Here is a 268,988-nt window from a genome sequence, read left to right on the forward strand (position 1 = left end):
ATCCTTCCTCTTTTGGCTCGTCGTCGTCTATTCTTCTCTATTCGTAAACTCCGCAATGGCCAAGCGGAGTTTGAGAACGGACGAATGCTGGGCACGCTACTGCAGAGTAGTATTCGCTCCACTGAGCCGAGCTTTCAGGATAAGGCTGGACTGACAGGTCCTTTGCACCAGAAGGGACAATAATAGAAGCTTTTCACCAGTAACGTGGAAGGTGGAAGCCGAGGTAGCATGGATGCTCAGCCCTACCAAGGGCCCCCCCTGTCGTTTCGCCACAGGCTACAACCCATCTAATATTAGTACTACGGGGTAGTGTGGTTACATGCTTTCTTGGCCCTTAACGTTGATAATCTTACTTATTATTAAGGAATGTCATCGCTCGATCTGTATTTTCGCCGCCGAGTCTCCTATTCCGCGTAACATTCGTATGCGACAGCCAATACTCGTTACCGTTTGCCTTCACCCTAAGACACCCCGACCCTTCGGCAGTGTGGGCTAGACCATCCAGGTGAAGTTGGTGAACCGTCGGCAAATCGCCAGCAAGGTACGAACCTCTATGCTCGTTTCCTAAGCGAAAATTCTCATCAGCCCAGTTCTATAGCTAAGAATCCCAGCATCAAATATCCCAATGCCCGGATTCAGCATGATCTCCAACATGGCGTTCATCGATGATCAAAGTCAACTGCCCATTCGGAAGCGCGAACGGATTAGTGCGCCTAAAAGCCGTGGAGGGTGCGTAATAGTGAGTGTCCTCGGTGTTGGCTGGAGGAAGATCAGCTATTATGCGAACCATCTGTCAAAACCCCCTTGACTAACCCCTTGAAGTGCAAAAGAGGTCACATCAAATGTGATGAAGCAAAGCCAAAGTGCTCTCGATGCATCAAGTCAAATCTCAACTGCGAGTACAAAAAGCCTGAAAAGAAGAGCAAAGGATGCAGACTAGAGCGCGTTTCCCAGCGAATTATTCTTCCCAAGGGGGCAACGGAGGAACCAAGCATGCTCATCATACGCCCCCGCGAGCCCAATTCTGGCTTCCATGATGATTTTGCAGTTGAAAAGAATTCGGTCTGGACGTCTAGACACCTAGAGGGTCAGATGAGGCCCTGGGAGAGGATGATACCCCGTCAAGCATCTCCCCTTACTCGGGTTCTTGAGTCTTCCGATTGCCTGGCTATCGATATGCCTTTAAAGTCTAAAGAACTATTTCATTACTGTAAGGCACTCTTTGTATCTGATGAGCTGAATGTGCTAACTATTTATCTGCAGTCTATGTAGCAGATCAACAATCGGGAGTTCCGCACAAGGATCAACGAAGAGACTGGTTCGTCGTGACATTATCCTCTGTCTAATGATACTTGTTACTAACAAGACTAGCCTCTCGTTCGTCACCAACAACCCACACGCCTTTCGCAGCGCTCTCATTATTGCTAGCCTTCACTTTGTGTGGAATAAAGGAGACTTGCAACAGTTCAAATCCACCTTCCTGGTCCACAAGGTCCACGCTATTCGCATGGTGAACGAATGGATGGCTACCAAGGATTCGTCACTGTTCACCTCAATTGTTCGACAGGTGGCCACGTTGTGCTTTGCAGAGGTGAGCTACTCCATCTCGCATTCTGTTATAACACTAACATGGTAAGCTCTGTTTTGCCGACGTCATCAGCGCTGAGACACATCTCATTGGTATCATGAGTCTTTTGGACCACAAAAAGCAGCTCAGCAGGCCTTTGACCGAGGAGGACCTCATAGAGCAGGAGCTTGCTGATCGGTATTTCGTTTTGTAAGTTTCAACCCGAGCACCATCCTTGGGCCTCACCAGCTAACCATCACCTCAGCACATACACCTGTTTCGTGGGCTTCAAAAGCAGATTGATCGAATACTTACGTCGCGTTGATCCTACCGGAAACGTGTACAACATCACGCCCAACGAGGCCATGGCCCTCACGTCGTCGTTCCTACAGTCAGAGGCTCCGACTGGTGCTCTTGCAATCAAGCTCGCTGCGCTTCGTCTTTTACCCAGTTTCTTCAACCCGATGCCTGCCGGTGCCAAAATGGCCGATATTGACGGTTATTACACTATTCTTGCGATGCGCGAGCTGACGGCTGAACTTGATGGGGCTCGAATCAAGCAGCGGCATCGACTCAACGACTCTACTGCAGTCTTTGAGGCCATTTGGTCCAATGGGGTGGCTTCAAAGCTACTTGCACAATATGTATTCTCCCATACGCGTTCCATGTCGGGAAAACTCCCGCCCAGTAATGGACGCCAGAGATTCAGGACGACATGGTGTGGTATTCAAGCAGCCGCAAATATGTATCTTCATCACGTTGTCAGAATGACAGAGCCTGGCTTTCTGGAGCAGAGAGCTCATCGCTATATGATGTATCTCTTCCGACGAGAGCTCAGCCAACTCAGTGCTCGACTAGAAGAGCCGGATCCAGATATCAACCGGGACTTTTTGTTCTGGCACTACTTTCTCGGGGCGATTCATATGTACAAGAATGACAAGAAGTCTCCTACTGCTGAGTTCTTCTACCAGGGTATCTGCGACTGGAGCAAGGCGAGCGGTGTTACTAAGTGGGCGGATGCGTGGGCTGCGCTGAGGGGAGTGAGTTGGCCTGCAGAGTATCCTGATGAGTTGACTGGTCAGAGTGTCTGGGAAAGAGCACGATATAAGTGAATAGGCACTGAAGAGAAGTGTATAATTCTAATTATCTTTCGTGTGGATCTTATCACTCTGGCCACACATCAAGAGGGTAAAGGAGAGACGTAAAGAACATAGTATTCAATTAAATGCGTTAAGCTGTTCCCCTTGGCATTTGAATAAGACTACTTGTCTATAAGTGATATGAGCTTTAGTTCCATGGGGGCAGAGAGCGGTAATAACAGCAGCAAGCGACGGAACTTCAGTTCAGCAACGGCATTGGAGCCCGACACAGCCAACACGATGAGAGAAGGCGAATTATTCGACTTAGCAGAGCACAAGATTTACGAAAGGGTTGTCCCAAAATATATACAAAAAGTAAATATGCTATGCACAAAACAAAAAAACGGCTCTAGTCTACACTCTAGTTCTTGGCTTTTACATCAAAGCGGTCCAAGTTCATGACCTTGTCCCAAGCGGCAACAAAGTCCTTGACAAACTTGTCCTTGGCATCCGCGCTGCCATAAACCTCGGAAATGGCCCGAAGCTCAGCGTGCGATCCAAAGACAAGATCAGCACGAGTGGCAGTCCACTTCTTGGCCTTGGTCTTGCGGTCGGTGCCGGTCCAGAGCTCACCCTGGGGATCCTGCTTGGTCCAAGTAGTGGCGGCGTCGAGGAGGTTGACAAAGAAGTCGTTGGTGAGCTGGCCCTTCTTGGTGGTGAGGATACCCTTCGAGGAGCCGTCAAAGTTGGCGTTGAGGGCGCGGAGACCACCGACGAGGACGGTCAGCTCGGGAGGAGTCAGGGTGAGGAGGGCGGCCTTGTCGACGAGGAGCTCCTCAGTACGGGCGCGGGCGGTTCCATGGCCGTAGTTGCGGAATCCGTCAGCAACAGGCTCGAGGAAACCGAAAGATCGGACATCGGTCTGTTCCTGAGTGGCGTCGACACGACCAGGGGTGAAAGGGACCTTGATATCCTTGAAGCCAGCATCGTGAGCAGCCTTCTCAACAGCAGCAACACCACCAAGGACAATCAGGTCAGCCAGGGAAACCTGCTTGGTCTTGTATCCAGAGTTGAACTTCTTCTGGATGGCCTTGAGGGCGCTAAGAACCTGCTCGAGCTGCTCGGGGTTGTTGCTGGCCCAGCTGCGCTGAGGCTTCAGGGCAATGCGAGCACCGTTGGCACCACCACGCTTATCGGAGTTACGGAAAGTTGAAGCAGCATTCCAGGCGGTAGACACAAGCTTAGAAACACCAAGACCCTTGGCAGCAAGGAGCTCAGCCTTGAGAGTGGCAATATCATCATCACCGATGACATCACCCTTGCGCTCAGGAAGAGGATCCTGCCAAGTAAACTTCTCCTTAGGAACCTCAGGACCCTGATAGCGAGAAACGGGGCCAAGATCACGGTGGAGAAGCTTGAACCAGGCGCGACCAAAGGCCTTGCGGAGCTCCTCGGGGTTCTTCTGCCAGCGCTTGCAGATCTTGAGGTACTCGGGGTCGTGGATGAGAGCGAGATCGCTAGTCAACATGGTAGCGCGGCGGAACTTGGTCTTGTCGAAGGGGTCAGGGTAGTCGACTGTGCCGTTGACAGCTTCCCATTGATGGGCGCCGGCAGGGCTCTCGACGAGGGTCCAGTTGTTGGTGAGAAGACTGGTGAGGAAGCCGTTGCTCCACCTGATTTGAGTCAGTAATTAGAATTTCCTGTTGAAGTGTTATCAAACTCACTTAGTAGGGGTCTTGGTCCAGATGACCTCAAGTCCACTAGTCATCTGGTTGGGGCCGTTACCCTCACCAACCTTGTTGTGCCATCCCAGGCCCATCTCTCCAAGGTCAGCAGCCTCGGGCTCGGGGCCAATGTTGGCTATGCAAATCAGTATTCAGCCATTCTCACATAGAACTGAGAGGAACTCACAACCAGGAACAGCGCCGTGCGTCTTGCCAAAGGTGTGACCACCAACAATGAGAGCAACAGTCTCCTCATCATTCATACCCATACGGTCAAAGTTGACACGAATATCCAAAGCCGAGTCAGCAGGATTAGAGTTAGCATCAGGTCCCTCAGGGTTCACGTAGATCAGGCCTAACGAGACAGCCCCCAGGGGCTTCTCAAGCTTGTCAGCACGGTCGACGACGTCCTTGCTGCCGTTGTAGCGGACGTCGTTGCCCTTGGGGACAAAGGTGGTCTCGGCACCCCAGTAGACGGATTCGTCAGATTGCCAGGTGTCGGCACGGCCAGCGCCAAAGCCAATGGGCTCAAAGTCCATGGACTCGAGGGCGACATTGCCGGCGAGGAGGATGAGATCGGCCCAAGAGATCTTGTTGCCATACTTTTGCTTGATGGGCCCTGGAGATTTATGAGTATAATATCACTTGAATGAATAGCTTCAGGGACTCACAGAGCAGGCGGCGGGCCTTGTCAAGGTTCTGGTTATCGGGCCAGCTGTTGAGAGGGGCAAAACGCTGTTGACCCTGGGAAATTATCAGCGAATAGCCACATTGACTCACGGTGATAAACTCACCATGCCACCACCGCCACGGCCGTCAATGGCGCGGTAGGTACCAGCGCTGTGCCAGGCCATACGGATAAACAGACCTCCATAGTGGCCAAAGTCAGCGGGCCACCAATCCTGCGAATCTGTGACGAGCTTGTGCAGATCCTTCTTCAGAGCCTCATCTATCCCATGTCAGCATAGTCTCGGCGGTTTCAGATACACAAGATCTGCAACTCACAGTCAAGCGTCTTGAACGCCTCCACATAGTCAAACTCCTCGCCCAATGGGTTAATCTGAGGCGAGAACTGACGCAACACATCGAGCCTCAACTGACAGGGCCAAAAGTCACGGCTTCGAGTACCAGCACCGGCAGCATTACCAGCGACACGGCATCGTCCAAAGTCTTCGGCAATCTCCCTTGGAGGGAACAAGTCAGAACCAGAGTCGGTGGCCCTCTTGGCAAAAGGACAGCCGTCACCAGCCACCATAGGCAAGACGCCCGAGGCTAGCAACAGCCAAGCTGAAGAGATGCCGTGCATGATGAGATGGATTCAGGTGAGATCAGACACGAGCGACGGTGAAACCCAAAGAGCCTACTGAGAGCTTGAACGTGGAAAAAGAGGGGATGTATGGCTTCATTTGTAGCAGCCAGACTCGCAACGTGATTGCCCAGATCGGCAGGGGGGCTCGGTCAACTTGCACAACGCCAAGTCGGCAGTGCTGATGTGTCGGTTGGATTTGAAATGACCTCTCTGTGACTGACTGCACATTTTTGCGAGGGGACCCTTCCAGAGGTCCGACTGGCCAGGCTAGACGCATACAACCACACGTATCACCTTGGCCAAGAAGGCTCCTCAGCACTAACGTCGCTATTTCTGGGGACGTCGGGCATGGTGATAGGCGGCTGGGCATACTGGATGCAGTTGCTTCGCCGCGTGGGGAACGGGCCCTGTGACGAGGCCGGTTGGCGGGGATCGTCACGTCACTTACCATGTTCTATCCAACTGCCGACCAGGATGACGAGTCCAGACGATGCTATTCGCCCGGACGCTGCAAGGGGCAGGCCCTCAAAGCAGAAGGTGGCAGCTTAATCTCAACCTCGATCTTGTCTCAAAGAAACCTTAATGGAATCGTTCAACTTTGAGTTTGGATGACAAATTCATCCCTCAGAGAGCAGTGAGGCATTAGGTTATCCCACTGGCAGGGATACAACCATGGGAGTCTACTTGGTACGTCTGACATTGATGAGGAGAATATTCGTGCCAAGGAGTGACATCGTCTGATTACCCACCCGTGCAGGGTCCAGTGGACCAATAGCTGCGAGGTGAAACAAATCGGCTGGGAAATAATCAATGCCCTCTTCTCACCTCACCCCTGACAACGCGGGAGGCGGTGCCTGGATCACCCGCGCCCAAATGCCGTGCAACAATGCCCCGGCTCTGGTCAGCGGGCTTAGCTAAGATGTGGAATACGGGTTGGCTCGCAAGAAGGAATGCAGTATTACTTTATTTCTGGGTGATGGCTCTGCCACGTCTGCGCTGACTGTGTGCCAAGGCAGCATGTTCTCGTCCGCGTGGCTGGGACCGTTGTGAAAGTCCTGTTGTGCGGCTTGGCCCCGTCGTATCCATGTAAGAACCTTAATGGCCGTGATGGCGAGGTGCACAAAGTTTACAGAGACGCTATCAGAGCAGAACTACGACGTCATTAGCAGGGATCGGCCGCAAACGAGCCTATGGTAGAAGTGCTGCGCTGGTAGTGATAAGGAACGATAATCTCTGAAAAATGGTAAGCTCTGTTAACGCCTTTTTCAGTGCTACAACAGCTCTTCTAGCCCTAAAATCGACCCGGAGTATCGGCATACCCTTTAGGAATCATTCAATTGGCTGCGTTATTGGAGCGCCTCAATGTCTCTTCACCGTTTTGCAAACGCATGTCCACGATGTTGTGCTACCATCTCCCAGCCCTAGATTATCGTATTCGAACAGATGCGGCTTGTTTTGCACGAGTCTCAACCATAAGCCTGTCGCGTAAGACAATTCCTCCTCACACCGCATCGCCAACGGTTGCACATTTGCCATATCTTCCGACCTGCTTCACCGAACTCGCATTAAGCTCACCGCTCCAATTAATTGAACGTGAAACTCCTCAAACGTGCAAAGATCAACCATCAAGTTTCTCCATTATTGTGATTCCGGTAACCGATATTCCCGGCGAGACTCAGTGTACAGTCCATTCCAACCGTAGCATCCGGTACGCGCCTGCAAATCCGGACCCCTGTTCAAATCCATGCCACTATTATAATTTGGAATCTTTCCCTGGCTCGTACCACGAATCAGATCGAGCGGGATCTTTCTAGATCCCGCCGCACAAGGCCCTGCTTGCCGAACCGGCCCACGCCGGGCCTGGGGTAACATCCAATTTAATGAACAGGATACAGAGTGCTACCCTGGTCTCTCGTCATATGTGCCTAGAGCCGTGGTTAGTGCATGATAATACCCGAGCTTCTTTGCCGTGCATTGCATTCATTTAATTGTGTGCCGAGACCGAGGTCGTTCATAATGCCCACGTTTCCCCTCTCCCCTCCCACTTGCGATGACTGTCACAACTACTCTTGGCCCAGCATTTGACGATTCAATAGGGAGTCCAGTTTGATTCTGCGAGATGTTTCACTGTAACCATCCATAATTGAGGCCAAGATTAGGTACTTTAGACTGCACAATATGGCAAAGGTCTCAGGCTCTCTCCCTCAATGAATGAAGCTCTCAACGCCAGGATGGGACCCGGTCGACTCCCTTCTGACCGAAGACTCTAAGGGCCTCCAAAAGAGTGATTCTTGTCCGAAAATAAGCTTTCAACCAACATGTGGTGTCGGAGCCCAGGCCCGAATTTGGGTATCGATCGTGGCGCCCCGAAGATGAAACGGCGTGGTGCAAACTCAATTGCTCCGCGCAATAGGCTGCCATATGCCCAAATGCGCTTTCTCAAAGGATTTTTGACCCTTGTACTGACCCTACGTGGTCTCTGCCAGGACTGACGGGGAGAAGGTATCGAAACGTGCATACATCGGGGTAAGATGGCCAAGACAAGTTTATAAGATGAAGTACGTGGAGATCATTCCTCACTGAAGTCGACAAGTCCTAACAATCTATCATGGACTCATAATCAAAGAGAGAACGAAAAGAAAATCTGATAGACCTAGTTCGAACTTTTTTTTTTCGAATAGGTGCCATCCACGTCATCTCGCGATTTGGTGATAAACCGATGGGTGCCGGAATTTCGAGCCCGGAATTTCCGGGTCACAACCCGCTTCTCGGAATCAGCTGGAAGTAGTGAGTTTTTCTAACCATAATTTTCAAAGAACTAGTCATTTAACCCCTTTGTAAACCCATATTTGATGCGCAAGTCTTCGAAATGTAAGAGGCTGTATGTGACCTTCAGCTAATTCCACTCTCTTCCATACTCTGTCAAGTATCTGCAAATCCATTCGAGGCCTTCGGCAAGTCCTCGGCCATCTAGAGCACTTGAACCCAGAATGTGCTGTGAATCATGTGTCAGCGTATAACCTCATGTGGTGCTGTGTAGATACGAACGCATCTCTTGCCCTTTTCCAGTTCATCACGTATTCCTAAAACGTCGACAAGTTCGTCCACACTCATAGCCTCCTAAGCACAACTGTCAACACTGTTCTGAAGTAGAGCAGAAGGATCGCATTCCTACCGGCGAGTCTTGCTTGTTGGCAAATACCACAACAGGTTTCAGCTCGAGTCTCTCTACTAGGAGCAATCGATGCAACTCTTCTCCTGCTTCGTCCATGCTGTCGCGATCTACACTATCAACAACAAAGATGATGGCATCTTTTGGGGCAAAGAAGCTCCTCCAACATGCTCTTAACTTTTCGTCTCCAACGAAGTCGAATAGATCAAAGCTCTGCCCGTTCCTGGTTATAGTGTCGACTTCTATCACTACTGAGAATAAACACATGCCGAGTACCGTAAAAGGACGCAAGAATTACTTGATCGCGGCGGGATTGTAGCTGGAACGGCTCTATGGAGCAGGTGCCAAACGATTGCTGACTTGCCTGCTGATGGCAGCCCAACGAGGCCAACCGTGATCTTCCGCGGTGTCCAGACAGAGGAGATAGCCTGGCCCATGATTATATTCTCGAACGACCTTATCGAGCCGTGTTTTATGCGTGACTATGACAAGTATAAAAGCTTTTGGTCGTGCCAGCGGTTGTTGGTGGTCATCTAGGTGTCTTTTGCCAGGCTGCCTAATTGTTGGTTGTCTGTCCTTTCGGGGACCATATCATAAGCGCTAGGAGATCCAGCCACCATCATCATCATCATGTGACGTCAGTTACATGCCTTGCCTGGAAATTGCTGCCTATTCCCTAGAGTTGTGTTCGGGAGTCGTGAAATGTGCTGGGCTTTTGTGGTGGCGTAGGGTAGGTAGCCCAGTTTCATCAGATTCGACAACGAGCTCTGGTTTGCACAAGCTCTATTCTAGGCACATGTTACAGTGATCTATAATGGTCTACAACTGTTATCTCATGACATCTCTGTAGCTCCTTTTCCCAGAAGATCACGTTCACTAGGTGTTGCCCTCGAGTCCCCTGCCCGGTGTTGCATACTTCTCATCTCTTCTATTGGCAACCCAGCTACCTTAGAACAGCTCATTTCTTCCTCGCGGTTGATACCCTCCACCTTCATTCTCCATTTATTGAGTGTAATTATTTCATACAAAATCGCAGAGGCTTGATAGATCAGCAGCGACTTCTTGGCTGCAAGGCTCGAAGGGGACTTGCAAGTTACTCCTGGTCTCGGTCAATTTCTCAGTGGTTATTCAAGTGGCCAAAATGAGCCTATAAGTGACCAATCACCATATAATGGTCTGGTCTAATAAATCCTCAGCTAAGGAAAGGATATTGAGAGATTCAACTCAACTATGTTGAACTTTAATAGTTTCACAACCAATCAACACCAGCTGATATGATATCCATGTGAGATATTCTTGCTTTCTAGACAACGGTTCACTGCATGCAACCTCGCTGGCTTCGTGGAAGTATCTACCTCTACAGGGAACTTTCCCTGTCGCTCTGTGAGGCCACTGACAGTCCTGGAATTAGGTGATTGGTTTCTCTACTAACATGGGGATGTAGAACACAGTTCAACTATGCTCTAAACGAGAAATCATATTGATTGTGATGAGAACGCTCTCACTGCGTATTTGCCTCGCTTAACTCATGGTCTTGGCGAGCTCTGCGGCTTAATGTTGCGTCTCGGGTCTCTTGGATCACAGCCCCGGGAGCATACCCTTGTCTTGATGGACGGACCCTCTGACGCGTAAAAACAGCGTCTGGCTCCGGATCATCCGGAGGCGCCCCGCAGCATTGAGTGCTTATCCTTGTTGGCACCCATCCTCGCTAATCAGAGTTCTGACACCTTCATTAGTGATTGCCGATGAGTTTTGACTCTTTGTATTGATATAGTGAATTGCCCTCTGATAGGACACAGCACTGAACACACATGTTGCTCAATGACTGTTCCGTTGCCACTTCCAGATGAACAGATAACGCTGGCAAGACGGTACTCATGAGGACAAGATCGACGGCCAAGTCAGGGCCCCAAGCGATTAATCACCTTATCCGACAGATCAGGCCAAATCTCCCGCCATCCTCCTCCAATGCGACCGTTAGGCGCCCGTTGAGCGCAATTCTAATTTGGGATACGAAGCCAAGATTCTTGGTATGCAGGGGCCCAACCTTGCAATCGTTGATCGATAAGGTACGCTGTGGACCGCACGCAATTTTGGCTATACGAGTCAGTGGCTCGATGCTCTTAGCGAGGGTCGTATTAAAGGTGAGGACCTCCGCAACGTGTCTTTGTTGTTGATGTTTTGGGCGTTTCGGTTTCGGTTTCGTCCTGTTGGCGTCTCATCATGCTAAGTACACGGCACAAAGGCATTCTGCGGACATGCGGCCTCGCTGCTCTGGTTTGTAAACTGGCGAGCTGCAAGTAGGCCATCGATCTGACCCGTCAACGTAGGTCTTCTGGGCGTTCTACTATATATGGAGCACTCAAGCTGTGAATGCCGCCAACCGAGGCTATTCCCAGTCCACAATTGGTAACAATGAACGGCCAAGACCGACTGGTCCACGAATGAATGCAACTTTCGTCACCCTTGCTCGGAATAGTGACGTTTGGGAAATCGCAAAGTCGATTCGACAAGTCGAGGATCGATTCAATCACCGTTTTGGGTATGACTGGGTTTTCCTCAACGACGGAGTATTCGACACTACTTTCAAGAACGTCACCAGCAGCCTCGTTTCTGGTGACATATTGGCTATCCAAGTCAGAATTCAGCCAATCTAAAATAGAACTAGGAGAAACTCATAACCAGGAACAGCGCCGTGCGTCTTGCCAAAGGTGTGACCACCAACAATGAGAGCAACAGTCTCCTCATCGTTCATACCCATACGGTCAAAGTTGACACGAATATCCAAAGCAGAATCAGCGGGATTAGAGTTAGCATCAGGTCCCTCGGGCACTCTCTGACGTTTTGGATGGATTTCAGTCTATCATTGGGGAATGGATATCACAGGCCAATAAATGAGAAACAGAAGGGGAGATCTTACCGAGCCACCGGTGCCGTAGCGAAACAAGAGGGTCTGGAATGGACGGGTGCGCACAAAGTTGGATATGAGGGCGGGCAAGAGAAAGGTCGATGCAGGAGCGCCTTCGCTCGTAGCAGAGGCGAAGCTGAAGTCGTCGGGAGCCTGCGAGAGGAGTCGTCGGCTCTACAGGCGGGTGCGGGTGATGCACAGGAAAAGCGTGAGGGAATAAAGTGTGAGAGGAGATGTAGAATGATGATTCAAAAGGTCTTGGATCGTCGATAAGGCAAAAGCGGTGCCCTGCAGGAGGGTGCAAACGCAAATGGTGCAGCGATGTTTACGAAGTCGGAACGTGGAGAGAGGGAGCGCGAATTGTGATGCACAAGATGGATTTCAAAAGCCACTGCACGCCCACCAAATTATGCGCTCAGGCAACGAGAAAGGCCGGATGCTGGAAGGGTCTAGAAATGGCTGTGTGCACGTAACACTCAAGCGATTGTGATTCACTGTCGATAACATGGTCACTTACTCAACTCCAGATAAGGGTCTTCTTTACGCATGGTCAATGCTTTATTCTCCTTATCCGGGCCCTGTGATGCTGGTTTTTGTTTGTTTGAACAATATCAAAGCATGGCAACGGGTGCCTGATTTCACGTAGGATTGACGCATGAAGCTCGTTTCTCAGTGTGGCTACCAGGCACCGTGCCATCACATATGCAGAGAGAAATGGGCCAGAGTCGTGTAAGAGGAGAGTTGATCATACAGTAAGGTAGCTAAGATAGCTAGCAGGGTACTCTCTATGTCCCTGAACAAAAGTAATAACCTCCATCCATCCCCAGATGCCTTCTTCTGGGCACCCACGCCTCCGGCAACATTAAGTATCGACCAATGAAATAACCGCACCCGAATCTCAGCGCCTAGCACCTTCATGGTGACTATGACTGCTTGCCAGTATGTAAGAGTTCCTGGGCCCCTGCAGCAATTACATCCGACCAAGAAAACAACCATCCTTTGCTGCACCTGCGCGCATCCATGTCTCTCCACAATCACTCCTCCCCTTCCTGTCCATCAGCGTCTCTGTGAGGCTCCTCCTTAGCCACGGGGTCCAGCTTGTCCAGTATCCCGTCCAGCATCTCCAACAGTTCTTCCTGCTGCGTGAAGACTGGAGATTCCATAAAGGAAGCGAACTTTTGGCCAAAGGTGGCCCAAACTCCGGCTGGTAGGTCGATGAGGCGCGCCAGCATATCAAGATCGGTGCGGAGAGAAGGCAGGCTTTGTGGGAACCCATCTGAGAGTCTTTTCTGCCAAGCAGATCCCAAGTCTTGAGTTGTCGTGACTCGTCCCTCAATCATTCCCGTGGCAACCAGAATTAGCTCAAAGGCGGTGCCCTGCTCTCGTATGACAGAGTGCGAGCCAGGGTCCTCTTTTAGGATCTTGTTGGTCGCAGTCATGTCCAGCAAGAGCAGACGGATAGGCTCAACCGCCCGCCTAACTTCCTCTGTGGTTGGACAGCTTCCAAATGGTATCAGCTCCGTCAAGGCAGCCTATGCCTTGGCACAAACTTGCGTGCTATCCATCGTAACTCGCAAATGTGCGCACTGAATGGGACTGAGTCGAGGTATGATGGGCGCCGGCGCGGGTGGCAGGATAGGGGGGAGTGTAGGTGCAGGAGTGGGTTCTCGAGGCCGGGGGGAGGCAGGAAAGGTCCCTCACGGGCCACCGGCTGAGCTTGTTTCAGTACCAGAGGAATGGTACCCTTCTCAACAGCCTCAGCGATCTCGCTGCTCATTCCCTCCCAGAAGAGCAAGCCGGTCTCGGGCGAAAAGTCAAGAGACTCTTGTGGGATACCCAAGGTTTGGGCCAGGCGCAATCTCATACGGTTCCTCTCCGCGATGCTGCGTAGGAAGGGCTTGTAGGGAGTCGGATCGAAGATAGGGTTCTGAAAAACTTCCGCAAGAGGGACATTAGGGCCGAGATCCGAGGACGTATCGATACTGGTGTCGAGCGGAATGTCTTTGAAGAAAGGACCGACCGTCATGGCATCACCCGTGACGGCAACGAAGCTCCCACCCTTGCTGGGATCCCAGAACCTGGGGTAGGGGAAGGTTGGGGCGTATAACTGGCCGGCATAGTATGATCTGAGCGTGAGGTTTGCTACTGCGCTGGGCACCGCAATCATCTGGAGCCAACTTGCCCGTCTGTGATAGCTTGGTAGCCCGACGAGTCTGATGTCATTTAGTAGGCAGAGAGCAAAGATCCCCTTGCGACCCCTCTCAGCAGCTCCCGTTCCCGTGGGCCAGATCAAAGAGGTCCCTGGCATAGAATGAGGCAAAACTTCGATCCAGTGCTCTGTGGCAATGTCGGGGCTTCCTGAGCGGATGAATCCAGCGAGACTCAGGATCCGTTTTCCGTCCAGATGATAGTCCGAGATGGCAAGGGAGCTACTCCCCGCTATATCTTTGGCGTAGTGAGCACTAATAAAGCGGAAGGGGTGCATGTACCGGCTCAGCTTATGGACTTCATGGAAACGGAGGAAATGGGGCCAATATAAGATGAAAACCGATAAAGACACATCAGGGACAGGGTGGTGCTTCCCCGTACGGGGTGTCGCGTAGGGCTCCTCGGCCCCTGTGTCCTTCAAGTGCTTGTACACGAGGACGGCCTGGATCGCGAGGTTTTGCGGCATGGGGTCATATGGGAACGCCCAGAGGAACGTATCGAGGCGGGTGCCCAATTCCTTTGGGATACTGAGAATCCCCAGGCAAGGGATCTTCAGCCGGAAGTGAGAATCGATACTCTCGCTGAAGTCGCCCATGTATAACTTTGCCAAGGCCGGACGCCGAGAGTTGTCCTGGTCTGTGGGTGTCTTGAATGATAGGGGCGTGAAGGGGAACCCTTCGGCAAGCTTTGTATGTTCTTGTCGGAGGGTTTTGATGGGGTCGGTCTCGGTCGGGAAGTTCCTGTCGTTGTGGATGACGAGGCGTTTGATAGCGGCGATGTTTCCCGGGACTGTCATACTCTCATGCCATATGACATTGCCACCGCAAAGCCTGCTGCCGGGCTCCGTCTTGAAGTAGATGCCATTGGAATTATCACCCGCATCGAGGTGCCCAGAATTCTCCTTACCGGGCGCCCGAGCGGTTACCGGCTGAGCGGTGATGCCAGAGAATCCAACAACAGCAGAACGGGGAGCTTCGTGGGAAGGGAGAGGTTGGTTTCGAAGGAGGAGTCGTTGGGTTGCCTTCACTATGCTATCGGGGTCATGTTCAGCCATCCGAGAACACCGAACTGCGACGTTGAAGGCCCTGAGGGGCTGATGGCATCTTTTGAGGCTAGTCGGAGCAAGATCGCCGAAGGTCCAGGTGCGCCAGACTCTCAGCTCGTATTGTCCCACCATGTCGGCCTGAAAAGCATCCCCGTCGATGTCCGCAACTGGGGTGGCCTGTAGGGCCATGATGGTCGCCCTGTCAGCCTCCAAAGATGCTGCCAGCCAGTCAGGAGTTTGTGAAGGTTTAACTGGCTCATTATCGCGGTCATCCCACCCTGGCAAGGTCTTGAAGGGACCAGGTTCAGGTGTGATGCGTTTTCGTCCTTCTTCCCGGTTCCCCGCATACTTCTCCGCGTAGCTAGGAGAGGCCATGGACCGAGCCTGGCTCTCCGAACGTTGAAAGACATCTGGTGCCTGTATGCTAGGGGCTGGGGTGGGGCTGGAGGTAGATGCGGTAACTGTAGAGGCAGGGGCAGCAGCTGTCGAGGAAAACGTCGGCAATATGGGGTTGGAGACAGGCGCCGTTGAGGCAGAGGCAGTCACTGTCGAGGTAGGAACAAAAAATGAGAAGGAACTGGTGGGGAACGTGGCGTTAATGGTAGAGACCGTGGCAGCAGAGGTAGAGGGAGTCGAGCCAGTGACGGGCGCCTGGCTAGTGGGAGGAGCGTCTACCACGAAAGGGTTATCGAGGGTCCCGTTCCCGTCGCTGTGGCCTTGGGGGGGAGCTGGGAAAATCTCAGCAAGCTGAGAGGGATCGAGTTCGGTCTTCAGCCGGGCGATGGCTGCCTCAATACGCAGCAGCATCACCTCAGCAGGGGACTGATCTGTGAGTGATTGTTCGGGCTCCGGAAGTAGCTGCAGGACATGGTCTTCGATCTCGCCAATATTCCCATCCCTTCTCAAGTTGTTGGCAGCCGCCTGAAGGATGATAAGATCCTTGAGCCTCGCCTCTTGGTTTGAAGGGGATGTAGAGGGCGCCGGCGCCGGCGGCGATTGGTAGTTCTCGTACTCCATGCGGAAAGGATTTTCGCCAGTAGGAAAGTCAGAATCGGTAAGCTCCGCAAGCTGCCTAGCGAGTTCTCGGCCGCTTGGGGGAGAGTAGGGACGGGGTCCGAGTCCTCGCAGAGCGTCCGCCTGTCGCCTTGTGTCTTGGTAACCGGGAATGGAGACGTGATCGACCACACGAGGGTTTCGTTGAGCTTCAGCCGTGAGCTCGAGCGCACCTCGTCTATGAAGGGTCTCGTATCTTGTTTCTCCGTACCTAGTGATACGGCTGCAGCGCGCGGCGATGAGTCGTTCGAGCTCCCGAAAGCCGCAAGATGGGACCCAGATCCAGCTGCCGTGTTCAGTCTCACAGCGTTCTGGGGTGAAGGTAATGCCGAATTCTTGTTCGTGGAGTACGGCGTGTAGAGGCGGAGGCCCTGGAACGTTTGTCGGTGGGCTACGAGGTCGCGCGGAACGATCAGACATCAGCAGGCGCTTGGATGATGAACTTTTACCGAGTTGAAGGTGAGGTGAAGACGAGGGTGACCAGTGGGTAGGAGCCCTAGATGAAGGTCAGATGGCGAGAGAAGGGCACCTGGGGCAACACAAAGTACCTAAGGCGAAGCAAAGTGATGTTTGCCCTCTAAGGCACCCGTGAGTGCAGGTCTGTTTTTGTTTTGTTGTTTCCTTGCGGTCACTGCCATGGTCTATCAAAGTGGGTCCGAGTTCACACCTCTCTGTCACTCCTCCAGTCGTCGGGTTTCTACTGCGTTCGCTACTAAAAATAGAACAGCTTCAAGAGTGGGGCACCAAGCGTCTCCCCTCCATTCTCGCAGCACCACTCTTCTTGTGTGGGGCCGCAGTCACCGAAATATACCCGGCAGCAAACAGAGTCTGAAAGGAAGCGGGGGAAAACAACAGCAGCGAGAACAGGCGATGGGCTGTTGACGGAGGCCCAGTTTGGCTGCCTGGCTGATGCGTCACCTCCCTGGGGATATGGGAGATGTCTACCGGGTTTTGCTCCCGTTCAATAACCCAGAGTATTACTCCGGTCCTGGCTTGGTCAATAACCATAGTACCGTTTGCGTCGGTCCAAAAATTGACGAGATCAAAGTCAACTACACTTAAGGCACACTTGGGGTCAAGCTTTTATCTACAAGGTACGCTTTCTACTAGACATGGCAAAGTCGCTGGGCTTCAAAATTCGGGTATAGGGCCCGTAAGGATGGGCTGCCCCGTGCAAAGCATTTGGCACGGCGACACAGATTGGCCGCTCTCGGCGTGCGAGTTGACTCATGCCGCATCGTTACTCTACATCAACTCGGAGCACAATGAAGTGAAATGATCTAGCAAGGGCTACCTGCCGTGATTCGTAAGTATACCATCTATCACGATCTAGTAATTTGGTCGAACGGAGATACATCTACCTTTAGTATTGACGGCAAGGAGAAGCAATGAGTGGGCGAGTCACCGCAGCGAGCATTTCACGTACCATAGGTAGAACCGTATAATCACGTCAACATCCTGTATTTATATCATGGGCTTATAGCCCGAGCCCCAGCAGCACAACAACAACAACAAACAACCAACCCGACCGCAACGTGCCTGCATCTACCCCTCAAGATGAGGGGGCCTTGCCCTCCTTGCCCTCCTTGGTCTCCGCCCCTTCATTGGTCTTCTTGACCTCCCTCACCACCACCGTTGCCACCCGGCCAGACCCATGCAGCTCTTTGTAGACCTGTCGAAGCGTCGACGCCTTGGCAAAGCTGATCTCACCGTTGGGGCCCTCGACGATGAACTTGGTCTGGGCTGGCCCTTTCTTCTTGCCCCTCGTCACCGCACCACCAACGTAGATGTCGCCAACGATGACGAGCCCACACTTTTGCCGGGTGAGCATGACGTTGAGGCGCTGGGAGTTCGAGGTGAAGCCCGGGCCAGGGTTGGGGTGAGCGGTTCCCATGATAACGACCGCGAGATCGTTCTCCTGACCCTGGAATGAGTCGACCGTCATTGCATCTGGCATGTCGGTGAGGCATGCGTACTCAGGCTTCCTCCGCATGCCGTTGATGACCCGGACGTTGGCGGCGTAGGGCGAGATGAAGATAATTCTCGCGGGGTTGGCCTTCTTGGACTTGACGAACTCAGCAGCAAAGTCCAGCGCGACGGTGACCTGATCGGGGCTCCTCTTCGACCCAGTGGAGGGGTCGGTAAAGACATATGAGCCCTCGCAGTGGATGAAGAAGGGCTTGAGGGTGCCCTCCGGACATTTCGCCAACGCAGGGAACCTGGCCTGAGCAAAAGCCTCAAGGTCTCGGCCGATCTGGAACTCCGCATTATCGATGGAGCGGCTGGCGGCATACTCGAACGGAATGTCGGGGTAAACGCTGCTGGCCATCATGTCGAACATCCCTTTGGCCATCCGAAGCTGGGTCTTGAGGCGGTAGACCGGGAGCCCAGAAGCCTGCAGATACTGCAGGGCCGAGATCTTGCCATCCTTGGCGAAGCGGTTGATGTAGCTGACGGCCACCTCGTTGTCCTTGACCTCATCCTTACCCTTGTCCTTGCCGTCGGCGTCACCACTGGGCAGCACCCTTTCCGCTTCGTTGTCCGTCATGATGGCGGGAGGGAGCTGCTTGGGATCGCCGAACAGGAAGCAGGGAAGCAGAGTGTTGCCCCATACGCAGTAGAGATCGCTGCGGTGCATATTGGCAGCCTCATCGACCGCGATGCCACAAGCGACACCTTCCTTCCACTCCCGGTATGCCTTGACGTTGTTCGTGGCGGCAGGGGTGGTGCAAAGCAGGTCTGCATGACGCGCGATCTCCGAAAGCCATGTGCAGACCTTGTCGAGCGACTCCGCGGCATCGGGGATGTCTCTGAACTGCTCCCAGGTGATGTCACCCTTTGCGAGCTCGCGGACGGGGCCCAAGTTCTCGCGACTGTCGACTTTCTCCTGAATCTCGTGCAGGGCTTCACAGTCATCTGGGTGCAGCTCTCTGACCAGAGGGGACCGTAGGATGACCAGCAGCCAGAAAGTGCAAGACGTTGGCAGAGTCCACTTTGATGGCACACCCCAGGTCGACTTGGGGGCTCCCTTGTTGAGAGCCTGGGGCTTCCTCAGCAGCTCCAGAAAGGCGTCCTGCTCCTGTTTGGGCTTGAACGCACGGACGACGAGGGGGCGGCGGCGACGAGCTTGACCTTCCTGCAAGCCCTTGTTGTAGCGCTCAACCACGGCACGAGCCCTGCTCTCGAGGCGGCTGGCAAAGTTGTCGACGGCGACATTGGTGGGCGCCGAGCAGAGGATCTTTCCGAGCTTGGCGTGCATCGCAAGGGTGGCTGCAGCTCCAGCGGTCGTCTTGCCAAAACCGGGACCCTGAGGAGAGATAGTTAGTACAGCTTGAAGAAGGCAGGAAGAGGGAACACTTACAGCGGTGATCATCCCAAGGCCGAGGGGTCGGTTGCTCAGGTACCCGCGGAAGCGAGACCGATCGTGGGGCAGGGCCTCTGCGACGATGGCATCGGCATAGGCCTCATCCTCGAAGTCGAGGAAGTTGGTGCTGGGCAAGGCTCGCAGCTTGGGAGCGGGGGTAGGAGGCGCGTCATCCAGATTCACAGCCTGCAAGGCCCCGACAAGATCTTGGAGACTCCGAATCACCATCCAGTCCCAGAAGCCAGTCCCTCGCACAAGAGCCCTGTGCAGGTTCATCCGATCTTGAACCTTCTCCAGCAGCTCGGAATCCTCCTCCGAAAGGTTCTCGGCAAGCTCACCAGTCTCTGGATCCAGAGGCAAGCCACATCCAATGATATTAGATGGAAGAGCGTCGGGAGAGAAGCGGACCGTTGCGTCGACCTTTCGCTTGCAGTCCTGCAGCTCGGCATCGAATTCGAGGGCAAGGCAGTTCTATTGCTCTTTGTCCTCGGCCAGGGCCCGGTTGGCGACCGTGCGATCGGGGAAGGTCTTGACCTTGTACGGCGGCTTCTTCTTGATGGCATGTTCCATCTTCCGCGGGGGCCGTCGCACATACAGGACCAGCTCGTGCTTGTCGACAGGGTGGTCGTTGAGAGCATCGACCTTGCTAGGATACTCGATGATCTTGCAGTCCCTGTTAATTGTTAGCAGCTATCTCATACACTTGTCGGTGGTTCGTACCAAGTCTCGTCAGCCCTCTCGTCCTCGAACGAATTGAAGAGCCGGATCTTGAAGGTTTCGCCCTTGGTGAGACGTCGCCATGGAGAATCGTACTCCTCACGGAACTGTGTGGTCAACGCAACCACAACGTGGAACCGGTCTGTATCCTCGGCGGCGCGGGCCCCGGAGCTCACGAAATATGCCGGGAACTTGAAGGTTAAGATCTATCGAAGTTAGTTACGGGCCCGCTGCTTGTCGTATTGGGCTCATACCTCCTGGACCGCGTCGTCGAGCCACATGACGTCCTGGACGGCTGCTTGAACGACCGCAGTGATGTGAGAGAGGTCGCTGGGGTGGCTGTATTATTAGGTAGACGGTTAGTCAACGTTATTTTGTCAATCAAAGGCATTCATTATCTTACCTGAAGGCCGGCATGAACCTATGCCCCTTGTTCTCAGCGATAGCCTCCTTGTACGAGGAAACCTGCCATTCCTGGCAGGGGCCGTATGGAAAGATGAACGGCGCAGGGAGGCGATCCGTCATAAGAAACTTGGTGGCGGAGGCGAGAGGCACGGGCAGAATAAAGCAAAACCGTTTGCTTCGTAGGACGTCCATCAGGGTGATGCCATCGACGATGGGCTTGTTGCCGTTCACCCACCCTTCAACCTCGGCGTCGTCGGCGTTGGCGAATGGGTAACCAAAGCCGTGGATCGTTGCCGAAGCATCCATGGCGACTTTGAAGACCGTCATGCCCTTGTCTCGGCGCTTGGCATTGGGGAACCGGGAAAGCACTGGCCCTGGTGCATCCTCGAAGCTCGTCTGGATCTTGCCACGGGGAAACTTGACGTCGAGCCTGTGATGATCGACGGGTACCACGTCATCGTCGTGAGTTCTCCTGACTATGTGCACCCTGTCAGCAGTCTGTGGGTAGCCCGAATGACTTTACTACTTACGTTGATGAAGAACGCCAAAGCCAGATGCTTCGTTCGCGACTTGGTCCTTGCCCAAAGGCAACTCCAGCGAAAAGCCAAGCCAAGGATCAGCGTCAGCCTGGGCGTACAAGCAGACCTTGGCGCCGAGCTTTGTTGACAAAGCCAAGGTCTTACCGCTAGCGATAACGGGACCGAACTCGTCAAGGCTAAATGGTGAGTCAATAAGCTATATGCTCGAGGAGGGAACCACTTACAGGAGAGCGCAGTCGGAGACGTACGTCTTCACGGCGGCGGGGATGGGTTGGCCTGGGGCCGCGATGCTTGTCTGTGGTTGAGACATAGCGAGATTCTTCTTCTTCTTCTTCTTCCTTCTCCTTTCCCTTGCAACGACTCTAACGTTTAATTTTGACTTGGACGCACAAACGGTCGCATTCGCGGCACCGCAGTAACCAGAGTCAAACGTCAACGATCGAGTATTACAACTCCCGACGACCTTCCGCTCGCCGTCCTGGACTCCGTCCCACCAGCCTCACACCTAGGCCTTCACCTTGGATCGATCTTTGGCGAACCAAAGAAAAAAACGGTCGCTTTCGCGGCACCGCACCACCAAGGTTTCAACTTCGATGATCAACTGATGCTCAGTCGTCCTTTCTGACAGAGCTTCAGGTAGAACCCCTATCTAGCGTAAAGAAAAAGAATGATAGACCTGACGTCTATCGTGAGCCTGAGCACTTAGTTGACGTGTCACCGCAAGCAGTGACCGAGCAAGCTGAGAGTAGGTTGTGTGAGGAGGAAGAAGAGGCGGGGAGGGTGCGCAGCGTGATGTTGTTTTTTTCTCATCACCTTGCGGGCTCTAACGCTAACCGTTAAGAGCTAGCGTATTTCCATCAGTTTCTAGGAATTTCTGCAGCGCATTGCAGTTCGCTTTGCCGTTTACCAGTGCCAGCGAGCACTGCCAGTTAACGCGTTGAATCACCCCACCTAACCTGTCACGACCGGGATCGCCCAAGCGTACATGTGCACAGTACGTACCCAAAGCGACCCTGTTACTGTATTATTGAGGCTTGGGTATAAGTCTTAGTTGTGTTGTGGCTGTATTATTTCTATTGAGTTGCTCCAAGGCCTCCGCCCCCTGGCCTTGTGCAGCCTTTTGACCAAGTACCCAAAGCGATGGAGGTTGAGCAGCCCCACATTCAGGGCTGGCTGGGTCCATGGACCATGGGCCCACAACCGATCGCCCGAACGGCGAAACAGGTGTGCTTTGCTTTCATTACGTTGATTCTTGCCCAGGCTTCCCCATGGAATTTCTCCCTACCTAGGTAGCCAGACAAGCATTCGAGAGAAAGAAAGGCCGGTTCGCACGTATAATACATTTCTATTAAACCAGTTGGCCGGTACTCGCTCACCCGGGTGCCAGATTGGCGCCGCGTTCGTTGAAGCAGTCCATGCTGGTGCCCCAATTCATCGGGCTCCACTTGCAGTGGTACCCACCCTGCCGTGGACCGATCACCCTGCTGGGCTCCCCCGCCTAAGCCGTTAGCCGCAAGGTTCGTTCCTCTTGACAAGGCATCGGCCGGCCGGGTCTGCTGTATCTGTACCACCAACACTAGCCAAAAGTGAGCGTCTAACCATGTCGCTGTACTCCCTCACATGCGGCGCCCGGTAGATTCCCAACACCAGATTTGAGCCTCACCTGCAGGTACCTTTCTGACCCACTTTCATGGAACCGCCCTCGAGGCCAAGAGGTAGATACTACCTACCCCGATCACACATTGTCTATTCCGTTCGCCCATAGCATTCTCTAGCCTGTTTCATCAGGTGACTTTTCGCTTGTTCTGAAATTTCAGTTTTTCACCTGACGGCAAACTGCCAATTCTGCTCGAACCGAACCACGATGTCACACTGCTCAAACCAACTTGATCACCAGGGCCCATTTGCGGTGAGAAGTCCAACACTGACATGGATCCCCACCTTGTTAGAGGCGCTCTGATCTTTGAACATGGCTCACAATTCTATTCCGCAGCACCCTCCGAACCGCATCCAGCCAACGAAACACGAACGAGCCCGACGCCAACGCTTAGTCGATTGTGAACGTGGGGCCAGGAAGAACGTTGGGAGGATTCGATGGTCCAGGCTCGAGTACATGGCGTTATTTTGGATCCAGGTCTCTATGATGGTAGACGACGGCTGTTACTACCGTTAGCTAGCAAATAATCGAGCACTGCGCTGGAACATTACATTCACCAAGCAACCGTCTTCACCTGACATGCTGCATCTTCAAAGTGATTTCTTTTTAAGGAGACAAACTTCGAGCTCGAGGATGCGGCGTTACACAGCTGTCCCATTGATACCAAATGAACCAACGGCAACAAGCGTGGCTTCATGCGTCTCAGACTTGAAAACGATGCTAACCAGGCACCCACAGGTCTTCACGGCAGTTAGTTACGATGCTGTCATTTTCATATTTTCCCTAACCATGCGAGCTTTTCTGTCAAACCGACGTGTTTATTGTCTCAGCTTCTTCCTTCTCGTGCCTGGCTGACTTCGGTCGTTCCCGTTAACGCGATGCGATGTCTTTCAACGCAAAAACACTTCAACACCACCAATTGAGAACCAATCCACCTGAACGTCCGTGTCTATGTAGCGACGCTCCCTTCCCTCGGGGCCGGATAATCCGTATTTATGCGTATCAGATCGCCCTACGGGCGATAGGACACCACAGGACAATCAATCATACAGCCAGTAAAGCCTGGAACCAAGGGCCACTGAGCATTGCTAAAGATCATAGTATAACGCGAAAGGGCCCAAACACCCTATGATTTATCCTTCCCGATGAGGCTTAAAGATGTCCACCTACCGATGTGTCTTCCCAATATTTTCCATCTTAACGCTTTACAGTCACAACTCTAATTTTGGTGTCAACGACGTCTCCGTCGGCCACAATACCGACGAACACGATAAGACTCAACTCTAGCAAGGGTTTTCTCTAGTTGCGGACGAATCCTCGACCATCCATCGGTACCCGGTCTCACCCAACATGCGAAGCTTCGATGGAACTACGGAGGCAGCGTTCTGGGATTCATTACATGTGCCACAGCAGCGCCGCTTGTGAGACTCGTGTTCAACGACATCTTAGCAAACAGTTGATCTAGCTATGGAATTCCACCTTAAGCAAGGCCATTTGGCCATTTGTTCTTCAGGTGGCCCAGTGCGTGAAGCAGCGAGCCACGAGGTTCCCACGGAAAGAGTTGGGTCTCGATATCATTATCAGGTATTTCGAGAGACTATTCGAGCTCTTTGGTCGTTACCTACCCTTCCGCAGTCCAGACTAGCTACGTGACTCTTAAAACTTTGTTTAGGGGGTTCTACATTTGCTGGCTAACCAGGTATGCCGTCAGACAAGATGTTCAGGCGCCGCGAAAGAGACTACCGACTCTTAAATCATGCAGAGGGCTGGGTTCCTCGAGCCCTTCTCCATCGAGTCGCTCTTCCGGGGAGAGATATCAGCTACACGCAAAGGTATGCTCAACCGATCGCTCAAGGATAATACTCGTCGCAACACGTGCGATCTGCCTACGTTTGTCCCATCCAGCGAGTCCGGAACCCAGCCCAGGGTCTCTTCGTTAGATCTCACGGTGGCCAAATCAGCCGAGGACTCCGAGGCCAAGTATGCGGCCATGCACATTTGATTCACCAATCAGGGGAAGAAAGTCGTCGCTGTCGCTGTTCCCGTCGCTGTCGTCCTTGGTGGAATGGTGGTTCATGTCATTATTATCACCGCCGCCTTCTTACTTTTAAGATTGCTTCCGCAAGGCTTACCAGATCGCTAGATAACAATCAAAAAGAAAAAGGCTGTTGCTCCCCAATACTTAAGACCAAAGACCTAGCACATCCAACAAGGGAAACTTGCCTACCACCGCAGGTGCCACCGACACATCAGACAAAACACTCTGTCAAACTTTCAACGAGGGGCACTCACTCCGGAACCGTCCACCATATTGACCGCGTTGTACCATACAGGACGGACCATCACTGCCACAGCGACCACGGACACGCTGAAGAGGACCTATTGCCACGGGCTTCAACGAGGGGCACCTATCGCTACAGCCTAGGCTCAGGATTTCGACAACATTGATGTTACATAAGTGTTCATTTGAACACACTTTCCGGGTCATAATTTTCAGTGTTAACGGGTGGATAATGGTTGTGGACTTTTTTGTGACTACGGAGTTTTGATCATGACCTCACACGAGTTGGATGGGCTGTGAAATCAGAGACTGGTTGGTTTAATTATCTGGTTAATGGGCCATCATGTTCAGCCATGGTGTTGATGCGCGCATATCAGAACGCGTGGCTCTGTCCTCAAGGCCGTTTGTCCATGCGAGCACCTGCTGCACTTGAAACGACGCGCTTTTGGATGGTCATCAATCAACGCCTGAATTTAGCCTCCCCTTCAGTGGAGCAATTGGTCCGAGCCTGATGCCTGGTCTTGTGCCCTTAATTCTGTCGGGCTTTTTCACGTGACATATCACGTGGAGTGCGCTCATCATTGGTCTTATCTTATCTTGGCCAATCATGGTCGTCTGTCAAGGAACACCCGTTTTCTCTTCCAAACTGACATAAATGTGCTGCGTCCCACGCAGCCCTTTCACTTTCAGTATTTTGTGTTGGCATGGGGGAAAACAGCTCTGCACAAATTCAGCGGGAAATCACAGGCTACTATCTTATATCCCAATAAATACCAACTTCCGCCTGAGACTTCTGAATGTCTGCCCCTCAACGTGTCTTGCTCTCTGGACAGTCCCTTGTGGATTTACCCTAGACATGGATGCGTAGGAAAATTTGCACTGCCGTCACGTGATATCACTCCATAAGCTCATCTCCAAGGTGCCTTTGAATGCGTCCTTGGCGGACAACGCATTGCCTCATTCAGACGTCTTTCCAACAAAATGAAGAGGCCGACTTCCTACTCCCCTATCCTCTGGTCATTTAATTGGAGCGCATGTGCCACGTCTTGCTGAGAAATTCGTGACACTGATCAAAGTTCCCTTCAGCACCCTCTGGTCATGACCCGGGCTCCTCACAGCACGACCCGGTGCAAACTCAATCATCAACAGCGAAGAGTGCGGTTTCAGGATACAAGTAGGTATTGTACAACAAATAATGATGAGAAACATTTCTTGACGTCCCTAGGTGCCACTCAGAATCTTCTCCCTTCTGAGCTCTTTCGGCTGCCGTGAGCGCGAGTGACAGAACCAGACCGAAGTCCCTTACCGAGCACTCCTTTGAGCCCCATTGGCCCCATACACATGCAACGACACGATTTTATTCAGGTTCTCACCTTCAACTGCCCGACCACGTCCCGCAACCCCCGCTGCAAGGGCTGCCCGAGCTCCTCGATGTTGGTAGCACCAGGTCGGCTTCAGGACATTTGTTAGGGAGCTCGGAGAGGAAAGGCGTGTTATGAATGAGGTTTGAGAGCAGTTTATTATCAATGGATGGAAGGATCTCGATTTTTCCAGTCAGCGAAGGATGTGTGGCAATGGGTTATGCAAGCGGTTTTGGCAGGGATTATTGAAGCTGATCTTGGCCGCCAGAGGGAAAGCGGTGTTTGAAATACGATACAGAGGACCATGTTTTATACAAATCCTGATGTGACTGTGTAATGTCTAAAGTACCCAGGAAACTGAACATACCTCTGGCCATCGGGCGCTGGGCACTTGGCCAACCAGGCGAAGGACTACGGACCCGAACCAACCACAAGACCCCATGAATTTCATAAGCAAACATGCGACTTGCATATCCCGGGGCTGATATTCTGCATGTCACATGTCAACAATAAGTCCGGCAGCTCTCGCCGCCCGGAACCCATGTGGAAGTTACGTTTGAGGGCACAGCCGGTTACTATCTCTCGAGGCTCATGAGGTTCGGCATCCAGATGCGATCATGCCATTGAGAGGGTGGAAGCATGTGGCAGATGGTGAGCCTTCTTCAACAGCGGCTGGTTGGTTAATGGTGACGATCTACCCCTGCATCAATGGCAAAAACAGAGAGCTCGAATTTGTATTTAGGAAGTCATGGAAGTACCACGCTCGAGTTACCCTTCATCCCGCAGGTGGGTGGTCCAAGAGCTTTTTAAAAGCAAAACTAATACTGGCTGCTAAGGAGTACTTAGGTTTCCGTGATTAAATCTTAGTACTCTTTACCTTCGGTAGCGTGGGCAGAGATTCAGATCCTTGAGTTACCTTGTCATGGCGATCTTGTGGGGTCCCCGCGCGCTGTCTCACCCACTGCCCCTCATGCATGATCGCCCAACCCCGCCTTTATGATTGGGAGTTTCAATCTCTTGTACCACCTCCCTGTTTATAGCCCTCAGGGACCTGTACTATAGTAGTATAGATAGTTAAGATCAATAGATCTGCCCCTGTAAAGAGACTAATTCTTCCAACATTTAATATTGACATGCGTTCCTGTAGCCCTAGCTTGGTGTGAGGCAGCAACGGCGCATCATGCTGCCGGTTACGCTGCTGTGCTTGAGCAGGCACCGAGACACAAAGTCTTGCAGGATGCAATGCAACAAATAGAGAGGCCTTGCTTATATGCTCACACTACCTACGTACTCAAATGTTTACCTTGTATGAGAGAACACTCTGACACAGTTTATCTGGGCGGCATCAAATCCAGCTGCAGGTGGCCTCATTTGCTGATTGCGTGTGGGGCTACTGATTGCGCGCAAGAGAGTCGGGTTTCTGTCAGGCGCTTGACTGCCTCATCGGCCTGCCCCTCACCCTTAGTTTAATCCGCCATCGAGAAAAGGACACTGCTTTTGGATCACCCGCTAATCCTAAACTGGCGTGGATTCCATTGGTCTAATCCAAACCGGAGTGTCCTTTCCCGTGACCCACAAATCGCGAAGGCTGCCCCTGGGGTGCCGTCATAGTCGCGTTGGGTGCAAGACGCGTATGTCTACTCCGTACCCAGACCAGCAGCGCATGGCTAGCCCATACTTGAGCCATGGGTTGAACAACCGTGTAGATTAGTATTAGCCATCGCTCGTAGTGTGGGTAACTGGTGTGACTAATAGACCACTGGACCAAGTACCCAAAAGTAGGCGGCCCCTGTACTTGTGGTATGGAATCCCACGGTTCTAATAGCTTCGTCACAACTGGCAAGTATTCAAGTACGAATATGAGCATAACAAGGGGTGTTCCTCTATCTTGAACTCTAAGTACACATCTATAAGCATTATCTTACGCTGAATTATTTCAATCATGGCGCAAGTTAGGTCAGGGAAGAAACTGGGTGCATCTGTCTCCGGGAAGGTCGTGCCTTCCCTTCCCGGCGTCGGTGTTTCTTAGGTAGACTGAGACCAAGAGACACGGGCCTGGACCACCCCGTCGCTCCTTCCGAGTTCAGCGTCCACCTCCATGGGCCAATCAGGACACGGAACGCAATCAGCCAACACCCACTCCCCTACTTGAGTCACGACCGCTCTCTCTTCCTTCCTTTCTCTTCTTTTTCTCTCTCCAGAGCGTCCCCAGCATTGCAGTTGTTCTGTGCCCTTCTTTCCGTTCCTGTCTGCAGTGCTTGTGTGTGCAGACTCTCTACTTAGATAGCTTTCTTGTTCCGGAAGCGGTTGTCTGAGAGTGTATGCTGCGGTGCCTCGAAAGAGACCGTTAGTTCCTTGGTTCGCCTTGGAAACACTCTCAGCTCTGTCTGAAGGTTCACTTCTTTCCCCCCTTCTCCTCACGGAAGCAGTTTTCAAGTCTCAACTTGCGGTGCCTCGAAAGAGACCGTTGAGATCCTTTGGTTCGCCATTGGAATTGGGCTTGATAACTGTCTGAAGTGAGTTTCCTCCCTCCCTCCTCTCAACCTCCTCCAACCGTTAGGATGGCACCACCAAGTAAGTCATTGGAGCCCTACTACTCGATTAGTCGCTAACTCTTTCCTCAGAGAACGAGTCCCGAAAGGGCAAGGGCGGGATGAAACCCGGCGCGATCTTAGGGTTCCTTCGTCCTATGGCTGCAACTGCGCCTGCCCCCTCCGCCCCCCCCGCTCCCGCTTCCTCCGTCTCCGCCGGCCCATCCTCCGTCTCCGCCGGCCCATCCTCCGTCTCTGCCGGTCCATCATCCGGTTCCTCCCAGTCCAACTCCGCTGGACTCAAGGTTTCAGGAAGACCAACAATGATCGTCCCTGTCCCCGAAGGTATAATGGCTTTTTCCGAATTGCTTTTTTGCCTCTAACTGCTTTTAGTCAGCGGCTCATCCTCAAAGGAGGGCAAAAGACTTCGAGTTGCCTCTCTCTCGCCCGACCGCTTATCTGCTTTCGACAGACTCGAGAAGAGACAGCGCGTCGAGGATGAAAGCGAGTACGCGGACGACGGCAGCGACAGTGACTCCGAAGATGACGACTGGTCCGATGCTGCTGATATTACTAAGTTCAATGAGATCGATGAGATCGAAGAACTCGATAAGCTCTTCAGTCAGGATGAAGACGTCGACTTCACGGACCTGCTCGCCGACGACGAGTCAGACACTGTTGTTGAAACAGACGGCCTCATCCGCGTGGGACCTCAACCTCTGCAGCCTCAGCAGTTCATTCGTTCGGCGCCTCGTGGCAAGGCCAGGCACAAGCTCAGAGAACGACTGATGGCAGCCCACCACCTGACCGACCGTCATCTGCCCGGCTCGAACTCGAACATGCTGGAGCAAGAGCGCAACGCCATGCTGGAGAGCCTCATGAGTTCCCTAGACGACCACTAGGACCGGTCTGAAAGCGACACAGTCTCCCGCCTCTGCGACTACTCCGGGCATCATCTGTCTTGGACAGTCGGTCCTCACACCCCGTCAATTGAAGCTGTCTACCCCTTCGTCGCCTCGGGAGGCCGCATCGACTACCACGCCCGGCCCAACGTTCATCTCGTCAAGGCGGCCATCAACTTCACCAAGGGAAAGCATGCTCCCATCGTGCTGCCTCTTGCCGCCGCCTGGATGAACATTCACGACGAGCCGAACTTCGAGGAGCGCCAAGCCCAGTGGTCATGGGTCTACAACTCGGTCACCAACGCCGCCACCCTCGAAAAGATATTCGGCTTGACGTTCAAGCACGTGGACCAGTCGAATATGTGGTCAAAGTGGAGTCCCGCTAAGCTAAGAAGCATATTGGAGACACTGCGCACTGGCACCAAGACTGCCGAGGTTACCCAGGCGCTATCTCGATACTCATCGGATGCCCTCTTCACTACCAGGTGGAGATACCTCAAGCAACGTCTTAGCCGGCGTCAGGGATACATTCAGCAAGGTCAACGCATGTACCCCCTAATGTTGCAGGTCGCTCAGAAGTACGACTTAACGCCAGCTGAGTTCGAGTATTACCTCACCATCAAGGCACCCAATAGGCCGGAGAGGGTCTTCTATCCCTATCATATACTCTCGAGAAGTCAAGCTGAGGCATACGGCTGGGATTGGGGGACTATCATCGAGCTCTGCATCTCTATGGTCACCGAAATGAAGAGGAAATGCAACCACCACGCCGAGGACGCTGGGTATGGCGAAGATATCAACGGGAACGTTTGTATATTCTGGATGGTCAACTACTTCTGCGGCAAGATCCAGGTCCTTAAGAACCAACGGCCTGGCGCTAGTGAGGAAGAGATCCGCTTCTACATTCTCGACCGATGGAACCTACCTCTCGTTCCCTGGAAGAGGCATGCGTTTAAGGCTTCACTATGCAAGGGACCTGACCATGGCATTGCAATGAAGCTCGGGCGTACCACAGCGAGCGGAGAGGCCTTCGATCCCATTAATGATATCGACCTCACCCAGTCTACTGTCGAGCTTGATACCTGGTTTACGAATTGCGGCATGCATAACTACGCAACTACCGACTGGGAGTCTATCCGCAAGACTCTTGCTGCTATCCCGTTGCATCATAGCTTCTGGCGAGTTGATCTGGCTCTCGGCGAGACGGTTTGGAAGGGGCAATAGGACAGTTCCATCAAACCTAAGGCTCCCCAGCCAGCCTTTACCATGCCAATCCTCCCGGTCGACGCGTGGGTGCCCGCTGACATCAGTCGGGGCAAAGTCGAGTTCAAGTGCGGCGAATGCAGCCAGTCTTGCACCAGTGCCGGGTCCCTGCTCAACCACTACCGGCAGGCTCATGTCAACGAGGGAGCTCGACGCACTTGGGAGGAACTCGCCGTCGACCCTCAGCAGAACGAGATCGATCGCGAGTACTGGATCGACGATGCCACGGACCGGAAGTACGTCTGCGACAAGTGCCCGAAGAACTACCGGCTTCGCAAGCAACTGCGTGTCCACCAGCGGGTAGCCCATGAGGGCCATGAAACGGTTCGAAACCATCTCTGCGAGATTTGTGGCAAGCGCTTCGTCAGTCCGGCAGGCCTGAGGGAGCACCAAGCTAGCTTTCATCGCAGAGAGAGGCCGTTCCCGTGTGCCGAGTGCTCTTCAGCGTTCCTCAAGCAGCAATTCCTTGACACGCACATTGCTACGGTGCACCGCAAGGAGAGGAAGTTTGTCTGCGAGGACTGTGGCAAGGCCTTTGGGCGAAAGGGAGACATGGAGGCGCATTTCAAACGGCTGCACAGTCCAGCCTCGGCCCGCACATGCGACGAGTGCGGTGAAAAGGTGAGCAGCCCTTCAGAGTTGCTTGCCCACAAGAATCGCAAGCACAATCCCAAGGCCAAGTATGTGTGCAGCGAGTGCGGTGGCCGGTTCATGTCCGCAGCTCATTTAAAGGATCACGCGAGCCGGCACTCGGACGCAAGGCCTTGGAAATGCCAGTTCCCCGGCTGCACCAAGGACTACAAGAACAAAGGCGACTTGAAACAGCACGAAAAGAGGAAGGGTCATCGTGTCTGACCGCTTGGTGTCTTTTCTTCTTTGCTCTCTGGGCGTTTGTGGGTCGGTAGTCTGGGTCGGTGTTGTTATCTTTCTGTGTTGTCTTTGGGAAATGGTGTTGTCAAGGGTTAGAGTGGATGATGTGATGGAGCGGGAGAGGTTAGATTGGAATGGGAAATGAAAATGGGAATGGAAAAAGGCGCATGTAATGGAGTTTAATGATTTTTTTTCTACTGGGATATACATTTACGGGTCAAAGAGTTTATATGGGAACATAATGGCGTTGCTGTCTTGGACCAAACTCGTCTTTTAACATGGATCTGTGACATGAAGGTCCTTGTATGGCCCTGTAGGCTTTTTTCAGGACGATAAAATCTCGAGAAATAGTAATGAAAGATTAGTTAGATTCTTAGGCCTAACCAAAGTACTGCTCCTGGGCACGCTGCGTTCAATATAGACTTGAGCGTTAGTTGAGCGTACGCGGCAAAACAAAGCTCTGAGGGATAGCTTACATTAGCGCAAGAGTTCAATTGACGCGGCCATTGTGGAGGGCACGCCATGTATCTTCAAAAGCGGAATGCATCATAGTTATTTGTACGGGCTACCTTCTCATGGCGAGTATTCATATCCCATGATGCCCGAAATCGAGCTCCTGGGAGCCTCATATTGATGACCATTATCCATGTATATTAATATTCTTCAGTGCGTTGGACCGGTAGGATAAATGGGAGGCAGAACTGATGGTGCGGGGGATCGAGAAAGAGGGTGGGTGCTGGGTGACGACCAGCTTCGATTGGTGCTCACCAGAGTCGAGGGAGGGGGGTTATGATATGATGATGATGGCGGGCTATGCCTGGGTCGGCGATGGTCTCGTAGCATACGTGAGGGTGAGAGCGTGTGACCGGTGTTTGGGGAGGAGTGAATGCAAGGGGAAGCGATAAGATGAGGGTACTTTGCTAAGGGAGCGGGCGAGATGAATCAAGGCGACACACAGACGACGAGGGAGATATAGAATATAATGGCGTCTGCGGGTTTTTGTGTGGGTTTGATGTGCATCTAAATTCAAGAGGGAGGGGTGATGATGCATACGCATTGGGAAGTGAAGGCTGTGCTGGCATTAAACATGCTGCTATATGCCGGGACAAGCAGCTGTTGTCAGGCGAGTGGAAGAAGTTGGGATTAAGTGGACTAGACAGGCTGGGTAGAAACAGGTATGGACACCAGCCACGAGATCATGGTTTGTGTAGTTTATATTTCTATTGTACACGTTAAATCAAAAACAGATGACAATAGACGGACAGGGAGCGCAGGGTAACAGCAGATAAATGTTCAGATTCAGACAGGCCAATCTTCAACGGACCAAGGAACAATGACCTCTGCAATGGTGGTGAAGAGTATTGGGCCTAGGGATGTATTCTCTCATCTTACGACAACCGCAAGCACGATGTTGGTTCACAGTGGGAGCTCCGACATTGGCGGTGCTGCGACTGTCGCTGCTGCAGCGCACCGGGGTGCAGTCTACCCATCAACGACGCGTGCCTCGACTATGGCAGGCATGGCTGGAGTAGACCCATCGATATCTGTATCATGACGCTCAGCGAACTGGAGAGGCTTGATAGATAAGTCGCGGCAGAGCCCAGAGGACAAGCAGACGTCGCGTGGCAGCACAATAAGGTTGTGGGTGCACCTGGAGGAGAAAGCGTAGCAATTCAGGCCAACTCCGGCCTGATATGAGTATGGCTCTAGGAAGGGGGCTCAGGCGATAGATAAGGACGATGTCATCGGCGTCGGGAACGGAAGCACCATTAGGTAGCTAATATCTGTATAGATCTAAGCAGGAAGGAGTGGTCGAGGGGTGGGCAGCTGGCGTGGTCGATCTTGGAGCATGTATGCTAGCTCAGCCTGCTCACAAGGCGCTAAGGCTGCACCTGCGGTTTTCTATGTCGAAGACTCGTGTCTATACCGGCCGCTTTTATGGGCGATGTTGTTATTATCGTCGTGGTCGTGGTCGTGAGGCCGCCTCTCCTGTGAGGCCGCCTGCCGAGGGGCGGCAAGGTGATTATCTGGCCGGCGCTCAGTGCCATTGCCGTCGCGGCGAGGTGTTATCGAGGGTGAGGGTTGCGGGTGCGGATTCTGAAGCATTATCGCGTTGAGGGGGCGGGAGATTATGGCTGGATGGATGCGATGCCAGCAGGCGCGATGAGATACGGAGGCTTTACACCTGTAGCCTTTGTAGACACCGGAAGTTGAAAGAGCTGCGATGACTGATCTCTCTGGGGACTCCCCGAAGGAAGGCTATTAAGCAGCAAAGTGCCTCGCAAGCGCTAGCGAACAAGCCCACCGTGCCAGACAAGCGTGGTGCCAGGCGAAGGGTCTGCCGAGGAGGGATGTGCTTTTAACATATCCTATGGGGACGGCCACACTGGTCACGCAGGTCTCTGACGATGTGACAAGTCGCCGGGCGGCAGGGCAGCTGTGGCAAAAGTGGTAGCTGAAAAGCACGAGGGAAAAAAAGCTCGCGGGCATCGTGAAATGAGACGTTGGGGACGGGAACGTGGGGGAGGGCCCTAGATAAGTATCTTTTGCGCGCTGGCATGCATGGATGGCGAGCCTGGACGACTCGTTAGCAGCAGCAAGGCCCGCCTGGAGCGGCGTCAGACATTCTCGAGGCAGTGCCAGTGAACCATGCAAGCGGCCCATGCCTTCTAGACCCTTGACGAGGAGCGCATTGCTGCCCGAGGGGATAACGCCTCTGCGGCTATGTGGCGGAGAGAGGTTGCAGGAGAAACCGAGGCCTCAAGGATGTATCGTCGGATGGGCAGGCAGAAGGCTCGAGACGGTCCCCTGCATGGGACGAAAAAAATGTTGGGGAAAACAAACGGCGAAAACAGAGATGGGCGATTAAAGAGGCAAGTGCCTCTGCGGAAGAGAGGGACAACGGAGGCTAAAGGTGCGAGTTAATGTGCGTGTTTGGCGGTGAAGGTTAATAAGAGTGCTCGCCGCGGTGCTGCCGCTCGCAAAGGCACAAGTACATACTGGCAAACACCATTGAGCAACCCTGCAGCACTCTTGCTTTGAATCTGCTTGCCTGAATATCCTACAGAAGCCTCTCCATCGGTGCGGCATAGGTGACAGCCAGCGCCGGGCCTTCCCCCTTCCTAGCAGTGATCATGCCGGCGATACGACCATGTAGGATCCGCTTAGCCCACATGAAGGATGTCGACGGCGGTCTAGTCAACCCTGTCTAGTGTTTCTGGGACCGAGGCTCTGAGGGTGCCCTTGGCGGAGGAGCCACCACAAGCTCCGACGATGGGTGGCTGCCGATATGCGCGAGCTGCTTCGTGTGACGCTGTGGCTTCTCGCGCGGGATGGCCACACACCACGGCGTGACGCTGGAGCGGGCGATCCATAAGTCGCGAGCAGGATGGCCGTCGTCGTAATGGTCTTGGCTCTTCGAGGCCGGGCAGCTGCATCACGATGACGGGCGAAATAGTGCTATGGCCAGCTTGGGCGGCCCGGCGTTAGTAGGGAGGCTCCTTGTGAGGCGATGACCACGTACGTGTGCGGCGAGAAACTGGGTCTTGGAGATACTGCTTTGAGCGTGGTGCCGATGGACCTATACTGGATCTGGAGTGGGAGTGGAGAGAAAATAGAGGGAGCTGCGGTGCGCTGCGTTTCTTATCGTAGAAACCTGGTTGGGTATGCTCTTGCTGTTTATTGTTTCGAGTCTGGTCTGGGTATGTCTGGGTTTAGGTCGGGGGCCCTTTCCTTTTTCTGGATGCGGGCTGTGGAGGGCGTGGGTGGCGCGGACGGGAAAGAAGCGAGGCCAGGCGAGGCAAGTGTAAGTGCGCGCGCGATGAAACCAAGTGAGAGAGCAGGGGAGGGGGGTTCCCGACGACGACGGCGGGAACCTATCTATGCCGTCTGGCCATCACCGCGAAGCTTAGCCGAGAAGCAGCAAGAAACCTTGAATGCGTGGGCCGGAAACTGTCAAGCTCGGCAGAGTGGATGTCCAAGGCTCGGCTGATAGTGCGGGACCCTGCGTGCCGTGGTGGATGGCTGGCCGTTGAGGGATCGAGTTGGTCGCATCGTCTAATATCGCTGGCGAGGAGCAGAGTCCAATCCTCGACATGTAGGTAATAGTAGGCAGGTCTGCAAGCCTGTCTCTGTGTGCTCCTTCCGGGGGTAGGTAGCAAGCACCTCTCTTAACCACAGGCCGCGTACTAGAAGAAGGATATCTGTCACGCTTTGTGTCTGGTAGAGCTTGGAAAGTACCCCCAAGTGCCCGGGGTGCATCATGGCTGCTAGCCATTCCATATACTCCTCATGGGAAATACGGTGGCGGTTCGGGTTTTGGCGATCAAGCTAACGTGATGGCATAGAGGTCGCTCAACTGGGCATGGAATCAAACGTCAGGTTAGCGATGTCCCGCCGGTCTTGCTTACACACTTGCCATCTTCCTTAGCATACGCAGAGCTAGCTTTAGAAGTAGGACTTGTCAAACGGGGGATAGGGCTGTGCCCAGGGCCTATGACTTGATGCAGGTCCTCGCGGAGGGTGGCGACGATCCGCTGTGCCGTCTGCAGGTTGCTCTCGCCAATGGCTGATGATATCTTGGCCATCAATGACTCCACGAGTTTGGAATGCTGCTTGGCGGGCCGGCGTACATGGAGTGGCACAGGCCTAGGTAGTCGTGGTAGCCGTGTTCGCCGCCGTCGCTGCTTTATTATAACAGCACAGGGCATGCAAACTCAAGCTTGACTCCGAAGAAGAGAGACGGGGGCATATGTATGTTCTCTTTCCGGGTTCCCTTAGTCGGCCTTTCACCGACGGCGGCGTGTTGGGGGCGTCGCTTGCCAACTGAAGGCCAAGAGGGGCCGGGAAACGTGAGGGATATGTTAACCATGGCTCGCAAGGGTTTGCATGGACGAACGGGAGGAGATGATCGATATGCGGCGGGCATCCGGGTATGGTTGGACAGGTAGGCAGCTGCTCACGAGTGAGGACCGGTTGTCTTGTCTTTCGCCGCATGTGGGAAGGCGATGTAGCGTGGATCATGAGGGCATAGGTCGCCTGAGATGGGGTGAGCTAGTAGATGCAAGCAAGGGAGAAACGAAGCTCTAATGATTGAGTTGCCAGAGAAAGGCGCATGTAGAGCGGGCGAGAGGAGCCATATATAGGTGGGCTGATCGCGCCTGGCAGGCTGACTCCTTTGGACTGTGCGAGATGTTGACGTTGGTACCTGGTCCTGCATCTGTTGTTATCCACGCCGTCGTCCCCTTACCAGTCTCTTCTGCCTCTATCCGTGGCCCTCGAACAAGGTTGCAGAAATCGCCTTGCTACGACGGCTTATCACAGGCATATGGCATGCTGCGCCCTGGGTCCTGATTAGTGAGCGTGGCTGTGACCTGGCTCGCAGTAGCATCCTCATCCTCACACTTTCCAGAGATGATCGATATTTCTGCGACTGAAACTTCACTCGCCTCGCCGTTCGTGTCTCAGTGCGGGAAGATCGCGATGGTATGTGTGTGGTAGGCGTTGTTGCCACAGAACTCAAACAACTCGCCTGCAAGAAATGGGGGTAGTGTATGCAGAGGGATGGGGCCCTGCACAGCTCTCCCCTTTTCACCATCGCCTCCAAGCGTTGATACGGATCGGTAGGTAGCAGGGCCGCGACGACGTAGGCGCTCGCTTCATAACCTTCTCCGCTGCGCTGGCGTATAGTGTTAAGCATCGTCGATAGAGTATAGGCATGCGGAGAATCGAGAAAAAAGAACAGAGAAACAGAGAGAGGGGGGACAGAGGCGCGCGCGCAACGTGCAGGCTACTAACCATCCATCGAGCAATGTCTCATCAGATGACAGTGCCATCATGCGACGATGCCTGGCCATGACACGTGCCTGCACAAGCCATGTACCCACGCAGGAAGAGTATGGGCCCCGCCCCCACCAGCACGCCGCAGACCACCACGCGTGCGAAAAATGTCGGATGTGACTGTTGAATTGGCTACCTTATAGTTCGTGAGGGTTCCAATACGAATCCTCCTGCGACGCTGCCACTTCAGGAGAGGGCGGGGGGCGCATGAGGCCTTGCGAGCTCAACAAATTGGGCCTCAGTCGACAGAGACTACGCCATTCTTCTACAAGACCTTGATGCTGACAGCAAGCTGCCATCCTAGGCGAGGCAAAGCTGCTTCTTATTGGTTTTAGTGGGCTGGCAAGGATCAATAATAGCCCGTCGTGTGAATGTCACACATTTTGCTACCAACATATCCCCCAGAGTGTCAAAAGAAGCCATTTCCGTGATCAACATATCCGTGTGCATGGCAAGTCCTCATGGCCCTAATAAGCCCCAAAAATCCCCTATTCCCATGCCCCAAATCCAGTATTCACTCGTGTATCGATCGATCGTGTGCCTCGGGCGGCGGCGGGTCTCGACGGCGATGGTATCTGTCAACTGCTTGTCATTAGTTATCTATCTCATCATGAGGCAAGTCTCACTTACATTTAACGAGCCTGAAGCATCTGGACACGGCGACGAAGTCGGTCGAGCTCTTTCGGGCCGCCCTGTGTATCAGTGCGAGAACTGATGTCAGATAAGTCAAAGGCGGTCTCAAACATGATGCCTTCTAACTTCTTGACTCTTGAGACTGTCATGTAGGTAAGGCCAGCGGTGAAATCCTTGTTGGAGATGTCTGCGACCACTTGGTCGAGTTTGGTGCCCTGGGTCTTGTGGGCAGTGATGGCGTACGAAATCACAAGAGGAAACTGCTTCCGGGTACAAAGATGAGTGCCATGGATGTATTCCCGCGTAGATCGGAAGATAGGAATGATCCCGGCCATTTCGGGCTCATCGTCGAAATACTCGGGACCTGTGTATCCCTCGAAGCGGACCATGATAACCTCAGGAGCCATACGGCGTGGGTTGACACCGCCAAGCTCAGCACGACGGTCTTCCCAGGCGATATCTTCAACAATGCCCATTGCACCATTGACAAGGCCAACAGCGGTTCAGATATTCTCAGTCAGCATCACTCGGGCACCGGTGCAAAGAGGCAGAGTTTTGAGGAGGTTGCCGGCGGCCTGAGATTCGACATCATTCCCAAATTGGTTTCCGTGGGAGGCGTGGATTAAGATGACTGCTTGTCGTAGGCGTTCCATGTGGTCCCTGTTGAAGTCCCGAACCTGCTGGTTAGTAGGATAGATGCGTACTGCATCGTGGAAGGTAGCAATTTCGTCATCAGTCAGCTTAGACTGGACACGGGAACAGAGAAGTTGCCAATGATCAGGAATTGGTTTCCCACTTCTGAGTCCCTGTAGAGCATTACGGAAAGGTGCCTGATCGCTACCTTGTTGGCGTACCACCTGCTGGAGTTGAACAGTTGAGTCGAACTCGTAGTAGGCATTGCGGCCAGCAAGCTTCAGCTCGTTTTGCAGAATACCGGTGAAATAGAGAGGCTTTTCGAAGACCGGGGGAAGTTGGTAAAAGTTTCCAAGCAACAATATACTTCGACCGCCGAAATACTTATGTTGTTCCATTGGGAAGATTTGACGGAGTCTCTGGTCAATGTAGTGAAAGGTCCGGAGCCCAACCATACTCTTCTCGTCAAGGGTGGTGTGCTTGACGTTGGCCATTCGTGCCTGTATGCTGCCTAGCTCATTGTCTGAAAGCTCCTTCAGTGAACTAATCTGCTTCGAAACGGGGAGGTGTAGCAAAGAATGCAATGTCGTGCCATTGATTGCATTGGCGGCAATGTCTGTGGGGCCGCTCTCACAACGCAATCGGCTGACCGAGCATTGAGAGCGGTAGAAAGAGCATGGATAAGGTATGACTTTCCAGTGCCTCCTTGGCCGTCGACTTGGGCAAGGAGAGGTTGGGGGTGTAGTTGATTCGGATCGATCGTGGCATCTGAGTGGTTGACAAAGAGGTCATACACGAGGCGTTGCTCCTCGTTGAGAGTATCGGGGTCAACTAGGTCAGTAGCAATATTGGTCTGAGAGTGGTGTTGTCGGAGGTTCTTCCAATACTCACGCTTCTGAACGCATAGTTCAGGGAACTTGCCGATATAGCTATCCCAATCGTAAGCGTGATCCAGAGGACGGTTTCCGAGGAGCTCCATGTCTTCAGTATCGAGCTGATCTTGAGGTAATAGACCAGCAAGTTCTTGCCATGCTTCTTGCGGGACCTCGTCTTCCTCATCGGGATCTTCCTCAAATTCCTCCTCAAGGATATCTTCACCAATGATGCCAAAGTAGTCATTGGGGTGAGCCCCGGCGTGAACGAACCTGCAGTGTAGATAGGCATCGACAAAGGTCTCAAAGGTTTCGCCCTCCACCGTTAGAAGCTCATCAAAGTCGTTGTGGGGGTGGTGAAGCATCAGCTTGACTCGTGCATGATCTTCGTGCTCAGAACTCGGGCTATACCGAGGGAAGTAGTTGAGAATACGATCAGGGGCCTGGGGGAATTCTCGCCAACTCTGAGGCCGGCCAGAGAAGTCAATGCGGGTGAGGAAAAAGAAATAACTGCAGTCCTTTAAGCCATCTGGGCGGCCCAAGTACTTTTGGTAGGTATTCTTTGCCGTAACAACAGAATCCTCGCCATCGGCAGGAACAAAGTCAGCTTTCCAATGTTGATTTGAATGACGACAGTCGACATTCTGGACGACACGGGTGCCTTGCTGTAGGTCCAGGTTGAGCAGCAAATGATTGATCTCCTGAGCTGGCCAATCTCTCTCGGTGATCAGTATGTTCATGAACTTGGCAACGAAGCCCACGATGCCTCGGTTGGAGTTGACACGAGGTAGAATGGCTTTGGCGATGTCCTTGTAACTCTCGGACTTCTTCTCAGCTTTGCCCACATACTTGACCACGTAGTTGATGACAGCAGAAGAGCTTGTGCAAGGAGATACATCAATGTTCGCCAGCCAGGATATGATGATCGTCCGGTTGAAGTTGTTGAGTTGAGTATCGTTGCGCGCACCGTCGTATACGGGATAGTTGGGGTTGAGGTTCCGTGAGAGGATAGGATGAGTATGCGTCTCTCGAGGGAAATGAAACCTGCAGGAAGTCTCAGCAGATAACTGGCCATTGTTCAACCGCTTTCGTCGCTGGCAGTAGGTCGCTGTACACATATGGCGTTGTACACGGTTGACAACTGCGCCAAGGTCCTTGAAGGTGGGATTCGGGATGATAGTGATCAGTGGGTTATCCTCACGAACCTGACCAGCCTGATCGCGGTCAGGGTTCCAGGCGCTGACATGGTTCCACCAGAAGCGTAGAAGCTCCTAGTGTGAGCTCTGGGATCCCCGTATCGACTCAAGGCAAGGTGCGCCCTTGACCCAATAGAGACCATGGCAGTGCCCACTCCCCCGTGCTTGCCACTCCATGCGGTACCAGTAATCAGTAATCCCGAATTTGGGGATCAAGACATGCTTCAGAAAGGCATTGAAGCAAGCAAAGAAGTGGTACGCGGCGATGTGCGGGTTCTCTCTGAGGTTTGATCTGGCGATTACAACCTCCCGACGGTTATCACCTGCTAACCACTCGTCATAGTGAGGCATGACGCGAGCGAAGGAATCCCAGTGCAAGTCTGCCAGCGAGAAGGTAAGAAATACGCCTGGACAGCCCAGACCGTGAACATATGCCTCCAGTTGGTAACGACGGCCTCCCCGGTACGGACAGGTCCCGCGTAGACTACCTGAGTAGCGAACAACTAAGTTAAGCAGGGCCTTGGCCTCTAGGGTGTTCGAGTTGAATGCTTGCCGTAGCTGGTCGACGTCCGCTGGTTGACGATGTCCATCCTTCTTGATGAAGAATGTGCTTCTCTGGTTGATCTGTTGTCTCATCAAGGTGTTGAAGGGTACGTAAGGGAAACGCGGGTGTCTTGCGAAGCGGCCGTCATGATACTTCATCAGTGTCTCAGTATACTCTGCGTACTGTACGCCTCGCTGTCGCGGCTCAACGAAGTCAGCCTCGCCCCTAGGGAACAGGGTGGGGGGCGCAGGGGGCGCAGGGGGTTGGGATCGGTTGAATTGGTTCAGTGGTGTGCTCCAAACGGCAGGCATTTCGAGGCATGGCTCGTCAGCTGGCTCGAGTGGAACGCTGGGTTGATCAGGGCGTCCCTGGAGACGGTTGCGCAAGAAGGTTAGATCTCGCTCCTTGGCGACGAAGTTAGGAATGGCGGCAGCATCCCAGTCATCGGGGTCAGGAAGGGCGTCATCCTCGATAAAGTCATCGATCTCCTCAGGATCAATGAGTTCCGTGATCAGCTGGTCAGAAACATCACCATCCTGCGGCAATTGACTAAGATGGACCTCGTCCATAACAATATTCCGGTATCCTGGGTGGTTGATGCGTAGTAACTCAAGCCAGGTGCGAACGTGCTGCTGTCGAACACGGTATTGGTTCCGGAATTGACGAATCATGTGTGGCTGATTTGTATGGTTGCTAGGACGAAGAATGATGATATCGAGATCCTGGGGAAGCAATGGCAACTGTCGATACACCTGATCAACATCCTTGAGGAAGTTGATGACGTGTCTCTTGGACTTGTACTGTTGACCCCGATAGGTCATGACTTGTACGTGAACATGAACGCGAGCAATTAGCATCTCTTCTACCTGCGTCAACTCAGGCAAGTCCTCAGGGACCTCGCCAGGATCGAGGTTGTTGTCTCTTGACCAAAAGAAAGGCTAGCCTTCTTGACGTTGGTTTCGTGTAGGACGGCTGCTGGTTGAAATAACGTCGCGTCGGTGGCAAGACTGGCATATGCCATTGCGAAGGGTAAGGCCAAACCACTTGATCTTGCATCGTGGACAGTGCACCATGGTGCCATTATCCATTGCAGCCCGCCAGTTAGCGATAAGCTGGCGATCTCGATCATTCAGACATGGCTGACCTAAGTCACCTTCAACGAAAGGCGGGTCAGGTATGAAGGCTGGGGATGGCACCGGCAGTGGTTGTGACGAGGCTGACTGCCCACGAGTCTGCACAGGGCGTCGACGACCATTGTTGAGGCGTGAACTGACGCTTGTAGTCGAGAGACTGAGGTCTGAGTCAGCTACAGACGAGGTCGGGGCGACTGACTCGCCATCATCATCTTGGTTAAGCTCGCGATGGCAAGAGCGACAGTACACTCTTTGTTCACCACTAGAGCCCTGGAATTCACGTCGGAAAAAGACACGGAGGCAGGAAAGACACGCTTGCTCCTCGCCATCTTCATCGCGGCCAGGATCGGGGCAATAGATGCAGGTGTTAGAGCCTTGGTAATGACACCGACGCGGACGACGAATACCGCAGGTATCACAGGTGAAAGAATCGTCTTCCTCGTGGCGACCACGGTTGCCAGACCCAGAGGCAAGGGCGCCGGAGCCAGACGCGAGGCCACCATAGCTGGAGGTAGTGGGAGAGTCGTGATGGTCCACCAACTGGGAAAGGGAGGGTGCTGGGCTAGGTTCTTCACCAGAACGGCGCTGTACACGATGCTCACGTTGGATAGTAGCCTAGCAAGGTTAGTCGTCACGTAAATCATCACCATCGGGCATTACAAATTGCCTGCTGGGCTCTGGCTTCAGCCTCGGCAGGAGTATCCTGGGACCACTGTCCACGAGGGAAGAACTCTATTCCATGGCTTGTACGCTCAATGAAGTTGCTGAGGATGCGGCGGCTAGATGTCTCATCGTAGGGGCGTATAGCGAGAGGGCGACCAGGAGGCAGGGGACGAGGGAGAATAAGCCGGGCACGTTGGGTCTCTGAAGCCTAAACATTGCTAACGATGCGTTTATGGGATGACGACGACGCGGTAGAAGCTGGAGACTAAGAGCGTTGCTGGGTCGCAGCTCGTAGCTGAACTTGTTAATATCGTCATATGTGTTCTCAGCCGAAATCATACCGGTGCATTCATTTGCTCCCGACAGGCAAGACATCTCTTGACGAGCTTGTTCTTGTGCTTGAGGTGGACAAAGTGAGCGAGAGACTTTATCTGCCCGCAACGATCACATTCCTGAACGTCAGGTGGGAGGTCTGGATCAGTGGCATCAGACAGAGGTCGATCTCTATCAGGAGGCCGCGGAGGTGGAGGACCCGGTGGTCCTGCGGCGGCGGTCGCCATGCTACACTCGACGATTGGTAGGCCAGTCATGTTCTCTGTGAGGACTCGGATGGCTAGCTAGAAGTCAGTAGTGAGAGCTCAATGATCCCCCTACTCTCGAGCCCTACCATCGCAGGAGGAACGCTTTATCACGTCATAACCACGACTCGACGCACACGCAGTGGGCCGAGGGTCGAGGACAGAGGGCGAATTATGACCCCCTAGGTTACTGGGCGGTTCAAGGGATCAAGAGCTCTCTCACGAGGGTAAAGAAGGCACGTACTTACCTTGGTGGCAGATCTCAATCTTGGTCGGGCGTAGGAGAAGTCGAAGGAAGGTTCTGAGGGGAGGGGGGGTTCTGACGGTGTAGAGTCGATAGAAATGACTATTTATAACGTTAAATGTCAATTATAGACAGGGAAAGGCGATGTGAGGATGCAAATGCACGGCAAATGCGCTCCAACGCGTGCGGAAGAGAGGTTGAAGAAGGAAGAGCAAGAGACGGTTGGAGGGGCAGGTGGAGGGGCAGCTGTGCGCCCGAGCACATGACTTTTGCACTTTGCCGGACCAACCAATCAAAATACAGGATAGTGGGGAATCGAACTCGAGCCCCCACAAATGCCCCGCTTTTTGGATCGCTCCACGACCTCAACACCAAGAGATCATGCATCATGATCAATTGTCAGCCTCATTGTCGCTCACGCCTTAGAAAACCAAGTTAGCAACGTCAAAAGTACCAAAAAAGGGCCTGCTCCTTCCCTCTTTACTTCGTCTTTATCGCTTTGCCAGCGGAACCTCAAGTTGGAATTCTTGGGGCTCCTGGACTGGTCTTATTGAACGGCCGAAGCCCACGAAGACAGAATTAAAGACAGAGGGAGATCACAGCAGGCTGTAAACAGATTATCCGCTAGAATAACACGAACACTCAGCTGGGCCCTGAATTGAAATAACGGGTGCCCAATCCGTTACGCCAAATCAGCGTGCAAGTGTCATCTCTTGGATGCTAGCTGCTCAATTATCTCGGTATGTATCGTGTTGCTGAGGCTATTCCTGTTGCTCGTGATGCCCCTTGTGAGGCTGATTATGCCCCTTGTGGTGTAGTTGATGTTGATGCCACTGATGCCGCTGATACCGCTGATGATGGTGTTATTCTTGGTGTTGAGGTTGCTGCTGCTGTTGCTGTTTATCTCAATGTAGCTTTTGATGCTCTTTCTATTGCTTATCATGATCATCACGATCTCGGCCTTGGTGTTGTGGGAGTCGTTTCAACGCCAGTGCTCACGACTTTCATGATTCTTGATTCTGGCTCTCTGCTTGCTATTCTTGCTCTTTTTCTTCCGTTCTTAAGAGTCACTGCCACTTCTTATTATCATCTTGTTCCCGATTTTTGGTAGTTCTTCGATATTCATTGAGGGAATTGGTTATTTGCCTCTGGCGGCTCTTCGAGAACCCTTCCGGCGGACTCTCCGAGGGCCCTTCCGGGGGACTATAAGAGAAAACCATGCCCTTTAAAATATCCTCTTATCTCTCTTTTATAGATTATAAACTCTCTTATCTTATATTCTATCACGACCTAACAAGGCATACATCACATACCAAGGAAGGCCCCACTATTTCCTACTAACTAAGACGCAATCACCCACGGAGGTAAAGTAATCACGGTAATCACTTTATAATCACCTATGATTACTTATATAATTACTTTAATTAATACTCCCAGGACGGTAATTCCTGCTTAGGTACATCACGATATTTCGAGCTCAACGGCATCGAGAAGCCCGACGGCTGGCAAAGTCAGGCAGATTAATCGCTTTTCCGAGCCCAGTACATATTAACATATCCTTATGAACGGAGAAAACATGAGACGGCGGGCAGCGTTGAGATTCATGGATATTTGATTCAGTGTCTGGCGTGTATGGATACGACAAAGGGTGTATACGATCTAGAGCTGGGACCGGGACCACCAGGCGTGGGCGACGTCGCCTCTGCATAGAAATTAATAAGCTAAAAACGTGGTCTGAAAAGGAAGAGGGAACTGTTTTATGTATTCTAGAGCGGTTATTCCTTTCGTCACGGTGTTCGTTTTGCGACATTCCGTAGGAGCGATGCTGGGCCAAGTAAAGAGTATATGAATTGTTTTTGCTCCCTATCTTTGTTAATATCTCCAAACAGTCCGTCGGCTAGAACATCAAGTAATGCATTGAAATCATTTCTTTCCTTTTCTTTCTCCTTCTTCTCTAGGCACTTCTCACACTTGTCTGAACCGATGTTGCTGTCGTATGAGTAGACCTTGTTCTCGCAGGGTTTCTTCTGCTTGGCCAGCTCGCACGTTACATCGATTAGGTCGAATTTTACTAGGTTTCTGCATGTCTTTTTGAGTAAAGACGGAATGATTGTTGTCGGTTTTTTTCGTGGTCCGGGGATGCCATTCTCGAGCAGATGGACTAGGACGAGGTGTTTTAGGTTTAGATCCCAGTGGAATGAAGTGAGAGTCAATTTATACCTCTGAGCGTCTGGGATATCCCACCATCGAAGTGATTAGTTGCACCTTTCTAGACAGGTAGGGCAGTGAATAATGTTGTGATGCTCTTCTCATTCTTCTCAAAGGTCTCTTCGTCGGTGACATAAGGTTTTGATAATGAGGCTGTCAATGCTACCGGTAGGGGTGTGATTATATGGATAGGCATATGGGCAAGTGCCCGCGATCGGAAACCTAGTGCTCACGTTGACCTGGTGATAGCTCGTTCAAAGATACAGAGAAATGTCGAAGCACCTGTGATGAGAAGAGCAGTTACTAAACTGTAGACAATAAAGATACCAGTGATTATTCAGATATTCTCTGTTCTGGTCAGTGTGACGTGGTGTCAAGTAGGTGTTCAGATGGAAAGAACTGATTGCTGGTGAGGAAATGTTTGAACAATCTCACCAGCACACCTGATTGTTCAACTTGAATGCTCCAAATCATCTCAAACATGAAAACTTGAATAAAAGGAGACAAACGAAGGAACTATAAATAACCAAGATCCTTCTTCCGGGCTCAAGTCTCAGACTCAATCTAAACCTTGTCGTAATCTGCAACGACTTCGACCATCGCGACCAAGGCGTCAACTCAGGTACTCTATCACGACACCCTCTCCAACGTGACTCCTAAACGGCAAAGATGTGCACCACCACTTTCGTCAAGTGGCACTGCTCACTGTGCGACTACCTCATAGGCTTCGACCAGAACGAAGAAATTTGCGAGCATGTGATGGACAGGGAGCCAGAGAAGTGCTGGAAAGAAATCAAGTCCGAGAAGCAAAATGCTATTCTACCGTGCGAGGAGTGTCAGGAGAAGCTTACACAGGAGCAAAAGAGGAAGTATGTCAAGGAGTAAGTATGTCCGTTGTTTTACAGTATTGGGTATTAATGCGGACATTTATTGATAACCGTGTTATTTGTTATGATCACTGATAGCTTATTGTAGAGACGCCATTGATCCCAATAAAAGAATCAAGGTTGAGCTGTGTTAGGACTAGTACCTATATAGGCGAGCAACGAGCACCCTTGCATTTTTTTCTAATGGAACATATTTGATGCTGCTGTGTGTCTCTTCGTGTGTTCTTTGATCCTGTGTATGACGGATACATAATTGAAAAAGAAGAATATGTACTCCGGAATCATCATTTCTAACTCTCTGTATCGACCAACAAAAGAACCACCACATCATTCACCTTGGCATCGGAATCTAGAGCTGGAATCGGCGGTATCGGGGGATAGACCTGGACTCCGTGTCCCTCTTGGCTGCGTTCTTCTTGGCCCAGTATTCCTTCAGAGCCTCCTCCACTGCATCGACATCTCCATAAGGATTAGCACGCGCCATACTCTCGACAGTTTCCACAATAGCCTCGTCTGAGAAGGGCCCTGTTCTTTCCTTGACGTCAGCGAGCTCATAGGACTTGGCACGCCACTCTTTCTGCATGGGGTCCAGGAATTGCGTGCTATTGTAGCCAAAGTCATCGAGCGACGTGACGTTGAAGGCAGCCATCATGTCACTGTCTTCATGAATCAAGTTGTGGCAATGAAACATGTACAATCCGTCAAAGGGGGCGTAGACAGCGGCAACGCGGACGGTTTCACCCTTGCCCAGCCACACGACGTCCTTGAGTCCAGCGCTCTCATAGGGCATGCCCCCCCGCCTGCCTTCGCGGTCAAGAACCAAGAAGTCGACGAGATGGACGTGGATAGGATGGGTCCAGCCTCCAGAGCTGTTCTCGAGCTCCCAGATCTCGACAGTGCCGCGGGGGACCTTGGCCAGAACACGGTTGGCAGCATCGGCAAACCCAACGCCGTTGATGCGCCACTCGCCATTGGTGCGGTGGAAGCGGAAATGATGGTTGATCTCGTTGGTTTCCGGCCTGGCGAACGAGATATCCCTGAGCTTTTCGGGCACTGTCGAGTTGTCCTCAACAGTGTCGGAGCTCACGATGAAACGCATGACCTTGTCTGTGTTCTCATAGTCGTCATCCGTGCCAATGCCGCCGACTTTTTCGAGATTCCGCAACTCGAGTGTCTGGCCGGCATACTTGGAAAAGTCGAAAACAATCTCATAGCGTTCAGCCATGGATACGTACTGCATTAGCGGTCGATTAGTATTCGGAAGCTTCAAATTTTGAGTGGCTGGCTTACAATGTCTGAGGCTTGGACAGGCTTGCTCAAGAGTCCAGTATCGGATCCGATGACTTGGAAGCCAAGCCGGGAATTGAGTGCATTTGAATTGACAAAGTACAATGCAAATGAACGAGAGATGGCGGCGTTCAAGAAACGGAACCGGTACTTGCGTGGCTCAACCTTCAGAGAAGGCCACGGCTGACCATTGACTTCAATGACGTCTCCCCAAAGGCTGTCCTTTTCGCCGGCTGTGGAGAAGACCGAACCATCCTCGTTGTACTGTTTTGAGCTCAGGATCAATGGAATGTCGTAGACACCATATCCAGAGGGCAAGCCCAGCGACTCTTCAGCCGGATCGGTGAGGATGTAGGCTCCAGCTTGGCCCATGTACGCATTCTCAGCAGTCTAGTGCAATGTATAAACATTATTGTCTCAGAGGGTCGAGAATGTGCAGTTTGATCAACTCACTAGATGCATGGCATGGTCATGATACCATTGGAGACGGGCAGACTGTCCATTAGGATAATAATAGTCCTTGTACTCTCCTGGTTGTGTGATATCCTCGGCCCACCCGTCGAAGGGAGCTCGGGAGTAAGAGCCGTGCAGGTGGACTGAGTTTTCATGTGCAGCATTGTTGATGAAGCGTACGATAGACTCAGTGCCCTTGGGGACCATGATGGTAGGTCCAGGCGCCATACCGTCATAGCCAGTGAAGGTGGCATCCCGGAGGTTCGGGTACACAGACTTGGTGAATGATCGAATCTCGATTTCAAAGTACCAGATGTCTTTCCCAGTCACGGGGTTCTTGATGATCCTGATGATCTATGAGCTTCTGTCGGTATTACTAATAGGGGTGATCTTACTTCAAGGGCTTCTTGACGGGCGGGATTGGGAGAGCGTTCCGATAGATGAGAGGGTACAGGGGGCTTTCATCGCTCTTCATGAGGTGAACAACATCGTTGGGATCATCTTCAACGACTGCTTCCAGAGCGGCTGATTCCTCGGGTGGGAGATCATAGGTCCATTTCTGGGCTGCACATAACTCACTAAGGCTGTTCAAAGCCAGGCTATGGAGAAGGAAGCGGGTAAGCTCCATGATGAACGAAGTTGCTAAACCAAACGCTTGTGTAAATTTGGAAAGAACGGGGAGAGGGCTGAACGAGGGTGACTGGTGTCTGTAACGACAGATGCTTCCAGTTCAGCTCGAGAAGGCTTCTTCGCTCTAGGGGCTCACAGATTTATAGAAATCTAGGCGATGGAGTTTGAGTGAGCTCAAAAGCATAAGCTATTTCCCCTTGAGCCATATACCAACGGAATCAGATCATGCAACAGTTCAGCAACGAAGGGCCCTTGCCGAATTACCGTAGTCCTACATCCACCCATCAATCATCATGATCAAGACGCCTACTGATGCGACATTTCGGAGAAGGAGCACGACTCAGGCATAGAGGGATGCAACAAGCAATACAACGACCCACTCTAGGTGATGGGTCCTTCTAGGGCCGGCGAAGCATCTCAGGAGGACATGGTCATGAGGTCGGCGGGAAGCGCGGACAGAAGGAGAGAGGATGAAAGGCATGCTAAGGTCCACGAAGACTGCAACGATAACGGCGATACGCAGATGTCTCAAGATCGAGTACAACCGCTCATGTCGTAGGCAAGAGCTAATTGGGGTTAATTATTGATGCAGGTTGAAAGGGAAAGAGGAAATAGGGGTGGTGAGCGGGTCGCCAAAGGCTAACTCAAGCTATTGCAACGCTGCCGCCGGGAGGTCAGTCCTTGGATTGGCGCTCTCGATGCACGTGTACACCGGCCATGGGGTTTATCAGTTGGGGCTTCTCAACAGGGGTAGGAGGATGCAAGGAACAACAACTGGAGCAATAGTTGAGGACAAACTGCCAAGATTCTGAAGCTCGAAGCTCGGCAATTGTGGCGTCTGAGCAGTTCAAGTTGATACGTCGATTTGGCATTCGTTAATTCTCTTATACGATAGAGATCCAACAAGCTATTGTTTCGCTTGAGAGGAAGAGACATTCCAGTCCTCCTTGTCTCCTCCTGTCTTCTCTGTGATATTGGCTCCCCCCCGATACGTGTTGTCTCACAAAATCCCAACCCCCTTCTCCTTTACCACTTGTTTCCTTTTTCTTCCTTCGGTTACGATATAATCAGATGCAGTTGAGACAAGACAGCCACTCAAACAGTGACGTAGTACTGGTCCCGGTGTAGGGTTTGAGGACAGGGGCAAGTGCCGAAAACATTGCGGCTGGGCGGGTATCTGCCCGTTCCAGCCAGGCGGCCGGGGATCGTCACGGGTTTCCCCTCAGCTCGCTTAGCGCCTATCGATGAGAAATCTTCTGCGAGCGGTTCAAGGACGACCGGGGTCCCCTGAAAACCTGGGACTGGAGACGAGTGATAAACCTCCCCCTGAACGATAAATAGAAACCTGGGGTTACAGTCCGTGCCAAGGAATACCTGATGAGGACCTTGACTATGATAGGCCTGGTTTTTTTCACCAGTGACACAAGCCCTCAGCGCAGGACCGTGCCTCTGCTCCATACGGTTTTTGTCCCGAGTCATGCAGTTTGGGAATGCATCTTGGCTGCGCCTAGCGCGGGATGGCCGGCAGGGCTCGTAAGAAGTGATTTGCTATACGGCAGAAACAACTACAGCATGTCACAGTTGCATGCAGTTTATCCAATTTGAACGAGGCAACTGCGCTACAGTGTTGGACATGATCCTTGATACTGTTGGGCATTTGCGGATCGGTTGCTCTGATCTATGCTTTCAGGGTATGAGCGAGAGAAACAGAACAATGCCACACATGTGGGGGCACTTGTTGCACTTTAAAACCAAGCTTAAAACCAAGCTTCCCCGAACTTCTCACATAGCAAGTGGAGCCTGCAAGAGTCATGAACCGCAGCAAGGGGCTACGGAGATAATACCCGCTCTTCTAGATGGACGGTCGTGCTCCTGATGGAGCTCGTTTCTCGCATCCTAGAGTTATGACTCGGGGAGCGGTTCCAAAGTTTCCTGCTGCATATTTCGACCAGGGCTTACCTGGTGATACCACCCAACGGTGTTCCAGTCGTTTAGAAGCTGGAGAACTGGTGGAGGCTCTCCTACAACTCAATTTAACGTCATACCCCTCCCTCTCTTTACCTTTATGTGTTTGCAAGAGCTTCAGGGATCAAAATCCAGGGGTCTTATTGGTCGATTGGACTGGGGGGGTGTTGTCTCCCCAAGTCAGCCCATGACAGTCACGGCGGCCAAGAGTCTCATCGGTACGGTGGTGATGAAAGCCCCGTGGCCGGTTGCCTCTTTTCCATAATTCGCCTTTGAGACAGCATAGAAATCAGCCTCATAGGCTATCCGCGCCGGCCGAGTCTCTCCTCGTGATAGCTGACTGTGTTGTTGAAAGGCACGGTGCACCTCGACCCCCTACACTGCTCTACTTGGGATAACCCTGTCGGTCAAATTCTCCCCTTACTCCCCTACATGATAATTGTTCGCCGCCAAAACAAAGTATGCCCAAACTATAGTTGAGCGCTTAATCCCGCAGATACCGCCAATGTTGCAGTCCATAAGGAACCAGGCTGCATGAACAGCACCTGAACTAGCACCCAATAAGTAAGTGTCCGGATTCCGCGGCAGTGTCTTCTGACTTCCCCGAGTGACCTGTCATCATTCAGCCTGTAGACGGTTCACCGACATGCAGGCTGCATGCACTCGACTCGGCGCGAACTTGTGGTCAACTTTCTCCATACTATGAAAGCACGGTATAGGGGCACCTACTGGGAATGATTCTATCATATGATCGATTGCTAAGCATCACAAAACACAACTGGGATCTCGAACCGAGCCGCGAAGGGTCGACGGAACGACGTTTGAAGAAACTACCGCCGGTCCTGGGCCACGGACGCACTGCTATCGCAATCACGCATGGTTGACCGATGGCCTTGCAAAGGACAGCATATGGCAGCTTTTCAATGGCCTTTCTCTTTCACTTATCATGTAAATGATAAAAGGCACTCCATCCCTAACAGTTCTCACTTCTCCTCACCACCTCCCTTCACTCCTTTGAAGTCAAATCCCAACCACACTCGTTCTCAATCCTCACCCTATCCAATCCTTAACAACACTTTACACCACTCTTTTAAACATGGAGTTGCTCTCCTTTTTCGTATTTCTTGTTTTTGGTGGCCACTTCTTTGGTCTGCCCTTCTTTGCCTCTGCCCAAGACGCTCCTGTCTTTATCCAAGGTGGATTCGAAGATGCTACAGTGGATGATGAATCACTCTATAACACCGGCGGGACTATCAAAGTCAATGGCTTTGACATGGTAGTTCCCAAGAATGTTTTGGTCCAGTTCCCTGCTGCCTGGGTCCCTTGGAAGGACTTCGTGACTAGCAAGGCAGACTTTGCTGGCTTCGAGACTTTGGTGAGCAGAATCTTCTTGGCTTTATTGGCGTTTTGATATGCTCACTCTTGCCCTCTACCAGGTCCTCGGAAACACCATCAACGGTGTTCATCACGTTGCCCAAGTTATCATTTATGAGTTCTTCGAGGGTCTTGCTAGTGGCTTCATTGAGTCACTCGACTACGCAGACGGAAGTATCAAAATTCAGAACGGTCCTACCGTCCGTATCAGCGACCCCAACGGTGTCTTTTCTGTCGGCTATGATGGAGCTCCGTTCATGACGGCGGACGACCAGAGCCCCAGCATCTCGTCCTTCTCTGGATTTCCCATGTGCATCCCACGCAACGACACTGACCCTCTTTGCCCTCTCAGTAACAGGCCTTTCAAGGGACCTGGAACCTTGTACGTATAATGCCCCTCCTCTTGTGATAACTTCAAGTACTGAAAAAGATTTAAGCACTGCTCCTGATCCCCTTGTAATGGCACCCTTCCAGGCAGGAGATTTTATCACCTTTACTGGCTTCCGTAAAGGCAACCAGGTTATTGCCTTTAGCATTGTTGCGCAAAACGTTCAGATTCAGACCCTGGGAGATATTGTATATGTTCGGATGGAGCTCGGCCTTCTGGGCATTGATAACCCCAATCCTAACGCTGAATTCGCGGACTCGAGGGTACGTACTAATATTTCTTGCTCTCGCACCCCCCTTGATAGAAACATGAGAGTATGTCCGCTGACTTATTAATAGTTCATCGGGTTCACTTCCAATAATAGAGCAACCGTTGCCTTGTACGCCATGGATGTCGACCCTTGTACTGGGGATGTGACAGACCGTATCATCGCCACGATGGGATTGCGTGGAGGCCGCAACGAACAGAACAAGTTCGAGTACCGGAATGATATCTTGCATTCTTACACCAGAGAGTACAAGGTCGTTGCCGAGATCAACGGCGTTGAGAAGACACGCATGACCAAGAATGGTATCCTCAGTGGCACGTATGTGCAGCCTGTCAATGTCTGGGTCCAGGCTGAGCAGAACATCCCTGGCACGCCACCAGTTCCCCACGACTTCTCTGAGATGGCTTTCCTTACCAAGGGTGTTGGCCGCGATGAGGACGGTAACGTTTGGGGTCCTCTTGACCCATTCCCCCAGACAGGTGTCTTTATTGAAGCACCTAACTGCCCGACGGATGGCTCAGCATCAAGTACGTACAAACATGAAAGCAAGTTGCTGTTCTAGATGTCGAGAGACTGACACAAATGATGAGGATAGGTAATTTGGCTCGACGCGGATCTGTGGGCCTTTGGTACAGCCGCGCCAAGACTCAAGCAGTCGGCGACGCGGAGAACAAGGGAACTACTGACGGATTTCTTGAGATTGCTCCTTCCGAGGGAGGCAACCAGACGGACAAGCGTGTTAAGCGAGAGTTTTGAATGATTGTCACTCGATATGTTACGAGTATTCTTTGTATGCACATATAAGCTTCACTTCAACTGTTATGTATTAATTGAGTTATGTATTAATTGACGGCATCCTTTTGCAAGGTCTAGCGGTTAAGATGAAGCAGCGTCTCCCCCAGGAGTGTCAAAAGGTTTGTACTAGTAGAGTGGTTGAAGGATAAGCATCGTAGTCTGGGCTGGCCCGCTTGCGAGGCCATGTTCAGCATTTTTATCGCAACGGGTGCGGATAAGGATGCGAGTGACAATTGGAGCAGAACCCTCCCAAACAGAGTGTCGAGGAAGGGCGGCAGTAATGCGACCGACTTTGGCAGGTTCTTGGTGCGTCAAGGAGTACGAGTAGGTATAAGGGATAAAGATGGTCAGACAGCAGAAGATTATGCTCGGGGGTCTGGGCTGACGGACCTTGCAGATTGTTTGCGCGAGGCGATGGAGCGCAACAGAGATGAACCGACCAGTCACGGGGAGAGTGAGGGAGAGGGAGAGTGGCTGCGAGCAACGGTGACTTGTTTAGGGGAAGCTGAATACCTGGAACTCCATAAGGAGAGTGCCGGCAGTCTAGACTCTTGACAGGCAACGGCTACCCAGGACGCTTGGCGGGAAAACGGTAGACAATTGCACTATTCGTGGAGCTTGGCGTTAGAATGAAACAAATCATTGGTCACTCACTTGGTTGCTTTGTTAAGGCAGCGCCACACATGGACTATTCGACACTATCGCCAAACCACCCAATGCCGACTCAGAAGCATGTCAGCACTTGCCAGCAGCTCAATTAAACCGCCAAACCACCGTATGCCTTCTCCGTGTAGGGCAGAGTATCCCTTAAGAGTCGGCGCTGTGCCAGAGAAGCCGTTTCGAACCAGTTCTGTATCCCACCCACGTCACTCTTTGCACAATGGTTTCTCAAAAGTTTCTTTTCGCGCTGGCGGTTTTGTCTTTGTTTTCGGGGTCCGAGGCTGGTGTTTGTTACCCGAGCGGTTCGACTTCTTCAATCACGACTCAAACAGCTTCGTCTACGACGGCAGAGTCGAGCACAAGTGCCACGACTACTGACAGCACAACCACCGTTGAGGCTTCCTCTTCGGCGACAGAGACAAGTTTTACAACGATTTCCACTACTTTCTCCACCACTTTCTCCACTACATTCTGGACTACGGCATCGACTACAGCCTCGACCGAGAGCATCTCGGTTTCCACGACCACCACCTCCGCCGAGCCCGAGGAGACTGTTTACCTTCGGAACGGAGACTTTGATGATAGCTACGACGTGTCGCCCTGGTACTCGGCCCTAGATGCGGCCACTATCCTCATGGGCGTCGTCTCAGACGTGTCCCATGAAGGCGGCCACTCTCTACGCCTCAAGTTCGACAGCCGCCCGCTTTACTTCCTCGTCAACCCCCTAAACCCCAAGGCCCTCGTTGCTGAGCAAGACTACGAGATCTCAGTCTGGGCCCGCTTCGGCAAGGAAGTCGACGACAATGGCGAGGGCTGCACGCAACTCTTCCTCTGGTGCCTGCACAACGACTGGGACTTCGCTGAGAATGGAGGCAATGGACAGTTGTTGGCATCGGCTGACTCGGTCAATGACTTCGCTCAGGTCAAGGCCACTTGCCGTTGGTCTCAGGCGCAGCTGGACAAGAATCCTCTTTTGATGCTCAGGTGGACATGCTCCAAGACGCTGGCCTGGGTGGACTCTGTCACCATCGAGAAGGCGGGTCAGTAAGAAAAGCGAAGCTCTGGCAACGGCCAAACACTGGAAAGCCTTGGTATCTCACAGCAGCCCCCCGCTGATGAACTAATTCTTTTATCTATCTTTCTTCCACCTCAGACACACTGTACATGCTCCACGCTGTTAACAATCATTTTGTCCGATGCTCGATAGAATGTCACATATCCATATCTACCAAACTCGCGCTTGGCGATCAATACTCATAGCTTCTTGACTTCTTCTCAATTGAAGCAAATGCACGTGATCTGTGACGAAATGCTGTCATGAGAATCCTCAGTCCCCAGCCACGGAGTAAGCATCAAGCCTTCAATGGGGCACTGGAATCAGAAACAATGAGGTTCAACGCAGAAATTGACTGACCGACAAATTTCGACTACTGCAGAACCGGAGAACGAGAAGACAAGGACGGTCTGAACTCGCCCAGATGTGAAGAAATGTATTGACGACGGCTACCTCCTACACTTACGTGTTGTTAATTCTATGCTTTGCTGACTTTTGATCTCCCCTCCTATTGAAGCAAACTACTTTGATTCCTCCTCTGGCTTGCGGCCGTAGAGGTAGCGCACCATGAAGTAGCTATGAATCCTGCGGTTGCGGATGGCGTTGCGAATGCTCATGAGGAAAACTTGGTACTCGTCATCGGGCCACTGGAGGACATGCTTCCATAGCATGAGAGTGTATCCTGTGGGTACAGTCAGCATGAATAAAGAGTCAGCCAGACAGCAATTGCTTACCCTCAAGGTCGTTCTCCAGCGTGAGCCTGACAAACCGGCCAATCTCTGCTAGCTTGGGGTCTTTGGGCCAGTCGCCTACAGGAATCTGAGGTATTATTGTTAGATGACTGAACATGTCACGGCACCTTGGGCACTCACCTTGTACTCAACCATCTTGATATCCTGGAAGCCAGCCTCCTCGATACCATTCTTTTGCAAATCGTGCACGAAGAATGGTAGCCCCAAGGCCTTACCGCCCTCCTCATACATCTTCTTTCCTAGCCTCAGCACATCCTGCCTCTCGGAGGTTCCATCGTCGCTGCGGAATTCGACATCAGCCTCGGCCGACTGAATCCATCCGCCGGGTGCACAGCATCGGTAGGCTTCCTTGAACAAAGCAGTCCAGTCCCTAATGGCGCCAAAGAGGTAACGGATATGGATAAAGTCAAAGGTGTTATCCTTCCAGGTCCAGGTTTCACTGGCATCATCGATTTCGAAGCGCACATTTGGGGGAACCCACTTGGGCTGGCAGGGAGATAGATCAGTGCCTGTTACTTCGGCACCGGGATACTGGTCGGCAAAATCACTATGGCTTATCAGCACGACGATATCCACCAAGGCGTGTAGCGATCGTACATTGCCCAAATACCTATGAGAGGGTCAGCGAGGTGTCAGGGTTGAGGATAAATGACCTTACCGCTTCCTGTGCCAACATCAAGAACGCGCTACAACAAACTCACGTCAACTCATATTCCCCACAATTTGGATACATTAATCAGCACCTGGACATCATCCTTAATTGGAGCAAGAAATAGCTTGCCGTCCAAGAGGATCATCAAGTAGTGGTGGCTACGACAGTCAGTAAACGTCAATTGAACGGGGAGTCAATCGTACGTGATATCCACCGACTCAAGCTGCCGCTCATCGTTGGGGAACGAATACTCTGTGTCAAACTTGTCGCTGTGAAAAGTGCGACCTTGAATCTGACGATACTCGAGAATGCTGGCAGACACTGACGCAGTCGAGCTCTCTCTAGCGTCTCACATTAAAAGCATGTCTCACCCCCTCGGGGCACTCACACATCCGATCCAAGAGACGAATCGCCATCGTCAAAGACGTCGCCCTAGTTCAAAAGATCAGCCGCATGCATGAGGCATTAAGGACCAGTCAAAAAGCACCTCGACGTCATCAGCAGGAACAATCTGAGGCTGGACGAGCGGAGAAACCGTAGCAGGTGGTGTGCGCTCCCCAGCAGGCGACTTGGATGCGGCACGCAGATCAGACATGGCGAGCTGTATACAAAGTTCGATACTGATTGACGAGATGCGAGAGGACAACAAAGAAGCGTGTGGAGATTGGGGGAGTGAGGGGAATAGCGCGCGCTCGAGCCGTGGCCCCATTAATCACGGGGAATTTTCGACGCGGAGGTAGCATCGGGAGCTTCGGCCCGTGTTGACGCGAGTCAGGGGGAGTATCCAATAGGAAGCTGTGAGTGCTGTGACGGTCGGTCAGAGGGAAGACGCTGAGGCCAAGTAATTATCAAGTTTAAAGGAGAACATGAAGCTATTCGTATGTCTCGAGATCTATATAAACGGGTCTCGTTTCTTGGTCGTTGACTAGCTCGTGGGTGACGTGCCGCTAAAAGCTGATGCCGCGTGCCAAGTTCGTGACTAGACTTGCGCCATCTGCCAGACCATGCCGCTTCTGGTGTCTGGAACGCGGATCCCGGGCCGGGTTGCCAGTTGTCAACGGAACAAGGGACAGACGTGAATGGTTAGTAGAGTTGACAAGTTGCATTGTCGGTTTGTGTGAATGAAACTATTGACTTACAGCTGTTGGATTGAGTATTGTTGAGAGTGACGCCTGTTGTTTCGTTGATTGAGGCCATAACCGAGGTTAATTCTGTGGAGTGACTGTTACACAGACGCGACACGAGTTCCGAGTGCCCAGGCACACACTGATGACTGTGTTCTTTGTCTGACCCTCTCTCATCGTTAGAGAAGAAATGTGTAAGTGAGCGATGACAATGTACACAAAACCGTTCTATCAAGATACAGAACACGCCATGCCCTTCCAGTGCCTCTTCCAGTACAATGGCGATGCCGATTATCCCAACCGTCGCTTCATCTCCATCAGAATATCCGACACTTGGCTCAAATTGTCAAAGGCATCCTGCGACAGATCCGCTGACCCTAGCACCTCCTCCAACACAGCTTCTGCGCGCTCCAAATCCCCTCTGTTCGCATACTTGTCCTCCCTCAGCTTGGCATTTTCCTTCTCGACCTGTTTGTACTGGCTCTTGAGTCGCATATGATTTCTCTCCAACTGAGTTTGACTGACACTCCCTGCCACGCTCCCAGATGCACTTCGTGATGATGTTGATGGTGCAGTGGTGGTTGCCGGGGTAGATGGACGGGGAGGCGTCCATGGATTCGACTGGTCGGATGATGCACCTGAGAATGAACCTAGGCCTGCTGATATTGTGATTTCGGGGATATTTCCTGAGTTTGATGGATCTGATACTTGGAACACGGGTACTGAAAAATGCTGAGATACGAAAGTCGACGTGGCCGCGTTGGCGTCGGTACCCAAGACCATTTGATCTGGAGGATTTGGACTGCAGAAGCGATGAGAGGGCGGCCGTCCAGACAAAAAGTAACTTACAAGACATCTGCAGGGACTGAGATATTCTGGTCAGGGACTGAATCAAGAATCGAGGCTGAAAAGTTCATTGCTGGAAGCATGATGGCAGGGGCTCGGTGAACATAGTCTTGACTAACGATCAGTAACTCCACCACCCCCCAGTACGTGAACACTCACATGGCGAGTACTCCATCTTCAAAGATTCTAAGTCTCGATCCTGCATCCCCGGAATGAGCAGCTTAAAAATAAACCACCAACCGGCCAAATCAGACATGGGTGTCAGGAATCGCTCGGTAATGCTTTCGTGCGCCGCGCTCATCAGACGCTCAAAATCTGGTAGCAGTATTATGGGACACGCTGCGAGTGACTCGTGTGTGCGTGCTTTGGTGTCGCTTTCAAAGGCTTTCAAGCAGCGGTTGCAGCGACGGGAACGCTTGTGACGACGACCAAGATGTTGCCTGTGCCATGTCAGTATATCATCTAAAATGGGACCATGAAGGAATACTTGAGCCGAGAGATATCCTCGCATCCACCCAGCGGATTCTTGGGCCCCCTCTCTAGGCAGTTCAAGGCATCAGGTTCAAATACCCGATAAGGGCAGGCGAACCGAGGGCGAGACCCCATGACATATGCCGGATCATCACCCTTTCGCCTTTTTCTGCCTCTTCGTCCTCCATCTCCACCCTCTCCCACACCTTGACCACTGGGAGTCGAGATCCCAGCCCACGACGCTTGTTGTCCACTTGCGGGTGCTCCCACCCATCCCTTTCTAACACCTGTGCCGCTCCCTGCGCCTTGGTCTGCATCGCGTGCTTCCGACCCTTCGGAAGACGTTTCTGAATCGTCTGAGTCACTTTCGTCACCACCTGCAGCAGTAATTCTAGTCGAATTTTTCGAAAGGATCATCTTCACCTCTACCGTAGCCATACCGATCTGCTTGAACGATGGCTTCGGGGGCGGTGGCGTCTCGGGGAGCTTAGGAGACACTGAGGCAGAAACCTCAGGAACGGTATCCTTTAGCCTCGCTGAAGGGGATAGAACGACGTCGGGGATCTTTTCTTTCTTGGGGCCTACAGTTTTTGGGGAGGCAGAAACGGGCTGCTTGGGTGTGGTTGGGGAGACCAAGTGATGGTGCGGAGTCCTTGCTCTTCGAGGGCTAATGACCTGTGGGGACTCTGGAATAGAGCCCATGGGTGTTATGGGAGAAAGTACGTCTTGATGTGGAGTCTTTGTCCTCGGAGGGCTGACGACCTTGGGGGCTTCAGGGACGGGTGGTGGCGTTGTTAGGGAGAACAACTCTTGATGCGGTGTCTTTGCCCTCTGGGGGCGAGGCTTAGGGACTGAGCCCTCGATACCTACTCGAGGAAACAAGCCACCGTAAGGAAATTTCTCCTTTGGAGGTGGGCTTGACTTGGCCTGGGGCGGCTCTGGGTTGTTGTCAAGCTCAGCAGGCTTCTTCTGCCATATCCCCAGAGACGCCCCTGGATCAGCTTCAAAATCTCTCCAGGTGCTGTCCAGAAATCCTTGGCCAATCTTAACCATATGAGTTGCAACATGTGCGTCCAAGAAGTCGAAGTCGGCGTATCTTGAGTCGCAGAAATTGCACATGAGTAGCTTTTGGTGTGGGGGTTGAAGGAGTCGCATTTTTGGGATTTGTTGTCGCTTGTGTACCGCATCCATGTGAGTGACTAGATCCGAAAGAGAACGAAACGCTTTGATGCTTTTGCAAGATTTCCATGTGCATATGAAGGGGTGGAAAAAGTTCGACTCGAGAGGTCCCATGATGCCGAGGAATGGATGCTGCCATTCGAGTTTGTAGACCTGAGTTGCATAGTGATACGCGATGCGGTCCGTCAAGTAAGCGTTTGAGTCTCGAAGGTATGGATTCAAGGAAACGATCAGTTGTCGGATCTGACTGGTCGTTTGCAAGACCGAGTGAGCGTCTGAAAAGTATGCCCGGAAGAGAGGTCCCTCATCCGTACTTTTAGAGGGATTCTGGTTGTAGGGAACATCTGGAAGCTCGAAGACATTGTGTTCGAAGGGATTGTATTCGGCGCTGACATAGGTTGTGCCGCTCATCATTGAGTTGACCGACTCATAACGGCCCGGTGTAGGTGTGCTTTTGGACATCTGCTGAGCGCGTCAACGTTTATGTTTCATCGAAGAAAGGCTGAGGCATGAAACACTCACTGGTTCATCTAACCGATCAACCTGTTGAAATCCTTTCCAGACTTGTACATGGTCGGTGTCGAAGCCAACCGGCATTCCGAATGGGGTAGAGTGCATCGGAATCATCACATGTTGTCTGTTGGTCAGTGAATAAGTGTCCAGCCGGTGCCTAATGAAGCGAATCAGAATACTTACGGTTCGGATTTGCTTTTCGGCACACCCCCATACTTTTGTTTGAACCTGGAGAACGCGCTGCCTCGTGCCGTCGAGCTTGAGACCACGTAATCCTCGTCTCCGACCTTGGCAGCATCTTCAGGCCCTTTGCCGACCGAGCCCTCGTCCTCAGTGATGAGTCCGACCCACGAAGAACTGTGCGATATCACTTCATCGCCTGGCTGATCCGTCATGGCGGCTGCTCAACCAGCGACAGTGGTATGCGACCGGGAGGAATTGATTTCCCCATTCCCTTCCCCGCGGAATTGAGATAATCCAGAGCTGAAAACCAGGCTGCGGGATGGACGCTTCTGACAGGCTGATTCAGACTTGGTCGAGGATGCGCACAATTGTGTGCCAGAGGCGTCTTGGCGTCCTTCCGATTCGCCCAGCCTCGTCGCGCTGCATTTCTCCTCACACATCTGGGCGCTTGTTGATTGGGGGCCAAGGACTTGGCTCACCAGCGAGGCGGAATCTCGAGGCGGGAAGCGCCGCGCCTACTTTGTTGGCCCGTAGGAGGACTCAAAGGTGTGAAGTTGTTTCGAGATGGTTTACTGGACATACTTGTCAGTGAATCACAGTATTCCCTCCAAGAAGGCATGGGATAGGGAGCGTGCCTCTTCGTTGGGTGCACTTCATCTTTAGATATCCTCCACAACCATGTGCTGATCCATTTGTCTGCATACCTACATCACGTACATATGTGTATTTGGTGCACTGCATAATTATTTATGAAGGTCAACTGAATTATGCTCTTGGAAGAGCAGAGTTGTTCAAGTGTTTCAGCCAAGCCAGCCAATCAAATGTTAGATCCAAACACCTTGCGCGTCCAACACAATCGTGCGCTTACCCTACGGCCTCACATGTGCGGGTAGTTTTGAACTAACCTCACAAACATCACATTTGTTATCAAATAGCCTCAGTCCTCGAGGATAAAAGGGCTCGTTTTTCCATTCAATTTCCCTAGCTAAGATCGATAGATAATTGCGAAGATCAAATTTTATCAGTGGTGTGTTTCCCCCCTGACTGTGCCTATCAGAAACGAATTCCCACCAGGGTGTACCATCCCAATTACTTACCAACTTTTATTTGCCTCCTGTGCATCTCAAGCTGCCTGCTATCACTCAACCGGTTCCCGTCATTCTGACACCAAGTATTTTCCACAAAATCATGTCGTCTAACCCCACCTACATTCGTGGCTGGGAGACAATTAGCTGGGAGAATCAGAAGCCGTGAGTCTCTGCCTGATTGTAATAATCACGTATCGCTCGTTCTCATTTGGTATGTTCTTAGGCCAACTATGACTATGATTCAGACTCAAAGTGTCTCAAGCATGACGTGCGAGCCAGACACAGACAGCGCAGAATATCAACAAGATAGCAACGTAGGAAAATCACCCAAAAAGGAGGTTTCGGGTTTGAATGAAGACTTCTCTCCTTCACTCTTGGGCGTTGGAGGTCAATTCGAGTAGGAGAGCTTGCGACTGGGAGGCTCGGGCTTACAGAACCGCGTTTGGAACACGAGCAAATGTTGTTTCCCTGTTGGATTGTTTGTTAGTTATTCGTAGCGTAGCGATTTTTTCGGGCGCTTCTTATAGAAGGGTGCGCATATGAGGATAAATATCAACTCTGTGACAGATGCCCTGCGTTGCAGCCACGTTTCCGATCAAGTGACTCTCGATTCACGGCATGAATTTTCTTGTGGTATGCTTGTTTGTCGGCCTGGCCGAGGTTCCAGTATTCCTAGTCTCACATGAAATAATCTGGCAATTCTACTCGCGAACTCCCTGGGTAGGTAGGGTAGGTAAAGCGCACGCGACCATATCCTCCCAGCGTACTGCGTATGTCGTATTATATCCAACATTAGAGTTTACGCAATAAGTGGAGTACCACTACAAACCACCAATGGAACCCCTGAAATGGTGAGATGCTTCTCAATAGTTGCCCTGCAGTCTGATGGGGCCTTATGCAGTCAGCGGCGATGATACGACAGTGAGAATTGCCTTGTTTGGTAACATTCTGCGCAGCAGGACCAGAGAGCATGACTTATTAAGAGAGCTTCTTTTCTCTGCTATCGGTTTAATCTTCATTCATTTATCGCAAAACAGCAAGTGCCTCCTCAAGTAACCATGACCGTCTCGATAACTGAAATTTCTGTTAAGACAGACGGAATGGTAGGATCCGGCGATCCTTTGCCTGTCACCACTGAAGAGCTCACCCCTGCCTGGTTCTCCAAGGTGTTGGGGAAGCGGGTTAAGGGTGCATCGGTTGTTGAGACGATTCACGGAACTGCCTCCAAGATCCTCGTCCAGCTGACGTATGAGGATTCAGCTGATAGCCCAATAGCCGTCTGCGTGAAAGGTGGATTCAACCCGGCGATATTGGCCCTTCAGCCGTCTCTCTGTCAGATGTACCAGCTTGAGGCCGAATTCTACCATTACATAGGCCCAACCGTCCAGATGCGTCTGCCCGATACCTACTACTGCGCAATAGACGAGGCGCGCCAACAGGGAATCGTCGTGCTCGCAGATCTCAAGGCCGCAGGCTATACATTTGGCAACCCCCTTGAAGCTTGGCCACTTGAACGCGTCCGGGCGGGGGTAGAGCAGCTGGCTACTTTGCACGCCAGGACATGGGGCGGCGAGCCTAGAGATTTTCCATGGCTTAACAGGGAGTTCTCGATCCGCGACATTATGCGATCCTTGCTATCTGCTGAGTCTTGGGGGGCAAGGTTCGGAGGTGACTCCAGGCCCCCCGTGCCCGATGAGCTTGCAGATCGTGAGCGGATGGCCAAGGCCTTCGAGACACTTTGGAGCGACACCGACACCAAGATGAATTGTATCGTGCATGGGGACCCGCACATCGGCAACACCTTTATCACACCTACGGGCGAGCCGGGATTTCTTGACTGGCAATGTATTTACAGAGGATCGGCGATCCATGACGTGGCCTACTTCATTGCTGGCTCACTCTCCATCGACGACCGCAGGAAGAACGATGGGCAGCTTTTCCAGCACTATCTCGACACCCTTCACCAGAAAGGAGGGCCTAGGTTCAATAAGGAGGAACTCTGGGAGGAGTACCGGAAGCACACACTACACGGGTTCATTTGGAGTCTCGCCCTATCCGAGATGCAACCCCGGGAACTAGTCGACGCTATGGCGAAGAGATACTGTGCGGCTATCATAGACCTCAAGACCCTCGACCTGCTTGAGGGTCTTGAGTCCAACTAAAGGCTTGCTGGGCATGAATGCGTACTCCAAAGCATCAAAAAACATTCAAAGGCTCTGTAGGTTTGGAAAGTTTTCGAGCGTAAGTGAATTGACTATCATTACGCAATGTCGAGTTAAAGCCTGTACTTTCCCTCTTCCCTGACTCAAATGAAAGTTTTATTGGATGCAAAATACTAGATCTGGATCCCAACCCGTGGATCCTTTGTGTCAGGACGTCTTCCAATGCCTTGCCCAAAATATCTGCTCCTGGTCGCAAGTACCACAACCAGACCGGCCAGTCTCGCCCTCCTACCAGCATCACAGCCCATGAATGTGAATCTCATCAAAGCTAACATTGATATCAATATGAGTTCCCTCACTCATGCTCGGTATCGTTCAAGATCCACATTGTTCATCGCTTGCTCACTCCCCTAAGCGATTTTGAGGAAATGCCCGGTGTAGGTAATACAGCTTGAGAGAAATTGCAGCCTTAGAAGATCAGATATAAAGGCTCAAATTCTCATAGCTACATATAAATTGGTTGCTCGGTCTTCCGATGTTGTTCTTGCCTCAAGTTTCAACATCATGTCACCCAACACTCTACTTCAATCACCCATCACTTCCGAACCCCTCAAAACTTAAATATTTTATCAGTGATCACCGTGAAGCTCGTCTCCTTTATCCTCGATTTTGTCTGCTCATTTCCGTAGCCCTTGTTGTCCCTGGCATCGAGCCTCGGGTTGACATCCCCGGCGTTAGGTATGAGGTCCCAGGTCGGACCGAAAGGACTCAACCTCACTCCTCTCGGTCCTGCCATGGACCGAAGCTCAGACATCTCAGTCCCAGGTCATCTCACAACTATATAAAAGACCTATCATAGCTATCTTTTATACTAGAAACTTCAGCTCTCAATATGGCTAAGCTACACATAATACCCTCAAATACATCACCAGAGGTGACACTACTCGTGACACTACTCATTCAGTACGACACGCCTGACCCTCTGCCAACATAAACCTAGCACGGATGGCTTATCCCTCGAGAAGCAAACTTTCCCTAGCATTGTCCATAAGGATAGCTAATTTCTACCGGAAAATAACTTATCAAGAATCCCTTGAAGCACGTCAGTTATTCAGCTCGGCACGCGAAGCTAATCAGCGCCTGGTTTCGACCTCACCACTGGTGCCAAGGGGTCCCACATTGGTTATGGCTTGATCCAAAAGCGCAGGGAGGTTTTATGTCCGTATATCCGTTGTTCCTGGCGCCAAGAATCACTGAACTCCAAGCCATGGATGACGTGATGCTTGGTTACAGGGGCAAGGCTAGACGCATTGCATCCTTCAATGGTGGATCACGGCCCCAAGGTGGGATGAGAGGCGTACGTACAGGCTTTAGCTGACAAATTGGTTTTTAATACTGCCACTTACCAGTGACTATTGGTGATGGACATCCATCACGCCGGAGTTATCAGGCACGCCCTGCTATGCCCTGCTCCGTCTGTGCTTTACACAGGAACCCTAGGCATCGACGCAGAAACCTCCAATGTCGTCCCCCAAGAAACTTCGGGTCTCCCGTGTTGCCGTCATTGGGGCGGGCGCAAGTGGGCTGGCAGCTCTCAGGTGTGATTTCTTGGTCCTTATCCTAGACGTTTGGCATGTGGCTCCTCTGACCAAGACTTTCTAGGTATCTACTTGCTGAGAAGAAGTTCACCTACGTGCAGGCGTTTGAGCAAAGGGCCACGCCAGGTGGTGTTTGGAATTACACGTCTCTCGCCAAAGAAGACAACTTTCATGTTCCACGAGAACACCCAAGTTCCCACCCGGATGAAGCCATATCGGTCGAAGATGGCAAAAGGTTCGAGTTCATCACGCCGGTCTATGAACAACTTGAGACCAATATTCCAAATACACTGATGAACTTTACTGATGAGAAGTTTCCGGCTGGAACGCCTCTATTTCCGAGACATGAAACAGTTTTGCAGTATCTTAAGGGTTATGCAGAAGATGTCAAGTCGTATATTCAATTTCAAGCACAGGTGCTAGATGTTCAAAGACTAGCTGGAGCCTGGGAGATTAAGGTCCTTAACCTTCGGACTGACCAAGTCTCTCGAACCGAATTCGACGCTGTTGTGGTGGCGAGCGGTCATTTTAATGACCCATATGTCCCAAACATTCCCGGACTTGTTCAGTTCGACCAAGCCCATCCAGGGGCCCTGCTCCATTCCAAGTTCTACCGGCGGCCTGATAAATATGCTGGAAAGGTAAAGGAAGAGGGTTCTTTTTCCTTTTTGATGGAAAAGACTGAACATCTTGCTAATGCAAAGCCAGAAAGTCATCATCATTGGCAACTCGGCGTCAGGTATTGACCTGACAGCTCAGCTATCTCGAGTTGCCAAACTGCCCGTCATCATTTCGGAGAAAGAGAAGCAAGTTGGACTCGAGCCACCTTCAAACACTAATTCCACTGTCCATCTTCCCGAAATCACCCAGTTTCAGGCCAAGGGCCGAACTATTCACTTCGCCAATGGCAACATCGAAACTGAAGTTGATGCAGTCATTTTCTGCACGGGCTTCCACTACTCCTACCCCTTCCTTCAATCCCTTGAACCCGGCATTATCGACCCTAAAGGGGGATATGTCAAGCATCTTTGGGAGAACATGCTCTATACCGCAGATCCCACTTTGGCGTTCCTTAGTGTTCCGCAGAGGGGGATTCCGTTCCCCCTCATTGAGACCCAGAGTGCTGTCATAAGTCGAATCTGGTCTGGCCGACTTAGTCCCCCGTCAGAGGCTGAAATGGAGTCGTGGGTGAAGGAGGAGCATTTCCAAAAGGGGGAGGGGAAGCCAATTCACATAATAAACTTTCCCGAAGATGTCAAATATATGGAGCGCCTCTATGATCTCAGCGCAACTGCTGTAAGGGCTCTTGAGCTGGGGTTAGAGAATGGGGGAGATGGAAAACGGCCACCACGTTGGGACCCCCAGCAGGTCTGGATTAGGGGAAAGGTCGGCGAGATCAAGCAGGCGAGTCGTTTGGCTGGAGACCGCAGGTTCAACATCACGTCACATGAGGAGCTGGGCTTTTTTTACGAAGAACCAAACGAGAACGGAGAAAACGGTACCGCCTAAGCAAGCCATGGCCTTCGACTAGACATATCTTGGTACTTAATTAAACCGTGACAAAAAAGTCCAATAATATTAATAGCCTGTGATCCCGAATCTGTGGCATTTGGAGTTGCCGCAACCAGAGAGCTCTCCTTGCACTACGACCATGCCCAGTTCTCGTCGATAAAGCAGCTCTGTTCTTTTGCCCCCATAGATTCAGGTTTCTCTCAAGTGCTTGTTGGTATCCAGGAGAGGGTATGAGCCATTTGCCCCTTGAGATCACGGCGCTGGCTTGGACATTTTGGGTGGTGGGAGAAGGTAAGGGCGTAGCACAATGAGCAACTCATATTTTCCTAACTAATATCCCATAACAACGCCGCTTTACCCTCCCTGGTCATAGATGCAAGAAGTTACGGCTTCCCGTGACCGTTTTGTTCTCCCGATGAAAATCGACGGGTGATGGCCTCCTGAAATGTCTTCTCCACATCGTGCTCATGAAGCCAGGCCGCACCCTTTCTACCCTTCATCCTCTCCCTAAAATCTTGATCGCTCTCCTCTTTTCCAGCAGCTTTAAGTCCCTCATTGCGAGCAAACTGCTTCTGGCGATCCTGCAGCACAATATCCAGGACCCTGGCAGCATGCGGACGCCGAACCGACTCGTACAAGTCCAGCGCTAAGCCAATGTGGCTCCGTGGGATGGGCCTCGATATGGGAAGTGCCTGTGGGAAGACGGCTCGTAGTGCGAGATAGAGCGTGTAGGCATCGTCGATTGCCAGCGAGGCTCCGGCGCCAAAAGCGCCTCCGTGGGCGTGGGCTGCGTCGCCGATGAGCACTACTCGATCTGCAAAGGTCCAGGTATCTAGCTTGGGGCCGAATGCGTTGGTGTATCTTCGTAGAGTGCCGGGTGGTATTCGGTCGATGATTGCGGGGACAGGATGGTGATATCCCTGGGAGTATATGGTTATTAGGGGATTCACGGGACAGGGTTGGATGTTGAAGGTTTGAGGGTGATGGTAGGCACACCTTGAATGCGTCACGGACGTCATCAATGCTCGCAGGCGAGTTCCAGACGACATCCTCAAGTGGCTTCTTCAAGTCGTCGAGGTCCTTTGTGTTGGCATTGAAGTTGAAGGTAACCCCGTAGCCTTTTGTCCCTATCGATTCCTGTTAATCTTAATGATACAGTAAGCAATGCTATCCCCGAATTACCTAGCCTTGATGCGAAAAACCAGGATGTAGGGCTTTGCTAGATGTAAATTGCTAGTTCGTACCCGGAGCAACAGTTAACGGGGCCTCTGGAGTTACTCACCCACCGAGTCGAGTCCTGGTCCAGACCCTCAATGTCCTGGACCAACTCATAGGGGAACGTTGCTCGAAACATTGCGTCCCCCCAGCCCATAAGCTTATACTGGGGAACAAAAGTCTTCCGAACTTGCTGAGATTAAAGTCAACCTTGCCGTTCTCCAAACAACCACAGCTTTCTGTTTGCGTTGGGACTGAACATGTCACGTACCGACCGAATACCATCCGCGCCGATAACGAGGTCCACTGTCGTCGACGTCTTGTCCTTAAAGAAAACCGTGGCATCATCCTCGCTCACTTGCACCCCAGTCACATCCTTACCTGGATGTAGAATATCCGTGGGCAGCTTGTTCAACAGCTCTTTCTGCAACAGGGCCCGGTGCATGCGGGCAAAGTGATGGCGTTGATCGGGTACTCGCTCGTAGGCATTGTTGGACACGACATCCCCTGCCTTCCAGTGCCTAGTAGGGTAAGAGATGTGTGTAAGCCGCCTAATAATATATGGTGGCCGGTTTGAAGATGAAAAAAAGGTATGAGTGTTGGCTTACTTGGTAAACGTGGGTGTTCCGGTTGGGTTACGCCATCCAAGCTCGTCCTCCAAGACGCCCTGGACGCCCAACTTCTCCAGAATCCGGAGCCCATTAGGGGCTAGACCTATGAGTGCACCGACCTCTTGGAACTCACTGGCCCGTTCGTAGACTTGGACCTGAATACCGGGGTGTTGGCGAAGGGCAATCGCAGCCGCAAGGCCGCCGATCCCACCACCGACGATGGCGATCGTGAGAGTCATGATGCAAGAATCGCCGTATCAACAGTAGCCGAGTCAGCTTAGACAAGCGAGTCTCATCATCGACACCTGCTTCCTGGCTATCATACGGCGGTGGTAAGCCCATATAGTTTGCCGCAATCGGAGAGCTTCCGCGGCTTCTATTGCGTGATTTAAGCCCAGAATGAGTGCAGCTGTAGGAATGCTATCAGCAAAAGTAATTCATGGCGTACAGTGGATTGGATTCCATCCCACCGGCGAAGGAGCGATGGTCAGACCATAACTTCCAAGATGTATGCGCAAGGATTAATGACGTTGTTCTCAGCCTGTGGTATATGGCTTGCGGATGTGGCCACGACAATCGGACGACTCGCTTGCGTCTCATATCTGCGCTGCCACCACGGCGCTTAAACGTATATCCGGAGATCTAGAGACAAATTCTGAGTGTCTATCTAGATGATTGATGCGAACGGATGGGTCGATGATACCATAGCAAGGATACTAACGGCCAGGAGCCAACGATTGTCGAAACGGATGAAAGGACACAACATCAAGTCCGATAAAGGAGGTATATAAGTTTCAGAGTGCCTTCTATCCATAATGGTGTATACAGCCCCAGTGACAGGATCGTTTGTTACGTATCGGTGATCACCAACATGACAATCAAGGAGGAAAAGAAGCCTGACTTGGGCGAGAAGACCGGCTCCGTGGTTGAGAATCAAGCCGTCTCGGAACCTGTCATGCCCGAGAAGATTCCGTTCTTTCGAGGGACAACCTTCCAGGCTCTCATCGTGGCCTTTTTGTTTTTCAGCGGTCCTGGAATGATCAGCGCACTCGGTACGTTTTTAATACTGGACTTTAAATATCATTTACGCCCTCAGCATCATCCCTTCCTCCAGTTCGCATTCGACCTAACTCGGGCGTAGGTGCTGTTGGAGCCGGTGGCCTGAAGGACCCCTTACTTGTCAACATCACGAGCGGTATGCAATATGGCATGAATTGCGTCTTTGCGTTCTTTGCTGGTGTTGCCATCAACATTCTTGGAGTGAGAGGTGCTCTCTGCTTTGGGTTGCTGTGCTTTCCAATTCGCGGAGCATCTTTGTATTGCGCCAATAAGTTCAAGACGGTTTGGTTCATGTATTTCGCCAGTGCAATTGGCGGTCTTACTTCATCCATTCTTTGGTAAGTTTAAATATCATCCTCCCCTTATTACTGCCATCTCTGTCCATGTTTAGAGGAGTCTGGGGCCAATTAAATTTCACAGGGTCGTCCAAGGCGCCATCATCCTTTCTTACCCAGAGCCTTGGAAGAAGGGATTCTTCAGTAAGTGGCAGCAACTTCTTCACTCCTAATAGCAAAGCCTAACATAAATCAAGTTTCTAGCTGGTACAACTCTCTCTCTTTGGGAACCTTGCTAGGCGGTATCATCGCTATCGCGTTCAACACCAAGAGAAACAAGGCCGGATCAATTTCTCCAAGTAATAAGAGCTCAATCGATCCCGTGAAGCAAAGCTAATTGGTATTTTCAGTCACATATATCCCCCTGTTTTCTCTCTCGTCTGCTGCCCCCATCCTCGCATGGCTGTTGTCGCCACCTGAAAAGGTCATCCGAGCCGATGGCCAACCCGTCAAGATGAACAGACAGCGAGGGCCATGGGAAGAAGCAAAACAGACCCTTTCGAGTGTGAAAAGAAGAGAGGTGAGAACCCCACTACCCTATTCAGAGCAGCCCATAATAAGAAAAGTAGATTGTCCTTCTTCTGCCCATGTTTATCTACTCACAGTGGTATCTTTCCTACCATGGCAACTTCAACGCCGTCTATCACTCTGTTCGCGGCAGAGCGCTGGGAGGTCTTTTGCATTCCATCACCGGGATCCTTGGAAATATCACCTTCTGGTACATGACTGACCGAAGCGGATGGACACGGAGACAGGTAGCGCGCCGGGGGTATTACATCATCTTCAGTCTGTACACCAGCAGCTGGATCTACAACATCGTTGTACAGAAACTCTACACAGACTGGAAACCTGTCGGGCTGGACTGGGTTGAGGGTGATTACTGGCTGAGTATCGTCCTATACATATACTGGCAGTACGTCTCACTACGCCATTTTGTCGTCGTTCCTGGCAAGCTGACATCTGGACAGATATGCCAATGACATGTATCAGTGCTACGTTTACTTTCTCATCGGTACTCTCTCTACGGAGGTTGAAGAGCTGGCGCGATACACGGGTATTTTGAAGACAGTCAACACTGCCGGTGCAGCTTTTGGATACGCGGTCCAGGTCAAGTGGTCCATGTTGGGAGGAGCATCTCTGCTGTACGAAAAGGAGAATCAAAGATATGTGAAAAGTTAACTAACAATGATCTAGGACTGGCCTCTGGTTTGCGCAAATAATTCCGACCTGGTTGGTTGTGAGGGAGGTTTCTGATGAGGAACCGGGCAACGAGCCCAAGTCGACCGTCTCTGGCTCTGAGGCTCTGGCTTGAAATAATCAAGGTACACCTTTGAAGCTGGACTAGAAACGCCAGTGTCGATTGTTCAGTTCCTTGATCTGTGTTAACATATACTGTATTGAGGGTTGAAAAGATGCGCTTGACAAAGACAATTAAAGGCCCCTTGACTTTGATGGGTCATAAACAACTTTCAACGTGTCTGGAAACTGATTAGAAGTGGTAGGGAAGAGAAGGATAGTAATAATCCCAGCCATCAAGCGCTCACTGGGGGCATGGAAGAGTGAGTGTGAAATAGTCTATCTATGTATTGGATTATTGCTGTTTTTAGTCCCATCTTACTCTGGAAGTTAAGGCCAAGCCTCCTGTGCAAGTGCTGGGAGTCAGCTGAGATGAGCTCAGCAGGCAAAGCAGACTCGTAGTTCTCCTACTTCTCATCATATGTCTTTGTCTCTCTGGTGATAGAGACCTCATTGTGGTCCAAGGTCTCTGAATTTTGCATTCAGGGCGCCATTTTGTGGGAGGAATAGGGAACGGTTTTCTAGTCTACCCTAGGTAGCTAGAGCATATCTCAGGTGTAGATAAAGCTATCCAGTGGTGATAGAGTTTCCATTTTGAGGGGATGCCTGGTGGGACGGTTAGGAAGTACGAGCCCTCGACCGAGTGGTGCCCATTACCACAGCCGTTCTCAGACCATGCTATCATCAGATAGTAATCGCCAGTGCTTATTTTCTTTCAACGCGTAGTATGATATCTGGTACCCTGGACAGCTCGAGAAGCAATGTAAAGGTGCCTACTGTTGCAGAATAGCCGCTGGCTGGGAACCTTCATGAGGCTTAACGACGTTGTACTAATTTTGAACCCTATTCATTTTTTATCAAGTCAAAGTTTTACACAGGGTAGCTAGCTATATATTGCTCATTATTCATATCTTTTGCTGCCACTCACCAGATCAAGCTGGGTGGACATGTTCCAACAGCGCTAAGTAAGATGTGACTGTCATCCGTGTGCGAAGAACCCCTGGATTGTATTGTCACATGCAAAATGACAGTCTCTCTCCTATAAGCTATAGAACCTTATGTACTGCTGTTGTCATCATCAGTGAAGGCAGGTTGGCTCAGGAGCCAAGGCCAGCTGGGTCTGGGGTAACATAGAGAAGCACATCTATCAATGGTTATGAGCCCATAAAGGGGTGATTACTGGATGCCAATTGTTTCATACACCAAGTTGACAGACAAGACCTGTGATTACATGGTATGCAAGGCCCAAATGGTAGGAATCGTGCTGGCACATCGGAATGACGCAGGAATTCACGTTGATACTAAGAACACCACTTTATTGTCAACTTGATCTACAGTGACATCGCTCGCCACAAGGATCTTTATAAGATAGCGATTACAAAGATACAGTCATAGTATCAGCCCTCTAACAGGCCATGATTGTCAAAGCATCCCGCGACGCCTTCACCAAGGAAGTTCCTGGCCCTTGTACGTGACAAACTTGCCCGAGTACTTCTCTCTAGTAGCCTCATCAATGATCTGAAGCATTCCCTCAACAGACCCCTCGATGGTCTCAGGGGAGAACCAGGAAAGCCCCAGTCCCTGGCACACAACTCTCCCATACGCGTCTGAACCCAGCCCGGATGAAGTGCAACAGCCACAAGCCCCTGGTTCTGCATGTGCAGAGCACGAGTGAGCCAGTTGAGTGCAGCTTTGCTCGGACCATAGGCACCGCCAGGACCTTCCTGGATAGTGATACAACCGACAGAAGAAGTGACGTTAATCACTTTGGGAGCCGTTGACTTCTGCAGTAGAGGCCAAAGCCCCTGAAAGACCGTGAGAGGTCCAATGGTGTTTGTCTCGAAAGCGGCTCGAAGGTTGTCTGCAGGGGTTTCGGCCGCGAGGGTCATGGGCGGGGAGAAGGCAGCGTTGTTGATCAAAACGTCGACATGATCAACGGTGAAGGCATCGCGGATCTGCTCAGGGGCGAGAGCAGTGGAGAAATCGAGCCTGACAATGATGAGGGAGCTATCTTCGCCCTTGGTGACGGAGTCAGTGTCCGATTTGAGGCTTGTAGCAGCATCGTCATTGCGGACACTGGCGACGACGGTGATGGAGGGGCGGGAGAGGAGGGTTTTGACGAGGCCGAGACCAATGCCTCTGTTGGCGCCGGTGACGACGTAGACGGTGTTGTTGTTCTCAGCAGTCATGGTGAAGGATGATTTAGAGGAGAAGCAGTAGACAGACGATGAAGATAAGGGAAACAGACAGTGTAGATGAAGGATCTGGGTGCTGCTCAAGGGGAAGGGTACGCGCTGCGGCTTATAAGTGACGAGCGGGAGGCGGACCAACAGCCTTACACGCGATCGAGGGCATTGTGCCCTGGAATATCAATTTTCCGGCTTGGATGCCTGACATGAGGGGACGCGGCTCCGAGAAAGGAGGGGGTGATATCAGGCATTTGACGGGTCTTTGAGGGGAATATCACTCTATGATAAACTTTAGAAGCATTATTAGAACTGAATTATGGCTGCTTATGTTTTCTGGAAAGGATTTGCTTGCGGACAACGTCTGCCCTCGCCTCCGCGCTGTCTTGGCACGAGGGCCTCATGACCCCCGCACACAAAATCCCCCTTTTGCCTCAATAACCCTTGTAAATGGCCGGATAGATATGAAAGAATGGATTTCGGAGACTTTTACGTTTGCTTATTCAGCGTCGTGATCCTGCTGACACGCCTCATCGATCAATCTTCCCCTGATCCTCCAGCCTCCACAAACCAACTTCCAGGTCCTGTTCCGCTACCCTACTTGATGATATGATGGCTGGAATATCGTGCTGGAGCGGAGATATATGTGTGGAATATTGAATAAGTTTGAACATAAACACCTACCGTTAATCGCCCTTATTGTCCTGGCGTACTGTTCCTAAGTCTTCAGGGGCCCGGTCTTGGGATGGACAAGAAGCCGCTCAACACTGTCTCCTGGCCGATATTAGAAGCATGTGGAATAAATGGAGAAAGTTTGTTGTTAAATAAATGGCAAGACTCACACCATAAACCCCTCAGCGTCTGTTACTACTACTGGCACGCCATTTAAGCAAGAGGGGAAGTGGCCGCACTGACAGCGTGTTGAACGACTTCTTTTATGGCAGAAATACGGCCAAATTGGTAAGGCATGCAATAACCAATAGGCCATGAGCCCCGTGATTCTCTGTCGTCCATGGCGCCTGAGTCGAAACATTTATGTGTGCCGGGGTGGGAGTTTGTCGTGGGAGATATCCCGCTTTCGACCACACTATCACCCTTGCTTCATTTCTTGCTCCATTATGAGTAGGATAACAATTGTTAGTCGCCCTTGAAACAAATGAGTGCATGCCGGACCTCCTTTTGAGGTAGGTGGCGACGCTTGAACTCCGCTTTAGATTATTGCGCGTCTTAAGCCCGTCCATTAGGCCAAACTATTCATGCCAGTCCTGCAAGCGTAGCTGCTTGTGGACGTACTCTTACAGCCATACTGATGCCGTTATGATGTTTCAACGTTTTTTTTTTATTCCATAGCAGCAATGAATGAGGTAGCCCCATTTGAGTGTGGGTGTGAAGACGACCCTCAATGTTAGCCGGAACAAGTACTTCTAACGAGTCGTGATGTGCAGTCTTCTTTTAACTTGATTTAGGCCGACTTTTAATGCTAGAGAAAAGGAATTTATGAATGGATAGGGAGACATAGTGTACAGACACCTGCGTGGCCTATAAATGGGCTGAGCTACAGAGCTCAACGCTGGTATGTGGCCAGCAAATCATCACCAATGGTGACTCGAAATAGTGTTTCTAGGATACTACCAGCATCGATTAATTTCACTCAGCAACAACCACACCATCTGGTGACCGGTCCAAACTACGCCGCCCTGCGCGCGGGGTATCACTCCTTTTAGCGAAGCCGAAGGCAGGCGAACAGCCCCCAAGAAAGGGCTACTTTGTATCAGTTCTTCCAAAGAATCTTGTGTAGATTGCTTGTTTCAGTGTTGATGTTCGAGGCGCCCTTTTTACACAGGGTGCTATAACAACTAGCTCAGGCCCATCGTATTTCCCCGTGTCTTCTGCTCGTTGCTTTTTAGCTGACAGTCTAGACCCTTCGGTGGCGTTCTCACTCATTGCCTGTCTTGGATGGGCTTGAATTCAGGTCTAGCGCACACTGGCCTTGGTAAAATTCGCTGTGATAAGCGCTAAGATTCATATGACGCCTCGTGACAAATATCGCTATTCTATTGGCTTGATGTGTTGAAGCAATCGTGGTCGGGAGATTTTTCCAAAAACAACAACGTCACCAGTCAGCCATTTAACAAGCTATTCCCCTCTGTACCACAGAACACTACATCTACTTCTAGCTGGTTACACAGAGGCATGGCGACCGCCGAGCGGACAGGCCCAATGGGAGCACCTGGCACGCCCATCAGTGCTGGATGGGTCTTTGGCGGTGAGAAAGGAACTTCGCCTGTTGTTCTCACGGCAGCAATCATCATCCCTCTCCTTTTTGTGGGTTTGAAGAAACTTCTTTATCCAACCTTTGATCTACGCGAGCCTCCGGTGCTGAGACCTCGGGTTCCCTTCATCGGCCATATCGTTGGTATGATAAGGGAGCGGAGCAGCTGGTATATCAGGATATAGTAAGCCCGCAACGAGCGCTCCTCGTACCAATCCTCTAACATTCTAGTAGTAATGAGAACCCATTGCCGATTTGTACTTTGCCCATGCTCCACGGCAAAATGTACATCATCAACGCTCCCGATCTCATAACTGCAGCTATGAAGAACGGCGATATTAGCTTCGACCCCTTCTTGCTCGAGGTCCCTGTCGGCTTGTTCGGTTTGAGCAAAAAGCTGTCGGACATAATCGAACAACGACATGTTATCGATGGTCTCTTGAACGTCATTCACTATACCTTGATGGGAGACCATCTGTCCAGGATGAACATCACAGCGCTTACCAAGATGACGCAAGCCCTCAATGACGTAGGTCCAAGTCCAGTTGAAGTTTCGGACGCCTATGAGTGGTCTTGGGATGTGTTGGGCAATGCCACTATGGTGGCAATCTTTGGAGACAAGAACCCTCTTACCCCTGAGCATCTGCATCTGATAAGGTGAGATGCCCTTTGATACAATCTCGTTTTTACTAATGAACAACAGGGACTTCGATGAGGGTGTTGCGAGATTCGCCATCGGTATCGCGCCCGGATTGATTGCTCCAGGGCCTCTACGGGCTCGCGAAAAGATAAACACCCTCCTTGAGTCATTCTATGCAGCAGGCTATGAGACCCGTCCTGATGTATCATCGATCATCCAAAAGCGAACAGAAATTCTCCGAAGAGAAGGGTTCGATGACCGTGACCTTGGCATCCAAGAGATTACGATTCCTTGGGTCGCAACGACTAACACTAGCGCTGTTCTGTACTGGCTCTTTGCACATGTCTTTTCCGTCCCAGAGTATACGCAAAGAATCCGCAATGAAATGGAGGCTATTTCCATCATCACTAGCGCCAAAGATAAGGGTCGTGTGGGTACAATCTCGGTCAAAGAGATGAACAAAGAGTGCACCTTTCTCTATGCCTGCTACCGAGAGACTCTGCGTCTGTACATCCACAACACTGGCCAGCGACGGGTGATCAAGGACACGACTATTAAAGATCAAGAAGGCCGAGAATATCTTCTCAAGAAGGGCACCAACGTCCAGTGGCCTGGTAGTCTCACGCACATGACTGACTCTGTCTGGGGTGACGACGCCTGGACTTTTCGACCAGAGAGATTTCTTAAGGTGTCACCACAGGAAGAGAAGCAGCGTCGCGGTGCGTATATCCCGTTCGGAGGAGGCAAGCATCTATGCCCAGGACGAAACTTTGCTCTATCGGAGAACATGGGGTTTGTTGGTATCCTTGCGCTTGGATATCATGTTGAAGGGGTGCGAGTTCCCGAGTCTGAAGATCCTGGCTTAGGGTTAGGATCAAGGAAGCCCATTGGGGGGACAGCGCTTCGGAGTGCCAAGGTTTCGAGGAGGATCGGATGGGAAGACGTGACCTGGGAGTTTGTTGAGTGATTTGGGATGACTGTGTATGCTAGTTGGACATGAGTAGACACGAACTATTACTTGTAAATGAAAGTTATAGTGGTAGAATGCAGAGCGGGTATTGAAGCTATCAGTTCAGCACGGCCTTTGCTTATGTTTTCCCCTCCAGAATGTATGCAATAAAAGCCAGGTCCAAAGCCAAAGACAACAAAAGAAACCCTAATGATGAGATGAGAAGACTCTCGCACTGCCATTCAACAGCCGAATAGAAATATTGTCATAGAAATGAATTCATATCCACCAAGACACAATCCCTACCAAATGGCCAACACAAATATCACGAGATGTAGACCGGCATTCCACTCCCAAGCAACTCACTATTGCTCACCTGCACATCTGACTTGTCGAAGTCGTGAAGCATCAACCAACAAATCATGCGAAAGATCAGCGCACACCACACATCATCGTGAGACACTTCCTCTACTGGCTGACAAGCGACGGCTTCTGCCAGGGGAACTTGCTCTCCGGTTCCATTGCCTGGGTCAATGGTAGACAACCGGGTGAGGGAGGTCTTGAGCCATCCGCCCACCTTTTGGCTCGATCAAATCCCACGTGAGGGAGAATGTCTCTGGCATGAGTAGCCGAGGCAGCGCTTCGACGATCTGTCGCTCTACTGGCGCGAGCTGATACATTGGGACGGATATTTGAAAAGTAAAATGGCATGAATTTGTCCTGTCGCTCTTCCGGGCCGGCCTCATGGATGTCCCCAACAGACTCTTGCCTTCTATATGTAGCAGGCAATACATTTGTGTTCCGGTCGGGATCCGTGTCTGGGGAGCGGTCGTTATCTCTATTGAGAAGTCGCGAGACCTCTTGGATATGCGATCTTAAGATGTCTTGGACGACGTCTCGTCTCTCCAGCCGTGCTTGAGTAATCTGGGGGATGGCAGTATCATCTTCCGCCGTCAAGATTTGGTCGCAGTCATTGATGGCTTCATGGAGTGCCTTGAGCAAGGGTATCTTCCCCACAAGATAGGACTCCCGGTTGTGGTCGAGGATCCGCTGACCATGGGTCTTGAGCTCAACGCGGGCAGGATTCCGAATTTGCCACTGAAGATCCGCGGTAAGATGGGATAAATAGGCCTCGAGAAGAAGTTGTAGATCCACACTGTTCTTCTCCCAACGGAAAGATATTGGGTTCGGGACATATGTGAACATAGTGTTTAGGATATGGAACGTGCAACTCAGCATCCCCAAAATTTCAAACACGACTGTTACCGAATTAATCATGGGCTGGTCCTGACCTGTCAAGGCTATCGAGTACAACCTACCAGGGAAAAAATGGATGACGTTCTTTGTGTCGTCAAGGAAAAAGTTGCAAGTGACAATGTTGCAACCTATTCGCCCCAGCGTCTCAGCAATCTCCCGTCGGCTCCCAACCTGGAGTACACCGAGACCCAGTGGTTCGTCACTCGGATATCCAGCTCTTTCTGTATTTTTCAGGTTCCAATAGATAGTTAGAACGACACCAAAACAAAGGTTCCTCACGTCACCAGTAGAGATAAGGCGGGTCTCCCTGAACTTTCGGTTCCCGGTGACCTGAAAGTTAAAGACAAGCCCAAGGTCCGGGACTGCTGTGCCGGTCAGCATGCAGCCGTTGCCTTCAGCTCGGTACTTGTCCTCGGCTCGATCAAATACTTTCCAATACAGGCCGAGCATGGCCGCCATCTCGATCAAGTGGGAGATGGTGGTCATTGCGTAGGGCTTTTTGACATTGCTGGGCATAGTGTCCCAGCTCCGCCGCTGTTTCTGCAAGGCCACTGCCATTGTGTGTTCAAGCCAGCTAGCTGGAACCCCATCAGGATTAGGCTCGCCGGTACACTCTACCCCCTTCCTATACTCTTCTTCCTCCCAAGCCATACTGTCATGTTCCATTCGCTGTAACTCGTTCAGCAAGTTGACCCACGTTGCACCCTCATCGTTGGCTGTTCCAACCCCCTGAGTGTAGAGTTGATCCTCCAGCGATCTTTTGGTACGGAGATTGCTGCCTGTTGCAGCCCGGCTTTCATCCGTGCCGTTAAGGTAGATTACCTCGCGTTCCAGGACGGGAGCATGTGTGTTTTTCGGCGGGCATACGAACAGGATGGGCATTTCAAAGTCGGGCCCTGACCGCTGCTGAGGATTTGAGGATTCGTCTTCCTTCTTTGATTCCTGCTGGGAACGTAGCGCTTGTGAGGCAAGGCGCAACACCTTTCTTTGCATCGAGCCCATGTCAAGCCAGAGATCTTGTGCGGACTCTGGTGATTCGGAGCTCAAGTCTCGCTCAATCTGCATGTCGATGGCCTGGACCTCTTGGTCACTGAGCCCCTCACCAAACTCGGTCGAGGTAGCTGACAATCTGACCAAAACCACGTTGTCCTCGGAAATGTTTTCATGTGCTGTTGGATCAAGACTTCCGGGCGACTCATCGCTAGTATCGTGGACTGTCTGTATGCCTCTCGTGGTTGCCAGTCTCTCAGGCGAAGACTCTTCAAATGATATTCTGGAACCTGTCTGCCGATCTGCACGGTGAGACTGATCTACAGCGGCCATGGAGTTCTCAAGAGAAATTTGCATGATACTGGCGCTTGGTGAGATAGATGATAACTGACAGATCATGAAAAGTTTACAAGACATTTTGTGGGCTGCGGTCCTTTGTCGTCAGGAAGATCATTACATCGAGTGTTGTATCTAAAATCCGATGCTGCCCCTTCAACACTTCTCGATAGAAGAGTAGCTTGTCCCTGCTCGAGAATACCCATCGTAACCTGAGTTCCAGCTGTCGAAGCTTTCCAGGGCTGCTTCTGAAATGCACAAGAAGAGGTTTGAGCGTTTTCTGAAGACGGTTGAGTGGCGCCAAGACTCTGTCACAGATGTGCATGACATCCTTGACGAGGCTCTAAAGGTCGATGGATACATCGGTTGAGTTTGCTAGTTCACCTTTGACACGGTTGAGCAGTTTGGAGAAGGCGGTGATCTCCTCGGCATAAACCCGCACTTCTTGTCCGGCAGAACCAATCGCATCAGCGACCTGGAACAAGCCCTGAGCGATGGTGAATCCCAGGGAAATGATGCCGGCAGCGCCGCTGGCGATACTGAACGGGTCTGACATGCTCAAAGCAGGAGCATGGGAGCCGACAGCTCCTGAGTTCAGTGAAGGAATTTGAAAGAGGCGAGTCTCAGACGCAAAGAAAGTGATGCGACAGGCTGCCCTGCAGAGAGCCTCGTGAGAGCTTGGCGTGCACTCAGCGGTTAAACAGGAGATGCTATTGGCTGAGGTTGATTTGATTACATGCATGTACACAGCCTCTGCCAACGCGCGGGGGCCTCAAGGTGAGGGTACTAGGCAGACTTTAATTATGACCTGACAACGACTGGCTGGATTGTAGAAGTTGAAACCAAAAGGAAAGGCCTTATGGCCTCGTCCAGGAAGCCACGCCAGCTTGTCCGGGCACTATGCGGGTCCAAATGTCAAAGTATATATCTCAATTTGACTGAAGTCTGTTCACAACAGTCGACAATATTTACATCAGAATCTTCATCGACATCAAGATGTTCCCTCAAGCCTTCAGGCTTCAGAGGTGACACCCCCATCGATCATAATATGCTTGATACTCATGTCAAATGATTCATAAACACTGGTGCCTGAAGTATGTGCAGGAATGGTGGTTAACTAGCTGGTGCCTGAGCAGCCAACAAAGTTGTTACCGGAAGCTCCAGTGTGAGTGATGGCACCGGCATACTGGCAGTTGGTGTTGATGACAACACGGTCAGCGCCGGGAGAGCCTACAAAGGGGATTAGTCAGAGACTGCAAGTCGAGGCACGAGAAAAGGGTATCTAAGGACATACCACCAGTGTAGACACCGCTGGACCTGATGGGGAACTCCTGGTAGGGGCCGCTGACGAGGAAGTCGAAGCCCTCACGGTTGTTGTAGGTGTGAGGGTAGGTCGAGCTACCAGCAGTATCATCCGCTCGGTAGTAGGAGCAAGCAGCGTTGGCAGCGGCGCGGACCTGGGCAGCAGAGTAGGCGGTGTTACCGCAGGTGGTGGCAGACTGACGGCTCTCGATGGGGCCGGCCACGGCAACGCTCAGGAGAGCGGCCAGAGGAGCGAGGGACTGGCAGGATCAGCAACTGGTTTATGACAGTGACGGGATTGAGTAGGCCAATGTACCTTGAAGAAGAGCATCTTGCCAACGGTTTGTTCCAACGAGGAATGAATGGGTGATTCGCAAAGTAGTGTTTGTCTAAACCATTGTTCGAACGGCAAGCATTCTACGTACATATATAGTCGTTTGACCACAACAACTCTCGAGCTATTGCTGTTTGCGATACCGAGGTAAAACAGGGTATTCTAATCATCCAAAACCCCAGGTGATTGCCCTCATGACGATGATTGGCTCCAAAGGCATCGTGCTTGATGCCAACTAGACGCCCATCGACCACCTGCTCAAAACGGCTATACCCCCGGCAGAAAGTTCCCCGTGGGTGAGGCCATCGCTAAGTGCCGTAGTACAAAGCGGGTCGTGATCGGCGTAAGCTGTTTCAGCGATTCCCCATGTGGTTATCTCGGTTCTGGTGATTGGCGATAATTAATCCCTCAGATTTTATCAGATACCGCTGAACGCCGGACGTGATAGATGGACTTATGCGCTCTTCCGCTTCTATAGTCTCTCTCGCTCTTGGCCGCCGCTTGTTGTTACATTCATCAACAGTGATTCATCGTCGGCGATCTCCTACACTCACCGCTGCCTCTTTTACTTCTGCCGGTCACATCCGATTCTCAACCACACACTCTGCTCTTTCTGCAATGGCTGATAAAGTCGTCTCGCTCCTCGGCGACAAGGCCGTATCGGCTCAAGAGGCCGCTCAGAAGCTTGCCGACCCTAGCAGAACCGCCTTTGTCAAAGATGGTGATCTGTCCCGATTCGAGGAGGAGCTTAACGCCCTTTGGAACAACATCCTATCTGTCGCCGAGAAGACCCCTCACGATGAGCAGGATAAGCTGGTGGACGTGATGCGCGCCATCAAAGGCATGCCGGAGCCTGTCCACGAAGGAAAGAAGATTGAGGTTTGGGGTCAGGAGACGCGCTGGGATCAGCTCCCCATGTTTGGGGCTCTAGCCCGGGAGCGGCTGGACATTGGTATGACTGCTGATCTTTTCACGTCCTCAATAAAGAGAAATCTCAGCTAACATAAATGATGAAGCTCAATCAAGGTCGGGCCAGGCTTTTGTCAACATCAATGCCTTCTTTGCTCGGCTTACGGCTGCCAATATTGAAGACAATCTTTTGTTCGCCATCTGGGTCTTCCGTGACGCACTCGAGGATCCTGCAGAGGATGAGATCGCAGAAAAGACTTCACCTGAGCTACTGAAGGCAGCTGCAGTCTGGTTCATCTACGCAGCTGAGAGCTTGGCAAAGGCTAGAGATGAAGCGGAGCAGTTTGACGGCAAGGTGGCGAGACCAGGAGACAGCTTGTCGGCATTCAAAGATGTGCCTGGATGGAGAGGCTTTTGCCCAGATCGATGGAATGTGTGGAAGGCTCGGTTCGCATCTCTTGAGAAGACGGAATCGCTGGCAGATGCCCAGCCTCTGATTGACCAAGCGGTGGATAGGCTGAACAAGGTTTAGAGCGAGATGCCGGTTCATAGAACAAACTCAAGCTTGCATCTCTCCTCGCACTCGTCATACCTACTAGTGAAAGGCGGTTGCATGAAAGTGTTGAGGACTGGATCATCAATGACTATTTTGCTCCTTCAGCGCGAAACGCGCCACAGTAGCTAAATGTAATCTGAAAGCCATTCGCCTACACTGCAGCTACAGGTGAGTTGAGGTGAGCCGGACAGCAGAGAGACCACAAGATCGCTGGCAACCCGGCTAAGTCACTTGTCCCTCGGTTTTCATGTGACAATACCATTTTCTCTATCACTGTATTTGGTATAAGAACAATCAGACACACACGAGGTTGAGGGCGAAATCTTCAAGAGCTCTCAAGGGCGAGATTCAGGAATGTGAAGCATCTCGCCCACAGAAAAACAGGTTTCAAAGAGACCAAATACAAACCTGACATCTCTTATCTCCTCTAACTTCATCAGGGCACTTTCAATGTCGAGCACTGTGTCCTCCCTTATCACTCATGTCTCCCTGGGTGAGTCGCTCAAGTCTGCAATATGCACGTCAAAGCGTAAAAAGGTGCGTTACGGGACAGGCCCCCATCGCAACATGATACTTGTCGAGGGCATCTTTCCATTCCCCTGTCTTCGCGTCAAGCATCCGAAAATTGCTCGTCCCACTCGTGTTTCTCCCGAGAAGGACATTGCGGCCGTTTTCCCGGCCACCGTAAGCGAAATCCCCGAAGGCGATAATGTCCAGTGATGGGATCCCATCCGGTCCAAAGGCCCATTCGGCAAAGTGGCGGAAGTCGTTGCGTAGTTCGGGTTCGCGCTGCGTAAAATCCATGTCCCAATCGGGTCCAAGATCAGGTCCTTCCGTGTAGGTAGTCAGGTCCGAGTCAGATGAGGCATCGCTGTTTGCGCGGGAAATCAATGGAGCCAAGACTTCGACGAACGCCCAAGAGCCGAAGTTGCTGATATCTGACATGGTTTGGCGGATGTGAATTGCCTTCAATGAGGTCTTGGATGTGAAGGGGAGCAGGATGTGTTTCTGTAAGAAACAAAGTGAGCATCCAGCTACCCACTCATGTAGATCTTGAATGCTTACCATACGCCCTGGGATACAAGCCAGGCCAATAAACTCAAGGTCAAGCTCTGCAAGAGGGTTCTTTGAAGGATCCTCCTTTATTCGGCGCATGTCCCGTCCATAGATGCTCAGATCCGCCAAATCACGTAACCCTAGTGGATCTTGCTCCAGCTCGATGTTCCTCTAGTGGCAGACAAATCTCCTAAGAGTAGTAAGTCAGATGACCGGGAACCCGCCACCCCGGGAACCCGCCAGCCCCACTTTAAGCCATAACACCAAGGACCACGATCATAATGATCACTTATATCATAACGAAGAGAGCCATTAATTAGCTAATTTAAGTAAATTAATAATATAAATAAATCAGATAATAAGAAAATTAGCTCCTTAGTAAGCCTCCTTTTCCTCTTCTTGCCGCATTTGGCTCCTTATTGCAAAAAGGTCTCTTATCTCCCTGATAACCTAATTAGGCAGTTTATTTACCTTCCGTCTCTTTGCAATATATAATTAGCTTATATAAGCTTCTAATTAATTAGCTCGATCTAATTCTATTACCCTTTTAAGGGTCTTTTTCTCTAGGCTCTTACTAGCTAGCTAATAAAAGTGCCTATAAGTTAGGGTTAATTGCTTAACCTCAAAGAGATCTCTTATAAGGTTAGCTATATCTTCGGTCTGCTTAGGCATATAAAAAAGGGGTACTTTAGGCTCCCAATTAGCTACTTCTAGGGTTAAATTACTTCCTTAGGTAGCTTAAGCTTCTTTTTTATCCGGTATTATAAACTAGCTTAAGAGTAGCTTTTAAATATTAATTAGCTATAGCCCTAACCCTCGCTAGTTACTCTTAATATGCTCTTCCGTAAATATAGCGGCCTAAGCCTTATAATAATACTAAAGGAAGGTTACCTTTACTATTAGTCCTTCTTTAACTAAAGGGGTAACTAAAGAGAGCTTATTTTAGTAATTCCTCTTAAGGATATTAAAGTATAATAAGTTAAGGGGCTAAAGGATATATAATATATATAGCGGCAGGTAATAGGGGTATATATTTGCCTTAAAGTAACTAAAGATAAAAGCCTTAGTTAAGTAGCTATTATACTTATTAAGAAAAAAAAGCCTCTTCTTATTAGCTTTAGCTAGCTTAATATATAAGATAAAAACCTTCTTAAGCCACTTATAGCTAATTATATTAGTAGTCTAACTTTTTAGAGATATTATAAAGAGCTAATTACTTATAAAGGAAGGATCCTTATTATAACCTAATAAAACACTTATTACATAACTAAGGAAAGATCTACTATTACCTGCTAATTAAGACGCAATTACCCCTAAGAGCTAAATAATTATAGTAATCACTTTATAATTACCTATAATTACTTATATAATTACCTTAATTAACCCCTTGGGATAAGTAATTATAGTAAGACCCCTAAGTATATAAAATATACTTATTATACTTTCTTATATAGTAATTACCTTAGCTATTAATATAACTTAATTATACTTAATACCTTTAAGTATATTACTAGATATAACTTATACCCTATTTAAGATAATATGCTTAATCCCTTACTAATATAAACTTAGTATAATTAATTTATCTCTTAGGAATACCTATAATTATTATATATTAATAGCTCTTATTTAGTAGATTACTTATATTACCTTAAATAATATTAAATATAATAGTTACCTAGGTAACTCTTATAAATAACCATTAGTAGGTTTTACCTATTAATTACTTACTTATTATACTTATATAGGCTACCTTAACTAATAAAGATATAAAGGATAAAGATAATAATAAGGAAGATATTAAATAACTCTATATATAAATTATTACTATAAGTATTAAAATAAATATTATATATAAATTTATTAAAAAAATAAATAAAATATAAAGGGTATAAAATACTTAGTATATAAATAATATCTAAGAAGTTAATAATATAGTAATTACTACTATAAGAGGTAAGGATATAAGAGAAATCTTAAAATTAGACCCCTTAGAGAAATTTAATAAAATTACTTATAAGCTACCTATATTCTTTATATAGCTATGCGCTTTTATAACCTATTATCTAATATAGTTTAACCTAGCGTCTAGTAAGGTTTAATATGCTATAGGGCAACTTACTAAGTATACTATAGCCTAGTTTAAACCTATTATAAAGGAATATCTTATTACCCCTTTTATTAAACTCTTACCTAGGATTATTAACCTCTACTTAAGCTTTAAAACCTTTAAGGCTATATTCTAATAAGTATTTAAAATAATTAATAAAAAAGTATAAGCTAAAAGAGAGATTAAGGCATTCTAATAAACCTACTTAGCCTTTAAATATAAAACTAAATACCTCTAATTTGCCTTAAAGCTTAATTAGGATTAAGAACCTTTAATATTATTTTTCTTTAATAGTCTTAAAAAAGAAGTCTAAGTAAAACTATATAAGGAAAATTAACCTAATAACCTAATTAATTATATTAGCTAGGTAATTAAGATTAATAATTAATAATTCTTATAGAAGAAACTATAAAACCCTAAGTTTAGTGGTAATAAGATTAATAACCTATGATTTAATGCTAACTAAGGTAAAAAAAAGAATAATAATACCTCTTATAGCACTAAAGCTAGCCTTATAGTACTTAGAGCTATATAAAAGGGCAAATAAGACTATTATGGCCTTAAATGCTATTATTATTATAAGATAAATTATATCGAGAAGGTTTATTATATAAAATAATAAGATATTAAGGAAAGATATTATTAATTTAACTAATAATAATCCCTCTTAAAAGGTAAGAAATATATTAACGCGGCTTATTAAGCCTAATAGAAAGATAAAGAACTATAAACTATGATCTAATTAATTAAATTTATTGCGATATTATAAAGTAAATATAATATATTAATAAGATATAGCTAAAATAAATATAAATAAGAACTAAATAAAAGAGTATCTTATAGCTAGGTAAGATACCTTAGAAAGTAACTAAAGGAAACCTAGAATATATAATAGTAACTACTCTTAGAATTAATAAAATAAGGAAACCTTATATTAGATATAATAAATAATAAGAGGGTTATTATTATAGTTACTAAGAAGCTTAAATAAAAAAAAGAAGTAATATTAATAAAATAGGAATAATAAATACCCCTAATATTAATTAAATAAATAGACTATAAGGAAGCCGCTATAAAAGGCTTTTATTATAAGAAATAAGTTATAAGATATAATAAATATTCCCTATTATTATTTATTATATATTATAGAGATTATTAATAAGATAACCCTATATAATATAATTATAACTTATATATCACGACCTAACAAAACACTCATTACATAACTAAGGGGAGATCTACTATTACCTACTAATCAAGGCGCGATCACCCCTAGGAGCCAAACGATCACAGTAATCACTTCGTGATCACCTATGATCACTTACACGATCACTTTAATCAACCTCTTAGAACAAGTAATCAGGGAAAAATCCCCAAGTATATAAAACATACTTATTGCACTTTCTTATATAATAGCTACCTCAGCTATTAATATAACTTAATTATACTTAATACCCTTAAGCATATTACTAGATATAACTTATACCCTATTTAAGATAATACGCTTAATCCCCTACTAATATAAACCCAGCACAACCGGTTTATCCCTTAGGAATATACATAACTATCACATATTAATAGCTCTTATTTAGTGAATTACTCGCGTTACCTTAAACAATATTAAACGCAATAGCTACCTAGGTAACTCCCGCAAACAACCACCAGTAGGTCCCACCCATTAATCACCTACCTGCTACACCCGCTTAAGCTGCTCTAACTGACGAAGAGATAAAAGATAGAGATAACTCGGACGATAAGGAAAATAAACAACTTTAAGCTCAGATCACCGCTATAAGCGCCGAGATAGATATTATATATAAACTCATTAAAAGAATAGGTAAAACCCAGTGCACCTAGAACGCGGAATACTTAGATAACATCTAGAACGTTAGCAATATAGTAGCCACCGCTATAAATAGAAGAGATATAAGAGAAATCCTAAAGCTAAACCCCCTGGAACCTTTTAACGGAACGGCCTATAAGCTACCTATATTCCTTACTTAACTAAGGGCATTTATAATATACTACCTAATATAATTCACCCTAGCCGCTAGTAAGGTCTAGTACGCTGCGGGAAGACTTAAGGGCCACGCCGCCGCATAGTTTAAACCTATCATAAGAGAATACCTCATGGTTCCGGCTAGCTAATACTCACTATATACCTGATACCTCTATTCAAACTACGAAGCCTTCGAGGCAGCGATCTAATAAGCTTTTAAAACTATTAACGAGAAGGCATAAGCCAAAAGAGAGATTAAGGCACTATAATAGACTTAATCTACTTTAAAATATAAGACAAAGTATCTATAGCTCGCCTCGAAGCTTAACTAAAATCAGGAGCCCCTAATATCTTTCTTCTTTAATAGACTAAAAAAGGAAGTATAAGTAGAACTCTACAAGGAGGAACAACCCAATAACCTAGTCGACTATATTAGCCGAGCTATTAAGATTAACGACTAATAGTTCTCCTAGAAGAAACTCTAAAACCCTAAGTTTAGTAGTAACAAGGCCAACAACCCACGATTTAATACTAACTAAGATAAGAAAAAAAATAGCAATACCTCTTATAGCACTAAGGCCGGCCCCATAGTACTTAGAGCCACATAAAAGGGCAAACAGAACTATTATGGCCTTAAATACCGCTACTACTATAAGATAAATCATATTAAGAAGGTCTACTACAAGAAATAACGAGATATTAAGGAAAGATACTACCAACCTAACTAATGATAATCCCTCCCGGAAGGTAAGAAGCATACCAACGTGGCTCAATAAACCTAATAGGAAGATAAAGAACCCTAAACCGCGACTCAATCAACCAAGCTCGTCGCAATGTCACGAAGCAGATATAATATGCCTAGAAAGAGTTAAGATAAATATAAACAAAAAATAGACACAGGAGTATCCCATAGCTAAGTAGAACGCCCTAGGAAGCAGCCAAAGGAAACCCAGGATATATAGTAGTAACCACTCCTAGAACTAATAAAATAAAGGAACCCTATACCACACGCAATAAAAGGCAAAAAAATTACTATCGCGGTCACCTAGAAGCTCAAATAGAAGGAAGAGGCAACACTAGCAAGACAGGAATAACAAACGCCCCTAATACCAGCCAAGTAAGTAAACTATAAGGAAACCGCCGCAAAAGGCTTCTACTATAAGAAATAAGTCATAGGATATAATAAACATTCCTTACTACCATCTATTATACACCGCAGGGATTATTAATAAGATAACCCCACATAATATAACCGCAACCTATGCCTATAATATTAAATTAAAGCGTCACAAAAATATAATGAAGCCTATAAATAATAGGAACGAGCCCGCGATAATAGAAAACCCCGATAGATAGATTAGCTCACCTAAGCAAATAGCGATGATATCTACTAAACTAGATTTAAATATAAGATAAAGAAACTATAGAGGGAGCTACGTGAATCACGCAGTTAATAATAAAAAGCGAGAAAGAGTAATAAGGAGCTTTAGAAAAAAGAAAACTACCCCCACCTATACAACGAAAATAATAACCAGTATTAGAATAACCTATAAGAAAGATATATTTAAACCGCACAAGAATACATAGACATAGCGGACACGCAAGAAATTTATATCTAAGCCTACCACAGGGAACTAGCTAAAAACCCATAACACCGAGAAGCACTATTTAACCCATAAGATAATATAAGGATATACCCCACATATAAAGAATACCCTAGCATTTCTTAGATATCCTACTAATATCACTAATGCAAAGAACACAGGGAAGAAAAGTAAGAATAAGACTATTTCCCCGTTGCCCTACTAGCTCAACCAAATAATTAACCCTATATATAGTATAAAACGGAAGGTTACTAGATATTCCACTAGTACGATGCTATTAGTATCGCATACACATAATACCACGAAGACCTATACTAAGCAATCTAAAAACGCAAACAAACTATTCACAAGGTAAAAGACTAGTAAAAACAAATTAGCTAGAAGAAAGCACTAAAAGAATAAAAACTAATAGCCTAGTTAGAAGATAAAGAAGACCTAGGAAAAGAATAAAAACAATGATACCAAGACTAGCTACATAGCCAGGATAATACACATGACTATAAAGCATATAATAATAATAAATACGAGCACGACCATATCGGCTACGCACTATTAAAAAACTAAGAAACCCACCTATAAAAGGGCCATAGGCGAAAGAACAAGCCATAATGCCATAAAAGGCCCTACGCACTACTAAAGGAGGATTAATACAAAAACACTTTAAAATACCGATATAAATCAAAGGAGAATAACTATGCGCTTTAGTAGATAGTAGAGCTAAGCAGAATCTATTTGACCCAAGGACAGCGAATAAGCTCAAGCTATCATAGAGGTATAAGGCAGAACCCTACATAATAATCAACCTCGAAGGGAAGTAATTCAACTATAATAACAGAGTTATTAATAGCGAGATTAATTACCTTAAAGTTTTTATTAAAGGAAAAAACTAAGGAATCTTATTCGATATTATGCCTATGGAAGGCCACGACCTAGTACTTAGGTACCCATAGTTACGCCGATTTAACCCATATTTCAACTAGAGGACTAGCTAAGTGCTCTCTTTTAATAATAAGGCACTCCCCACGATGAATAATAACTCAAAAAACGACACGAGATCTTAAACTTCTACTAAAGACGCCAGAGAAGTCAGGCAGAGGCAAATATAAGATACCTCTCTACCTAAAGGGAAATAATACAAATATCATAATAAATAAAAACGACAAAATCAGCGAATAATTACACGCGTTATATAATAATTCTAATAACTAGAAAAAGACCTTAAGCAAATTAAGAAAATACTAAAGGAAAAACGACTTAAGAATATACTATTAAAGTACCGCATCTATAAGAAACTCTTCGCGGAAGAACTTAAAATAGGTCTACTACTATACATATACTATGATTTAGAAATTAAATTTATTAATAGGAAGCAACCTAGCTTTAGCAAACTCTACCTACTTAACGCGGCATAACTATTAGTATTAAAGGAATATATTAAAGAAATACTACGGAAAGGATATATTAGGGAAAGCAAGTTATCTATTAGATACCCCGTTATATTTATCCTAAAAAAGAATAAAAAGCTTTACCTTTATATTAATTTTAAAATACTTAATGCTATCACAGTTAAGGATCATATACCATTACCTCTTATTAGCGAATTAAAGGATTAACTTTTTAGAATAAAATACTTCATAGCACTTAACCTCAAAGGAGCCTATAACCTTATTTAGATCAAAGAAAGATATAAGTAAAAAACCACTTTTTATACTAAATACGGACTATTTAAGTACCTTATTATACCTTTTAGACTCATAAATACACCTACTATATTCTAACAAATAATTAATAATATACTATAAGAATATCTAGATATATTTATTATATATTACCTAGATAATATCCTTATCTTCTCCGAAATAAAAGAAAAACATATAAAACATATCTACAAGGTACTACAAACACTATAAGACGCCAACTTATTAATAAAACCCAAGAAAAATAAGTTCTACACCTCGGAGGTAAAATTTCTCGGACATATTATCTCCCACAACGAGATATATATAAACCCCAAGAAGGTCACAGTAATCAAAGACTAAAAAAAACTAACCAACGTCAAGGAAGTATAAGCCTTCCTTAGTTTCACTAACTACTACCATAGATTCCTTAAATAATTTAAGAAAATCGCAATACCGCTAATCAAACTCACGAAGAAAGATAAGATATTTATATTTAAGAATAAAGCACGAGAAGCCTTCTATATAATTAAGGAGCTTATCCTAAGTGAATTAGTACTTAAGATATTTAACCCATCCCGACTAATAGAACTCAAGATAAACGCCTTAGACTTTGCGCTAAGAGCTTAAATTAGCTAATAAGATAACAAAGGACTCTTATACCTAATTATATTTTACTCCTATAAGCTATATAGAGTAGAACTTAACTACCCTATCTATAATAAAGAATTCCTCGTAATTATTAATGCCTTTAAGGAATTCTAATACTATCTTCTCAGAAGTAAATACTAGATTAAGGTATATACGGATCATAAGAATATTACCTACTTCGCTAAAACTTAAGAACTTAGCGGACGATAACTATAATACGCCGAATACCTCTTAGAATTCGACTACGTTATTATCCATATCAAAGGAATAAAAAATAGCCGAGCTAACGCCATCAGCTAACGCCCCGACCTAGACATAGGAAAGGTCAAAACAAAAAAATAACTACTATACTTTACCCTAAAAGGATACCTAAGGTAAAAGTTCATTAGGTAAACACAAAAACTAATACCCTTACCAAAGCACCTTACACTTATCAGGAAATATAAAAGACTAGTTATAGACTTCACTGACTACGCATAAGGATACTAATAACAAAGCAATGAAGTATAGACCTATAAAGGGAAGATCTCTATCCCCGACGGAGCACTCTAAATTATCTTTAATTACTATTACCACTAAGTCACGCGATATAATAACCTAGAAGAAATAACCTAAGCCATATAATAATACTACGACGACCACGACCTCAAGGATAAAATACAAGGAAAAATATACTAATATGAGAAATGCCATAAGTAGGTTAACTAATAGATCTAAGAACGACGAAAAGAACTAAAACTCTACGAATAGTCCGGGACCATAAAAACGCCACACTAGATAAACAAAGCAACCTACGCAGTAGAATAAGGCAATCTACTTCTAGAATAAATCTAGTAATATAATAAATAACTCCTAGACGCTAAAAAAACAAACAAATAACAAGTCCTAGATAAACTATAACACAGACTCATACACGAGATACACAGTCATCAGCTACACAGATACCAGGGAATCAACAAAACCCTAAAATAAGTCAAAATAACATTTACTTTTCCTAATATAAAGAAAATCATTTTAACAATCACCAAACAATATAACCTTTACGCAAAGACCAAGGCATAACGCCACAAACCCTACGGGAAACTATAGCCACTCCCCGTTACACAATAACCATAAGATTTAATCACTATAGACTTTATCACAAAATTACTACTATCAAAAGAACTAGCCACTAGAAACTTCTATAATAGCATTCTTATCATTATAGATAGACTCACAAAATTTTCCTATTTTATACCCTATAGAGAATTAACAACAGCAAAAAAATTCACCTACCTCTTTTACTTTCATATCGCTAAGATATATGGTATACCACTTAAAATCATCACAGATAAAAGGCCACTATTTACCTCAAAATTCTAGCAAAGCCTCACAGGATACTTAGGAATCAACCACAAACTCTCCACTGCATACCATAAGGAGATAAATAAATAGACTAAACATATAAATCAGACACTAAAACAATATCTTTAATACTATATTAACTATGAATAAACCAATTAGGTTAAAAAGCTACCAGCCGCATAGCTAGCCTATAATATAGCCACAAATAAAAGCACAAAGCTCACACTAGCTTATACTAATTTCAGATTCATACTAGACGTATACCAACAAACACAAGATACTATCATTAACCCCAAAGCAATTCTCACCAGTGACTAGCTAAAGAATCTATATAAAGAAATAAGAACAGAACTTAAGTTTATTAGAAATAAGATAATAAACTACGCTAATAAAAAAAAATCAAAGGACTAATCTTCTCAGAGGGAGATATAGTCTACCTCGCGACAAAAAATATTAAAATAAAACGCTAAAATAAAAAACTTAACTATAAATATATTAGACCCTACAAAATTAAGCAGAAAATCTTAAAATATAACTATAAGCTAGACTTATTACCTAAGGTTAAGCTCTATCTAATCTTTCATATTTTATTACTTAAATTAGTAGAAAACACTATTTAAGTCAAAACTAATAATAAGCCTAAAATAGAAGTTAACAAACCAGAAGAATATATTATAAAAAGCATCCTCGACATAGATAAGATTAATAGCAAAATAATATACTTTATTAAATAAAAGAACTACCTAGACTTAAAGAATATATAAGAACCACTAAAATACCTCACTAGTATATGATGCCTCCTAAAGGACTTTCACTAATAATATCAGAAGAAAAAACAAAGATAGCATTCTAGTTAATAGTATCCATAGCACTAATAAGCTACGCAGCTACTATAGCCTCTAATTCTACCCTCTCGGCCTCGTCTAACTCATCCAATAAGTTTAAACCCCGACGCACTATCGCCATGCCCCGCTCATAGACTTATTTCTTTTAGCGACGCAAATATATTAGGCGAGAAAGCCACTTATTTACCTACTGCTATAAGGCAATTAACTCCTCCTCGGCCTTCTCCTCCTTAAGCTCGAGATAGTATTTCTCGGCTATAAGGCAAGACGCTATTAAATAGATCAGTAAGAAAGAAGGAAACACTAAGCTAAAAATCACGCTTACCCGCGGAAACTAATACTCCTAAGCTATTATAAGCGCGACCTCGACGGATGCACTCTAAATAACGAGATATACCCTTAAGTATCTTATATCATAGATATTTCTAGGCATAATTTAAACAAGGCATAACTTTAAAACCTATTTCCTCGATTAATTTAAAAAGATAATAATAGCGCGCAGCTAATTAGGATTTTACTTTCAGTATACTATTAGTATCGCCGGAATATTTAAGGAAAGAAGTTTTAATAAACTAAAAAAAAATTAGGCAACTAACTTTATAGGCCTTAAGGATAAGACCTAACGGAGGGGAGATATCGTGTTACGACCTAATAAAATACTCGTCACGTGACCAAGGGGGGATCCACTATTACCCACCAATTAAGGCGCGATCACCCCTAGGAGCCAAACGATCATAGTAATTACTTCGTGATCACCTATAATTACTTATACGATCACTCTAATTAACCTCTTAAAACAAGTAATCAGGGAAAAATCCCTAAGTATATAAAACATACTTATTATACTTTCTTATATAGTAGCTACCTTAGCTATTAATATAACTTAGTTACACTTAATACCCTTGAGCATATTACTAGATGTGACTTATACCCTATCTAAGACAACGCGCCTAATCCCTTGCTAATATAAACCTAGCACGACCGGTTTATCCCTTGGGAATACATATGACTATCATATTATGCCTATAATATTAAGTTTAAGTATTATAAAAATATAATAAAACCTATAAATAATAAAAATAAGCCCGCGATAATAAAAAACCTTAATAGATAGATTAGCTTACCTAAGTAAATAGCGCTAATATCTATTAAACTAGGTTTAAATATAAGATAAAAAAACTATAGAGAGAGCTATATAAGTTATATACTTAATAATAAAAAGTAAGAAAAAGTAATAAAGAGCTATAAAAAGAAGAAAACTACTTCTATTTATATAATAAAAATAATAATTAATATTAAAATAACCTATAGGAAAGATATATCTAGACCGCATAGGAATATATAGATATAGCGAATATATAAGAAATTTATATTTAAGCCTATTATAAGGAATTAGCTAAAAACTTATAATACTAAGAAGTATTATTTCACCTATAAGATAATATATAAGTATACCTTATATATAAGGAATACCTTAATATCTCTTAGATATCTTATTAATATTATTAATATAAAAAATATAAAGAAAAAAAGTAAAAATAAAATTATTTTCTTATTACTTTACTAGCTTAACCTAATAATTAACCCTATATATAATATAAAATAAAAGGTTATTAGATATTTTATTAATATAATATTATTAATATTATATATATATAATACTATAAAGACTTATATTAAGCTATCTAGAAATATAAATAAATTATCTATAAAGTAAAAAACTAATAAAAATAAGTTAGCTAAAAAGAAGTACTAAAAGAATAAAAACTAATAGCCTAGTTAGAAGATAAAAAAGACCTAAGATAAGAATAAAAATAATAATACTAAGACTAGCTATATAGCTAAGATAATATATATAACTACGAAGTATATAATAATAGTAAATATAAGTATAATTATATTAGCTATATATTATTAAAAAACTAAGAAGCCTATTTATAAAAGGGCTATAAGTAAAAAAATAGGCTGCGATATTATAAAAGGCCTTATATATTACTAAAGGAAGATTAATATAAAGATATTTTAAAATATTAATATAAATTAAAGGAAAATAGCTATATACTTTAGTAAATAGTAAGGCTAAGTAAAATCTATTTAACCTAAGGATAATAAATAAGCTTAAGCTATTATAGAGGTATAAGGTAAAACCTTATATTATAATTAACCTTAAAGGGAAATAATTTAATTATAATAATAAAGTTATTAATAGCGAGATTAATTACCTTAAAGTTTTTATTAAAGGGAAGAACTAAGGAATCTTATTTAATATTATACTTATAGAGAGCTATAACCTAGTACTTAGGTACCTATAGTTATGCTAATTTAACCTATATTTTAACTAGAGAACTAGCTAAGTACTCTCTTTTAATAATAAGGTATTTTTTATAATAAATAATAACTTAGAAGATAATATAAGATCTTAAATTTCTATTAAAGATATTAGAGAAATTAAGTAAAGGTAAATATAAAATACCTTTTTACTTAAAGAGATATAATATAAATATTATAATAAATAAAAGTAATAAAATTAATAAATAATTATATATATTATATAATAATTCTAATAATTAGAAAAAGACCTTAAGTAAATTAAGAAAATACCTAAAGAAAAATAACTTAAGAATATATTATTAAAGTATTATATTTATAAGAAACTCTTTGTAAAAGAACTTAAAATAAGTTTATTATTATATATATATTATAATTTAGAAATTAAATTTATTAATAAGAAATAACTTAGCTTTAATAAACTTTACTTACTTAATATAGTATAACTATTAGTATTAAAGAAATATATTAAAGAAATACTATAAAAAGGATATATTAAGGAAAGTAAATTATTTATTAAATACCTTATTATATTTATCTTAAAGAAAAATAAAAGACTTTATTTTTATATTAACTTTAAAATACTTAATATTATTATAATTAAGGATTATATATTATTGCCTTTTATTAGTAAGTTAAAAGATTAACTTTTTAGAATAAAGTACTTTATAGTACTTAACCTTAAAGGAGCCTATAACCTTATTTAGATTAAAGAAAGATATAAATAAAAAACCGCTTTTTATACTAAGTATAGACTATTTAAGTACCTTATTATGCCTTTTAGACTTATAAATATACTTATTATATTTTAATAAATAATTAATAATATACTATAAGAATATCTAGATATATTTATTATATATTACCTAGATAATATCTTTATCTTCTCTAAAATAAAAAAAAAAATATAAAATATATTTATAAGGTATTATAAATATTATAAGATATTAACTTATTAATAAAACCTAAGAAAAGTAAATTTTATACCTTAGAGGTAGAATTTCTTAGATATATTATCTCTTATAATAAAATATATATAGACCTTAAGAAAGTCTTAGTAATTAAAGACTAAAAGGAATTAATTAATATTAAGGAAATATAAGCCTTCCTTAGTTTTATTAATTATTACTATAGATTCCTTAAATAGTTTAAGAAAATTATAATATTATTAATTAACCTTATAAAGAAAAATAAGATATTTATATTTAGAAATAAGGCATAAAAAGCCTTTTATATAATTAAAGAATTTATCTTAAGCGAATTAATACTTAAGATATTTAACTTATCTTAATTAATAAAACTTAAAATAAATATATTAGACTTTATGCTAAGAGCTTAAATTAGCTAATAAGATAATAAAGGACTTTTATACCTAATTATATTTTACTCTTATAAGTTATATAGAGTAAAATTTAATTACCTTATTTATAATAAAGAATTTCTTATAATTATTAATATTTTTAAGGAATTTTAATATTATCTTCTTAGAAGTAAATATTAGATTAAGGTATATATAAATTATAAGAATATTACTTATTTTACTAAAACTTAAGAACTTAGCGGATAATAATTATAATATATTAAATATTTCTTAGAATTTAATTATATTATTATTTATATTAAGGGAATAAAGAATAGCTAAGCCGATATTATTAGCTAATAACTTAACCTAGATATTAGAAAGATTAAAGCTAAGAAATAATTACTATATTTTATAATAAAAAGATACCTTAAATAAAAGTCTATTAGGCAAATAAAGAAATTAATACCCTTATTAGAGTATCTTATATTTATTAAGAAATATAGATAATAGGTTATAGACTTTATTAATTATATGCGAGGTTATTAATAATAAAAAGATAGATTTTAGACTTATAAAGGGAAGCTTTTTATTTTTAATAAAGTATTTTAAAATATCTTTAATTATTACTACTACTAAGCTATATATTATAAGAGTCTAAAAGAAATAACCTAAGCTATATAATAATATTATAATAATTATAAACTTTTATATAAAATATAAGGATATATATTTTATTATAAGAAATATTATAAATAAATTAATTAATAGATTTAAGAATAATAAAAGAAATTAAGACTTTATAAATAATCTAGAGTTACTAAAATATTATATTAGACTAATAGAGCTACCTATATAATAAAATAAGGTAATTTACTCTTAGAGTAAATTTTAAAATATAATAAGTAACTCTTAGATATTAAAAAAATAGATAAATAATAAATCCTAGATAAATTATAATATAGACTTATATGCGAGATATGTAGTTATTAGCTATATAGATACTAAGGAATTAATAAAACCCTAGAATAAATTAAAGTAATATTTATTTTTCTTAAAATAAAATAAATTATTATAATAATTATTAACTAATATAACTTTTATATAAAAACTAAGGCATAATATTATAAACCTTATAGAAAACTATAATTACTCTTAGTTATATAATAACTATAGGATTTTATTACTATAGATTTTATTACTAAATTACCTTTATTAAAAAAACTAGCTATTAGAAACTTTTATAATAATATTTTTATTATTATAGATAAACTTATAAAATTTTCTTATTTTATATCTTATAGAGAATTAATAATAATAAAAGAATTTACTTATCTTTTTTACTTTTATATTACTAAGATATATAGCTTACTACTAGAAATTATTATAGATTAAGGACTATTATTTGCCTTAAAATTCTAGTAAGGCCTTATAAGATACTTAGGAATTAATTATAAACTCTTTATTATATATTATAAGGAGATAAATAGATAAATAAAATATATAAATTAAATATTAGAATAATACCTTTAATGCTATATTAATTATAAATAAACTAATTAGGTTAAGAAATTATTAGCTATATAGCTAGCCTATAATATAGCTATAAATAAAAATATAAAGATTATATTAGCCTATGCTAATTTTAGATTTATATTAAATATATATTATTAGATATAAGATATTATTATTAACCCTAAAATAATCCTTATTAGTAACTAATTAAAGAACCTATATAAAGAAATAAGAATAAAACTTAAGTTTATTAGAAATAAAATAATAAATTATATTAATAAGAAAAGAATTAAGGGATTAATCTTCTTAGAGGGAGATATAATCTACCTCGCGATAAAAAATATTAAAATAAAATACTAAAATAAAAAATTTAATTATAAATATATTAGACCTTATAAAATTAAGTAAAAAATCTTAAAATATAACTATAAATTAGATTTACCCCTTAAGGTTAAGCTTTATTTAATCTTTTATATTTTATTATTTAAATTAATATAAGATATTATTTAAGTTAAGATAGGTAATAAGCCTAATATAAAAGTTAATAGATTAAAAGAATATATTATAGAAGTTATTCTTAATATAAATAAAATTAATAATAAAATAATATATTTTATTAAATAAAAAGATTACCTAGACTTAGAAAATATATAAGAACCCCTAGAATACCTTACTAGTATATAATGCCTTTTAAAGGACTTTTACTAGTAATATTAAAAGGAGATATAAGCCTAAGGCTAATAGCATTTTAGTTAATAGTATTTATAGTACTAATAAGCTAAGCGGCTATTATAGCCTCTAATTTTACCTTCTTAGCCTTATTTAACTTATTTAATAAGTTTAGACTATAATATATTATTATTATACCCCGCTTATAAATCTATTTTTTTTAGTAATATAAATATATTAAATAAAAAAGCTATTTATTTACTTATTACTATAGGGTAATTAATTTTTTCTTAGCCTTTTCCTCCTTAAGTTTAAGATAGCGCTTCTTAGTTATAAAGCGGGATATTATTAAATAGGTTAATAAGAAAAAGGAATATTAAGATAAATTATATTTACTAATAGAAATTAATACTCCTGAGCTATTATAAGTATAACCCTAATAGATATACTTTAAATAATAAAATATACCCTTAAGTATTTTATATTATAAATATTTCTAGATATAATTTAAATAAGGTATAATTTTAAAGCTTATTTCTTTAATTCATTTAAATAAATAATAATAATATATAATAGACTAAGATTTTACTTTTAGTATATTATTAGTATTATTAAAATATTTAAGGAAGAAGATTTTAATAAATTAAGGAAAGTTAAGTAATTAACTTTATAGGCCTTAAGGATAAGACCTAATAGAGGAGGGATATTATATTATAACCTAATAAAATACTTATTATATAATTAAGGAAAGATCTATTATTACCTATTAATTAAGATATAATTACCCCTAAGAGCTAAATAATTATAGTAATTACTTTATAATTACTTATAATTACTTATATAATTACCTTAATTAACCTCTTAGGATAAGTAATTATAGTAGGACCCCCTAAGTATATAAAATATATTTATTATACTTTCTTATATAGTAATTACCTTAGCTATTAATATAACTTAATTATACTTAATACCTTTAAGTATATTATTAGATATAACTTATACCCCGTTTAAGATAATACGCTTAATCCCCTGCTAATATAAACCTAGTATAACTAGTTTATCCCTTAGGAATACCTATGATTATTATAATCCTCGGGAAACTATTATTATTAAGGCTCTTAACCTTTAAAGATAACTAATAAAGGAAAAACCTAGCTATTTATACTTATATACTCTATAATAATTACCTAATTATATAACTTTAGGTCTTTTTTAATTACTTTCTTTCTCTCTAATTAGCTAATTATTAGGCTATTAAGACTAACTCTTTAGAAGATATTAATTTTATTTATATTTTAATAATATTAATACTAGATAATAATAACCTCTAGGTCCTTTAATTAATTAAACTAAGCCTAAATAATAATTACTTTAGAGCCCTTAATTTACTTAGCTTTAATTTAAATTATATAGAGGGTTTTAATTTATTAATTATAGGCTATAAACCTATTAATCTAATACTTACTAAGCGGCCTTAAGTCTCCTTAGACTAGTAATATATATTATATTAATTACCTAATTTAGAAGTATATCAATAGGGTTTTAAGGGCATCTTAAACCCTTAGCTAATTATAGAGCTCTTTTTTAAGGGCATAAGAAAGCCACTATTAACCCTTATAAGCCCTTCCTTTGGGCTCCTTTCCGGCAAGTCGGTCTTAAAGGGAAGATCGAGGAACCCTATGCTAATTAGCTGCTTTGATAATAGACCTTCCGTTTTTAACCATCTAAATTACCTCATTAAGGTCTTTATCTATATATTTAGGCATTCTGATTGGCTAGAATAGCTTTAATTTGATATAAAGATCGTTGCATAAGTGATCAATTTAATGAGGGTTATGGTATTAAAGAAAAAAGCGGGGTTAGCGGGTTCCCGGGGTGGCGGGTTCCCGGTCATCTGACTTATGACGACGCGCGAGGATTTCCCAAAGCTAAAGTGCTAAGACTAGTCCAGCATAAGACAAAAAGAGCTCTTCAAGTCCCTCAAAGGCGTCAACCAAATCGAGAATAATAACCTCGTTGTCATCGTCATGTATCTCAAGTGTCCTCAGCTTGATCGGGCGGTTGAGCTTCAAAACGCGCTTGATGAAGACATCCCAAGGGGGGCAAAGTCGCAACTTCAGTGAGACGAGCGTGTCAAAATTGAATACGGGAGCCATACCTGCTGTCAAGGGTACCAGAGAGAGGGACAAGACGCGGATTCTTGGGAACAGTAGGGTTGGGGAGTTTGGGTCCACGCCAAGAATGGTGGAAGCAAAGAACCTCGGCTTTCTCATCCTGCGGACGTTGTCATCTTCACCCTCGCTGGCGTCGCTGGAAATGTTAGACATTCTGTCATCTTGGTCATCACTAGAGTTGCTGGCGTCGCTGTCGTCATGATCAAGGCTGTCGTGAATGTTAAAGATTTCGAGCAAGTTGACAAAATCCAATTCCAGACTCTTTAGATGGGCCGAATTGTTCTGCAGGACGACGGAAAGAGGTTGCATATGATCGGGACAAAGGCCCTTCCAGGTGAAATTCAGAAGCTGGCGGAATGAGGATAAGTTGACACCGGGCTCGTACTTGAAGGGCACTACACGGCAATACAGGCAGTTGGGGTCGGTTATCAAACTCAACGTCTGGAGTGAGGGCTGCTGAAGTGAGAGGATGCCTTCGGTCCCAAGGATATTGACCGGAATGCATGTTCCTAGATCCTAGCTGCAGCAGTGTCAGCAGAGTTGGCCTTGGGGGCAACGTATCTCCTGGTTCTTGCCTGAAACTCTGCAGTTGGTCGGGCTCCATGCGACCGAGTAGTGACTCCACTTTGTCGGCAAAATCATCGAAATAAAACTCGCGTTGGGGCTCGTCGTAAATCTCGTCATCATCGCCACTACGCGTCGAGCGGGGGTAATCGTAGATATGAGGACACCGATTATCTGTGACTCTTGTAAAAGAAGCACGAAGGTGAAGCTGGGTGGCAGTTCGTAGACGTCGATAAGGTAGGCCGTTCGTCGGAAGATCATGTAAATGAGATTCGCCCCGTGACTTGATCGTGATGGATTTCCAGAGCGTGCTAGCAACGCTATCCCGCAGCCATGACGAGGCTTGGGAAAGGGTTCTTAGGTCGGCTTTTGGTAACTGTATAGAGAAGTAATCAGAGACTGCCAACGAGAAAATTCTGAACAAATAACGAACCGCGTCAAGTATGAGAAGAAAGACGTCTCGCGGCACCGCTCTCAACAGGTCGAACATGGCGATGCAGTGGTCGCTGGGGCATCTGGTTCTTGTTTGCGGATATGTTTTGAGAGGGACAGGCTCAAATCTTTTCAGTCGTTAATCGTGACTTATCAAAGTGACTTGAGAAATCTGGTGCCTGGTGTGGTCGGTGATGCTATTGATGAGCCAGAGGAGGGCGCCTGGGTTAGAGCGAGATGCCTCAGGCATAAACAACACTTAGTCAGCGTCGCGCAAGCCCCACCATTTCGTGCAACAGGGTAGGGACCTGTGTGAGTATTCACAAACACTTACATTCAAGAATAGAGAGACTGCAAACACGTTCCTCTCGTTTGAAAACACTCCTGAAAAACTTGCACTTCTGTTTGAAGATTAACTCGCTTTCTTCTAAGATTGGCGAGAGAGTTTTACCCGCAATCCAAGTCGGCTGCTGGCTGGTGTTATTCTCATGATTCCACTGTCAATGCATCACTAGATCGTTATCTGGTGGACCTCACAGCGCTCCTGCCAACCACACCAATGGGACACTTCGTCCACTAGTTCTACAATTGCTGTCGCAACTATGATAATATATTATTGCCTTGATCAGGCTTAGGTGTAAGTTTCAGCTTCGTTCTTTTTGCTTTTGTACCTAGTCGACACGGTCTGTTACTGAGGAACCTAGCCACCAATGCAATGAGCTCAGTTATGCGCGCATATTGATGTTGAAACATATTGTTGCAAAACACTGAAACTCAGGTGTATTTCTCTGTCATTAGGACGGTGGGAGGAAGTGGCACTGGCGTTAAGCTCTCAGAAATTTGATCTCCTCCCTGCCCGCAAAATGGGCATTAACCCGAGCCAGGTATCCGGCTCGAGTTCCTAACTATACACCTGGGAGCTGATCTCTAAGGACTTGGAACTGAGTCGTCGTCCCGATTGGCCAGTGTTGGCGCCTGCGGCTGTGCACTTACTTGAAAGTGTAATGTGCGAGTCAACACCGCCACTGAAGAGATGGTGTGCGCATGCATTCGACACCGCCCAGAAGAGGGGCTTGTGGCTACTTGTTTGCAAGGGGACGCCAGCAAGAGATCGGCTGCCATCCAACCCTCGATGGCGGAGACTTGGGAGCTGGCAGCCTAGCAGGCCGCCTAGGTTGGGCTGAGATGCTGCTCGACCTCTTGGGCTACCTGCATCAAACACTGCCCCACGCAGTACATGTCGCCTGCCCCTTCAACGAGAATCATTTTCTCTTTCCGATGTACACATTTTCAATGGTGCGAGGCGCAGCCTGCGTCAAAAACAGCTATGGTATAATCCCGGGCCATCATAGCCTCAGGATTTAGAAATTACAAATTCTCTGTCCAATTCCACCTGCATTCCGAGGCGTAACTTCATGTTTTATTCTCCCATAAAACCACCCAGTCCTCTTAGATCCATGCCAACCACGAGAGTAATGCCCTTCCACTGAAATCTAGATCACTAATGTGTCACCGCTTGATGCGCTTTTCGTCTTCTCTTTCTCATCATCAAGATCCAATCCCCTCGTGGACTGCCCTAACCACATGAGATGGAATTTGTGGGTGTGGTGGCGAGTGGTATCACGATTTGGGACCTGGCCGTGAGAGCCAAGCAATTTTGCGACAAAGTGAAATGCGCACCCGACAAATGGATAAGATACTGCCAGGAACTTGAGAACCTAGCCCATGTGAGAGAGATCCCCATCCTACCAAGCATCGCATTCCTTTAACATGACATAGGTCCAGGGCGTTCTGAACGACATGGTCAACACCTCTGATGCCATCAAAAGCCAAACAGTCGAGGTTGAGGGTGGCGAAACTGAGCCTTTGGTCAAGTTTATGGCTGACAGAATCGAGACCATTCGCAAAGAGGCAGAGGGTATCCTTGACCGGTATGGGCGACTAAAGAAGCAAAGCTACAGGAGTCGCAAGGTGAGGGTTTGGAAGTGGTTCAGACTCAACATGACGGCCTACAAGTTCGTTTTGGACGATCAAGACATTCAACACTTGATCGAGGCGGTCGAGCATGCTAAGTCGTGCTTGCAATCGCTACTCTGCCTTGCTCATTTGGAGAGCTTGGAGTCTTGGTAATATGATCCTCCAACATCAGAGACCACTGCAAGCTAACCATGGTTGAAGGCAGCAACAAACAAAAAAAGACTTCAGGAGCATCCATGCACACATGAGAAAGCATGCTGAGGCATTGGAAAAACTTCACAAAGACAATAGTCTGGGTCAATTAACGCTGCAAATTGTCCAGGAAAAGGGTCCTCTGTCCTATCACCAAACACGAAATAGGTCTTCTCTGAGCCTTCGTTCATCGATAAGGGAGTCGATGGGTAGTTCAAAGATCGGTCAAAAATTCAAAAAGGGGCGAAAAAAGGCGAAGGATCTCTTTTCTACTGTCTCCAGCACTTCCAAGATAGGCCATGGCCGGGCACACTCCTGCGCTGGGGCTGGAGAAGCAACAGGTAAGAAGGCGAAAGAGACTAAATACGAGCATGGACCAGAGGCGCACGCCGACATGCACGATCCGGAATATGGGCATCCAAACTCCGACACAGATGGCGAGGCCATTGACGACGACCAATTCTCATCCCTTGGATGTTCAGGAACGATGGATCAAGGAAGAGATCCAGAGCTGGAATACGATCTTATCTGCCGCGATAATAAGCTACTGACGATTGATACCAACACTGAAGAGTACAAAGCCCTCATCAGTGAGAATCGCGGCGAGACACGACATCCGACAACCATACGACTTCATGATGCCTTCAAGCCTATGTCTGAAGAGGAGTGGACAAGTTGTGTGGAGTCTAATCCTGGACAGCTTGTTGCCATTCTCTCTTCACCTGTCTGTTCTGATGCCGAAGCCATCGATGGAGAGACGCTTGGAGAGGCCAGCGGAGGCAATCTTGAACCAGCGGATGAAGAACGGCTAGAAGTCACCAGCAAGGGGGCTATTGAAGCTAGCTCCGAAGAAAGGCCTCAAGTCATCAGGGAAGCCACGCTTGGCAATCCAGATGAAAGAACTGTCAACACCACCAGAAATACAACCCCTAAGATTCCGGACGGGGGGGCACCTGAGGTCACTAATGGGAAAGAGCCCGAAGCTGTCAGTGAAAGAGTCGAACCCATCGGTGAATCAACGGCTGTGGTCATCAACATGTGTCCTCCTGATGCCATCAACAAAGAAAGAATTGGAGCTCAGGATGAAGGAGCGCCTAAGATCGCCGACGAGATGAATCCGGATGCCACCTACGAAGCAAGTATCGAAGCTTCTGCTGCCGAAACGGTTGGAGGCATCAGAGAATCAACGATTGAAGCCACCAGCAAGACCGCCAGCAACGGAAGTCCTGAGGACATCGATGAGATGGCTTTTGATCTTATCGATGAAGGAACTCTCAAGGCTACCGACGAGGAGGGGTCCGAGGTCGCAGGTGATGTGACTCTTATCAAGATCGACTTTAAAAGGCCAAGTGTTGCATTCGTTGGTGCTACCGTCGACTTAGAGTCAGGCTTTACTTTTTGTGTTGGCGCTATTTTACTCACGGAGCCATATCAAACACTCCTCATTCAAGAACCTTGTCAGGATTCTTGCCAGCATGCTACTCTGATTATAAAGAACGATGTCAAGGCACAACCCCCCCTTACAACCTTACCTTGCAGGCCATCAGCTGCCATGCGAGCCTTGAGATGGCAGATGAGGCAGACCCACGTCCAGGGTTGACATCGAAGTCCGCTGAAAAATGCAAAGACCGGTCGGTTTGTTTTCATACGGTGGTAGAAGGTTTTCCCGGGGGACAAGACGCTTGTTTGCTCCCGGGTTTGCTGCCAGTGAGCATTCATGCCTGGCTGGACGAGAAGGAATGGGAATCAGAGGCATCAACAGACAGTGACGCCTCGGATACGGAGGAGGAGACTTTTCTTCCCCATCCTGCGCAGGATGACGATATGCGAGCGTTTGTTTTGATCAAAGGCATCAAGTACGAGTCCGACGGCTACGATGTTCCAACCGAAGTTCCTTTCGACATTTTAGTCGAGTTTCTGAAACTAATCGACAAGTACGGTCTTCAGGAACCTTATCTGACGCGTAGCAGAATCTGGACGAATGCCCTGCTACCGAGTATTCCAGCTACTCTGGATCAAGACACCATAGCCTGGCTTTGGGTTCTGTGGCGACTGCAGATTAGCAGCGAGTTCAAGAAGTTGTCGGGTGTCGTACAGAAGCAAACCAAATGCCGCATCAACGAAGAACGAAACAGATATGGAGTTGAGCTACCAGAGCGCATCGTCGGTAAGTGAAGTAATTTGCAAAGTCCCTGAAGAATCACCCGGTAACCACCATCTCAGAAGCGATAGACCGGAGAAGAGTTTCAGCACTGTGCACAGTTCGGGATCGCGTCGGCTCCTTAATCGAACAGTATCGGCACGAGTACGTCGATGGTTTTGATGGCGGGCCCGAGTGGTGTCAAACACTGACAAAGATGGGTTCAGCAATGACGATTGGATATTTGACCATTGAAAGTGAAGAATGTTTTTCATATAACCACACAGCGAGGAGCGCAGACTTCCGCGGGGTAAGTTTCCTCCAGACTTCAAGATGGGCTCGTTCCCTCGTGGACCTGGGAGATTGGATGGTGAGGACTGTGCCACCGGCTCGCAGAATGCCTTCCTTCTTGGCGGACCTAACCATGTTTGTCCCGCTTGTCGGTGCTGGTTTGCGCGAGGCTGGAATTTCGACTTGTTTATCTTCAACAGTCAAAGAGCAACTTGTAGAAACGATCAAAGAGCTCGAGGAAGAAGATTGGGGACTTGATTTGGCTTAGAGACGTTTCTGCATGGGCGGATAAATGATATTAGCTTCTTCCTCTTGCTTCCGCCTCGTATGGCTCTAGTATTGACGCTACTTTGATTGGACTTGTAGATTTTCTTGTTAATTTCACGAGCACAGTTCCTCACCCTCAAATGGACTGCCCAATAGATTTACAGGGGAGATGAGTTTAGTTCTAATAAGGGGGTGACTCCTCTTAAAAGCCCTTGCCTTTCTTAGAAGGTAGATGATCCAGCTGCTCTGCCTGATATCTCTATAGGCGTGAAAATAATAAGTTGTCCATTACTACGGCCTTGATTGGATGCATCGCAACCCACCTGGTGGATCATGCTGCGTTTCTGCTTCGAGCATGAGTGAGATATTTTTCTCCACGGCTTCTGCAATCGGTTTATCTATTTCTATTGTCCAGTAACTTGCCCAATACCAAGATCAAATCATCAAAAGCACACTCCAATGTCTCCCGAGCACGGTATCTACACACCGCTACCACCGGACGAGTCTAGCATCCGACTTCTTACCCTCCTCCCCGGGCCTTTTGACGATGAAATTACCTGCATCCTGGAGGTTCATTCTATCTCTGGCGACTATGAATATGAGGCTCTTTCTTATACCTGGGGCGACGCTAACGGCCTGCGACCCATTCTCGTCAACGGAATACACATTAATGTCACGGCAAACTTGAAGGTTGCCCTGCAGTATCTACGCCGTCGATCTGAGCCCCGAGTCATATGGATAGATGCCGTGTGCATCAACCAGAACGACAACCAGGAGAAACTGCTTCAAATCCAACGGATGGGTGGCATTTTTTCCTCTGCGGCCTATGTTATTGCTTGGCTTGGGGAATCCACTCCAGATGTGGATCAAGTCTGGTCAGCCATGGCTCGAATAGGCGAGGTCATCTGGACTGCTCGAGTAAGTGGTGGTCACAACCTCCCAGATACCGACTTTGCACCCGGTTTGGCTTCTCCAGACGACCTGCGTCAGAAGGGAGTGGATGTTGACGCCATCGACTGGACCACCATCTGGGAGTTATGCGAGCGTCCATTCTGGCATCGCGTTTGGATCATCCAGGAACTTGTTCTTGCTAGTAACTTCTGGGATGATCCGACAAAGGGATGCGTCGTTGGCTGCGGGTCAAACTGGATGCCTTTGATCTCCTTCATAGGCTTCCAATCACTGTTTGGAACAACACGTGTATATCAAGGCCGGATAAATGGCCTTTCCTTTGCCACGCTACGGACACTGCTAGAGACGAGGGGTTCTCCAGCGGCCGAGAGAATGTTTGAGGTCGTTCTTAGCTTATCCGTCGGGTCTTCGGACGATGCCAAACTGAGCACACAGAGATCACTGTCCCATCTATTGCGACTTGCACGGGGTTTCCAGGCTACTGATCCCCGTGACAAGCTCTACGCTTTCCTGGGAATTGCCGACAACCCATTCACCACGCCAGACTATACCCTGAGTGTGGAAAATGTCTTTAAGAACTGGGTCAGGGGGTGCATACAACAAGATCGCAACCTTGATTGCCTACATGGAAACAGAACATCAATCAACCAGTCCGGGCCATCCTGGCTTCCAGAGCTCTCGGGTTCTACAAAGGAGGGATTCTCTTTCATGGAAGAGCGAATTCGATATGCCAGATGCTCCAATGAAAGGGATTATCGCGTCCATGCAGAAGTGGCATTTATAGAAGGCGGTAACGTGCTTAAAGCTAGAGGTGTCAGCCTTGGCATTGTCGAACGTGTGGTTGGCCCCTTTTCCCGGCTGAGCGGTCCTGAGGGTGCACCCATCATCGCACAAGACGATTCACAGTTGACGCAACCGAAAACATCCTTGCAGGAGCTGCAGGAACTAATGAGGTTGTATTTGAGCCTCCCCGAGCATGCTCAAGAGGAAACTTGGAGGGCACTTGTTATGGACAAAGACACGAGCAACAGAAGGGAGCCAGTCTCTCCGGCGCCTGACAATTTCCGCCGCCTATGGCATACGCTAATGGCCATATGCGGTGTAACTGAGGCACCAGGATCTTGGTCGATGGAGGATCTAGCGGGGATCGACCAGCTGATGGCCAGTCTTGCCACCGCTATATTCATGGACCGCTGCTTTTTCGCGACTCGAGATCTTGTTTTTGGACTGGGGTCATTCTCTACACAGCTTGGGGATGAAGTGGTCATGTTGCGTGGGAGTCCTCTCTGTTTTGTTCTGAGACCAGTTGGTGAACGGTATCAGCTTGTTGATGACGCCTATGTTCAAGGCGTTAACCCTGCAAGCTTCTCGAACAGGCATGGCAGTACGTCTGAAGTCAAGGATTTCATGATTGCATAGCATTGTAATTTCTTTGGCTGTGACTCTTCGGTTTCCTAGAAGAGCTGTTCCTCCAGCCGATCCCCGACACTTCCCATGAGTCCGAGGAACTTTTCGGACAATGACTTGTTGGACGATATTATTATGCAATACTGTCCTATCCTAATCATGTGTCGGTGACTCCTAGCCATTAGAATCCCTATGTGGATGGCCCAGACTCATGATGAAATCTCGTAAACTCATACCATCGAGCTATTCAACGACATCCTCCGGTCATTCATCACCAAAAGCCTCAAGCGATCTGTAAGCTGCTCTCTTTACAACAAGAAATCTAATCAAATGCTTCATCTTGAACCGCGCGGCCAGACGTAAAGGTGTGTCCCCGGACGTATTCTCTGCCTCCATATTAGCATTCTTCTCCACTAAGAATTCGACGAGATCTAGATGCCCGGACGCAGGAGCCAGGTGCAAAGTGGTATTCCCATCGGCTTCTATTCGTCATTTTCCTTGATGAATTACTCAATCTCCGAAACGCCGTTGCTGCGTCTTTCTTCTCCGTGATCAGGCCACTTTTACTTCATGTCCGGAACCTCCGGGAAGCGGCTCAATATCATCAACCGCCATCCTCGTATCCGGCGTATACGGACAGTGTCACGAGTATACGGCCGGCGCTCAAACTTGCAACTGTAACAGTCGAAACCAAAATCCCGTAGTCTCTGATACCCCAGGCCATTCACAGCTTCCCCGGTTCGTGTGGAACCGCGGCAGTGTCATAAGCTTACTCGCATTTACCTTGTGTCCTGTGCGTCACAGAAGACTTACCCAAAAGAGACAGCTCTCTTGTGTCTTGACCAACTTGGTAAAACTGGCGATTGTGGGGATGCTAAGACGGGACCTGCATGCAGGACGGCTTGACGATCTCGATAAGGCTGACGGCATGTATGTTGTGCAGATACAGTAGACCTTCTTTCTTAAGGCTTTTGCACAGTTCTCATATTTGATCAGATTGAGCCTTTGATGTGAGACTTGATGGTGCTTCTTGCTGACAGGCGAAGCAGGGCACATGTGAATCCCGTTGCAGGACGCAATTGCCGCGTGTCAAACACATGTGCCTCCCAAACGTCTTCATGTGATGTATCAAATACACTGTAAAGCCTTGAGGCAATATTTGAAGAATGGCGTGAAAGACGGGTTCGGCTCTCCCTTCGAACTCGTCCCTCAAGCAGGCCCATCACGCAATCGACTTTTAGAGCCCACAGAGTAGTACCAACAGCCAGGTCGTTCTGTCTTGCGAGCTACATGTCCATATCGTCTTCGGCTTCGTTTATGTGTTTCACTTTTAGGGCATTGAAGGTAAGCATGGTGGTGGCGGTGTGATCCTCAACCATCTTAGATCATGCAGATCTACGTTGAGCAAGGTTATTTGCAGGCCTCAAACGGCTCGTCTCCGTTTTCGCCACGATCGTTCACCGATTGATGATCCCGAGCATCATGAGCCTCATTGTCTACTGAACATGCAAATACCATTAAACCGAGTGTACGATTACGGTCAAGACACCCTCACGCAAACCCACAGCCCAAAGGCCTCCAACCCAACCGCTCCAAAGAAGAAACGAAAATCAGCGTATTCTTATCCGCGTATCCCTCAATCTAAAGACCCAATAAACTATTCAGGCCCCATAAAACCCCCTTTCCCACACCCCTGCACTCCCGCGGTGCCGCGGCGCTCGCCCCATTCGGGCTTTAAGCTGGGGCTGGGGTCCGCGGGCGCATGACTCTTAATCGTATCACTCTCTGATGTCCTGACCAGTTTTGATCATCCCCTCATTTGACAGGCCATTTTATCAACATTGTTTTTCTTTGAAAGGAGGCTGAAAAGACTTTCTTGAATGTTCAGGAGGTGGCCTTGTCTTTTTGGATCTGATTTTACACTTTCTTAGAGATACCCTTAATCATGTCGGCCAAGATTCGCCCGAGCTACTACTACCCCAGGCGCAAAGGCGCTTCTGCCAAGAGATGGTTTGTTGAGAACCAGATAGGTGAGTTTCTCCAGCTCCTTTTTCTTCGGGCCCCTACGTTGGACCTGGCGTCAACTGCATGCCTCCATCACCTGGTTTGAACTCACTGACCTCGATAGGCCTTTGCCTCTGCGCCACTGTCCCCGTGCTTCTCGCACGAACAGTTGCATTCACTCGTCCCTACACCACCAAGTTCCTGTCACTATCGTACTACGATGAGAAGACAGGGGACTACGGTCTGGGCTTTGACGATGTCTACCTTGTGTTGTTTCTTGTCGCCGTCTTTACCGGTCTTCGTGCTGCAACCATGCAGTACGCCCTTGTTCCACTTGCGAAGAGATGCAACCTCAAGGGAAGCAAGGTTACCCGCTTCAGTGAACAGTCTTGGATGATCATCTACTACAGTATCTCTTGGAACATTGGCATGGTATGTGACAACCCATCTACTCGCAACTATTCTCCTGTTTCGTTGAACCAAACAACTGATTTTCAAAGTACATCTATGCCACATCTCCTTACTGGCTCAACCTCCGAGAGATGTGGACGGGTTGGCCCAACAGAGAGACAACAGTTTTCATGAAGTCTTACATGATAGCCCAGCTTGCATTCTGGCTCCAGCAAATCATCGTCATCAACATCGAGAAGCCACGCAAAGATCACTGGCAGATGTTTTCTCACCACATCGTCACCATTGGCCTGGTCTACTGCTCCTACCGCTATGGACTCACCAGAGTCGGCAACGTCGTACTTGTGTTGATGGACCTTAACGACCTCTTCTTCTCGGTGGCCAAGTGCCTTAAGTACCTCAAGCATCAGACGTTATGCGACATCATGTTTGGCATTTTTGTGGTTAGCTGGGTGCTCCTCCGCCACGTTGCCTTCTGTCTGGTTATCTGGTCGGTCTATGCGCACACGACAGAGATGATGATGGGATGCTACAGGGGCATGGGAGAGAACATCACTGGGCCCTTTGACATACCGGCAGCTGGGTCTCGCTACTGGCTGGTGCCGCTGGTTTCAAACTCCGGGATTGTGTGCTACGACTCCAAGATCATGCACGCATTCCTGAGTGGCCTTCTCTTCCTCCAGGGTCTTATGATTCTCTGGTTCATCATGATTTTCAAGCTCGTCGTACGCGTGCTTCTCGGTGAGAACGCCGAAGACACTCGCAGCGATGATGAGGCCGAGAACGGGCAAGACTACCTCGAGGTGGAAGTCAGTTCCGAGAACCTCTGTTTACCAAGTCGATCATCCGTCACTGGGCTTGCCAGGTCTGATTCACGACACAGGTCCCGGGGCGTAAGCACATCTCTGCAGAGCGATGGCAGAAAGCTCCTGGACAGGATAGGATGCGAGAAGAAGATTGAATGGGAGGGTTAATAGGGTCTTTGTTTGTTTATCGATTTTACACAAGGTCGTGGGTGCGTGATAGAAAGGATGAACGGTGGGCATCACAAAACCGTATAGAGATACATTAATACTCCACAGACACGAAGAAACGAAGTCAGATGAGAAGAAATGGGGGATACCCTGATTATATGTAATTACTTAATTATCATTAGCTATTATTCTCTAGTTCCTTGAACTCCTTAATTCAACCTTGACGTATTTCAAACCGACCCACCACCTCCCAGACTCCCTCATTAAGTTGATCTTTTTCTCAATAAGACATGTCAGTTGTCCCCCCAGACTTTCAAGGCTCACCCCTGATCTACTCTAGTCGATTCAGCTCGCCTTGGCCTTTTCCGTCTTCTCCACCTCGGCATCCGAAGCCTCCTCGTCGGAGCGAGCATCACGCTGCTCATTGTAAACAGTGATGCGGTAAGCAATCCGGAAAATATAGTACAGCCAGACAAGATTCAGCGATTGCAGGGCGATGAGCAGCGTCGATGTGATCACCTGGGCGAGTGGACACTTGTACTGCTCAGTCTCCCAATTCAGCTCGTATGGGCCGACTGTTTTGTACTCGGTGAAGAGAGAGTAGATAATGCAGAGGTTGATGTAGTGCCGCATGTAGATCCAGACGCCCATGAAGGTAACGTAGAAGGGGACGGTGATGGGTGACTTGAGGTAGTTGAGAACCTTGGATCCCTATAATTTGTGAGCAAGATGGGACGGCCGAAAATGATGTGGATGACTTACAGCAAGGAAGAGATCGCTAATATCATGGGTGATATACACAGCGATACCAATGTGGGTGAAGTGGAACCGGTAGCTCAACCCAATCAACGACAGGGTCACTATGTGATGAAGAATCATCTCATTGGCGTCCTTCCGAGGCTTCTCCATACCAAGAATAAGTACGATAGCCTGCTGAGCCCAGTACGCTCCTTGGAACAGATAGTAAAACTTCAAGTCCCCGGTGAGAGTCTTGTGGGGGAAGTCCTCGTACATGCCCCGCGTGTTGAAGAACCACACCGGAGTGCCCTTCATGATGTACAAGCCGAGAGGAGCCATGAAGATAAAGTACACGATAGCGTATGCTTGCTCCATGAAGCGAGTCTGCTTCCCACGACTGGCCAAGCCCCAGTGACGTGCCAGTGGCCGCAGCACCTCTTGCATGACGAACTCCCTGGTGAAGGAGAAGAAGATGATGTAAAAGAAGACAAATGCAAAGTCATCTCGCCCCTTGGCGTACTTGACAGGTCCGCCGGGAGTCTCGGGTCCTACTGGATAGCTCGGAAAGATGAACTTGTGCACCGGGTTGCTTTCCGACGGGTTGAGGCTGTACACGAAGAGAAATGCGCCGATGGCTGCAAGCGGGAAGGTCCAGGTGTATCGAAGAATAAAGCGCTTGACACGGTGACTCAAGGAAGAGTGTCTTCTTCGTCGCTTCTTTGAAGACATCTTGTGGTGAGCGAGAGTTCGGCCGGTGTCGAGGCTCGATGTTTTTCGGTGGCGGGTGGTGCGGGCTTCGGATAGGTCAAGTCGGGATACCGAAGTGACGGCGGGCAATATCTGGACACTGGCTCTTTCCTCCATTTTGAGTTTCCGAGTCGATGTATTTGTGTTTGTTGTATTACTTTATGTGTGGTGTTTCGATGTGCTGAGGCCGTGAGAGTGGGTCGATATCGACGTGGAATCGTAAATGTCAAAAACGGTAAAGAAGTAGAAGAACTCCAACACAAAAGATGCAATAGAAATACACCAGGAGAAAATAACAAGAAAGAATTAAAAAGATCAAAGAAACCCCCTTTATTTCCATGACTAGACGGACACTCTCCCAAATGTCCGATCTCTCAGATTTCACGCATGACCCAAACAAGCCCCCTGGCCTCGAATCGGGCGCTTCGGCCTCCGCGGGCCACCACAAACAGACCACCAAACACGTAGCCAACGACCCCCAGCAAATCACGTCTCTTGGGACAGATCCTGTAATTCCTTGTTTAATTTGCCGTTAGCCGATTTCCCGTGCCAGCTCATGGATGTCGTTGGCATTCCACTGCGCGTGCTCACGAGAGCAGCCTCAGCTGTGGCAGATTTATGACGTCACGCCATACGCCAAGCTGAGCATGGTGGTTCCAAGATGTGAATCTCGAATGCTTTTAAGGAGTCGATGAATGTGATCCTTTGATCCGCGGCTCTTACATATGTGCCTCGGGATGTTAAAAACTCCCGACGGGAGTCCCATATTTGATGTGCACTAGGGTCACGACCTGACAGTAAGCTTCAGCTAGGCGAACTATTGCACGAATCAACACCGGAGTATTGAATTGACTTTTGGTATTTCTAACTAGTGAGTGAGCACCCGTACCTACATCATCTTGGACGTGGTGTGTGCCCAGGAAGTACAGTTTTGTGGAAACCTTTTGGTTATTGTGAACAGCCGCAAGTAAGACACATCCTGGGTTAATTAGTGCCCATCTATCATCACCTTGCTTACTTCATGGCCTGATTGGAACCGATAAAGTCCATTCTTATCACCCTTTGCTCATTGTCTTGTAGTTGATTCTGCCACACCACGGTACCTACCTAGTAGACAAGGGGGAACTTGGGAGGCTTCACTATGGTCTAGGGTAAGACGAGACTCAACACCAGTCTTATGAGTTGGCTGAACTAAACTTGCGAAGGATAAAAATATTAGGAAATATACTTTAGTGAATTTCATTCGTAGGGTTCACCAGCTTACATCCTTGAGGCTTTTGTGAGTCGTGACTGACTCTTGGTGCTGCCAAATACCGTCTTGTCTGGATTTTCACCTGCGAGTTGCCTTGACTCCCTAGCTTGGCAGATTAGCCTAATCTAATACCGCCTCAAAGAAGAGTTACAGACGATGAATGCAACGATGCATATGTTTGATTGGATGCTAAGCGAGTTACTTACGACCATGCCTCACAAGATAGTTTTCCTCTAAGCACTTCCAACATTCACCCATGGAGATATCGGGATACATCTTTGGACCGAGACACAGCAGAGCGGTGATAATTGACGGAGATATTGATAACCCCGGGAATCCTCTTCTTGGTAAACACCCTCCTGGAATGCAATTTCTTGGCTCATGGCACAGAAGGATTCGAATTGGTCCACAAGGCGTATCCTGAATCTGTTGGATGCATCGCCTAAGATCTGACCGGGTTCCGCGGGCGAGCGATGGCCGACAGGGGTAGTTGCTCTGCCTCCACATTGAACTCGGGCTTGCTTTGATTACCTAGCATACTGAACTCGACTGGCCACCTTAGTACGACGCTATACTAGGCCGGTAGTCATGGGCATAAACAACTGCATCACCAATGGCCTCTGGAGTCGTTGTAGATGATAAGAATAACGGGTACGAGCTGCCGGACCCCCGAAGTAAGAAGTATGGATTTACCCGACGTGGATGAACGCAATTTCATACTACATCAGTGTAGCATTACCAATCAAGTAGTTATCTTCTCGAGCCAGGCGTGGATGAACCGAGGATCCTTTGGCTTGCTTTCCTTCTTCTCTTTCAATGACACGTCGCGCCCAGAGCGGCGAGGAACAATTGTTTCGCCAAAACCCTTCTCAACCTGGTTGCAACACCACCAGAACACAGTCTTGGTAGCCACTTCTGAGATTTTGCGCATGGTTTCTTGCCCGTGCATCTCGGAGGAGGGTATTAGGGCATAGCGACGCGACGCTTCTTTTGATGGTCGATCAGAAGCCCTGTCCAATGAGAAGCCATGATCCACCGTACCGCTAAAAGACCATTGCCATTGCGTGTAGGTCCAGTTGCGTGAACATTTGAGGTGGTCTCTGATTTCGAGCTCGACATCTGTAGCTCTCATGTGCCCGAACGGGGGCCAACCATAGGGCGGCGTATGTGAAAACCCGTCATCTAGGTAATTCTGATAGCAATCGTGCTGTAGACGCCACACATTTGCCCTTGAAACCGTGTCATCGCAGGATGATCGTGTCTGATGATGATCTAAAAAAGACGCTGCTGCTCCAGTCCATGCCGCTGCGTCAATGTCGGGTCGAAAAGGGATAGTCTCGCAGCTTGACTATTGATGGTAGGATTCAGTTGATGGCTGGTCCTCGACCGCATATCGCCAGACCGAGCCACAGTGGACCGGCGATGGTGGGCGACATTGCCTTTGCGAGAACTTCCATCTTGTTCTGGTTGATGATCGGTTGTAAGCTGGCAGCAATAGGGAGTAGCCAGTACCCTGCAAAATTGCAAGGGACCTCTGGGTCCTAGAACACACTCCACAATGAGGGACCGATGACCCAGGGGGAGAGACTGAGTGTCATTAGGTGGTCAATAAGATCAAACTCAGCCGACGCCCGATTCGAGACTGAACAAGTGGCAGAGGTGGCAAACGTTGGCTGGGGCAACTCTATCTCGGATGGATCAAAGAACGATATATCCGCGTGAAGCGGGATAGTAAGAGCGGCAGCAAGTGCTGCTGAGGACTGGTTACTGAGGTCATAGGCATCACAGAGCCTGGAAAGGTAGCATGCTGCCTCTGATGCCGTTGGTGGTGGTTTGTCGTCGTCGTCAATGCCAGTCTCAACGTCGACGCCAATATTGTCGATACTGACTGCCCAAAGGGAAATTCTTGTACCTGCCATTGACCATCCGGTACCCAAAGAAACCATAGACTTCCACCACCTTTTCTCTTGGATGGAAGCATAGTCAAGATCGAGTATTGCCCCAGGATGAGGTGATGGGCCGATAGAAGGGCCGTGCCGGCCATACATCATAGGAATTCCTTGCCTCTCTGCTAGAGAAGCAGTCAAAACGTATGATCAACCCAAGGTTAGCAAAGCCACAACGTTGTTGGCGTTGGTCTCCCAAGCCCGGAAGTTGGGCGACGAAGAGGCTGAGACACTTGTGGCGTGCAGTTTGGATAGATATATCCTTTTGGGCTTCTCTTTGCGCGTTTTCAGGCTACAATTCGGACCCGAGTTGGTCCACAACGAGTGCCCTTCAATATATTCCGTGTCTGCGGGGATGGCATCAGGGAGCGAAGGGACATTGTGGAGACAACGCCGCAGATCGAAGCAGGCTCCCGGTAGACTTTTAAGAGTCTTTGCCAGGAAGAAAGCCGATCGCCACTTGAGGATGCTTCATGAGAAGGTAGCTTGGGCCTCGGGGCCATCGTATATTGATGAAAACGATGGGGTTTCCATAGATGACAGCCGAACTTAAGTAGGTAGGAGGTGAGGGTAGAGTTGAAGATGCTGTTGGCCGGCCACCTACACAAGCCATGTACCGGGCGTCAGTGTCACGTGGCTAATTGCGCACGCAATGCTCTGGATGGCCTGCAAGATGTTTCTAGCAACGAAAACAGTCGACGTACTTGACAACTTTGGTCGTTGGCAGGTTGGCTAGCACCGAACCCTTCGCGTTCACCCCATGTTCACGTCTCGATTCTAGCCTTAGCCCTCACTCCTGTTCATGTACGGAACTGTGCTTGATCCGTGACGTGACTCATTCGACAGGATCCGATAACGAGCAAGATCTGACCTGCTCTGAGTCCGACTGCACGTACATGTCGGCCAAGTCCTATCAGGGTGCGGAGAGGCGCCGCTTCAGAGATGACACATGACAAGGATAGAGAGTCTCCCTTATGGTGACACCTAAATACCCATCCGGCTGTCGGTCGGGCTCACAATCCCCTACCCACTTTGCTTGAGGAACTTGCCCAAGGGCCAAAAGGTGACATTATCCACCTCACCGTCTTCTACTCTGGGGCCTCGGGCTTTCTTCGGTTAACTAGTCACGTCATCACGTGTCCTCTTCCCATCACAGGCAGACTCGTAACATTCTCCAAGCAACGTCACCTTCATTGGCAACAAACGTGTGGCTTCATTTTTTCTGAGCTGGGACTAGACATTAAGATGGATAACATTTATTACATACTTCTGGGTCTTCTCGCCCTTTTCATCGTCGGGCCGGTACGTTCTTCCCCTAACACAGGCTGTATCCACAGCTGGTGAAGCGAACCAACTCGTGCTAATGTTCCCTCAAAGGCACTGTTCGCGGACCGCTCCCCCATCCCCGAAACCTCGGGCAAGGTCTACAAGATCACCAATGAAGCCGAGCTAGATGCCCTCTTGTCCTCCACCGCTCGTGTGGTAGTCGACTTCTACGCTGACTGGTGTCCACCCTGCCGCGCCATCGCTCCCATCTTCTCCAAGCTTGCCGACGACCACGCCTCAAGCGGCAAGCTTGCGTTCGCCAAGGTCAACGTGGATCATGTCGGTAACGTCGCGGGCAAGTATAGCGTGTCTGCTATGCCGACGTTTGTGGTCTTTCAGAATGGCGTGCCCAAGGGTGTTGCTGTTGAGGGGATCTCGGCGAGCCGGTCCGTCAGCCTCTCTGATGATGGTCTGGTTGAGAGAATTCGTGGTGCGGATCGGGCAGCTCTTCAGGCTACCGTTCAAACCTTGGCTGCAAAGGAGTAAGGTATGGAGGGCACTGGTCGAGCAAGGCCGACTGACTGGAGGATGGATAATCTCACTCTTTGTGGCGGTTTCTCACTTGTTTTCTCATATCCGCTCACGATAGAACACACACGGATGGGTCTTTCACTTTGAGGGCCCTTCATTCTTATATGTGCACAATACTAAATCAACTCTCAATCATCATTGGTGGTCTTTAGTCAATCTAAGCTATCTTCTCTGCGCTCTCTACGTCTAGTCTTGTAAGCCGCCAGTGGCGCTCTCTCACTTGTTAGTTGAAGTGATGGCATGCTTCATCAGTTGAAGAAACCGTTCATTTCCCAGGGCGAATCAGAGAACGGGGCTGGAAAGCGCTGGGTACTCTGCCCGCGAATGTACTCCTTCAACGATGCAAGACTCTGCAGATCTCTCTCAAAAGACGCAGTCACCAAGTCGCTGCCGAAACCAAAAGAGTTTGATCTTAGAAGATGGGCCTGCTCTCCTGCAAGCTTGCACGAGGCAAAGTTGGTGATGAAGGGCACATGGCCATTGAGCCTGATGTTGGCTGGGGTTAGGTCGTTGTGGACCAGGCCCAGCCGGTGGAGGTGAAGGACTGCTTGCTCTATGGCGTTGTAGATTGCGGTCTTCTTCTCAGCGTCGAAGCCTGGTAGGCCGTCAGCAAGGGAAGATGTACTTTCTAGGATTTTGCTTTCATCAGACTCACCAGCAAATCACTTTGTCCCCCCTTCCCCCAAAAGCATTGTAGCCATCATGGCTCAGCCCTCCTTTCTCCTTGAAGACCATTTCGATGGCATGGAGACATCCAACGACGACTTGTCTTTCTATCAGTCCAGCCCCAACCAGTCAGTCTGGGTCTACATGCCCCTTGAACCGAACGAGCGCATTACAAGAATCTGGATGCGAGCCCGCTTATGCCTAAACAGAGATACAGGTCGAGCATTTGAGACAGATCGAGGGCACACCAAGTTATTCGGGGCTCAACCAACTCCGTCTCTAAGTGCTTGCCAATGGGTCCTTCTTGACACACCGCTAGGATCACCCGGTCACTTTTTCTTCGACAACCATCCATGTGGCACCCGCCAGATATCGCTGGACACTCTACCTCCCAAGCAGACCTCAAGCTTCGCCCCTCCGGCGGCTTCTTCCGACTACCCGAAGCTGCACAGCACTGATGACTTTCTTTGGTCTCGCGCTTCTGTCGAGAACGTGGTCGCAGTAAGACCATGCCGCCGCCAAACGGGAGACATTGTGGAGATTTTGGGATTGTTATTGTATTACTCGGATGGCAAACAGGCGCCTGTCGGTCAAGTCCGCTTTGACTACCTTGATCAGCCAATCTTGACACACGGTTGCCAGCTGATATATCTCGGATTTGAAAAGACCGAGCCAAAAGGCCCGTTTGTTTCTCGGGTCGAAACCTCTGCTGATAACTTGGATAATGCCGTGAGCATGTGGTTTGAGGTCTTTCTGAAGGGTGCCCTAGAATGGTGGCTATCATATCGACAGTGTCAAGCATGTCAAGATGGCCGTCGAAGTATGCCTATGAGAATATAGGACGTCTTGACACCTATTGTAAACTCATATCAAGGTTTCTTCATAATGCCCCATCCTAGTCTCAACCCTCGGACACATGGCATTTCCATCAGCTTCTTCGGTAGTAACATCAAGAATCCCTATCTCTTTGAATTGTTACATACAGTGTCCTGTTGCCCATCACGATAGTGACGCCGCTATCCCCATAGCTCCCCTTCCTTGCAATGCCCATTTTTGCAGCCTTCACAGAGGTCTCTCTCATGCGGCTTCCCATTCTTGCGACTGTAAAAAGGACGCTCCACCTCAACACCCGACCACTTTTTTAGACGATAGGCAACCCTGTCCACATATGTGTCCACGTCGAGATTCGGGCGGCTGAGCCAGTTGCAGCTCCTGCAGCGCTGGTGATAGACACGAACGTTGTATCGGTCGCCGCTGTACATGCGAATGGTTATCGCGATCTTCTTGCTTGACCATCCACGACTGACGCAGTTGTTGTTGTGACAGGTGAACCGGCCCATTATGTTGGTGTCGTATGTTTCTATGAGGCCCCTCTCGTCGTCATTGTTGTTGAAGGTGAGATAAAGCTCCTCTGGCTCCAATTCCTTTGACAATTCATCGTCGAGAGCTGGGTACATGGACCATGACTTGGGTTTCTTGCGTGGTGGCATGGTGGATTGTCCGGGGCCAGAAAATAGGGCGAGGGCGAATTGGGAGAGGAAGTAAACAAATTGCATTTGTAGCAGAAGTTATTGTATATTGGGCAGCGAACAGGGCCAAATACGCGAGAGAAGGGAGAAGGGGAGCACGCCTTCATTAGGGGCCTTAGACACGCGTGACGGATACGACAATATGCACGTTGCCACGCCACGAGCAAACTGTACCAACATGCGTAAGGAACTGAGTGATTTGGTCACTGTTGAGTTCCAGCTGCTGTTATACCCTTCGTCGGCCTCTAAGCCCAAAACCTTCTGTGTTGGCCCGCTTTCACAGCCATTGGATATCGTCGAACTTGTTGGGCAGCTTTGCTGCCACTAAGGGAGGCCGACCTCTGCCTGTGACGGTAAGAATCGCTCTTGTACTGGCTGGCCAAGAAAGAGTAGCTCTCAATGACCACTTTATGTCGCTTGGTCGGCCTCCCGCATCCCCAACCTCGTCGTCCAACTCAGATGATTGGACAGCACATCCTGGGTCGACATGACGTACCCAGTCATGTTGCAACCGACCTGACAGGGCCATTCCTGTCACTACGACATGGTGCTTCGACAATTATGCGAGAATATGGCTCTTCGGGTGATGTGTCCTGATGGTCGCCACTGATACATCTATTCGCTTCGGTTTCCAGGCTGGATGGGAAGTCATCCTGTTGGCAAGGTGATGCCAAGCCTGCATTATTCTCGATTGAGGCTAGATTCTATACAAAAGAGTCTGTATGTCTATGTGCTGTCTATATGATTAAAGATGAGGTAGATACTCCAGATGAAGAAAGAAAACGTGAAATGCTCATTCGCTCCAATCAACCCCGTCTATGATAAAATCCACATCTTCTATCTTCCAAAGAAACCCTTAAGGAAGAGAAGCAGGAGCGTAAGCCTGGTCAGGCTTGACGACCTTGCCGCCGGCGAGCTGCTGGTCGGTGTAGGCAGGGTAAACAATCTGCTTCTTGCTCTTGCTGACAACCGAAAGAGTAGTGAAGCCCTTGTCGGCACCGAACTGACCGCTCCAGCCAGAGGTGATGGTGAAGTCGCCGCAGGTAGCAGGTCCGCCGTTGGCCTTGGATGCCTTGGCCGTCTTGGTTGACTTGACGACGTACTTGCAAGCGGTAGCGGCGCCGCTGCCAGTGTTGATCTTGAAGTTCCAGGTGCAGGTGGCGTCGGGCTTGTCGCAGACGCGGTTGAGGGATTGAATTGTCCACTGGGGGAGGCGGCCATCATAGAGACTTCGTTGGCGGGGGCGGCCATGCCAGTGGCGGAGAGGAGAGCGGCGACGATGGTGATGGAGAACTTCATTTTGGCGGCTGGGGCTATTTGGTGTTAGCTTTGCCGGTGTTTGTTTGGAGTTGGCGTTCCAACTGACCTGTGAGTTGATGCTTAAGCGTCAAGGAGATATGGAAGTGTGGAAGATGTGAGTGATGTAGGAGGTAGTTGTTGATGATGAGAGAAGACGTCTTGTCCTGGAGTCTTCGGCTCTTTATATCATCGTGAGGTCAAGTCAACAAGTTTCCAAAAATACATCGACTCTTGTCAGCCCTGCCTCTTCGTATTCCATATATTCACAGCCCCATATTATCCCATGATCAATAGAAACAAATCTGGACCTCAGTTTCATGCTTAGCTCCAGTCCCGGCCTCGCCGTCTGAGGTCTTCCTCGAGACTCGAAAGGTTCTAGCAAGCCTAAAATGCCGATGTACCGAACGCTATTCCTTGCCCTTGTCCTTTTCCGGAGTCTTGACCAAATCTTAGCCAATTGGATTCATGCGCTAGACAGGATAGATCCCTGCGATTTAACTTTGCTGGGTTTAGTCAAGATGAAGGGCTGTCTATTTTTAGTTCTCCCCTGTCTCTCCACAACCGTTGTCAACCTTTCCTCGGGACATGGACAGATACCCGAAGATCGTTAACGTTTAGGGCATTCCCGCTCGTATTTGTTGATATTGGAGTCAATGCTGATGGGGCTGTCATCGGCAGTTGGGTTGTTCATTTCTATGACCAGTGACATGTAGCTCCTAGTGAACGTGGCTGCGAGGCCAAGCCACGACAGCCCATTCCCGAAGCGAACACATAGAAGATTGGCTACAACTAGTCATTCAGACTGTCAGAGATTACTTTGTTCAACGGAGAGGTAAGAAAGTCGGGACCCAGAACAACCCAGGGTAGGACGAGGTTGTTGCATCTTACGGCCAAAGCTCCTTTGTGAATGAGGTTTTACTGCAGGTATTACAAGAATTGTTGTTTATTACAATGGAATTGCGCGGAAGGCTAAATCGCATGCGTGGATGGTGAGAGGTTGAAAGAAGTTGATGGACGATTAGTGTAGTCGAGGAGACAAGCAAAGTGCTGACCTCCACTGAAGCAGCCATGGACTGAAACACCTCTGAGAGAGAAAGAAAATGAAACGCGCCATTTATGATGTAGAAACAATTTTTTAAACATGTTATGCATTGGACGGCGAGTAGGAAGCCGTCAATGAGCATGTCACTTATCGAGGGAGAGAAACTGGTGATAGCTGTGGACGGGCTACCCTACAGCGTAGTCCGATTTCTAAGACGAAACAATTCGGAAATTACTCGACAAGGACAAAAAGAACGAAAAGTGGCAGATACCGTTTTAATGAGCACTACTTCGTGGGAAAATGAGAGCGCAAGTAAGTTCTGTCCATGTTCGTCACACAGTTTCCAGTTTTCCAAGGTATGGAGGCCAGCTCAATAGACACCCCTAAGGAAAGCGAAGGAAACGCAGTACTCTTGCGAACCCATCAGCGCTCTGAGATGGCTTAGTCGAGGAAAATTAGGCAGAAATTAGGAGGGTGTACCACTTAAGAGTGCAAGGGTAGCAGAGGGGCCGGTGAGTATGCGCCATCAAGTAAGATGTGCAGGATCACACCCTGCTTCTAGTTTGAGGCCGTCCAAGCCTGTGACCAGAAGCTCTTACGAGTCACATGGTAGATAAAACGTACATTTAAGCAGGCGGAATTCCTCGACTCTACACATTTTTTGTCTCTCCTCTTCCATCATCACACTGATCACTCACCACGACACTGTAACTATCAATTGACCAACGTTTTCAACAGCCTATCCACCCTCGCAACAAGTAAGTGATTACGACTGTTCTTAGGTCGGGCTAACCCTTACTCTTGTAGTGGATCGCTGGGGAATAGGGAAATATTAGGGCGCGTGTTGCAGCTGCGGAGGCAAGCAAGATTGGGACCGAGAGGCTGCCCTGAAGCCATTCGCGGTGGTGTCCGTAGACCAAGAGTAATGCATCCGCTGGCTACTGGTACTTATAATGTGATGAGGGGTTAATACGGGAAGGGCCGCATAATCATGTGCGATTTCTGATGGCGTGGTTGGATGTTGATGGCCAGAATCCGCTGCAGCTCATACCAACCAGACATCATCACGCAGTAGAGCCGTCCAATAACACTTTTTTAAGCTATCATCATGTGAGTTGCTTCAAGCAGGCTGTGACATAGTGACCCGAACTGGCCTAGCATCCTCAGCCACTTTTCTAGGGTACGTGCGCACGCCGCTGTTGTGCATCATGATAACGCATAGCGTACGCGTATTGATTGCAAGCACTTCCAGTCCAAGCAATAGAAGATTGTTCCAACATCGGCCTCAAGAGCAATGTTGGAAAATTGGTGAGTTGAAAGAAGCCACCTATTTGCTAAACAGTCCTGGCCGATGACATGGCCTCTCACAGTCCAGGTTCGGATATTCCGGCAACGACTCCTTACCAACCATCTACTCAACTCCTCAGCCCTCGTATCACAAGCCACGCAAGCTGAGTGCCATCCACGTGACGCCAGCGCTAACTGCGGACTCAATCCGGGCATTAAATCCCTCTCACATCAATTTCGAACTTGCCAAGACTCCTGGCCAAGACTATCAACATGACTCTCTGCAGCCTATGCAAGACCATTCCCCCCAAGTTCTTTAGCTCAGCTCGAAATGACCAATGTACTGTCGAACATCACCCGAACCTCGCCGCTCTTGAGAAGTCGGCAGAAGCAGGATGTCGCATGTGCGCGGTCGTTTATAATGCGATACAACGTCGCGCCAAGGACGGCAAGATTTACAGTACAATGGATGGGAAGCCTGTTGATTTGTCCCAGCAGATCAACTTGAGGAGCACCAAGTTTGGCGCGCAGTCGGTATGTTTGGGTTGGGCTGACGTGGGGAGTATGCGAGGAATTGAGATCCCACAGGATTGGGACGATATCGCTGTATACGACCGCAAGCCAGAGCTGGGAATGGCATCGGACCTGAAGTATCAGAGTGATACGGTCAGGTGGTGGCTGGAGAACTGCTGGGGAAAGCATGCCGAGTGTCGGAAGAACCACGATGCCTCATATCTTCCATCACGCTTGATCGACGTCGAATCTTCTGATCCTAACCTCGTCCGCTTGGTCGTTACTGCTGAAGAGTCAATCGATGATCCTCGCTATATCGCTTCGAGTCATTGCTGGGGTCTCAATATGCCGGAATCAGCCAAGACAGTCACGTCCAACTTCAAACAGCACACTGAAAGCATCCCGTTATCAGACTTGTCTCGGACATTTGTCGACTTCATAAGGATAAGCAGAAATATTGGCGTCCGCTATGTCTGGATTGACTCGCTATGTATCATCCAAGACTCCTACGAGGATTGGATTGTTGAGGCGGCGCAGATGGCGGCCGTGTACTCCAATGCCTATGTTACCGTGGCTGCGTCAAGTTCATCTGACGGCACTGGCGGATGCCGAAAAGGAGATGCGTCAGAGTCGTTTTTTGGACCTGCCGACCTGACCTGGGATGAAGAAGATGAGTCTGGAAACAGAAAGACTCGCACAATCCGTGTGTTTGCCAAGCCTGCGGGCCATGCAGTCACCAGTCTCTCGCAAGATCCCCTGCTCTCAAGAGGATGGACACTCCAAGAGCGCGAGCTGTCACCCAGAGTGGTGCACTATTCAAAGGACACAATCCGATGGGAGTGTGCCTGTCAAAAGGCAACCCTCGAGTTTCCCTGGAGCGACAGCCTCTCGTTCAACAACGCGCTCAGGGCGTTTGACCAGGGCCAACTTCAACCTCAAGGCACTGAGGGATGGTATTCGGATGAGGCTGTGAGGAAGAATAGCTTTGTGTGGTTCGAGGTCGTGGAGCGATATACGAAACGATCACTTACGAAGCAGACGGATATCTTACCAGCGGTTTCTGGAATCGCGCGGTACTTTTCCAAAGAGATTGGGGACAAGTATCATGCCGGCCTCTTTGAGTCTCATGGTGTTATCGCATTAATCTGGAGGATCGAAGGCAAATCCAAGGATAAGAGGAGTCGACACTCCGAGTATCTCGCCCCATCTTGGTCTTGGGCTTCAGTGAAGGGTCCAGCCGAGTGGTGGTGGACGCTCAAGCAGCACAAACCAGAGCCCGTCGATCACACATTCACGCCGCAGATTCTCGAGATGAGCACGGTACCTGCAGGAGACGACCCTTTTAGTATTCTCAAAGGCGGCACCCTCAGGTTAAAGGGTCTCCTCGTGCCTGTCGGCGCCATGTGGCAAGAACAAGACGGGCTTGAGCATGATCAGCGGTCAATCATGGCCATCCAAGCAGATGGACAGATGACAAAAGTCGGAACCATAACTTTTGATATCCCTGAGGAAGCTTGCCAAGTATTGTTCTGCTTTGCCTGTCGCAGAGAGAGCCAGTTTGGCTGGATCGACGCCCTGGGACTGACTTCGACAGGACAGGGAACCTTGCAGTTTAAGCGCGTGGGACTTGTTCGGTCGAAAGAGAAGTCTTGGTGGGAGAAGGCGGTCACCGCAGAGATTAGTATTATATAGAAAGCGCCTTTCTTCAGAAATGGTTTACGTAGGTATTATGTCGAGTTTTCTAGATCAAGGCTATGAGTCAGTATCCCAAGCGCTAGAAGCCGTTGTTTGGATATTCCCCATCATTTATCCTCCTTGACAGCCTTGGCTTTATCGGTGCTGTCTGAAATCACTACTTCAGATGTGTCGAAAAGCCCCTGAAGCGCCTGTCGCCAAGAAGTCTGCGTCTGCCATCTCCTGAACCCTTCGCTTTGAGGTGGATCCTGTATAACAAGCCTCTCACGACCAGGTGCTGGCCGCAGCGGGACGTTTTGAGTCATACCCGTGACTCTATAGTCAATTCTTATGCTTTGCTCCCTATCCTGGATAATGGCACCAGGTTGTTCGACTAGGTCGATCTGGAGCCCGACGTAGAATCGGATTTCGTCTCCATCCCAAGGAACAGGGATGAGGGTTAGCAAGTTCATAAATGGCTTGCCTCCTTTGCGATAGTTGATTAGACTTTGTTGAACTTCGTCTCTCGCTTCAAGACCCTTCTTCAATCTCAACACCGCTTCGTTATCCACATAGTTTCGCTGTTGACCCGCCTGAACGAAACCATCTGGGGCCTGCAAGAATCTACAATTCTTGCCAACAACCTCTCTCCGTGAATATCCTGTCAAGTTCTGGAACATTGCGGAAGCGTATACGATGGGACAATCGTCCATAGTGACATCGCACACGACAAATGAGCAAGAAAGGTCGATGGTTCCAATGTCAAACTTGGGGTTTTTGCGACCCGTGACCTTCCACAGCAGCCCCAATAGATCGAACTTGGGCTCGGCGGTGCTGTACACCGGCAAGGGAGGAGGAGTAACGCTCATGGGGACTGGTAGAGTGGTTGGGTATTGCGCAACTTCCGGTGATGAGTTTTGCATTCCTCCCAGGCTATCAAGGTCCTGAGAGGCTTCAACAGGTAGAAGAGACGGTGAACCGGGGAACGACCGAGGAGGAGAGTCACAAAGGGTCTCTGTGTAGTCCAGGAAACGGTTCAGGGCAAAATGAGCATCTGTCCCATACCACTCGGACCCCTTGCGTCCGGAAATACTCGCTAGTTCGACTCGGTCGACATCTAGCGCTTGTAGCCTGGCTTGGATGTCTCTAAAGTCTTCCTTGAAGTCTGTCTCGATGCGTCTTGTTCGTTCATCTATAGATGAGATGGCCGAGCTGTATGGTTAGCACAAGCGGAGGACTCTTGGATGAGTACTTACAAAGTCATAACATTCACAGTCATGTCCAGAGACATTTTGTATGTGGTGACTGTGTCTCGAAACAGTTGAATCTCCTTGTCTTTGAATGCCCATGCAATGTTTTTCCACGTCCGGACCTTGACTTTACCATCCCGAGTCGTTTGTGTGAAGCCATTCAATGTATTTGTAAACTCCTCAAAAATGTCCAGACAGTTCTCGAGTGGCGTTGTAAGGCAATCGCATAGCTCAGGATTGTTTGACAACTTATCCTGCATGCCGGCGAGTCGGCCAAGGACCTGGTACAACGCCTGCAGATCGGTTGAGAGCGCCACGATGTCTTTCGGCGCGCTTCGCAAGCTGTCGATGAACTCGTAGAGTCGTTTTGACCCGTGGAGGGCGGCGCCGACGATGCCGACGACGCTCGCCCCGACAGAGAGTGGATCGGCCATGGATGGTGTCGACGTTACGAGGTCATATCTTGAGGGTTGAAAACGAGCGGGGGAGTCTAATGCGGCTGACAGGGCATGTGACCAGGCCCAGTGATAGAGGCTGATCGAAACGTGGCTTGCTGTCAGTGGGAATGAGTAGATTCGACAACTTGGATGAGATAACCGAGATGAAAGTGTCAGAGGAAAATTTGGTTTGATGAGATATTTTGCTGGCCTTCAGAGGCGATGCTACGCGATTATGAGGCTTAACACAGCCGTGTTTCTTTTCACGAGGCAGAATGTAAGGCGTTCTTGATGCTAGCGGCACAGTTACAGTATTGGTCTTGAGTAGTCCTCAAGGTTGACAGTATACATAAAGCATATCCTTCCACGTCACCCGTTAAATCTCATACAACAACGCAGCGATATAGCAAAACCAAGCAGGAACGTCTGCAACCAAAGTCCTCGTAATGTGGAGGCTAATCCATCGAGCCATGTGAGGCTGCGCCTGATCGGGGTTGGACAAGATACTATCCATGATTGAGAGCACCTAAAAGGCGTAAGTCGGAGCAAATGAGTTGCAGTGAGACTCATGAACGAACCTGACTTCCAAAGGTGAAATGAACAACAGTGAATCCAAGGCCAGCCAACGACCACCAGGAAACAGCCTTGGATCTTGGCTGATCCTTACGGCTTCGATGCGAGCAGAATGACCAAATGCCACCCCCGAAAGTGAGTGCACCAATTGCCGTCACAGAGATGAAGCCTGGCATGAAAAAGTCTTTGAACCAGGCTGCGATGGCTGGGCCGCTGTAGTTGGGGTCGCTGAACGCGGTTGTGGTGACATAACCGCCAAGAGCAAGGCCAACGTTGAGAGTCGTTGACAACAAGGGGAGGAAGGACCTCGGGATATGCTTGCGTTTTTCCATTGTGCTGGGAGAATATGTTGAGATGATTGATGTTATGAGAAGAGATGAAGGTTGCGCGTCAGCAACGTGCGCACGGGTTGCGATAAGTTATTTACGGCTGACTCATTTCGCAGGTGGATATCAGTAAGCACTAGAAGCCTCTGTATTCGACGCCGTCACTGCTTACAAGGGCATCTAAACTCCCAACCAAGCGTCCATCATGGCTTTGCAGACAGCCCAACTGTAACCCCCCTAGTCGATGTATCTAAAACCCCTCTTCTCGTAGTGAGTCTTATCTTCTAGCATCTCCTCGGTTGTCAGGGTCACTTCTGTGCCCTCCCTCTTGTCGCGGATTCTGTTTTTGATCTTGCACCCAATGGCGTAGGCCGCTAGAATGGTGATGGCACTAATCTCGGACCCCATCAAGCTGTTGTAGCCGGTGCTGTAATGAGGCTGCTTCCTGGTCTGGGAAGGCCGTGAACTGGGATCATAGCCTTCGGGCCTTGGATTGAATGCGGCGGATGGCACACATATGCTCGAGGTCCGCTAGTATAGAGCCTCCCCCAAATGTGAGCCAGATGCCTTGATCTAGAATCTGCAGGGCCTGAGCAAGAGTCTTCATCAAGAAAGTTACAGAGAAGGAATGGCACGCACTTTGTCATCCAATGAACCGAGGAGCACCTGAAATGACCAGTTCCAAAGAGAAGCAATTATCTCAAACGCCGTATAGCAATAAATCAGCGATACCCTGTTGTTTTTGTCTTCAGCAACAGTCGCCTTGGCAATGTCTTCAAAGTCCAAAGGAAGAAGAGCGGTAAAGAGCCATGAGGTCAAATGGAAGGCCTTAAGAATAGCACAAAGAGTCATTGTCATGCATCAACATGATTGATCGATAACAAAACGCTCTATATCTAGACTCTGTCGTGATAAGAACTATCTACCATTATTTCTCCGTTCCTGTCAAAGTTTATTCCAGGGACTAGAATATTTACCCCAATATAGACCTCACGATTTATATCTATAGAAGACCATAGCGATAATCTTCTATTCGCTGTTAAACTTGCCTACAGTGTATCTTTGTGCTGGAAATAGGTCGCGAAGTCGGATCCCCCGTGGCGGCAGCTCGAAGCTCAACCTTCGCCTAATCGGGCTCCTCTCCAGACCATGCTTTTCCATGTCGCCTATCCAATAGAAACATTCAAGTGTCGAAGCTATCTTCTTGACGCGTAGATAGCCAGTGCAAAAGAATTAGGAGTATCCTCATCGTGGAGAAGGAGAAGACAGGTTTGCTGGAATGTACGGGTGGGAGGATATGCGGTCGAGTACGCTAATCAAGCCACACTCAGTTGTCCAACTGTCGGTGTATAAACTATATTTACAGGCATTTTTATCTTTTATGCAGTCATCTGGGGACCCAGACTCGTTCTCGCCGAGAAACTGGCTTGAACGGGTCTGCTTCTGGGTTGTCCAAGAGTTGGCGTTGAAAGTGTCGTCTCTCTTACAGTGGCTTGCGAGGGAGGGAAAGAAATCCAATGCTGCACAATTGCCGTTGATGCCTCAGGAATGAACCCCCTCATCATTCTGCCTTGGCGACCACGCAGTCAGCCTTACATCATTCTATCTATCTATCGGCACAGTTATCCCATCAAGGGCGGGGCTTCAACTGCAATCATTGATTGCTCTCATCTCGTGCATCTGCATCTCCACTGCCCCATATCACCCCGCTAAGACTGCATCCGACTTCCACCTTTCTGGGGACCTCCTGATGTCGTTTCGGCTGAGGCGCAAGCCAGTCCCTCGCCCGGGCGAGGACAAGGCCGAGGACACGGTTGAAGCCGAAACGCTGTACGCTACGCTTGACAGTAGAACCCCAACAATCCGCCTCATCACATTACATCCTGGAGCTTGGTCCGAACCAATAGCCTGCTCACTTACCGAGACGAAGCTATCGGCTCAGCAGCCCTACAAAGCTCTGTCGTATGCTTGGAATAATGGCTACGCAGCATCCGACATCATCCTCATCAGCGTCAATGGTCGGGCCATCCCAGTTGGCCACAACCTGTACACAGCGTTGAGAAGGTTACGGCGCCCTCAGACATCTGTTCAAGTCTGGGTGGACTCCCTGTGCATCAACCAAGATGATGTCTCGGAGCGAACCCAGCAAGTGAAACTGATGCGTGACATTTATCAGAACAGCAGCGAGGTCGTCATCTGGCTAGGCGAGAAAGGCATCAATGACGACCTCGGAGACTCGATCTTGCCCATGATTACGGGACAGAGGTTGAGTAGAACCCCTGAGGACGACTTGGCGCGGGTAGAGTGGTACGGAGACGACCGGGACTTGCCCAAGCTCAATGCATACATCCAGTCCGTCTCCAAGAGAGACTCATCGTTCAACCCCAATATCCGGGACATCTTTGGAGGATTCTGTGTCCTCTATCTGCTCTCGATGAAGATTCCTGCCGCGGAAATCATGCATCTTCGACACATTGACTATTCCATGCCCATTGTGAAAGGATTGTATGCAATCATGGACCAGTCTTGGGTAAGCCACAAACCATTGGTTAGAGATAGCTACTAATTATATAGTGGCGACGAATATGGGTCGTCCAAGAGACGGTCGTGGCTAGAAAAGCAACCATTTACTACAGCAAGTTCTCCGCTCCATGGTCCATGTTTTCCGATGCTGCAATTGAGTACGATAGAACACATCTGCTAGGAAATGTCAACTCTGTCTATCCGTACCTCCACGACGGTCAACCGCTCATGCACTTCTCCCGCATCGTCACAGAGATAGAGACGACACGAAGGCTCTGGCTGAACATCCAGCCTACGTCTCTCCTCCCGCTTTTGCGGAAATTCAGAGCAAGACAGGCGACAGACCAACGGGATAAGGTGTTTGCCCTCCTTGGACTCGTCAGCCATTGGCTACGTGGCCCGCGGGTTGTTCCAGACTATCGTTTGGAAGCGCGTCAAGTCTTTTGGGACACAACCACAACGCTCATCCAAGCCAATGGCTCTCTATCAATCTTGGCCGGAACACTCCAGCAAAACAGCATGCAGTGGGACTTCAATCCTTCGTGGGTCGCCGACTGGGGCAGCCTGCCTGAGTTACATGAGAACGTTCGGGTCGGCAATTTGCCCTTATACGATGCTGCTAGGGGTCTGTCCGGCTCGGTTCGTGTTCATCGGCCCTCTGTACTGGAAACAACTGGCTTCCAGATTGATGACATCACCTTTGTGGGCCAGGAGCTTCCCCTAGGTACAGAAGGACAGAGCAGTCGGTTAAGACTAGTCGTCTCCCAGTGGGAGAAGACGCTCGATCGACTCGGGGCTACGCAACTCGGGGCTACTAAGTACGTCGGAGGTGGAACCCTCGCAGATGCGTTTTGGCGGCTACTCTGTGGCGATACCGAATACTGCAAAGATGTCGGAGGAGAGTTCAAGGAGGAAAAGATCGAGTTCCGCAGGGCGGGAACCTCGACGTTTTTCACGTACCTGCAATGGCGAGAGGTAGACCACAGCGCAAACAGGAGGACGTCCATTATAGGGGGGTATTGGAAAGAGTCAGGCCATGAGGAGGGAGCTAAAGATGAGAATGCCTTCCACCACGCGGTAGAGTGCGCCTCCGGTTTCAGGAGGATCTTCATCACTCGCAAAGGATACATCGGAACAGGCCCTGGACACATAAGGGTAGGAGATGGAGTCTTCATCTTGTATGGGAGCCGTGTACCGTTTGTTCTCCGCCCTGCGGGCCGGGCTGCCACCTGCACCATGGTGGCTGTCAATGAGCTGTTTGGCCCGGAGGAGGACAAAAAGATCTTTATTGATCTCACAAAGGGAAAAGGCGACAGGCCGGAACCGAAGAAACTATCAACAACGTGTAATGATATTCATGAGGGAGTTTACCATGTCGTTGGGGACGCGTACGTGCAGGGGATGATGGATGGAGAAGCAATGAAAGGGAAACAAGGCGATGAGGTTTCGCCGCAGAGCATCTTTCTTGTATAGTAAACTCTAGCTCTAAGGCTGGAGCATTAATTCTAGCTTAATACATCTCCTGTTTTAATACACTCTCTTGCTTGTATTGTTTCTATATGGCTTACTCATTTCATATCAGTTATCAGTCAGCACCAGATGAGTTATGAAGCCGTACCAGGTCTCCAGCTTTCTCAACGTTTGGATGATGGGAGAATGTTCGCAGTCATCCCTTGCTGACATGCCTAAGCACCTAGGTATTCCCCAGATTTATGCCAGAAATTACTTTGACTTGATCATCTGGTAACGATGTTTTCTCATGTTGAACGAAACAAGAGAGAATATCACCATCTTATCGCTTCCTTGCCTCCTTCTAGGTACTAAGAAAAGACGCAAGGTAAGTGGGAAAACCTTGGCACTTTGCGTCATCGCAAGTTTGCGATCTGGGCACATTCTCACTTCGCTGACTTGGTTCGTCTTATCTTCAGTGAACTGAGAATTTCACGTGGCAACAAGATAAAAGATCCAACAGGCATAAGAATCAGGTCAATAAGCCGTGAGAATTTGACTTTTTCTGCTGGTTCAATAGTGCGAATTCATCTCTACGTGTCGTAGCTATCACGGCCAAATATCAGACCAGGCGGTCTAATACGGCAGAACCCCGCCACGTGACTAGTCCGCTATAAGAGTAAGCAAGACCCACTATGATATAAGTAAGCGCTCCTAGGCGACGCTCACTCTTAATAACCTCATCTAGGTAAGCAAGTAAGCACTATAGGTTTCCTACTAGTAAATACTTTAAGTATATAAAATATACTTTGTATACTTTCTTATATAATAGCTACCTTAGTTATTAATATAACTTAATTATACTTAATACCTTTAAGTATATTACTAGATATAATTTATATCTTATTTAAGATAATATACTTAATCCCTTATTAATATAAACTTAATATAACTAATTTATCCCTTAGGAATATATATAATTATTATATATTAATAGCTCTTATTTAATAGATTACTTATATTACCTTAAATAATATTAAATATAATAGTTACCTAGGTAACTCCTATTAATAACTATTAATAAGTCTTATTTATTAATTACTTACTTATTATACTTACTTAGGCTATTTTAATTAATAAAGATATAAAAAATAAAAATAATAATAATAAAGATATTAAGTAATTTTATATATAAATTAGTATTATAAGTACTAAGATAAATAATATATATAAACTTATTAAGAGAATAAGTAAGAATTAATATATCTAAAATATAAAATATCTAAATAATATCTAAAATATTACTAATATAATAATTATTACTATAAATAAAAGAGATATAAGAGAAATCTTAAAGTTAAACCCCTTAAGCCCTTTAATAAAATTACTTATAAGTTATTAATATTTTTTACTTAGCTAAGGGTATTTATAATATATTATTTAATATAATTTACTTTATTAGCTAATAAGGTTTAATATATTATAAGAAGACTTAAGAATTATATTATTATATAATTTAAACTTATTATAAAGGAATACCTTATAGCCTTAGTTAACTAATATTTACCTTATATTTATTACCTCTACTTAGATTATAAAGCCTTTAAAGTAATACTTTAATAAGCCTTTAGAACTATTAATAAAAAGGCATAAGCTAAAAGAGAAATTAAGGCACTCTAATAGACCTAATCTACCTTAGAGTATAAAATAAAATACCTCTAACTCGCCTTAAAGCTTAACTAAAATTAAGAACCCTTAATATCCTTATTTTTTAATAAACTTAAAAAGAAAATATAAATAAAGCTCTATAAAGAAAAATAATTAAATAACCTTATTAAATATATTAATAAGGTAATTAAGATTAATAATTAATAGTTCTTATAAAAGAAATTATAAAACCCTAAATTTAATAATAATAAGGTTAATAATTTATAATTTAATATTAACTAAGGTAAGAAAAGAAATAATAATACTTTTTATAGCATTAAAGCTAGCCTTATAATACTTAGAGCTATATAAAAGAATAAATAAGACTATTATAGCCTTAAATACTATTATTACTATAAAAAAAATTTTATTAAGAAGGTCTATTATAAGAAATAGCGAGATATTAAGAAAGGATATTATTAATTAAACTAATAATAATCTCTCTTAGAAGGTAAGAAATATATTAATGCGGCCTATTAAGCCTAATAGGAAAATAAGAAACCCTAAACCGCGACCTAATTAATTAAACTTATTATAATATTATAAAGTAAATATAATATATTAATAAGGTAAGGCTAAGATAAATATAAATAAAAACTAAATAAAAAAATAGCTTATAGCTAAGTAAGATATATTAAGAAGTAATTAAAAAAAACCTAGAATATATAATAGTAATTACTTCTAGAACTAATAAGGTAAGGAAACTTTATATTAAATATAATAAATAATAAGAGAGTTATTACCGCGGTTATTAAGAAACTTAAATAAAAAAAAGAAATAATACTAATAAAATAAAAATAATAAATGCCCTTAATACTAGCTAAATAAATAGACTATAAGGAAGCTATTATAAAAGGCTTTAATTATAAAAAATAAATTATAAGATATAATAAATAATTATTATTATTATTTATTATATATTATAGGGATTATTAATAAGATAATCTTATATAATATAATTATAACTTATATTTATAATATTAATTTAAAGTATTATAAAAATATAATAAAACCTATAAATAATAAAAATAAGCTTATAATAATAAAAAACCCTAATAAATAAATTAGCTTATTTAAGTAAATAGCACTAATATTTATTAAACTAAGTTTAAGTATAAAATAAAAAAATTATAAAGAGAGTTATATAAATTATATACTTAATAATAAAAAGTAAGGAAAAATAATAAAAAACTATAAAAAAAAAAACTATTCTTATTTATCTAATAAAAATAATAATTAATACTAAAATAACCTATAAGAGAGATATATCTAGACCGCATAAGAATATATAAATATAACGGATATATAAGAAATCTATATTTAAGCCTATTATAAGGATTTAGCTAAAAACTTATAATACTAAGAAGTATTATTTAACTTATAAGATAATATAAAGATATATTTAATATATTAAAAATACCTTAATATTTCTTAGATATCTTATTAAGATTATTAATATAAAAAATATAAAAAAAAAAATAAAAATAAGATTATTTTTTTATTACCTTATTAGCTTAATTAAATAATAAACCCTATATATAATATAAAATAAAAGGCTATTAAATATTTTATTAATATAATATTATTAGTATTATATATATATAATACTATAAAGACCTATATTAAGCTATTTAGAAATATAAATAAATTATTTATAAGGTAAAAGATTAATAAAAGTAAATTAATTAAGAGGAAGTATTAAAGGAATAAAAACTAATAACTTAGTTAGAAAATAAAAAAGACCTAAAATAAAAATAAAAATAATAATACTAAGATTAACTATATAACTAAAATAATATATATAACTATAAAGCTTATAATAATAATAAATATTAATATAACTATATTAATTATATATTATTAAAAAACTAATAGGCCTATTTATAAAAGGGCTATAAGTAAAAGAATAGCTTATAATATTATAAAAGGCCTTATATATTATTAAAAAAAGATTAATATAAAGATATTTTAAAATATTAATATAAATTAAAAGAAAATAATTATATATTTTAATAAATAATAAAGCTAAGTAACATCTATTTAATTTAAGGATAGTAAATAGGCTTAAGCTATTATAAAGGTATAAGATAAAGCCTTATATAATAATTAACCTTAAGGGGAAATAATTTAATTATAATAATAAAGTTATTAATAATAAAATTAATTACCTTAAAGTTTTTATTAAAGAAAAAAACTAAGGAATCTTATTTAATATTATACTTATAAAAGGCTATAACTTAATACTTAGGTACTTATAATTATATTAATTTAACTTATATTTTAATTAAAGGATTAGCTAAGTACTCTCTTTTAATAATAAGGTACTCTTTATAATAAATAATAATTTAAAAAATAATATAAGATCTTAAATTTTTATTAAAAATATTAAAGAAATTAAGTAAAAATAAATATAAAATACCTCTTTACCTAAAGAGATATAATATAAATACTATAATAAATAAAAATAATAAAATTAATAAATAATTATATATAATATATAATAGTTTTAATAATTAAAAAAAGACCTTAAGTAAATTAAGAAAATATTAAAAGAAAAATAACTTAAAAATATATTATTAAAATATTATATCTATAAGAAATTCTTTATAAAAAAACTTAAAATAAGTTTATTATTATATATATATTATAATTTAGAAATTTAATTTATTAATAAAAAATAACCTAGCTTTAATAAACTCTATTTATTTAATATAATATAACTATTAATATTAAAAGAATATATTAAAGAAATATTATAAAAAGGATATATTAAGAAAAATAAGTTATTTATTAGATACCTTTTTATATTTATTTTAAAGAAAAATAAAAAATTCTATCTTTATATTAACTTTAAAATACTTAATATTATTATAATTAAGAATTATATATTATTATCTCTTATTAATAAATTAAAAAATTAACTTTTTAAAATAAAGTATTTTGTAATACTTAACCTTAAAAAAGCTTATAATTTTATTTAAATTAAAAAAAAATATAAATAAAAAACTACTTTTTATATTAAATATAAATTATTTAAATACCTTATTATGCCTTTTAGACTTATTAATATATTTATTATATTTTAATAAATAATTAATAATATATTATAAGAATATTTAAATATATTTATTATATATTACTTAAATAATATCTTTATTTTCTCTAAAATAAAAAAAAAATATATAAAATATATCTATAAGGTATTATAAATATTATAAGATATTAACTTATTAATAAAACCTAAAAAAAATAAGTTCTATACCTTAGAGGTAGAATTTCTTAAATATATTATTTCTTATAATAAGATATATATAAACCTTAAGAAGGTCTTAGTAATTAAAAACTAAAAAAAATTAATTAATATTAAGAAAATATAAGCCTTTCTTAGTTTTACTAATTATTATTATAAATTCCTTAAATAATTTAAAAAAATTATAATATTATTAATTAAACTTATAAAGAAAAATAAAATATTTATATTTAAAAATAAGATATAAAAAGCCTTTTATATAATTAAGGAATTTATCTTAAGTAAATTAATACTTAAAATATTTAACTTATCTTAATTAATAAAACTTAAACTAAATACCTTAAACTTTATATTAAGAGCCTAGATTAATTAATAAGATAATAAAAGACTTTTATACCTAATTATATTTTATTCCTATAAGCTATATAAAATAAAATTTAATTACTTTATTTATAATAAAGAATTCCTTATAATTATTAATACCTTTAAGGAGTTTTAATAGTATTTTCTTAAAAATACTTATTAAATTAAGGTATATATAAATTATAAGAATATTACTTATTTTATAAAAATATAAAAACTTAGTAAATAATAATTATAATATATTAAATACCTCTTAGAATTTAATTATATTATTATTTATATTAAAGAAATACAAAATAGCTAAATTAATATTATTAGCTAATAACTTAACCTAGATATTAAAAGGATTAAAGCTAAAAAATAATTATTATATTTTATATTAAAAAGATACCTAAGATAAAAGTTTATTAAATAAATATAAAAACTAATACCCTTATTAAAATACTTTATATTTATTAAGAGATATAAAAAATTAATTATAGACTTTATTAACTATATATAAGAATATTAATAATAAAGTAATAAAGTTTAAACTTATAAAAAAAGATCTCTATCCTTAATAAAGTACTTTAAATTATCTTTAATTATTACTATTACTAAGTTATATAATATAATAACTTAAAAGAAATAACCTAAGTTATATAATAGTATTAACGTACATGATAAGCGAGTGCACCGGACAAGTGAGTGCACCACTTTGACAGTTCTTAGGATTTACACTTTAATTTTTAATATCTTTAAAAAGTTCTCTAAAATTAAAGAAAAATCTTAGAAAGCTACAATTTTAAAGTTGAATTATATAATATGAGAAAAGTATTTATTATTTTTTATAAATCTTTTAAAAATCCCTTAGTAAGCTAGTTTAGAAAAAATCTTATTCGCACTGTATATATCCCTATTTCTTTATAAACGGACTTTTTTAAAAATATTAAAAAATCATTTTTAGATATTATATAGAGTTATATTTATAGAAATACTATGTTTAACTTCATAGCTATTTTATAGCTATTTTTAGAGACTTAGGATTTTGTGATTTTAGGTTATACAGTATCCTGGTGCACTCACTTGTCCGGTGCACTCGCTTATCATGTACGTTATAATAATTATAACCTTAAGGATAAAATATAAAGAAAAATATATTATTATAAGAAATATTATAAATAAATTAATTAATAAATTTAGAAATAATAAAAGGAACTAAGGCTTTATAAATAATCTAAGATTATAAAAATATTATATTAGATTAATAAAGTAACCTATATAATAAAATAAGGTAATTTACTCTTAGAATAAATTTAGTAATATAATAAATAACTCTTAGATAATAAGAAAACTAATAAATAATAAGTCTTAGATAAACTATATTATAAACTTATATATAAAATATATAGCTACTTATTATATAAATATTAAGAAATTAATAAAACCCTAAAATAAATTAAAATAATATTTATTTTCCTTAATATAAAAAAAATTATTTTAATAATTATTAATTAATATAATCTCTATATAAAAACTAAGATATAATATTATAAACCCTATAAAAAGCTATAATTACTCTTAGTTATATAATAATTATAAGACTTTATTATTATAGATTTTATTATAAAATTACTCTTATTAAAAGAATTAGTTATAAGAAACTTTTATAATAATATTCTTATTATTATAAATAGACTTATAAAATTTTCTTATTTTATATCTTATAGAGAATTAATAATAATAAAAGAATTTATTTACCTTTTTTATTTTTATATTATTAAGATATATAATATATTACTTAAAATTATTATATATTAAGGATTATTATTTACTTTAAAATTTTAATAAAGCCTTATAAGATACTTAAGAATTAATTATAAACTCTTTATTATATATTATAAGAAAATAAATAATAAAATTAAATATATAAATTAAATACTAAAATAATACCTATAATATTATATTAATTATAAATAAATTAATTAAGTTAAAAAGCTATTAGTTATATAGCTAGTCTATAATATAGCTATAAATAAAAATATAAAAATAATATTAGCTTATATTAATTTTAGATTTATATTAGATATATATTATTAAATATAAGATATTATTATTAATCTTAAAGTAATCCTTATTAATAATTAGCTAAAGAATTTATATAAAGAAATAAAAATAAAACTTAAGTTTATTAAAAATAAAATAATAAATTATATTAATAAAAAAAACATTAAGAGATTAATCTTCTTAAAGAGAGATATAATTTACTTTATAATAAAAAATATTAAAATAAAATAATAAAATAAAAAACTTAACTATAAATATATTAAATTATATAAAATTAAATAAAAAATCTTAGAAAATAACTATAAATTAAACTTATTATTAAAAATTAAGCTTTATTTAATTATTTATATCTTATTACTTAAATTAATAAAAAATATTATTTAAGTTAAAACTAATAATAAGCTAAAAATAAAAATTAATAAACTAAAGAAATATATTATAAAGAGTATCTTTAATATAAATAAAATTAATAATAAAATAATATATTTTATTAAATAAAAAAACTACTTAGACTTAGAAAATATATAAGAATTATTAAAATACCTTATTAATATATAATACCTTTTAAAGGATTTCTATTAATAGCTTTAAAAAAAAGTAAAAAGAAATTATTTAATCTTAATAAACTCTAATTAATAAGATTAAAATATACTAGGGATTATATATCTATTATAGCCTTAAACTCTATTAATACCTCTAGCCTATCTAAGTTATTTATTAATTTAAGGTTTTAATAAGTTAACTTAGTCCCTTTTAAAATTAAGAAATAATACTAAGTATATAAATAAAATAAATAAGCTAAGGACTCTTCTAGCTCTTACTAATAAGCTAATAACTCTTTCTATACCTATATTAAAGACTTATATTAAGACTAAAAAAGCTTCTTTATTATTAATTCCTTAGTATTAATTTACTTTACCTTAGAAATAATTCTTAATATTAAGAAATTAATTATTACTTAATTAATAATTATAAGAAATATATATAAGAATTTAAAGGGACCCCTATTATATTATAAGAATATTCTAAATAAGTATATAAACTATACTTTTTACTACTCTTAACTATCTTATAAATAGCTCTATAAGCCTAATAATAAATATAAGGTATTACTTTAAAACTAATATATTTAATAAATATTATAAAAGCATAGTAATAATAAGTTAAATTAATAATTTTAATATTTTTAAATTTTTTTTTTTTTTAAAAATATAACTAGATATAATATTAAAATATATTAATAAAAATTAAAGAAATAAAATAAGAGAACTAATTAATTTAGGGATAATAGCTACTTATATAGCCTTAAGGGTAAGATTAATAAAAGGGAGATATTATATTATAGCTAAATAATAGACTAGGCGGTTTAATATAATAAAACCCTATTATATAATTAATCTACTATAAAAGTAAGTAAGACTTATTATAATATAAGTAAGCGCTCCTAGGCGATACTTACTCTTAATAATTTTATCTAAGTAAGTAAATAAGCACTATAGGTTTCTTACTAATAAGTACTTTAAGTATATAAAATATATTTTATATACTTTCTTATATAATAATTACCTTAGCTATTAATATAACTTAATTATATTTAATACCTTTAAGTATATTACTAGATATAACTTATATCTTATTTAAGATAATATATTTAATCTCTTACTAATATAAACCTAGTATAACTAGTTTATCCCTTAGGAATATATATAACCGTTATAGTAGTAATTACCCTTATATATAAGTATAATAAAGGCTATTACTTACTTAATTACTTAATAACTTAAATAAACTCACGTGGTCTTCTAATATCTAACCCCCCATAACTAACTACCCCCTATAACCAACTACCTATTTTCTACCTTATAATACTATTAGGCTATATCTTTAAACCGCGATTTCTTAACTAATATTAAAGCTATTACTAAGCTAACTTTTATATTATTTTTACTATACCTAAATAAACTAAATAAAATATATAAGATATATTATAAATATACATAGATAGCATTTTAATAAATAAGGCCGCTAATATATATAAGATACCGCGTTTTACCTTTAAGGGATAAATTTATAGCTATAATCCGCGAAAAAAGCATAATAAGGCCCGGCAAAAGCTTATACTATAGCAAAAAAGGAAGCTATAAGACTAGATTCTTATTTAATATAACCTAGGCTATCTTATTTCTTACTTATAAGTTAGAGACTTCGCTAGTAAGGTAGCTATATATAATAGCTTTAAAGATAATATTAAAAAATACTAGCTTAAGGGTTTTTTAATATATTTCTTAGATATAAAAATACTTAAAGGTAAAAAGATTAACTCTAATTATTATTATAGCGCTTTTATTAAACTAATTAAGGCCTTTTTTATACTTTTAATAATACTACCTATTAAGAAGATTAAGTAAAAGTATTATTATAATATAAATAAAGTTAATATAATAAATGAGATTAGACTTAATAGTCTTATTTTTAGTTAAATAAAGAAAAAGTTAATATTTTTAAAATAACTTAGTTTAAGGTCTTAGATTTTAATTCTTAAGTATATCTTAGTAATAAAGAAAATCTTAAAGCCCCTAGTAATCTTTAAAGGTAAATTAATTTAATAATAATAATTCCTTTAAAATTAACTTTCTTAAAGATTAAAACTTTATATATTCTAAGAAAAGGTAAATAAATAACTAAATCGCGCTTTAATAGCTATATAATATATTTATCTTAGAAATAGCGCTTAAGGACCCCTAGGAACTATAATTTCTTATTCTTAATAATTATAATAATTATATAACTAAGAAATTCCTCTTTAAGTATTATAATAATAATATCTATCTTTTATTCCTTATCCCTTACTCTTCTTATATCCTCTAGCCCCTTAATATTACTATCTTTAATCCTTTAAAGACTATATATTATTATCTTTTTTTTAATCTCTCCTTTATTATAGACTTAATACTAATTAATAAAATAACCTTTCTTATTAATTATTATAAGGCCTAGATTAAAGTAATTACTAAAAATAATATTATAATAGGCTAAAAAGCTTTAAGATTATAGCTAATTAATATAACCTAGGTCTTAATAAACCTAATAATTATAGAGATATCTAAAAGGCCTAAAACGCTACTTATATCTATAAAAAGTCCTTTTAAATATCTTTTAAGGATTCTTTACTTAATAACATAAATAAAATAGGCACTTAATATAATCTCTTTAACCTATAAGATCCCTCTAGTTATATTATTATTTATAAGGAAAATAAAGTATTATTATAAAGATAATAATATTATATTAGAGATATAAGTAAAGGAAATATTAATATTAAAGCATTAAAATAAAGAATTAAGATTAAAGAAAAAAAAAAATTATCTTTAATAGTAATACTAAGTTTATAAAGGTTCCTATGATTAAGAAAGCTTATAAGGCGATACTTAAGATTATATAGCCGCGTAGGACCGCTATAAAGGTTTCTAAGATAAAATAAGCTAATCTAGAGTATATATTCTATCTAAACCTTTACTAATTAAAAAATTAGATTAATATAACTTCCCGTTATTAGTTATTAATTAATTATCGCGATTATATGACCTTAGTGTTATTATGGAAACAGGTGGTCGGTTATGGGGGGTGGTCGGTTGTGGGGGGTTAGACGTTAATATTTGTTCGCGGCATTGATGATGACAACTGCCCTAAGATGGTGCAACGCTGCAAGGCCAGCTCAGTGATTCAGGCACGCACGACGACACCCCACATAGCCCCCGTATTTGAAATATCATAGCGAGGCGGCGTCCGTCAGGAGTTATTCAAACGTAAGACTGATATGGATGCGGCGCTGAGAACGACAAGGATAATTCTCGAAAAACATGGCCAATACTGGGTGCATGGCAATATATGACTATAGCATAAAACACCTGCACTATTGGCAACGAGAGTTATTAGGGTGTGCAGAATACCATGTCTGCTTTATAAGCGGTAGATTTGACTGTAGGTGCACTTGTTCACCCCGCCTCAGTGATGATGCCATAGAGGATCACTCGCATGAAATCAGCCTCCCCGCACTGGAGTTATTAACAGTCTATAAAGCAAATACTCTCGGTGCATGATTATCTGTCAAAGCTAGGTTGTAGGTTTGACACCACGCACTACAAATAGCAGCCATGGTCCTCATTGTCAATGCCTTTGGAACCCCGTACGAGGTGTGAAGTCTCGCACCGGCTCTGGAGATGCGCCGCTAACTAAGAAAAGATAGGTTTCCAGCATGGTCAACAAGCAAAAGACCAGGTCCTTGGCTCAATATCTTACTACGGATCTCTCTTTGAGTCAACATGCGGCCTCGATTGGCCGAGCGTGCGAGAGGAAGCGACGAAGTATCTCGACACACTCGAGAGGCTGTGCCCAGAGTACCTCGAGGAGATTCGTGGTATAGCAGAAGGCGCAGGAGTAACGCTACTCGATATCGTTGCTCTGAACGTCCGAACCGAGATCAACTTTGGTTTATTCAGTCAAGAACCGAAGCTGCCAATCCAACTGGATGGATGCACTGCCTTGGCCATTAAGAGTGGACATGGGCCGTCGTTTCTGAGCCAAAACTGGGATTGGGTGACACGTCAGGGACAGAATCTCATCGTATACACTGTTCAGCGGCCAGACACGGATATTCCTCGCTTCACGGTAGTCACTGAGGCCGGCATCATCGGAAAAATCGGCCTGAATGAGAGCGGAGTTGGTGTGTGTTTGAATGCCATCAAGGCTCGTGGTGTTGATCACACAAAGTGGCCTGTTCATCTTGCCTTACGAAAGGTCCTTGAATCTTCTTCAAGACAGAGCGCTATTGATGAGCTGGTGTCGACTGGTCTTGCTGGAAGTGCGCATCTCTTGATAGCTGACGAGTTTGGAGCGACTGGCCTTGAGTCTACAGCCAAGACTGTGGAACTTCTCCCGGCAGATGATCATGGCGTTGTAATTCACAGCAACCATCTACTTCTCAATCATGCTGGATCAGAAGAGTCTCTTTGGCTACTGGACTCACCTCAACGATCCGACCGAATGCAACAGCTCGTCACCGAAGAGCTCTCATCCAAGCAAGCGCTCACTGCATCCGACATATTCAAGCTATTTCAGGACGAGGAGGGTTATCCAAACGGGATCAACAGGGACGCAGCCGATGATTCAAGTGCAGAGACGCTATTCAACATCATTATGAACCTGTCTGAGAGGACGGCGACAATCGCTTTTGGGCGGACGACAAACGTCGTGGAGCGTGTGCACGTTAGCTTCTAGCACCTGACTTTCTTGATCTCTGAATACACGAGTGTTGGACTTGTGCGTCAAAGCTTCAGTGTTTGTACGCGGACTTTTTGCTGATGACGTGTCAGAGAGTGGCCCGACTAATCAGTAGTTATCATCTCTTGTGTAGTCGTTTGTGAATCACCGGGACGTGTGCTCCGTATTCTTTTGTCGAAATGATACGTGTTGCTACTAGTACGCCAGCTCGTTGACGAGTAGACGTGGTCAGCAGATGAATTCCGCCTCGTGGCAGGTCAACCAGGTCGTTGATTACGCACGACAACGATGGTATCACAAGGCTGTGTGTTGGTGATTCAATACCCCCTTTCGGGTATATAAACCCCCATCCTCTCCCCTTGCATCCCAACTCAAATCCATCAAACACAACCACCTCAAACACCAAAAACAAGATCAAACCCAACAATCTCCAAACCCACCAAGACCAACCCCAAACAAAATATCTCTCCAACACCATCCACCATGACGCAACTTCCCGACAAGACCAACGTCGTCACCCACGAGATCCCCGCCAAGCTTGTCCCCGACATGGTCAAGTTCCAGGCGGCCCTGGAGCTCATCTACGGCAAGTCGGCTGCCGGTCTCAACTTTGACTGGAAGCACGAGGGCGACGACATCATCGTCAAGACCTACTGGAAGGAGCCCGAGGACCTTCTCAAGGAGCTCCAGGAGAAGGACGGCGCCATCAAGGAGGAGACCCTCGACAAGAAGGAGACTACCAAGGATGAGGCCATCAAGGAGGAGGAGGATCCCAAGAAGGAGAACTGAGGGGGCACAGATTTGCCCATGTCCGCCCTGCACGGTCTAGTGTATCATTTTGCAGATGAATTGAGCAATCATTGAACTCTTTTGATTTTATTTCCGTGCTTCACTCTCTGTGCCGTTTATTCCGTGACCGCTGGGAGTGACGGTGGCTAGCTCAAAGCTTCGCTCCATAAAACATGCCGCGAAACGATCAAGAAGTGTGTTTACTATGGGCTAATGACGCAGAGCTCCTCGACGGACGGTTCATGTAGTGATCAAGTTAATTTAGGCGTTGAGATATGGAGATTGAGACTTTCAAGTTAGCATAGGCACATACTGGGTGAATCTTAGAGATATTCAGAGATACTAACGATTATCTAGGTTCGTCATCTCTACCTCCAGTACAAGGAACATGAAGGCTTGGTGATCTTCCACGCTAGATCAAGAGCCGCCAGCACCTCATCTGGCAGTGGCCCCTTCTCTAGATCAGTCAGGTTACTCTCCAGCTGAGATAGGGAGCTGACACCTATCACGACCCCGTCATCGCCATCATGAATTTTGAGCTTGCTGTGATGGACTAGCCACCGAAATGCGACTTCTAATAGGGTCAGGCCAAGCTTGTCCACAACCAGCTTAATAACCTTCAAAGCTTCAAAGTTGACATCCTTGAAGTATCTCTCACGGTACATGGCGCCAACCACCGGATCATTCGTTGAATACCGACCGCCATCATCCGGGATCTCCTTGCTTTGATACCTTCCACTGAGTACACCTCCAGCGAGAGGGTTGTAAACAAGGACATCGATGCCATACTTTCGGCAGCATGGCACCAACTCTTCCTCAATGGCCCGAGTCAAGCAGTTGTACATGGCCTGATAGACGGTCGGCTTGATCCACCCTCGCTGATCAGCGATGTTCCAGATTTCGGCCACCTCCCAGGCTGCGTAGTTGCTCAGGCCTAGCTGCTTGAATTTGCCTTCCTGGTGCAGCTCATTGCAAGCTTCGAGCGTCTCTTGAAAGGGAACAGACCGATCGGGCGCATGCAAGTAGAATATGTCGACAGAGTCTGAACCCAGCTCGTTCAGGCTCTTGGACAGATTGTCTTTTACCACAGACTTGGAGTGATCTCCTGGCTTGTATGGGTACCACTTTGTCGCCAGGACAAGCTTTCGGTCACGCCAGTTTGTACGCCTGGTCCATCCTTCTTGGTGTCCGCCGACGTAGGTACGGGCTGTATCAACTTCGTTGTAGCCCCGCGACTGGAAATGATCGAGACATTCGTTGAAGGCGTCCATAGATGTAATTCGGCTCCCATAAGATTGGGTTCCGTCTGGGCCGAAAGTCAAGAGGCCCAAAACGGCACGAGGGCGAATCTGAGGATTTGCCATGTCGATCATGATTTGATGTGAAAAAGGGAGCCGAAATAGATGACTGGACCATACGCAAATAGAGCCAAGGAGTGTAGGATTTTGTGAATTGGAACTGTTGGAGTCACAGAATGATACAACTTGGACACTACTGGATATTTATCATGGTAGTTGTATACCATCTACCAATGCTATGACACGAGGACGGTTAATAGCCGTCTGGCATGCCACAAGTCAGTGTACGTCTCGGATATAAGCCGAGCATTTCATGGCATTCAGCTGGCTCGGATAGGTGGCCTCTGTTGTGGAAAGACTACGGCAACGCATCCGACCACCTTTTGACAGAAATGCTTCGGCTGCTAACCGTCTCTAGGATTGTTTTGCAAGCACAATCAATCCGACCCGTGACTATTCGCTCCCCCACTTCAACATCACCTCTGCAGGTAGATAGCGAATGCCATTGGCCGGAGGATGTGGGCGCGGATCGGAACGATGCATCCAAGACACAGCCGTGTTGCGAGGACCTCTCTACCAGATAAGCCTTCAGCACATTTGACGGCATCGGATCGTCCATATGAGGTCTTCTGACCATATTTGCTCCGGTCCTACATCCGATCATTTACCATGATCATGCACATGATGCCCCAAGGTCACAGCTAATATCCGTGGATCGTTGCGCTATAATAACTTGTTCGTCCTGTTACATATACCATTCTATCATCACAGCTTCAGTCACATATCTTCCTATCGACACTTCTCGAAGCGACCATGACTTCTGCTCCTCAAGCGAATGCCGGTGAAGCGAAAGTCACCGACCGCTTCGATCTAAGCGGCAAGAACTTTCTCATCACAGGAGGTGGCGGAGGCATTGGCTTCGCCTGCGCAAAAGCCATAGCTCAACTCGGCGGCGGAGTTGCCATCATCGACACAGCCCCCAAGCCTGTCGCCGAGTTTGACACCCTCGGCGAGCGGTACGGTGTCAAGACGGCGTACGTACGAGGCGATGTGACCAACCAAGGGTCTCTAGAGGATGCGTTTGCGCAATCCGTCCAAGCCGTAGGCCAACTTCATGGAGGGCTGACGGCGACTGGCATTGTCATGGACGCGTCATTTCTCCAGGCAGATTGGGAGGTGACCCAGCGGACTTTCAACGTCAATGTTCTGGGGACATTCTGGGCAGCTAAGCTTCTTGCACAACATCTAGTCGAGACCAAAACGCCTGGAAGTATTGTTGCCATCGCCAGTATTAATGCTCAAGGGCTCTATGTCCCTCGCAGCTGAAATCCGCATACAACGCCAGCAAGGCTGCAATCAAGGGGTTGATGGGGCCCCTGGCCGGAGAGCTGGGTCAGTACGGTATTAGAGTTAAGTGCATTTCCCCTGGTAGGTAGTTATATGCTGACTATAAAAATGTCTGCTAACAGTGGCAGGGGCAATTCAAACTCCTCTTTTAGCTCGTTTGGAAGGGGAGAAGAGAGCTATTCTTGACTGGTATAGGGATGGGTCACCCCTTCAACGGCTGGGTGTGCCCGAAGATCTGACGCCCATGGTATGCTACCTGCTTAGCGATGCCGCTGCTTTCACTACTGGCGCCGACATGCTAGTTACTGGTCAGTCCATGATTTCGAGATTTACCAACAAGCATTGACGGCATTCCAGGTGGCTTGCACGCAGGCTCAGTTCGTCACTGAATGAGCCATGGCGCTGTCGATGGTAGGGTCTGTCTACTGAATGGGCCATGATCCAGGACTGGCACATGGCTATCGAAATATTGACACTTGCAAGACAGGTTGAACTGGTCGCGATCTGGCAAAGCTGCTCACAAATCCTTGGTGCTTTGCTTTTCCATGCTCCGGTTTTGAATACCAATACATATTTCAAGCTCGAGTTGTTGCAAGCTTTGGAGTTGATAACAGGTAATGATTCATCACGTATTTTGAGAAAGGCATTTCAACCGTCTTCGGTCCATCTCTATTCTGGGCGCTGGTCGATCCAAAAGTCGACCAATGACTCCGTCTATACCTGATCGCGATGGGCTAGAGCAAATGCCAGACGTCAGGATCCCAATATTAGCCTAAGACCGGTGTTTAGTACCTATGCTCCTTGGCCACCCGCTCTGTTCTCCTTAGTGCCTTGCTGTTGTAGAGATGCATTTGCTTGTGAAGCTGCATCAATACCTCTTTACAGTCTCGCTCATTGCCAAGCCCCCAAAGGGCGGGAGATTAGATGGCCAAGACTGACATTGGCCTAGAAAATGCCGCCATATCCGAAACAAGGTTCTAAAACCCCCGTCGAAGCGGAGAACCAAAGCCGAGATCATGGATCCCCAACCTCGCGAGGTTATTTCCGATTGGCACCCCCAACGCATAACCGTCTTGGAACCCCGCGTCAATTAATGAGGGGAATACGATTCTGGTGTTTAAAAGACGAATGAGGAAATGATCTCTCTTGATTCATCATCTCATCTGCCCATGGGCCGTGCGTTTAGCTTTTAGCCGGATCATTTAGCTATGTTGGGGGCAGAATTGTTCCACGTATAGGATTCGTTCTTTGCTAGGCCCTGACCTTGTCAAGGTTTCTGTACCTGAGATATAAGAGCTGTTGACAGCAGTGTTACAATTATTGAATGTGACATTGTTTGACATTGCTCATTTCATTCATCCCTGTCTTCGCCATGTTGTTGGGAAATCTCATCTCGGTGTCGGCCTTCTGTGCGCTGCTGTCTCCAGCCCTCGCAAAGCCCTCCCATGGTCTTCCTAAGCGACCTCACGTCGAGGTATCGCCTTACAACACCGGTAAAGACTTTCCAGCTCCTTCCAAGAGAGACAACCATCGGTATTGTTATGTCAAGCCTGGCAAGGGATCGAATAGCAATGACGCCTCTCGCATCCTCAAAGCATTCAAGAAGTGCAACAACGGCGGCACCATTGTTCTTGACAAGGAATACACCGTTGCTTCACCCTTGGACTTGACATGGCTCAAGCATGTCGACGTGGTCATCACTGGAGAAGTAAACTTCAAGCCTGACCCTTACTATTGGGCCGAGAACAGCTTCAAGTTTCCTTTCCAAAACATGTCTTCGTTCTGGAAGGTTGGAGGAGAGGATATTCACATTTATGGTGACTTGAGCAATGGGCAGTCAGTGCTTGATGGGCATGGCCAGGCGTATTGGAAAGAGATTGAGACCAACAAGACGGTGAGTTTATCGTTCTGCAATGGTTCACGGCCACCGGCTGACTGTCGATACTTTAGCTTCTACGACCTATTCTGTTTACCTTTGAGGGTGCCCACGGCGCTTCCATGACAAATCTCCGGATGAAAAACTCGCCTAACGTATTTTCTCCCCTCCGAGAGCCCACAGGCAGTGGCACTAATCTTGATCAGTGGTTCAACATTATCGCCAACAGCACCGACGTTCTAATTAGCGACTTGGACATTCGAGCATCTGTAAGTGAGTCCAGATCCTCCGTGAGCTCGCACTAACAGACTTGGCAGAGCCTCGATGGAGTCAAGATTGCAAACTCCGATGGTTGGGATACCTATCGCTCGGACAATGTGGTCATTCAGAACTCTTACATCGACAACACGGACGGTACGACTACTGCTCATCATTCCGCCCAGGCACTAACAGATCCCAGACTGTGTTTCTTTCAAGCCCAACAGTACCAACGTCGTCGTCCAAAACCTCGTCTGCAATGGTTCCCATGGCATTAGCGTCGGCTCCCTCGGCCAGTACAAGGGTGAAACCGATATTGTGGAGAATCTGTATATCTACAACATTTCCATGTCGAATGCCAGCGACGGCGCAAGAATCAAGGTTTGGCCCGGTATTGAGACCAAGTTTCAAAGTCTCCTCAATGGAGGAGGTGGCCTCGGACGGGTTAGGAACGTGACGTACGATCGTTTCTACCATGAGAACAACGACAATGCGATTACCATCACTCAATGTTATGGACAGAAGAACCAGACTCTTTGCAATGAGTTCCCAGTAAGTTTCTTTTTGACCAACACCGCATCAGTATTAACATCATCGACAGGCAAACCTAACAATCGAGGACATCACATTGAAGAACATGTGGGGAACTACATCCAAAAAGTACGACCCCAGGGCAGGAACTCTGGTTTGCAGTGCGCCGGATGTAAGTAGACTCCTGTCCCAGCATCCATTAGATCTAACCAATGTTCCCACAGCGTTGCAGTAACATCGTTGTTGAGAACATCACGGTCACGGTGCCGAGCAAGAAGCCTCCAGTTTACGACTGCCAGAACCTGGACACGACTACTCTAGACATTACTTGTGTTGACCCGGCGAACACAGATAGGGATACATCGCAGGGTTAATTAAGCCGTGTTAGGTTCTCACATAGTTGTTGGAAGTGTGCTCGATCATGTACTAGAGGTGAATCTTCGCAGAGCTAGCATTTGCCATCTTAATACAGCCACATCACAGCCCATCAATATGACTTCATTTCATGGTACATAGTGCTTATCGATGACATTTTCCTACCAAGGGACTTGTTGAAAAGCACCTTTCTCATACTCCCAAAACGTTTCAGCCTCAACCTCTCCTTTCTCAGTCTCCAGCAACCTGATGACTGACTCAGCACCCTCTAAGGGATCCTTCTTCCCCCTGTATCCATTGAATGCGGTTTTGCAATGACCGGGGCTAACCGCCCAGTACGTGATGTGGGGTCCTCCTTCTCTACTATCCTCCGCCAGTTGCATTTGCAGTGTGAGCATGTTGAGGCCAGCTTTGGCAACGCAATAGTCCATGTTTGCGACGGGCGGAAGCTAGAAGAGTCAGAATACGTAGTATGATGAACAGTGGCTCCTTACCTCTTTGTTGGCAGTCCGGGACACGCTCCCCCGTGCACTCGAGACCATGATAACTCGCGGCCATTCACTTTTTCGCAGTAGATGGCTGAATGCCTTCGTCACAATGGCGTTGGACGTGATGACATTGTTGTAACAAGAGTTGCTCGCGGAACGAATGTCAGCCAAGCTATCTGAGGCCGGCCACTCAACCTTGGCTGCATTGTTGATAAGCACTATTCAGGTCAGCTTTGTGTATCGATTAGCCGTTCTCGAGACTGACCATCCAAACTACCATACTTCTTGTCTATTGCTGCCACCGCAGACTCTATCGAAGTATCGTTCTCGATATCAAGTTCAACATTATCCAATCCAGCTTCAACTCCGCTGTCGCGAAGAGTTTGAATGGCTTCTTCAGCCGATGTTTTGCTTCTGCATGCGAGGATGATGTTCGAGATAGGACGACGGGTGGCGATTGTTTGCACAATGGCATAACCAATTCCACGGTTTGCACCAGTCACAAGAATATTCACCATGGCTTCAAAGATAAAATGGCTTTACAATAGAGACTTGGCGATTTTGATGGGTTGCGGTCAATCCTGTTATATTACTACTACACTCGGAATTAGGCTCCGGGGAGAGCTGGTATTCCGATCTCCTAAATCCGGGTTCAGAAGCATAATAATTATAGCTTGGTTGAGATGAGCTAATGGAATGTGGAGTGATCTGTTTGATAGGGCTTACTGGACCATTACTAGCATTGCCGTGTTGCCGTACAGTATTGGGCGTAATGCCAGCATTGCATTTGAACATGCCATCAAAGATGGCATGGCTAGTGCTCTATCTGTGAGGGAAGAAGTCGTTTATGATACAAACAAAAAACATGTGTGTCTCACTTCCAAACAGAGCAGACTCTCACCAAAACCACGGGAAAGCCTCCTCCTCAGAAATCCCCTGCATCATCGAAGTCCATGGCAACCACTCATCTCCATCATTGTCCAATACCGAGTCTTCAAAGTTTAGTCCATCAAGTGCACCCACAGGGACGCCCTGGGACTCTCCTGACTCCTCTAGTGAACCACCGCCGAGGTTGGTCGCGCTCTGCTTCCTGAGTGCTTCTGCTTTCGACTTGAGAGCCGCGAGGACCGCGGGCTTGGATCCAACTCGGTCGGCAAACTCATCGGCCAGCTCAGTGGAAAACACGCCTTCGACAGCCCTCCATGCTCTTTCCGCGTGAGGGCTATTTGGTCGAGTGCACAGATGCCAGAGGATGTACATGGTGACATGATACTGAGGATAGGCCTTCCTCGCCCAGCCATATTGCCCTAGAAGAGGCTCATCACCAAACACCCTGGGCTCCAGAATGTCCAATGCCTCTAGCAGATCATCGTCCGTAGCTAGTGCTTCTCGGGAGCCAGGATGTTGTAATGCAAGCCATTGCTGTCTGGTGAAAAAGTCGAGCTTGCGAAGGAGAAAGTTGGCACAGTGAACAGTGAGACGATACTGCGGCAACCCTGATGAAACCGAGCCACACTCATCTACTCGCTTCATGACTTTAGATCGGGCCTCTTCTATGATCTTACGTCTTGTCTCTTCACTTGGGGAGGGAGATGAGACAGCGGTGGCAAGCTTCTGTATCGCCTTGGCAAGCTCGATATAAACCAGGGAGAAGGTCATGATCGTCCACCCTCGTTTCTCTGGAGGAAGCTTCTTCATGTCTGGAGAAAGGTCTTCATCGTTGATGTTGAGGGGCAGTTTTACGTCAGATTGTGGTTGCATGCCAGCCGAATTTTCCAAACCATAATCTTCTCCAGAACGACTGTCTCTGGTGATGAGATGCCACCAGAGCCGGCGACGGAGTTCAGATTCGAAAGGCGGGAGGCCAAGCCGTTCGCCGTCTCTGTGCAGGCCGAGGGATTGAGCAATCCGGATGGCGAGACCGTTGAGGATCCATATTCCTTTGCCTCGGTTGTGAACGCGAAGGGCAGACTATGACGTGCATGTTAGGACAATGAGGCATAAATAATTGGTGATGCTTACGAGATAGATAGCCAAGGCACGGAGACCCGTCAGAGTTGGCTGATCCAAAAAGTCGCCCTGCGCCAGGGCTTGTTCAAGTCCAAACTTGAACAGCTGCAGCTGCCGTGGTTTGTCCAGGATGAGCATAGACGGAGCATCTGGTTCCTCTAGAGACATGGTGGAGGCAAAATAAATCGCAAAACAGAATGCCAGATCATCAAAGGGGGCTTTCGTGGGGTTGTGAATGGCGGAATACACCTTGACCTCGTCGGTAGGAATATGTAGAATCCTCAAGCCAAGGCAGCTCTCGACATTGCTGACATATGTGTTCCATAGTTCGGCTGCTATCGGTTTGTCGGGATGGAAGATAGATGGGTGTTGTGAGAGGGAGGGTGAAGACAATATTCCCATGGCACTAAATGGTGATGGTGATGTGCTAAGACGGAGTGGTGTTGGCGCTGTCAATGCAGACTCGAGGTTTTTCTCCTAGAAAAATGGTCAGTGTAGATCATCGTGATGAAGTCGACTCAAGTACCTCTCCGATCATCCTTGACAGTAGAATCTCGTTAAAGTACTGACTCGACGAGCCTCTCTGCAAGAGGACATCATCATTAGACCTCTCGCTCCCATCTTCAGTTGACTCGGAATTGTCAAAGACAAAAATGTCAGGAATAGTCGTAGCCTGCCTCTCTGCAGTGACTCTAGCAAGAGTCTTTTCCAAGCTGGCCAGTCGCCCTGCCATGTCCGCCATGATGGTCTTCTTTGTCCGGCGGACCCGGGGACCTATGGGCGGGAACACGCAGGTCTTGGCGGAGCGAACACATGCCGAACATGGATCATTCCTGTCGCATCGGATCTTCTTCCTGCGACAGGCGTAGCAAGACCTTGTTCCCGACCTTTCGGGGGCGGGGTTATCAGATTCCGGCTCAGGAGACATTTTGATGATTTGATTGACAGAGCGAATAAATTTATGTCAAAGTGAGAAAATGCGAGAATATGACGCCGACGAAGCCGGGTTTTTGGCAATTTTAAGTCCGGGTCCGTAGCGTCCTTACAGCCGAAGGCGCTGATTTGCGCTTCTCGGCCTTTTCAGGCGTTTTTATTACCGAGCAGCTTAAAGCGATCAATGGATTTGGAGGATCCAGCTCATGAGAAATGGCAAGCTCAAACAATTCTAAAAATTAATTGACGATGATTAATTAAAGCATATTCTTAAGGGCGCGCTTATTACGAAGGCATGAATCGGACTGCTCTCCCGGCCCAAATATCTACCTAACCTGAAGCTTGGACAAACTGCCTTCGGGCCTGCAATGATTGAACAGTGGTCAATGATGAAATATGCGATCCATTACCTCTGGCCAAGTCGATATACCCAATGGCTCACCCAGGTTATGGCTCGAGACCCCTAGGGTTCACTGTCAGCCCAAATGACCTCTTTGCAGCCAATTGACGGCTTCCTACATGCCATTGCTTCTCCGCTCTGCCCTCTTCTTTTTCTGGACGCTTGGTTCGTCCGCCTTCTGTTCAGATTTCCGCTTTCTGCCGCGACTGTTGTGCTCCTTGCCCTCCTTGTTCGGAGGGCTGGTGATGACTGGTATGCGCTCATACACCGAAAGAGACTGGACGGGCTCAGTTTGTTCATCTTGATCCGCTTGTTCACTCTCATCCTCCAGGTCGGCTAACTGGGCGAAGAGGCGATCACGGATTTGTTCTTGTTCCTTGATCTGCGCCCTCTGGTCGTCCATTCTCTTTCCAGCCTTTCTCATGATGAAACAAAAATCGTCAAAAAAGTCATCGCGTTTCTTCTTGAGTTCGACAATTTGTCGTTCAACGTCGGCACTGCACGTGGGCGTGCTGGGTTCCCACGGTTCAGCGTCGTGGCGCTGGGTTAGGAGCACTATCCTCAGCTCTAGGTCTGCGCCGCTTGTGGGTGTGCTAAAGATAAGGTCGTCATCCCGACGCCGTGTCTCGGGCGTCATCGGTCTGGCAATTGCTGTCGACATTGTAGAGGATGTGGGAATGTGTTCTTTATTATTGTTGAAGCCCGGCCCTCGATGGGTTAACTGAGCCAAAAGATCGGTAGAGGATGTGAGAGATGTGTGTCTTCTTTGGTCGAGCGCGTTTGCCAAGAAGAAATGACGCGCGGGGACGGTGTTATAAACGCGTCATTGGTAAGTACATACAGTACGTACCCATGTCACCGTTAACCATGTGTGCAACGCGGCGCACGTGTCCGCCATCTCACCCACCATCGCTGAACATTAAACAGTAATACCGCTAAACACCACTACCACCTACTCTGCTCATGGAACTCAACCATTTCCCCGATGAGGTGCTAAGCAACATCTTCAGTCACCTCACAACCAAAGCCCAGAAGCACCGCCTTCATAATGACTTTATTGTCGATATCTGGCCTGTCCGCCTCGTCTGCCGTCGGTGGAACGTCCTCGCGACGCCGCAGCTTTTCCAGACCTTGACGCTCTTCCATAGCGAATGGAACGCCAACAGAGATTTCGAGTTTTGGAACCACATGCTAGCCACAGACACCATCAGAGCTGCCGCCCGTCGCGTCGCCATCGAGAGTGCCCCGTGGGACGACCTGGACGAGCGCGCGTCTTGGGTGTGGGAAGACTGGAGGGATGACAACGAGTGGCCTCAATTCAAAGCCGCCATTGATCACATCTGCGATATGCCCCATCTCAATGCACTTGAAGTACGCTTCTCGTGGGCCTGCGTTGGACGTGATGGGGACCAAGAAGATCCAGAGATGGAGTTGGCCGTCACGCGTGAAAACACTATCAGGGCCGTTCTGGATTCCATGAGAAAGCGTGCAGCTCGCCCAAACACGAGCATCATTCGTGAACTGGTATTGGACAACCTACAAAACATATCGTTGCCCAAGGACCTCACCGACGGCCTTTTGGAGAATATCGAGCGACTGCACATCCTCATCACCCAGGAAATATCTGGCAGACCGGAAAAGGATGTACACCTACGCGAAATACGCGAATGGGAGCCCTATCTGCAGAATACACTGTTACCTTCAGTCGCCGAGCAGCTTGTCGAGCTGACCCTCGCCAGCCCAGCCAAATGGGGCGCTATACCGGGCGAGTTCAATGGCAAAGGGCTGCATTTTCCCCGACTCAAGGCTCTAACGCTGGCCGAATATGTTATTACGCGACATGATCAGTTTGAATGGGTGCTCTCGCTAGAGTCTCTTACCTCGCTTTGTTTGCACAGCTGCACGATAGCCACGCATATTCTCGTTCTCGAGCCAGAGTTTGCATTCTGGGGAGTCAACATGCGAGGCTGGCAATGGGTCGCTGATCCGCCTGAGCTCGATGATGAGAATGATGCCCGTCCTGCATACGAGATATCGGCCGGAAAACGCACTCTCACTCCCGGTTTCTATGTTCATTCTCTACGATGGAACGCCATGTTTGATAGCATCCGGGAAAGACTTCCTCGTCTAAAAGAGTTCCGCTTCACGAAGGAACAATGGGCCACCTTTTTCCGGCACAGCGTGGAGGCAAATGCTGAGGCGTTGGTCGATCGGTACTTTGCCTTCACCCAGTACTGGTGTGAATTATGGTCATCCAACCTGGCTAAGTGCAACTATGTCGAGGAAAATCAGCCGGGCTTGCCGGAGGAGCTGCTGACGATCACCGAGGAGGCGGATCGTGGAGCGCTGGAGAGGCTGCTTCAGACTACGAAGGAGCGACAGATGATGGTCAAGTCATGGTAGTTGTCTGTATCGCAACATGCCCCTGCCACTGTTCTTATTCGCTGGCCCTAGTATGGAAGAGGTGTGACTACATCTCCTCTCTAACTTTTCCAGACTCACTGAAAGTCCACTTTTTGCAAGTCATCTGGCGGCGAGCTTACTTTTATTCTTTCACCATCACCTCGAGATACCGGCAGACCCCCATGAGCCGTTTCCCCATCACCTTGGCAAGGCTGATCGAAAATGGGATCATGAACTTGACACCCCACATCGAATGCGAATCGATTCGCGACCGCTATCGCCGATCTACCCCGGAATAAGCCCGCGAACTCTCGCTGTCAGCCTATGTGTGGAACCAGCAGGGATTGGGGGTCTTCAGCTCTTGCATAGCCATCGTTTCATAAAGCCCTCACGCGAGCACTCTTGATCTTCCAACTCAACTTCTTCATCATTTTCACCATGTCCGATTTAACAGACCTTTGTCGGCCTGACGAGAGCCGGACGAGCAGAGAGCTCATCGTCAAGCTCGTCGTGGCTCATCTCACGGGCGTCACGGCGTTTTGCAACCTCGTCTCATTGCGCAAGGACCCGCTCGACTCGATCGAGCCTATTCTCTTCTTCGTTTCTCCCCTTATTGTCCTAGTGCAAACAGCCTTGGGCCTGGCACTTATGATCTTTGACTTTGTCATCAAAGTTATCAAGTCACCATCGTCGATACGCGAGCAAGGTCAGCTTCTTGAGCGTCGATGGAGGATTCTCTTCTGTCCGAGGGCTGAGCCCAAGGTGGAGACGCTGGAGATGAGCCATGACGGTTTAATCGGAACGCCAAGTGAAAAGAACTCTTGGCGGGCCAATAATGAAGAGAGTGCTTGGGTGTGGTTGGGAAGAACCATCGTCACATTTGGGACTCTTTTCCAATGTGCAGCAACAATCTTTCTCTACAACCGACGGATCGAGCTGCATGGGAAAGAATCTCTAACAGTCGCCGACAACCGATGCTTCGAAATCGCCGTGGGCAGTGCCTTTGTCTCTGTCCTGTCCATCGCTCTGTTGCTCAGATTCCCTGGCTTCACGAAACTAGCACCCGAAGCAGAGTACAAAAAAGAGCCCAGAGAAGATGCCCTCTATCTCTTCTGCAGAGGCGACCCAAGACGATGCACCTGTTGGTACCAGTTCATCTACATCAAGGATTTCGGGTCCGAGTCAACAGCCGCGACATTCTTCTGGTGCTTCCTGTCAACCTCATACAATGGCACGTCAATAGTCGTGACCATCATCAAGACCGCATACCCAGGTCTCTACGAAGCATTCGTCACACAAGAAGGTGACCATATTTCCATGTTTGACTTTTACCGAAACCTGGCTATCGTATCTGGCATCCTCCTGACCATCGTCATCTCATTCACAAGACGCGTGGAGAAGAACGATACCTTTTGGTCGCTTATCCCCCTCATTCTTGCCGCTCTCTCTTCAATCGTTCTTATGTGCCTTGGGACGGTATTTATCCTTTATCCGTTCTTGATTATTTGGTTTCCGGGCATGTTGAGTGGCGTTGGATCAATTCTTTTCATCAGAATCAAGGAGTTGAAGATGCTACTTGGACAGCCGCCATTTGCGCTGACTTCCGATGAGTTTCCCGCGTGTCCTGCGCTTTGGAAGGACCCGATGGCGGAATATCTTTGGTCTTTGATGTAGGAGGTTGGAAGTGATGTGTTATTGAGACAAGAGGTGGATTAAGAGAGAAAATGACATGGATGTTCGCGGGGACAATTTCTCGTGGGAAAAGGGCTGCTAGCTTCAGGGGTGTTTTATGGTTATGAATAGCTTCAAGTGTTGCCTCATCCGGCATTCAATGACGTAAGGATGGTGTTATCCTGTCAACAGAACATAAATTACTCTAAACTTGCAAGGCAGTGAGCTTGAACGGATTCTATGGCTCCTGTGGGCTCATTCTCCGTCTCAAGTCGGAGAGCCTGATGCCACTTTGAGACGTGTCGTAAACGCTTCTCGCAATAGTGGAATCTATGAATTGCGGCGTGCCCCAAAAAAGCCAAGCCGAAACGTCATCCGGGCGTAACCCGGCACTTCGGGTAAGAACCTGGCAGTGATGTGATGGTCCTTTGGCTAAGCTTATTGGATTACTACTGACAAGGAATCAACTCTCCGGCAGTACCGACAACGTCATCGGCCCCCAAAAGGCCCTGCAAATGATAAGAGCCATCGGCAGATGATTACAGACGCCTGCAGGCGCTCGCAAACGATCAGCCCTACCACCCAAGCTAATCCCCATCCAGCTCGTCTATCGCGGCAGTAGTGGACAGTAGAGGACCGTATAAGCGCGTGGGCGTTTTGCGAGCATCAGCCACAAGGGAACTTTGTCTAATCCACACCCAGGCACACCAGACTCCATAGGGCTGATTCACTCAGCTAAGCCTGATCTCGATAGTACATTTCCGGGACCGAGGTTTTTTGCCGCCACGAGTCGCAAAGGAATAGCTCCAAGTAGTAGATCGGCTGAGGGTGATCAGGCTGAGCTGAACAGACCAACATTGGTTAGCCACCTAACACAGTTTGGTAGGCAAGAACCAGTAAGAATGGGCAGTTGGCATTCATGCAACAACACAGACGTCAAGAAGGGGACGTGCATTATCACGAACAGGCGAGGCTTGAGTCGCCTAGACCGAAAAGGAGTTGAGGGTGTCGAGCAAATCATGATGGGTGGGGAAGATGTCACGAACAGACAACCATAACTCGCTAAAGTCGAAGTGGTGTTGAGGCTGTAAAGCAAACAATCGCTACGAGTGGATCACACCATCCGGAGACAACAGTAGCGCCTCCGGGGCAATGATCCTGGACCAACAGCCAAGAGGCCGGACATGTCGCTAAGGCTCGCAACACGAACTGGACCAACAGACCCCCGGAAGAGTGACCCGGGCCAACAGACGTCTGAAGTACTCATCCTAGACCAACACTTCGCGTGTATTTGTCCCATTTGGGATTGACAGCTCGATTCTAGTTGTCGACATGCCGAAGACATCGCGTGTAATTGTCCAATTTGGGATTCACTACTTGAGTTGATCTGTTGAAGATATCAGTGTTCGAGGCCGATGAAAGGGCATAAATATCAGGCTGTAGAAGACTTGTTTAATAGGAATCAACAGAATCAACACAAGAACACTACACTTCACTTGCACACACACACCTTTATCATTACTTCACTTGTCATGATGTTGTCAAACGCCACGCAACAGCCACAGCCCATTCAATGCCATGATACCCTCCATGGTACCATCAATGAAACTTCCTCTTACCCGTTAAATGGGCATGGCACTGACCATGCTTCTTTGAACGGCAACCCTACCAATCCACGCCTCATTGCCATCTGTGGCATGGCGCTCCGTCTCCCAGGGGGAATCAAAGACCCAGAAGCCTTCTGGGACGTGCTCGTCAACGGCAAAGACCTCCAAGCTCCAATCCCATCAACTCGCTGGAACGCGGCCGGCTTTACCAACAAGCTCGGTAACCGCAGTTCCATCGCAGCCCAGAAGGGTTACTTTCTCTCAGATGACCTGTCCACCCTCGACACCTCCTTCTTCACCATGAGTAAGAGGGAGCTTGAAAGGTGTGATCCACAGCAGAGAAAGCTTCTGGAGATCACTCGTGAGGCTTTAGAGAGTGCCGGGGAGACAGAGTTTCGTGGTAAGCCCATTGGGTGTTATGTGGGCACGTTTGGAGAGGATTGGCTTCAGATGAGTGGCAAGGAGGACCAACACATTGGGGGGTACCCCCTGGCCGCCTACGGTGACCTCATTCTTGCCAACCGCATCTCTTTTGAGTATGACCTAAAAGGCCCGAGGTCTGTTCCCCTTTGAAATTGCATGTTTGTCTGTGCTAATTCGTTGGTACAGCATGGTCATCAAGACTGGCTGTTCAGCCTCCCTTGTTGGCTTACACGAGGCTTGCCGAGCCATCCAAAGTGGGGACTGCTCCTCTGCCATTGTTGCTGGCGCCAACTTGGTCATGGGTCCTATCCCCACGTCCGTCATGGCCGGTGAGGGCATGCTCTCACCAGATGGCTCTTGCAAGACGTTTGATGCCTCGGCTAACGGGTATGCCCGTGGTGAGGCCATCAATGCACTCTACATCAAGCCCCTGGATGACGCCATTCGTGACAACAACCCTATCAGGGCTGTTATTCGGAATACTGCTACTAACAGCGATGGAAAGAGTCAGGGCATCCTGGCTCCTAACGGTGCCTCACATGAGGCGCTCATGCGCAAGGTCTACGGGGACATTGGTCTTGACCCGGGCAAGACTGCATTTGTAGAGGTACGTTGTTCATCTAGCACATGCTTCAGTTGCCATCTGATTTTTCTTGCTAACATTGAAAAGTGTCATGGGACTGGGACACCGACTGGTGACCCTATAGAGGCCACTGCCGTCGGCAATGTCTTTGGACAGCATGGTGTCTACATTGGATCTGTAAGCATCTCGAACCATCTTTCGTTCACTCCTAACTGTTTCATAGGTCAAGCCAAACACTGGGCACGCTGAAGGAGCATCTGGCATCACCAGCATCATCAAGGCAGTCTTGGCTTTGGAGAACAACACGATACCCCCGAACATCAAGTTCAACAACCCAAACCCCAAGAGTGAGTCTACCAGAGGTGCCACACATGAATTGATTCTAACCTTGACTTAGTCCCTTTTGACACCAAGAAGCTCAAGGTACCTACCGAGCCTGAGTCATGGCCAGAAGGTCGGGACAAGAGAGTGAGCGTCAACTCTTTCGGTATCGGGGGCTCCAATGCCCATGTGAGTTTCTTGAACCTTTCATGCAGATTCCCGCCTAACTTTCATTACAGGTCATTCTTGAGGCACCTTCAAGCTTGCCCACTCAAACTGAGACAACCTCGAGCCCCAAGCTCATCGTCATGTCTGCAAACACGAGTGAATCTCTGAAGCAGTACCTTTCGACCGCCCAAGACTACCTGGCACAACACCCACACAACGCTGCCGACATGGCATACACGCTGGCCCACCATCGCCAATCCTTCCCTCATCGTGCATTCATGGTGGTCAAGGCAGACGGCTCGCTGATCGAGACGTCGTCGCCCGCCAGGGCTCCAAGCTCAGCTCCTGGAGTTGTGATGGTCTTCAACGGTCAGGGCGCTCAGTGGCCTGAGATGGGAAAGCAGCTCTTCGAGACAGATGCCTATTTCAGAGAAGACGTGCTGAAGATGAACCACATCCTCAAGTCTTTGATGCATCCTCCCAGTTGGAACCTCCAAGGTCAGTCACAGCGCTTCTTCACGAGAAGTGTCACTAACAAGTACATAGATGAGCTTTTTGCTCCTCGCGGCCAGAGTCGGGTCCATCAAGCCGAGCTCTCCCAGCCACTCTGTACAGCACTGCAGATTGCGCTTGTCTGTCACTTGCAACGTGCTGGCATTCACCCATCGGGAGTCGTCGGCCACTCCAGTGGAGAGATCGCCGCAGCATACGCAGCCGGTGCTATTTCCCTGGAAGAAGCCATCCTCGCCGCCTACTATCGAGGCTATGTCACCAAGCTTCAAACCCGAAGGGGTGGCATGGGCGCTGTTGGTCTGGGTGTGGATGGCGTATCAAAGTACATCCAAGATGGCATCGTCATCGCCTGTGACAACAGTCCTGAGAGTGTCACGTTGTCTGGTGACGTGGAAGTGCTAGATAAAGTGCTAAGCACCATCAAGGCAGAGAACCCCGATACTCTGACCAGGAGGCTCAAGGTCGAGATTGCCTACCATTCACACCATATGAAGCCTTTGGCAACTCAGTACAAGGATCTGATGGAGCCTGAGCTGGCAAGGCGAGATCTGAAGCGACCCGCTACTATCGATATCCCCTTCTTCTCATCTGTCACAGGGAAGATGATTACTTCTGGTGACAGTCTGGGCCCGGATTACTGGATCTCCAACCTGACCTCGCGGGTTCGCTTCACTACAGCTGTCAGCAAGGCCGTCAAAGATCTCCCAAACAGTGTCTTTGTCGAGATTGGCCCTCACTCTACCCTCTCTGGACCACTGCGCCAAATCTCGACTGCTGTTGGCGCAGACTATCGTTATGTCTCTACGCTCAGACGTAGCGGCGACTCTTCTTACAACTTGCTGTCTACCTTTGGCCAGTTGCACCAGAAGGGAGTCCCCCTGGACTGGTCAGCCATTGTCCCCAAAGGCAGAGTCTTGACCAACCTGCCCAGCTACGCCTGGGACTACAGCAGCGGTTCATTTTGGTACGAGACTCGCTTGTCTAGAGAGTCGAGGTTCCGTGAGTTTGGTCATCATCGTCTTCTAGGTCTTCGCAACCCACACAGTTCGAGCTTGGAACCGGCTTGGCGCAACAACTTGGCGCTTGAAGACGAACCCTGGTTGGGTGACCACATGGTTGGATCTGATGTTGTCTTTCCGTTCGCTGGTTACATCGCCATGGCTGGCGAGGCTATTCGTCAGACTACAGGCATCTCAGAGGGTTATCGAGTGCAAGATGCCACGGCACGATCTGCGATGGTGTTGTCCGACCAACCCGTTGAGGTGGTGACGACCCTGAGGCCTGTCAACCTTTCAGACACATCTGTGTTCAGATGGTTTACCTTTACCATCGTTTCTCACAATGGCTCTTCCTGGACACTTCACTTTGAGGGCCAGGTCAAGGCATGCAACGAGGCCTTGACTCCTTCACTTACGCCGGCCACCGGTGCTCTTGTCCGTCCTGTTGCGTCCACCAGTTGGTACGATGCACTAGAACACGTTGGTCTCGTGTACGGTCCCGAGTTCCGAGCACTCGAGGAAATTGTTGCCTCTGCAACAGAGAACCTGGCGGTTGCCAAGATCAACAACAAGAGTCGACAAAGCGATGAAGCTTTCCTCTTCCATCCCGCCGCCATGGACAATTGTCTTCAGCTGCTTCTTGCAGCTACGACAGGAGGTCTTGGCAGAAACTTTGGTCAGCTTCGTGTACCAACTAGTATCGAGGACTTGGTTGTCAGGCGCAGCTCTACTAGCATGGATGTCGTGGCCTCAGCTCAATCCCTTGACAACCTTGCTGTCGAGGTTGTCACGGATGGCAAAGTTTCACTTCATCTAAAAGGCTTGCAGCTGACGCCTGTGGATGACGGACAAGACCAGCAACAAGAGCGGCATGCAGCCGCTCGTCTTGAGTGGTTGCCAGATTTTGATTTGATGGATCACAAGATGCTCTTCACTTCGACACGCTCAGACTTGAAGGAAGCGCGGATGCATGAAGAGATGACCCTCCTCTGCATCTTGGAAACTGCCGAGAAAGTTCGAAATCTCGAGCCCGGTAACTGGCACTTCGAAAAGTTCCGGAACTGGCTGAACGTAGAGATCGATCGTGCCAGACAAGGCACTTACCCCATTGTCGAGCAGAGCAGAACATTTGCTGAGATGGCATCCCCGCGTCGCCGTGAGATGATCCAGGAGTACTACGAGACTCTAGTTCAGAGCGCTACGAGGGCATTCTTTGCCGTTGGCCTCAAAGCCATCTACGACAACTGCGAGGGCATTTTCACTGGCGAGGTCGATGCGCTCCAGACTCTCATGAAAGACAACGTTCTCGCCGAGATCTACAACGCCGTGAGCTTTGGGAAAGGAGACTTCTTGAAGCTTTTGGCACACTCAAAACCAGACCTCCGCATCCTCGAAGTCGGTGCCGGAACTGGCGGGACAACCGAGATGATCCTTCGCAACTTGGCCAGACCAGATGGTCTCCCAGCATACAGCGTCTATACTTTCAGCGACATCTCAGCCGGGTTCTTCCCGCAAGCCCGAGAACGCTTCCATTATGCGCCTAACATGGACTACCGTGCCTTTGACATCTCAAAGGACCCGTTCGAACAGGGGTTCAAAGCCAACACGTACGACGTCATTCTTGCTCCAAATGTCATCCACGCTACCGAGTCCCTCAACAAGACCTTGTCCAATCTTCAGCCACTGCTACGCACAGGTGGCCTCTTGGTGCTGACTGAGCTGTGTGGCGTCGTGCGCACTCCTAACTATGTCTTTGGGAACTTCTCAGGATGGTGGCTCGGCGAGGCTGATGGGAGAGAGTGGGAGCCGTATGTTAGCGTTGAGAGATGGGACCAGGAGCTCAAGGCGGCTGGTTTTTCCGGAGTTGACACTGCTGTTCTCGACGCTGAAGAGCCTTTCAACTATGGTGCTGCAGTTGTCAGTACCAAGGTGGAGAACGGCAAGAACCCGAAGGATCTTGTGGACACCAGCAGCGTGTCCATCATCACGACGGAGCCTGAGAGCGTTCTAGCCAAGAAGTTGATGGCAGAGCTCAACGAGTCTGGGATACCCACCAGCGTGCATGGCTTGCCTGAAGCTGCCAACCTGTCACCGGACGCTGATGTCATCTCTCTGGTCGACCTCGAGATCGACTTCTTTCAAAACATCAGCCAAGAGCAGTTCAAGAACTTCCAGGGCTTCTTGAACAGTCACAAGACGGGACGCGTCCTGTGGCTCACCAAGCCAGCTCAGGTCAATTGCCAAGATCCGCAATCATCCCTTTCCATTGGCCTCGCGCGTTGCATCCGTGCCGAGTCTCAGATCCCATTCCACACCCTCGAGATCCAACCTGATGAATCTTGTTTTGCCGGACTGGTGGCCAAGGTTCTGAATAAGCTCCGGCGGACAGTTGACGATGGGCTGCTGTCTCCCGACAGGGAGTACATCGTTGACAAGGGACTTGTCAAGATCGGCCGGTATCAGCCACTACTCGTTAGCCAAGAGCTCAAAGAGACGAGTTCGGCTGCTGCGATTCACCCAAGTGATGATATAAAGGAGCTCTTTGTATCGAAGGGCAAGCCAGCTTGGGCAATCGAAACTCCACCGGAGCTGGGAGAGAACGATGTCGTTGTCGACACACGCGCCGTGGCACTCAGCGCCGATGCTGATGGTGCAGTCTTCAAAACGGAGGAGGATGCGTCTCTCAACCATGATCTTCTCCAAGTGGCTGGTATGGTGTCAGCTGTTGGTCCAAACGTTGAAGGTCTGGCTGTCGGCGACCATGTCCTTGCTACGGCTACAGACTGCTCCATCAAGACCAAGATGACTTGCCTCAAATCTCTGGTTCAGAAGATTCCCCAGAGTCTGGACTTTGAGGATGCTGTAGCGATGGCGATTCCTTTCACCACCGCACTTGAGAGCCTCATCAACGTTGGACAGCTCCAGAACGGCCAGGTAAGTCCCAGACCTCCATCAAGTACATGTGATACCAAGTCTAATGAGAATTCCCAGTCTGTCTTGATTCATCCTGCAGCCACTGCCATCGGTCAAGCCGCCATCCAGATCGCCAAGTCCATCGGTGCCAAGGTAAAAAACTCCATGCTCCCTACTTGGGCGGTTCAAAACTAAGCAGCAATACAGATATATGCTACGGCGGCTAGCCAAGAAGAGGCAGAGATCCTCGACGAGGCCTACAACATTGATGTCCGCCACATTTTTACGTGCCATGACGACTCTCTTGCTGCCGCTCTCAAGCGTGAAACCAGCCACTGCGGCGTTGACGTTGTCCTCAACTCAGTCCCTGGTGTCTCCAGCCAAGCCTTGAGGGACTGTGTTGCCGATTTCGGCAAAATGATCGACCTTGGAGAGACAGACAGCCTTGACGGGGAACCTGTCACCATGAGGAGATTCTTGAAGACCAGATATTACCATGGCATCAACATGGCCCAGTTGGCTCGGATGAGGCCTCAGCGGATGGGAGAGTAAGTACAACTACAACAATATCACAAACGTATACATCTTGCTAACTCCCACAACAGGCTTGTCAGGAAGAGTATCCAGCTTTGCGAAGATGGCCTGATCGAACCCATCGGCTCTGCCGTGTTTGGGGCAGTTGACATTGAGAAGGCCTTCCGGCAACTCAGAGACGATCACGTTGACAACGTCGTGGTGAGAATCCCTACAGATGCCTCAACTCTCCCTACAACACTGCGCTACACCAAGCTCAGAATGAGGAGCGACGCCTCCTACCTCCTCACAGGCGGTATGGGAGGTCTTGGAGTGGGCATCTCAAGATGGCTTGTTGAGCGCGGGGCAAGGTCTCTGGTCTTCCTCTCTCGCAGCGCAGGCCAAAAGTCCAAAGACGAAGCGTTTATCCGAGAGCTCGAATCGTGCGGGTGCTCGGTAGTGACAGTGGCGGGTCGAGCTCAGTCCATGGAAGACGTGCAGAGAGCCATCTCGCTCGCACCGCATCCCATCAGGGGCGTGGTTCATCTTGCCATGGTTCTTCGTGACAATCCCATTGCCACCATGTCCTATGAGGACTGGACAACGACCACCGCCCCAAAGATACAGGGAGCGTGGAACCTGCATGAGTGCCTCAAGGACCACGAGCTTGACTTCATGGTCATGGCCAGCTCCATCAACACCATCGTTGAAAGTCCAGGCCAGGGTAACTACTCAGCAGCCAACACGTTCCTCGAGGCATTCACCCAGTATCGACGGTCGCTCTCCCTTCCGGCATCTGTACTGAACATCTGTGCCATCGAGGATGTTGGTTACGTGGCTGAGAACGCGTTTGCCAAGAAGAACATCAAGTCTCAAGGCCTGTACAGTCTCCGAGAGAAAGAGCTGCTTGACTTTTTCGAGCTTGCCATCAGACTGTCACCAGCCTCCACCACTACAACACCTGACCCGTCGTCGAGGCTAGTGGAGGAAACCGAGGTTGAACATCACAGTAAATTGACACAGCATCATCCATGGAGCAGCAAGGGGCAAGTTGTCATGGGTCTACGATCTGAGAGCGATCTCAACGACACCAACACGCGAACCAACTGGCGACGAGATCGTCGAATGGGCTTCTACCACAACTACAGCAACACCAAAGCTACAGGACAAGACGAGTCTTCCAACAGGCTGGCCGAGTTCCTCTCCCTCGCTGCAGACAACCCCAGCATTCTCGACGAAGCAGCCAGTCCTGCTTTTCTAGCTCACGAGATCGGTAACAAGGTTTTAGCTCTAATCCTCAAGGATGCCGAGAACCTCGACACGAGCTTGACGCTGCAACAGGTTGGTCTTGATTCGCTCATGGCTATTGAACTACGGAGGTGGTGGAAGCTTTCTTTTGGTCTTGAGATCAGCGTGTTGGAGCTCATGGCTACGGGGACCATTCAGTCGCTCGGGGCTGTGGCCGCGAAGGGATTGAAGGAGAGGTTGGCTACGGTTGCCTAGATGGGTTTGAGGAGGTTGCTGAAATTGGGATCGGATCAAGGTGTTGGTGAGATGCGGCAGGATTTGCTCTTTGAATGTATGCGTATCGTAACTTTATCATGAATAGGTACCTCTCTTCTCTCAAGATTCTATGTATTGAGCAAACAACTCCTTCAACAGCCTAGCACTCTTTTTCGGATACCTCTTTTGATCATTCTGAAAATCCACGTAGGTGACGCCAAACCGCACCTTGTAACCGTCACACCACTCAAAGTTGTCCAAAAAACTCCACGCCATAAACATCATGACGTTTACGCCGTCTTGATTCCTTGCTTGAACAAGCTGCTCAAGATGGTCCGCATAAAAGTCGCAGCGGAATTGGTCATTTAGCGCCTCTTGGATGCCGAGATCGCCTTCTCCCTTGATGCTGGTGCCGTTCTCTGCCACGTAAATCTTGGCTTGGTATCTGTCATCGATGAACTTGAGCAGGTTGCGGAAGCCATCAGCACTTGGCCGCAGCCAGGGGCTGTCTGTCTCGGGGCCGATCGGCTTTCCGTTCTTGTTGACCTGGAGAACCTCGACGTTCCCAGCCGTGTCATCCAGGGAAGCGAGGGAACTCTTGTGTTTGGCGAATACAGAGGTGTAGTAGTCAAATCCGAAAAAGTCGTTGCTACCCTTGACGAGTGCCATCTCGTCTTCGGACCAGGTCGGAAGCCGATCTCCAAGCTGCTTCTTCATGCTGGTTGGGTAATCTCCGAGATAGAGAGGATCAGCAAACCACTGAAGGTTGAATTCTCGGAACCGAACGCTGGCCTCATGGTCGTTGTCGTCAGCGTCATCCCAGGGGAATGCCCAGGAAGCTTGCAAAACACGTTAGTCTCCACAGAAGGAGCGCGCCAGGGCAATGATGCACCCACCGTTCAAGACGATGCCAATCTCTCCGTGGTAAAGAGGCTTAAACTCTTCCCTGTAGATCTTTGCCGCAGTGCCATGTGCCAGCAAGAAGCTGTGAGCTACAGTCCAGCATTCACGACTGCTGTCGCCCTCTTTCGACTTGGTGCGATCGCTTGACCTTCCTGGGGCAAAAAAGCCTGTGTTGTAGCCAAGAACTGACACAACCATTGGTTCAGTAAAGGTCATCCAAGTCTTCACTGTCGGACCTAGAGCTCTAAACAGGACTCGGGAAAAGTTGCCAAAGTCGGCCACGAACTCGGTCTTGTTCAGCGGTCCGCCGTACTTATCATGAAGGGCTTGAGGGAGGTCCCATTGATACAAGGTTACGATTGGCTCGATCCCAGCTGCGACTAGATCTTTGGCAAACTTGACATAATACTCTAGGCCACGCTCATTGACCGGGTCGTTTCTCCCACCGAGGGGAATAACCCTCGACCTTGCAACATAAGTCAGTACACCAGGTGCAGCAGGTAAGAGGCTCGGGAATTATACCAAGAGACAGAGAACCTATACGCCTTGGCTCCATACGACTTAAGCAGCTTAATATCTTCTGCTGTGCGCCGGTATGTATCACACGCGACTTTGCCGGATGAGCCATCGCTGATTTTTCCTGGTTCGGCACAGAAAGTATCCCAGATGGATGGCGCTCGGCCGTCAGCAGCAACGGATCCTTCAACCTGGTAGCTAGCTGTGCCAAACCCCCAGACGAAATCCTTGGGGAGTGACATGGCAATGTTCGGAGTGATGATAGACGTCAGAGAGAAGCTGCTGCTGCTGCTGCTGCAATATGATTTAGGCACGATATCGCTCTCAAGGCCTCTTCTATCTGTCCTTATATACCTGACCTTGCATTAAGACTCCGGCACGGCCTCCGACCTTGTGCGGAGAGGGCTTGTTTGGGTTCCTCCGCTCCTGGGACTCGTCAGGGCAGTTGGCTGTGAAAACCCCATACGCGGAGCATCCTGTTTGAGCAATCTCGGGACCCAAGTTGCTCACTGCTAGCCAAGAACGATCGAGGTCCATCTCGGCGTATGAGGGCGGTCGGGCCACAAGCCAAAGGCTCCAGCTCCGGTGGATCGAAAAAGGAAACGGGTTCCGGTGGATGATGTGTAATGTCATGGCTACTCCAAATGGGGCAGGTGACTAATCATGTTAGCCAAAGAGCAGTGGCCAATAAAGAAAGGTACGAGATTGACAGAATGGCCTGGCACTTTTCCTTAAGGTTCTTGAGCTTGCAGTTAAAGTCGAGAACGACCAACGGAGGACTGGCAACCAGGGGAATTGGGTAGTCGCCTGGGGCTGCTTGGATGTCTAATGCTGAGCAGTGGCAATACCTATCGTCGCTTTGGATGAAACATTCGATTTGTGTCCTGTAATGTACCCGACCAAAACGCCTTTTCCTCACTCTCTTGAGGTTGCAGGCGTACAGTGATGGGGCAGCCTTGGAAATACGGTCCATGGCTGCGATGTCGGTGAATTTGAGATTGACAGCCATGAACTCATCGTGGCTGGGGTACAGCCTCAGATGGGGAAGAATGGCGCAAAGGGGTTCCATATCCCGGTAGAACTGCTTAAGTTCATTCTCTGTCCACTCTGCGCCGGTGTATGCGACAAAGATGACGACCTGGTCGCCTTCAACGCCTTCAACGTGGTTCTTCAATTCGCACGTCGTGAGCATATGACGAAATCAGTCCCATTTGTGAAGTTCGACCGAAACGATGCCTGTATACTCAACGCATAGCACGGTCGCCAAGTCCTGGTAGACTATAGCGCACCCTTCTTGATCAGTTGAGACGAAAGCACGGCCAAGTATTTGTTCAAGGCCTTGGAGCCTCTCCTCTGAGAAACAACGCAGATGAGAGTTTGGATTACTAGCTTTCACCGCAACAGAGGAAACAGGGAGGGAGATTAGAGCGCTTTTATTATGCACGCTCTTATCCGCAACTGTTGGGATGCCGCACTAGAGGATGTGCGTGCTGCGTTTGGCAGAAACAGGGAGTTCGTCGGCCAAGGGGAGGGACCCGATCACACTGGTCTTGGGTTGCTTGTTGATATCGCTGTGAACACACCTCGTCTCTTCGACGGTCCTGTGCCTCGTTGAGCGCCTTCGACACCGTAGGCCAGTCTCGATGGTCATTAGACAGCAATGAAAACTTCCAGAAGTACATTGAGTCGCTAGGAAAGACAGCTTTGAGCTTATCTATGTCCTTCTTGAGATGGTTGGAGACTCTCTGCTGGTAGAACGCTGGTGATGTTCCCATGATGACTGAGGCCCTCGTAGAGGGGTGGGTGTATAGCTGTTCGCTTGCTCACGTACGTGCAGCGCGTCTGAACTTCCCACTGTGTGCCCAGGAGGTTAAGGCACTATAGCAGGGGCGTGTTCTTAGTGTACATACTGGTCAGCCTGTTGAAGTGATAGCTTACAAGGATCGTGTGAGGCTGTCAACTCACCAGGTTCGGAGAAATGCCACTCAGGCCGTACGTAAGTAGCTGAGGATCAGGATGATGAGAAAAAACAAAACAAAAACACTCTCGACGCGACTGTTTCCGTGTTGCCCCTTGACCATCTGCAGATAGCCGTCTAGTGGTGCACAACTTCGTGCCATTTTATGACACAGTGCTGATGGGTGATCGTCCTGAAGTAGACAACTTGGGCTTTTGGAAGCATTGGTCTAGGTCAAATTACCGCTCTTATAGGCTGAACAAGACTATTGCCGTTGTCTTTCTCGACGTATAGACAGATCTTGGTCGTTGGTATTGCTCTGTGTCATGCTGAGGCCGTGTTCTGGTGTGGCTATTTTTGCAGAAACGCACCAGCGCTAGGGCCAGGAGGGTAACGCTCCACTCTATTCAACCAGTAATGCGGATTTTACTATACGCTAATCAATCCAACTAGCTTTCTTTAGAATAGCCAGCGTGCAATTTCGGCCTCCAATCCCCGCACATCCACTCGACCCTCATTGAGCCGCCGTTTGTGCAATGTAATGTTATGCGTAGAACATAAAGAACAATTGGTGGGAGTGCAAGGCAGACCCCCTCCAACCTATAGCTGCAAGGCCAGAGGAGTAAAAGAATTATTTTAAGCATTCTCATCTCAGACTAGGTACTGGATCTCTAGAACTACCCCTTATTTTTAGCTTTAAGTGCAATCTTCGTCAATTAACAGAACACTCTCGGGTAGGGACTATCATTTTACAAGGAGTGCACGTGATGGGGCGGATCATCGGTACGTCTTGATTGGCCCACCCTCTAGGTCACGTGGCTGTTCAGCAGCCAATCGGAAACCAAAGTTATTGATAACAGATACCTCGAGAAACGTGACGGTTGCGCCCAATATTTATTATGTACTTCTCCACCGCGACGAGCGAGACATTCCGGATCTTCTCGCGTTCTACGAGTGAGGGGCATGACCATTGTTCACCTTGTACGGGATAATGGACATGCCGGAGCAGCTCTCATCCGACCAGCATCGGATGTAAGGAGATTGGTAATACCATCAAGTTCGTGCTGCTATCCGCATTGGGATTTTGCCCGCTGCGATGCAACGTTTCTCCATACCGAACACCTTCGTACCAGGAGTAAACGTGGGCGGACTCATCGAAAGGCCGTCATTGAAGGATTGCTTACTGAGCGATACTGCAAGGATAGCCTCAGCAGTGGATGCCGTAGGATTCTGCCAACAATACCAACGTTTGCGTGGACCTCGCCAATCTACACAGCTCTCCACATCGACCGGTCTTTGTGCTAGTAACGCCGATGCCCCGGCCGTTCCGGATCGGCTCCGCCATAATGGATCAGGCGATATAAGATGTTCCATCCTGGAAGGGTTTACTGTACTATCATCGGCATCGGATCGAGGCAAAAATGACTCTGACCTGGCTAATTACTGGCTGCTCAAGCGGCTTCGGCGAGATTCTTGTCCGGCAGCTCCGAGCCGCTGGTGATAATGTCATCGCAACCGGCCGCAATGCGGATATAAAACTCGCTTACCTCAAAGATACTGGAGCTACAATTCTTGATCTGGATGTTACGGAGTCCCCTACGGTCATTCAGGCCAAGATCAATGAAGCATGGGGTGCCTACGATGGCGGCGTCGACGTCGTTGTCAATAATGCCGGCTATATCCTGAGTGGCGCCGTTGAAGAGTTGATGTAAGTGGCCTTGACGTTGGAAATTGAGCAACTTTCTAATGATCATTTATAGACAGGAAGATATGGAAAAGTCTTTTAGGGTCAACTTCCATGGCCCTCTCAATATCACTCGTGCCGTTCTCCCACGCCTGAGAGCAAAGGGCAAAGGTACACTCCTTTACGTGAGCTCGCAAGCGGCATGGCACGCCGATCCCAGTGCTTCCGGGTACTGTTCGAGCAAGTTCGCATTAGAGGGTAAGCCAACTTCAAAATACGAGCATGGCTCAATGACTGATCCGCTTAAGGCGCTGTTGAATGTCTAGCTAAAGAGCTTGCAATGTTCGCCCCAGGCATCAAGGTCTTGGTGGTCGAGCCAGGCTACTGCCGAACTCCGGTTTTCAACAAGCTGCAGCATGTAGAGGCTCGGATTCCAGAGTATGCCCCATTCAACGAAGCTGTTCGGAAAGTTGAGGTATCTTTGACTGCGACTTCGCCCGGAGACCCAGATAAGGCTGTGGCTCGGATGATAGAATTGGTGAGGGTAACTGGCATGGCTTCTGGTAAGAAAGTGCCCCTAAGAGTTCCTTTGGGCTCTGATAGCTGGTTAAAGATTAAGACAAAGTGCGAAGAGACGTTGGAAATATGCAGAGAGTGGGAGGACGTGGCTAAGAGCACAGATTCTCCTGTTGGGGAATGAACAACTTGAGATGTACCAAGTGAGGAAAGCTGATGTATTTACTCCCTTGCTAGTCAATTTTTTGGAGTCCAAATGCTAATATTGACTCCCTCCTTCTCTGGCTTGGCGGTGTCTTCAGGAGGAGAACGCAACAGTGCGAATGAAATGCCAAACAATGTCTCCTCTATTGACAGACATTTCTTTGGAATAGGACTGCAATCTACGCCTACTGGGCCCCAAGACCCTCGATTAACTCTGCTTTCATCTTCTCAAGTACTTCACAAACAAACTCTCGATCGTAAAAGCTAGTGTTGAAGCACCCTTGGATGGTCAACTGATCCTTAAAAGTCCACACATGGCACTGCAGCGACCGAGCAAGTGTCTCGGTACCAATCCAAAACCCATCCACTTCTACCTTGTCTTCACCGCCTTGGCCAAAGGCATACTCATGCTGCAGATACTGCTCGACCTTGCCAAAACTGCTCAAGTCTGGGTTCTCGACCGGAGGTAGTTCCGGAGGAGGGGGAGTATTGAAGAGTTTGGTTGTACGTCTGACATAAGGCGCCATGAGATCCAACATACCTTGCGGCTTCCCCTCGTCATCAGCGCACATCCGCGTCAAGTCTCTTCTGTAGACATCATTGAGAATCTCCGCGATAGTGTCGAAGGATAAGCCCAAAACGTTTGGAACGGTGACTGGCAGGCCGCTACAGAACATGCCAACCGCAAAAGCTTCTTCATTATAAGGTGAAGAAAGGTATGGGCGTAGATCAGTTGGGAAAAAGGCGGCATAGCTTTTAGCGAGCTGGTGCTGTGGATAAGTCGCTGTGGCGCGGACTAAGGCAGCATGAACAGCGCTGGAGACGCTGAGATCACGCTTCTTACAAGCGGAGACAATAGTTTTAGTAGTATTGATGTCAAAGCTGTATGCTTGTCGTCCGGTTGGGCCGGGTACGGCGGTCAAGGACCCTGTGATGGTGGGCAGGCCGATGCTCGGCACGCCTCTGACAAATTCCGCTACCAGGGTGTCGGCAGTGGAGCGTAGATACATGGGTGTGGTCTCTTCGTCCAAGTAAGAACCAACGATGCTGTCGAGGCTTGGCGTCAGGGGCCCCTGGATGGTAGGATTGTTTCGATCATGCCGGAGTATTTCGGCAAGATTACTCATGAAGCTGTTGGCCAGCATGAGCATCCCAATACCATCGATGCGCCAGTGAGAGGAGGAGATGCAGAGCTCTTGAGAAGCAGGAATCCAATGACAGGTTGCTGTGGGACTGGGACGAAGCGAGGTGAACAAGGTTGTTGAATCTGGGATGCTCTCGTGCTGGAAAAAGGTTTGTGCCAGCCATGCGTCTTTATTGAATGGGCCAACAGACAAGATTTGAGCTGGCAGATCGACCGAATTGGACACATGAGCCCTTCCAGTGAGGTTTGGATGAAGTCGGGCGAGGGTTATCCAGGTTCGCCTCAGAACCGACGTGACCTCCTTGACAGACTGTGAGATCTTCAGACGTAAGGCAACAGTGATGGCCCAGTGCTCGCGGTTGATGGGGGCACCACCATCAGCTAGAAGCTTGAAAAATGTTTCGATAGTGTCGAGAGGGCGAACAGAGGTGCCATCGGCTTCTGACAACCATGTCTGAAACGGCAAAGCAGTGGACATGTTGAGAAAAGTTCAATCGTATACTGAGGGCTTGGGGAACTCTGGAGGTTTAATATGGGGAAAGGAAAGTAGATCAAAGGAAGATTTTGAAGCGAGAGCTTTTATATTTGGAAGTTGATCATAGCCAATGATTACGTACATGTACATCTGGAAATCGAGTACTAGATGCAGTAGCTGCATGAGAGTGATGGGGTGCGTTGGGCATGGAAAACACCAAAAATGGTCACAAGTCCGTCTTGTCTCCGTATCTCGAATGCAGAGTTCCCGAGCCAATTGGAGAGAGCTCCGCTTCCTTTGGCAAGATCGACGAGTTGGGTAAGCGCGAGGTGACATCCCGCCGTTAGGAACCTGCAAAACCACGAGTTTATCCCTTTCGGGCCCTTCTCGTACCTCACCGGCTTGGCAATGCACCTTGGGATGTTGCGCCCAACCTAACAATCAGCTCGAGGCTACGAACATGGACAGTCAATGAATAATGTATCATGATGCCAGATTCCTGGGCGGGGCGCCAACTCCATTTCAAACACGAAGGGAAGGGGAAAAATCGGTTGGCAGACCCATTGCTCGCTTGCCAAGCCAAAGCTGAACTCGAAGCGTGCTCAGCGGTTATTTTTGTGCCCACAGCCCGATTTTGACTTGGTGTTGTGGCGCAAGCGGACATGAATGGCTTAGACATCCATCAGTTGAGATCAGGCTGGCGCTTGAAATTCGAAGTGAGTTGGTAGTGTGTCAAAGAGAAATTTCAGGCTTGAGTGATCATTCATGATCGTCGTGGCACGACTACAACAGAGGGCACCAGCCATGGCCCTAAACACAGTTATTAATGCATGAGCATCAAAACCCTAACCAAAGAGGTATTTTTGCCAGAATGCTACTTATCAGCTCAACACTTGGTGAGCTTTCCAACCGAGCAAGCCTGGTTATGCCCCAAGAGATATGCACGCCTTATCTACAGACTCAGCCTGCTTGTTTCTCCACCCACTTCGCTGGAAGGTTCTTCTTTCTGCAATTCTAAGTAGAGGGGGTTCAGCTCGTGCTGACGTGCTTTGGTGTTCATCATCGGGATCCAAAATACAACAGCAAATGCTAGATATATAATGGCGCGCCTTTTACCTCACCACCGTAGCGGTGACTCCAAAATTTGTCTGCCAACGAAGTCCTCATTTTCACTTCCTTTTACCGAGGATGGCCGAAGTCATTGAGAGGCGGTTCAACATCACCAGGGGTGACTCTCAACAAAGCTTTTCCACCCAAAAATGGCAGCAGTGGGAAACCGCCTGGCTCAAGCTCATTGAGCGCGTCGCTGACCACACTAACGACCCCATTGTCCTCATAGACAATGGATGCGAGACGAAAGAGTATGGTGTAAACTGTACCGAGGCATGCAGCAACTCAACTTACCTCTTTGCGTCGGCTGAGACGCTCTGGAACTGTGTTAGCCTGGCAACAGTTCACCTGACAACTTGGGACAACCCATATGATAACCAAGTTGGAGGTACTATCAACGAAGACGATGAGAAGAAAATAAGGGAGCAATTTAACCTGGGCCCGCTCGAGGACTTTGACCATGTCAGCGTTTTCCAAGCCTACCGCGCATGCGCCATCGAGTCTTGTTTCAATTCCGAGTTCGGATGTTCCCTAGGATTGGACATATTCCAGGGTAACTCGGTCACGTACAACAGTACTCTTGAACTTGGATCTATCATGAGCCACAGCTATTGCACCAAGGACGATTTGGGGATTGACGGTGACCTCGCGGGTCCGGGTGTGAGTTAACTTTCAGCAATCGAATTATGATCTAATGACGGGAGTAGTTATTCATTGCCTACCTCATTCAATTCTCACTATCCATGTTCTTCGTCCTGTCGCTAAATTTCACCACGACTTGGACCGAATACATTGTGCGGGCCTGTTTATGGCCATTCCGTGCAGGTGATGAGGCTAAAACGACGGCGCAGAAATGGCAGAATACTCTCTCAAACAACCGCTTTGCTGGAGCCATAGCATCAACCATTGTTGACCTCCAAGAAGCTCAAACACAATATCTGGCCATCATCTCAGTTGTTGGCGTGGTGGCATATGTTAGTAACAGCACCCCCGGCTTCGGCAATGGACACACATTCCGCGCGTGGTATACAAACAAAGACCTTTTGGATGACATGATATCAATCAGTATCTATCCCATTCTCTTTGTCCAAATAGCCCTTCACAAGACCGGCAATAGATGGTGGTGCACGATGCTATGGGTGATCTTCACCTGGGTAGTGGCGTATTTCATCGCCTTCTCATGGCGGGAAGCCGACGAGATTCCAGAGAGGTTCCGAGAGAACGATGGCCTAGAATCTTGTGGACAGAACGCTGGACCAAAATTGTACTGCATGAACTACGACGAGTCCTTCGATGGCTTCGCTTACAACGGGTTGATGCCGTCACGCCAGAGTATGCTGCTCAACAAGCTTTCTTACTGGGCCATACACTCAATCATCCCCATTATTATCTTAGATTGGTTGTGGAAATCCCCTTTCTCGGTTCTCCTCGACTCAAACGACACGCATTTTCGCTCTTTGAACCGCGCACTTGACAAGTTTGTGGCTTCCATAACAAGCCAAGTGGCGTTGACTATCCTGGAGCTATTCACTATGGGTCTAGGCACCTACAATCTGGCAGAGTTTGTCATATTTAGAAAGGCACTCGGTGACATCTATGGAGAGGGTGAAGGCGACTCTGTCTTTGGTGGATGGACCTATGGGCAGTTTGTGGCCTTGTTTGTGTGGATTCCCATCACCGGCAAATTTCTGTCTCTTTTGATCGGTAAGTCCGATGTTGCGTTTTTGAAATGGCAAATGATTAATGTGAAGTGCTTAGACGGTACTGTTCCAGTTCTAGAGAGGCGAGCGAACCAATATGTTCGCGTCACTCTGGCCCCAGGGGATCAATCAACAAATCAGACAGAATCAAGGCGTTCTGAAACAAATCAAACTGAAAGGATTGCTTTGGAGGACGTATCACGTTGAACGTTGCTTAGATATTTGTTTTGTGTGGCCAGGCGTCGGGCATAATGGGTTCATTGCGAGGATATTCATGTTTTCTTTGCTGGGCTTCCTTGGAATATTCCTAGATGAGTAGTGGGTCGAGCATAATATGCAATGGTCTCTGTTTGAAATCATTTAAAGATGAAGGCAAGAGCGGGCATGGTCATGATTTGCCGGTCAAGAGCAATGATGTGTCTACATTATGGTAGCCCCTGGTAGTCCTGGCGCTTCCAGACGCTTTTTATTCCCCTCGTGCTCAAGTCTGGCCCTTGATAACACGCTCAATGGTCTCTTCAACTGATTCAGTAGGAAGACCAAGGAGCTTGTTCCACTTGTCAAGGTCCAGATGCTTGTGGTCCTCCAAGTTCTCCTTGCCAAAGACAAGGGCACTGATTAGCTTGGCGCCTCCGTCGTTGATGTTGCCCTCGTTCAACAACTTGAAGGCCTCCGCTCGAAGGTCCTCGGAAGTCTGGTACTTGCGTTCAAATTTGGTGTTGGTAACCTTCTCCAAGATTTCGAGGGCCTCAAGCTGGCTGGTGGTGAAGGACTCGACGGCAACAACGGTGTTGGAAGTCTCCTCGGGGTGCTTGAGAATGCCGACAAGGGCGCGACCGATCTGGGCTCCGTTGCTAGTGGTGAATGTGGCCTTGCCCTCGTCGACCAAGAGAGCCTTTTTGTTGGCCAGATCGAAGCCCCAGAAGCCCAGAGGTAGACCCTACAGACGTTTGTTAGTATGCAATCAGAACCCATCTGAGGGCAAGGCTTACCCAGTCAAAGAAGGGTCCAGTGAAGAGAGCAGTCCAGCTGATAACATCCTCCTTGGTCTTGAGGAGGTCCAAGTAATCCTTCTTGACCTTGAAGAAGGGCACGGCGGCCAAGACCTTCTCGCTCTGTACCATGTTAGCATCAGGATCTGCTATTTAGCGCTGCGAATACTGACTCTGGTATCTGATCCATACTCGCTAGGGATAAACCGCTTGACGCCAGCGGCAATAGCGGCGTCGATGACCACGGCCTGCTGATCTAGAGAGACGATAGGAATCATGCTGATGACGGCATCCTTGCCTTTAAGAGCCTCGGTCAGATCGGCGAGGTTGTACTCGGTCTTGATGACTTTGATGCCCTCGGGGAAGGTGGCTGTAGAGGTGGATCGGACGATGGCGGTGACTTCAAGGTCCGATTCGAGGAAGGCGGGGAGAGTAATCTGTCCTAGGTTGCCGCTGGCCTGTTTTGTATCAGCATGATGCCGTTGATGGAATGTGGTGGGTGGGCGATACGCACACCGACGAGAGCAACACTCTTGTAAGCCATTGTAAGAGTCGGGTTGGAGATGGACTGGGTGGCTGATGTGTATTTGATAGTGGTACTGGAGGGCCCTTGAAGAGAATTGATTGAGTCGAAATTGAATGTATGATGGAGGAGCCAGATGCAGTCGAGGCACGGCCAACGGTATTTATATGATGGTTGCTCCATTCAGCAAGATGTCGGAATGTTTGGTATGGGCGACGCCATCCCTTAGACACCTTGAGGCTGAAACGACTCCGCAAGGGTTTCGAACATACATAGAAAGGCACAACTGCCGATATGCTCCATCACAGACACGAGCTGGCGGACTGGCCGAATAGGTCATAGCTATCGTCGGAGATGGAGGCGGAGGAAAGTGGAAGCCGCTGTGGCGCATGGCGGAGGCCGATACGGACGGCGGAGATCAAGGAGATGGACGGTTAATTCGGCGTCAGGCCTGGGTGCGTAGTTGTGCTCTGGACCTCGGCATCTGCCGTGGTGACGGTCGGGGGTTCACTTCACGCACGGCCAGGCTGCGGCATAGCAATCATCCCTAGCTTTACTTCATCACTCTTTCGTTTGACTGCGTTCGGACTTCCTTATTAATACGATGCCGTGCTCTATCAAACGCGTCTGATGATGACATCACGACCAACTTGTAGTGGCTAGCTCTACGTCTAACCTCTCCATACGCGGATACAGAGTAGCCTAACTTGGTAGTGTTGAGTTTATTGTTGCTTTTTGCGCCACTGTGGTGCTGCTCGGCGCACATTCCCACCGGCCAAGATTATTAATCTAGCCCTGTCAACTTTTTATTGTCCCGATCACCGACCGCCCAGGCGTAATTAATCATCATCCCCGAGTCAAATTCTCATGGTAGGGCCTGTAAAAGAGGCCCAGCCCTGGCCTCAGATTTGATGCTGCAGCATCGAAACAGAACTTCTTATCTTTTCTTTTCCTACTATCCTTGCCTCTTCCACAATGTCAACCACGTTCCGTAAAGTCGTCATCCCCAAGTACGGCGATGCATCAGTCCTCGAGATCGTCGAGGCCACCCTCCCTCAGCCTGCCGCAGGGGAGGTGCAGGTTACACCCATATATGCCGGCTTTTCTGGTGCCGACATCAACATGCGACGGGGCGTCTACCCAAGCCAGCAGAAGCCACCATTGACCCCCGGCTACTGTCTCGTCGGTACCGTGAAGACCAATGGCAGTGGGAGCTCAAAGTTCAAGGCTGGCGACACTGTCGCATGCCTCACCAAGTATGATGCTCAGGCTCAGCTGGTCAACCTGCCCGAGAAGCACCTCATCCCTGTCCCTGAAGGTTCCGACCTGCAGCAGGTGACGGGCCTCATACTCGACTGGTGCACCGCCTACGGCATGGTTCACCAAGTTGCCAAGGTGAAGAAGGGACAGACCGTTTTCATCCATGGCATCAGTGGCTCTGTTGGCTATGCCACCATGAAGCTTGTCCAGCTGCTGGGTGCGACAGCGTACGGTACAGCATCAGAGAGGAACCACGCCGCTGTGCGGGAGCAGGGCGGCATCCCCTTTGTTTATACCAACAAGGACTGGATCAAGGCCATGAAGGACACGGGTGGCGTCGACGCTGTCTTTGACTCGATCGGCTTCGAGAGCTTCCAAGAATCCTACGACATCCTCAACAGCCACGGCATTGTCGTCGGCTTCGGCGCCAATAAGTACTCCCTTACCAACGACGCCCCGGTTCCAGCTACATGGCCAACTGTCAAGTTCTTACTGAAGGGTCAAATTCCCTGGAGGGGGAAGAGAACCGCCTTCTTCCTCATCAGCCGGGACCAGCCAGACTACCAGCCCAACATGAAGGCTCTTCTCGACCTGCTCGGCAAGGGCAAGATCACGGTGCCCATTCGCAAAATCTGGGATATGGATGACATTCAAGAAGCCCACCGTCAGTGGCACAGCGGTTCGGGAGTTGGCGCAGTCATCATTAGGATACCCGAGTTGAAGTAAGCTGGAGACAAGCCAGCTGTACCGGATCTTTGTTTAATTTCTAATTTTTGCCTTTCTGTTATGACCTAGATCTAACTAGGGATTGATTCATATCTTAGACACCAGAGGCCTGCCGCTCGAATCAGGGCGATCTACTTACGGCGAGCCACACGTCAATCCTATGTACATAGACGACACCCATTTACATATTCTCTTATAGACTCTAAAAACCCTAGCGATTAATACCATTCAACTGCACCTGCACTTAGTATGCCGTGGCATATTGCTACTCTTGACGTATGTTATCTAAGGACTATCTCCCTTCTCGGTGTTCGATCCAAGAACGGCTCGATCAAGTCCTCTGGAATAGAAAAGTGCCCTAGTCGCTCATACACCCCTTCATCTACCTCCTGCAGCACCAGCCCCAACGCTATGTTTCCGGATCTTCTACGGATCTGTATGCACATGAGAAACACATCTTCAGCCACCGCGCCGTCGTCCCAGTGATCGAAAGAGACATCTCCATAGGTATCGGGGATAGTGGGGATACCGAAAAACGACATTCGTCGCGTTTCACCTTCGAGACTGGATATGACACAGCTCGTTCCGGAATCATTGAAGCTAGACCACGTTGCTCGCAGCAAGGGAGTTGATAGACGGAGACGCATCCCATCTTCTCCTGTCGCCTCTGCATCAATGAACTCTGTGATAAGCCGGTCACGACGGTAGTTGAACTCGCAGCTCGTGTAATAGACTGGCCTTTCAACCGAGAACCACGACCAGGTGGGCGCTCGCAACGTGGACGGCCGTTGACCTGTACCTCCAGCTTGCCATAGCAGCTCTAGGGGCATGAAGATGCGCCACATGCCGAACCAGTGGTCGCCAAAGAACGGCCTGAAGACATCCGTGATACCGGCTAGTGCGACTATCCGGTCCGTGTCCTTGGTCAACTTCATCTTTGTGTACTCTCCCACGATGGCGGACCAGAATGCAAAAGGGGCCTCGGTGTATCGTTCTAGGGACCCCTTTCCCGGGGCAATCGGAATTTGCAACCGTGTCTCGAGACTGCTGAGACGGCGTTCCAGAATGTTTGCTGTGATCATGACTTGGTCGTTATCAGTGGAGATGGCCTTGAACTTGGACGCCGGGTGGTCATCATGGTAGATATTGGTTGGCACGCCCCCCGGAAAGACCTCGGACGCCCTCATCTCACTGCATCGCCAGAAGAGTTGGCCCCGGCCACAGTCCAGTGTCCGCCGTGCCAGTATGGCCTCTTGGAGCACCCATGCTCTGGAATACAGAACATGGTCATCGTAAATGTCTGTCTCGTTGACAAGGTACTCTTCATTCTCAGATCCATAGTTAATCGGTTCGGGCTGTATTGTCCGTGAGTTCCGTGGGTAGAGACAGCCTTGCTGGCCGCTGGAGGCATCCGGGGCTGCTATGTTGCATGCTGCATTCTTGTAGATCTTGCCCATGAGTGCAGCTTCTCGCAACCAGTCTTCTTTGGAGTCTTGTATTATGCAAAGGCTGTCGATCCAGAGATAGGAGAACCCAAGACGCCGTGTAATATGAATCGCGTCCTGAAAGGTCTTGGGCAGCAGTTGAATACGAATATCCATGTGGAAAGAATCCTCGTTGGACTCCAGCAATCTGAGTATATGCAGCTTGCCCCAACAATGGCTAAGAGTTAAGTAACGGACTCTCTTGGGCATCTTCTGGGTGGTATGGAGGCAGACGGCATCGTTTTCGACATACAGAAGACGCGAGGGCCGAAATGACCGGTCTTGATTGGAACAGCATACCTCGTGATAGATGGTGCAATGCTGAAGCCACTTTGCTGCCAGGGCCAAGCTTGGGTCAGAGCCAGTGTGAGATGGTAGTTGAGTAAGTGCAATGCGCTTTCGAAGATCCAACATGCTGCCAGGTCTAGCCCAGCTATCGGCGACTTTGACTTGTTAGCATAGTATGGGATTCCCGAGTAACTCCCCAGCACTAACCTTGACGTTGTCGCATCTGAAACCGACATCCATGAAGATTGTGGGGATCTTGACGATACCTGATACTCCATGAGCTCACACCGGCTTCGTATGAGGTGGCTGGTTTCCAGAACATCAAGACGGCCAGAAAGTCCTGCTGTACGTGGGATCTTTGCTGCCAGACAGCTGCACAGATTCGGCAACCTGTCGATGCCGACCTATACAAGCTATCGGCAGTGAGATGGTGAGTCGAGCCAGTGAGAGCATTTGAGAAGATGATGGACTGGCATCTTTGGCAGAATGGAGGCCCCTGGCTCTCCGGAAGAGAGTGGACCGAAATGGAGTCATTGAGATACTCCGGTTCACGACCATGGCTGAGATATCCCAGAAATGTCGCCACTGCCGTCATGGGAAAGACAAAAAGGACGTATATTGGCCATTGATGATCCTTCATGGTGAAGATGAAGGCAACTGCAAGGGCCAGAGCTTGAGACACAGCAGCCAACGCAAACCGCGGCTTATGTTGATAATCAAGCCTTGGTGTGAGATTGCGCATGTTTTGGCCAAATGCTGCCTCTATTTGCCGTAACAATAGAAACACTGCATCGAACAAAATGGCAAGTAAGCCGACACCGAGTAGACCACCCAGTCCTCCAAACTTGACCATGCCGAATATCACAGTCCCGGCATGCACCAAAGCCAGAGTGTGTCTGAAATGCCATGGTGATGCCCGAATAGTCTGTCGTCTCAACGGTCCAAGTCTCGAATACAGAAAGTTGAGCCCGGCTAAAGGTGAGGTTGGCAGGAGAAGTTGAACAACATATCGGATATCGAGATCCCTCCATGGCGATGGCTGGTCACGTTGAGTTCTCCGGAACGCCGCCCACATCAACAATATGACGGAGAGCTGGATGAAAAGAGCGCCGGCCATGAAGACCAATTGCGAGATGGGGTTGGATATGAAAGGAACCGCAGGTAATTTTGTGAGACCCCACCAGAAGATGCTGAGGGAACCGAAAAGATATCGTATCGCCATGATCAGGCCGAATAGCATGAATTTGGTCTCCCATATCTCTTTGAGCTGCCTGAGGACGAGCTGTCCTACTCGGGAGACAAAGAGTGATTGGATTGTGCGAGATCCTAGCATGGCAGACTATGGATGATTGAGATGGTCATGTTGAGGTTGAAAGACGGCATGCAACACCGAGATAACGCATTTTGATAGTCCGCCTTGCAGGGGTCAAGATGTCTTAGTCAGGACATGGTGACGGATGATTGGAACTGGAGAAAGATGTGGCGTTCTCCCCATGATACAGGTTTTGGAGCCAAGGCTGACTGGAGCGGGGTGTCAGGTCTAGAGAAGAACCACCGCAGTCCATCTCGACCTGTTTCATCCTGCTTGAGGCTCCATTCTCCCATCGGCTAACCCATCAGAATGACAACCTCAGAGTCAACGCAGTTCTTGCGCCGGATAGATATACTGGAGGAGCCCAGTGAAGAGCAGATCCAAAACCTACTTGAGATAGAGACAAGCGACCATGCTGAGGCGCCGCAGCCCCAGAACGAGCAGTACGGCCTCTTTCACCTCAACAGTTCCACATCACAAGTCCCCGAATCTCCACCACAAGATGCCTGCAAACTCGACGTTATCGCCGTCCATGGCCTAGGGGGCGATGCCTACCGTACCTGGCAGCACGAGAATGGCTTTAACTGGCTTCAGCATCTTGAGGAAGAGTTTGCCGGCATACGTGTTTACTCCTACGGTTATGACTCTGGAGTTGCCTTTTCCGGTGGGACAGTCAGTTTGACAGACTGTGCCCGACATCTCCTCAGTCTTGTAAAGATGACGAGGTCGAGCGAAAAGGTAAGGCCGGCTCCGGGCTCAACAGTGCACATGACTGACAAGGAGCAGGAGGAAGACCGCAAAATCGTATTCGTCTGCCACAGCCTGGGAGGCCTTCTTGTCAAGCAGGTCAGTCTATCATGTCGATGCGAAGGACAAGCAGTTAACAGCAAAGGCGTTTCTCCTCGCAAGCAACGAGAGAGGATTATTTGGATCCCTTCGACAGTCAACCTGTGCGATACTATTCTTTGCGACGCCTCAAACGGGGACACGTTCAGAATACTACGACGATGTGCTTTGCAACATTGTAGATGCCATGGCCTTTGCAAATACCAACGACAGGCTGCTGGAAGGCTTCAAGAAAGCTGTTCACGAGTCGATACGGTCAAACGGAACTCGACTATGTCAGTTGGCTAAAAAGTTTCATTCAGAAGCGTACCATCTACAACACGTCAGTTCGTTTGTCGAAACCTCCCCTATGCCCGGTCAGAAGGACATTGTAAGTATCTTGGCATATGCTCCCAGATCCTTTCTGTTGCTGATCCATATAGTTGGTCAGCAAGGTCAGCGGACAAAGCGGGCTTTCAAAAGAAAGAGTCATACCGATGCTACAGCACGGCCATCGCCAGATCTGCAAATTTCCATCTTTGGAGAGTAACGGCATGAAAATAATCATCAGTCAGCTCAGAGACATAGCAGACTCTCTGGAATTTGATCTTGCAGACGCCATTGTGGCGCTACAAGTGGTGCCTCGGCAAGATGAACTGGCCCTCCGCCATTCTACAGACAGGCTTAGAAGCGATGCCTTGCTTCAAGCAGTATCTACCGGGAACCTTGTCGTTGCGAAACGTTTGATCAAAAATGGGGCAGACGTTAACGCCACGAATCACTACGGCCAGACTGCTCTTCATCTGGCAGTATCAGGAAGCGACCGAGAAACGACTTTGAGCATCCTGGACAAGGGAGGTGATCCTAATGCGCAGGACCACGACGGACGCACTCCTCTCCATCGAGCCGCAGAGATCGGGGATGAAGACACTGTCAAGCTTCTTCTCGATAGAAAAGCGGACTGCACAATCCGAAACAGATGGAATGAAGCTCCGGTCAGAGTCGCAAGGAGGGCGCATCACCTGAGAATAATGAAGATGCTACAGGAGGCACAGAACAAGCGACAGGCTTTACAGGTAAGTGCTATACACTCCTTACCACCAGAGTAATGCTGACTAGTGAGCAAAATGAAGGAACAAATCAATGTCGTCATGGAAAGCAATTTGCCCAGAAACCGCCAAGTCATTAGATCGTACGCGGAAACCCCTTACGAGCATGCCCATATCGTCATAAATATGGACATGGACACTGCTGTCCAGAGGGACGCGTCGCAATTTGCACAAACAGCTAGAAAAGGAAACCTGGATCTCGTGGAGGACCTGCTCGATATTGGAATCGAGCCTACTCCTGATGCTCTCTACCTCGCGGCAAAAGAAGGCCACTCAGACGTGGTCGAAGTCCTAGCAGACGTCATGGAGGACATTGATGCCGACGTAGGATGGGCAGGAAACGCCCTTTGCACCGCCGCGTGCAATTTGCAAGGCCTCAACACTATCCGAGTCCTCCTCGAGAAAGGTGCAGACGTCAACTGGCAGGGAGGCGCGTACGGCTGTGCACTGCAAGCAGCCGCCGCCAACTACAGACTCGAAAACGTCAAGCTACTGCTGAAGCATGGCGCAGATGTTAATGCCCAGTGCGGTCATTACGGAAACTCCCTGACTGCCGTGGCAAGGCATCATACCCATTTCACCGAGATGGCAACGCTGCTCCTGGAACGCGGTGCTGATATCGACGCCCAAGGGCCTGGGGTGTATGGGAATCCATTGCAGACGGCCGTCTGGATGACGCACGTTCAGAACGTCAGGTTCTTGATGCGCAACGGGGCGAGTGCGACGGTGCAGGGCCGGTTTGGCTCTGCGTTGGAAATTGCTCAGCGTCGGGCGTTCCGGTTTACCCCTAATCCGAAGGACGAGGAGGATATTCTGGCTATGCTGACCGAGGATGAATTTGTTGGGTATATCAGCTATAATTAGAGTTCAGTCCAGAGTTCGGCCTGCCTTTTCTCTTGCGTTTTCTATTCTGTAATATGAGGAGTGCGTCGTATAGGAAGCATGCAAATACTAAAGACTCCTTTGAGGAACCAAACTTGCCGTTTCAGCATCTCCAAAGAGCCTGATCGATATTCTGACCGAGTTTCGAAGAGATCGAAAAGCCTGTGATGGTCGGGACAGCAACTCCTTGCCTTGGTCTGACAAAATGCCAAGAACAATAGCAAAGGGACTTTGGGCAATATAGCATTGGCATCAAGCCAAATCTTACATAGCAAAGCAACCTACCTAGATAGGCAACGGCCAGAAACAAGGTATGAGGCAAATCGCTCCGTGTCAAGCGTTAGATCACTAATCCTCAAGCTTACTCAGTCCCAAGCCTTGCTATATTGCCAAGACCTATTGGCCAAGGAAATTTTCATCAACGGCTTCCTTCTTGATCGATCGCTTGAGTCCTTTTCCTTGGAATATCCCGTTTGCAAGGTCCTCACAATGGAGTCGTTCGAGGCCCCACATGATGAGGAATCATTCAGCCCGCAACACTGCATCACACTCGGCAATTACCTTTTCTTCAATGCTGTTTCCAAGCCTCGCAGAAAGTTTCCACTCTATAGCCCCCATCTTGTGTTTATCAAAAGCAACGATTTTCGAGTTCTCCTGCTGATCCTCTGCAGGATGGTGGCTGATTACAAGGAATATGGATATTCCACCGCCAAGGTATCACGGTCTCACTGAAACATGTCAGCAACTTTTTCCATTTTGGTGAAGCTGAGAAAAGTCATATTTAAAGTATACAGGCTATTCCTAGTTGTACCCGATCATCGATGATATATCTAAATCAAGAAGAAGGAATGGCATACGTCAGCCACCGACATGCCGTCAGTGTCGGCATTGGCTCCTATCGATGTGGAATCACCCATCTTGCAACGTCACTGGTTAATTCATCTATGCAAGCACAGACTGTTCAACTGTGTGAAACCGCCTGCCAAAGCCTCTGTTCCACAGAACATTCAGCTGGTGGCTTACCAGCTTACAAACACCCATCCCGGTCAGGGCGGCCGCCTCGGGAGTCGGGCCTCTGTCGATCTGATCCACAAGGCTGTGCAGGAGAGGGCGATCGACCAGGGGTTATTTTGTTTTTGGTGCCATCTTTCATCCCCAGAAATGCTGCTGCCTGTCTGGGGTGTTGAATATATTGTCGTTTCATCCGTTCAGCGCACGATCAGCGGATCCCTGTCAATGTCACAAGGTTATTGGAGAATTACAAGGCCTTGCATTGATTTCCAGCAGGCATATGAAACCACTGACCTCACCAAAAAACGCCTCCAAGTCTCATTAGGCGAATCTTGCAAGGCTGTGCCGCCAAATGGCGGAGCTGAAACAGAGGTTGAAAAGGAACCATCCCAAGGAAGCAGCTGCGTCTCCTGATGCTCGAATAAGATCGACAACTGGTTACTGTGACGTCAATTCTCGTCCTACACTTGCAGTAGCGGTCTTCAATTAAGTCCCGCGTTTGCGTCTGCTTGAACCGTCCCATCGACCCACGTGCTTTCATCTCCGCCCTCAAGGTCCCCCAGCTTTCCCGCCGATCACGCTTGGCTCTCTCGTTCTAGGATTGCGCTCGGCTTCAATGATGTAATTTCCCGTTCTCAGCTGCCCTTTACGGAAGTGAACCAAGAAGATCGCCCCAGAGAGAACCCGCTATTAGGCCCGGTAGTTGTAAACGAAGGATTCGCTCAGACAGGGGGAGAGAACTTCTGTCGGCTTAGCGCTGACTCGATGAGACGGCATTTCAGGGAGGACAGGAGATGCCACAATGCTCTGGTAAGCGCTGGGGGCCATGTCGCATATGAGGCATGTTAAGCTTATTGGATCACAATGCTCCGAACAGCCACCACGGCCGTTGCACTTTGATACCTGCCCCACGATTTGTCTATCGTGAAGCCCAAAAGGGTATCTCGTAAAGTTGAGCGATTATAAAGGCGTTGATGCGCCCATGGGATATCTCAATCTCAACAACCCAACAGACCCCAACTCACAGACATCTCAAGTCTCTTCAACATTTTCATCATGCACAAGAACTTTGTCGCCGCCGCCGCTCTCCTAAGCGCCGTGGCTTCGGGCACTCCCGTCCACAAGCGAGATGTCATCGGAGCTCTTCCCGAGGGCGCCGACCAGCTCGAGCTCAAGTTCCAGCCTCACCTCGACTTTGACTCTGATGGCTGCTATCAAACTTCTGCCATTGACCCCAACGGCAATGTCAACCCTGGCCATGGAGCCACTGGCACCCCTCAGGGTGACTGTCGTGACCCTCACCAGCTGGAGAACAGCAACACCTACTCTCGCAAGCGCTGCAACAACGGCTTCTGCGCTGTCATGTAAGTCCCCAAACAATTATCCCCATCTCTAGTCGCTAACAAGAAGCGCAGGTATGAGTACTACTTTGAAAAGGACCAGGCTGTAGGAGGCAGCTTCCTCGGCGGCCATCGCCACGATTGGGAGAACATTGTCGTCTTCACCCAAGGTGACAACGTCGTCCGCGTGGCACCCTCCTGCCACGGCAAGTACGACGGCGCCAGCAACCAGTTCCCCATCGACGGTAGTAGCCCTCTCCTTTGTCTACCACAAGGACGGCGCTGGAACTCACTGCTTTCCGCTTCGCCAACGACGATGACCGCAACAACCCCGAGAACCCTACTGGCTCCTTCTTCCGCGCTCCCCTTGTTGGCTGGGACAACTGGCCTGATGTTGGTCTTCGTGACAAGATGCTCCAGAACTGGAGTGGTGGTGTTGGTCCCAAGCTTGACGATGAGTTTGGTAACTCGCTGCAGGCTGCTGCTGGTGATGGTGTCCAGGGGCTTTGATCCCTTCACTGACTCTTAGATGGGTTCTAAACCAGTAAGACCTTTGGGCCCTTGGGAGTGTTCCTGTACATAGTTCTTGTTCCGTACATTTTTGGAATGTTGGGATCGGTCTAGTTAGCACACGACAATTTGACCACCTGGGTTCTTTTTATCAATTTCTTGATTTACTCCGATGTGCGTGTGAAAAGGCTCATATGCCGGAATTTCAAACTCTATTTGAGTCTTCTCGAGAGTTCATGGTCCTAGGGTTATCCAGCCAGGCTAGTTAACAGCATATCCTACATCCATCAATGCCTTCAGGCACGGCCGAATAGTCCATCAAATCATACACAGATTTGTGCAGCGCTACACCATTATATATCTACAAACCTGGCTTTCACATAGCAATGCAGCATAGTCAGAGCCGTCCCTAGTCGCCATTCCTTCGACGCCGACTGCGCCGTGAACGGCGCTTCCTTCTCCTTCGCGGCGGCACCTTAGCAACCACTTCCATCCGAGGGCAAGTTGCCCCATTCTTCAACAACTCCAAGAGCTTGTTTCTCGAAAAGTCATCTCGAACGCCCATAAACACAAAAGTATCAGGCCCCGTTGCCTCTTTTGGCCTATCCTGGAATACCAACTCCCGGCTCACTTTCACAATCACGTGGTCGCTGTCGATGATCTGAACAGCGAACGTGCATCGTGACTTAGGTCCCCCCTCTTTGATCTCAAAGAACTCTGGGCTTGCTTCTAGAGGCGGTAAAAATCGTTCAAGGGAGCAGTCAATGGAACCGTCGAGGTACAGAAAGCCGTCTAAAAGACTCTTGCCGTCTCGTGCTCTGAGGCCAGAGTAGTCCAATTGACCCTCCTCATCGAGGTAGGAGAAATCGATATATCTTGTGGGCCAGTAGGCCGGGTCGTAACAAAGATCGAAGTGGGTGATCGAGTATAGAGGGAAGTGACCCTCCAAAGTGTGAAAAGGAACAGTACCACCCTCCGACCGAGTCTTTTCGGCCTTTTCGAGAGCAGCTTTCACTTCGCCTTCTTTTACCGCTTCACGCTCTTTCGCCTCTTCGTGCTCTCTTTTGGTGCCGTTCATGGTCTCCTTCGTCCCAGTCCGACATTCTCTGGATGGTGGTTGAGTAGGAGGGGAAATAGTATTCTGCTGTGGTTGTGGTTGTCGAATAATCTTATCCGCGAGGTGATGAAGGAGGAAGATTCTCTTGAGGTGGATTGAACAACAACCACTAATCTCGCTAGAGGCCAGTTAATGAAACAGCGGCCAGCAAGTGGCTGGACCATGTCTACGGGTCTTGGAGAGCAGTCACACAATATGAGATTATATGCCAAAGAGTACAATCATGAAATTCTCAGATATTTTATGCAGATTAAGGTATAAGGCTAGACGTTTAAAGCCTGAGTCCATCCAGCACCGTAAATCATTGACGAGTTCAGTACTCACCACTCGATTAAAGTTACCATTCCACAACACTACGGTTGCACAAACGATGGGAATTGAAACATAGTTCAACAAAGACCACAAATAATGGATCATTGGCGGATCTAGTTCTCACCACTGCAGGTCTGTTCAACCAGCCGATTGCCGATTTCTGCCCTACGACTCCAACCGACCAAGTCAAGATGAAACGCCGAGCCGAGCAGTTACTCGGAAATAAGCTTCATGATGGTCTAGTGACAGCCCTTCCTATCCCGGAACTCTGTTGACTCACATCTCGGTGAGACTAATCGAGTCAGGATGACGTCGAAACTCACCTGCCGATCACGGTGCCGAAAAATCCGATCCACCAACCACCACCCCGCAGATCGCGCAATGAAACCTCCGCTTCTGACGAGGTGAGATATTTCTCGCTTCAACTTCATACCTCATCGCAATGGCTGGTCATCCGTCGTCTTTCGTCAAGACGGTCAAATGGCTGTATCACGAGTCTGGTATTGCCTCGCTCTATCTCACTGGTCGTGATGCGTGGCTCGTCATTCTCTCGCGGACGTGTCGCATGTTTGCCTTCGGAGCTGTGTCGCTCACGATAGCTCTTTTCTTCTCGGAACTGGGCTTTTCAGACTTCCGCATCGGCCTATTTATGAGTCTCACTCTTCTCGGCGATGTTGTACTCGGTCTGGTCATCACTCTAATGGCCGACGGCCTCGGTCGTCGCCGGGTCCTCCTTGCAGGCGGATTACTCATGGCTGTTTCCGGAGGCGTATTCTGCGTCTTTGAGAACTTCTGGATCCTCCTCCTCGCTGCCGTCGTCGGTGTCGTGAGTGCCAGCGGCGCCGACTTTGGCCCCTTCCGAGCAATCGAAGAGTCGATGCTCTCACACATTACGACACCCAAAACACGGGCCGATGTCTTGTCTTGGTATGTCACATGCTCAAGTCTTGGATCGGCAGCTGGCACGGAACTTGCGGGGAGGTTTGTGGAGAGATTGAAGCAGCGAGAGGGCTGGAGTTTGGTACAGACGTACCACGCGACCTTTTGGATTTACATTGTCATGGGTGGGTTGAACATGATTTCGACCTTGTCCATGAGCAGCAAATGTGAGGCGGAAAAGACAACTCCTGAAACATCGGATGAGTTGGCCCAGGGTTTACTTCACGATTCCGATGAAGAGGAGCAACCTAGCCCTCAGCCACCACCAAAGGCAAAGGGCCGCTTCTCTCAAATCTCGCAATCTACCCGTCACGTCATGTACAAGCTATGGTTCCTGCTTACAGTCGATTCCCTGGCCGATGGCATGGTCTCACAGGCCCTCACGACCTACTTCCTGGATCGCAAGTTTCACCTGTCCAAGACACGCCTCGGTGACATTATGTCGGCGGCTATGATCTTGGCGACCATCTCGACAATCTTTGCCGGGCCGCTTGCGAGACATCTTGGACTTCTCAACACCATGGTGTTCACGCATCTACCATCCTCGGTGGCTGTCTTACTCTTTCCCGCGCCGAGTGGACTTGTCGTCACTATTATCCTCTTGTTTATCCGCATGGGTCTCAACAACATGGATCAAGCACCTCGAGCAGCCTTTATCGCGGCTGTCGTCAAACCCGAGGAACGCACGGCCGTCATGGGCATCACGAGCACGCTTCGAACTTTGGCGATGGCTACAGGGCCGTCGTTTACGGGAGCTCTAGCCGGGAGGGAAAAGTTCTGGATTGCCTTTGTGGTTGGAGGAGTGTTGCGCATCATGTATGACCTAGGCTTGTGGTCTATGTTTGTGAACATGAGACTACATGCCCACGAGACACATCACGATACCGGCTCACGGATGTCAATCGATGAGGAGGATGTTGAAATGATGCGACAGTCGGCGGAGCATGAGCAATAAAGAGGGAGTTATAAGAAATACTTGATAAGTGTTAAATTAATACTAAACTCTTATAATTAGTATTAATTAGTTATGAATAATACTTATCTTAGACTAAGTTTATTAATACTAAGGTATTAAGCTTAATATATAAAACTTATAAGTATTAAGATCTTTAACTTTTAATTACTTTAGCTATTAATATAATTAAAGTATATTTAATATTAGATATTACCTTTTATATCCTTTTATAAAGGAATTTTGTAGCTTTCATAGATGCGGCGTGAGTATAGACAGAGGGAAATAAATACGTTATCACACTACACAGAGTTTAGAGGTCCGAACCTGGAAGGCCTCCCTTGCAGCCAAGCGGGATCTCTAATATACATTATGGAGGGTTAGAATCAGACAGACGCGGAGGGCGTAGGCGCGGTCACGCGAGCATGCAGTCCAGTATCTCAACATCTCCTGTTTACACTTCGAGCCTCACGGATCTTCCTTGCTACCGTGACAGCGCTGAAACCGCACAAATACCGCGTTTCAGCAGGGGAAATCACGATCGACCGCAGCAAATTCCATGTACTTGCGTGTGTAGTGTGGCTTGTAGCTTGTCGCTCGCCCGTTTGGGTTGGCGCCGCACAAATCGCTCATCCTCCACGTAGCTCCCAAAGTAAATCGCCAGTGGTTCTAGAAGGGCTCATGATATACGTATCAAGATCCTGGTCAGGCTGTGCTTGTTTCCCGCAATAATAACGCTTGGTGTTGTGCCCCTGTTGTTTCAAACTTCTCGTCTTATCTGTGTTCTCGCCTGAGCTCTCCTATTTAACGAGCTGCCGAGCTCCCTTCAACATTTTGCAACCAAACCTAAGCCAGCATCTTGTTCATCAACCTTTATCTCTCTCCTTTACATAGTCGACGCCGAGATGCTGATAGCATTTCTTATTTTTGCCCTTCATACTCTTAGCACTCAAGCTACCTTACGCCGATTCAACTTTACAGTTCACAGCGCTGTCGGTTCTCCAGGCAAGTGGCTAGCTTCCTTACCTACCTATTTGTGTCCACGAAATGATCGGACCAGTGACCCTAACTACTGCCAGATGGATTCAAGCGCGAACTATACCTCATCAATGGCCAGCATCCTGGGCCCTTGATCGACGTGGACGAAGGTGACGACATCGAAGTATCTGTCCAGAACGACCTCGACGTCGAGACCACGATTCACTGGCACGGTTGGTTCTGCTCTTTGACCCACGCCACAGTACAGTCAGTCGATACTGAAGCATAATTCCCTCAACCAGGACTCTTGCTTCGAGGAACTCCAGATATGGATGGTGTACCAGGCGTTACACAGGTCTGTCACGCTCCCATGCCATGGCCACAGTAACCTGGCCTACTGACTAACTTATAGGACCCTATCCCGGCTGGAGGCAACTTTACGTATCGCTTTTCCACAGCGTCCGAGTACGGGTTCTTCTGGTACCACTCCCACTTCCGCGCCTACTATAACGACGCTATCCGCGGCCCGCTCCTCATCCGACCAGCCAAATCTCGTAGACGCCCGTTTGAAACGCTCGCTCGCAACGACGACCAAGTCCAAGCGCTCCTGGCCGCTGAACAGAACGCAACAAACATCCTTTTGAATGACTGGACGCATGAGCTCTCGGATGTTATATTTGCACGATATATCAAGACTGGCGCTTTCCCTTCATGTGTCGACAGCATCTTGGCCAATGGTCGAGGAAGGGTTCAGTGTCTCCCAGAGAGTGTCCTTGAGGCAGGGCCTGGGCTTGGTATAGAGCCTGAGAACATGACTACTGCGCCTAGACCATCCGCGACCGTCTCTGAAATGCCACATATGTCCGATATGTCAAGCATGGATATGATGAAACAATGCGATATGCATGACATGCCCATGGACTCATCCATGAGCTCGGATACACCAGGCCCGTCTTCCACTATGTCCATGGATCACTCTACTCCTCCGACATCAACGGTCATGCCTGACATGCCTGGAATGGATTCTCTGAGCCCCCGAGGCTGCATGCCACCCATGATGTTCAATCCAGGCTTCAACATGTCCTCGCTGCCACCGGAGAACTGCACCAACACGACCTCACCCGTATTAGTCATTCCAGCGGATCAGTCGAGGGGATGGCTGTCTCTCAACCTCGTCAACTCGGGTGCAGTCAGTATCTTGAGGGTCTCCTTGGACGGACATTCAATGTTTGTCTATGCTGCTGATGGTCTTTATACCAAGATACAGGAAGTCAACGTGAGTATCTACAAACCGTGTCAACGACGTAATTTCACTCACCCAGTCAGGTGCTCCACATGGAGCTCGGCCAGCGGTATTCAGTCATGATCAAACTAGACCAGCCTCCAGGAGATTACTACCTCAGATTCGCTACTTTTCCCAGTGGTGACATGCAGCAGGTCCTGGAAGGTCGGGCGATCGTGTCATACGAAGTGAGTGTCCTAGTTCTCGCGTGGTTGTGATGGCCTACTAAACCTCAGGCAGTCACACGATAGTACTGCGACGAAGGAGATGGAGAATCCACCCGAGCCCTGGATGTACATTAACGGATCAGCCAAAGCGGATGCTGCCCTCCTCGACCCCTCAGCGCTCTCCCCATTCGAGAACGGCACAGCACCTCCTTCAGGGGCGTCTAACAAATCTTTGTCATTTACAGTTAGTCAGACTGATGTTGTCACCTGGGTAATTGATCGCGCGCCATTCATGGAGCCAGACATCCCTCTCATCTACGGGGAAAAACTCCTCAGGCTGGGATGCCAACACGACTATACATCTACCCATCAATTCTACCATTGACATCATCATGAGGATCTCAAACAAGTCCATGGATACAGTGCGTCTAATTCTTCATTATGAAACATGGCTTAAGAGAGCAGTACCGTGGAATACTGACATGAAAGGTAGATGGGTCATCCGATACACCTCCATGGTCACAAGTTCTGGCTCTTGGGTTCTGGAGTGGGAGATTTCCCGTACACAGATGTCACAGACGCGCAGAAGGACCTCATAAACTTTGAAGATCCTCCATACCGTGACACGATTGGCCTCCCTTCACAGGGTTGGGCTGCTCTTCGGTAGGTTTCTGCATGGAGCTAAATATCTGCATTGCCGCTAATGCATACTCGGACAGCTATGTGACCGATAACCCCGGTGCGTGGATGTTCCATTGTCATCTTCAGTGGCATGCTGTCGTGAGCTTTTCCTCGATTGACGTGTGCCATCCCAGAAACTGATGTTGAGATAGGTTGGCATGGCCGTAGTGCTTGTCGAGGGCGGGGACCAACTTCCAGCCTTGGTTGGGCAGTATAACAAAACTGAGGGTGAAATTGGAGGGCCTGACTCAGTTGGCAGTCGTTATAAGGAAAGATCTCAAAGATTATCCCCGTCACCGACAGTCGGGCCAGGCCGCGCGTCCTCCAAGTTTCCACTCCTCTTACCACTTATGAAGGGGGGCCAATTTTTATTAGATCGAAGGACAAAAGCGGTCAGCCTTTCTATAACTCCATCGATTGAATTTCACGTAACTAATTCGAGTACGTAGTTCAACTACAGGCTTCGGGGGTTGTGCCCCATGGTTAGACAGGCTCTCTATTAGCGAAGCGTTGATGCACCTATGTGGAGGTTACAGTCGCCCTCCCTGCACTGTCCCTGTAAGATACACGTACGCATACATCAGTTAAGGTTATTTCCCACCTATAGGAAGATAAAGATGACATTGCACGGAGGGACAGCACCCGGTTGCCCAGAATGGTTTCAAGGTCGACCAAGGAATCGGGCTCATCGGGAAGTGGGACTACCACCGGGGGTACTCTTGAAGCTCAATGGCCCCTTAATACCATTTCACTTGCTAACAGATCTCATGATCGCAATGCTTTTCCGTAGTGCAGCTAAGCTCGTCTGGTATTTTCCGGTGTGAAGCATGCAACCACCCAACCAGGCCATGTCCAGCGTAGTATGCCGCGAGAGGTCACGAGAGATCAGATACAGATACGCTTACCTCAAACTGCTCGGTCAGACTCAGAAACAGATAGTCATTGGCTATGTCGATCTCTAGCCACACTCAGTTACTTCCGGGACCTATCGCGGGGGATTCACTGCCCGATGGCCCGTGGCTAAAGCCGGAGCGGCCATTGCAACTCGGCCGAGGGACTAGTACCAAGCGTGGATCACGATGGAGCAACAATCCCTGAAGAAATCCATTCCATGTGGTAATGATCCATCCTCCGTCACGGACCTGTCAGCTCATTCAAGTGACAACCACCGAACATCCCTGGTACACCATCTCCCACAGGCAATGATCTACCGGAAGTCGCAAGGAACCTCTACATCCGATTTGCAGTACCTCTACCCGACCCAATCAGCTAATATCACGCACCAACATCTCTGAGGCCTCCGAAAGCGGCATCTGATCTTCAAAGTCGGGCAACTCTACTGCTGGAATATCACCACGTCAACTAAACTCTTTCATGGATAACCTTAACCAGAATAAACATCCACCCCCATTAACGTCCGGGATGTGTGGACTACTAGACAAGGGTTTGATCCTAGGGCAGCCTATCACGGAGTTACTCGGTGGAGGACAAGAATATGCATCCCTTATGTGAGTGGAGGAATTATTATCGAAACAATCAGCATGAAACACTGGCGACTCACTGCGACTGAAACAACTAGCAACGTCAGATTCTAGTCCTTAATCAACACACACCTCAAGAGATTATTACCGAGAGTAAATATGCGTGACAAGACGAATTGTCAGTTCATGCCGCCTGTAGATGAAATGTCGATATAAGGCTATGGTTGCCCATATCTGAGACTTTCAACCCACACGCCTTCATCCCGTCTTCTGCCTTGTCTCATATACAGCATCCTCTGACAACCCGTTGATCAGTGTTTTTTTGTGTTTTACATTTACGTCACCGATTTCATCATGCATTCCGCTAGCCTTGTTTCTCTCATCGCCGCTCTCCCCGCGGCCATGGCCTGCCTGGGCTATGAGGGCGGTCTTCCTACGCCGACCGACTCCAAGACCCTGAGTGCGCCTCAGTACATCAAGGCTGGCCAGACCTTTGATGCTGGTTGGGTCAAGTATGACCGTGGACAGTCTTGCACTGGCCAGAGCGAGGGCGGTACGTAGCTTGACGCCAACACTGCATGTCAATACTAACACACCCAGGTGAGGCTGACACCGTCTTTGTTCTCGAGGAGGGCGCCACTCTTCGTAACGTTATCATCGGCAAGAACCAGAAGGAAGGTGTCTACTGTCTCGGAGCCTGCAACCTCGAGTTCGTCTGGTTCGAGGATGTCTGCGAGGACGCCATCTCTATCAAGGGCGACGGAACCGCCAACATCATTGGCGGAGGTGCCTATAAGGCCTCTGACAAGGTCATTCAGCACAACGGCTGCGGCCATGTTAACATTGTCAACTTTTACGCCAACGACTACGGCAAGGTTTACCGATCTTGCGGTAACTGCAAGAACAACTGTGCTCGTTCCGTGCACATGGAGGGCACCACTGCCGTCAATGGCGGTGAGCTCATGGGCATCAACACCAACCTTGGCGACAAGGTACGTAGCATGACTTATAATGTAAAGAGCTTCTGCTAACATTGACAGGCCACTTACTCCAACAACTGCTACCCCAAGGTCCAGTGCCAGGCCTACGAGGGCTGCGACAAGAGCAACGGCGACTGCGAGCCCACCAAGCTCGGTCTGTGCTAAGCGGATGGAGAGCGTGGGAAAGGCTAGCGTATTCTCTTCTGTCACGTTCTTCGGGCTGCTTGGATCAGTGCGAGGTGAACGGACACCTTACATATTTGGATGATAGCACATGAACTTAGCGGACCAGTAATGAATGTCCATGCATTGGTGCCAATACCTTTAGTCCATTCGCCATCCGTGTATAGATGTGAATTTTGAATGGCCGACGGTGAAAACTACTTCATATATCGATAATTCGACATTAAAGAGCTTCTTTCGGCAGTTGAACCTGACTGGACGAATCGTTATTGCTCGTATCGGTGATCTAAGGCGGGTAGGGCTGATCGGCTTTGGGATGCAAGGTTAATACGAGAAATATGCATTACCGAAGCTAGGCAACGATCAAGTACCCGTTCCTAAGCAACACCTAAAATAAACTATCAATCTGCTCTCACGTCAGTAGAAAAGACAAAACGTGGATGACCGAGATCGAAGGGATGTTCAGCAAAGCCTGCGCCCGTGGACGGGGATGATTACTTACCCTACACGCGAAAGGTTTTTCACGATATTATCAAATGCTTTCCAAGCACGAATGTCCTCTTGAGACCAACAGGTGATCCATGCAAAACCTGCAAAGAAAACTCTTGGCGCCTTAAACAAGCTGCTTACGTCTCGCAAAGCTGCCCACAATGACATACCCGCGCGGGACAAGGACCAGGTCAATTGAGCAAGAAAAAAATGCAGCCGGTGGGATGAAGAATGCCCCGCAAAACAAGCGTGACGGGCTGTCACTCGCGTGTGAAGCAGGGCTGAGTGAGTGAGGCAGTGAAAGGAGAAGCCAAGACGGGGTTCCCGTTACGTCGCAGCGCTACCCGACAATATTCGCACCTCGGTAAAGACCCTTCAAATCTTCTCTCAGCACATCGAGTCATGATCTTCAAGGGACGCCTTCTTTGCGGTGACATGGTTCGGAGTCCGGGAGTAATACGCCAAGCCTTAACAGCGATAGCGCCCCCTGTTGAAGCCGTAAAATCGATGCAGCGTTGAAGGATTCCTCACCAACGGAGTCCATGTTGGAAGAGTGAGACGCAATGCAATGCTTGACGGTGGGCAGTGTTGCTCTATTCGGTCGGCGCATGGCCTTGATTCAGTTCGTTCTCCAGTTTGGATGAAGCCATAACCCATTGCTAGTCAAATTGATCATGCTCGGCAAAAGCCCAGACTCCAATGCCGCGTGGCCAAGCATCTAAAAAGTCTGTCGCGTGCTCCGTTACCATCCCAAGCTGTAGCCATTTTGTACCCCTGCGTTCAACTACCGCCTCAATAGCCTCTTTATTGGATTACGCGTCCACTTTCAACGTTGTTAAGGCCGCCGGGAAAGTGGGAGAGCCCACTCGGCCGACAGCTCCGTTTAAGCTTTGTTGCCCGTGGATGACGAGGCTTACAGGCGCCATGCGCCTAGCCTCTCCCCACATCCCGTCAAGGTTCAACAACAGGGGATATCGTCACGATGCGTCTCTTGGAGGTGAGGACAGGGCCTCTAAGATCAAGGTTCGCTGTCAAGACATGGGAAAATATGCCCCAATTGGATACAAGAGGAATAGCCCTGGACTCTGGAATGCCAGGTCTCGCGGCTCGCCTAGCAAAAGCCCCCCTCCAAGCAAAAATCGTCACCATTTGACCCCGACCTCGGCGCTTCTTGACGATAGTCTCAGCGTTGGTAACGCGCGGCAGTCCGCGTAGCCAAGCCCTACGCATGCCACTTTAGCTTCCCGCGTCCCAGTCTCGCGGTATGGGGTCGACTCTTTTTTCAATCACCTCGCCACAGGATGACGTCTTGACCATGGACCTCACGATATGTAAATACCCTCATCCCTTCGATGGGATGGAGGAGATCATCAGACACACTTGACCAACAAGCTTCACCATGGCATCAAGAACACTCGCAGTAGCTTCTTCTCTCTTTGCTTTGTCGCATGCGGCGAGCATCCCTCGCGCCGTCAACAATGACAACCTTCCCCCTCTGAAGTTCACCTCCAATGGAACATTTCAGATCGCAGTCTTTTCCGACATGCACTTTGGCCAACGTGAGTATTCCAGGTCATACTGACAAGGCGCATACTAACTTGCGGCAGTCGCATCAACAACAGGCCCAGCGCAAGATGCCAAGTCGGTCGAGGTGATAAGCGGTGTCTTGGACTACGAGCTCCCCGACTTGGTAGTCCTCAACGGCGACCTCATCAACGGCGACTCGACCTTCAAGCACAACAGCACCCACTACATCGACCAGATCGTCGCGCCCATAATCGAGCGGAATCTCACATGGGCATCGACCTATGGCAACCATGACCACAACTACTACATCACTGGCGAGGGCATCCTCGAGCGCGAACAGATGTGGCCTGGAGCGCGCACCAAGTCCATGGTCGACGACGATGACGCCGGAACCTCCAACTACTACCTCCCCGTATACGCATCGAACTGCACAAACACCAACAAGTGCACTCCCGAGCTCCTTCTGTGGTTTTTCGATAGCCGAGGTGGACGTTACTACGAAGGCGACGACCAGGAGAACTGGGTTGACGAGAGCGTTGTGACGTGGTTCAACGAGACCAACACGGAGCTTGTCAACAAGTACAACAAGGTCATCCCCGCGCTCGCATTCGTTCACATCCCTATCAATGCCACAATGTCTATTCAGACCGAGGTCGGCATTGACGAGCACAAGCAGCCTGGTCTCAACTACGATCCACCTGTCGCACAGCAAGGCGAGGGATGGTGCGCGAACGGCACCAGGGATACCGACAACTGCCACTATGGTGGACAGGACAAGCCCTTCACCGAGGCTCTTGTCACCATTCCTGGTATCATTGGCTTGTTCTTCGGTCACGACCACGGCAACACCTGGTGCTATCGATGGGAGGGCAGTCTCCCCGGTGTGGAAGTCGAGGGCAACGGCCTCAACCTCTGCTACGGACAACACTCTGGCTACGGCGGCTACGGCGACTGGATTCGCGGCGCACGAGAAATCATCGTCTCACAGGACAAGTTGGCGGACAAGATCATCGACACCCACATCCGACTCGAATCGGGCGACATTGTCGGAGCTGTGACGCTGAACTCTACGTACAACGAGGACTCCTATGCGGCGACGCCCGATGACAAAGACGTATCTGAGTGATACCGGGGATTTTAGCAACGCTGAGGAGATGTCGGCGGGTGTGTCATTAACTCCTGAGTTTTTGTATGCAGCTGTTGGAGGGTCATTGGTGACTATGGCGTATTTGTGTTTATAAGCGAGATATCCTTTAGAGTTTTATGACATATAGACTTAACGATGATGAATTAGCAATTGCATTCAACCAAGGTCCAATTGAAGTCTCTAGGATTGCATCCGACGCGTGACCTGTTTGGGTGAGCAACCATGGCCTGGATGGTAACCTTCCATCTTGGTATGCCGGTATATAGCATTGGATGATCTCCTAGAGGCTTCCCGGCGCGGGATTTGAATTGACCAGGACATGCTTAAACTACGGTTGTTGTTCCTGTTTGAGTTGATCAAGTAGGAGCTATGCGCGGCCTGCGGACGCAGTAAGCGGACGAGCTTGTGGACCAATCCGCGAGAAAGACATTCCTGCAGTCTAGGATTGCAGGCCAATGCTAGCACCAATGATGATCTCCCAGCTCACGAATGGAGCATGCAAGTCCATCGTGACCTCGGGAGGAGTGCTGGCAAAAAGGAATACATCTTTTCAGCCGCAATGAACAGCAAAATAAAGGGTCTGGCCGGGGATTGAACCCGGGACCTCTCGCAAGCTTGCTTTCGGGTTTGCCCTAAGCGAGAATCATACCACTAGACCACCAGACCAAGTATCTTGATGATTTGATGGTTCAACGAGCTCCAGACACGGCTCATCAGCGGGAGCATTGCGCGAAACAGACGCGCTTTCCTTCCCGACCGCGAATAGTGTCATCGACGTCACCACTAAACCTTCTAATTAAGTTCATCATAACGCCCACGTGGGTACCCAAGCCTTCAGAGCTTATTTTGACCTTAACTCTACCCCTTTCAAACAGTCAAACAAGAATAGAACATGCATCCTTTTTTATATCTCCGGTACACTCACAATCGCCAATAAGCGAGAGCGACTTTGGGCTTATTTCTGGGCACCATTGATCGTTCGCCATATGCGTTACTCCAAGCCTAGCGACAGTGAGACGAGGACCAGTGTCATAGATAAGCCTCTATAGAGCCCTAAACTTGCATAATACTTGTGTTTATCTGGTTCAGGGTTAAGAAATCTGGAACGACTTTGGGACTCTCAGAGGCTTAGGGTAGGCGTGAGAGAGCATCTGATTTGCGGAAATGTTTGTGAGAGCTAAGAAGTACATACTCATCGGATGAACTACCACCATAGCACATGTACTCGCTATCGGGCACAATCTTCAATCCCTACTCGCTGGGTCAAGGCCCACATATCGCATTGATATTTCTATTTTGGGCAGCACAGGAGCCAATGAACTCTCTGTTCCTTCAGGATAAAGAATACCTATCTATTCATAGTGTCCCAACTGGAAAATAAGTAGTTATTAACATGCGTCAGTCGCCATTGACTCTGGCGGACTTGCTTGGTGAACCTCCAGCCGCCCAAGAAATGGCATGTTCCTACATGAGAATAGGTTATCCACTAAGGGACGACTCCAGCAACCAGCGCGCGATGGAGCTTCGTCGCTATCCATCGTATACCACATCTGAGATCACGTGCATTCAAGGATGTTGCTGTGATCTTCACCAGGATCAAGGCACCTCACCAGCAAATCACCGCAACAGAATCGCTACCAAAATAAAACAAATGGGTCGATTCTCGCTCCTCGACCAACAGATATTGGCCGCAGCGTCTCTCCTTGGGACAAAACCTCGACATTCCCACTTTGTTTGCGCTCTAGACTCTGGTTTTCATTTCATCTTCTTGGGTATTTCTTCACGACGGCGTTAAAGATGCCTTCCTCTCTCGTCACTTCTATCCTCTGGATGGACCCCGAGGAACCCCTGTTGGCCAAGGTCCTCGGTGCTGAACCCTCGGCTACTACTTATCTCCTAGGCTGTACCCTGGAGCCCGACGGTAGGGACTGCGGCCTGTACGCGGCCGTGACCTTGGGTCCATGGGCCAGTGAGACACCGCCGCCGGGTGTCGCCAGGACGGGTGATTTCGACTTTTACATCACTGACTCGATTGAGCCCTGGAAGTTCTCGATGCACTGCGAGATGAGCGGGACTGTTCCTCAAAAATGCACTACAATCAACATCGGGGGCAACGATGACGGTCACCCCACAGCGACTTTTGGATCGGAAGAAGATGTGGAAGAGGAAGGCTTTGGCGGATTCGGCTACGCGACCGTGACAATCACAGAAGGCCTCGAGTTGCTTGCCGCGACACGTTCTGGTTCCCACCAGGCTGCGACTGCTTCGACCGAGGACACGTCTGCCAGCGCGCAGTCGACCGCCGAAAGTGCAGCTTCTGCAACGGCTGCAAGCAGCGAGACTAGCGGAACAGAGAGTTCAAGTGGTTCCACACCTGAAGCCACCTCTGTAGCCTCTTCTTGCAAAGCCCGCGTGATTACAGCTATGTCTGTGGCCGGCGTGGCTATGGCGGTGGTATTTTCGTGAGTGCGAGCTACTTTAATCGGAGACGGGGCATACTTATAAACACTGTATCATTCTAATATCTTCATTTGGCTGGAATACACGCCTGGCACTCTTATATACCTTGGTCTTGGTCTGCATTTCTTTTTGATGAGCAACGAGAAAGGTGGGAGCATGATATCAAAAGAGACACGATATCATCTGCTTGTATACATGCATCGAGAGTTGCCATTAATCCCGATTTGATGTATCATGCTCAGCTAGGTAGAGACCCTTCCACTCATCTAGATACTCGCGATGGCATTCGGAAGACTGTTCATATCTTCCAAAAAGATATCGACTTCTTTCTTGATTACCTCCATATCCTCATCGACATCGTCCGTCCACCGGTGGATGTAAATAGTCTTCATCCCGCACTGCTTGGCGCCCCGTAAATCGTAGATGTGGGCCGCAACCATGACGACCTCCTCTGGCTCCAGCTTGAGAAGCTCAAGGACCTTTTTGTACGCCGCCAGGTTGGGCTTATACACGCCTAGCAACTGACTCGAGAACAGCATATTGAACCTCAATCCCGAGAAGCGAGTGAGATCGACCTGCAGACGAGTAGTACCGTTGCCATGAACATATGTCTCAAGACCCATTTCTTCCCGAAGAACCTGGATAGCATTTTTGACTTCTGGCCAGGCTGGCTGAGTGTGCCATGCCTCGATCAGTCGAGTTTTGACATCTGCATCAAAGTGCGATTTGTAGTCCGAAAACCGGTCGATGATGACGTCCAAAGTTTGTGCAAGTGATATGTCAATGTCCTCAGGATCGAGATTTTGCTGGACGCGCTGTTCATTGTAGACGAAGTACTGCTTCCGCCACTCGAGAGCAAGTTCGGACGCTTCGGCGCTGGGGATTGCGGGGGGCAGCGATTTCACCACGCTGCTGTGCCAGTCAAGGCAGGTTCCCATGAAGTCAAAGAAGACTGCCTTGATCTTTGGATTCTGAGATGACATGGTGATTTGCGGGCTTTTGCAACAGGACTGTGAGGGTGAGGACAATGGTTGCTTGGCAATTGAACAATGAGACTTTTGAGATATATACTCGAAGTCTGCGTGAGATTACTAATTTCTTGATTATTAATGTGTTGTTGAAGCCTGCATGTCTATGGTAATGGATCAACCATCTGAAGCTCGATTCGTCTACATATGATCTGACTGCGTCAGCACCGGCAGCTAATCATGCCGGCTTAACCGCGTTGTTTACGCGACCTGTGCCAGGACCCAAGGGTCAACGGCTAATGTCTGGTGATGACCTCACTTTTCGTTCCGAGCCTAGCGCTTGGTCGATTTTGGACGCGTTTCACAGATGCCGATTATCTTGCTTTAGCACCGAAAGAGTCGGCAACACTAACCAGGAACATGACGGGTGAAGATGTTGATAAGAACTGGCGAGTGTGGGGACGGAAAAGTCGCAAATAGAAACAAAATGCCGGAGGCTAGATTGATCAAAGATTAGAGGCCTCCCCCGCATTCTGAGGATCTATAAATCCCAACCCTCTTTCCAAGTGTTTATGGCCCAATATACTTATACATATAATGTCCATAATAATCTCACTCGTCCTTGCATGGCTTTCTGCCAGTCAGGTTTCTGCCTTGTCTCAGACAGAAGCTCACAGCTACGATACTATTACTTGGGGACCATGTCCTGAATCCCTGCCTGCTCTAGGCTTGCAATGTGCCAAACTCTCTGTCCCTCTGGACTGGGATGATCCACATGGCGAAAAGATTGAGCTAGGCATGGCCAAGCTGCCTGCCCAAGACCCCGAAAACCGCATTGGCAACCTTTTCATCAACCCTGGCGGTCCCGGATACCCAGCGACCAAAGAGGTCTCAGATATAGGGCTGGGCACAAACGGTTACACGGGCGATGAGATAAAGCGACGGTTCGACATCATCGGCCTTGACCCCAGGGGCGTTGGTCTCAGCACCCGTGTTCAATGCGACCTTGATCTCTGGAACCAGCGAATGTCACTGTTCCCAACCGACGAGGCGTCATTTCGCCGTATGGTTCAGTTTTACCAAGAGGTGAGCGCAAACTGCTGGAATCTGACCGGTCCTCTCATGGATCATCTCGATACGGTCCAGGTTGCCAAGGACCTGGAGGCGGTGCGTGTTGCGCTTGGAAACGAAAAGATGAACTGGCTGGGCATGTCATATGGCACCATGATTGGCACCCAATATGCATGCCTATACCCCAAGAATATCCGCTCCATGATTCTCGACAGCAACCTTCAGCACTATCAGGACGAAGCTTCCATGCTACTTAGCGAAGCGACGACCTATGAGGCAACATTGAGGAGATTCTTCAACTGGTGCGAGACAGCCAATAAGACGACCTGTGTGCTGTCAGGTCAGAACATCGCAAAAATATGGGAAAACCTTCTTGTCAAAGCTGCCAAAACGCCCATCCCAGCCCCTGGGTGCGGCACAATTTGCCGGTCCAACGTCAACGCCGAGGAGATTCGTTTTGGGGCACAGGTTCTCTTGTTTAATGCCTCAGCTTGGTCGACGCTCGGCTCAGCCATTAATAGTAAGAGTTCCCAAGCAGTTGGTCTAGTAACGTCCTGACATTGAGCCCTGCAGATGCCACCAAGGGTGACGCGAGTGCGCTGTCGACGTACCTTGCGACGGGCGATGCTTCGAGTGACTCAATGCTCTTCAGCTTCTTAGCGACGATTTGCAATGACTTTCCCCCGGAGGCGAAGTCTTTTGCGGACCTCTGGGCCAAGCAGATTGAAGCTGCTGTATTCGCTCCCTTGACTAGAGGCGCATCCGCCACCTACATGGTCCAGAGTGCCTGTATTGGTTGGAGACATAGGAACAGAAACCCGCCAAAGATGGTTAAAATCAGGGGAACTCCGAAGGTTCTCGTTGTGAATGGGATATACGATCCCTCTACGTCGTACGCTTGGGCCATGGGAGTGTCGAGACAGTTTGGTGAGTCTGGTGTGTTGTTGACCAGGAACGGCGCGGGGCATATTTCGTACCATATTGGAGGAGAAACATCTCGAGCCATGGATAGATATTTAGTGAACCTGACGGTGCCGGCGCCTGGAACTGTTCTTGGATCGTAGTTGAGCAATACATGTATTACCTAAAACCTTCTCCATTCTCACGGGTCAAAATTACATGATTGCAAAGTGTAATCCAGTCACCACTTCTCATAAAAGCAATGGCGGATGGAGTTGTATCTGCTAGCTTCTACTCTACTGCGCTCCCGCCTCAGAAGGCCCATACAGACCTTCCTGAAGAATCAGCGTGGACTTGGCTGTACTCTTGGTGGAGATGGCCCCTCGCTTCTGCTTGAGATGCACAGAACCCCATCGAAGCAACTCCCCAAAGGTTCCTGGGGCACTATCCTTGCCCTCGTTCTCATCCCAAAGGGTTCCCAGCGCTGCAGCGTGAGTGAGTCCCTTTCCGTGCGTGATCTTCTGCCAACTGGCCGACCTCAACAACAGCCACACCAAGTTATACGCCTCCTTGTAGTCTTTCGTCTCTGGATCCGAATCAACCCGGAGACTAAACAACTCGTACAGCCGTGCACCAGAGCCAAAGCCGACGGCGTCCTCAGCAGCCCAGTTCTCATGACGGGCATCAATGCCCAGGATGTTCTCTTGCCAGTACTTGGAGCCATTGAAGCCACCGCCAGCGTCCTCCAGCATGGTCAAACGGCGCCAGCACATAACCTGCGACACGTACTCAAGAACATGCTGAGGGCCGATCTTGAAGTCCCATGGCCAGTCTGCGGCCTCGCTGAAATCGATGTCTTTTACGAAGGCGAGAGCAGGGTTTGCACTGATGCCTTCGTAGTTGTTCCGGCCCTCCCAAAGATGCAAGAACAGCTTATGCCTGCAAGTCTGTTAGTGGGTGCCAATCGAGGTGGTTGAGCAATGAGACTTACCATCTTTCAATGAAAGGATTGCCTTTTCGAGATGCAGTGAAGTGATTGGCGATTGTCTGCCCATACATGAGAGGCACAGCTACTTCAATCGGTGATTCAGGATCCATGATAAGATCCCAGCACACACGATCCATGCTTCGCAGTAGGACACACCCGACGTCTATGGCCACACCGCCGTGTCCAAACAGTAGAGCTCCTCTGAGAAAGTCCATAGAATGCGGACCAACATAAGGTCCGTCCATGGTACCTTTTAGAAACGCATCGGGCAGCAAGTCCTGACTGGCAAACTTCAAGGCATGGTTTGGTGAGTCGGGTACCACGTCAAGGACGCGGACAGTCCATGAAGGACCACAGATGCGAACCCAATCGGCGACGTTGCGCTGGCACCATGAGGGCATAGCATCGAGACCAGTATGCCAGAAAGCCCAGATGTTCTTCTCGGAAGTGACAGGCTTATACTGATTGAGCTCGACAAGGATGTCCTTAGTGGAGCGGGTCTCGGGCTTGTCAACGAGTTCGAGTTCAGAGGTGAACTCTTCAGGGATGGAGTAAGTTGCCATAGTTGATGATTGTAGTTAAAGAAGAGAGATTGTTGGGAGCTGATGAAAAGAAAAAGAGCTGTGTCTGGTACTCTTTATACCTTTTGTCTGAGTCTTCTTATATCTCAAGGCCAAGCCGAACACCGCGCGGCGTAGCACTCCTTGTGGCGACTGACCTGGGATGTCAGCACTTTGCCAGAATGGGACAAATATATACGCGAAGTGGGTCGTTTTGATGGCTCTTGGCGTCTTTATCAGCGTATCATATCTCAATGCTGACGAAATCACTGGTCTTCGCCAGGTACTGTATGCGGCTGTGGTATACAGATGATCCTCCTCAACTGCCAATCCTGACGTGTTAGTAATAGTCCCGTAACCCGGAGAATACGCTCAACTGGCACGCCAATGCAGATACCTTCTCGGCACCTTCGGAACGCGAAAGGATTCCTTTCCTTGAAACTGATTACTCGATTCTGAGTCCCCAAACTGACGTGAGACCCCGACCTGGAACCGCGGTATCATCCTCAACTAACCGGGACTTAGAAGCCGTTGATACTGGCCAAGGAATTTACACACTGACAGCAGCAAAATTTGCATACAAATTTATGAGCGCTGGAAGCATCTTTGAAAGTCTTTTCAGGAGAATGACTAAACAGGCTAAGCTCTGTCAACGCAAAACAACCACAAGACTGCTGCTCATACTCCATCACGTCTATGAAACTGCAAGTACTCCATGACTTGGCCCTCACTGGGTCCGCGGTAAGGCTAGTTATCAAGCACAAATTTGAGGTCCTGAAAAGAATTAGTATTGGTATCCGGATGTGTGCTCGGTGGTCCTTACGTCAAGCCCTTCATTCTGGGTGTCTTCAGTGCGGCTGTCTAGCGAGAACTTGGCCAGGCCGCTTTTCTTCTTTTGAAGAGTGACAATGTTCTGGGATCAATGTTAGCACCGGCTTCATAAACAATGTCAGAGTCATACCTCCTCCCACAGTGTTCTGTGCGATGTATTTTATAATAGTCACTTTGCGTGTCTGTCCGATGCGGAGAGCTCTTCCGATGGCCTGCTGCTCAACCGAAGGATTCCACTGGGGCTCCACGATATGAACGCGGTCAGCTGCCGTTAACGTGAGCCTGGCTAGGTTAGCATGAAACTATCGAGTTTGATGAGGATGGGCGTACCCAACAGCTCCTGTTTCGATGGACAGCAGCAGCACAGGAATTCTGTTATCAGGGTCAAATTGAAACTCCGATAGTCGCTCCGAGCGATCAGAGATGCTGACTCGTCCGTCGATTCGGCGACATTGAATTCCATGCTCAGTAAGCATTCGCTCAAGAAGGTCTAGTGTCGATCGCCAAGCCGTGAAGACTATGCTGTATGTCGGTAAGTATCTCTCGTCTTGGGGATGGATCGAGGGATAAAAATCGTACTTTTTAGAACTAGGAAACGAGCTTGTAATATTTTGAATCACTGTGGAGAGCTTCGTAGAGTTACCAAACAAACCATCCCCAGGCCCGGGGAGTTACAGGGCTAGATACCCGGCCCGGAGAGCCCGTGGCAGACAGTGAAGGTGCTGGGGAGAGCGACGACTCCTGTATCATCGACGGAGCAAGTGTCTTTCTGTTTGAGCTTTTCAGAGCCCGGGAGCATTCAGGACACGTCTCGAGTCCGTCGAGGAACGTCGTCGTCTCCTTGGAGTCCCCACAACAGTACTCACAAAGAGCCTCATCTCGAGTGGAAACGTGAAAGCTGCCATGGTTGCAAAGCCTGCGGAGTTTCATGATCGTGGTGAAGAGGATGGTATAATTGTTGGCCTTTGACTTCTTGCTGACAACGTCTTCGAATTGTTTTTGACAGTCTGCGAGGATTCCTTGGTAGAGTCCCATCTCTTTTGGTGTAAGCGAGATTTTGACCTCGGTTGTTTCGTAGGGAGGAAGGTCCAAGTAGGTCTCGCCTCGACGGAGGCAAATGGTTCTCAGAAGAATCCTGAGATTTCGGAAACCCTTGTGGGGGTCTTTTCTTAGTGGATCAACAACGTGTTTCTCGAAAAAGGAATTTCCATCAAAAGGTCGAAAGCGAAGAAACTTGAGAAGGGAACACAAGTCTTCGAGGGAGTTCTGGATTGGGGTGCCTGTCAAGCACCATCTTCGACTGGCTTGAAGGCTGTGGGCGGCTTTGGATCTCTGTGTGGAGTGGTTTCGAACGTAATGAGCTGTAAATGATGTGAGTACGGGAAAATGAAGACCTGGGATCAGGGGTTTTGGGCTATTGTCACCTTCATCAAGCACAATTCTGAACCAAACAATATCCTGAAGGACCCGACGACCTTTATAATCGGCGAGAAGAGTTGGATAAGTCGTCAAGACAACATCGTAGTTGAAAAGGTCTTGGGTGGTCTTGGCACGATCGTCGCCATGGAATAATGCGGTTCTTAAGGCACCTGGCTTCAAATGTCTGAATTGTACAACAATCAGGTCTCATTCCATAGCAACAGGGGGACACTCACTTCTCAATCTCAGATAGCCAGACATTTAGAACTTCTATACAAAGGAATAAGTTCGGGAATGTTAAGACAGAAGAAGAAGGGATAACGATAACGTACGATGCGAAGTTGCAACAATCAAAGTTGCTCTCGTGGGCCTGGGAGGAAGCGAGTTGAGGTTCCTCTCAAAATCTTGAGCAGCTGGTTTCGAACAAGTGATAGCCGCTAGAGTTGTCAATGTTTTGCCAAGTCCCATGACGTCTGCAATGATGCCACCTAGACATAACTCAAGCGAGTTTGAGAAGAACCTGATAGCATCTTGTCAGTCGTGCGAGATAAAGAGATGTACTGTCAAGGCCTTACTGTGGTCCAAGCAAACCCCGGATCTCTGATGCCGTCGAGTGGCAAAAATGGGAATTCTCTCTCTCTTCAGAATGAAGCTAACGCCATCTTTCTGGTGACTGCCCAACTTAGTATCCCTGAAGTTATGAGAAGCAAGTGAAATACCTCTTCAGTGGAGTCAAGATAAGCCCCTGTTCGATTTCGCTACCTTCGTTGGTAGGAACGGCGGATGTGCAATCGAGAGAGTCTAGAAGACGGTTGAGTTCTTTACTGGCTTGTGAGGATTTGGGATCCGTTTTCGCCGGGCCAATATGCGCCCTCATGTCAGCGAGTTCTTTACCAAAGCAGAAGTAGTGGGGATTAATGTATCTGACGCCGGATTCGAGGAAACAAGGATGCTGGAGATAGGCAGATGCGGCTGCAAGTGCATCTCCCACCGCATCGGTGAGATCTTCGGGCCCAAGAATATTCACAGAGACGTCGATGATGCGTTTCTTGCTGCTGGCTCGGCCAATCGTCGAGATTGGACATATAGCTCTGAATGTGAGATTTGAGAACTTCTCCAGCGACCTCAGCTGTCTCGCCCTAATCTGATCCAGAATACCGATTCCTTGCCCATCACTGAGGTTCAAGTGGTAATTGTCCTTGCCGGCAACGAGGTTGAAGACATGGAAACGACTCCATGGGGAATGGAAACCCTTTGGTATGGCAGTGGCATCGATTTGTGCCTTGGCGTCACATATCTTCAAAGTGTTGTGGTCAGAGACTCATCCCCACCATTAAAGAGAGGAAGCCATGTTTCGGGTATTCCGGTAGCCTCCAAAATGAGAGATAACGTACAGCGCCGTAGCAGATATCCTCACATGGCCCTGGTGACACCAAGTCTACCATGGCAACATCATCGTCTCGGTTGCATGCCCTGTGAGCGCAAAGTCATTATTGGTAAGTCTTGCGGCAGGTTTCTCAGGTACTCCTGTGGGGTACTCACCAAACCGCATCTTTGGCGCCGATTCGAGCTCTCTTAGAGCATGTTAGGTGGTTGGAAGCGCCAAAACTCTCCTGGACAATATCATAGTGAGTTCTTTTGTTTAGAGCCGGCATCTTTAGGCGCTGAACGGCGAAGACAAAGGGGGAAAGCCGAAGAGAAAAATCGGTGATGCGACTCAATGCCACCCCCCATCGTGCATGGCTCATTTTCAACCCCCTGAGAGCCTTGCGGTGCACCTACATGTGGCGCAGGGGCTGTACGGAGGCTTTGATGACTTGGCATGCATAATTTTGGCCAATCATCATTTTGAGACTGCTCAGGCTCAGCTCCGCCTACATTCGTGTCTCACTTTGTAACTCGAACATTGATCATAAGGATGCCACTTCAAGCCAAACTCCTCTTTCCCACCTCAACTTTCTACAAACTTCTCTTATGAAGAGAAAAATGTTTTTTTCTTGAGTCCCCTCGGGAATAACGCATTAGAATCGCCTGGATTCACGACAAGTTGGAGTTTGATTTCAGCGCCATCAAATCAGGCTCCGGTTTCCCCCGATGGCCACCAACGCAAAAGATGGTTTCACGAGGGCCCTGGACGGCTTCCGAACGACCCTCACTCCGGAGCAGCAGAAAGACTTCTCTTTCGACAGTCTTCAGGATGTCCAGATCAAGATTAAGAGCATACAGGATCGATACGGCCCCGAGAAGAAACTTCGGAACATGCAGCGACTCTCCAAGTTTCTGGCCGGAATGAAACAAGTCGAAGAACTTGTCACCATCTTTCTCAACGTCCATGAAGTCGTGGCTTTTGTTTGGGTACGAAATCTCCGCCTTGCTCCTCCGATATTGTGACGAGTCACTAATATGCCATTAGGGCCCCATCAAATTCGCATTGATGGTACCTGTAACCCATCCCCGAGAAGACCACGTTGGCGCTAACAGCAGGCAACCAGATTGCGAGCAATCGGCTTGAAACCCTCGAGTTGTTGCTTGATACATACGTCGAAATCGGAGAAGTCATCCCCAGTCTGCGCCAGTACGAGCTGATTTTTAAGAACTATCCCTATCTCAGAGAAGTTCTTGAGAGTTGCTTTCACGATATTCTTGAATTCCACAAAGAAGCTCTCGACGTGTTTACGAGAACAGGTGATATCTTCCTGTTCCTGCTGGGAGTATCTGGATTGCTAACGAGAATTAGGCTGGAAGGCATACCTTGATTCTGCCTGGAGAGGGTTCAAGACGCGCTGCAAGCCTATTATAGATAGCCTCAAGCGACACAGAACTCTTTTGTCAGACGAGAAGCTCACTGCTGCCATCATCGAAGTTCAGCAAGCCCGCCGGGAGGCCCAAGAGCTTCGCAATGTGATGGAGGCAAGATTCGGCGAGCTCTCGAGACGTCTGGAGACAGACTCGGAAAAGAGGTCTAGACAAGAGGTCGAGGCGATGAAAGACGGCCTCTTGCAAGCGCGATGCACCATATCCTCACAACTCTCCCCCGGAAACTATCAGGATGATCAGAAGTTAGCGTTCGACCAGTTTTTCCGATCTCCCTCGGGAGACTGGGTGCTCCAGGAACCAAAGTTCACGGAGTGGCTCAAAGGCTCCAATGGTCAGATACTCAACCTGCATGGGATGCCGGGAGCAGGTAAGCAGAGTTTCGGCTCCGAAAGTCGGGACCCAGGGTTAAAGAAACCTGTGCCAACATGTGACCAGGGAAAACCACTCTCACTTCACGCATCATCGACTACTTGCAGGGTCAAAAGGGCCCGTTGAATGGACCACTTCTCTACTTTTATTTCAAAGGCCGCCAGGAAGGCAAAAGATCGATGAGCGACATGCTTCGTGCCCTCCTTTGTCAACTTATCTATCAAGAGGATAGCGCCGTTGACCACGTTCGCCAAAGATCCTCGCCAATGGATCGCCGAAAATCTCTTCCAATGGATGGTCCTAAAATCTCTTCCAGACTGCCTTGCTACGCCACGAGGAGGAACCATCGTTCTGGACGGACTGGATGAGTGTCAAGACGAGTGGAGTACTCGTCAAGAGCCTCAAGTGATCATTGATTGGATTCATCAAAACCTGATCTCAGAGGCCAGCTCACAGGGTTATCCCATCCGGATCTTGGTGTCAAGCCAGCATGTAGACTTTCTCAAAAAGGAGTTAACCAAACACCCCGGCATCAGGCTGGACCAAGACGACAGACATCTCCACAACATCCAGGCATACGCAAAGTTCAAAGCATCTGAAATCCAAGAGAGGTTCTCTCTTGTTGACTGGAAACGAGACAGCATCGTTGAGAAAGTCTCGGCTTCTTCAAATGGTCAGTATAAACCATCTGTTTAGATAAGAACACAACCACTGACGTTCTGGGAGGTTTCTTCCTATATGCGAGAGTTGTGCTCGATAATCTCATGGATCAAGGTTCTGAGGATGAACTCGACGAAGAACTTGATACGCAAAACTTCCCGGCGAATCTTGAAGCTGCGTAAGTCTCTTTATTAGCCCCTGAATAGAATCAGAGCTGATAACTGTACTATAGATATGAACGCGTCGTCACTCGCGTTCTTGATCATAAGAACCGGCCCAAAAAGGCAGCGGCTGCATCGAAAATTCTTAGTTGGATGACATGCGCAGCTAGACCGCTAGACTGGAGAGAGATTCAATCTCTTTTTTGCATTGACCTGGAACGTGGGGAATGCATTCCTGGACGCCGACGCGTGGACAGCTGCAAGGCTCTTTGCAGCTCGCTTGTCGAAGAAGAGCTACCCGATCAGGCGGAAGGGGAAGTACGAGAGCCATTTGTAAGGCTCGTTCATAACACTGCAGGAGGGTAAGTCAAAGCCATTGTGTTACCAAGGGACATTGAATTCTAACCATGAGCTCTTCGCGGCAGTTATCTTGTTCATACGGCACGTATCAATCTTTTGGAGGCACATGCCAGCATGGCACTGTTCTGCTCACAGTATCTGGCATCCCAACCATTTCAAGATGGACCTCGAGCCGAAACTATCCAAGAATTTGCCAAGACTGGGTATTATGGCTTTCTTGATTACGCCATGGCATCATGGACTCACCACCTTGCGCTCGTTTCAAAATATTCGTCTTCACTCCAAGCCGACACGCTCTCCAAGCTCATTTCTCAGGCAACACGCGTCCTTGAATCTTACGAGATTTCCAACAGCGGATCGTCTGGCGGTGAGCCAACTATTCAGAGTCTTGAAGACATTCTCAAGGTGTGCCTCACCAACGACAGGAAATGCCCGTTTGAGAGCCGAATTTCGACCATCCGGAACGCTATAGAATCCATTCGCCTTTCAGACTTGGAGCACAACGCAAGATCCATCTTTCTCATGCTCAACGGGACGTCTTGCTTCAGATGCCCGAAACGAGACTGTCACAACTTCAGAATTGGGTTTTCAAGTTGGAAGAACCGAGATGACCACGTCAAACGCCATGAGAGGCCTTTCAGGTGCTCGGATAGGGGTTGCTATCGTTCCATGATAGGCTTTCCGTCTCAATCTGATCTTCAGAGTCATACACGACGACGTCATTTTACGCCTGAGCCCCTACCCTTGTTTTCGACCCGAAGGGCAACTAGACCTCGGGACATCTTTGATGCTTGTACCAAAGGAGACTTGGAGCAAGTGAAAACTTTTCTTGAGCAAAGGGGTCGATGCCAATGCACCAAGTAAGCGCAGAGGCACATTGACACCTTTTGTGTTTGCAGCGAAACACGGACAACACCACATTTGCCAGTTCCTGATTGAGACAGGGGCTGTAAAAGCCTTTGGGCTCGAAGGTCAATCAGCTTTGAGTTGTGCCATGGAGCAAGATGATCACGAGCTTGTTCCGCTGATTTTCCGTGCTGCTAGTGATGAAACGAAGGCCCGTTTCATTAACAGTGGAGAGCTCAAGTCGAGGGTTTACTCTTGTCTGATCAGACGGTCCGCTGGCGATAATCAGTTACTTCAAGCTCTCCTCTCCCTGTGCGACCAGATCTCAGCTGAAAGTGTGCCGCACAGCTTGAAGCCAGAAAACTTGCTCTATAGTGTCATTAGTATTTTAGACCCAGTCTCAGCGTTTGAGATCATTCTGAACTGGGCTTCGTCAGACAGTGACGCCCACGGCCCAACACTCGGCTTGACAGATGCCACGCGGCCTGAATGTAATTCGGCAGCCGAGAAACGCTATGCTCTGATCACGAAAAGATACGAGAATAATAATACCCTCTTACATGTTGCGGTGAGAAACGAAATGGTTTTCATCACGCGCCATCTACTGCATCAATTGAAGCAGCCAGATATCACTGCAACGAACGCCAGTGGCAACACACCCTTGCATGAACTCGGCGGGAGATCAATGCACTCTTCTCGAACCAGTGAACAAGACATCGCTACACTCTTAGTCGAGGCAGACAATGATGCCGCTGCAAATATGAAGAACAATCATGGCCAGCTACCGATCCACCTTGCCTGCGAAAATTGTCAAGCGGAAACAGTGGTGGTTCTTATCAGCCATACCCATGATCTCAACTCAAAGGACTCAAAGGGTAACACTGTGCTCATGAACGCCGTGAAGAGAAAGATGATCCGAGTAGTCGAAGCACTTCTTGAGACAAAACGCGTAGAGCTTTGCATACGGAATCGCAATGGGGACACAGCCTCCGACTTGGCACTTCAACAAACAGATACCGGCATACTCCAGTTGTTGCAAACATGTCATCATGTGGCTGTTCCGCGAAAAGGTCCGATGGAACTTTTTGGGAAGAACCCTTTCGACTATTGCATCAAATCTCAACAATGGCTGCTATTGGCGCGCATTGAGAAGCTCTTGGACCCTGACATGCACGACGCATGGTCTAGACTTAAATATCAGGGCTCAGCATTTATCACGGCCGAGATCGTCCGCCAACTCCTCTCATTTGGGTGTTTTCTGTCAGCAAAGACCTTCTTATCATCTGGGAAACTCTGCTGTCCTGGCAGTGAGCTGGGTAATCTGTGGATACTAGTCGAGGGACAAGAGGAAGACGAGCTTCGGGCATTGGTGCTTCTCCAAGGGGAATTTCCTCAAGATGTCTGGAACAAGCACCTGCCTTTAGTGAAGAAGCTCTTGCAGAATGGCTCACCCGATTCTGCTCTGCTGAGGCTTGTAAAGGTTAATTGGTACGCTCGCCACATCCTCACCAACCAGGCCGAAGCCCAGGGGTGTGAGGAGCTATTGGGATTATTGCCACCACCACAGGGTGAATGAATCGCAGGGATGTTGCTTTTTTCTGAGTCCGGCCAACAGTGAATCTGAAACCTACTATGAATGAACCTGAATGCTTGACAGACAGTTCTGGCTTGGGGGTGAAGATGATTTAACTCGCGTGGTATAACTCGATAACTTGCCCACACAAACAACCCTGTCTCGTATGAGACGTTGTTGAATCATTCAGTGCCCGAATTGGTTCAATATATTTCAGTGCATGCAAGAGTGACTGAGCGGCGTCTAGCTTCAATCTGCCAGGATTGTTTGTGGGGTAGATGTGAGATTGAAACGAACTCTGGCGACCACACCACGACACACAAGCAACAAACTAGGGTTAATGAACGCCTATGTGTGCGCTGGCACGGGATTGGGGGAGGCTGTAACCACTCCTCCTGCTCATTGGTATTGATAATGAGGCGAGACAGCCAAGGCCGACAATATCGGCAAGATGCGGAACTAACGTCGCCGAAGGCTCATTGACCCGATTCTCAAACCTGCGGCCACAAGCCATGATGCACTTTGCCAGCCGAATTGTACACTGCCACTGTTGAGCTGAGGTGGCTGTAAGGTTGCAGGGGCTTGGCACCAACTGTCGTTCGTTCGAACGAGGCCTGAGCGTGAGTCGGTGACCAAACCCTCCTTCCGCTGTTGCAGCCTGATCGGACGGATGTTGGTGTTTCACCATGTAGGTCACTCTCGGCTCGTCCGCCATTGTGACTGTAATTTCAGCCGCGTCTCGGCTTCCCTCCACCACTTACTGTCCGCGTGCGCGGATGTGGAGTTGTTTTGGCTACCAAAACTCTGTGTGGTAGGCTGAAGGCTTACCACCTGTTGTTGCCTTGTTGGCGTAGTCATCCGGGCTGTGTCTTCTGCTGTGATACCTGCGATTCGCCACAAATATGCAAGACATGTATCATATTCATCTCTTGGGCTGGGCAAAGACTCGTGGGGCCATGCAAATGCAGATAAAATATACTTACTTTAGTCTGCCTGCTCACCACGTCTTCGGAAACTGTCAATGCCAATTAGCATTGGCTAACTCGAGCCCCGCAGCTATTCGAGACATAAAAGGCTTCTCGAGTCTAGGTACACTCTGTCCCCAAACTTACCCTCATTGAAGGCCAGTTGCTCTGGAGCCAATATGGCGGCATCATCACTAGATAACGTCGGACCAGCTAATACAAATCACGCCATCAACAAGCTTTGCGACACATGTCAGTCCGCATTTTTGAAAGCCTTGAATAAGTATGACACATTAAAGAGAATGTACCAGAGCTGTGATGGCTCCGAGCTTCTTGTTTTTAATGCCCTGGCTGAGCAGCCGTGTACACACCACAACTCCTTTCAGAAGCTGAAGGCAGCCGCAAGTTCCGGGTGCCATTTGTGCAGCCTCGTAGAACTTTACTGCAGGGGAACACGCCTTGACCCGAACTTGCCCCTTGTTCTAAAGTTCGACCTTAGAGGACGGGAGCTCCGGAGATACGCTTTCGGTGTCAAGGTGAAGAAGAAGAAGCACATCAAGATCAAACTAGGCCTGGACAGTAACTACAACCCCAACCAGCTTCGATTGTCATGTGGTAGCTAAAAAGCCAAAACAGGTTTCGGCAAGGTCCAACAAGCTAGGGCGCATTATAGTTCTGAAGGGGGCATCCCGGCAGACATTTTCGACATGATTGGAGACTGGTTGAAGCAATGCAAAACTGGACATCCAGAATGCTGTCACGGTTCGACGGCTCGGATGCCTACGAGACTTGTCGAAGTTGGTACACACGACGCGCCCACCGTTCGTCTCCGAAGGAGCCATGGTATTCACGCCTCATACTTGACTTTGAGTCACTGTTGGGGTAATGCCGATATCAAGAAGAGAACCACCGAAGGAGGCTTCGACGTTCCACTTGAGCAGCTGCCGCGAACGTTCCAAGATGCTGTTACGGTTACTCGGAGACTAGGCTTCGCCTACCTTTGGATTGATTCGCTGTGCATAATCCAGGGTGATGAGGCCGACTGGGAGCACGAAAGTGCCAACATGGCAAGCGTATATGCCAATGGCACGCTGAACCTCGCGGCCAGCTATTCTACAGACAGCCACGGGGGGTTGATGTTAGAACGCAATCAACTCCAGGTAACTTCATGCTACTGGGAGCACGAGTGCGAACCCGTTTCGCCTCGCCGTGATGATGGCTCATGGATGGAGGCTAGAAAAGTTTGCTGGACTTTCGACCCCCAGTCGGAATTCGAGACGCTGGGGACAGGAAGCATTCTCCCACTTCTCAGCAGAGGTTGGGTCTTGCAAGAGAATGTGCTATCTCCAAGAACATTGCACTTCCTGCCGGGTGAGATTATCTGGGAATGTCGGGGCGTGTTGGCAAGCGAATCTTTCTATTACCGAAATCAGCCCTCATTCGAACCATCACACGAGTTCAGTGGCAAGGTTGCCCGGTCACACATTCCAGTGATCCAGAATGGGCTCAAAACTTTCTCCCAACCTATTTCCAGCGACAGATGCCCGGATGAGAGGGAGGAGTGTGGGCTGGAGACGACGAGCTCCGCAAGTCCCCTGGAAACCCAAAGCCAACCCTATCACCCGTGGTACGAGCTTGTCACGCAATACTCTCAAAAAGACCTGACGAAGCCCGAGGATAGATTCCCGGCTATCTGGGCACTAGCCGAGCGGTTCCAACAGATGACAGGCGACGAATACTGTTCTGGCCTTTGGCGGAATGATATCCTGACCGGGTTACTGTTCAAAAGACTCCAACCGCGACTATCCAAACCCCATGCTAGCATGGGGTTAAGCACTCCATCCTGGTCTTGGGCCGCCATCGAAAGCAGAGTGGAGTTTGAGTACGAATCCTCGACATCCTCCGCCACCGCGGCGAACTCAGCCCGGCTCTCAGATGCACGCATACAGAGTATCCTTCTGGCTCCACTGGAGTCCATGCCTGTTCCTATGGGTCGTACGACCCAAGCCGAACTCGAAATCTGCACCTATACGCGACAGATGGTTGGCCATCGTCTCAACAGCAACCCATCGCCCGAACAAAGAGCTGCTAAGACCCTAGGGATTTCATCGATGACTTCTAATGTGAGGCGCATCTATGAGGATCTTGAGAGAGAATATGAATTACATCAAGAGCGAATGCCTCTTTCAACACATAGTTCGAGCTTCATGTCATCGTGGCTGGGACTGGGCTCTAAGGACGAATGGATTGGATCTAGGCACAAGAACGCTACGGGAACGGACAGGAAATACCTAACAGATACTCATCTACTGCTACCGATTGCTACTTTGGTTGGTCCGGAACACGGCATAAGGAATCAGCGCTTTGGGAGCAGCAACAAAAGGAGATCCAGAGGAATGAGAAGAATAAGGTTCTCGATCATTGTGGTTTTGAGCTTGACTTCGATTCTCTGGACTTGGCATATCGCTACGCGAGAAGGCCTGTTCTCTGTTTGCACATTCGGGGGACATCTGGTTTGTTGATTGAGCTTGATACCGCCTCACAAAAGTACCGCAGGATTGGAGTGTACAGACGAGATTCCTCGCACCGGGGGGATGACCTGAGTGAGTGGGAGGAGAAGGTTGTAACACTCATTTAAAGCTTGCTTCCAGATATTCTGTCATCCGTGTTTAGTATTATATATTGATTGATGTGAATTAGACGCCGAATATATGATGGCATTATGGGAGAGATTATACCCTTGAGTATATTCCTCGGTCGTCTGGCTCAGTTATCCCATCAAGGGCCGGGCTTCAACTATATAAAAAAAACATAATATCAACACATAATAACATCATATCCCAATGCTAACACAAGAGGCAGATCTCTTTGCTCCTAAACAGTTCGAGACACCACCCGTCAGCCTCAGTCAGGCCCTTGTAGCCATCGAGCAGGCGTCTTTGCCCTTGATTGGCGCCTTTCCGCAGCTTTTAACCGAAACTATCCCGAAGCCCTCACTCAACCAACACCTTTCACTCACGCTCTCATCCTTTCATGCCTCTTTGTTCAGCTCAGGGATGGATGACAGCATGCCGATGGATGATCCTAATCTACAAAGCGAGGTATAGTAGCTGTATTTGGTTTGTGAGTGATGATCGCTAATCGCTCATAGATGTGCAACGAATGTTCAGACGGCGAAGCCGCTTTTCCATCCTTTTCTATGCTTGAGTTGTCGCAGTCTGACCTTGGCGTGGAGTACGCATTCGTCTACAACTGTGTGCGAGTATACGTCACCATCATTTCTCAAGATCTGGAGGGAGAAGGGTCGACTTTAGAGGAATTCAAACAGCTTCAGAAACGACCTCGATGATCCTGACACTTTGTTCCAGTTCGAGGAATGGATCCTTGGCCCTCTCCAACCTTTCCTCGACAGAGAGGCCCCAACACTATCTCGCCACGAGCCCATGTCGCTTCTTCAGTACTTCTTTCCTCGAACCTTTGCTTTCAAATTTGTAAACAAAAAAGGTAAACTTGACGCTATCCAACTGGATTATGACCTCACTGTCAACGGCGACTCGAGCCCCAAGACTCATATTTCACCTCGGCTCCGCGATCGGCAATCAAAGGATGGTCTGGTCTTGCGTTCTGCATTACCCCCCGTTCGCCTCATCGCCGCCTCAGAACTCGTCCGGGCCGAAAATTTGGGGGACGAAGAGATCAGCGACATACCTAGAAAGGTTCCATCTCTTTTTCTTCAAAGTAGGCCTAAGGGACCATGGTCATTTGAGAGAGATGGAATTGCTCGGCCAGATCGCCCGCAGCGGAAATTTCGAGTCACCTTGGAAGACATCGAAGCTCGTTGGGCTCGTTGTATGGGATGATGATCCCAATTGTCTGATGGGTCTCTTGATAGAATACATTGACGGGAAAACTCTTCGAGACCGGTCCAAAGACGCTCCTGAAGTGTTAAAGAAGAAGTGGATTGATCAGATCGAGGCGACGCTGGGACGACTTCATGAGGTCGACATTGTCTGGGGCGATGCGAAGCCTGACAATGTCATGATCGACGTAAGTGAAGACGTGGTGCTGGTTGATTTCGGAGGAGGTTATACCCCCGAGTATATCCCTCATGAGCTGCAACAGACCGCACAAGGTGATTTGATTGGACTAGATCATATTAGAGCTGCCATGGGTGTGTGATGGAAAGAACCTGAACCTCTGAGTATCAATACTTTTTTCCTCGTCCAATAATTACAACGTTCAGATAGTAGATCTTCCATTGATACCATGAAATGCACTGGCTTTTCTTCAAAGATGCAGATAACCTAGCAACGTTGCTCCTGTGACGTGATTCTTTTTATCATTAGAGATGGTTTTAAATACAAGGGAATGAACAACGCTTGTAACTAAAGAGGGTATAGAGGCTTTAAGATATGAAACCACAGTTTCCACACGACTATTGATAGCAAGAAAAAAAGAAGGAACAAGGGAGAGTGTAGAGATCTAATCTAGCACTTGTAGAGAAAAGAAATAGAAATGAAAAAGAGAGTATGTCCATGTCAGGACGTGTTGTTTTATGTCAGCCGTAGGAAGCAAAATCCTGTCAGTCGCCCGCCTTCACCACCAACCTACACCAGAGGACACCTCGCTCCATCATCAAACCAACGTACCAGTCATACCAGTGAAGAGCACATTATCTCGTCTACTGAGGTCGCAAGGCACCCTTCTCCGATTCGCTCCATCGACCGTGAATGTACTGCCGGGCAGTCTTTCCCCAGAACGCAACCGGAACTGCCAGGGCACCGAGGAAGAGAATCAAGCCACCAATCAGCATTGTCGGGGCCATGACTTCCTTATCCTGAACCCATCCCATAATAGCGGTGCCAATCCCGAAACTGACCATGTTGCCCGTGAAGAGTTGGACAGCTAGTGCAGCTACTGCCCATCGGGGGAAAGCCTCTGTGATCCAGAGCGTAAAGGCCACATTTCCTGTCAGGTAGCTGAAGATGCTGATTCCGGAAGCAACGTAAAGCCAGATTGGTTTCCAGTTATTGTTAATCGCGACTCCGTTGAGTATCACGCTAACCAAGCCAGACACAACAGGCATGGCAAAGGCCGGCAAGTATATCTCTGCATGACGAATACCACCCGATCGCAGGGAATAGTAGCGGGTGAACCAGGAAGCAAGGGGGCCGCTGGCAGGGAAGGCCAAAAGCGAACCGATGATGCCAGCAATGCCAATCCCGACTCCCTTGGTTTGCGGATCCAGGTCCCAGAGTCCCACCAAGACAGCTGGTTGAGAAATGTTCAAAAAGATGATGCCGCTCAAGTTGACACCCGTGAGGAGAGCAACCCAGAAGGTGAGGGGGTTGAGGATGCAGAGAACCATCTGCATATAAGTCACACCCATGGCCTTGAAGTTGGTTCCAGGCGCTCGGTTGACACCGAATCTCGCCCAGAAACTTCTTTTTGGCGGAACGTCTGGAAGTGGTCTCTCTGAGCCGTAACTCTCGACATCCTCCCAGTCATCGTAGACCCTGACCTTTTCCGAGCTGCTCTGCACAAGCACGCGACCATCGAGAGCAACTGGGGGCCTCTCAAAGTAGGTCTCGGGAGCAAGGAATATGACCAAGGCGAGGGCAACCAGACAAGGCGCGGACCATACATTGTAGATCGAACGCCAGTTCTTGCATACGTCCGCTATGAATGGTAGAATGAGGAGGCTTAGTTTGATGAATGCTGAGCCGACACACCAGAACAGGGACAGCGCATTAGGCCGTTCATGGATGAAGGTGCCATCGATGATGATGAGTGTGCACTAGACAGGTCAGACACGATACCCTCGAAGGAGATGAGATACACTTACCATGCCAACGGATGTACCAACTGCCAAAGCCTGAAAGCAGAGGGTAACTATCAACTCTTCAAAGCTCCCTGCTGCTCCAGCCCAGAAAGTGGCTATGCTCGTGATAGTAGCTGCACACAGAAAGACAGGCCGTCGTCCGAGAGCAGTAGAAAGCGGAATCCCGAAAAGGTATCCCAAGCCAGTAAAGAGTGTCATTGCGGAAGAGAGCGGCTGAGTGTTTCGCTACAAATGAGTTAGCCTCATCTACTCTGTGCAAAGAGATTTTCTACATACGTCTCCAAACTCATCTTTAATCGCCAACATGAGAATTCCAGGAAGGGTAACCTCGAACGATGCCACCACTGAGTAAAAATTGAGAGCAATGAATGCAAACAGCCGCTTTGAAGATCGCCATGTCAGAGGATCTCGATGGGAGGTGCTAGGGATCGGTAGTTTGAGGACTCTCCCGGCTGAAGAGACAAAGAATACGCTGCCCGCAGCGTGGAGAGAATCACGAGGCGACTTGGATGGTCCTTCGAGAGAACTCATGGTGTTGATTGTATCCGCATGGCACTGAAAATAGACCTGAAATCTACGACTGGGAGACCAGCTGGTTTTATGATACAATCAACTTGGGCCCTGATGTTCTTAAAGTTTATAAAAGTTCCGTCAACAAATCCCGCGGGCGCCGCGGTACGCTCCAAGCCATACTGAATCCGACCTGGCACCCAGTGGCTTTGAGAGCCCACGTAACACTGCAATCAATCAGCGGGCGCCGTTGAGAGTTGGCGTCCCGGCAGCGCGTCACTCCATTGGCGCTGTATTTATTTAAACTTTTCTAGGCTGCTCTAGAAGTTGGATCGCCAGGGGCCTCTCGCTTGGAGTGTTAGTGCGCCTGCAGAGAACTTCGAATGACAAGGATTCCCGGCCGTTGAAGCCCAATGGGTGAGGCCAGGGAAGGGCCCGGCAAGGGAGGAACCGTTGAAGGTTTGCTCCAACGACAAGGCTGTCCCTCTTTCGGTTAAGTCGGAATGAGACCAAGGGTCCTGATGCGTGGGTGACATTACGGTAGCTGCGGTGCCTCTGTAGGCGAGACACATTGGTGAAACCCATCTGCCGAGGCTTGCTTTTGCGAACCGGGACATGCCATCAAGGTAGGTTGAAGCTATTCTCGGGCTCGCTTTTGAGGCGTTAAGCCGTCGGTCCGGATCGTAAAATGAGGCTCGCCATGATCTGCAAGTGGCTGTCCAAGTCAGCATGAACCTTCATCATGGCCAGCCTTACATCCTCGCCCGGCATTTGAATACTGAAATTGGAAAACATGCATCCACCTGGCACATGAGATATGACTGAAACCGGGGAACCTGGTTCTAAAGCCAAGGTTGTGCAATCAAAGCGAAACCCCTAAGCTCGGCATCTACCGGCTGGGGATGACGTCTTTGCTTAACAAGCGACACGGAGTCTGCGACGAGAAGGAGTTAGCGCGCATGTCACGTCAAACAGTGGTGAGTGATGGATAGAGTTGTTTACACGTTGCAGGTCCTGCAGCTTCCGTTTGATCCTTTCCTCAGCCTTGATACCACGTACATTCGTCTCAGAGCACGGCCTTTTGTCTCTCACAACATCTGCCGACGCATTGTTCATCCTTGACGCTCATCCTCCCCGTATTGCAGTGCAAGGACCATTCCCCAGACAAGCTTTTTGACGAAAACAAATGCCTCGTTAATCGCGAGCTCCACCAGGAGTTGGAGTTGGGTTTCAAGTGATCAGCAGCAATTCGGAAGTCCGGATGATACCTTATAAATTCACAATGCGCTAAATTCACCATGCAACAATTTGCTCATTTGTGATAGAAACGGTATCCGCTTGCCGAGCCGTGCCGCTCCGGTGGCGTCTGTGTGCCGGCGTCTGACGAGCCGTCCGCGCGGGTTTGGCGCTCGGCCTTTTCTAACGAGACACGGTGTATGGCTACCATGGCATGCAAACTCTATCATTCTATATGTATCAGTGCCTCATCTTCATACTAGACTTCGACTCTGATTTCAGCTCTTGTTGATCTGATGGGTTGCACTCGTGCGTCACGCGTGGCTTCATGTCTCGGCAATGGCCTTGAGCCGCTCTCTGTAACGGTCCAATACCGTCGTTAAGTACCGAACAAAAGCAAGAAATTCTAGCAAGGTCTAGGGCCATAACGTGGAGGGCGACAAAAGTGCTTGTTCGTAGTGGTGGGTGGCTTAGGTGGATGGATCCATGAGGTTACAATGTGCTCAAAGATGAGACAGATATGGTCGTGACGGAGATGGATCAACGAGATGCGAAGCATAAATGTTATATTTGATGTACTATATGCAGTCTAATGCAGTTTTATCTCCTACTTATGCGGCACTAGAGAAGATATGCTCCTTCAAGTGCTTTCTTGTCAAGATGCACAGCTACCCTACATCACAGCGTAGCAAATCCGAGCTCATAAGTAAAGCCAATGACAACCTTGACAAATTCGGCAACATGGCCAAAGTTGACAGTGCTGATGGTATCCTGAGCACTGTGGATGTAAGGGCTGCTGTCATCAAAGGTTGACTCGAAAACAAATGCCGAGGGATAGCCAACTCTGGTGGCCGAGGCGTGGTCGGAGCATCCATAACCACACTTGGTGTCGACAGCGGGAAGAGTAGAGTACTTTGATCTGTTAGCGAAAGTCCTAGTTCTTCATCTTATTGGGTTACTCACAGCGGTGATGACCTTCTTGGTGAACGCAGTCAAGGAAGCGTCAACGTTGTCGGTGATGACGCCGATAACCTGTCTGGAGCCAGGCTTGACATAGCCAGTCATGTCCTGGTTGAGCATAGCCCTGACATCACGGCTTTCGCGGAGATACTGCTGGAAGATGGCACCACTGCCAAGAAGACCAGCCTCTTCACCGGCATACCAGTGGAACTCGATAGTGTTCTCCGCCTGGTTCGATGCGATGCGAGAGTCGGTAAGCAAGACGCGGAAAGCCTCGAGGATAGTGGCAGAGCCCGATCCATCATCATCTGCAACTTGTTAGAGCGTTATTAGCCTTTGAATGAGAATACTTACCAGCACCAGGAGCACGGCCTGAGGCACGGTTTGAGAGGTTGACAGAGTCCTGATGAGCACCGACAACAATAGTCTTAGTGCTCTTGCCAGGAATAGTAGCAATGATACTCGGCTGTCTCCACGAATGCGTAAAGGTCTTGACGTTCACATTGGTAGCTCCGCTGGCGCTGATGATGGCCTGGACCTGACCCAACAGCCACTCAGCAGACTGCTGGCCGTAAGAAGCCGTGTAGTATCTGTTCTGAAAGTTGGAGAAGGTGGTGAGGAAGTCACGAAGCCTGGTCTGGCTTAGCTTGGGCAGGAGGGCGTTGACGGCAGTCTGCTGCGAGACAGCGGTGGGGAAGCCGGCAAGGACCTGGAGGCTGATGGGGGGCTCTTCGTCAAGATCAGTGATGTCGATGAAGTGCTTGTGTTCCTATAAAAGTTAACTAGAAGAATAGAGCTTTAGCGTGTAGACTTACAGCCCTGAGTGCCCACTTCTCTTCCTCAGTGACAGTTCGAATGTCATCGGGAGCGAGCTGGATCTTGTACAGCTGCGGCGCTGGACGTGGGACCGCGACAGCGCTCGACAGGCCGACGAGAGCCGCCAATGCGAGAGACAGATGCATGATGATTTTAGAGCGAATGATCCAGAAATGCCAAGTCTTGGGACGAGTATTGCCTGACGATCACTCGAAGTCGTAGCAGGGAGGCAGGGATACTTGTGCCTTGTGATTTTATACTTGTGCCTTGTGAATCACGATTCTTCCTTAGGAAGGCAAGCAATATTGGACGAATTAATCGTCATCATCATCCGACTCGGCTTGCTACACGTATCCGGCAGGAGGAACATTAAGCATACTACATGCCACCGTCACATCACAGCTACGCGGTCCTAGGCATTGCAAAAGATCCCACTGACGCAATACCCAAGCTGAACCACACAAGCTCCCTCACCTTCCAGAACGATCCTTTATGCCGCGGGATGTTGATACGGGAGAGCTAGCGTTGCATTGCGGGCCGCATCGGCATGAGCCTATTCGGGCAGGTCGAGAAGATTCACGGGGACTTTGGGGGATCTTGGCATTGTAGCGGGGTTTGATCGACCTAGTAGGATGATCAATGCAAATTGATCAGACTATCTTGATTTGAGGGATACTAATCGATGGGCGATTCTCAATTAAGCATGTGGTATTCTCTGTCCAAAGTGGACTGTTTGTCTGGAGTGAAACAGACTAGCCATCGTATCCCCTGCGCTTCTAGTGATAAGCTTATAGATTTTTCTTGGCTTTCTTTGGGTGTTCTATTTCAACCTCATGGCCGATGTTGCCAATGCCAAATGCCTCGGGATTTGCCCGTGAAGCGCAGTGGCGGCCCTTTGATTCCCAGCGTACAGATCCTCACGTTATTTAGACGATCATGCAACTGGTCAATGCTGGAAGGTCAAAGATAATGACACAAAGCATGACTCTTTATGCCATTCTATTTTTCATGTACCGTAACCTGCGCCTAACCCAGTAGTGAACCTCTCTTGACCGGCTCCAACTTCTCAAACGCCTCAGGCGTGGGCAAGTCATACTGATTCCACCTCTCAATGCCATATCTCAACCAGTGAGCATACGTCCCTTCGACAACATCACTTCCCACATTCTTCCTCCACAAGCTTCCCAGTGTTTCTCCAAGGACCTGCACAATCAAACCGTGCGCCAACTTGAACCCAAAACTTCTTGACAGACAGTTTTCCACGATTTCTCTAGCCAAATTCTGATCATCCGATTCCGGCTGTCCAGGTTCGGGGAGCTTGAGACTCATGAGTTCAAACGCCTTGGGACCGTTCCAGTTTGTGTATTCGTTGATCAACTGGCTTCCGACCATGTACTCGGGTGCAAAGATCTTTGTTGAAGTGTATTCTGGTCCATCCCAGCCTCGTTCTTCGTCGACAGTGCTCATGGCCATGGTGATGACTTGGCCTTGGATGATATAGTCGGTAAGCCGCCGACTGATCTCCTCGTGTCCGGCTGCGGTAAAGGTCTCTCCCATTAACGGCAGTTCCTTGATGAGCGGGTGTTTGTATAGCCCCTCGGTGTTGGTCCTTCCCTTCCACAGCTTCAGCAACAGATCATGGCAGGCTTGCCAAAACGCGTTTCCGGGAAGACTGGCGATGAAATAATTCAACAAGCTGTAGCTGCGAGGGCCGTCAGCGTTGTAGGATAGCACTTCATATGGGCTATCGGCGTTTGCAATCGTCTCGTTCCACAGTCTGTCAAGGTCTCCAATCTGCATGAACCCAACATCCGTGTAGACGCCGCCATATCGTAGCAGCAGTGGAAATCGCACTAGATCGGAGTAATGCTGCTTGGCAAACTCGCCGTCGAGAGTGCCATTTTTGAAAGCTTCAGGCACAACAGTAGAGTCCTCTAGATCGATCCAGCTACCAATGTAACCGGTCGATGTCGGATCGAGGTCAACGACGCGAATCTCCCATCCCTTCTTTGAGAAGCGACGATGCCAAGCGCGAACGTTACGCTTGGCATATGGATGCAAAGTATCGTAGCCAGAGTTCCAGAAGAACCAGATGTTTTTGGGCGATGTGACGTGACGGAGACTTTTAATGGTGTCATCTACCTCGGCGTCCGATCGGAGATCTAGTTGATCATCGGGGATAGCGTAGACGCCTTTGGGGATTGAAGAAAGGGAATAGGGTGACATCTTTGCGTCGGGCAAGTCTTGAATTAAATGTGAGATGAGTAAACTGCCCATTAATGTTGAGTTTGTGTCGTTTCTGTTGTAGTAAAAGGGCCGTTGGATGTCTCACTATTTGTACGCATCGCGTGTTCCTATTTCGGTTAGCGCACGATGATTCATTGTGCGTCATGTTAAATCGGTGCCTTGTGTGTCATGTTAAATCGGTGCCTAGTGCGTGCGTGTACAAAAGCTGATGCGAGTGATGAAGGTGATGGTTTGGACACCTTGCACAACACACGAGTCAATAGAGTTCATACCTTATTAACAAGCCTTTATTTGCTATTCTAAGCAAGCTCATTTTGGTCAAAAATGTCTATCGAACAAGACACTGCCTCCACTGGCGCATCCGAGCGCAGCCATGCTGAAATCATCGCCATCGCAGCCAGAGGAAACGAGATCACGGGATTGGACATTTTCCAAAAGACATCAGACGATATCTCTCCCGCCAGAGTCGAAGAGTTGATGTTGCAGATGCACGAAGATCAGCCCGTTGGAGGTACCGACATGTCGTATGGGGACAGTGATGCACAGCATCTTCGCTTCTGGAAGTCCAAATCACCGAAAGCTCCAATTGTCGTGTATGTCCACGGCGGGAGCTGGAGAGTAGGCACACACCTGGACTCGATAGGAGCAGATAAAGTCAACCATTTGCTCACCAAGGGGTACGCATTTGCCACCATCAATTACACCCTCATTCCTCTAGTCAAGGTGGAAGAACAGGTGCAGGAGGTAGCCAACGCGGTCGGCTTCCTGGCCAAGAATGCAGATGAACTCGGATTTGACGATGGACGGGTCATTTTGATGGGGCATAGCTCTGGAGCACATGTCGTCACCCTGCTGGGGACTGACACAAGTTACTTGGATCGCGCAGGGGTGGATATTCGCACCATACAAGCCGTCATCTCGATCGATGGCTCCAACTACAATGCGTTGGCCGAGATGATGGATAGCCCGGGTCCAATGGCACAAAACGCGACCTACGGACTCGGCTCCGATCCGGAGAGGCTGCGCGCCATGTCGCCGACTTACCACGCTCGCGGTCCTAATGCCCAGGCTTTTCTGCTACTGCATGTTCAAAGGCAAGGCGACATTAGACAGGCGGCCGAGTTCGCTGCTGCATTGACTGCTGCGGGCACTGAAGTCGCCTTCCATGTATTCGAGGGCGAGTGGTTTGAAGGTCATATGCAGATACTACTCAAGCTTGGTGACCCGGAATATCCTGCGACTTTGGTTATGGATGACTGGCTGAAGGAGCATGTTCCATTGGCCTAGCTGCTCTCTTGACAGGGGAAAAGGAGTGGTCAAGACTTTGGAGATTAAGAAGATTGAGGTTGGGACATTCATTTTAATTAGGTACTGAGCCTACAGAAACAACAAGCCATCTGTTCTGCTACACCCCCCTACCTCGAACCCGTATCCAGCCAATCAAACGTATTAAGCAGATCAAAGTTGAAATTCATAGGCCCCGTCAACCCAGAATTAAAATCCTCCAAAACACCCAAAGTGCCCATCGCGTCGTTAAGATGATAATCCAGCACACGCTGAATCACAATCTTGCAGTTGGCGCAGAGATCTGCATTTGGCGCCGAGGGTCCAACCCAGTCAAAGAAGCCGACCAACAAGCTGAGTTGTTGGACAAGACTTGAGCGGGTTAGGCGGTCATCTTTGGGGTGCTTCCAGTGAAAGGTTGGTTGTAGGAGTTCGAGGCATAGGATTCCACCTCCTGGTGCGGCGAAAGCCATCAACTAAGACGTTGTTAGTCAGAGCGATCAAACTGTGCTCCTGCGGACGTACCAGCCACTCGAAATAGCGACGGACTTGAGAGAAACGATCTTTCTGCGTCCAGAAAGTAAGAGTCAGAGTCACAATCTCAAACGTTGTTATGAGCAAGTCCCCCTCGTCCGGAGCACCGTGCCGCAGCAGCAGCCTTTCCAGCAAAAACAAGTTCTGCAGGTGTGTAATCTGAAGCAACATTCTGACGGTAAGAATGTCCGCGTCGATGCTGGGGTCGGCAAGGTCTTGAGGGTTATAGACCAGTCCGGCTGGGAATTGTGAGATGGTGTCCATCTCGCGCTGTTTGAGAGCCCTATTTCAGTCAGCACATTGTATCCCACGATTCGAACCATACACAACATACCTCAGTGACTCGAGACTTGGGTTGGCTCCAGGACTGAGAGCTAATTCCATAATCTCGTCAAGAACATAGATGATCATCACACGCGCCCGGCAAAACGTAGACACATAGATGCCTCCATGCGTATTCCAGCCATTAGCATCCAATGCAGCGACAGCGTTCGTGAATGTAGCTTCATCAGCCACAAGTTCTTCTTCACTCAAGTCAAGAGGAAGGGGAGTGGTGCAGTATTGACGATGAAGCAGCGGTGGACGCCCTGTAAATGCCACACCGTGTCTATCGACGCTGAAGACTTGGGCGAAGAGATGTCGCTTGTATTCTGAACACAAGGAAGGCTTGTAGTTGGGGCCATCCTTTTGCGCGTGCCCTCCGAGGTACGTCATCATGGCGACTGCCTCTGCGTGTGTTACCCAGCAGATCAGGCCTGGTGGACATGGTTAGCAACTATCCATTGATGGCATGACGCATACTCACTCGCGTCGCCTGTGATACCCGACTGGGACGTTTCCTTCAGACGATAAAGGTTAATCAACAAGTCATTTCCTTCGGTGAAATTTTGTGCCAACTCAATGCATCGTGCCAAGAATGACAAGGCAGATGCAGGTGGTGTCTTGACTCCTGTCGTGTTGAGTTGAGCATCCTCGAGAGTATTGAAAGCGTCTGGCAAGGTCGCCAAAGTGCTCCACAAGAGACCCAGTGACTCCCATCTGAGGTTGGGACCACAAAATTGATCCATCCATGACTTTGGGCTGGTATGAATGTCGAGTAAGGGTCGGCTGGTGTTGTTGCATATTCTCTCAGCGATGCGTTCCAGGTCTTGCTTTCGGTTGTACGAATGGGGTCCAAAAGCAGTATGTAGCGAGTCGACGATGACGGGAACCGCAAAATGCGAGAATGGTGTCGGCTTTTGCATCGTGTTTTGCAACAGTAGCTGCTGATAGGTCGGGCCGAATACACAGCCCAAGATTGCAAGACAAGTCTGGCGAATCGTGGGTGACAGTTCCTGAAATTTGACTCGGCAATGTGACGTTGAGCCGGATATGCTTGCATCATCAAAGTCAGTGTCGAATATTCGGAGTTGGGAGAGGTAATTCTTTGTCTCTTGAAAGATCTCAGTGTGGCCAGTGAAACCGAAAAATGTCGGCCCCGTCGCGGGCGTGTCAGGAAGCGAAATGTCCCCTTCGCCAGATACCCTGTCAGTTGAAGTATTGGGAAGAGAATATGACGCTGTAATTGCTGATGCATACAGGCATTCGGCCTCTTTTCTTCCTCGATGGCATCGGCCGCAGACGGGCCTGGCGTGATCACAAGCGACCTTTCGCCTTCGACAAGGCACGCAGGCCTCTGGCCGACCGTTCGGCCTGTTGGATGGTGAATCGATAGTGTTGTTCATGACAACATGTAAACGCGAGTTTCTTGATTAATATCCAAGCGAGTTTGGCTATAAATGATGGATTTGGACCATGACACATTTTGGTCTGACTCAACATTGAACCCGACCAAAACGAGCCTTGATATCCATGCAATCGCATAAGCGAAGCGAACTAGGACTAGCGGGGTTTACCAAATGACGCTTCTCCGTGTAGAGGAAGGACAAGGGCACAATGCCAAGATTTTAACAGCCATCATCATTCACTTCCATCACTCTCTGTTAGACTCCCTTTTGCCATCCACTCTAGAACCTCATGTACAGGTGGCCTCTCCCTGCCGCTATTCTGGCTTCCGACCGTAAACAATCTTGATGCGATAATAAGGATGATGTTTCCCAGAGCGAATCTCCTTTCGCAGCTTTGCACAGTAGACCGTCACTTGTTCCTTGGACCATCCCCATGCGAGATCGGCCACGTGAAGAACATGACCCTCGACATCCCCCTCTAGAACCTCTTGTGCGAAAAGGCCAATGTTTCTGTAGTTTTGATCCTTGGGCCATCGCCCAATAGGTACCTAAATGCCAATCCAGTCAGCATATCCTAAACCAGGAGATGAAATGCCCACCTTGAAGATCCTCGATTCAATGTCGACCAACCCGGCTGCTGTCATGCCCTCCTCCTGCACGTTATCATCAACCACCGTAAAAGACCTTCCAATCTTCCTGCCAGCTTCAATAAACGTCTTTCCCCAGCCGGCCATGGCACTATCGTCAGGGACACTGCCATCGTCACTCTGCATGACCGGCACGCCTTCGAAGCTTTCGACCCAACCTCCGGGCTTGCATGCGCGAAAGGCTTGCTCAAACAGACTACTCCAGTCTTTGACACTTCCTACTAGGTAGCGCATGTGGATATAGTCGAAGGTGTCGGGGCGAAAGGTCCATGGTTGGGTGCAGTCCTCGATTTCGCTGCCCTGGTTAGTCTGGGACTTGCGCAATCTTGATGGCTTACAATTTTAGGTTGGGAGGGACCCAAGACGGCTGAATTGGAGACAGATCTGTTCCGATTACTTCAGTTGCGGAAAACTCATCGGCGAAGTCGCTGAGAGAGTTAGCCATCTTTCCTATCGAGGTTGAGACCCGAAGACTCACATGGCCCAAATTCCTACATCCCAAAGAGAATATTCAGCAATTGTGACCGGGATATGATTCTAGGAATAAAGTCTTACCAGTACCAGTTCCAACATCCAGGGCTTTCTATGGCTAGTTAGGATAATTCTTCACTCTCGAGACATAAAGACCAGGCTTACTTCAATATCCTTTTTGATCGGCGCGTGATGGAGCTTATCTTCAGAAGCGATTGTCAGAAGGTGGTGACTATCAAAGTTAGCTGCAAGCATTGGATATGAGTTCTCGGGTACCTACTGAATATCCATGACTTCATTCTGCAGTGCATCATTAGGTGCCCTTCACGAAGTCAGTAGGCCGAAAACCGCCAACCTCCAGACTCCATACCAATACTGAGCAGTCCCTCTTTCGGAATGATATGTCCTCCCGTGCATCGTCCTGTAGTCCAGGATGCTCGAGCTGATAGACGCCGAGGAGCTGCTGGCCTCGGTACCAAGGGCCGAGTCTCCATCGTCGGCGGGATTATCATCCCCAACCTCGATTGGGGCCGCATCGGCCGCTGGCGGCGTGTCCGATTTCTGAGACTTTGGCGACGATGCCGCTACCGGAGATGTCGTGTCCACCATTGTTCAAAGTTTAAGGGAAATGTCCAAAACAGAGACTGAGGTCAAGGAAGCCCCGAGAGGGATGAGGGGAACAAGAAATATCAACAGCCAACAACACCAACAGTCACTTCACAATCAGCCTATAGCAAGAGCTTAATAATATGCACGCTTCGTTGTTGGCTGCAGAGTCATGCGCAAAGTGAGCATAAAACGCGTATACCGGTAGTACAATGGCGACTGTGATGTGTTGGTGGTCATGCAGGACGGAAACTGCTGATCAAGACGCGGCTTGGTTTCCTATTGGCGGCACAAGAACCCAAAGCCAAGGGTTCAAACTCAAAATTCCACTATTGTTTGCTCTTTTCTCGTTGTATGCATGGGATAAACATAACCAACAGCAGGAAACCCTTGTCTTGGACCCTGCGGGCCTTCCGACTCCCCGAAAGAGGGGATTTTGCTTGAAGACGGTGGTAATAGACTGAGAACGAGCTCGCTTCACTGGTTATAGCGTATTTCGTCATATAAACTTCTAAGATAGCGTAGACAAGGAATATTAATCATATTATGATGGTCAGTTGTCATTTGAAACATCAAGTTCGTAGACATCCCCATAGAAATGTCTGCAAACGTCAAGTTTCAACGAAAGGGATTCCTTCTCAGTTTAGACGCGCCCCTGAAGCCTCAAGTGTAGCATAGAACAGCTTAGTTCTTCCCATGATAATCATCCGACCGTCGCCAGCGAACTGGAAGTTGGCGGCGTTGATGCCGGTAAAAATCTTGCCGATGAACTTGCCAGAGGGGTTCCAGACGTGGACGCCATCTCCGCAGCCTGCGTACACGTTTCCTTTCGAATCGCAGTGGATTCCTACATTCAAGTCAGCATTAAGTAAGTTAGGCGAGGGACTAAACCAACCGTCAGGTAGACGTGATGAAGCGTATGCGAATGTTTTGCGATACTCCCACGTACCGTCCTCTTGGACGTCGAAGCGGTAACTGTCGACAATGAGTCTCCGACCGCTTTTCGCATTTAGTCCTTCGTTTTCACTTACATGGAAGCGGGCCGCGTGTAATTCTGCCCAAACAATCCTTGGCTCAGTCCTGTGTCTGTGACATATGCATAGGATCCATCCGGAGAAAAGGTGAGGCCTGTCAAGCGCAAATCAGCAACAGAGTTACCTAGGCACTAGTCACTTGTCTAACCGTTTGGAGATACAAAGCCATCAGCAACTACAGTCACTGCTCCGGTCTCCACGTTGAGACGGTAAACCTGGTTCTGCAAACCAGGTTCGGGTCTGAAATGCTGCCAATAGCCGTACTGGGTGTCCGTGAAGTAAATGTCGCCATTCCGAGGGTTGATGGAAACATCGTTGAGAGAGTTAAACTGTCTACCGAAAAAGTTGTTGACGAGGGCTTAGAAGTACATCAGTAAGACCGCCATGTCACTCTGCAGAGGTCTGCTTACTCGTAGTGTTGTATGGCTTCTCGGGGTTCATAAGGTAGAGAGCAGAGGGGATCTTATCTCCCTGGCCTTCACCAGCAAAGATGATTTGGCCCTTGTAGTTTGTGCCACCTATCGACCGATGAATATGTGTTCTGAATGATCTCATCTCACCTACCGTTGGGGTTGATGACCTGTGGCTTCGAGTCCACAATGGTAATCTTAATCTCGCTCGCCTCGTGCGAGCCATTCCTCAAGGCCTCGGCATCTGCAAGAGAAATCTTCTGAATGACAGATGATTTGTTAAGACCCGTCCCAGCATCGGGATCGCCAGCATTCTGGACAAAAAAGACCTCGTCGGTAGGAGGGTACCTGAAGATGTGAGATTAACTCCTCTATTAGATTGATGTGCTTTACTGACCACACGACAGCTTCATGAAAGATAGGGTCCTTATCTGAAGTAGAGAGCAATGTCAAAGAGGGGTCACTTCCAATGATGTCGTAGAACTCGGGGTCATAGACGTGAAAGGGTCGTTCACTGAGGGATTTTTGCGTGACCCCAGGCCATGTGAATTCCTATCATCCGTGAGTTCGCTATATCATTGCAAGTATAGCATGATCCTCACCTTGGTTGCGAGAAACTCCTTTGGTGCCGGGATATTGTCCAAGACAAGGAAGCTCTTCTGGTCGATCACCTGTGCCGCATCTGGCAACGGCCTTACAGCCGCCTTGGCCTCAACATGGTGAAAGAGACCCAAGCCAATAGGCCCAAGAACAGCAAGAGTAAGAACCGAAACAGCCATGGTGGTAGAGCTGAAGAAGCGCGACTTTCTCGCCGACTCGGCCTCTTTATATCCATCCTTACCCCGCCTCGGCGGTTCACGGCCCTTTCTCGCAGACGGCATCGAACCTTGTCGATCGTTTGAGTTGTTTTACAGGCTTTTTGGCAACTGCCGGGACGTCAGAGTCAAACCTAGTCACTGCGAGTCCGGGGTATCGTATGATGGTGCAACCTTGGCGTGAGGTGCGGGGGATACATCGGGAGCTAGGGTTTTAGACCTCAGGATTTGTCCTACGAGATTACATCATATGTCTTGGACATGCAATTGTTTATCAATCAATTGCGGGCTCAAGAAGCATATATATTCTTAAAATACTATTTTGCAGCCCTCAATTGTCTGTTTACTTCACGCGGTGGCATGAACATCGCCAAAGGAAGCCGTAACCTCCGCACAAGGCTCGGAAAAGTTGGGATCGGAAAACAAACCAAACCGGAAAAACATCCGAGAAATAGACGGCATGTAACATTAAGCAATAACCGCGCATGACACAAAGAATATGGATCGTCTGTTCTTTGATAATGATCTTCGCAGCTTAACGGAGGGTTTCAAGTAGGTCTGCCCTTGACTCAAATTGTGACGATCTGTGTGACTCGCTGGGCTCACTCCAGAACAAGTGCAACCCTTGGCCATTCTATCATGCTCGTATTCTCTACTGTACTTTCTCAATGTCTGTCTCAAATGTCCCGATTCTAATCAATTGTTCTACCACACTATGCAAGATCCCTTCAATTGCTGTCCCAAGTTGGACCTGATGTTCCAACCGAGAATGTCTACTCGCTCAGACGATCACCAGCACCCAGATGCATGCATTCGTCGCTTCATTGCAGACAAAAAGACATTTTGGCCAAAAATAAACAACATACAACATTGGGGATTCGCTAGTCGTCACCGACCTAGCTACTAATCCAACTCTTGCTAGGTTATCGATGGGAGATCGGACGGGATCCCGAGCTTTCTAGCAGATGTGGTCGTATGTGCTAGAGATCTGTTGTGGAGAGGATCAAATGCTCAAGACGCTTCACGCCCGCGGAGCGGGGTTTCCAGCTCTCTGGCCTTGACCGTGGTGGTGGAGATTCAGCCATGATTTCCAGTCCTGTTCCATCCATGGATGGATGCGAGTTATGATGTTGCAAGTGACAAATTCTCTTTTGAGAACAACACCGTTGAAAGGCGTGTCTATAATAGAGCCAATATTGTATTTCAATGATAACATGCAAGGTTAAGTATGCTAGAATGCCAACAATGGTCTCAAAACTGTGCTTCTTCTCGTGGGGCCCAGTCCGAGATATGATTCGATCCATCACGACTTTAAGAATTTGCCTACCTACCCTAGGCCTCCATATCGACCACCCCGTATTTACTCTATCTAAACTACTACTATATTTTCATGATCAACATCAATACTCAAACGTCTGTGTGGAGACAAAAGCACTCGAGATGTTTATTACCATCTCAGTTTGTAGTATCTACTCACAGTTCCTGCATACCTTATCGTTAGAACCTCTTTCTCCATCACGGTGTGCTTTCAACTCTGACAGCTGATTATGCCAAGACTATTTCTCCCTGCCCGTCGGGTGATAATAGCGGCTCCTTTTGCAAAGATGTCTTCACCACCAACTTCATTGGTCCCTTTACTGATGTGACACTCTCGAGCTTACGCTGAGGATCACTTGGCAATGGGGATCCCGCAGGACCAGCGCTTCAGCCGCACGGCGCGAGCCACAATATGACCGCAGGGCTGCAACTGTGGAGACCGAGAACAGCAGGTTATTGGTTTCAGCCACAACCACGTCGGATCCCTGAGCCTGCTGGTGAGATGCGAAATGAGGCGCTAGCCAATGACATGTCCCGCCCTGAAATAAGCACTGGGCAACGACTTCAGGTGGTGATGTCAATGGTCCACCTTCAAGGCTGAGTGCAGCATGCTAAGCCCAAAGCGGTGGAATCGAGCGCCAGAAGTATTCAAGGGTCAAGAATGATGGCGGGAGGGTCTTCAGTGGCAGGTATAACTACTACGTAGTATGGCCTCGGATACTCCCCTCGACTTCAATCTCCATCAGACTCTTACCCGTTATTCACCAATCTTCACCTCTCAAAATGACAGACCGTTCTCTTGGCGACCACGTCAAGGGGTTCCTTTCAACCCTCTCATCCTCGCACTCCAACAGCAACTCTCCCGCTCCCCCATACAACGGCGGATATTCCCAGCCTCCAATGCAACAGCCCCCATACCCGGATCAACAATACGGTGGCCAGCAATACCAACAAGACTGGCAATCTCAGAATGGCCCCCCTTCTTATTACGGTCAACCTCCTCCCCAACAGTGGCCACCCGCCAACCAATACCCTCAACAGTACAATGGCCCTCCTCAACATGGATACCAGCAGGGTCCTCCTCAGGGCTCCTATAATCACCACCCCTCCAATGGGTTCCCACCTCAACCCCAGCAACAACAACAAGGATATAGCCAAGGGCCTTCCTGCACTCCCATGTCTCTCCAAGTCAGAGCAGCAGGCGATAGGGTGTACTATGTGGTGGACTCAAACACGGGCCAAACCGTCTACACCTTCAACTTTGGCTTCAAGTCTTCAGGAGCTGGACCCGTCCATGTCATGCGCGGCGACAACGGACCTCCATGCGGAACTCTCACCTACCATTCATTCTCAAGCAAGGTGGACATGAACCTTGGAAACTCATTCGTCAAGTTCAAGAAGGATTTCCCTAGCAATACGGGTCTAGGCTATCTTACATGGCAAAAGAACGGCGGCGGCTGTTTCTCAAGCGGCGGAAACCTCATCCTGGAGAGTGGAGGTAGCGTTCTAGCCACCTACCGACTGGAGAAAGGTCCGGGCAGCCAGAAGCGTCAAGGCGGAGGCATTGAGATTCAGAAGCCGGGACTGAGTCAAGCTCAGCTGGATGAGATCGTCATCAGTGGTGTCGCCGAACTGGAAAGGTTGAGACTTGCGGCAGGATCATCGTCGGGTGGAGCAAGCGCTGGTGTGATTGTTGCTATAACTTAAAATCGATGGCTTAGGTTAGAGGAGTTTACGCGGAGGTGTATAGTTGTCTTGGGGAGCACATAGTTTCGCGATGGCGCTGAGGGTAGTTTCACTGATTTCGGTATGAGCGAAAGAGATTGCTTGAAAACAGTATATATGTTACACTTAACAGACCGTCTATTCCATAAAGATGCCCTATCTTACTCCCTTGCGTTCCATATCCTGCTTGCCAAAGTCTAAATGCACTCTATGATACAACAAAGAAAACTATGACGCTATGAAGATGATGCAGTTTGAGGTTCCTTATGCTTCCCCTTCTTGTGAGTAAGTAGTTGCCACACATTCATGTTGGCGAACTGCATAAGAGCAAGTGATCCACGAATTGGGATACCCCGACCAGGAACACAAATGAATAAATCTGAGCTGAGTGAATCCTCAGGATAGAACTTGTTGAAGAATGCCGCCTTGCCCGTCACGGGAACCGACTTGATAACGCGGTTGTAACCCTGTTTCCAGACCCAAGACTCAAACTTGGTTTGTCCATGCACTTCCTGAATATCGGAAGCTGGCTCGAAGCCTAGGCTCAAGTAGCCAATCTCGGCATGTTTGAGTAGTTGCATGGCGGTGACGATGAGTAGATCGGTAATTCCACGAGGTGCAGTAGAGGAGGCGATAAATGGGTCGATATGAAATCCGTTTTGGGCTCCGAGTGCCCTTAGAGTTGCGAACCCGGTGATGGAACCATCTTTGTCAGTGGTGTAAAGAAATAGTGTTAAAGCTGGGTATGAAAAGAGATCATAAATAGTGACAAAGGCCTGCAAGTCTTTCCCGCACTTGTTGTTCCTCTCGAGTCGCCAATCGTCGTAGAGCTGCTGTAGCCGATATTCCAATGAAGCATCGACACCAGTGACACTGGGGCAGTATATCTTTATCGATGTACCACCCCTCTTAGGGTCGAGAAGCATTCTATTTTGGCTGATCATGCGCTTGCTTGCTTGGTTCCGCAACACTTTGTTAGTGAGAGGGTTGATGACTCGTTCATGACCAAAGCGTAGTGTTGTCCATCCTTGTTGCTGGGCGTACAGGGAAAAGTCCTCGCTGGCGCCGACAAATGCAATGCCAAGCCCTTGTCCCTTACGAAAGATGGCAAATTCCTTTAGGAGGGGTGTCCGGTGCTCAGTTGTGCATAAGGGGTCCCCCGCAACGACAGCGGTGCGGGCTTGGAGCTTGTAAAGTAAAGCGCCCAGGCCTTGGTGGCTGGTAAAGACTTTGTAGGCAGGGTCGAGAATGCCCATGTGAGCGGTTCGAGCGTGGAGGTGGTATGCTTCATCGAAGACCGTCACGGGATTGTTGATACTGTGATCATCTGTGGGAGTAGAACCGGAGTCTAAGTGGAATAGATCGCAAGCGGCATAGTAGGTTCGAGAAATGATGGTTTCGTCGCATACTTGAGTTGTTGAAGAGGGAGATGTTGATAGTCTGGGTGTGTCCAGCTGGGAACAGCCTTCACAGGTGAGAGAGGAAGAAGAAGACTGCATGCTGGACCCGCGCATGGTGAGGTATTGGAATAGAAAGGAGATGCTAGATGGAAAGGAGACAAAGGCTGAGATGGAAAGGAATGACGAGTCGAGATGCTAAAACACTTTACCTGCTGTTCGGCACCCCATATAGGGGGCCCTCGGACAGTTATATCTCTTCTCTTGATCAGGCGGAAGGCAGACGCCTGGCTTGGCGCCAGGTATGAGATCGGAAGTACGGCACCCATACTGTCAAGCATCTGATGTCTTGCGCATATCGATGCTGGTGGCTGTGCAAAAATAGCCACGGACTCGGTGGCCACGGACACCGTCAGGAGGGCATTTTGATTGGAGGTCGGGGCCGCGCAATCGCTGTCTACGAAGGGAGCATTTTCTACGAGAGACGCACTGTAGACTCGTGTAGACTAAGGTAAGCTACGCCTTGTGAATACGAAGTACGATAAATGTGGAAATTAGGTGCTCGGAAGAATGGCATCGTGCTGATGGCTTCAGCCCTAGCCGGCAGCGTGGTGCCGGCTGGGAGCCCGAAACAGAGACAGCCATGATATCTCTAGAGGCTTCAAACCATCAACTCATACATGAAACTCCTTCTGGAAAAAGTGGACGGCAGCATGTATTTTGGACATGTTTGGCACAACGAGTGTCGTAACGCGGGCAGAAGATGAGCCGCGCGTGCGTGCACCCAAACCCTCAAGTTCGAGACTCGGCCATTTTCCCTGCTGACTCGGGCTCCGCGGGCTCAAACGTAAAGGCCAAAAAGTGGCGCGGCCCTACGGGAGCACGAATCGGGGACGAACTTTAATGCCAACAACTCGGCCGTGGCCGTCTTTGCCGGTTTGGCGGATCACATAGTTACGAGTCAACCAATCAGATGCGCCCATGGCGTTTGCTTTCTTCGTGATCTGGCGAGAAAACGGCAAGGCAGAATTAAACCTATTAGATGAGATTGCGAGAGAGATGAGGTCCGAAATTACCCTGTATTGCGGCAGATGGACACGACGAGGCCTCCAGGAACTTCCTATTTGGTAAGGCTGTCAACTACCGAGCTGTGGCGATGACGACCTTTGGCGGGTAACCCCGTACGGCCCGTCCAATCCAAGGCAATTGGGAAACTAGTAAGTGACACTGAAAACATTCCAGAAAGCCTGGCTCTTTTGCCAATTGAGCTGCTTTCTCCTTCCAGCAGCCAGGTACTGTCCCTTCTCCTTGGCCTTGAACGAATACCCCTTGCTCGGCTCGAAATCGACAACAAAGACAATGGCGTTGTTAGAGTCCTTGCAAAGCCTCAACTTGTCGCAGATATAGAGGTTGTTGTTGGCAGAACTAATAGTGAACTCATCGCCGCCGACCTCGACTGCGTGGATGACCCAGCCCTGCTCGACATTGTCGTGGTTCTGGGTGGCAGCACTCAGTCCGACAGCTCTTCCGCGTGAGGAGACACTCAGAGCTTGACCTAAGGTCTCAAGAACAAGAGTGCGACCCTCTGTGAGCTGACCGCGAACGTTCTTGAAACCCTTTTCGGCGAGACTCTTGGTGTCATCGACTTTTCCATCTCCAGTGTAAGGTACGGAAGGCCGTCCATTTCCGTACTGAGAAGCGCAGTATGACGAACCATCATACTCACCCTTGCTGTTCTTGTGCGGCTCAGGAGCATCCGGAAGATTCGGTACGCTGTAGTCTGGGTTCTCAAAGTCGAATGCGTTTACAAGGTCAGCCATGTTCTCGCGACGCCATGGAACAATCTCATCCGTCCTGACATCCCGACCCTTGGCAGCTTGCCACTTCTCGACAAACATCAACTGTGAGGTGTGATCGCAGTGCTCAGTGTAGACTCCGCCGTTCCGAGTGAATGGCGAGATGATGTAGAATGGCACGCGGAAACCGGGGCCCGCGGGCGTGCGGCCGGCTTCACCGTACGGATCTTCGAGCCATTCCCCGGAGGTTCCGTCTGGAGAATGATACGGGCTGACGTGATCGGCCCAACCGCCTGTCTCATCGTAGGAGACGATCAAAACTGTCTTGGAGTACTTTGGCGAGTTGATGACAGCTTCAGCAATCTTGCGCTGTAGCCAGGACCCGTCGTTGGGCGAGTACGGAGGATGTTCTGAAAGTTGCATAGGCCCGACGATGTAAGAAACCTCAGGAAGAGTTCCGTTGGCAGCCTGGGCATAAAAGGTGTCAAGTGACAATCCCTTCATGCCCTTTGCGTTGAGTGGAGATCCTTTGTTTGCGTCTTGGAATTGTTCAAACCAGGCATAGGGGTTGTCGTCAAAGTTGTCAGCGTCCTGGTACACGCTCCAAGAAACGCCGGCCTCCTCGTACTTTTCAGCAACGGTCTTCCACTTGAGAGGGTAGCAGTTGATGCCATCCTTATCACAACCGGGAGTCTCATTGTTGTCGATATAAGGGTAACCGCCCTCATCCTTGGTCTGGGGAGATCCGGGGACGTTGATGGAGCCGCTAACCCACATGACACGGTTGGGGTTTGTAGAGGCAATGACTGACTCTTGGTACATGTCGCCGATGGTCCACCCCTCAGCCAAGGCAAAGTGAACAGGCAGGTCCTCCCTCTTGTAGTACCCGATGCTGTAGGGAGTATTGTTGACAGCCCAGTGGTCGTTGGCACCGTGATTCAAGGCAGCTTGGTTGGCATCCCAGCCATTGGATCCAGCAGACATGCACTGAGTAGCTTCTGGCCATGTTCCTCCGAGGTAGTTCAGGTACCAAGGAGTGATGTAGTCAGTGTCCTTGCTAAGGTTAGGAGTTACCAGCTGTTTCCAGACTGGAACTCCGTTGTTGTACTGAACGTTGGGGTCTGCAAAGCCACGAACGCCGGCCATAGTACCAAAGTAATGGTCAAAGGCACGGTTTTCTACCGCATGGTTAGATAAGAGGCCAATAAATGATAGAAACAAAGGACCAACCTTGCATGAACAGGATGACATGATCGATATCAGCCAAACCCTTGGAGTCCGCAGGGCTGGCAATAGCCAAGAAGGCGGCGAGGACCCAAGCAGTGCCTCGAGAGATGAGCATGTCGAAACAGCCAGGCCAGTTCGCTATGCACTGCCAAGTCCAAAGAAACCAAGACTCGAGATGTTGCAACATGGTGGATTCATATACTTGGCGATTCTATCAAGGGTCCCGATGTCGTTTGGTGGAGAATGACGGTCGTTTGCTCAGTGTTGAGATGGTTGATAAGGACCGACTCTCACGTTTCAAATCCGCCTTTTGTGATTAGCAGACGATATCACGCGGAAATAAATGAAACCACTCTTGCTGTAACTCTAGATGCAGATCTCATCTGGATCTGGAGGAGATGTTATATGCTAACTTATTCCCCCGACCGATGCAAACTGGGTCCATGTGAAACGCCAACTCAACAACCAATCACGTTGAGCCGTTGCATCTCGTGCGAGATCTACTTATCAACAGCATCACAAGGACGTTGCACTCACACGTGACGCTGCGGAAATACGGCACGGATCTGAAGTCGAATATCGCTCAATTACTCCAAAATCACCAAGAAGCCGAGGTTGTGTCCAACTCAACAATGACAGAAGCATAACCATGGTAGCCCACGATGAGGAACACGACGGTCTTCTTGACGAGTTTGAGCTGCAAGATGAAGATCCAAAGACACGGCCTAACTCGTCGCATCGTACAGTGAGACGGTGCGCCAGGTTTGCACAGCGACGTATCTGGTGTCTGGTAACAGTCGCTGCCACTATTGCGCTACTATGCACCTTTGGCGCCGCTTTCTCATCAATAGGAGCCCCAAAAGCCCCGAAAGGTCCCAAAAAGGGTGGTCATCTTGGAATTTGGCTGCATCCAGAAGAACACGCATCCAGGGCTTCAACGACACTGACCTTCAACTGGACCATCTCGGCTGGACTCAGATCGCCAGATGGAGTTGAGAAGCGAGCATATCTTGTCAACGGTAAGTGCCGTTTCTGTTCCCTCCACTTGATTCTGACACAATACCGTAGATGAGTTCCCAGGGCCAACCATCGAGGCAAGGTCTGGAGACCGACTTGTGCTGCACATCCACAATGGCCTTGAAACAGAGGGTGTCTCTCTACACTGGCACGGCCTTCGGATGAAGGACCAGAACCTGATGGATGGTGCTGTGGGGATCACACAATGCCCTATCCCACCTGGCCAGTATTACGTCTACAATTTCACGATTGGCGACGATGAACATGGTACCTTTTGGTGGCATAGCCATTCCGACGTTCAACGAGCTGACGGGCTCTGGGGAGGTCTGATCGTGCATTCCCCTCAAGAAGCAAGCCCACCGCCAGAGGACTACTTGGTTATGGTCAGTGACTGGTTTCATAGAAACCAGACTGAAGTCTTGGCTTGGTACGCTGATGCCAGCAGTCGAGGAAATGAGCCAGTTCCAGATTCTCTGTTAGTGAATGGGAGGGGACGCTTCAACTGCTCCATGGCGGTTCCTGCTAGGCCGGTTGTCTGTTCTCAGATTGCAGTACATGAGCTTGCGCCACTATTCTATCCATCTAGCGAGAAGGCGACAAGATTGCGCTTTATCAATACGGGCTCAGTCGCAGGCTTCAGCGTGCAGATAGACGGAGCGACGATGCAGCCAGTTCGCGTAGATGGTGGGTTCAGCGTTCATGCAGAGGCAAGCGATTCCATCGGTATACTTTATCCTGGTGAAAGGGTAGATGTTGATGTCAAGTGGACTGAGGACTATGTTGGGGGTCGGTGGCTGGGCATAGACTTGGACTCTGAGTGAGTGGAAAGTTCCCTATTTCTTGTGAAATTCTAACCCTCATTATAGAAACTTTGGGTACCCCAACCCAGCATTGGATCCGACACAAAGCTTTCAGATCTTTGAAGGGAAGAGAGGCGAGTATGGCCACAAAGAGCATCATGCCCCGAGCGCAACTCAAGCCCTCAATCTTCAAAATCTCACCGCTGCCACGCGATTTTCTGACATCCCGTCTAAAGCAAAGAAGACGTTTGTATTTTATGCAAAAACTGAAAAGCTGGCACACTTGGATTACGAGCCCGTTGGTTTCATCAACCATACATCCTGGAAACCGCAAAACCCTCCGTTGCTTGCCCAGAACAGATCTGATTGGGACGATAACCAACTTGTCCCCTTCATTGGCCTGGCTTCAGACGAGCCTACCAGAGTGGACATTATCATCAACAACCTCGACGACGGCGCCCACCCCTTTCACCTCCACGGGCATTCCTTCTACGTTCTCTCGTCCTACAGGGATGAAGGCCGTGGTGGCTGGGGCAGCTATAATCCTTACTCTGGTGACCAGCCTCCAAATGGCCTCAATCTAGACTTTCCGCTACGCAAGGACACAGTAACTGTTCCTCGGAGGGGACATGTAGTGTTAGCATTGGTGGCAGACAACCCAGGAATTTGGATGCTGCATTGCCACATGCTGGTTCATATGGCGAGGGGGATGGCGATGGCCTTTCATGTTGGAGATATTGGAGATACGGAGCATATTGTTTCAGTCAACTATAGGGCTGGCGAGCTTTGTAGCAGAGAAACGACTTAAAGCTGACATGGCTGTTTCTAAAGCCTATGGTCAAATCTACCACAACATGTCAGTACATGCAACTAAGAGCGAAGAGAGAATCGAACAAATTGAGCAGCATCCGCAGGATACAGCTTAAATTAGCTGGTGTGAGCTATCTAGTCATCGCCTCCAGCGCACGCTGGGTCTTCCATGTTACAGTAATCACCCAAGACCTTGGTCCAACGGTTGAGCGACTTGAGCTATTTGCCTTCTCTTGGCCAGCCCTGGATAGACGAAGTTAAAACTTTTCAATATCTTTTGATACGTGGCTTATTATACTCACAGATCGGAATCATTCTCTCACGAGAAGGTTGTAGGTTTGGTTGGCCGCGTGACGGGCCCAGCCGTACATCAGAGCGGCGACAACTACGGAGTTCTCGGGTCAGCAATGGACTCCTTGATAAGTAGATAAGACCCTAGATATAACAACAGTAAATTTATTCTCCCGCTCTTCTGGCCAACTTCACAGGATGCGGCTCCATACTTCTCGATGGCCATCTAGTTCAAAAGCCAGAGTGAGCAAGTCAGAACAGCATTACCATAAAGGCGTATTAAAATTAAACATTAGACATTAGTCGACTTTCCTAGCTCCCTCTACACCTCCCATTTGTATTGCCCCTGGATCCTCTGGCGCTGCCTCTGATGCCTGTCTTCGTGCCTTCGCCCTCTCCTTCTTTTTCCTTCTCCTGCAGCCCCAAATGCAACATCCAGTACAGAGAAGTGCGAGACCCCCGACAACTCCAATAATTGGATAAATAAAGTTCTCTATGCCCCTAAGGGGCGAATCATTTACCGGCTGAGTTGACGATGTCCCCGTAACCGGTGGGGGCCAAACTCCACCCGTGTAGGGAGTTGAGCAGTCCGGAACACAAGTTGAGCCCCGTTTGTTGATCACGTAGGCTATCGTGGCAGCAGAAGCTACTAGTTTGTCCGTCTCGGAGTCGAATTCTGCGGTTGTCCCGGCTCTGACGATGCTGTCGCCAGATGTCGACCAGTAGCTAATGTTCAGCGCCCATGGAGGGCTGCCAGCAAATGAAGGTTGCCTGGCGACGCATGAGGAGATTGTCAGACTGGCGGAGCTGCCTCTGTTGTCTGTCAAGGTTGCCATTCCAAGCCACTTGAAATCATAGACACTGCATTTTTCACAGGTTAGTAAACACCAGGTGCGGACGTTCGTGGGGGCTCACGTTGGACAGCAGTAAATCTCGCGAGTCGTCTCGTCGTTGGACTTCTCCCAATCCCAAGTGCTCGCTACCGTGTACTGAACAGGACATTCTGTTGCGATATCATTATAACCTGGGAGGCAATCGTTGTTTGGCTCATCCCGAACTGCGTCAATCCCAAAGAAGGTACACGTGTGCGTATCTGGCTTGTATAGGCCTATTCCGGTGCCCCAGGAGCATTCGTCCGTCTCGTAGAAGATGTTGGAAGCGTTGACGCAGCCTGGTCCCGGAGTGAAACGAGGGATACGCAACGGTGTAGTCTGTGTGGTGAATCCAGGAGTGGATGCTGTTAAAACGTCTGTGGAGGTGCTCGTCATGGCGACTTTTCGCCTGTCGGCCGTGAACAAGGTTGTTTGCAAGCATACTTGGAAAGGCAGAATGCCACCATCTTTATATTCGCTCTCAGCACGTTTGGGTTGGGTAACATGATGCTAGCAGGGATCCTTCGCTCATATCGTAACCAATCGCCAGCTGTTGGTTCTGCTGCGCCGCCTTGGAAGCCAACCAAGGCTCGTATTCCAGCCCTTTTCGCGTCCCTTGACGCTGGGCAACGACTTAATGTGAAATAAGCTGTGGGGTTTTCTTGGCTAGAGCCAGCATTTTACGATATGAAGAAACAGTACTGGACGTAGTCTGAAGCCACGTTGGGTAGTGTTAGTAGAGGGGACGGCAACTGCATACCCCTGTAACAATTTTACCGGCTCCAAGGCTAAAGAATAAAGCTTATTCGAGTCGTCTCTGGCGTTTCTGTGAGCGTCTGGTCCAGCCCTACGATATCCAGGCAGCACATCAACCAACAAATAAGGCTGCGCCAACTCAGCCATCCAAGATGACGACCCTCCCCCAGATCAGACCAGGCGGGTCCCAAGCATCCCTGTCAAAGCCAAGACCAGGCCACGCCTTCAGACGTGATGATTGGGCTGACCTCCAGAGCTGACCATTGGCTTGACCCCCGCCCGGCTGTACCCTTGAGAATAGGCTGACATTTGCTCCGGACCGACGGACGAAACTTCCTTATTCCTCCTAGTCCACGATCATACTCTGCTCTAATCTTGGACTAGAGTGGTGATCCTTCGCCTCTGTGCAAATGACTCCACAGCCTTTGTCTAGCTCCCAGTTGCAGACGGTGCTGCTCGAGGCCAAGAGCAAGAACAGGCTGCTGCTGACACGGTCTGAGCAAGAAATATGTCCCTCAGAGCCAGTCGTTCCAGGAAATCAGAGGTTCATCAAGCTGGAGGATCACAAGCAAGGTTTCTTGTCTGAATCACTACAACGACGACGCCCACCTGCAAATCGCATACAGCTACTGCTGGAACCAGCAAGCAGAAAGCGGCCACGGGAAGCTGGCCTTCCAGAGCCACCACAGCCTTCAGATCCACAGTGTCACGGCGAGGACCAAGTCTTGCTGCCTCCAAATAACAAGAAGCGTTGTACCGAGACCCAACACAACCAACCAGATGAAACCTCGTCGAGTGACACCAAACCTGAGACTCAACATCCTGCCGGTCACACAGACGCCGTTGGTATCTCCAGCACCCCCACAGTGAAAGAGGATGAGCCCAGCACATCACCCCAGGCCAATCCAACAGCATGCCCATCGCCAGAAATCAGCTGCATGGAACTGGATCAAAAGAGTTCCAGGGCAGGCAGCTCAAATGAGATCACTTGCAATGAAGGACAGGCCACTCTTGATGATCACTGGTTGCCTACCTACGGCCCATCAATCAAGATTGAAGTCACAGGTGTTGACGCTCAAGTTCCAAATGATGAAGGCGGCCTCGTGCGACACTCTGAGGAGCAACACGGCCAAGACATCAATGCCAAGGAAACAGATCCACGGCAGATTTCGACATATAAAGAGATGAAGTCCGTCTATGATGAACAGCCAGAGGAGGCCGAGAAATGTGAGGGAGTACACAGCATCCCCACGCCTCAGGATTCTCCAGACTGGCCTGTTTTCGAGCCAGACGAGCCTTTCCAGCATCACGGAACGATCGTGCCATCCAGCCCAGCAGCTGCAGCAGAGATTAGCAATCTACAGCTCCTCCTCGAAGTACCGGATTCCCCAATGCGACTTTTCGAGGCTAGCAGTCCTTCACGTCCTCTCTGGGAGGATGACCTACCCCCCGTTGAACCAGTGGCTGATGATCATTCCCAAGCTATCAAGACCCTCTTTGTCAGTGATACGATGAACCCAGCTCATCTAACTCAGAGGCCTGTTCGCAAGGCACTGATTAGCAAACCACCCGGCAGAGAACATCCACTGTACAAAGGTACCCGAGGACCGGATGGTTTGTATCACTGCCCTTGGGAGAAGGAAGCAGGCTGCAATCACAAGCCGGCCAAGCTCAAGTGCACATTTGAGTAAGTACTTAATCACGCTGAAGTGCCGTTCGAACGCTCACGTTTCTTCTTTCCAGCAAGTTTATCGACTCCCACCTCAAGCCGTACAAGTGCAGAGCTCCAGGCTGCCAAAGCACTTCCTTTTCCTCCACCGCTTGCCTCTTTCGTCACGAGCGAGAGGCTCACGCACTACACGGCTACGGCGATAAGCCATTTCTTTGTCCGCAAGAAGGCTGTGAGCGAGCAACACCAGGAAACGGTTTTCCTCGACGCTGGAATCTTGTTGATCATATGCGAAGAAGGCATAAGCTGGACGCACCCATTTCAGGAATCATCGACGCGCGAACATCCATCAAAATGGTAGACAAGAAAGAGACTAAGAAGAAGTCTCCTATGCAAGCGGAGACAGAGGATGATTTGAAGGATAGATGGGAGACACACCGGCTTGTTTTTGAGACCCTCCTGGAGAAACTGAATGATCCCGAGAACCCCGACAACGCGGCGATGACCGAAGAGGCACAGATTCACCTATCTTCTCTGCTTAAGATCCAAGCCAAGCTAGATGAGAAGAGTAAGAATGATGATGAAAAGGGCCAGGCAGGAGAAGACTAAGGAAGAGAGCAAGGGTGATGATACCGAGGGAAAGGATGCAGAAGGAGGTGAGAAGTAGGACAGTTCCAAGCTAGCCCCGACATGAAGTTTATGAGTAAATGAATACAATACGTCTCGTTCAAACAGGGGGAAGAATCTCAAGTATCTAAGACATTGGCGGTGCCTGAAACAGAGCTGCTGCCTAGATAATGCGTATCCCGGCCATGACGATACAACACTTGTTGATCCCTGTCGGAGCAGTTTTATCTGTGCCAATATCAATCAAGGTGCATGATAACAGTATTTTAATAGCAGGAGAAACTCTCCTGTGTATTACGATATCGATAACGATCGGGCGCGTGGTTTATCCACATGCGTCTGTCCCGCATCCCTCATTTTGTGGCTTTCAGGATAAGCACTTGAGCGCTAATCCCTGAACGACTCCTCCAAGAAAGAATATTCTAGATATTTCTACAACTTTGGAGAATCTTGAAGAATCATCCAATATTCTGAGCTGTCACTTCTAAATTTGGCATAAAGGGGCGACTTTGGCCGGCTTTCACTGAGATAATTCATCCACTCTACACTCATCATTCACCCTATTCACCTCAATCATTAACACTATTCTTCTTCATTCTCAATCATTCCATTCTCTTCCTTCAATCATGGCTCATTACGCAAGTCTCCCCTCCGGTGCAACCCTCGACGTGAAGCCATTCAAGGCCCACGTCGACGAAGAGAAACTCCAGCACTTCAAGAAGCTCCTCGAGCTCTCCCCAATTGCCCCTCCCGTCTTTGAAAACACCAACGCTGGTCGCAGGTATGGAATGGAGAGAGACTGGCTCGAGAATGCAAAGAAAGAGTGGCTAAACACGTTTGACTGGCGCCAGCATGAAGATCGCATCAACTCCTTCCCCAACTTCAAGGCCTCGGTGAAGGATTCACAGGGCAACGACCTTGAGATCCACTTCTTGGCTCTGTTCTCGGAGAAGCCTGATGCCATCCCCATCGCCTTCTTCCACGGCTGGCCCGGCTCCATCTGCGAGTTCCTCGACCTTCTTGACATCCTCAAAGAGCGGTACACTCCCCAAGATCTGCCCTATCACGTCATCGTCCCGTCACTTCCCGGCTACGCCTACTCATCCGGTCCTCCCGTCGATGTCGATTACGGCGTTGATCTGGCAGCCAGCGCCATAAACAACTTGATGCTTGGCTTGGGCTTTGGCTCTGGTTATCTTGCCCAGGGCGGCGACCTTGGCAGCTTCGTTAGCCGGTTCCTTGCCATGACCTCGGATGCTTGCAAGGGCATGCACGTCAATATGATGAGTATCCCGCCACTGGACAAAGACGATCCTCTCACAGATGAGCTGGAGAAGAAGGCATTGGAGAAGGCGAAGGAGTTCCTGGACACCGGAAATGCCTTTGGACTGTTGCAGGGGACACGAAGTGCCACAATTGGATTGGCATTGAGTGCCAGTCCGTTGGCGTTGCTCAGCTGGATCGGAGAGAAGATTCTTGCATGGACTGACCAAGACCCTCCCCTCGACAAGATCCTCGAAACAGTGACACTGTATTGGCTGACGGATACTTACCCTCGGGCCATGTACCACAACCGCGGAATGGGCAACCCAGATGAGAAGCCAAAGATTGCGAGGATCAGTGTGCTCACCAACCTCACCCATGTGCAACTCCCATATGTTGCAAAGCCATGCGGCTACTCCCTCTTTGCGCACGAGGTCTTCCCAGTTCCCCAAAGCTGGGCAGCCAAGACCTGCAACCTCGTGTACTTTAACCAGCACGAGCATGGAGGTCATTTCGGGGCCATGGAGAGACCCAAAGAGCTTCTCGCGGACGTTGAAGAGTATGTTAGGAAGGTGTGGAAGACTGGCGAGTAGGAACTGGGTGATCACGCCAGTGTGATTCGGTCATGACTGGATAGCCAACTGGTTATTTTTCCCTTTCATTCCCTCTCTTGGTATTTCACTCTTTATCTTCATTTTCCTTGGCTGTACTTCGTTTGACAGATTGACAACACTGCACTACTACATTTGCCCATTGACATAGCCTCGAGTAAGTGGAAACAGGCTTCGGCATCTCGATTCACATCTTTGGTACTCTCTCCTTCAGACTAATACCTATTCTCAACCATCTGGGCCTCCCTCGTCGTATGGTATTACAAGTGATTCCATCATCCACTACTTTCTTGACTTGACATTAAAGCAGCCTCAGAAAAATGACCGAAAATTACATCCATATCAGAACAGAAGCCGGTGTGTAATGGCAGACGTATTAAATGAGAACATTGTAGCGCTAATCATAGCAGGGGTCGCACATGAAACCAACCCTTCCTCAAAAGATCCCACCAAGCTTTCGCAAGAATTCATGCCTGGCCCACGAACGCATCAAACTCAACTCCCTACCGCCTGCTCATCAAGCCGCTCTCGATTCTTCAACCGGCCTATCTGCCCCCAGTGGAATGTTCAACAGCGCCGGGTCTCCCCAATATCGTGGGTTGCAGCGTTTGCAATATGTCCAGAAGAATTGCTTCTTCAACTTCCTGGGGTGGATGACGCATTTGTCTTTGTCTCCCGGATGCTGGCAGTATCTATAGTGGGTGCGTGTTGTTATGACAAAATCGCAGAATGAGCAGTGGTAGTATACTTGTAGGATGATGCACATTGTTTCTGGATGCGTGGTCTGGATTGATCTTCGAAGGGGGATAGACGATTCGTCGAGGTTGTTGGGTTTGCAGATTCTATACAGTCGATGGTTTCTGGACAGACTTGGGAGATTTTTTATAGTCTGCTGCTACCCGAGTGTGGATATTAGACTCGGCATATGAGTCGTATTCACAGCGTGTAGAGGAGGCGCTGTACCTGGACGATGATCCAAGCTCAGACAATGCTTCCGTGACGAAACGCATTAGCTGAGACATATTAGCTGATGGAAGTTTCCCACAAGTGTGCAACTCCTACAATTAATAGTAAACGCCACTGATGCTATACCATACCAGTATGTCAGGCATACCCTTACTGGTAGGTTCATCCATCAACTTTATACCTGACAGCTGTTTCACAGGTGCAACCCGTTGTATAACAGCCATCAATGAACGATGAGGGGGAGCCATAATTCTCTACATGATCTGAACATGTGAACGAGATCATTGTTGCACATTGTGCTCTTGCAACTGTTGATCTGGGAGCTTTAGAAAAGTGGAGGAGAACTGTGATCTTTGGCCCGGACTACTACCACAGGCTAATAGTACATGATGAGATATACCCCTAATGACATCTATATCTTGTCCAGCTCAATATCTCAGCTTATTTCCTTATTCACGCATCAACCCAGCAATCTTGTCTTCTCGCCAATACCACAAGCCAGCCCACGTGGCCCCAGATCCGGCCAGAAACTGACCAGCAACAACATCGATGCTGCCTTCACTGCCTCACATGTCTTCATATATCCAAGCTGACGCAAATCCCAGATGGAGTAGAGATTGCTCCTCGCAAACGCTGTCATGGCCAATGCCATGTCACTCCTGGGAAAGATTCCCAGCTTTTCAGCAAAGGTTAAAAGGCGGCATTGCGCGTTGAAAGGGTTTGGCAGGCCTAGGGAAATCTTGCAGGTGTCGATCCCGGACTTTGCCATGCGTATGCGAGAGAGGCAATGTATGCCGCAACCTGTATGGTAAAGGCGTAGGTATATACCGCCTTGATTGACTCCATATCCTTCATCTTACATCGGTCATAGATGGCTTCGTCATCGTCCTCTTTCGGCTGACGTTTGCACTTCCATCTTCTCAAGCCTGCAGCGATCGCCACTGCAAGAACATTAAATAGAGGTGTAAAAACAGAGTTGTAACCTGCCAGATTCCAGGATAATTATGCCATGCATGGGCATTAGGAGTTGGAGCCAGTAGGAACCACAAAGTCAAGCCTAATGTCGGGAACCAATGACTTGACCACCTCGACAGGCACAGTACGTCCTGTGGGCTTCTCATAGGAGAATAGTGCAGTCAAGATAGAATACAATGGCCCGATTCCACCGATGCCTTGGATTTGCATTCGGACTGAGAGCAGCGACGGCAGAGTCAGAGGAGTCGCCTGGTTACCGGTGCGGGAAGCCTCGATGGCGCATATCAAGAGCGGCGAAATGACCTAGGACAAAAAGCTTCAAAGTTGGACTCTTGTTAAGGGATCCGTGTCCAAAATCGGAACAGCGAAGACAAAAGTAAAGAGGTTGAAAATTTCACTGGCTGATGTGTTGCCAAGCCACTTCAAGGTCATGGTGGACTTGCTCCATTGGTCGATCTCGAAAAAGGGTAGCCTGAACGCTTGCGAGAAATAAAGTACAGAAGCGCCATGCCCCCAATGCAGATCTTCTTGACAATCCTATAGGCCCTTGGGTCGAGATATGCCCCGGACAGCAGGCTCAGAAGACTCTCTCGTCCGCTCAAAGGCTATACAAACTTGCAAACGATTTTAGATATCGCGGGGTTCTCATAGGCGAAGAGTGACTGTTGGTCATGGGCTCGGCTGACAATCCCCATAGCACGCCCATACTGTATCTGATTGAAGATATTTTCAATCTCTTCGTCCGCTAGGCTATTCAAGTAGCCACCTCGGCTATCTCTTGTTCGAAGCAGAGCATCCATCAACTCTGCACACGACTCCATGGCGTCATTGGCCCCTTGGCCCCTTGGCCCCTTCTCCCACGCTAAGAACGCAGTGTTGGTCGCAAATTCTGGCAACCACATATAACCTTGTCAGGGGGCGCCACAGGGTTCCCTACCAATGAAATCGGCGCAGAAAGCGCACTGATCATTCTGGGTTTCTTTGGCGGTGTTAGATCGAGCCAAAATTTTCCTCCGGCCTCATCTTGGAGGTTATAAAAGAGGGCCCGGACCGCACCATGACAACACCCAATTCTCAGCAACGACCGCACTCCTTCAATTCAATCACACGCTCTCTCAACAAGATGGCAGGCTCAAGAAGCATCACTCCAGAGGAGTGGGAATCGCTCAAAGCAGTCATTTCTGACCTGTACCTAAACCAGAAAATGACACTGGCTGAGGTGATGAGACTCATGGAAGATGAGCATGGGTTCCGAGCCAGGTCTGACATGGTCTCCACAGCAGGCAGTGTTCTAACGTGTCAATAGCAAAGCCCAGTACGTTCGAAAGTTGAAGAACTGGGGAATGGAGAAGAATTCAACCAACCAGAAGTGGAAAGTTGCGGCCCAGCAAGTTCAGAAGCGGAAGTTGGAGGGAAAGGAGACCGAGATCCTCATCAACGGAAGGTTGATCCCGTGGAAGAAGCTCAGAAAAGAGACAGCCAGATATACTGGTTCCCAATCCGACATGAGAGAAGGATCAGGCGGGTTTTGTATTCAAACATAATCGGGAAACAAGCATGGGCTGACACTGTTAGATATCCCAACGGATCTTTCAACCGGCGTGATTGCTCGTACTCCACCAGGAGAATTTCCCACAGGCATCCAAACCATTCATATACCGTGGTTCCAGTTTCAGGCTTTTGTGGAGTCATCCAGTACGTTGAATCTGCTGAATCCTTGTCTTGATCAGACGCTCATCAGTCCCTCAACAATAGTCGAGTGTCTTACCGTGGACGCTAGCCCCCTTTTTATGAATCTTCCATCCACCTACAATCCGACAGAATGGGAGCACTCGATGGGCTTCTCCGGCGACCTTGGCACCGAGCCACTTCCTTCTATCCCGAACAATGAACTGGATCTGTTGCTAGGCTGGGACCCGAGTTCTGCCAATGAGGAACAGGCACAGTCTTCTTCGCTGCTCGATCCGAGTTGCCGTGAGGCTAGAGGGCTTCTCGAAGAGTGCCTAGACGAGTTCATCGATCCGGACAACCCAGATTATTCCTCTCGAATCTCTTCGAGTTTGGAGGAAATCACCATCGATCGACATGACGGAGACCTCGTGCACCATGTAAAAAGGCTTTCAACTGCCTCGGGACACGAGGCAGTGTTTCAACTGCTCCGTTATACGGTCTACCTCTCCTCCAACAACCTCTTATCCGACACGAAGACCGACAAACTCTTGAGGTGGATTATCGACAGTGGACACCTCTGGACTTTGGAGAGTTTACTCGGAAGTACGCTCCCCACCACCAAGATCTTTGCCTCCAACCTCCTAGTGAGTGCTGCCAGACTTGGAGAAGTCAACCTGGTTAAAGCTCTTCTCGCGAAAGGGTTTGACCCTAATACTCTTGCTGGTACGCCAGAAAAGAAAACTCCCCTGGAGGTAGCTGCAGATCAAGGAAGCGTCTCCCTTGTAAAGGTCTTGCTGGACGCCAAAGCCAGTCCCAATGTTCACCATCAGAATAGCCACCCCGCCTCCAGGACAGCTCTCCACAGTGCAATCTCTGGCCGCCACGAGAACTCAGTCATTGCGAGAATGCTGATTGATGGGGGTGCGGATGTGAACGCAGTAGGCCGAGATTGGGACCGCCCGACAACGATGCTCAATTTGGCAGCACACTATGGGGATCCAGACCTTGTTCAGAAGCTGCTGGACGCTGGCGCCCGGGTGAATGAAATGTCCGTGGGCGAAGGCACGGCACTGCAAATTGCAGTAAGCCGAGGCAACATAGAGATCACTGAGATTTTGATCGCAGCGGGAGCTGACGTCGATTGCCCGATCGGCAAGGCATATCAAGATGTATGCCAACTTTCCGCAGAGAAGAAATGGTCCGATGTTGTTGAAACGCCAATCCAACGGGCAGCGAATGAAGACAATATGGAGATGGTACAAGTTCTTCTGGAAGCCGGTGCAGACATTCACGGCTTCCCGGCCAGAGAGGTTTTCCCGAGGCTCATGTCCAGTGGTAAACTCAGCGAGGAGGAGGACGAGGAAGAAGAAGAACACTATTTGGATCATTGTGACCTTACTTGCAGGCTACGACCGGCACTAATGTCAGCTGTGGCAAGGGAAAATGTCGTTCTGGTTCGAATGCTCTTGAACCTGGGCGCAGATGTCAATGCTAGAGGCTGTGAAGGCACTGCATTGCAATTAGCATCGGCGCAAGGAAACGTCAAGCTCGTTCAGCTATTGCTGAAGAAGGGGGCAGACGTGAACAGTGCCGTTCAGAATCACAAAAGAGGGAGAACCGCTCTCCAAGCAGCTGCAGGATCGGGAGACGAGGATCTGGTCGAGTGCCTGCTCAAAGCTGGTGCTCAGGTCAACGCCCTCCCAAGTTCTTGCGAAGGCCGCACCGCAGTTCAAGCAGCTGTCGAATCAAAGAACATCGACTTGGTCAAGTTATTGGTCAATGCTGGCGCTGATATCAATGCTGCACCTGCGCCTACGGATGGCTGCACATGCCTTCAAGCAGCCGCTGCCAGCAAGAATGTCGAGATGGTGGAACTGCTGCTTCAGCTCGGGGCTGATGTTGATAGCCCTGCATCCTCTGAAAGCGGCGGACGAACACCCTTGCAAGCTGCAATCGAGTCTGGTCATGAACGGGTATCTGCGATGCTGATTGAAAGGGGAGCGAACCTCAATCTGCCATCATCGGTTGAAGAAGGGTCTTCAGCGCTCGGCTTTGCTATTGCGAATCACAACCGTGACCTGGTTCACTCGCTGCTAGCCGGTGGAGCAGATCCAAATGGCTGCGGGGGGAAGCAGACGCCTCTCGGAATTGCGACGAGTCTGCGTGTCCTTGACATCGTGTGCTGCCTTTTGGATGCCGGTGCAGATGTGAACAGAACTCACGAGCGCAAGACACCGCTCGAATTCGCTGTCGAGGGAGATAGTCTAGATATAGCGCGTGCTATACTACGTGCTAAACCGACATTTGGCGGTCAAGTTGGCGGGGAAGTACTCCGACAGGCGGTCCGCAACAACTCGCTCAAGATGGTCGAGCTTTTACTTTCACATGGGGTCAGCGTGAACAAGCCTCTGGGTATGAAGGGAAACTCTCCCCTTCTGGAAGCAGTGAGACGATGGAGTATCAACGAGGACCTTGTCCGTACTTTGTTGAGCCACCATGTTGATGTGAACTCGGATCACGGTGAACCTCTTCAGGTCGCTGCTGCGAAGGGTTCTATCTGGACAGTACAAGCCTTGCTCAAAGCCGGGGCCAACGTCAACTCCCCGGCCCTTGGTCCATATTCCAGGACGGCCCTTCAAGGAGCAGCTGCATCAAGAAAAACTGAGCTCGTTGATATATTACTGGAAGCTGGAGCAGATATCAACGCTCCTCCTAGTCCAGAGTGGGGCGAAACAGCGCTCCAAGCGGCAGTTGCTCGAGGATCTGTTCGCATGGTCAAGTTTCTGCTTTTGCACGACGCCGATGTCAATGCCCCGGCAAGTCCGTACCATGGGGCAACAGCACTACAAAAAGCAGCAATGGCGGGTCATCTGCGCATTGCATTGATGCTACTTAAAGAAGGCGCTGATATCAACGCGCCACCGGCGGCGACTGGAGGACGCACAGCGCTCGAAGCCGCGGCCGAACATGAACGCCTTGATCTTACGTGCCTGCTTCTTCGCAATGATACTGAGCTTGAGACTTTGGAGAGGAGGTGTAAACGAGCTGCAAAACTGGCGGCCTCAGCTGGCAATCATATACTTGCTAATGTTCTGCGGGAATGGAAGAAGGATTAGGAAAGGTATGTCTCGCAGTAATCACACGCAATTGGGTTCTCTCTCCTCGGTAGGAATTTCAGACATTTACATGCCATGCTAGACCTGATAGTTGAAAGAATTGCAAAAATGATCAGATGTTTTACAATCATTTCAAACAGAAAAAGTATTACTTCAAGACCATATTCATCTCAAGATCGAGAGTCACAGCCGCGTCCCCAACATACCTAACCCACTAGGTGCCCCTTCGTTTGTCACCAAAACTTCAAGATCCGCGGCATGGGCCGTAGGGATAAAACCCGCCAGCACTGATGAGACTCTATGAAAACCCATGCTTACATTTAGTCCGCTTGTTTTCCCTGCCACGTAGGCTTTTAGTCTTGCCCATCCTCTCGCCCAGCATCCAGCCTGTGTCGCAAGATGTACTTATTTCAAGTCACCCATCAGCATCCTTGAAGCCACTTGTTCCGCTGGTATCATGCGTGTTTCGGCTTCCGTGGTTCCTCTTCAAAGAGAATTTCCAGTTTCCTGAACATCAGAATAACGAAAGCGGTATCCGGGTATATGTTGCAGTACGCGCGTAGTGCTTCTTCGCAGCACATGAAACCGCTGTTGTTCTACAAGCGAAACTAAACTTCCCCAATAACCACTCGCATCTGCCTTGCTCATCATGCAGCATACACATCGGCTGTTTCTGTGTTGTTTTGGGGAGAACAATAACACTCGCACAACCTTGGTGTGAGTTGACCTTCGTTTCGGTCAATGTGCTCCAAACCTCCAGCCTCTACTGCCCTGCTTAGGCCCGCTTCGCCCCCATATAGTGAGGGTCTAGATTCTATTCTTGACTGTCATCTCTCATACGTCTAGGTAGCACCTCAGGCGATTAGTCAAACGACAGCGGTGGTAGCTCATTCGCAAATCTCAACTTATCTAGACGTCGCGAAGACGGGCAACATGGAAACTGGAGCACATTTGAGAGACTTACGCGTCCCGTCACTCAGCATAACTCGGGGACATCGGACATCCGTTTGAAAACGTAAGTTCATCCGTTGCCTGCTGACTGGCATACGAAGCCTATTCATATATCGGTTTATATCGGGTGAGCCTATTTACAGTTTCAGGTAGTTGGCAGCGATATTCGAACCACAGACATGCCCTCATCTCAGATAGTAAGTCCTACATCCAGACGGGATGACAAATAACGGCAGGTTCCATCTCACCCCGTATACCCTCGGAAGGATCTGCTTATGGCAGACGCATACTCCTCACTTGCATCCTGCTTACTGAAAACAGCAAACAGCCAAGACCTCACAGCCTGCTTCATAATAGACATTATTTTCAAGGATGGGATACGTGCTACGAGGTCTGTCGGCGAAATAGCCTGCTGTGTAACTGTTTGCCGAAAGAGTCCTCTTGCGTTGAGCAATGCCACAATGGCGAACACAATAGTCTTGCGTAGCTATGTAACGTGTACCAGGCTCACGGAGCCTCAGTTATCATCATGCATCGCACGTGTATGATTGTCACATGGGATATGGCCGCAGTAGCTACCCATAGCTGAAATCACATCAGACTCTATTGAAATGGCGCACGGCACGACGGCATCATTCCAAGGTCGACCATATTCAGCTCGGTCTTGGCATCTGCCGCAGTGGTGCACTTTCTGTGCTGATATTTGCTCGAAAAGCAGGCTAGCAGATGCGGGCTTGCGAGGAGGCTTACAGCTTCGCCCTCGACGTAATCGAATGCAAAGATTCGACCATCCCAGAGGCCTCTTGATCACATCGTGAGAGATGGCTCGTGTACTTGGAAGCCACCACCCTTTTGTCTTGGTTGCACACCATCAGCCAGCCCGTATGCCCTTCGGTAACACTGATTTCCGGGTCAAGACACGGGCTACCTAAGCCGTCTTGCGAGGTAGGGCTGAGGACAGGAACGCCAGTAAGCATAGAGAGTAACGTCTCATTGGAGGAGTTAAGCTTACTAAAAAAAAGGTCCGGTGAGCCATCACTAAAGGGTTTAGCCGTAGGGCGAGCTGAGTTTATCTCGGCCTTGCCCACGATGACGGAACTGAGTATCCACCTCATCGGAGGGTACATGCTCACGCCTACATCTGACATCCAAGACACTTTGACAGCCTGATATGCACATATGCCGCTCATCCTGACAAACAGACATATCCCGCAAATCCTTCCAGCGTCGCAGGAA

The 268,988-nt window shown here is 48.1% G+C and overlaps 87 protein-coding genes across 87 annotated transcripts; 45 read left to right on the forward strand and 42 right to left on the reverse strand.

The window, feature by feature from the left end:
- Positions 1–625: 625 nt before the first annotated feature.
- MRS44_015199 (uncharacterized protein) lies at positions 626–2,679 on the forward strand (the record flags this gene model as incomplete). The annotated part of the gene is made up of 6 exons (XM_046282659.2): positions 626–739; positions 823–1,210; positions 1,264–1,318; positions 1,372–1,591; positions 1,638–1,777; positions 1,833–2,679. The coding sequence occupies 6 exons, from the start codon at positions 626–628 to the stop codon at positions 2,677–2,679; spliced, it is 1,764 nt and encodes a 587-aa protein (XP_046126139.2).
- Positions 2,680–3,067: 388 nt separating this feature from the next.
- On the reverse strand, positions 3,068–5,676 carry MRS44_015200 (uncharacterized protein; the record flags this gene model as incomplete). The annotated part of the gene is made up of 6 exons (XM_065619104.1): positions 3,068–4,319; positions 4,371–4,506; positions 4,558–4,989; positions 5,042–5,114; positions 5,165–5,319; positions 5,376–5,676. The coding sequence occupies 6 exons, from the start codon at positions 5,674–5,676 to the stop codon at positions 3,068–3,070; spliced, it is 2,349 nt and encodes a 782-aa protein (XP_065475176.1).
- Positions 5,677–11,504: 5,828 nt separating this feature from the next.
- On the reverse strand, positions 11,505–12,677 carry MRS44_015201 (uncharacterized protein; the record flags this gene model as incomplete). The annotated part of the gene is made up of 3 exons (XM_065619105.1): positions 11,505–11,711; positions 11,772–11,933; positions 12,651–12,677. The coding sequence occupies 3 exons, from the start codon at positions 12,675–12,677 to the stop codon at positions 11,505–11,507; spliced, it is 396 nt and encodes a 131-aa protein (XP_065475177.1).
- Positions 12,678–12,793: 116 nt separating this feature from the next.
- Positions 12,794–16,485, reverse strand: MRS44_015202 (uncharacterized protein; the record flags this gene model as incomplete). The annotated part of the gene is made up of 2 exons (XM_065619106.1): positions 12,794–13,259; positions 13,310–16,485. 2 exons carry the CDS (start codon positions 16,483–16,485, stop codon positions 12,794–12,796), a joined length of 3,642 nt encoding a protein of 1,213 aa, XP_065475178.1.
- Positions 16,486–17,617: 1,132 nt separating this feature from the next.
- On the reverse strand, positions 17,618–21,400 carry MRS44_015203 (uncharacterized protein; the record flags this gene model as incomplete). The annotated part of the gene is made up of 8 exons (XM_065619107.1): positions 17,618–19,372; positions 19,427–19,900; positions 19,964–20,102; positions 20,150–20,352; positions 20,401–20,485; positions 20,550–21,027; positions 21,082–21,266; positions 21,315–21,400. The coding sequence occupies 8 exons, from the start codon at positions 21,398–21,400 to the stop codon at positions 17,618–17,620; spliced, it is 3,405 nt and encodes a 1,134-aa protein (XP_065475179.1).
- Positions 21,401–24,214: 2,814 nt separating this feature from the next.
- On the forward strand, positions 24,215–24,749 carry MRS44_015204 (uncharacterized protein; the record flags this gene model as incomplete). The annotated part of the gene is made up of 3 exons (XM_065619108.1): positions 24,215–24,331; positions 24,420–24,446; positions 24,510–24,749. The coding sequence occupies 3 exons, from the start codon at positions 24,215–24,217 to the stop codon at positions 24,747–24,749; spliced, it is 384 nt and encodes a 127-aa protein (XP_065475180.1).
- A 4,201-nt stretch (positions 24,750–28,950) lies between these two features.
- MRS44_015205 (uncharacterized protein) lies at positions 28,951–31,940 on the forward strand (the record flags this gene model as incomplete). Its single annotated transcript, XM_065619109.1, has 5 exons — positions 28,951–28,963; positions 29,014–29,265; positions 29,314–29,802; positions 29,845–31,028; positions 31,077–31,940. The coding sequence occupies 5 exons, from the start codon at positions 28,951–28,953 to the stop codon at positions 31,938–31,940; spliced, it is 2,802 nt and encodes a 933-aa protein (XP_065475181.1).
- Positions 31,941–33,437: 1,497 nt separating this feature from the next.
- MRS44_015206 (uncharacterized protein) lies at positions 33,438–34,061 on the reverse strand (the record flags this gene model as incomplete). Its single annotated transcript, XM_065619110.1, has 2 exons — positions 33,438–33,606; positions 33,883–34,061. The coding sequence occupies 2 exons, from the start codon at positions 34,059–34,061 to the stop codon at positions 33,438–33,440; spliced, it is 348 nt and encodes a 115-aa protein (XP_065475182.1).
- Positions 34,062–38,425: 4,364 nt separating this feature from the next.
- Positions 38,426–38,902, reverse strand: MRS44_015207 (uncharacterized protein; the record flags this gene model as incomplete). Its single annotated transcript, XM_065619111.1, has 1 exon — positions 38,426–38,902. The coding sequence occupies one exon, from the start codon at positions 38,900–38,902 to the stop codon at positions 38,426–38,428; it is 477 nt and encodes a 158-aa protein (XP_065475183.1).
- Positions 38,903–38,929: 27 nt separating this feature from the next.
- Positions 38,930–44,137, reverse strand: MRS44_015208 (uncharacterized protein; the record flags this gene model as incomplete). Its single annotated transcript, XM_065619112.1, has 6 exons — positions 38,930–39,559; positions 39,694–41,170; positions 41,312–42,590; positions 42,816–43,419; positions 43,809–44,084; positions 44,135–44,137. 6 exons carry the CDS (start codon positions 44,135–44,137, stop codon positions 38,930–38,932), a joined length of 4,269 nt encoding a protein of 1,422 aa, XP_065475184.1.
- Positions 44,138–45,031: 894 nt separating this feature from the next.
- Positions 45,032–45,400, forward strand: MRS44_015209 (uncharacterized protein; the record flags this gene model as incomplete). The annotated part of the gene is made up of 1 exon (XM_065619113.1): positions 45,032–45,400. One exon carries the CDS (start codon positions 45,032–45,034, stop codon positions 45,398–45,400), a length of 369 nt encoding a protein of 122 aa, XP_065475185.1.
- Positions 45,401–47,166: 1,766 nt separating this feature from the next.
- MRS44_015210 (uncharacterized protein) lies at positions 47,167–47,518 on the forward strand (the record flags this gene model as incomplete). The annotated part of the gene is made up of 2 exons (XM_065619114.1): positions 47,167–47,378; positions 47,473–47,518. 2 exons carry the CDS (start codon positions 47,167–47,169, stop codon positions 47,516–47,518), a joined length of 258 nt encoding a protein of 85 aa, XP_065475186.1.
- Positions 47,519–47,733: 215 nt separating this feature from the next.
- On the reverse strand, positions 47,734–49,752 carry MRS44_015211 (uncharacterized protein; the record flags this gene model as incomplete). The annotated part of the gene is made up of 4 exons (XM_046279001.2): positions 47,734–48,618; positions 48,675–49,061; positions 49,125–49,470; positions 49,520–49,752. The coding sequence occupies 4 exons, from the start codon at positions 49,750–49,752 to the stop codon at positions 47,734–47,736; spliced, it is 1,851 nt and encodes a 616-aa protein (XP_046126143.2).
- Positions 49,753–52,815: 3,063 nt separating this feature from the next.
- MRS44_015212 (uncharacterized protein) lies at positions 52,816–54,505 on the forward strand (the record flags this gene model as incomplete). Its single annotated transcript, XM_065619115.1, has 5 exons — positions 52,816–53,094; positions 53,156–53,475; positions 53,531–53,744; positions 53,820–54,276; positions 54,345–54,505. 5 exons carry the CDS (start codon positions 52,816–52,818, stop codon positions 54,503–54,505), a joined length of 1,431 nt encoding a protein of 476 aa, XP_065475187.1.
- A 919-nt stretch (positions 54,506–55,424) lies between these two features.
- Positions 55,425–56,252, forward strand: MRS44_015213 (uncharacterized protein; the record flags this gene model as incomplete). Its single annotated transcript, XM_046281652.2, has 1 exon — positions 55,425–56,252. The coding sequence occupies one exon, from the start codon at positions 55,425–55,427 to the stop codon at positions 56,250–56,252; it is 828 nt and encodes a 275-aa protein (XP_046126145.2).
- Positions 56,253–56,779: 527 nt separating this feature from the next.
- Positions 56,780–58,257, reverse strand: MRS44_015214 (uncharacterized protein; the record flags this gene model as incomplete). The annotated part of the gene is made up of 9 exons (XM_065619116.1): positions 56,780–56,940; positions 56,993–57,077; positions 57,131–57,557; positions 57,608–57,620; positions 57,669–57,696; positions 57,742–57,820; positions 57,866–58,003; positions 58,051–58,094; positions 58,150–58,257. 9 exons carry the CDS (start codon positions 58,255–58,257, stop codon positions 56,780–56,782), a joined length of 1,083 nt encoding a protein of 360 aa, XP_065475188.1.
- An 820-nt stretch (positions 58,258–59,077) lies between these two features.
- On the reverse strand, positions 59,078–62,190 carry MRS44_015215 (uncharacterized protein; the record flags this gene model as incomplete). The annotated part of the gene is made up of 6 exons (XM_046277582.2): positions 59,078–59,588; positions 59,636–59,741; positions 59,792–60,072; positions 60,120–61,744; positions 61,805–61,919; positions 61,979–62,190. The coding sequence occupies 6 exons, from the start codon at positions 62,188–62,190 to the stop codon at positions 59,078–59,080; spliced, it is 2,850 nt and encodes a 949-aa protein (XP_046126147.2).
- A 1,934-nt stretch (positions 62,191–64,124) lies between these two features.
- MRS44_015216 (uncharacterized protein) lies at positions 64,125–65,228 on the forward strand (the record flags this gene model as incomplete). The annotated part of the gene is made up of 1 exon (XM_046279003.2): positions 64,125–65,228. One exon carries the CDS (start codon positions 64,125–64,127, stop codon positions 65,226–65,228), a length of 1,104 nt encoding a protein of 367 aa, XP_046126148.2.
- A 1,521-nt stretch (positions 65,229–66,749) lies between these two features.
- Positions 66,750–68,335, forward strand: MRS44_015217 (uncharacterized protein; the record flags this gene model as incomplete). The annotated part of the gene is made up of 3 exons (XM_046271582.2): positions 66,750–66,826; positions 66,891–67,467; positions 67,535–68,335. The coding sequence occupies 3 exons, from the start codon at positions 66,750–66,752 to the stop codon at positions 68,333–68,335; spliced, it is 1,455 nt and encodes a 484-aa protein (XP_046126149.2).
- A 386-nt stretch (positions 68,336–68,721) lies between these two features.
- On the reverse strand, positions 68,722–70,403 carry MRS44_015218 (uncharacterized protein; the record flags this gene model as incomplete). Its single annotated transcript, XM_065619117.1, has 6 exons — positions 68,722–69,258; positions 69,335–69,465; positions 69,521–69,557; positions 69,621–69,719; positions 69,825–70,074; positions 70,162–70,403. The coding sequence occupies 6 exons, from the start codon at positions 70,401–70,403 to the stop codon at positions 68,722–68,724; spliced, it is 1,296 nt and encodes a 431-aa protein (XP_065475189.1).
- A 632-nt stretch (positions 70,404–71,035) lies between these two features.
- MRS44_015219 (uncharacterized protein) lies at positions 71,036–72,870 on the forward strand (the record flags this gene model as incomplete). Its single annotated transcript, XM_065619118.1, has 8 exons — positions 71,036–71,216; positions 71,261–71,561; positions 71,644–71,702; positions 71,756–71,857; positions 71,909–72,078; positions 72,128–72,471; positions 72,527–72,700; positions 72,753–72,870. The coding sequence occupies 8 exons, from the start codon at positions 71,036–71,038 to the stop codon at positions 72,868–72,870; spliced, it is 1,449 nt and encodes a 482-aa protein (XP_065475190.1).
- A 1,427-nt stretch (positions 72,871–74,297) lies between these two features.
- On the reverse strand, positions 74,298–75,043 carry MRS44_015220 (uncharacterized protein; the record flags this gene model as incomplete). Its single annotated transcript, XM_065619119.1, has 2 exons — positions 74,298–74,506; positions 74,557–75,043. 2 exons carry the CDS (start codon positions 75,041–75,043, stop codon positions 74,298–74,300), a joined length of 696 nt encoding a protein of 231 aa, XP_065475191.1.
- A 2,190-nt stretch (positions 75,044–77,233) lies between these two features.
- Positions 77,234–78,919, forward strand: MRS44_015221 (uncharacterized protein; the record flags this gene model as incomplete). The annotated part of the gene is made up of 3 exons (XM_046273091.2): positions 77,234–77,496; positions 77,547–77,969; positions 78,016–78,919. 3 exons carry the CDS (start codon positions 77,234–77,236, stop codon positions 78,917–78,919), a joined length of 1,590 nt encoding a protein of 529 aa, XP_046126153.2.
- A 450-nt stretch (positions 78,920–79,369) lies between these two features.
- Positions 79,370–81,505, reverse strand: MRS44_015222 (uncharacterized protein; the record flags this gene model as incomplete). Its single annotated transcript, XM_065619120.1, has 1 exon — positions 79,370–81,505. The coding sequence occupies one exon, from the start codon at positions 81,503–81,505 to the stop codon at positions 79,370–79,372; it is 2,136 nt and encodes a 711-aa protein (XP_065475192.1).
- A 322-nt stretch (positions 81,506–81,827) lies between these two features.
- Positions 81,828–83,117, reverse strand: MRS44_015223 (uncharacterized protein; the record flags this gene model as incomplete). The annotated part of the gene is made up of 4 exons (XM_046277584.2): positions 81,828–82,194; positions 82,603–82,714; positions 82,779–83,046; positions 83,103–83,117. The coding sequence occupies 4 exons, from the start codon at positions 83,115–83,117 to the stop codon at positions 81,828–81,830; spliced, it is 762 nt and encodes a 253-aa protein (XP_046126155.2).
- A 621-nt stretch (positions 83,118–83,738) lies between these two features.
- MRS44_015224 (uncharacterized protein) lies at positions 83,739–84,561 on the forward strand (the record flags this gene model as incomplete). The annotated part of the gene is made up of 2 exons (XM_046280303.2): positions 83,739–84,072; positions 84,137–84,561. 2 exons carry the CDS (start codon positions 83,739–83,741, stop codon positions 84,559–84,561), a joined length of 759 nt encoding a protein of 252 aa, XP_046126156.2.
- Positions 84,562–85,107: 546 nt separating this feature from the next.
- On the reverse strand, positions 85,108–85,740 carry MRS44_015225 (uncharacterized protein; the record flags this gene model as incomplete). Its single annotated transcript, XM_046277585.2, has 2 exons — positions 85,108–85,593; positions 85,651–85,740. 2 exons carry the CDS (start codon positions 85,738–85,740, stop codon positions 85,108–85,110), a joined length of 576 nt encoding a protein of 191 aa, XP_046126157.2.
- Positions 85,741–103,610: 17,870 nt separating this feature from the next.
- MRS44_015226 (uncharacterized protein) lies at positions 103,611–104,910 on the reverse strand (the record flags this gene model as incomplete). The annotated part of the gene is made up of 3 exons (XM_065619121.1): positions 103,611–104,251; positions 104,352–104,796; positions 104,854–104,910. The coding sequence occupies 3 exons, from the start codon at positions 104,908–104,910 to the stop codon at positions 103,611–103,613; spliced, it is 1,143 nt and encodes a 380-aa protein (XP_065475193.1).
- A 1,531-nt stretch (positions 104,911–106,441) lies between these two features.
- MRS44_015227 (uncharacterized protein) lies at positions 106,442–109,720 on the forward strand (the record flags this gene model as incomplete). Its single annotated transcript, XM_065619122.1, has 5 exons — positions 106,442–106,579; positions 106,632–106,978; positions 107,190–108,478; positions 108,529–109,188; positions 109,245–109,720. The coding sequence occupies 5 exons, from the start codon at positions 106,442–106,444 to the stop codon at positions 109,718–109,720; spliced, it is 2,910 nt and encodes a 969-aa protein (XP_065475194.1).
- Positions 109,721–110,178: 458 nt separating this feature from the next.
- On the forward strand, positions 110,179–112,050 carry MRS44_015228 (uncharacterized protein; the record flags this gene model as incomplete). The annotated part of the gene is made up of 1 exon (XM_046279715.2): positions 110,179–112,050. The coding sequence occupies one exon, from the start codon at positions 110,179–110,181 to the stop codon at positions 112,048–112,050; it is 1,872 nt and encodes a 623-aa protein (XP_046126160.2).
- Positions 112,051–113,983: 1,933 nt separating this feature from the next.
- On the forward strand, positions 113,984–115,427 carry MRS44_015229 (uncharacterized protein; the record flags this gene model as incomplete). Its single annotated transcript, XM_046277586.2, has 3 exons — positions 113,984–114,068; positions 114,167–114,474; positions 114,543–115,427. The coding sequence occupies 3 exons, from the start codon at positions 113,984–113,986 to the stop codon at positions 115,425–115,427; spliced, it is 1,278 nt and encodes a 425-aa protein (XP_046126161.1).
- A 345-nt stretch (positions 115,428–115,772) lies between these two features.
- MRS44_015230 (uncharacterized protein) lies at positions 115,773–117,029 on the reverse strand (the record flags this gene model as incomplete). The annotated part of the gene is made up of 2 exons (XM_046284345.2): positions 115,773–116,138; positions 116,190–117,029. 2 exons carry the CDS (start codon positions 117,027–117,029, stop codon positions 115,773–115,775), a joined length of 1,206 nt encoding a protein of 401 aa, XP_046126162.1.
- Positions 117,030–118,906: 1,877 nt separating this feature from the next.
- On the reverse strand, positions 118,907–120,212 carry MRS44_015231 (uncharacterized protein; the record flags this gene model as incomplete). The annotated part of the gene is made up of 2 exons (XM_065619123.1): positions 118,907–119,346; positions 119,717–120,212. 2 exons carry the CDS (start codon positions 120,210–120,212, stop codon positions 118,907–118,909), a joined length of 936 nt encoding a protein of 311 aa, XP_065475195.1.
- Positions 120,213–121,355: 1,143 nt separating this feature from the next.
- MRS44_015232 (uncharacterized protein) lies at positions 121,356–121,922 on the forward strand (the record flags this gene model as incomplete). The annotated part of the gene is made up of 2 exons (XM_046284346.2): positions 121,356–121,412; positions 121,488–121,922. 2 exons carry the CDS (start codon positions 121,356–121,358, stop codon positions 121,920–121,922), a joined length of 492 nt encoding a protein of 163 aa, XP_046126164.1.
- A 747-nt stretch (positions 121,923–122,669) lies between these two features.
- MRS44_015233 (uncharacterized protein) lies at positions 122,670–123,473 on the forward strand (the record flags this gene model as incomplete). The annotated part of the gene is made up of 1 exon (XM_065619124.1): positions 122,670–123,473. One exon carries the CDS (start codon positions 122,670–122,672, stop codon positions 123,471–123,473), a length of 804 nt encoding a protein of 267 aa, XP_065475196.1.
- Positions 123,474–123,649: 176 nt separating this feature from the next.
- Positions 123,650–124,123, reverse strand: MRS44_015234 (uncharacterized protein; the record flags this gene model as incomplete). Its single annotated transcript, XM_046277587.2, has 1 exon — positions 123,650–124,123. One exon carries the CDS (start codon positions 124,121–124,123, stop codon positions 123,650–123,652), a length of 474 nt encoding a protein of 157 aa, XP_046126165.2.
- An 895-nt stretch (positions 124,124–125,018) lies between these two features.
- MRS44_015235 (uncharacterized protein) lies at positions 125,019–125,461 on the reverse strand (the record flags this gene model as incomplete). The annotated part of the gene is made up of 2 exons (XM_065619125.1): positions 125,019–125,286; positions 125,343–125,461. 2 exons carry the CDS (start codon positions 125,459–125,461, stop codon positions 125,019–125,021), a joined length of 387 nt encoding a protein of 128 aa, XP_065475197.1.
- A 2,602-nt stretch (positions 125,462–128,063) lies between these two features.
- On the forward strand, positions 128,064–129,995 carry MRS44_015236 (uncharacterized protein; the record flags this gene model as incomplete). The annotated part of the gene is made up of 1 exon (XM_046273093.2): positions 128,064–129,995. The coding sequence occupies one exon, from the start codon at positions 128,064–128,066 to the stop codon at positions 129,993–129,995; it is 1,932 nt and encodes a 643-aa protein (XP_046126167.2).
- A 110-nt stretch (positions 129,996–130,105) lies between these two features.
- MRS44_015237 (uncharacterized protein) lies at positions 130,106–132,569 on the reverse strand (the record flags this gene model as incomplete). Its single annotated transcript, XM_046284347.2, has 4 exons — positions 130,106–131,189; positions 131,234–131,689; positions 132,054–132,190; positions 132,243–132,569. 4 exons carry the CDS (start codon positions 132,567–132,569, stop codon positions 130,106–130,108), a joined length of 2,004 nt encoding a protein of 667 aa, XP_046126169.2.
- A 231-nt stretch (positions 132,570–132,800) lies between these two features.
- MRS44_015238 (uncharacterized protein) lies at positions 132,801–133,415 on the reverse strand (the record flags this gene model as incomplete). The annotated part of the gene is made up of 3 exons (XM_065619126.1): positions 132,801–133,050; positions 133,183–133,229; positions 133,296–133,415. 3 exons carry the CDS (start codon positions 133,413–133,415, stop codon positions 132,801–132,803), a joined length of 417 nt encoding a protein of 138 aa, XP_065475198.1.
- An 898-nt stretch (positions 133,416–134,313) lies between these two features.
- MRS44_015239 (uncharacterized protein) lies at positions 134,314–136,559 on the forward strand (the record flags this gene model as incomplete). The annotated part of the gene is made up of 2 exons (XM_046279716.2): positions 134,314–135,093; positions 135,138–136,559. The coding sequence occupies 2 exons, from the start codon at positions 134,314–134,316 to the stop codon at positions 136,557–136,559; spliced, it is 2,202 nt and encodes a 733-aa protein (XP_046126170.2).
- An 11,496-nt stretch (positions 136,560–148,055) lies between these two features.
- Positions 148,056–149,178, forward strand: MRS44_015240 (uncharacterized protein; the record flags this gene model as incomplete). Its single annotated transcript, XM_065619127.1, has 2 exons — positions 148,056–148,094; positions 148,144–149,178. 2 exons carry the CDS (start codon positions 148,056–148,058, stop codon positions 149,176–149,178), a joined length of 1,074 nt encoding a protein of 357 aa, XP_065475199.1.
- A 486-nt stretch (positions 149,179–149,664) lies between these two features.
- On the forward strand, positions 149,665–149,970 carry MRS44_015241 (uncharacterized protein; the record flags this gene model as incomplete). The annotated part of the gene is made up of 1 exon (XM_065619128.1): positions 149,665–149,970. The coding sequence occupies one exon, from the start codon at positions 149,665–149,667 to the stop codon at positions 149,968–149,970; it is 306 nt and encodes a 101-aa protein (XP_065475200.1).
- Positions 149,971–150,338: 368 nt separating this feature from the next.
- MRS44_015242 (uncharacterized protein) lies at positions 150,339–151,343 on the reverse strand (the record flags this gene model as incomplete). Its single annotated transcript, XM_046271586.2, has 1 exon — positions 150,339–151,343. One exon carries the CDS (start codon positions 151,341–151,343, stop codon positions 150,339–150,341), a length of 1,005 nt encoding a protein of 334 aa, XP_046126173.2.
- A 738-nt stretch (positions 151,344–152,081) lies between these two features.
- MRS44_015243 (uncharacterized protein) lies at positions 152,082–152,594 on the forward strand (the record flags this gene model as incomplete). Its single annotated transcript, XM_046281654.2, has 1 exon — positions 152,082–152,594. The coding sequence occupies one exon, from the start codon at positions 152,082–152,084 to the stop codon at positions 152,592–152,594; it is 513 nt and encodes a 170-aa protein (XP_046126174.2).
- Positions 152,595–153,987: 1,393 nt separating this feature from the next.
- On the forward strand, positions 153,988–155,654 carry MRS44_015244 (uncharacterized protein; the record flags this gene model as incomplete). Its single annotated transcript, XM_065619129.1, has 6 exons — positions 153,988–154,509; positions 154,566–154,760; positions 154,809–154,905; positions 154,952–155,301; positions 155,351–155,452; positions 155,505–155,654. 6 exons carry the CDS (start codon positions 153,988–153,990, stop codon positions 155,652–155,654), a joined length of 1,416 nt encoding a protein of 471 aa, XP_065475201.1.
- A 162-nt stretch (positions 155,655–155,816) lies between these two features.
- Positions 155,817–159,081, reverse strand: MRS44_015245 (uncharacterized protein; the record flags this gene model as incomplete). The annotated part of the gene is made up of 6 exons (XM_046279717.2): positions 155,817–156,104; positions 156,150–156,361; positions 156,409–156,680; positions 157,045–158,114; positions 158,166–158,630; positions 158,680–159,081. 6 exons carry the CDS (start codon positions 159,079–159,081, stop codon positions 155,817–155,819), a joined length of 2,709 nt encoding a protein of 902 aa, XP_046126177.2.
- Positions 159,082–159,601: 520 nt separating this feature from the next.
- On the reverse strand, positions 159,602–160,147 carry MRS44_015246 (uncharacterized protein; the record flags this gene model as incomplete). The annotated part of the gene is made up of 1 exon (XM_046277588.2): positions 159,602–160,147. One exon carries the CDS (start codon positions 160,145–160,147, stop codon positions 159,602–159,604), a length of 546 nt encoding a protein of 181 aa, XP_046126178.2.
- Positions 160,148–160,449: 302 nt separating this feature from the next.
- Positions 160,450–161,889, forward strand: MRS44_015247 (uncharacterized protein; the record flags this gene model as incomplete). The annotated part of the gene is made up of 1 exon (XM_065619130.1): positions 160,450–161,889. One exon carries the CDS (start codon positions 160,450–160,452, stop codon positions 161,887–161,889), a length of 1,440 nt encoding a protein of 479 aa, XP_065475202.1.
- Positions 161,890–162,327: 438 nt separating this feature from the next.
- Positions 162,328–163,563, forward strand: MRS44_015248 (uncharacterized protein; the record flags this gene model as incomplete). The annotated part of the gene is made up of 1 exon (XM_046267801.2): positions 162,328–163,563. The coding sequence occupies one exon, from the start codon at positions 162,328–162,330 to the stop codon at positions 163,561–163,563; it is 1,236 nt and encodes a 411-aa protein (XP_046126180.2).
- Positions 163,564–165,095: 1,532 nt separating this feature from the next.
- MRS44_015249 (uncharacterized protein) lies at positions 165,096–173,102 on the forward strand (the record flags this gene model as incomplete). Its single annotated transcript, XM_046282664.2, has 10 exons — positions 165,096–165,724; positions 165,777–166,197; positions 166,261–166,350; positions 166,397–166,520; positions 166,571–166,683; positions 166,734–167,160; positions 167,209–171,107; positions 171,165–171,239; positions 171,294–171,634; positions 171,692–173,102. The coding sequence occupies 10 exons, from the start codon at positions 165,096–165,098 to the stop codon at positions 173,100–173,102; spliced, it is 7,530 nt and encodes a 2,509-aa protein (XP_046126181.2).
- A 120-nt stretch (positions 173,103–173,222) lies between these two features.
- Positions 173,223–176,296, reverse strand: MRS44_015250 (uncharacterized protein; the record flags this gene model as incomplete). Its single annotated transcript, XM_046273094.2, has 5 exons — positions 173,223–173,941; positions 173,999–174,471; positions 174,528–174,815; positions 175,223–175,689; positions 176,105–176,296. The coding sequence occupies 5 exons, from the start codon at positions 176,294–176,296 to the stop codon at positions 173,223–173,225; spliced, it is 2,139 nt and encodes a 712-aa protein (XP_046126182.2).
- A 1,603-nt stretch (positions 176,297–177,899) lies between these two features.
- MRS44_015251 (uncharacterized protein) lies at positions 177,900–178,862 on the forward strand (the record flags this gene model as incomplete). The annotated part of the gene is made up of 3 exons (XM_046271595.2): positions 177,900–178,186; positions 178,239–178,420; positions 178,471–178,862. The coding sequence occupies 3 exons, from the start codon at positions 177,900–177,902 to the stop codon at positions 178,860–178,862; spliced, it is 861 nt and encodes a 286-aa protein (XP_046126184.2).
- A 205-nt stretch (positions 178,863–179,067) lies between these two features.
- Positions 179,068–180,504, reverse strand: MRS44_015252 (uncharacterized protein; the record flags this gene model as incomplete). Its single annotated transcript, XM_046279006.2, has 1 exon — positions 179,068–180,504. The coding sequence occupies one exon, from the start codon at positions 180,502–180,504 to the stop codon at positions 179,068–179,070; it is 1,437 nt and encodes a 478-aa protein (XP_046126185.2).
- A 1,185-nt stretch (positions 180,505–181,689) lies between these two features.
- MRS44_015253 (uncharacterized protein) lies at positions 181,690–183,518 on the forward strand (the record flags this gene model as incomplete). The annotated part of the gene is made up of 3 exons (XM_065619131.1): positions 181,690–182,271; positions 182,319–183,315; positions 183,370–183,518. 3 exons carry the CDS (start codon positions 181,690–181,692, stop codon positions 183,516–183,518), a joined length of 1,728 nt encoding a protein of 575 aa, XP_065475203.1.
- A 274-nt stretch (positions 183,519–183,792) lies between these two features.
- Positions 183,793–184,847, reverse strand: MRS44_015254 (uncharacterized protein; the record flags this gene model as incomplete). Its single annotated transcript, XM_046271598.1, has 4 exons — positions 183,793–184,251; positions 184,304–184,426; positions 184,477–184,761; positions 184,818–184,847. The coding sequence occupies 4 exons, from the start codon at positions 184,845–184,847 to the stop codon at positions 183,793–183,795; spliced, it is 897 nt and encodes a 298-aa protein (XP_046126187.1).
- A 954-nt stretch (positions 184,848–185,801) lies between these two features.
- Positions 185,802–186,812, forward strand: MRS44_015255 (uncharacterized protein; the record flags this gene model as incomplete). Its single annotated transcript, XM_046272343.2, has 1 exon — positions 185,802–186,812. One exon carries the CDS (start codon positions 185,802–185,804, stop codon positions 186,810–186,812), a length of 1,011 nt encoding a protein of 336 aa, XP_046126188.2.
- Positions 186,813–187,093: 281 nt separating this feature from the next.
- Positions 187,094–189,917, reverse strand: MRS44_015256 (uncharacterized protein; the record flags this gene model as incomplete). Its single annotated transcript, XM_046272344.2, has 2 exons — positions 187,094–188,739; positions 188,792–189,917. 2 exons carry the CDS (start codon positions 189,915–189,917, stop codon positions 187,094–187,096), a joined length of 2,772 nt encoding a protein of 923 aa, XP_046126189.2.
- Positions 189,918–190,205: 288 nt separating this feature from the next.
- MRS44_015257 (uncharacterized protein) lies at positions 190,206–192,694 on the forward strand (the record flags this gene model as incomplete). The annotated part of the gene is made up of 5 exons (XM_065619132.1): positions 190,206–190,742; positions 190,789–191,112; positions 191,165–191,716; positions 191,768–191,797; positions 191,855–192,694. 5 exons carry the CDS (start codon positions 190,206–190,208, stop codon positions 192,692–192,694), a joined length of 2,283 nt encoding a protein of 760 aa, XP_065475204.1.
- Positions 192,695–194,779: 2,085 nt separating this feature from the next.
- MRS44_015258 (uncharacterized protein) lies at positions 194,780–195,573 on the forward strand (the record flags this gene model as incomplete). Its single annotated transcript, XM_065619133.1, has 3 exons — positions 194,780–195,087; positions 195,139–195,273; positions 195,339–195,573. The coding sequence occupies 3 exons, from the start codon at positions 194,780–194,782 to the stop codon at positions 195,571–195,573; spliced, it is 678 nt and encodes a 225-aa protein (XP_065475205.1).
- Positions 195,574–195,982: 409 nt separating this feature from the next.
- On the reverse strand, positions 195,983–196,651 carry MRS44_015259 (uncharacterized protein; the record flags this gene model as incomplete). The annotated part of the gene is made up of 1 exon (XM_046277589.2): positions 195,983–196,651. One exon carries the CDS (start codon positions 196,649–196,651, stop codon positions 195,983–195,985), a length of 669 nt encoding a protein of 222 aa, XP_046126192.2.
- Positions 196,652–197,444: 793 nt separating this feature from the next.
- On the forward strand, positions 197,445–198,896 carry MRS44_015260 (uncharacterized protein; the record flags this gene model as incomplete). The annotated part of the gene is made up of 1 exon (XM_046277591.2): positions 197,445–198,896. The coding sequence occupies one exon, from the start codon at positions 197,445–197,447 to the stop codon at positions 198,894–198,896; it is 1,452 nt and encodes a 483-aa protein (XP_046126193.2).
- A 902-nt stretch (positions 198,897–199,798) lies between these two features.
- Positions 199,799–201,987, forward strand: MRS44_015261 (uncharacterized protein; the record flags this gene model as incomplete). Its single annotated transcript, XM_065619134.1, has 7 exons — positions 199,799–199,889; positions 199,973–200,104; positions 200,174–200,226; positions 200,284–201,147; positions 201,198–201,341; positions 201,394–201,564; positions 201,814–201,987. 7 exons carry the CDS (start codon positions 199,799–199,801, stop codon positions 201,985–201,987), a joined length of 1,629 nt encoding a protein of 542 aa, XP_065475206.1.
- A 1,849-nt stretch (positions 201,988–203,836) lies between these two features.
- MRS44_015262 (uncharacterized protein) lies at positions 203,837–204,627 on the forward strand (the record flags this gene model as incomplete). Its single annotated transcript, XM_046274230.2, has 3 exons — positions 203,837–204,035; positions 204,083–204,474; positions 204,523–204,627. The coding sequence occupies 3 exons, from the start codon at positions 203,837–203,839 to the stop codon at positions 204,625–204,627; spliced, it is 696 nt and encodes a 231-aa protein (XP_046126195.1).
- A 1,906-nt stretch (positions 204,628–206,533) lies between these two features.
- Positions 206,534–207,787, forward strand: MRS44_015263 (uncharacterized protein; the record flags this gene model as incomplete). Its single annotated transcript, XM_046267802.2, has 2 exons — positions 206,534–206,693; positions 206,742–207,787. The coding sequence occupies 2 exons, from the start codon at positions 206,534–206,536 to the stop codon at positions 207,785–207,787; spliced, it is 1,206 nt and encodes a 401-aa protein (XP_046126196.2).
- A 1,818-nt stretch (positions 207,788–209,605) lies between these two features.
- MRS44_015264 (uncharacterized protein) lies at positions 209,606–210,274 on the forward strand (the record flags this gene model as incomplete). The annotated part of the gene is made up of 1 exon (XM_046277592.2): positions 209,606–210,274. The coding sequence occupies one exon, from the start codon at positions 209,606–209,608 to the stop codon at positions 210,272–210,274; it is 669 nt and encodes a 222-aa protein (XP_046126197.1).
- A 260-nt stretch (positions 210,275–210,534) lies between these two features.
- On the reverse strand, positions 210,535–211,251 carry MRS44_015265 (uncharacterized protein; the record flags this gene model as incomplete). Its single annotated transcript, XM_046271601.2, has 1 exon — positions 210,535–211,251. The coding sequence occupies one exon, from the start codon at positions 211,249–211,251 to the stop codon at positions 210,535–210,537; it is 717 nt and encodes a 238-aa protein (XP_046126198.2).
- Positions 211,252–211,833: 582 nt separating this feature from the next.
- Positions 211,834–213,371, forward strand: MRS44_015266 (uncharacterized protein; the record flags this gene model as incomplete). The annotated part of the gene is made up of 2 exons (XM_065619135.1): positions 211,834–212,827; positions 212,881–213,371. The coding sequence occupies 2 exons, from the start codon at positions 211,834–211,836 to the stop codon at positions 213,369–213,371; spliced, it is 1,485 nt and encodes a 494-aa protein (XP_065475207.1).
- A 132-nt stretch (positions 213,372–213,503) lies between these two features.
- On the reverse strand, positions 213,504–214,758 carry MRS44_015267 (uncharacterized protein; the record flags this gene model as incomplete). Its single annotated transcript, XM_046279719.2, has 2 exons — positions 213,504–214,146; positions 214,199–214,758. 2 exons carry the CDS (start codon positions 214,756–214,758, stop codon positions 213,504–213,506), a joined length of 1,203 nt encoding a protein of 400 aa, XP_046126200.2.
- Positions 214,759–215,502: 744 nt separating this feature from the next.
- MRS44_015268 (uncharacterized protein) lies at positions 215,503–218,660 on the reverse strand (the record flags this gene model as incomplete). The annotated part of the gene is made up of 10 exons (XM_065619136.1): positions 215,503–215,529; positions 215,579–215,668; positions 215,727–215,868; positions 215,917–216,108; positions 216,230–217,189; positions 217,242–217,275; positions 217,338–217,525; positions 217,725–218,302; positions 218,400–218,478; positions 218,548–218,660. 10 exons carry the CDS (start codon positions 218,658–218,660, stop codon positions 215,503–215,505), a joined length of 2,403 nt encoding a protein of 800 aa, XP_065475208.1.
- Positions 218,661–219,099: 439 nt separating this feature from the next.
- MRS44_015269 (uncharacterized protein) lies at positions 219,100–223,794 on the forward strand (the record flags this gene model as incomplete). Its single annotated transcript, XM_065619137.1, has 9 exons — positions 219,100–219,360; positions 219,419–219,442; positions 219,498–219,690; positions 219,743–220,189; positions 220,424–220,864; positions 220,918–221,029; positions 221,084–221,374; positions 221,438–221,777; positions 222,301–223,794. The coding sequence occupies 9 exons, from the start codon at positions 219,100–219,102 to the stop codon at positions 223,792–223,794; spliced, it is 3,603 nt and encodes a 1,200-aa protein (XP_065475209.1).
- A 1,141-nt stretch (positions 223,795–224,935) lies between these two features.
- Positions 224,936–228,935, forward strand: MRS44_015270 (uncharacterized protein; the record flags this gene model as incomplete). Its single annotated transcript, XM_065619138.1, has 8 exons — positions 224,936–225,039; positions 225,205–225,335; positions 225,393–226,879; positions 227,014–227,359; positions 227,619–227,857; positions 227,908–228,018; positions 228,125–228,472; positions 228,546–228,935. The coding sequence occupies 8 exons, from the start codon at positions 224,936–224,938 to the stop codon at positions 228,933–228,935; spliced, it is 3,156 nt and encodes a 1,051-aa protein (XP_065475210.1).
- Positions 228,936–229,437: 502 nt separating this feature from the next.
- MRS44_015271 (uncharacterized protein) lies at positions 229,438–231,129 on the reverse strand (the record flags this gene model as incomplete). The annotated part of the gene is made up of 3 exons (XM_046284349.2): positions 229,438–230,553; positions 230,602–230,823; positions 230,875–231,129. 3 exons carry the CDS (start codon positions 231,127–231,129, stop codon positions 229,438–229,440), a joined length of 1,593 nt encoding a protein of 530 aa, XP_046126204.2.
- Positions 231,130–233,022: 1,893 nt separating this feature from the next.
- On the reverse strand, positions 233,023–234,266 carry MRS44_015272 (uncharacterized protein; the record flags this gene model as incomplete). The annotated part of the gene is made up of 4 exons (XM_046277595.2): positions 233,023–233,256; positions 233,308–233,612; positions 233,659–234,073; positions 234,120–234,266. The coding sequence occupies 4 exons, from the start codon at positions 234,264–234,266 to the stop codon at positions 233,023–233,025; spliced, it is 1,101 nt and encodes a 366-aa protein (XP_046126205.1).
- Positions 234,267–235,146: 880 nt separating this feature from the next.
- On the reverse strand, positions 235,147–236,346 carry MRS44_015273 (uncharacterized protein; the record flags this gene model as incomplete). Its single annotated transcript, XM_065619139.1, has 1 exon — positions 235,147–236,346. The coding sequence occupies one exon, from the start codon at positions 236,344–236,346 to the stop codon at positions 235,147–235,149; it is 1,200 nt and encodes a 399-aa protein (XP_065475211.1).
- A 345-nt stretch (positions 236,347–236,691) lies between these two features.
- MRS44_015274 (uncharacterized protein) lies at positions 236,692–237,654 on the forward strand (the record flags this gene model as incomplete). The annotated part of the gene is made up of 1 exon (XM_046277596.2): positions 236,692–237,654. One exon carries the CDS (start codon positions 236,692–236,694, stop codon positions 237,652–237,654), a length of 963 nt encoding a protein of 320 aa, XP_046126206.2.
- Positions 237,655–237,782: 128 nt separating this feature from the next.
- On the reverse strand, positions 237,783–239,429 carry MRS44_015275 (uncharacterized protein; the record flags this gene model as incomplete). The annotated part of the gene is made up of 4 exons (XM_065619140.1): positions 237,783–238,127; positions 238,177–238,468; positions 238,520–238,940; positions 238,991–239,429. The coding sequence occupies 4 exons, from the start codon at positions 239,427–239,429 to the stop codon at positions 237,783–237,785; spliced, it is 1,497 nt and encodes a 498-aa protein (XP_065475212.1).
- A 797-nt stretch (positions 239,430–240,226) lies between these two features.
- Positions 240,227–241,639, reverse strand: MRS44_015276 (uncharacterized protein; the record flags this gene model as incomplete). Its single annotated transcript, XM_065619141.1, has 8 exons — positions 240,227–240,460; positions 240,512–240,854; positions 240,898–240,987; positions 241,038–241,050; positions 241,115–241,142; positions 241,196–241,262; positions 241,311–241,352; positions 241,401–241,639. The coding sequence occupies 8 exons, from the start codon at positions 241,637–241,639 to the stop codon at positions 240,227–240,229; spliced, it is 1,056 nt and encodes a 351-aa protein (XP_065475213.1).
- Positions 241,640–242,274: 635 nt separating this feature from the next.
- MRS44_015277 (uncharacterized protein) lies at positions 242,275–243,859 on the reverse strand (the record flags this gene model as incomplete). Its single annotated transcript, XM_046271607.2, has 8 exons — positions 242,275–242,483; positions 242,532–242,611; positions 242,668–242,764; positions 242,819–243,028; positions 243,081–243,188; positions 243,235–243,428; positions 243,478–243,632; positions 243,683–243,859. 8 exons carry the CDS (start codon positions 243,857–243,859, stop codon positions 242,275–242,277), a joined length of 1,230 nt encoding a protein of 409 aa, XP_046126209.1.
- A 2,136-nt stretch (positions 243,860–245,995) lies between these two features.
- MRS44_015278 (uncharacterized protein) lies at positions 245,996–246,919 on the forward strand (the record flags this gene model as incomplete). Its single annotated transcript, XM_046280306.2, has 1 exon — positions 245,996–246,919. The coding sequence occupies one exon, from the start codon at positions 245,996–245,998 to the stop codon at positions 246,917–246,919; it is 924 nt and encodes a 307-aa protein (XP_046126210.2).
- A 254-nt stretch (positions 246,920–247,173) lies between these two features.
- On the reverse strand, positions 247,174–248,436 carry MRS44_015279 (uncharacterized protein; the record flags this gene model as incomplete). Its single annotated transcript, XM_046277597.2, has 1 exon — positions 247,174–248,436. The coding sequence occupies one exon, from the start codon at positions 248,434–248,436 to the stop codon at positions 247,174–247,176; it is 1,263 nt and encodes a 420-aa protein (XP_046126211.2).
- Positions 248,437–249,548: 1,112 nt separating this feature from the next.
- On the reverse strand, positions 249,549–251,472 carry MRS44_015280 (uncharacterized protein; the record flags this gene model as incomplete). The annotated part of the gene is made up of 2 exons (XM_046282667.2): positions 249,549–251,308; positions 251,361–251,472. The coding sequence occupies 2 exons, from the start codon at positions 251,470–251,472 to the stop codon at positions 249,549–249,551; spliced, it is 1,872 nt and encodes a 623-aa protein (XP_046126212.2).
- A 534-nt stretch (positions 251,473–252,006) lies between these two features.
- Positions 252,007–254,100, forward strand: MRS44_015281 (uncharacterized protein; the record flags this gene model as incomplete). The annotated part of the gene is made up of 4 exons (XM_065619142.1): positions 252,007–252,376; positions 252,426–253,191; positions 253,241–253,781; positions 253,939–254,100. The coding sequence occupies 4 exons, from the start codon at positions 252,007–252,009 to the stop codon at positions 254,098–254,100; spliced, it is 1,839 nt and encodes a 612-aa protein (XP_065475214.1).
- A 474-nt stretch (positions 254,101–254,574) lies between these two features.
- On the reverse strand, positions 254,575–255,543 carry MRS44_015282 (uncharacterized protein; the record flags this gene model as incomplete). Its single annotated transcript, XM_046277598.2, has 2 exons — positions 254,575–255,136; positions 255,191–255,543. 2 exons carry the CDS (start codon positions 255,541–255,543, stop codon positions 254,575–254,577), a joined length of 915 nt encoding a protein of 304 aa, XP_046126214.2.
- Positions 255,544–256,313: 770 nt separating this feature from the next.
- On the forward strand, positions 256,314–258,181 carry MRS44_015283 (uncharacterized protein; the record flags this gene model as incomplete). Its single annotated transcript, XM_046284350.2, has 2 exons — positions 256,314–257,590; positions 257,647–258,181. The coding sequence occupies 2 exons, from the start codon at positions 256,314–256,316 to the stop codon at positions 258,179–258,181; spliced, it is 1,812 nt and encodes a 603-aa protein (XP_046126215.2).
- Positions 258,182–258,825: 644 nt separating this feature from the next.
- Positions 258,826–260,055, forward strand: MRS44_015284 (uncharacterized protein; the record flags this gene model as incomplete). The annotated part of the gene is made up of 1 exon (XM_046267803.2): positions 258,826–260,055. One exon carries the CDS (start codon positions 258,826–258,828, stop codon positions 260,053–260,055), a length of 1,230 nt encoding a protein of 409 aa, XP_046126216.2.
- A 3,016-nt stretch (positions 260,056–263,071) lies between these two features.
- On the forward strand, positions 263,072–266,801 carry MRS44_015285 (uncharacterized protein; the record flags this gene model as incomplete). Its single annotated transcript, XM_065619143.1, has 3 exons — positions 263,072–263,274; positions 263,321–263,544; positions 263,590–266,801. The coding sequence occupies 3 exons, from the start codon at positions 263,072–263,074 to the stop codon at positions 266,799–266,801; spliced, it is 3,639 nt and encodes a 1,212-aa protein (XP_065475215.1).
- Positions 266,802–268,988: the final 2,187 nt, after the last annotated feature.

The sequence above is a fragment of the Fusarium solani genome (genome assembly GCF_023522795.1).
Source record: "Fusarium solani strain SB1 chromosome Unknown bctg00000011, whole genome shotgun sequence".
Classification (NCBI taxonomy): domain Eukaryota; kingdom Fungi; phylum Ascomycota; class Sordariomycetes; order Hypocreales; family Nectriaceae; genus Fusarium; species Fusarium solani.